The sequence below is a fragment of the Notolabrus celidotus genome, chromosome 16 (genome assembly GCF_009762535.1).
Source record: "Notolabrus celidotus isolate fNotCel1 chromosome 16, fNotCel1.pri, whole genome shotgun sequence".
In the NCBI taxonomy this organism is placed as follows: Eukaryota; Metazoa; Chordata; class Actinopteri; order Labriformes; family Labridae; genus Notolabrus; species Notolabrus celidotus.
In genome coordinates this window covers 20,595,148-20,838,940 of record NC_048287.1, presented here as the reverse complement: position 1 = coordinate 20,838,940, position 243,793 = coordinate 20,595,148, and the positions used below count along the sequence as shown (strand labels likewise).

Sequence of the window (243,793 nt, the reverse complement as noted above, 5' to 3'; positions counted from 1 at the left end):
GGGGATTCGAACCAGGAACCTTCTAGCTGTGAGGCAACAGCGCTACCCAGCCTAGTGAGTAGTTGATAATGCAAAATAGAATCTCGACAGAGTGAGACAAGACGCTAGCATGTTTACCAATGCTCTTTTCCACAGATTGATATATGACATATGTGATCATTGTTATGGGATTTCGACCAATCAGAGTATCAAGTATGGAATCACGTATGTATCACAACCAGGGTGATTTAAAAGGTAGCTGAGTGATGAATGAATTGATGACCAGGAAAAACAACCCATCATACTTGTGATATTTATTAACAACATAAAAAGAAACAGACAAAGAATTATTGAAGCTGCACCCGTTCAGGAAGTATTTAATTTAGGTTTGTTAGCAGCTTTGTCTACATGTTTGATTCCTCTTTTTACATGTAAACAAAGCGGCTTCCTCCCTAACGTCTGAATGTTGCTTTTAAGTCTAAAAGCCTTTTTCTCCAGTTACTTACAGTCTCTTTTTGATTTCTTAGACTCCCATCAAAACAAGGTGTCTCCAAAGGCCCTGTGAAAACTTGATGGCACAACTGTGGCCTGAGTGTCTCTGATATCTGTGGTTAGTACCAGTGGGATGTGCGTTGCCTCCTGTTCTCCTGGATGCCCAGTTTCTCCATGACTTCCTCGCCCAGGGTTTTCAGAGATGGTACATAGGTCTTTTCTAGAGTGTCTTCTGGAGTGGTGTCTTTGGGACCGTCTGTGAGTGTAGGAATAAAAGCTAGTCACATGGCAAACACCTACACACATTGAAAAGCACAGCATTAAAAAGCTTAGACTTTGATAGGCAAGTGTATTGTAGCCCATTAAAAGTCATTACCATTACAGTTAAAAAACTATGTGATTTGTGGAGTCAAATACTTGGTTGGACGGATTATAAGTGCAAGAAAAACTCCTAAATTGTAACAAAGAGGAAAATATTCCCAGAAAGTAGTTGAAGGTGAAATGTCTTCTGGTTACGAAGAAAAAATGTCTTTCCCTATAAAACCATCAAGATTTTTTTGATTTTTTTTGGTCTGATCGGAAACTTAAGACAAGATGAAACAACTAATAAAATAATCAAGGGTTAAACTTTTTCATCTAGCCTTGTTTTCAATCGTCAAACAACAATTTCAGTCAATATTTAAAAGAAAAAAAACCCATCAAAGGCAAAAATACGTTTGAAGATGAATGGTCCGAATCGCATTTAATTTTTTTGACCATTTTTATCAGAAATTTGTTCAAAATCCTTCCTTTTGATGTCTTTTGATGACACCTCTCACAAACACTTATTTTTAAACTCATCATGCATGAACTTAAAAATAGTTTGGAAGGTTGTAAAGTTTTGATGACATTTACACTTCTCATGTATTTCTAGTTTGGAAAGAATTGTGTTTCCGACACTGTAAATCAATCACTCAGCATAACTCAGGAACTTATTTTTAGAATGTAAGTCTGGGTGGAAAATGGGAGAAAACCAGCTGACTCTTAGCTAACACAGGGAATAAACTGGTGTCTGCAAAGAATGTTCCTCCATTCCCAACACACACAAATAATCACCTTTCCATTGCTGTGGCACAATGCCGTCTCGCCGCTCCACTACAGGTTTCGGGACAATCCGACCAGTCCTGAGAGACACTCGGACCCTCTCGCCCTCCTCTGTGAATTTCCACTCCACCTCAGTGGGCTTCCTGGCAGATCAATAACAGAAAATCACACATTAGTCTGCTACGAAGCCAAATGGTGCGTGCTTGTGTGTCTTGTAGCAAATTATTGTCAACCTGACAGCTGCAATGCAGTCAGGTTTACAATACCTGTCTGAAGGGTCAATGAGGGCAACATCGCGAACCAGGATGGGTGCTTCGTTGGCAATATAGGTCCCACGGTAATCCCAAGTTTTTCCGATGTACCTGTGATGCTAAGACAGAAAACAATGGTTCATTGTTAAAACCAAACAGGTGGTGAAGAAATAGCTTTTTCTGTTGCACGTTATGAGCAGTAGCACCCTCACTCCAGACATCTGGCTCCATCTGGTGGAGCTTAATAATGCACACATGGCATTTTACACTTTCACTGGTACAACATTCATTGTTAATAGTTTTTAAATTTGGAAAATGGGAAGGTAGGAGGTGTTATGTCATGTGTGTGTGTTTGGAATTGAAGTGTGTATTGAAGTATCAATTCTGTGCAAAGTGGAAATGACCATTTTACTGACAACTATCTAAAAAGCCTCTGATCTTCTACTAAGACAACAGTGATTTCATAATAAAAAAAGGTAGAGTTAGCGGGTAAAGGTGATACAAAGCTCAGGTCCTCAAAGCTAAATCAAACCTGTCTGCTTTTACTGAGAAAAATGTGATTTTCTTACTGTGTTCAGTCCTTCCAGGATGACCCAGTTTCTGTGTCTGAAGACTTGGATCACTTTCCCTTGCTTTCCTTTATCCTTCCCTGCGAGAATTTCAACCTTAGAATGACATACAAACAGAACAATAACTCATATTGTACATAAAAAGTATTTTCCTCTTCATCTACATTTGTTTCAACATGTTGGCCAAATTGTTTTACAGTCTCTAGTCTAATGGATTCTCAAACAGTAACCTCTCTATTACATTCATGGCGTACATATATTGCCTTTTCATTTTTTAAAAGCAAACTCAATGCTACCTTTTTAGTCTCGCTTTCAACTGAGTTTCAGTCTTATACAGTTTTATTTATTTATTTATTTATTTTCTAGTTCAAATTTTAGTCACTTTTATTCAATTTTATTTACTTTGAGTATAGCATCTTATTTCAATTTAATGGTTTAATATTTTAGTGTTTTATTATCTTAGAAATTTGTTTTATTTCGGTGATTTTAATTTCCTGTGTTGAGTTTTAACAACTTACCATTTGACCTCCAGTGTTTCCTCATTAAGATATCATGAAAGCGTTTCCTCAGTTCGTTCAGCAACTTCTTTTTTCTTTGTATTTATTTATTTTCTTTGTATTGTTTTTATTACCATTGTTGCATATATTGTGTTCTTAAACTTAGGATTGCAGGGTGGGTTTGGGGTCGGGCTGGGGGGGATCTTTTTCTTAATTTATTCTATTTTAGTTTGTTTGTATGTACAGCACTTTGTGTTAAAATGCCATTGTATGAAACGTGCTTTATAAATAAAGTCTGATTGATTGATTGATTGATTTTATCATTATGAGTTCAGTTGAGGCTACACCCTTGTCATTTTCTTATAATTGGCTGAAACTATCAAATCTTGTGCACAAATTTTAAGTCCTTCTTAAGAATATTGCACTACAGTTGACTTAACATTGTAAGATTTACTATTATACAAGTAAACAAAGATGAGTCTAATACTGTGCTCTTTTAAAGGGTCTTCAAAAGAGTTACAATAAATTAAATAACTTAAAACACAGTCTAAGAGGTGAAACTTGATGTGTGACATCTAACAAAGTTCAGATAGCTCCCTGATGTTGTAGTAGGACACTTTAACAGGTTTCTATGTCTTTTAAAATAATCCTTCTCAATTAAAAAACAGATCCAACAGACTACAAAACATTCCTCTTTTTAGCTGCTTACACTGCTCACTAATGGATGCAAACCCATTTTTAGGTTTCCTAACTAATTTTACTTTCTTTCTTTCTTGATCTTAGATTTTAGAATATTTTATGTTTTCATGCTTATGTTTGTTTAATGTCACATTTTAAATTGTATATTTTCTTACAAGGTATGGCGTTATGGAATTAAGTTGATATTGGATCTACAACTAAATGTTGGGCATACGGGCACCCTGCGGGGGTGTCAAGAGGTCTGAGCCAGCTTCGGGCTGCGACTTGACACAGAAAAGATTCAATGTATGAGTCTTAATCTTTGAGAAGAAGTTCTGAGATGAATTGAATAACTAAAGGTTAATTTCGGTTAAGACAAGACCAGCTGTGATTCTGTGTCTGGCGTGACAGTAAGACTCTGCAAGTTACGTACTTCAGAGCAGTGAAGGGGGGCTGATTATTTATAATATCCCTCCTAATTTAAATAAATAATAAGACCCAACACTACTATGTACGTTAAGTTACATAAGTAGAGAGAGAGAGAAGATCAAACATAACTGGCCGCATATAAAATGTAAATGTTTGAAGTGTTTGCTGTGTGTTTTTGTTGATTGTTCCTGTCCTGGTTTTTGTTTTTAACACTGCAAAGCACTTTGAATTGCTCTTTGTAAGAATGGTGCTTTATAAATAAACTTGCCTAGCCAGGCTTCAAAATTATCCTCAAGGTTTTTGCTATGAACTGATTCCTGTATAAGTAACTCACCCTATCCCCTCTGAACACGGACCAGTCCTCAGCTGCTATGGGCTCCACAAACACCTTTCTCCTCCTTTTACCTGGAGGATTCAGCCTCTTTGCAGCAGCAGTCCAGGGTCTGTTTGTGCCAAAGTGGTAATCTTTGGGCACAACAACCCTGGCTGCCATCGATAGGAGAGCAGTCAGCCTCATTGTGCTGCAGGGGCAAAGCGAAAAGGATGAATTGACAGCTTAAATGGTGTCCCTTGAAAACACTCATCTGCCTCAACGTAAGCTATGCTAACGTTATCTCACGAATATGGCATCATTTACGTTGGTTTAATAGCGGATACCTACATGCTTTTTCAAACATACTAACATTTTAAGTTTAACTTCCACATAACTGATCAAATGGACTTTATACTACGCGTAGTTTTAAGAAAAACGAGCTGTTAGAAACATGTACACATATCTTACCCTCTGTTGATGTCAATGTCACATGTACTTCACTGACGCAGGCGCACAAACAAGCAGCGCCACCCCGTGGACCGGAGGGGAGACGCGGCATCACGCATGCGCAGTAGTTAGCTAATGCGTCAGTGGACAGCTAAAATGAGAGATGATTAGAAGACAGACTCATTAACTCGTGCTATCCCAAAAGGTTTGACTCAACTGGTTAGAAACCACTTGTACTACGGTGCTAATGACATGATACAACCAAAACTGATGTTAGATAGACTAAAAAATGTAACAATAAGCATGTTCGACAGATATTTCAAAGGAACAATAAATTGGTTCCAAAAGGAACATTTTTCTGGAGATGTAAGATTGAGAACATAAACTGGAGGAGGGCCTGGCTTTTACCTTATAGATACTGTATCACAAACAAAGCTAAGGAGGTACACTTCAAAATACTACATACAATTTACCCTGTTAACAGCCTCATTGCTAAGTTTACAGATACTGAGAATAAGTGCAACTTTTGCAGAAACAATTTCTCACTTTTTTTTTTGAATGTGAACTATCCAAAATATTCTGGAAAGACATTGAATCTCATTTTTTTCTCAGCTGCTGATTATATTTATTCTCTTAAACTCAAAGACATTGCTTGTTACTATGATAACAATGAAAATATTGTTCTTGAACATATAAACTTCATTACACTATATGCCAAGTTTTTCATTCACAAACAGAAATTCGCAGTCACTTCCAAAGTTTTCAATTTTCCTTCTAGAGTTTAAGCCCTTTATTAATTTATTTTTTTTAGTCAATGACACAAATGCATCAAATTCATAAACTATTATTTTTAAGGGACTGGATTATATTTATTATTAGTGTTGTTTACTTTCTGTGAATCACTTTGTAACTGTTTAGAAAAGTGCTATATAAATAAAGTTTATTATTATTATTATTATTATTGTTACAGATGGAGGTAGTCTGAGACCTCCAGGGCTCCTAACAAGCCCATCATTGAGAGCACCTGCCCTCATTGCACCCAGCTTGAGCTCATCAGCCTGGCTGCTCAATAAAAGGAGCTCCTTTCCCTCAGTTAGGTGTATGCAACAGAGAAGACAACACCTTCAGTTGTTTCCTCTGGGTTTTGTTTGAAGAGTGTGTTGTGAGAGTGTATGTATGTATGTTTGTGGATGTTTTGTGGAGGGAATGAGGGTGGTGAAAGGATAAATAAAAGGAGGATTGATCTCTCAGGAGAGTTGTTTTTCAGATTACAGTTGGTTTAGGCCTTTTCCTTAGTTTGTCTACTCTTTGTAGTAGAATTAGTGGGTGGCTGTGGAGCTTTACACCTCCACTCCACCTTTTAGACCCCAAAGGCCTTACATTTGTTTGTATTTGAGGGTTTTAAGTTTCTTTTTGTTAGTGTCCCTGTCCATGACCTCTGACCTTCATGTCATGTGGCTTGCAGACGCGTAACAATTATTATAAAAACCGTTCCCCCTGAGACTTAGGTAAACAATTATTTACATATTTCTGTTTATGTGTATTTACTTTTTATATATATTGTGTTGTCCTGTTTCTGTATGTATGATATGTTTATATTGTTTAACCTGTCTTCACTTGATTTATGCGTTACTGTCTTCTACTACCTGTATATGAACACCTTTACTCTTGAATAATTAAATGAAATAAAAAAACTAGAAGGCAGGCCACTGATAGCAATTCTTAACCTTTCATTTCATTATATATTTTAAAAGCCAAAACAGAAGACATTCACTTTACAACACATTTCTTCATTTAAATGTTAAGTATTTAAAAAAAATATCTTCATGGTTACTCTTTTACTCAGAAAGCTTTCTGCTAAACAATAATCCAAAACATGGAAGTGTTACTGGAAAAGTAACATTTCATAATCCATTTGTAAATTTTCTTTCACCATGTGTTTTATATTTAAAAACTTGAATATATTTATTAAATTCATAGTTTTTCCAAGGACAGCTTCAGAACCCCTAAGCAGACATGCTTGCATACATTATATTTACTCAATTCTCCCATGATAAGTCATTTATTGTGTTTTCTGTAGTCCTGGGTATTTTTTTCAAATTATCTTAGGATAACGAAGCTGACTTTCTCATGATAGTGTTCTGGCAATTTAATTAAAAAAAAAGAATAGGGTGGTCACTGATAGGCCAGACCACAGTATGCTATGGTGCTTTTGCATACACTAATGAGGTAAGTTTGAGAGTATTTCTATTTTTATTTTCTGCGTTTGCAACTCTGGGCATACAAGTAATTATCCTAAAAAAACTATAAAAAAACTCTTCCATTTAAGGGCTTCCATACTTATCTGCAAATTGACTATGTACTACATGTTTCACCTAGTTTTCACCCTTTACAGTTTACTAATCTGCTAGTTGAAGTCCTACTTTGTTTTACAATGGGAGCATCTGTGTTAGAACATCCAAGGCTGAGTGATATGTATAGCACCCATGTACCAAGAGATGAGGGGCTATGGTTTCTGAAAACCTGCAATCGAACACGTACAGTAAGCATGCTGAGGCAGTCGTTCAACATGTCACACAGATGCACTAGCTGCAAGAAAGAATGCCTGCAAAGCAATACTTGGAAGTAAGTCCAGCACCTGATGGATACTGTGAAAAAATTAGAAATGACGACCAAACAATATATTTTAAGAACACACACTCAAACAAACCCCATGACAAATTCAAAGCTGTCATGCCTCATTATGTAACACCAAATCTAGTTCAGCTATTGCAGCCCTAAAGCCCAAAACTGTGCCGCAGGGTTCTCTCGGGATCAAATTATTTGTGACAAGTGCACAAAAAGGTGCCACCATAGTATTATACATTTGTAACAGGGGAAAAATATGATGTGAAATGATTAATTAGGGCTGGTCGGCTGATTCTACACAACATAAAACAAGGACAAACCTGTTGGTTTAAAGATAAAATGACTAAAAATAGATTTTTTAGGTCCTTTCATGACTGAAGTGGAGAAACTGGAAAGAAGAAATAGAATGTTAGGAACATAAAAAAACAAGAACAGTATTTTCTGTAATCGACAAGTTTATTAAATGGACTGGCAGCTACAACAGTAAACTAAGCAGCAGATTAAGATGAATGACAGCTTCTGAAAGCAACTTAGAAAGCTAAACCAAGAATTTCACCGTAATGCCAAATGATACCCTTGGAATTACAACACTAAATTTGAATGGGCCACTTTGATCATTCAATAGCAGTCAGGGTAATTTTCACTTTTAAAAGCTGTGATTTCACTTAGGTTTATCATTTGATTCACTGTGGGCTCACACTGCCAAATACACAAATGTACACTCAAACAATGACAGTCAAGTAACACGATGAGCTAGGCGAGCATTTAGAAAACCTTTGAACCTTCAAAATCACTGTGAAAATTAACACCACAATTTGAAGCATGTCGTCTGAACAAATGTTGAAATAAAACACATATTTAAAACAGCACAACTTTCTTTAGCCTAGAAAAGAATGGTAAGACCATTTCAGTAAAACAGCCTTATATTCCAGTTAAGAGGGCTGAAAAAAACCAAAAGTCTTTGCTCACATTGTGTTAAATACAATTGTCCACCTGGAAAAATAAAGAAAATATTTGGTACAATCAATTACTGAATGTAATTCTTTGCAATACCTCCAGTAGTAAATAATGGCAGCATTCATGTGAGCTAAATAATAGATTGCAATAACAAGTGATTGACAGATGAGTTATTGAACTTTGTTAACGTTTTTGTCGGGCAACTCATCCAGAGAAAGTAGTGACATAACTTTTACCACCAATAGCACAGCTCAAGCTTGACTTCAAAATATCAAGTGCAAGCAACATTCAGGAATGTCTTTCAGCGTTCAATAAACACACCAGCAAAACAAAGTTCCACAAGGGCTTTACAAAGTGAATGTTTGAATCCTAAAATACAAACCCCAATTCTGAAAAAAGGTGCAATGCTTTGTAAAACGTCAATAAAACCAGGTTATCAAGGTTGGCCAAATTTCAACTGAAAATGGAGCAGACGAAATATCAAATGTTGAAACTGAAACATTGTATTGTTCTATGAAAATATATTCTCATTTTAAATCAATGCCAGCAAAAAATTGGGACAGGACAACAAAACAATGAACAAGTTGAGTAATACTAAAATAAAACACCAGAAGAAACATCTCCCAACTAATATTAATTTACAACAGGCTAGTGACATGACTGAGGATGAGTCTTTCTGAAGTAAAGATGGAAACAGGTTCACCACTCAAAGACTGCATGAGTCAATAATTCAAAATAATATTCCTCAGCATAAAATATCAAAGAATTTGGGGAGAAATCTGGAGAAGGCTGTGATCTAAGGGCCCTGAGGGGGCACTGCATTAACAACAAACATCACTCTGTAGTGGAACTCACTGCATGAGCTCAAAATGACTTCCAGAAACCACCGTCTGTTAACACATTTTTATCACTGTGTGATGATCCACAAATGCGTTTTAAAACTGCACCATGAAAAGATGGAATCATATATTGACATGATCCAGTAACGCCAGCGACTTTTCCAGGCCTGAGCCCATTTAAGATGAACTGAGGCGTGGTAGAAAAGTGCCCTCTGGTCTGACGAATCAAAAACTGACATCCTCATGGACGCCTTATACTCCACTCTAATGAAGAGAGGAGAGGGACCACACAGTTGCCCACAGCATGGGTAGCTTTCACATCTGGGAAGGCACCAGTAACCTGAACAATTCATACACGTTTTGGAGAAACATATTACTGCCATCCCGACAATGCCTTTTTCGTGGAAGACCTTACATACTTCAGCAAGAAAATGCCAAACCACATTCTGCACGTATTACAACAGCATGGCTACATAGCAGAAGAGTCTAGGTGCTGAACTGGCCTGCCTGCAGTGCCGACTTGTCACCCATTGAAAATATTTGGCACATCATGAAGCAAAAAATACAACAAAGGAGACCCTGAACTGTTGAACAGCTGAAATCCTTTATCAGGCAAGAATGGGACGTTTCAGTTTCAAAACTCCAGAAACTGGTCTCCTCAGTTCCAAGCCTGAACAGAAACTTGTTAAAAGAAGAGGTGGTGGAACACAACAGAAAACTTACCCTGTCTTAACTTTTTTGAAACGTGTTGCTGGCATTAAATTTAACATTAACATATATTTTAACAACAGAATAAAACTGCAGTTCTTAACATTTGATATGTTGATTTTGCACTATTTACAATTAAATATGCGGTTTCACATGGGCTTTGTAAACCATCAAACCCGGATTCATTAACATTTTGCACTTTTTTGGAATTGGGGTTGAAGTTTTTCCTCAAATGGGCTTTAAATGTTCAATCCTGTGAAATTAAGCACATAAATTGGTCACCTGCATGAAGCACAAACCATGGAAAGCAACAAAACCTGTGTTGCAGAAAATACAAAGAACTAGATTATGATGAATGGGGGCAAAAAATAAATTCTTACGGTGCAACCAATCTTGTAACCACTGACTAAATGTAGAGCTTAGGCTGAGGCTGAAAAGCTAGGCAAAACAGACAGAAATAAAACTTTTTATCTGTGAACTAAAGCTGAGCATGTGTGAAATTTGTCCTTTTTCCTGTACAATATCTAAGTTTTAAAACAATCAAATAGGATCTTTCATCTTTTTTTCCTGGTTAAATGTTCTTCTTTTCAATCATTTTGTATTTTGCGTCTTCCCTCACAACTGAAAAAATGTTTTGACACCTAGCATTCAGTCTTTGTAATTGTGTAATTGCACTTAGAAATAAAAAATATATACACACCAAAATCCCATTTAGAAATGAGCCCTAAAGTGCTCATTGCAGTTGTTTGGAATCAGATTAGCAAACCTTTTTTTTGTTTTGTTTCTGGGATATATGATATCCCAAATAATGGCAAATGAGGATTTGTTTCTGTCTCAATACAAACACTCAGGTTTTTAAAATTAGTTAAAGAGCTGAAATCTGGCACCCTGCAGGTAATCATGTTGATGCTCAAGTTCCAGAGAAAAGCGTAGAAGGTTCTTGTTTTTCTTCTGAGTAGACGTTAAGCGCTGTCTGTCACAGGCTGCAGGGAGAACAGTGGAGAGCAACTATTAGACTACGTGTCAGTATATTCGTACAATTTCCATCTTCTTTATTGATCATCCAATCGCTATGCCTAACATTACTTCTGATAACTTTACAAATCGTTTTTAACATCTGCATCCAGGCTATATTAGCGTGTCTCACCTTCTCTGCTGTTAGCTGGCCTCCTGCTGCAGCGTTTTCCTGGGCCTCTGGTTTCAACTCGCTCTGTGAGGAGGGAGCTGTCGCCTTGGGTGCAGCTACATCATTGAGCTTTGTCTCTGCATTTGACTTGTTGCCGTCTACTTTCGAGTCACCTCCCGCCTCTGTGTCCTTCGGCCTCTTGGGAGAAGCCTTAAACAAGGTTTGACAAGCGTCAGAGTTGGCAACAGTAGGCCCTCTATGTTGTTTCTGGTAGACTCAAAGACTAAAGTCTCACCTCCGTGGACTCCTCTGCTTTTCGCTTCGCTCCGCCCCTCTCGTTCTTCTCGTCGATGACCAGGGCTCCTTCATCCTCATCACTGCTACCTTCAGCATCAGGTTTCTCTGAACCGCCGGTGTCATCTGCTCCTTCTGATGCATTCTCCTTCTTTGATGACTAAGGACAATTTAAGTCAGTGAAAGTTAGACTTTTGCACACACAGATCACAATACTTTTAATACTGTCTCAGATGAGGAAAGCAGGGCACTTCTCTTGCATTCTTTCAGCATTTGGCACAATAATTATTTAATTTGCTGATTTAATAGAGCTCTAACACATGCTGACAAGAGCATGGTTCCATTATCTGAACAAAAAGATGTGTGTCATGTTGAACACTCAATGAGAATAAAGAGAAGAATGACTTATGCGCTGATTTCACAAAGTTTATACAGAAAGCATTGCACTTGACATTTTTTACAAAATGCCCAGGCATTCTATTAGTTGTATTCAGTTGCATTGTCTGATTAAAATGATTTTAACTACTAAATCTGTTCCTGGAGCACCAAAGATTGAATATATTACTTATAGTACCATATGACAGCATGCACATGGACACTGTTGTAGACACAAACGCACCTCATAGCCTTCATGCGTGACAGTGGGGTTGTTCTCAATCTCCCAGAGTCCCTCGGAGAAGCCTTTCCTCTTGTTCGGTTTCCCGAGCTTCTCCTTATTTTCTTCATAGGGTAACAAATCTTTGGCTCCCAGGAATGCCCTGTGAAGAGAAGAGATATTTAGAAGTTATTGTATTGAATGATGCAATCAAACTGATTTAAACTCAACTTAAATCTGGCTTATGGTGTGTACCTGATGGGTAAAAGAGTCTATTCAAAAATTTGAATGAACTACAGCACATTTTAGGGATGAAACTTGATCAAATTCATTGATGACAATAATGAGAACTTATGATCTTAAATGTAGATTAAGATTAGTTAAGGCTGGATATAATGGCTGTACTTGTATATGTTACACAAACAAAATACCACAGATTCTGCTATCACCAAAAGAAACCAGCAATGAGAATACAATGACATTTTCATTAGAATTTAATGTTTCTTGTATGGAGATTTATTCTTCTTCTTCTGCTAATATAAAATTATACAGACGGGTCTATATGGCTCCACATAAGATATCCAAGATTCACCCTACACATTATGTGGGGCCAATGAATGGACAATAATAGGATAAACACCACAAACACACATTACTCACGTCTCATGCGTTCCAAAAAAGAAGACCTGGTACTTGTTTGAAGGGGACTTCACAGCTCCTTCAGGTAACTCGTCAATCTGTAAATTAATATAAATAACTTGATGGATTCAGCTTTGCAAATATTGAAATGATGTTCAACAACAACGAATAAGAAGATGAGGCAAGTAACTCAGTTAGAAATGCAGAACACAGGATAAAAGTCAACTTTGTCTGATTCAGATCTAGTCAAAAAAGCTCTCTAAAAACAACAAAAATAAAAGAGGGATATTGAAGAGGGTGAAGCTTCAATCAAAAACATTTTTTAAATTTTCTTGATGAATAAAAAAAATGCCTAACACTTAAAATATGTGATTCCATCTGTCAACTGAACAACAGTTGTAACTCTTTATGCAATATAAGGCCTGTACAACTTGACATCCCAGCAAGAGAGTTTATATATTTCATTTTTAATCAACAGGTATTCAAAATGTTGTGGTCAGCTTGGTAAGTTGCTACCAGAGACAGTAAAACTCCCTTTCATTTGCACTGCTACACAGGGCCACCTGAAGACAGGTGTCATTCTGCTTAGCTTCACTTCCAATGCCCTAACAGTTCCCAGTTAGGCCCCACTACTCGGGCAATATTTATGTCTTTTTAAGTGTGCAGCATGGTGTCTGTTGCCTCTGCCAGACAGGCCTTTTGACAAATGTGGCCACTGTGTAAGTAGGTGGTAGGTGGGGCAGGGCCTGTAGCCTGCTGACATGGTGTTTACATCTGATAAGACTGAGAAAAAGGAGGGAAGAGGCAGAAGCAAATTCTGGCACTACCTACACTATCTTGATGATTGCAGATACAGACATTTACAGAAACAGCAATAAAAGAAACTTGGTATTCTATAAGTAAGAGCAATCAATACGTAACACTGTCTGAAACTGTAATCCAGAGTTTCATGTTCAGTCATTGGCCCAGTTGTGGTTAGAGTTTGCATCTTGATTTTAATAGTTTTGCAGTTTATGTCACATCCCTAGTCCAGAGAAAAAAGTGCAAAGTGCTTCTATTAATTTATTGTTCATATAAAAGAACAAAACAAAACATTGTTGTTCAATAACACGAGCCAAGATATAACAGGTCAATTCAATAATAAAACTAACCATTAACAAGGTATGTGGAGGAAGAGCCAAAAAAACCCTAACAGGCTTGTTTCCTCCAAAGAAAACAAGCAACACTAAAGGCTATTTCGACCGCAAGAACTTTACCCCGGAACTACTTGCGTTTCAACCGGAGGAACCAGGGTCTAAATTTAGTTCAGGGGTAGATAATCTCCCCCCTATAGAGCCCCTGCTTGGGGGGGTAGTACTTTTCAAAGGTCCTGGGACTTTCGGTTGCACGTAACGTGTGTTTGTGGAGTTAACACAGTTGTTGAAACACAGAGGGAGTTCCTGGGAATGCATCCTAATATAGTTTTTTATTTACATTTCAAAATATTACTTAATATAGTTTTTTTTATCTCCATACATCACTGGCCTCATTTGCACAATCTACCCTGGACTTCAGCTCACGGTCGAAACGCAGACAACAATGGGGGCCACAGGAACCTTTTAGTTCAGTGGAAAGTAGTTCTGGGGGCTAAAAGACCCTGGAACTCTTGGTCCAAATGCACCTTTTAGACAAAGTATCAATGTAGAACAGAATATCTACACAGTTCTGTCATTTGTATCCAATTAAAACATCAAAATAGTTCAGTAACAGTGATCATGAAGCTCTGGCTGAGGCTGCATGACAGAGGGAAACGCATGCTGACCTTATTCGACTTCACAGTTCTCATTTCATGCTAAATGATTAGGAAACACTGACGGCAAAATAAGCGTACAGTGCTTGTTGTGTGTATGGACCACATAGACATTACGTTATACCAACTATTTATTTTTAGCTGCGAGCCATTTGTAATGGAAGTAATTAAACATTACGAGCAGAAACACTGCTACTTGTTGCAGACAGGCGTGTTTACAGAGAACAGAGGCATATGGCTTCACCATTAGCCATGTGTGGTCTGGTTAACGCTACAGTTATTAAAAGGATAAACAAAACTTTTTTGGAGGAGTATCTTTGCAAAGTGGTGTCGTGGTTTGTGTTCAGTTTTAACTCTCGGTCCCTCATAAAGAAGGGTGAAGATTAATTAGCTTAAAAGGCCCCAGGGGGATGGAAATGTTACACGATCAAAGCAACACTCCTGGAAAATGCAACTTTCAATCTACAGTGTTATTAATATTCGCCAGTATGGGAGATTAAACGTCTGTCTACACGATGAATCACCCCAAAGAAATGTGCATCTGCCTACACTACACTGTGCTGATGCAAGGCAATGTTAGCTAACACGACCAAGCAAGCCAGGCTAACTCATGGTAGCTAACGCTGACTGCTATTAGGCCTCACGGGTAAACAAGTGATATGAGCAGTCAAGAAAAATGGATGGAAATAACAGCAAACTCAAAGCTGTGGAAACGAGATATTCAACGCTGAGTGCTTACCCTCGCAGGCCAGTGTGGATATCCCTTCATTTTAGCAAATACAAGATCTCCAGGTTTGTATTCCCTTTGCCTGTTGGACCTCGGCATTTTTCTTGCAAAAAAATAGCTTGTAATGTCAGATTTATAGTACAGAAAGCTGAGTAGCTTTTTCAACGTGATACAGTATCCACAGAGGTCAACAACACCTGCAGCAAACAATCCAAACCTCGGTTTATCATCAAATTGAAAACTGGAGCGAAGACGCCGCGGGTGACTTTTTTTTTTCCGCGAAATCTGTGAACTGTAACCACGTCCGAGAAAACCACCACAGCGTCCAAATCACGAAAGAGTTATAACGACGAAATGCTTTGACTATGAGGACTTATCGTTTTCCAATACGCCACTTGCTCTCTTCCCTCGCACTGTTTGGGTTTGAAACTGAAACCCGCTTCCCACTTTGCAGACGCGCCCCCAGTACAGGTTGAAGCTGCACAGTTAGCGCCCCTGCTGGACAAACCCGTGTACTACATGTAAAAAAAAAAAAAAAAAAAGCACTGTGCAAAGCAAGCACTCCATTGATTATTATAGTTAGACTTTATTTGTTTTTCTCACATGCTTATTCACATATTATACTCAATTGAGTGGTCATGGAATAATTGGACACCCCCCACCCTCCCCCCTCCCTAGTCACCCTCATCAGGATGTAAAGTCAGGGTTCACGATATATCACTGAAATCAAAAACAACAGTACCAACCTATCACAACCATTGAAAAAAGAAAAAAGAAAAGAATGCCTAGCTGACCAAAACCTCATCTAGAAGCAGGTACCCCATTATCCATACCAACATACATCTGCCTGCACAGACATGCACAAGCACAGGCACGTCCACACAAGTGCACACATATACATGCCCGCAGAAACACACAAGCATACATACATATACATCCATTGATTATTATGAGGTATAAAGTTACAGACAGTGGTGGACAGTAACAAAGTAAATTTACTTGAGTACAGTGGCAGATCTGGGGCCGGTGCCCCTGTAAAACTGAACCTGGATCCCCTTGTGCCCCCCCCTCCAAACAAATATTATACAATAAGAAAGCTTCGGTATCTAACGATGTTACAGGCAGAACACATGTGTGTGGCACTTGATTCCAGTCCCTTAGAGTGCTAAGAGACTCATGTTGAGTGTAAATAGCCAAACAGCTGCTGTCAGTCTGCATTTTGATCTAGTACACAGTAGTATATATATCAAGTATATAGGGATGCACTGATGTTTTGCCAGTGTGTTCACAGCCGGTCCTCGCCCTTCTCAGTCTCTTTTGTCAGGGTTGAATGTGTCCCTCTGACAACACCCTTGGCCCCAGCCTGGCCCCCCCAGTAAAATTGGTCTAGAACTGCCACTGCTTGAGTACTGCACTTAAGTATATTTCTTGAGTATCTGTACTTCACTTGAGTATTTCTTTTGGGGGAACTTATTACTTTTACTCCACTTCATTTGATAGACAAATATCATACTTTTGACTCCACTACATTTCTAGCAGTGCTCTAGTTACTCACTACTTTTGCTTTGAAGTCAGCTGATGAATTTTCTTTTCTGAAATCAGATCCCGTAAGACCGTAAACTGTTTGTGTGCTTGTGTTTGGTTTGTCTCAATGGTGTAGCCATACCTCGATTAAGCGTAGCGGCCAAGAAGGATGTAGATTCTCTACCTGAGCACCACGGCCATATTTTAAACTGACGTTTGAGGTTTTTGAAATAAAGAATGATTCGTATTGTTGTAAATCTGTTTACCACACAAACTTCATCACAGCCTACAAAACATCAGCATCTAACCTGAGAAAGCATGTGGAGGTCTAGCTAACACACTTGTTTTATCTCAGATGAACATTTTAAACTTGTCTGTGCTTGCAGTTTATATTTCATGTTAAACTTTTTAGCGATGAAATCATGTTTTCTAGATAAACAGAACATAGCAGAATGTACACCCATGTATTCTTGACTGCACTCATGCTTTGTGAATATACATTTGAGATGTTTTAGAGTGCTTTGAATACTGAAGCATTTTTAAAAGCAAGTACCTCAGTACTTTAACTTAAGTAATACTTTGGCTGAACAACTTTCACTTGTATTGGAGTAAGTTTGACCAGGAAGATCTATACTTTGACTCAAATAATGAAGCCATGTACATTGTCCACCACTGCAGAACACTAATATTCAATTCAAGTAAAAACCCAAAGTTAATGGTCCAAGAATTATGGATGTGAATCGTTTGGTATGTCGACACAATCTATCTATCTATCTGTCTGTCTGTCTGTCTGTCTGTCTGTCTGTCTGTCTGTCTGTCTATCTATCTATCTATCTATCTATCTATCTATCTATCTATCTATCTATCTATCTATCTATCTATCATTCTATCATTCTATCTATCTATCAAAATGTACATATTCTTGACTCCAGTATTTTAACTGAATTCATAATTTGACTGAGCCATACTTTTACTTGTATGGGAGTATTATTTGGCCAGAAGCAGCTATACTTTTGACCCAAGTAATGCAGTTGTGTGCTTTATCCACCAATGATCAAAGAGCTCTTGCTTCCAAGGGATATTTTGAGTTTTAGACTGTAAATTGATGTAGTTATACCCCCGATCCGCTTGGGGCGCACATTCCCTGAAATTGGATTGTAATTGATAACAAAACAGACGAAGAAGAATTTACTGCGCAGAAGGATGCGCAGTCGTTTCCTCAATCAATGATGGAGTCGAATGTTTTGATGGAGTCTAGGGATTAAAATAGATCCGCTTTTGTGGCAAAAAATACATAGATGCAGCATCAACCGCTGTTGTGTTATGTGTAATTTCAGAATTGAGGAGTATTTTATTTGACTAGGTCAGAAAGGACTGGTTAGCCTACATCGTACGCTATCGGCCAAGCTAACATTAGCTTGTGAAGTTGGGACAACCCCTTCATTTAATGAGCTCGCTGTGAGGCCCTTTTTAAGCTGTTCTTTTTTCATCAAACTGTAGCCCCACCTGGAATAATTAGATTACCCAGTTGGCAAAGATTACCCTACCTTTAATTGAAGTAAGCTCGTCGGAAAGTGTCAGCACCGCATCTTGAGACCAAATCAAGGAGAAGTTGTAATCGATGTCCACGAGTCACAGCAGATCAGCAGTCTTTGATAACATCAGAAAACATGTCTTTGGTCGCATATGGCAGCAGTGATGAGAGTGATTCAGAAGGAACTCCGACATCTGCCGCAGCGGTGAGCAAAGTTAGTGCAGGTGGGCTCTTCTCTGTCCTGCCTGCTCCCAAAAAGAAAGGCTCAGCAGGAGGAAACTATGGACCGAGCAGGGAGACAAGAGAGAAGCCTTCTGCAGGGGACAAAACGTCAAACGATGACCCAGATCCTCAGCCTTCTAGAGGAGGGTTATTTGCTAGTCTGCCCAGGCCGAGGAAACGAACAGAGCCCGTCAAGATCACTGCACCAGAAATCCAGAGGCGGGATGTGAGTACTGAGATTCATACAAATGAGCTCTTGTGATGAATGATCAGATGTTTACTGATAATCAATGTTTTTCTTGTCCATAGTCAGACTCGGATGATGAGGAACCAACAAAGAAGAAACCACTGCATCAGGTAGGAAAGGCCCACTGTGTGTGATGACTTGCTCTTGCTTGAAAGGGTTGTACTAGATGGTCTAATAAAATACTTACTCAGTTGGGCAACCATTCAGATTAAAGAGTAAATGTTAATTCATCATTTTTCAATTTAAAAGCTGCCACGTGTACTTGTTTTTATTATCAGATTGTGGGACTGTGCACATGTGATATGAGGCTTATTTGTGTCAAAACACTGGATTTGCATGTACGCTTGTTAACCCTCTTAAGTGCCAGCTCCTGTTTTTATGTCTTCCTGTTTGTTTGAAGCATGTCTGTATTTAAACTAAAAATGCATCAACAAGAAGAGACACAATAGCTTATTTTCTCTACATTAGGAAATATATCCAAACAGTGTCCAAGTGTATTGATGGAGGCAACTAATCACTGAACACCCATGTCTCTTTCATCTTCTAGGGTGGAGGTTCAGGCCTGTCCTCCATACTACCTCAACCCAAAAACCTGATAGTGAAGGAGACCGATAGAATCCTGATTCCTCACACACTTACCAAGCGCCAAGAACCCAAAATACCCAAGGCTGGGACGCCGACGCAGGGTCTGCTCAACTCCAGTGCATCCCCCTCTGCTATCAAAGCTGCAGCAAAGTCAGCCGCCCTGCAGCTGGCTCGACAGATAGCCACAGACGAACAAGATAACGAAGAGGAAATAACCCCACAGAACTACTTTTCTCTGGGAGAGAGCACCCCATCTCTCCCTGCAGTTGTCCCTAGCTTAGACCCTGAGCCAGGAGCGCCCACAGAGCCTCTTCCTTTGGCACCCTTAGATGAACCCGGTCAGTCTGATGCTCCTCTCGACTTTGGGGGAAGCAGTGAGGGAGCTGGTTCATGGGGCAGTCAGTATCCTCAATATCAGCCCATGACAGGCCCAGAAGCTCTCCCTGAGGTAATTATGGCTTGTAAAGTACCCTACTGTTTGTTTATGCCAACTGGCTTTACATTAATTGGCTGAGTTTAAATTTGCTTGAGTTTTCAGGAATAAATTGAGGCCAATCCACTTCAAAATTAAGTTCATTTGAAAGTTCTGGATTATCTTATTAACAGCTTTTTAGATCTAAAAGTAGCCATGGAAACTGTTACATAGCTTTGACTCCATGAATAGTCGATATGTGCATGCACTTACATGTTATCCAGTTTACAGTAAAGAGGCTAATATGACAAGGAAAACAAGTTGAGCTTTTTAACAACCATTAATAATATAACCACAAATATATAGAGACAACAGAGCCACATGCTACACATCATAGCCCCTGATTCTTGTAGGGTTTGCTTTCCATCACATCCATTACTATCTAAATCTGTAGCTGGCAGGATGGCTGTTAGAGCTCCAGCTAAACAGAGTGTACTAAAAAAAAAGAAAGTGCTGTTATTATAAAATAATCCTAATCATTTCTCTTTGGACAGGGTTATTATAATGAGCCATACTACCAAGAGCCTAACTCTGAGCTGGCTGAAGCTGAAGAGCCAGGCCAGTCTGCCATGTTTGATGATGAAGCGGTAAGAAGTCTGCTGCCTCTTTTTTTTCTGCTTCTGCTTTACTTCACAACATCACATTGTTTAACTCACACAAGCATATTTTTCATGTTCTTCAGTTTATGCGACTTCAAGGTAAGCGAAACAGAGGGAAAGAGGAGGTGAAGTTCCTGGAGATCAAAGGTGACGACCAGCTGAGTGGAAACCAGCAGTGGATGACAAAGAGCATATCAGAGGAGAAGCAGATGCGTCAGTCTTTCAGCAAGGTGATTAGAACTCCGTAATGATGGCGTCCTGCATCAGGAGCCCTTTTTTGAAGTGTTGAGTGCGAGGTTGTGCTTATAGGTTTGTTTTTGTGGTATTTGCTCAGCCCCTGGAAAGGAGGCAGATGTTTGCTTTCGCTCAATATTGATTAATTCTCTACTAGGATTTGGAACACCTCAAGCCCTCTAGCCTTAAAACACTTGATGTGGTGAATCCAAAAATATTTCTTGGCCTGATTCAGTACACAGGAGTCTTATTTTCTGACATGAACATTCACAGAGAATGAAATGACTCTGGTTTGCTTCCAAACAAGCAACAAATGCAGGAGTACCTTTTTGCTGACAGTGCTATTGAAAATGTAATTTATGCTGACGATTCTCAAGAATCTTTGTCAATCCTGCCGAGTAAAATACTGTAAATATAACATCTCAATGAACTTAACCTTTGTCTTTTGCCTTTCTGCAGAAAAAAGGAGAACAGCCTACAGGGCAACAGAGGCGCAAGCATCAGATAACATATCTCATTCATCAGGTGAGTGCAATTAAAATTAAAAGTTAACCTACAATATTATAAAAGCACAAGTAGGCTTGCAAAATTCTGGGAATTTTCAAAGTTGGAAACTTTCCATGAGAATTAACGGGAATAAATGGGAATTTACTAAATTGAAGGTTGGCTCTTAATAGGGAACTTAGGAAGAGCCCATTGCCTGACAGGGTTTAGCAAAAATGCAGAGGCTAGGCTTGAGAAGCTTGAGGGAAGATGCTTTTTTATTTGCATGTTGAAGGGGACTTTTTTGGAGGGAGAGGGACTCTTCATTTAACATTTTGAATGGGACTTTGTTAATTTCTGAATGGGTTGGGTCGGGGGATGAGTAATATTTAACTCAACATTCATGTTTTTGTTCTTCAATGAAAGAATTGATTGTTCATTAAAATATTTAACACTTGATAAAGTTCTACTTACAAATAAATCTGTTTTAATTGTATTATTTTGGATGGATGTCTGCTTATAACAAACCATATTTATGCTTGGATATGATACCTTTCCATTAAATTACCCTCAATTCCCAGTTAATTCCCATAATTCCCATGGAAAGTTTCCAATTTGGAATATTTCCAAAATTCTCCAGCTTCACTTCCCATGGAAATTTACCGAAAACTTTATTGAAATTTACCGGAAATGTTCCACCCCTTTGCAACCCTAAGCACAAGTTATGTTTTAAATGATGTGCAAAGTACGACTTTTTATAATAGAGTTGAGTTTGAAACTCATCTTTAAGCGTTAATGTTACCATATGGTTAGCCAGTGTCGCCTGTTTTGTTCTGCTAATTCTGTAGATCATTGGACGGTATTTCCCTTAAAATTAACCCTGCAAGATGATGCCTTACAAAAAAACATTTTTTTTACTTTTGGTACAGCAAAGGTCAACTTGTCGTACTAGTCAGTGCAATCCTGCTACATTAGAGTACTTCTGATGCCTACACAGGGAAGCACTTATGGGGCAAGCAGCCATTGTTGTAACCAAATTCAATCAAAATGAGCAAGAGCTTCTAATGCAAGATCAAAGGTTCTACTTCTAAAGAGCAGGATAAAGTCAGGGTTTACAGTGTGACACGTCTGCACACGTTCAGCTCCAAGTTATAGGCTGTTATACTGATGTTTGCACAATACAACCTCATGCCTTTTGTTGGCTATTTTTACGCCAGGGGTTATATACTGAGCTGCAGGATGAGTCTCCACAAGACATTCAAACTAGCTAATCATGTAGCTACTTTTCTCCAGTAGTTTCTTATTCAAGTCTCAGAGTTATTGCATGTATAATCATGTCAGGCATTGTTCTGTGTCAGACAAGGTTTTGAATTCTACAGAGCACAGATGGTATTCAAAGTAGGGTTAAGCACTAAGGGTAGGTGTTTATTTGCATGAGGCTGGGTGTTGTTCAGAGCTTATATCTCCCTCTATATTCAATCAGGGTTTGATTTACGACCAGCTTGTCGTAAAATCAGCATTTTCTCATTTCTCACATTTTTTTTTTCAACATTTGCCAAATTGAAGCTCACCAGGCGTTCTACTCAATGTTCTTCTTTCACAGGCAAAGGAACGCGAGTTGGAGCTGAAGAATAACTGGGCAGATAACAAGCTAACCCGCAGGCAGACACAGGCCAAATACGGTTTCTAAATGTCATACTGTGGACTCTTTGAGACAATGAAACCCTGCATCCGAAAGTAGAGTAGAGTTTTCCAGATTTTTCCAGAGTTATGGGAAACTTGTGTTTAGGAAGAAACTACACACATTAACACAGATCTCTCCCTCTTGACCCTCTTCCCATTGTACTTGTGTTGAAATGTTTGAACTCAGTTGCTCTTTTGGTCCGTTCTTTCATGAGGTGTAAAACTTCCTCTCAAAGTAAATATAGGCGCTGTACCTACATAACAATGTCATGTAGTGTTTTAAAGGTACCTGTGACCAGAGATGATGTAATGTGACCTTGAAGTTGCCATTATCAATGTTTTCCTTTTGAATGTGTATGCTTTCTTCTCATACAGCAAACTTTGATAAATGAGTCTTCATCTTGTGTTAAATGACAATTTTAAAAATCATGTTTGGTTCTCCAGCAGTTACACAGTTAAACATTCATGAAATATTCCTGTTCACAGTGAGAAATAAACTGGAGTCATTATATATTTATACCCTGAATTAACAGTTTTGAAATAAAAGAGAAAGAGAATGCTGCGGGTGATCCATACGACTCAATAAATGAGGTTCTAAAAGTTCTCTATGTCTTTGTTTTTAAAAAGGTTACCCTCTTTAAATACTGAGTTTTTCATGTTCTTGCATCACCAATTTCAGCTAAGTTGTAAAAAATATTTTGCATGAATAAATTGCCAGAGAACCAAACTTATTCCATGTGTTCCAGCGCCGGATGATTCTGAAGCTATCATCTGATTTTGAACATGAAACGGTCAAAATGTGGCTGTTTTCAGAATACGTACACATTCTTTAGATTCCTCCTGAATCCCTTATATGTGTCTTTTCATTACCTTCACTTCAGCGAGGAAACACATTGAAGGCATCTTGAAGGTACTCTTTAAGTATAAATGCATTTATATAGCTTTAGCTGCATTTCCTTCCTCAAAATATTTTATCTGTGTGTACGTGGCTTGGCTACTGCATCAAGCCAGAACTTTTATAAGAGCTTTAAGACTTTGGTGAAAGGAGATCACTATTTATTTTTACAGTTTGTGAAACCTACTCAAAATCTCTCTCAGGGTTTTTACCTCTATAAATGTAGGTAAAAGTAGAGATGACCTTTCTGTCAAAATTGCTGTCATGCATCAGACTGCAATTTACCTGAACAGTTCAAAGTAGTGTGACAAATTGTTTCAGGTAGGAAATATGTATCAAAATGTTTTTTACTTTAGAACATGTAATCTGAAATGGCAATCAACTAAGACTTTCAGCTAGGGAAGCTTATTCAATCAGGTACAGTACCTCAGTAGGTCAGTTAGGGCAGCTAATTCTGTCAGCTGAAGTCATTTTGTGGGTTTGTGTCACTGATTCTCTTGTCTGGTAAGGACATACTGTAGATACAGTCTATGGTGAGGATGCTGCCTTCTTGTTGACTAGGGTAAATCAACTGTAGGCCAAGAAAGCTAATTTCTACAGGCAACTGGAAGATAAAACTGTAGGCTGTAATTGGCAGCAAGTGTGGCTAATTTTGCTGTCAAGGTTGGCTCTATTGATTGCTATGGTAGCTCATTCTGTTTGCAAGGATAGCTCCGTCTCAAGAGGGAGAGCTCAAACATTCTCAGTCGAGGCAGATGGCAGTCTGACACGAGTCTGGTTCTGCTCAAGGTTTCTGCCTGTTAAAAGAAAGATTTTCCTTGCTGCTGTAACTTGTTAAATACTGCAAAGTGCTCTACTCAAGGTGGATTAAGATCAGATAAGACTGTGTCTTATAGTGTCTTGATGTTGGGTCTTTGTTAATAATTTAACAGAGTATGGTCTAGACCTGCACTGTTTGTAAAAGCATCTAGATAACATTGGTTGTGATTTGGCGCTATACAAGTAAAGATTGATTGATTGATTCTGTAGGCTAGGATACCTTGAAACATCGGCATGGGAAGGTATCTTTTCAGCTCAACTTGATTTAACTGTCCTCTTGGTTGGCTATGGTAGCTCAAACAGGGGACTAAGGAAGGTTAAGGTGTCTTCAAGTGTAGCTCATTCCATAGGCCATATGATACACATATGATTCAGCAGAGGGCCAAAAAAAAGATTTGGTTATATGTGGCAGTAACACACCAGCCAAGCAGTCAAGGCATATCAGCTACTAACTGCCAAAAACAAGTGGCAAACAGTGGTAAAAGATAGGTATATTGTTAGGGGTTACAGAACTCTATCTTAACGAAACTTTGACTTCCCTGCCTATAAGACAAGATAAGATAAGAAAAGATAATCCTTTATTTGTCCCACAACAGGGACATTTAAGATTTATTTAACATCTATCACTAATTTGAAAATGTCTTGTGAAATGAGCCAGAAAATAAAATTTAAACATGCACACCCCTGTGGGTGCTTGATCCAAAATGAACAAGCAAAAAGAAAATCTAAAAGATCCACACACCAGTAAGCTCCCATTGATGATGTAATTTGGCACCAAGTGACATTTCAAGCAAACATGCTCATCCTCACTTTGCAAAGCATTTGCGAGTCACCATCTTAAACACCTGCAGGCATATATGTTTGTGATGTTAACATTTTATATTTCTCTTGTTGATACCTAATTATATATTAAAGGATTTTGTATGTCTATAGGTTTTTAAGATGGTAACTCAAAAATGTTTTGGCAAGTCTGAGGAAGAGCATGTTGGCTGAAAACGTCACTTTGTGCTAAATAAACCCTTCTTATTGTCTTCATGAAATAAGTCAGACAGTGGAAGCACTGTTCAGTCAGTTACATGTGGTTGTTTCCTTGAATATCTGACATTTTTGAAGGTTATGCATAGAAAAATAACTGTATTCCCTTTCACCTTTATAATGCATTTGATCTATTTAAAATGAAATCATAATTCTTTTCCTTTAGCCGTTTTATACCTTTAAATAAAACCCGGTAGTTCTTTGCCATGTTCAGTGTCACAATAAAGTAGATACTACTTAGTCAAATGCATGGGATCAGATTTAGTACTGTAATCACCTGCCTTAGTCATTACCAACAAAAACCCTTTAATGAAATAAAATGAAAACATCACACAGACAACAGTTTTATGCATTTATGGTGTTTGACAGTAAACAATATGAACTTCTACAGATATCTGCACTTGGCATCTTTTAATCTTTTTTTGGACTGTTACTTGGTGGTGCTGTTGTGTCTTCACTCGTTGGTGTACTTGCTTCTGTTTCTGTAGCAGCAGAGGCTTCTGCTGAAGCTGAAGCTTCACTGACTTCATTCACAGAGTCCTCATTAGCTTTAGCGCTAGTTTCCACTGCAGCATCAGAAACAGCATTGGCCGTAGCTTCCTCCTCATCAGCAGGTTCTGAGACGTTTGTTGCTTCCTGCTGCAGCTTTTGTGCTTTCAGCTGACGTTGGTTACTTGCAGATGGGTCTTCGTATGGAACCACTGACACAGGGATGCGAACTGAGTCTATTCCATTAACCTGAGGGATAAATTATCAGGCATAAGCAATCTGGTTTTGGTAGAACAGTACCTCCCTCTATTAATTAAGATGTACTTTTGGTACAGTGATTAAAAAAATAGAGTTTACGGTAATTCTGTGCAGAAAGAATTGCTATTTGTTACATGCACTTAGCTGCATTTTGCAGGAATTAAAAAACATATGGCAACATGCAGGACCTATATGTTTACAACCCCTGAAAACATCTTAAAAATTGTCCTTGTTTGGAAGTGAGTTCTACTAATGTATAAAAAAGGCATGTGCCCTAAAGAGACTGACTTGCAGCAAATAGTTGAGGATAAAGTGATGCACATTCTAACTAAAATACAGAGCATTCTTACCTTTACTTCACACCAATAGTCCCCTACTTCCTTGACTGACTCAAATGGTACACTCAATGCGTGAAGTGGAACAACAACTCCAAGCTGGGGACAATGTTTTAGCAAAGTCAATAACACATTCAGCACACTTCCTTACAAATGACTTACAACTTGCTTCAAACTGTGTTTTTGTATAGTGTCATTTTTTATTTCTTCAAAATACAAGTACCTTCTTAAGAAGCTGTCTGCAGACGACCTCTTTGTTGACCTGAAATCCATCTGAGGGCATTTTGTTTATCTTCAAATGGGAGCGTTTCAAGAACTCCAAGGTCTATAAAGACAAAAAACAGCAAACCTTGTTAACAACCGTTCATTTCATCTTTTGCGATTTTTTCACTCAAGTATTGCACTTCAGGAGGTAGAAATATCTGGCAAATCCATAGGCTAAAAATATAACTTACCATTAGTCCAGTACGGGTTTGAACTCTTTCCTCTGGCTTTCCCTCGCGAAGAAGCTGGTGGTAAAAATGATCAGTGTGAATCATTGTTAATTGTATTTTAATATGTGTAAGGAGTTACAGATTACAGTATTAAATTGTAATACACACTCTTAATTCCTCAGCAAACATCTGTTTGTTGTCTGGTGATGGATACACTGCAAGTCCCTGGGGCAGCAGTTTGTTTCTCCCCACAGACTTTTTTACAAACACTGTGTCTCCTCGCCCACCAAGCTCTGTCAGAACAAACAGACATTATTTTCATCATGTGAAGGGTTCTAATCCTCCACGTAATACTCTAATATCATTAACAGAAGGCTGAGGATACTCACTGGGTACCGTCTGAGTCAGGATGAGCTCCATCTTCTCCTTTGGAAGGTTTTTGGTATCTTCAACCAGCTTGTAGACTCTGTGTCTTCGAGGATTAAGCCTCGGTGGGCTGCCGACTTTAGACAGAGGCACCTGCCACCAGCGCTCCACCACAACTGTGTTCTGTGGAGAAATTGAGCACATTCACGTGTGCTGGCATGTCTGTCTTAAGACAATAATGGGGCTAATAAGAGTCTTCCCAGAGCTTTAATTGAAGTTATGTGTTTTTTACTCTTTCCCAAAACACTGAGTATGCTATTTAAGATGGACTAGAATGTTTAAAGACTGGATCCAGTACTTTATTCTTCACCACATACACCGTCAAAGACATTAACAGTTTTATTTTGTAAACAAATGTAAATAAAACTGTTGTTTTTGTTGAAGTTCGAATACAGCTGTAGTAAAAATTATTATTGTTAATCAATGGAACGTTTAAAATGGTGCCTAGTTTTAAATTCTCACAAGTTATATGCTCTTACCACCAACTTGCATAATAATTTGGTACACTCATTTCTGCAGATTCTGCATTTATTTAAAATTACAGCTGAAAAGCATCATTTTAACCACACAGTTGAAGAAATATATTCACTATCTGACTTCCTAACAAATTTGGAAACGACTGTTGACATAGTTTTTAAAATATTCACAAAATGATGAGGGGACAAAACAACATAAAGTGGCCAAACCTGCAGATAGCTAATCAATAAGTGTCCTGCTTTTTCTTTTTCTTTTTTTTTTATTGAGTCTCTAATGTCGGTGTAGCTTAGCTGGCTTTGCCTCTTTTTTTATTATTATTTTTTTTTAAATCAGGTATTGAAATCACATTACTATGGCAATATGCATGATATCAACCTGTGTGGGGAGTGGTCTGGCAGCTGGGTTTTCCTTATTTGGAATGTACGGTATGATATTGTGGCAGTATGTTATTTTGTTTTATTTATGTATTTTATTTTATTTATTTATTTGTTATCTTCTTCTTTCTCTTCTCTTCCCTAATGTACATGTCTTTATATAATCCACTCTTAATGTTTTACTTTAAATGTGTAATGTTGTTTGAAGACAAGATGTATGATCTGATTTAATTCTCCTCTATTTGTGGAAAAACAAAAAACAATAAAACTCTGTTTAAAAAAAACAAAAAACAATTGACAAAAATGCAACTTGCATAATAATTTGGAACACGGTGTATACTGACTGACATATAAGGACCAAGACTTGACATATACTTTATATATAAAAATAAATTTGTGCTGCTAAAAGTTGGACAGTTTGAGTTTCTGCATTAGATGTTGTTGATCACTGTTTTAACAACTTTAGACAACTAATGACATTGAAAGAATGACAGAATAATACATATTCCAGGTTACAACCATGTTTTAATTTCTAAGATACTGTTCTATTCTCTATCTTAACTTAAATCAAACATCTCTGACCAATCAACAACTGACTTTAACTCGTTATAACCATAGACTGTATAGACGGTGTAAACAAAATAAATGGATGCATTAATGTTTACCCACTCAACATTTCTGAGTTGTTTCATAAACAAGTATTGATGAACTTAGTACAACTGTGTATTTGTGTCATAACCCCGACAGGTCTATTTCACAGAGTTTAAGTTAATGACAGGGTTTAAGTAGTCAGTTTAAAGGTTTGAAGGCTGACCTGAACAGGAGTCATGGAGAAGCTCCTGACAGCAGGCTGGCTGAGCAGATCCTGAAGGACGCGGCGGCCGGAGCTCCACATGTTATATCATTCATATAACTAAACCCTCCTAACTGGTTTATTGTATCCACGTGAATCACTCAAAATGCTGCAGAGCTTGAGTGTGGGGACTCTCAAATTAAAATTATTGAGCTATCGCCTCCTGTCAATAAACCCAAAGCGTGCATTTGAGCCCAAAGCTAACAATCGTCGCCTTTTTGACGTTATAGGACCCAACAGCCTGAGATAGTCGTCCAGAGAGAAGCCTGTATTTAATATTTAATGTGCTTGTTTGAATTTTGGTGCTTTAACTTATTTTAATCACACATATTTTATTTTTGGTGTGCATTAGTCTCTATTTGATTTTATTATTATTATTATTATTATTATTATTATTATTATTATTATTATTATTATTATTATTATTATTATTATTATTATTTCCCCCTAATATGTCTTGCCATTGTTTTATTTTTGCTTCTTTCTTGTTTTTCAATTGCTGTAAAGCACTTTGGGTTGCATTTGATTTGTATGAATGGTGCTCAATAAATAAAGCTTGATTGATTGATGATTAAAACCACATTGAAACCTTACCTTTAATGGCGAGCCGATTTTACATCTCAGTTAACCCAATAAAAAATTAGATATCTGCAATAGAAGAAATTTATTTACAATAAGTAATCTATCCCATGTAGTCATTAAATGTGAAACTGACTGCATGTACTTTTCTAAGGAAATAAATATATTTTTAATTGGATTTTGACCTGGAGAAATAATGTTTTAGGAAATGAGAGTCTTAAAATAAAATGTTCTGCTATTAAAAATGTTGGGAAGATCTTAACTCTTACAAGAGAGAATCCAGTTTTCACTCAGAGAAATATCATATTGTATAACTTAAACAGCTTGCCATTTGATTCAGAGTGTAGTATGTCTAAAGTTTTTCTGATACATATTTTTATTTGCATGAAACAATTTTTTCTGTTCAAAACTGTACCATGATTTTGTTGCTGATCACTTTATTTGCACAAGACAGAGACAACGATTAAAGCTAGCTTTTCTTTATTGAAGATGTAACAGTGTTATGAACAGTAGGTGCAACTACAGACAAAACTCAGGCGCTTGATAGTGCCAAGGATGCATTTAAAACCTCAGTTATGTGGCATATATACATTTTTTCTCTCTAAGTAAAGCACTCAGACAACATATCAAACTTTTTAATTCAAGCAACAATATAATTAATTGTTAAATAACAAGTTAAGCTGAATCTTCATGCCCCTACACAAATATAAGCTGCCACTAGATTCTTGATAAGCATTTTCAAGTGTACAGGAAATAACAGATAGCATGAGATGTGACGCTGCAGTTGTGCAAAGCTAGTTACAGCAGTTTTTAGACTAACCTTTCATATTTTATTTATCTTTCATTTTCAGTTACTAAATTTACAAATACAAATAAGCCTCACTACAGAAACAGGTTAACAACTCTGCTCTTTTCAATTTCTCTTCACATTTGGAGAGATGAACAAAGATTTGAATCACACATCACCAACCGTGGGTTCTTCACTTATTGCACCATAAAAAGAACTACGGTTTGGTATCAACCTGCGTCCTGCACGAACAGTCCTACCACAGGTCAGTAGAGAGAAGCAACATCCACAGAAGAATACTAACGATATAGTGACCCACACCAGGGTGGTGACAATGAAGGCAAACTGGTAGGTAGTCTTGTGGCAGTACTGAGCTGTTCCAGGTGTGTAATTTGGAGGGTAAACTGGATAAATCCAGCAGCTGCCTAGAGGGAATATTACAGACAGTAAAATACATTTTCAAGTGCAAAAAAATAAACAATTAACTGAGATAAAGAGACATGAGAATCAGATTTTTTTTGTCAAAGGTGTGTTGTTGGGTTAAATCATGTCTGATCAAGCCACACCAACACAATCCTTAGGGTGCAAAAGCCCCTGATAACTTACCCTCATATCCACTGTTTTAGAAAAATACTAAGAAACCAATTTTCATGGTCTTTAAACCAACCATGCACATTTTAATAATTGAAGAAGTATAAAGTTGCATGAAACAGAAATACTTAAGTAAAAATTTTCAAATTCCTCTTGATGTAAAGCACGTTTGCACCTGTATCTGTAAAGTACACCATAATCTGAGTCTGGTATCTAACCTGCAATGAACCAGCCAAAGTTGAAGATGTGCAGGAGGGTCATACAAGACGAGATCAGGATGGAGGTACAGCGGTTCTTTCCACTGCTCTTGCTGGAGTATGTCAAAGACAGAGCCAGGATGCTGCACGTTCCAAAAACAATCAGATAGACGGGGATCTTAGGCTGAACTGGACACTGATCCAGATATAAAGTCCCTGTCATAGAATATGTCCAGACGTGGAAAACAGTTGTTAGAGATTATGAGAATTCTTGCAGACGCAATAATGTCTAAGTGATCAAACAGAAATAAACCCACCCAAAGCAATGGCGGCAACCATGACTATCCACCACGTAATATTCACCACAACTACAAAAAGAGGAAGAAGATGGAGTTAGAGACTGGTACAAAGCAAACAAAGTGGTACCGTGCCAAGAACAAACTACTCACTGGTTGTTGAGATCAGCACGGCACTTTGAGGCCTGAATTCAACCTGAGGAGACTCATCCATATCTGTTAAGAAAGTTACACTGTCACAATTATTCAAAGAAATAAACAGTAGTAGGAGCATCTTTGAAGGAGAGTGACATCATACCTGCTCTGAATGTGGATACTCAAAAGCCCTGTCTTCTTCCACTGAGTAAGTGTAGAACTATGCTGGAGCCAACTCTGCTGATATACTTCACGGTTTTGACAGGATGTTAACACATATTGCCACAAGCCAACATTTCGACAACTGTGTTGCAATACCGTGAGTTTAACAAGAAGGAACTGATAAAAATCAAATACTGTTATCTGACACCATTAATTTGCATGTGAGGCATGTCTTTAACCATTCATCAGTCATGTTTTCCTTTTATTTCTGCAGTTAAACACACATTATTTAAAGTATTACTTTTTGCATAAACTGCATTTATACCTGAGGGCATCCAGGTGTGATCTTAACTCATCCCCTACTCAAGGGGGATTTCAGAGTCAGTATTTCAAAGCTTTGATTTTTTGGGACTTAACAAAAAAAAAATCTTCTACCAATGTCAAATCACAGGATACTTGGCTGATGCTTTGTACAACTGTAACCTAATTGTTAGTTTTCTTTACACAAAGCATCTAAATCCTTGCAGCAGATGTGGAAAGATCGTGTTTTTTTCAAAGCACCTTTTCTTCACCTAAAGCTATGACTAAATTACCCACAATGCAACCAGAAAGTTCAGAGTTCAGTCAAATATTCTAGTGTGTGAGAGTGTTTAGGTAGCCTTGAGCTAGAGAAGCTAAGGAGGCCTGGTGAGTTCACTTTTTTTTGTACTTCTCATAAAACACACTGCCTTGAATGACATCATTCAAGGTGGTATTGAGATCACTTGAAGCTGGATTCTAGCCACTAACATAGTTGAATTAATACACACAAGACTTGTAAATAGGTGTTTTTTAAAACAGGTGGAGTTTTCATTAAGAGTTTTGGGTACAAATGTATGAGTTTGGATATTTTAAAGGCAACAGCAAACCATGCAAAAGTAGTAAAGCTGAGGTGAATCTAGCTGTCTGCAGCATGAAATGTGTGGATCAAGTCCTGCAAGACTTGAAACTGCTGTATGACAGCTGAAGTGGGTGTTGACACAGTTGTTTCCTACCAAGCAGCTGACCACAACCTCAAACACCAACAAAAAGAGCCTCCACAGTCACTGTACCGCCCCATGACAATTGAATATGATTCATCCAGTAAGAACGCCTGATGAAGAGACACTGAAAAACCAAACCTCTGCAAAGTCAACGAAGATCTGATCCAGATTTTCTTAGATGCTCTTTAACACTACCATTAGTTAATTATCCTAATGTGGCTCTCCTACACTTTCCAATGTATTTGTCTGGGGATGTTTATTGACAAAATGTTTGAAAGCAGCAAATCAAACACACAGAAACAGTTTCAGCAGCATTTTATTACTGCACCAAATTTCCTTCATTTATTTTGTACCCAGTATCTTTGGTTTCATCCGCATTTCACTTCAGTGACTTTGGCTCAGACATTCACCGCTACATCTTTCACCATCTTCTTTCTTAGTGAAGATAATGTGTATTTCAAACTAAGCTTTGTAGGCACCGATTCAAAGGCCTTCCATCTCTTTGTGACCTCTTTAAGCTGGAAGTCAATGATCATTTGAATCATGGGAGATGCAGGGAAGTCCATGCAGATAATTCCAAAGCGCTGGTTCATGTCAGTTTTGGCCTTCAAGTAGTCATAGAGCTGTGTGTTGATGCGCTGAGCGACGGCTCGGGGGTACGCAAACACACCGGCTCCACTGCTGAAGGTGAGGAAAATCTGGACTTTGTTTCCTGTAGGTGTAGCTTCAAGGTGATCATAGACGCTCTGCCATTTCTCCTCCACATGCAGGAGTGTGGGCACCTAGAGGAAGGGGCAAAAGATAAATACCTCAGAATTACAGTATTCATATGTTTTGCATCAGGATGTAATAGTAAACCTCAAAATCGACTTTTCTCCTGTCTTTCTTTTCTCACTTGATGTGTGTTTTTGAAACTTCAATTAAAAACGTAACAGTGTGATCCCAACCTTCCAGTCATCCGCTATGTCAAGAGAACCATAGCGCATCCCCAAGTCTGGTCCAGAAAAGTCCTGCAGGATGATGAGCTTCCCTCTGGCCTCTGCCATGGTTGGCACAAGTCGGCTGTGCCACAGGAGGTCCCAGTGGGCGTAGCGGTGAATGTAGCTGACCACAGCCCCGTAGATGTCGTAGGTCTCACTGAACTCCTCCTTCAGCCTCATCAGCACCGTCTCAGTGGGAAACTCTTGGAGGAATTTAGTCACACCCTCCAGGACGTGTCCAAAGTGTGCTCGCTGATAAGACACCCCGTGGTGAAGGGTGAGATTCCCCTTGACGTGACGGACACGGACATCCAGGAAGCGGACCCCTGCCTGGAGCTGGGAGGCCAAGCTCCAGGTCTGACACTCAGCATACACACCTCCATACAGGGCCATGGTGTTGTGTGTTCCTGGCATGGTGACCTCAGACAGCGGCTGATCATCAGGGATACTAGCCATCCAAGAGGGGTTGAGGAACTCAGGGGTGGGAGTGTCATCATAGTCTGGTCTCTGAACGGCGCCATTACTCAGAACAGCCACTCTGAAACAGAACAGAGACTGTCTTTAATGTTCATACAGAGAGGGTCAAAAGTTAGTCTCTCCTCTTACAATCCATCTTTTTAATAATTACGGCTACTTTCAAAGCTTTTGTAAGTGAAATGTTGTGTTTGTTGAATATTGTCAGTTATGTATTTTATGTGTACTTACAATTGTCAAAAATCTGTTCTATTCCTCACCTGCTGTCCCTGAGCAATTTTTCCACTCACATCTGCTCCTATCTACCTCTAGGCCACGCCCACCTCTCCAGCTCACCTATGCACACAGCCTCTCATCCAAAACAAAGCCAGTGTTAAAGGCTCTCCTGCTCCCTCCCTCCCTCCCTCATTGCTAGATTATCTTTGCCTTCCATCCAAGACTTCCCAGCAGTCAATCTTAGACTGGATCCCTGTTGCTGACCCTTTTTGCTTCTGACCTGCAATGTTGCCATCCCCTCAACCCTCTGTCCCTTACCAATGGTTCACCTTCTGCTTAACCTTCACTTCTCGACACAGCTGAGGTAGTTTTTCTGTGGATCGCTGTGACTAAGAGGCCCTCATTATGTCGCCACTCTCGCCACAGTGCGTGCATCTTGTGTACACTCACCTGCTGGCTCCCATAGTCTAAAGACCCTATCGACTTCTGTCCTGAAATTTGATCTGAACTGTGTAACTTATTGTGTACCTGCCACAGTTTCTAGCACAGGTCAGAACCAACAATATGTTTTCCTGGGGAGCAAAGACGCTGAGTTAAACTTCTACAAATTTTTTGTGATAAAAAGGCAATGCAATTGAACTTAATCTGTTGAAACGATGTCTTATCACTTACCCCATCAACACCATCAGCTCAATAAACATCTTGTGCATTTTCACTGGACCTCTCCTGATGTTGCACGGCATGTCTGATGGATCAGAGCTGATGAAAGGATCGATGATCAGCACAGAAAAGGGAAAGAAACTGAACTCAACATTGACTTGAAAAATATTTCATGAGCTTGAGAAGAAATGTTTGACGACACTGCACCTGTTTATGACTATTCAACAATGAAATTAAGGTTTTGCCTAATTAAATGTAAACAGATCTTGACTGTGACTTTACAAATAATTGAAAAAAAACTCACTGCTTTGCTAGAGTTAGAGCCAACACAGATAAAACACGAGTGTCCTTCTCTCAGTTGAAGTACTTATGAAATTAATGACCCTCTTGTGCTGCTGTCATGACTCTAATACCTTGAATCCTGATCACTTGGCACTCAGACAGGCAACATTTTTGGCTCAAACTTTAAATGAAAAAATGTTAGAATAGATGTTAAACCCCTCATCTCTCTTGCATGTATGAGTACAAACTTCATCAAAGTATGCCCGCCAATATAAAAAAACAAAAGATGGATCCAAGTCTGGGCAGATGCCAACCTCAGCTCCCCCCTGCAGGCTTCATGGCAGAGTTAAACCTTCCTCATCCATAAACTGAACCAAACCATCCACTGCTGCGTAAAACTCGATGTCTGCTAATGTTCATACCTGAAACCAGAAGGTTTTCGTCCTCAGTCCGGACCAGGCGACTGGGGACAGAATGAGGGAGAGAGAAAGAGGGAGCGAGGGGAGAGTGGAGGGGAGGGAGGTCAGAGGCAAAATGACAGCGTCAGTGTGTTCGACCTGGGATGTTATTGTGGGAAATACCATGGAGTGGGGAGGTGGGGTGTAGGGGGCGTTTTTGTGTGAGAGGGGTATTCATCTAATCACGTTCCTCACTTTTTGTCTCTCAGAAATGCATAAAAAAATCTGAACTTCAAGTTTAGTGAGGGTATAAAAAGTTCTCAGGAGTTGTAAAGTTAGTGTTGAGCTATAGCCAGTCTTTGAAGATGTTTTTTTCTCCATGTGACACTACCGACATTCAACCATATAATATTTTAACCAATCAAGCAAATATTAAAATTAAGTTGAACAAGCTAAGCAGAAGTTTTGTCACTTATAAATAAAGAGTTTTAGTTGTCATACCTTGAAGAGGTTGTCTATGTCCATCAGCAACAGGTGGATGTTTCCCCCCTCTTATCAGTGAGTGAAAGCCTTTAAAATAGGACAAACACTGATAAAAGAGGTATCATTATAAAAGTAAAGACAGACAAATTGGAGGTTTTGAGTATTTAAAAATGTACATACTACAGTGTTCACATATATATATATTCAAGCTGACATGATATTTTCAGGATGAATCAGCATCATATGTAGCATTATTTAGGTTTTATTTGGCTCAGTTTTCATGAAAAGATAATGATAAAGATGGCAATATGACAAACAGTCTGTTAAACTGTCATCCTCTCCGTAGTGGGGGTCTATTTGTAAGTCTAAAATTTCACTTCACAATGAAATGACACGTGATACACATGCCAAGAGCTTGGAACAGATATGAGGTGTTTTGTATTGAATTAGGTTTGATGTTCAAAACAGGTGATTGGGGGAGGAACTAAAGTTATGTGAGTGGAACCTGGTGCTCACTAAATGGCTCACAAATGTATTTATTAAGTTGCATGTAGTGGCTTTTTTTATTGCCCCCAGCGAAAACCTAGAGAATCTGTAATATCCCCTGTAAGGAACAATAAACTGATCATGGTATTAAAGTAGAGCACAGCAATCAGCTGGTGTTTGGTTGGACTCTGAAGAAGACTCAGCTGTTTTGCAGACATACTGTATGACTTCTTGAAAATCAAATACAAATAGCTGATCAGTGGGTTCCAGTTTCAGAGATTAGTGATCCATAAAGTATAAATAGCAGTCTTGTCATCCAGCCAAACTGACTGTAGGCAAAACTCATCGAAAGTTATATAATGACATAATGCTGCTCAGTTTGATAATGGCCCAAATGCACGGAACATAAAACATAATTGACTTATTGGGCAAGACTGGTTATTATTTTGTTGAATCAAAAATTATTCAACCATCAAGTATTGCCATAACTTACATCAAGATTTTATTGTTTCATGGAACCTGGCAGCACAAAATATCAACAAAGGTTTATCAAAACACAATAATATATGGCGGTTGCATGATCAAATTGACAGGTCATAAAAAACTGCATCAAGAAAGCTGAGCAAATTTGACTATTTATTCATACACGTAACTGTCTCTAAAAGTATGGAATAACCAGGTCCTCAAGCAGACATCACTGTCACAGCACACTGAATATGCCCAAAGGCTGATGGTAATAATTACTGCCAGAGGACACTGCTTCTCAAAGCTCCTCTACTGAATGTGAAATAATTTTGAATATTTTTAAATGAGTCAGTCATCTTCATTGCAGCTCTGTAGGACGCAGATTGAAGCGCTCTCAGCTCAGAGGGGTCAGGGAGAGTGTGTGTTTGTTTGCATGTGTGTACAGTACATGGAAAAGTGTGCAGATGTTTTCCCATCCTGTCTCATATCACTTTGCGGGGAGCCAAATGTTACACAACAGACTTGTCCTCGCCCTGCTGGGTAATGTTTGGTTAGCTGTTAACGTAGTTTATACACACAAAGTGTCCTATAGAAATTCTTCTGTTCTTTAAGATAACTAGGTCAAGTGAATACAGGTGAACACAGCACAGCGTTGGCACTTTTTGATATTTAAATTTGAAGCATTTCCATTAATCACACCATAAATCTAGAGAAATAATGTATTTTTATTGTACTTAAAGATAATTATCCTCTATCTGTTGCCTGTCCTGATGGGAATTAATATAATCTAGATCTTTTGATTAATCTATTTCTTCTGAAAAAACGTAGCAAAGTGGACACATGAGGTATTTTTATAAAAAAAGGACTTTCTATGCAGGGAGCTTAGAAGGAAGTAAAGTGAAGGTGCAGCTGAATGAACTGCTGTGTGCCAAAGAGTAAATCGTCTTACTACCACAAGAGGACAACAGAGAGGATGATTTTCAGAACCTGTCACAAAACTTGAAATGAGTGTCCAGCAGGAACAACAGGTATGAAGCAAGTTTAGTGATCCTTGGGTATGAAATGCTTTGTTTGAATTATCCTACCTTTTCTTGTCACAGTCATAGCCCAAAGCTATGTTGTGAGGATGATTCAGGAAAAGCGGTGGATGAAAAGTTAGGAGGACATCTGGAAAAACTGCAGCAAGAGAGATACTGAGTGCTACAGGTTAAAATAGATTATCATGTTGTCAGCTAGCTAAAAAAAAACAATCGACAAATCATAGCAAGTTGAGAACAGCATATCAAAAAAAGTATTTTTTTAGTTTGAATTTTCTATTTTTTTTTTTTTATAGTTTTAACAACATAAAATATGTGACTGAATAGTTTTAGTAACTATCATCATTTCTTAAGTTTCCAAAACAAAAGTTTTACAAAAGTGATACTCTGAAGTCTGCAGCCTTTGTTGCCTGTGAACAGAGCCAAAGGGGGGTTGAATTTAAGCAAATTCATTGAATGTTGTAAATAATCCACAATAATTGGCTTTAAATGTATACCTAAAGTGCTTAAGGTGCCTATTTAAAAAGGGGAATGGAAAATGGAAAGTGCAGAGGGCATTCAGAAGTTGCAGTATCTACAGTATTCAATGTATCAAAAAAAAAAGCCTGTAGGGTTCTGCTGATTCTCTTGAATTCTCAGTGACATTGTTTTGATGTCTGTTTTAAAGTAACCTCATGATTTGGTGTGTCTCAGCTTTTTCTTCAGCATTACATGACAAGAAAAGCTAATGCTAATATTTGAAGTATACACCAAGAGAGGATTGTTGTTTTTTCAGCTGCATTAAAAAAAAGACGGTAGCAGATGGACTCAGGTTCAATCATAGGCAACAAGATTCTAAATAAAGATGGAGACTCTCACACACACACACACAAACGCACACATGCACACACACACACACACACACACACACACACACACACACACACACACACACACACACACACACACACACACACACACACACACACACACACACAAGCTCCTCCAGAAAAACCAGCTCTTGATCTTTTCATTGAATTTCCTTGTTACTCTGTCAGTATCAGCATTCCTCAGTAAGTTCAACTATTCATGTTTTCTCATCTCAACAAGACATAGTGTGTTTCTTTAACTGAATTAAAAACTTTTTTATTGTGTGAACTAATCTTTATCATCAGTCATTTGTGACTCTATATGAAATGGCATTGATTTGCAAGAAAGGTGTTGGGTACATAACATTCGATCTTTAATTATAAAGTGCATTGATTAGAAAAGGAAATGTTGTTGTGTTTTTGGTTGTTGTTGTTTTTATTTTATAACTGATGCTATGTCAACATTTTCCAGTGCATTTGGGGTACATATTGTAAGCTAATGACATAATTTGGGTCACTGTAAATATTGATATTTCAGTCACAGAGACATGACTGGGTTAAAAAGAGGCTAGTTATTTTACTAACATGTTAACAAATGTAAGTTCGAGCGACGACATCTCTTTGACACTGCATTTAGAAAAGAAATAGCTGCTGAAGAAGACTTCAGATATATTTTTTTATTCTGTAAACACCAAACTAGCATAAAAATGTATCCAGAAGGATTTAAAGATCTGACATTTAAATCCAAATGTATCTGTGAGCAACTGATCCATGAAATTATACTATATTAAACTAAAAAATAAAATATTTTCTTTACATCCTTTGATGGGAAATCACAAATAAAAAATCATTATTTAGGGAAACTGACTCATTGATCTGTAATAAATACATACAGACACAAAGTGATGGATTATCTGCAGCTTTTTCAAATATGTCTCTGTTTGAAATAAAATATAACTAAGGTTTTCATGTGAGTATCAGTGATACTATGTCAAAGTCCATGCCTTTCGTTTTAGTGGTATCTGGTCACACATACTGGTTTAGGAGGTGCGGGGACCTACAATTTAACATCACAATGAAAAGGATACTGAGTGTTTTACAGCCTGTTCTGCAGCCTGTAGTTGGAGCTAGAAGCCGCCATGCAACTGGAAGAAGTCCCCTCAGCCAATCAGAGCAGATCATGCATGAGTCACTTCCTCATGTTCACTCCCCTGTGAGGCAGAAGAGGGCTGTTCTTATTTAAGTGGGGAGGGAAATGGTGGAGAGGAAAGTGAGACAGCTTCAGTAGACAGAGGGACATAAACAGCTTGATCTCTGGTGAGTAAACATTTGTTATCGCAGACTTTGTAATCTATGATCTGTAGGATGTTTAGAGTCTGTGTGAAAGCTGAGTCAGCTAGGATTGAAGACATGATTGTGACAGATGGTTGATTCATGTGTGCGTTTGTGTTGCTGGGAATCAGGAAATGAAAGACACAGGCTTGAAAACATTGCGAGTTATAGTTAAAGGTACCAAATAGCCTCTGGAAGTGATCTGAACTGCTTTGGATGACATATGGCAGGTCATGAACTGCAAAGCTAGTTTGTTTCCAGTCTTTCTTGTGTTACTACAAAGACACACCCACTGTTGTCCTGGAGTTATTTTTCCAGAAGGACAACATTTGGGAGGATGATCAATGTCAAAACTATGACAAAAATGAATTGGATTAGAGGCCTGTGGTTTTAGTTCCTAGTATTACATTTTTTAAGCCATATGTAGTTATGTTTAAGTTCTTCATAGTAGACAGTAAACTGAAAAAAAACCCCAAATGTTTTAGATGATTTGACTGCTTTCTGTGGAAGACCAAAACAAGTTTCTTCAAAAGCTGCAACATTAAAGCTCCTGTGGGGCCTTTTTAGCTGGGTATGAAACAACTTAAATTAATTGTAATGCCTCTTTATCACTTAATAAGCAAACAATGCCATTCCTCTGAGGACTGACTGTTTCTATGTGGGTATTGTTTATGTCTAAAACCAATGGGAGGGGGTAGGAATCAGATGAAGTGATTATCAGCAAGCAGCATTTTTTTATTGTCACAATTCTCAATGAGTGATAGATCTGACTATTAGAATAAATCAGCTTTTTGTTAGACAAAGCTACTTTAACATGAGATGACAGACCACTTTGTCAACAGGGGGCACCAAAATCAACACAAACCAAACATTCCTAGCAGGAGCTTTAGAGGTTTATTGATAATTTATTTGAAATAATTTACAAGTACTCTAAATACTGATTAAGTACTTATTTAAGCTGAAATGCCCCAAAACTACAGGTTTTTATTTTTGGGTCTTCAGACTGCCAGTCAGACAAAATGACCTGTTTTAGTGTCTAAAAATATTGGAGACCATCTTTCATTTTATGACTAACTGAAACTTTGAGGAAAATACTTGATGTATTAATAGATAATGACACACTTGATTGCTTCCAGCCCTAGTTTTTCTGCCACATATGATGTAGAGGCCCGGTTTGTTACTGTAGACAACAGGAGCCCTCATTGTGACCCTTTGTTAGAAATATTAGAGTGTAATCTGACTCCCACCCACAACATGATGGGTGTGCAGCAGCTGGTGACATGTGGGCCAAAGTTCCAGCAACCTGAGAGTTAGCCATGGGCTTAATATTTATGGTAATGCAAGAAGAAGAAGAAGTTTTTGACACTTTAGACCTCAAGCTCCTAGCTTAATCGAACATGCAAAGTACTCACTCAGTTTTAACACACACCTGTTTGTTTTTTTATATCTCTGCAGCCTCCCGACTCTCTTTTTGTGAACCTTACTGTGGACGAAGAGCAGCAGCAGTGATGGCTGACTCAAAAAAGATCAAGGTCCATGCAGCAAAGGTCCTAGGCTGCGTAGAGAAAGTGACCTCCTTCGCCTCCTCCATCGACCCCATCTTTGGCATTGTCTCCTCCCTGGTTGGGGTGGCTCGCAAGGGACTGGTAGATGAAGAGAGCCACGCCCTAGACAAGGACTTCCAGGAGGTCAACTTCAAACTGGAGACCATCTCCCAAAAGAATCAGCAATGCCTGAAGAAGATCCGCATCAACGATGTAAATGAAACCTACGGAAAGTATGAGGAGTACATCAAGCACCAGTACGCTGCCTTTAACAACATGGTGGCTCAGGTGAAGACAGATCCAGCTAACACAGAGCGCCACTTTGAGAACTATGAGAACATTTATGAGAGAGACAAGAGTGATATGAGCCTGGATGTGTACTATCGTGGAGTGATGGGCACCAACCTGCTGTTTGGGAGAACCCTGCTGAAGGTGTACCTGGACGACTGCGAAGGAGACCTGGAGATCATGGAGCGCCGCTGTTCACACATCACGCACCTGTTCCACATGGGCCTCATTGCCCTGATGGCCTACACAGCTGTCACAGAGGATGATGAAGACATGGTTCGGGATAAGTGGGCCAAGAGGGTGTTGGAAATCCAGCAGAAGATGCAGGATGTGCTGAGTCAGTGCAAAACTGCACCTGCAAACCCAAGTCCTCCTGAACATAGACTAGCAGAGAGTGGAGCTACTCTGGTCTGATCACTGAACTCTCAGCAGTGGACCAATGTCAAATAAAAATTATATTATGATATATTACTATCTATAATTAAACCAAAGCCATGTGTTCTCTTGTGAATTGAAGCTGCTCAAAATGTTGTTGTAGCAGTGTTTTAGTTATTGTATCGGCATGTGCTATTTTTGTTTCAGAGACCACTATCTCTTGCAGCTGCATTGTTACTGCATGTGCTGAAGTTTTCTACAATCATTTGAATTAAAATGTACTATCTATTACTTGATCAAGCTGTTTATTTGTGAAATCCACTCCATCTGCAACAAAACAAACTATTGATAAATAAAAAAGTAATGATAAACTGTTTTTTTTTAAATCTGAACAAGGCCTTCTGTAAGGGCAAAGCATTATTCATCTGCGTACAATGTACACAAAAATACTCTTGTAGAGAACAAAGCCCCTAATACACCTGTCGAACATACCTGGCCTTGAATGACACTGAATATGCATTCCTGATACAGAATAAATGGTAAACTTTACAATTGAAACTTGATGAACTATTTCTCCATTTCTTCTCAATACTGAGAAAAACAGTATATGAAATGAACAAGGCACAGTTTCCTGTGGATGATACAATAACAGTGTTGGTATGCTGTCTGTGTATAGGGAAATTCAGATCAGTTCATTTGTGAATAATGTGCTTTAAGGACACATAGATACTGTAGATTATTTTTTAAGCTTAAAGACCAAATATACTCTGGCTTTTCAAATGTGAAGATTCCCTCTCTTCTTGATATAGAATCATTTTTAAGCTGATTTTAGTTTTGGTCAGTAAGTTAGACAAAACAGGTAATTTGAAGACATGACATTGTTTTTACATTTTTATATACATTTAACAAAATCTTTTGAACTTTAGAAAACTAAAACTCAGTAAATTATAGACTTTATTCTGTCTTTATCTTTCCTTCTTTCTTTCCTTCCTTCTTTCTTTCTTTTTTCCATTCATCTGCTAATTTGTTTTCTCATTTTAGTTTTCTTGTATTTACTTTTCTTTTTCTTTCCCTCTTTATTTTTTGTCTTTCTTTTAACCTTTCACTTTCTTTCTTTCTTTCTTTCTTTCTTTCTTCCTTATGTCTTTCTTTCTTTCTTTCTTTCTTCCTTATTTCTGACTTTCATTCTTCCTCTATTCCTTCCTTTTGTCTCTCTTTCTTCCATTATTCTTTCTTTCCGTCTTCCCTTCTTCCTTCCTTCCTTTTTTCTTTCTTTCTTTCTTTCTTTCTTTCTTTCTTTCTTTCTTTCTTTCTTTCTTTCGGAGGGTGATATAAATTGCTGCACATTAAGATTGTATTAGCTACATGCTGCTTAATGGAACAGTTTGGAAATACAGGCTTTCTTAGACTAAAAACAGAAGGAAATAGCGAGCCAATGGTAACAAACTCCATCTAAAAAGACCTAAAAATGTGCTCTCTTTGAAAGCTTTTGTCCTTTGTTAACTCTGTTAAAATATATTTGTAGGAACATCAAATATCTTATTGTGAGGGAGTTAACTTTCTCTGCAATTGTTAGCATTCACGTGTAACCTAGCATATGACCTTATAACCTTCCTTAAAGCTGCTGTTGGTAAGAATGGTGTAAAAAACGTTGCTTTTTTTCTGCTTGGTTTGGAGAAAAGGTCATAATGTCCATCGGTACTCAGCGGTATGTGGAGTAATTTGAGACTATTGCAAAATCTCTACGTTTTCCAATGCCTTTGTATCAAGCAATGTTATTATTCCCCTTGTTCCCGTTATGACAGACCAATCATAGCAAATCTCCAATCCTCTGTCCTGATTGGTTAAGGGACGGCCCCTACTACGTCCTCCGATTGGTTATGAGTCTGGCACTATCATGACTGCGCACACCTCTTTTATTTTTTTCTTTACCTCTTTATTTCTCTACTCCCTTATTTCTTTATTATTTATTTTGGTGCCTTGGTCCACAGTATCCTGTAACCTCTTGAGTCCTCTGCCTCCCTCCTCCTCCTTCCACCACAGATCAACAATGGACAGAAAAGGGTTACAACACCCTGAACTGTCCCACCAGGCTCAAGAATCACCTTAGCCTTAGCCTGCACACACCAATCTGTGTTGGGGGGCTAAGAGGAAATCTGGTTGGGAGTGATAGTGTTGACATTAGAAATCCCTCTCTCTGAACAGATGTTTACTCTGTGACTACCAACAGCAGCTTTAACAGACACTAGTTTTTAAAGTTCAGATAAGAAGTAAGTATATTATGTAAAGTATAAGTTTACATATTACTTACAGCCTAATCCTCTCACTATTGTCACTAATTCCTCACGCATGCCTCCTCACTCACTCCCGCTCCAGAGACCACATCACCCCAGTCCTCCAGAACCTCCATTGGCTTCCCATCCCCTCTCGAATACAGTACAAGATCACCTACAAAGCCTTCCATAATCTAGCTCCCTCCTACCTCACCGACCTTCTGCAACCATACAATCCCACCTGCAACCTCCGTTCCACCAATGCTAACCTCCTTACCCCTCTCATCAAACCCAAGCACCAAACCTGGAGGGGCAGGGCCTTCTCTATCGCTGCCCCCATCCTCTGGAACTCTCTGCCCCAACACCTCAGACTCTCTCCTTCACTCACCAAATTCAAATCCGGACTCAAAACCCATTTACAAAGGCTTTTAATCTATAATTGATTTTTTTATTTTTTTATTTATTTTTATTTTGTCTTGTTTTGTTTTATTTTGCTGCCTTGCTTTTCTTTGCTTTTTTGCACTGTTTTCCTTTGCTTTTCTATTGTATAATTTATTTTCTTGTAAAGTGGCTTGGAGAATCTTTTAAAGTGCATTTATAAATAAAATGTATTATTATTATTATTATTATTATTATTACTATTTGAACAAGCCAATTACCATACCAGCCTACTTTTAGTCTTCTTGTAAACATACATTTAAGCTTACCAGCCAGTTTAATATTTAGAATCCGAATATATTTGAAATTCGTAAATAAGTGGAATTCGTAAATTCCTCTCCCAAATTAATAAAAGAAAAGCTTTAAGTGTAAAGGAGTTTCTCATGAAGCCCAACTTTAGTACATTAGTGTATCATTCTCTCGCACTAAGTCCCCCTCACCGCCAGAGTTCTCTGTTTTCCAACCCGAGCTGTTGCACTGAACGTAACACGATTCCTCTGTTTTTCCCTGCAGACCTGCCCCAAGTTTTACAGGCAGGCCTACCACTTCAACCCAAATACATGCCGTGGAAGTTTACCTTGAGCGGATCTATGGGCTATTGACTGTTACTGTAGACAAAGTGAAACTCCATTTTAGCCGAGAGAAGCCGTGCCAGGTCTGTTGGAGGGAAAGTCACGTCGCTTTCGGTAAGTTTCAGCTGCTCATCAAGCGGAAAAAGCGGGGGTGGAGATGATGAGTTTAGCAGCTACAGCTGCTGCTGCTGGGTCAATAAAGTGGATCTTTATTGTTATGGGAAGGGAGATATGTGGAGACGGATTTTACCCGGCTGCCCTTCTATTCGAAAAGGAATATCGGTTAATATAGTTTATGTTACACTTGTTTTGAGGCAACAGAGAGTTTGGTTTCCGGGGCGGGACCCAGCTGTCTGGACCATACTTGTAAAGTTGATATTTTAACTTGTGCTCCTATTCACCACGGACACAGTGCAGATCAATGTTTGATTCCAGTTTTATCTTATTTAATTTCTGTTTTTTTTTTTTTTTACTTTTGGTTTTGAATTAATACATCACTTTGAGGCAATTTCCTACGAGTGGGTAGAACGTGCAGCCCGGTTGAGCTACAGGTCCAGTTGAAATCCAATACACACTAATTACCTTGATGAGAGTCTCTTAAACACACCACCTGTCTGTTCTGCTCATAGACTGTAAATAAAAATGCTCAGATCATCTACAACAACTAGATTCTATGGGGCGCTGTTTGTAATGTTGTGCACTCTAGAAATAACAGCAACATTTCTCCACATGTAGCTCCGAAACGTCATAACAATGAAGAGTGAATTTTTAAAAGTCACCTTTTTTAAAAAAAATCACATTTAGAGGAATATGTGTGATCTTCACATTTGATTTTGTTGTGAAAAATATATTAAGTTAAAATTTTGTTCAATCCAAATGCTAAATATAAATCTAAATTTTAAATATAAATCAAAATGCTAAATATAAATATAAATGTTAAATATAAATATAAATGTTCAACAAAAAATCCAAATGCTAATTATAAATCTAAAGTTTAAATATAAATCCAACTGTTAAATATAAATCCAAATGATAAATATAAATATAAATGTTAAATATAAATCCAAATGCTAAATATAAATCTAAGTTTTAAATATAAATCAAAATGCTAAATATAAATATAAATGTTAAATATAAATATAAATGTTCAACAAAAAATCCAAATGCTAATTATAAATCTAAAGTCTAAATATAAATCTAACTGTTAAATATAAATCCAAATGCTAAATATAAATATAAATGTTAAATATAAATCCAAATGCTAAATATAAATCTAAATTTTAAATATAAATATAAATGTTAAATCTAAATCCAAATGCTAAATATAAATATAAATGTTAAATCTAAATGCTAAATCTAAATGCTAAATCTAAATCTAAATGTTAAATATAAATCTAAATGTTTAGCAAAAAATCCAAATGTTAAATATAAACTAAATGTTAAACATAAATCTAAACGTTAAATATAAATCCAAATGCTAAATCTAAATCTAAATGTTAAATATAAACTAAATGCTAAACAATAAATCTAAATGTTCAACAAAAAATCGAATTGTTAAATCTAAATCTAAATGTTAAATCTAAATCTAAATGTTCAACGATAAATCTAAATGTTAAATCTAAATCTAAATGATAAATATAAATGTTAAATCTAAATGTTCAATGTTGCTCTGCAATCGTAAATATTTAGCTGATATGCAAATTCACACTGCTGCATATCAGCTAAATATTTATGATCGCAGAGCAACATTTAACTTTTATATTTATATTTAAAATTTTGATTTATATTTAGCATTTTGGATGCAACAATGATTTTAACTTAATATATTTTTCACAAGAAAATTATATGTTAAGAAGATCACAAATATTCCTCTAAATGTGATAAAAAAAGTGACTGAAAAATTCACTCTACATTGTTATGACGTTTTGGAGCTGAATGTGGAGAAATGTTGCTGTTACTTTCAGTGTGCACAACTTCACAAACAACGCCCCATAAGAAATGGCATCAGCCCGTAGTCAACCTTTTTTTGCACTGTTTTAGAATAGTTCACATATGCAGTAAATAATTTCACACCACTCTTATTGAAATTTTAAGTCAAGCCCCATATTTCTGTACAATTTTGAAGGTACTGTTCATAAACATGTACATGATCTCCCTTGGTGGTCATTTACTAGCCTGTTTTTTTTTAGCACATGAGCAGTAATGACTGAATTTCGTATAAAATGTCTTGTTACTGTCTGGCCCTTGTGTGGTTAAAGTGCCACAACCCTCAAATAATAGTTCTGTCCTGCTGGAAAAGATAGTGTGGAATGTCCTAGAAGAACACCTGGGTGTCAGGTTAGTGTTAGTTTCTCTCTAGCTACATGTTTGGGGGCATAGGTAGTATCAGTGATGTCAGTAGAGATGAGATGGATTGGGGTTCACAGATGAGAGTCCACTCTTTTACATTCCATACACCCTGTTACTTTCATGCTTTTTAAATATATTAATACATAAAAAGTACAATGAAAATATTGTGCATTAGTTTGTTATTTACAGGGGGTGAAATGGCAAAATGCAAACACTTAAACATGAGGTCATAAGGGGACATTTTAGCTTTCAGAAATATGATTGTAAAAGGGACTTAATACCCATAACTCCTCACCCCACTTCTCATGGCTGTAATTTTAGTTTTAGCCTTGACCTTGCTGGACCTAAGCTCGATGTCAAGTCCTATCAGCACGCAATAACTGCATTCAACAAGCATGATAACATTTACTTCCTCTGTGGTCTTGTGTTTCAGGGATGCCTCTCCACAGTATTTGGCCCTAATGTAGCATGTTTTGTTGAGACTGAGAGAAAGTCAGCAGCATGGGCAACGAGGACAGCCTGGAGGATGTGTTTGTCGCTGTCATTCGCCCAAAGAACCAAGTCAGCCTGAGTTCCAAGGAGTACAGAGCCAAAGCCTATGAGGTAAATGTGTCAAGTGTGAAAAAATACTGCCTGCTGGCCTGATTGAAGCCAGTGACGTCTACATAGATGTTCAAAACCATCTCTCTCATCCTGTATTTTCAACTTGTCTGCATGTTTTTTTCTTGTTTGTGTAAAGATCCTCCTGATTGAAGTACCTCTGGAGGGGAAGGAGAAGAAAAGAAAGAAAGTCCTGCTGGCCACAAAGATCCAAACAGGAGGAGACAAATCCAAATCTATACTGGATTATGTTGATGAAAAAATCAGACCATTATCCAGTAACCAAGGCTTCATAGGTCAGCGTGGTATAATTCAGCTGCACCTTATTGCAGCTTATTTCAGGCTGCACGTCTTTGAGTAGACTTCTGAGACTGGAAACCAGTAATCTTATACTTGTTTTGCTTTTAGGGAAGCGCGTTGTGCATATGAAGAAATTCTCCCTTGATGGAGGTAATGAAGGGAAAGAGGCATCACTTTTTGTTGTGCCAGTTAGTGTTAAAGGTGAGCTGCAATCAAACCGTTCCTCTTACCCAAATGAGCTCACAGACATTGTAAGAGGATACATAACCTGTACACACTTTATATTAATAAATCATTTTGAATAGACAACAGCAAGCCGGTCTACACCCCGGGCAGCCCAAGCTTCTACTGCTTCCAGGACATCATGCGGGTGTGCAGCGAAACCAGCGCTCACTTCTGCTCCATCACCTCAAAGATGCTCCTGGCCTTAGACAAGTGAGGAAAGGTTTTTTAAAGATGATCTTATTGAATGAGGCTTTTAGAGGGCACTAAGCTTGAATGTCACCTCTCTGATCTCCCACAGATGGTTAGCAGAGCAGCACACTGTGCCTCACGCCATCCCCGCTCTGTTCAGACCAGCACCTATGGACAGGGTGAAGACCAACGTCAGCAACCCGGCCTACAGCAGCGAAGGCAAACTGAGCGACGAGGGTCTGCACATGGGCTACACGGCTCTGGAGATCAAGAGTAAGATGATGTCACTGGAGAAGGCAGACATGTGCATCCTCAACCCGCTGTATGGCTCTGATCTGCAGTACACCAACCGAGTGAGATAGCTTGTTATTTCAAGAGTAGTTACTTCAGAGATCGAGATATATTTGATGTCATGGGAGTCTGGCTGATTTTGAATTTCCCACTTGATCTTTTGTTTGAAGGTGGACAAAGTTATCATCAACCCGTACTTTGGACTCGGTGCACCCGACTACTCCAAAATCCAGATCCCGAAGAGAGAGAAGTGGCAACACGGACCCAACTGTGTGACAGAAGACAAGTGAGGAGTGACTCTTACATGCAAAACATTCGTCTATCAGCCTCTGCCTCTCTCAGTTTCAGGACTTTAACATTCTTAAAACTCTCTGCTTTGCAACTTTTTTAAATTGAGAAACTGAGCGAATAAAAATCTCTACAGGGAGCGGCAGTGGGTGGATGACTTCCCTCTTCACCGCAGCGCCTGTGAAGGAGATGTGGAGCTGCTCTCTAAACTACTGGACAGCGGTTTTTCAGTTAAGCAGCTGGACAGCGACCACTGGGCCCCTATTCACTACGCCTGCTGGTGGGTCCCTGAAATGTATAAAGTATACAGACATTCTTCCTTTCCCCATATTTTTTTGTTTGTCTTGTTAATGAGAAGTTTTTGTTTGATTCCATCCAGGCACGGTAAAGTCGAAGCCACCAAGCTGTTGATGGAGAAAGGGAACTGTAATCCCAACCTGCTGAATGGACAGCTTAGCTCGCCGCTGCATTTTGCAGCTAGAGGAGGACACGTGGAGATAGTACAACTCCTGCTACAGCACCCTGAGATCGATAGGGTAAGAACACATTAATAATAATTTTATGACAATTTTTTGTTATGAAACATGGTCTCACTAATGTAGCAATATGCACTAATTTCCAAATATTAAAGCTTGTGAAAAATATTAAATCTACCGTAGAGATATAGGGAAAGTGGTACATGTACGACAACACTGTTTCTCGTTAAAAAAAAAGGTTTATTTTATATGAATAAGAATAATTAAAAATACATTAATACATTCTCTAAAATTTGTCATTTTTTCTGTGTTGTACATGCTAAAAACAAATACCATTAAAAACAGGATGCTTTTACAGAAGACAATTAGGGCCACTGAATTATATTTTTTCCTAATCCTGACTTTTTTCCCAGAATTCAGAGAAAAAAGTTTAAATTAAATTAAAAAAAGGCAGAGTTTTTGTATTAATTTAATTTTTTACTGGCCTAACCTCCAAAAATGTTAGGTTAGTTGTCCTTATCCTCTTCCTCTTGGCCAATTTTTTTTACATTGGGACCTTTTTGCATCTCTATTTACACAATATTGTCTTTTTTTACACAAAGTTATTTTAAAGCCTAGAAGTAAAAAAAAAGAAGCTAATTTGGCTTAGCCAGGAACTGCAATAGATATATAATGGTAAACAATAACTGATGGATATGGATGTTGTCTTTTCCCACTTGCAGCACATTGAAGACCAGCAGAAGAGGTCTCCTCTGCAGGTGTGTGAGGAGAACAAACAGAACGAATGGGAGGAGACTATGAAGCTGCTGCAGCAAGCCAACACCAAACCTGTGAGTCTTAAACAAGACACTGATCTTACAGTTGTGTTTAAATTGCAGGCATGATGATGTGACAGTAATGTAACAGCAGTTTGGTTTTAATTATTCTCCTCAATATATGGATTTAAGATCTCTTAAACATAATCAGAGCCATTTCTTGCAAGACCCTGTTCCTGTTGAAGATGAAGTTACATATTTTGTTAGCAGTTAACTTTGTCTGTAACTAGATGGTGCTATTTCCTCAAAAATAACCCAAGGTGCCCTGTAGGATGTAAAAGATTAGTTCAGTTTTTGAGTGACAAACTTTGACGTCGTGTTATGTGTATTTAACAGTATGAGAAGGTGCGTATCTACCGCATGGATGGGTCATATCGCTCTGTGGAGCTAAAGCATGGCAACAATACGACCGTGCAGCAGATCATGGAGGGCATGCGGCTTTCACAGGAGACCCAGCAGTACTTCACCATATGGATCTGCTCTGAGAACCTCCGTGAGTTTACTAACAAAACACACACGCAGTGAAAATACTTGTTCCACTTCGAGATATTCTAACAAACTTGATTTTAGTAACATTGATGCTCATTTGATGTTTCAGACCTGCAGCTGAAACCATACCATAAGCCCCTACAGCACCTACGGATCTGGACAGAGATCGTGACGGACCTGACGGTGCTGGATCCTCAAAGGGAATCACCTCAGCTCTTCCTCCGCAGGGATGTACGGCTGCCTCTGGATGTTGAGAAAAAGGCAGCTCATTTTAACAACACAAGCTCTTTTTTTTTACAGCCTACACATTAGTTAGAGAAGTATGAGATGGGCAGTTGACAGTGGATTTATGGGATGTTTGATTAACTTGCACGTGCTGTTGACTTTTTTGTTCCAGGTGGAGGATCCTCTGGCCATTCTCATCCTGTTTGATGAAGCTCGTCACTGCCTCCTCAAAGGCTTCTTTCCCGCTCCAGACAGCAAACTGATCACGCTAGCTAGCCTCCTGCTGCAGATCATCTACGGCAGCTATGAGAGCAAGAAGCATAAACAAGGATTCCTCAAGTACAGCGCTGTTTTTGACTATAATTACATGAACTTATAAGCCTTCATTTCTCTTAAAAGCTATTGTTTTGCATTGCTGAAAAATCTGGCATGGTGCATGATGTGAAGAGCTACATTTCTCCACGTTTTTTTACTCAACAGTGAGGAAAATCTAAAATCGATTGTGCCGATTTCCAAAGTGAAAAGCAAAGCGTACCACTGGACCAACAGGATCCTGCATGAATACAAAGTACGTTACGAGTGTTTCGTGTAAAGCTCCAGAGTCCTTAAATAAAATCAGACTGCTGGCTTGACTAATAGGTTGTTTTTCTGACAGGCTCTGAGCACCAGCGAGGGTGTGAGCAAGGAAATGCACCACCTGCAGCGGCTCTTCCTGCAAAACTGTTGGGACATCCCCACCTATGGAGCAGCCTTTTTCACAGGCCAGGTTTACACCAAGGCCAGTGCCAGCAACCACAAGGTCATCCGCGTCTACGTGGGGGTCAACACAAAGGGGCTACACCTCATGAATATGGAGACCAAGGTACTGTCATCTTATAACCCAAGCTAATCTGCTAAACTTAGTAAGTTTAAACATGCAGACGGTACATTCCCTGTAGATCTAACAGTGTCTTACTATTAAAGCTCCTGTAAGGGATTTTAGCTGGTTATGAAACCAATACTGAAATTAATACTAAGGCCTCTTTATGAGCTATAACAGCAAATGTGAAGCTCTGGAGAGGTAAAATTGTCTGAATGAAGCTGAGATAAGGCTTCAATGGAGGGTGTTTTCTGGATAAGCTTTTCTTGAATGCCTACCTAGTAGCGTTGATGGATTTTGTTTTAATTGAATGTTCTAAATATAATAATTTGTTATTTTCTGCCATCACAGGTTCTTCTCATAAGCTTAGAGTACAGCACTTTCATGTGGCAGCTCGGACATGCTGACCAGTACTTCCAGATACACAGTGGTGATAACAAAATGAACTTCATTGTGCACACAAAACAGGTAACTACTCCAGGGTGTTCAAGGGCTGTTTTTAAAATAAAACTTATGATTTATGTCTGAAATTAAAAGAAACACAAACATTGACTGTAACCTGCTTTGCCCATTGATGGTACAAAATGAGTATTGTTTTATAAAAAATATGCATGTTGATTTTCTTCCAGGCTGGCCTTATAGTGAAGCTTTTGATGAAGCTGAGTGGACAGATGACTCCAAACGATAAAGGCATAATGGACAAATACGCCTATGGCTGAAAACTGATGAACTAAATTACAGCTGCCAAAGATCTCAGTGCATCTCTCATTTGACTGCAATAACTCTGCATGAAGGGCAAAGTTGGCCTCTCAACAAACGCCTAATGTTTTATAATAGTCTTACAGATATCTTTCACCATGTCACATTCAGTTTTAAGGAGTCATATATTTTGAGTTAATGTAAATATTGTTTATTTAATGTTTTGTTTTAATAAAAAGATGTATGTAAATTGAGGATGTGTTATGAGCTTTATTGAAAACTTTGAACCAGGTATTCATTTTTTTTCAAAGAAAAAGAAAAGCAACCTTTAGGGGATTGAAATGATGTATCATGGTAAGAAAATATTAATTTTAGAAATTAACGTAGGACTTTTTTTAAGTAATCAAGTGGTTAGTTAAGAGAAGAAAAGATATACTATTTTACTGACAATGTTGCCAATTTGTGTTTTGTAAAGTGCATACTGTAATACACACCTAGTCTTTGTAACGGTAGGTTATTTCTGAATTCTAAACCCAATATTTAAGCGTCATGTTTATCTAGAAACCATTACTTGAAATCTCTAAAAACTATACCATGGAATAAAAACAGCAACTAAGTTACTCCAAGCACAGACAACTTAGTTTGAAATGTTCATCTGGAGTTAAACAAATGTTATGTAGCTCAACACACTTTCTCAGGTTGGACAGTGATTTTTTGTATATTTGGGCAGAGTGGGAAACAGGGGGAACATTTCAAACGATACGTATCATTCTTCATTTCAAAAACCTCTAACACGGACTGAAGATATGGACATGTGTGCTCAGTTGGAGAATTATAGCCATCATTACCACCTCTAAATGATCGTCCTGATCTGAGTGAAACATGCTCTGTTTGCTCCACGTTCAACTGTGGAGACGCACGATATACAGGTACGACTAAACCACTGAGACAAACAGAACTACACAAACACATCTTACTGTCTTAGGGATCAGATTTCAGAAAAGAAGGAAATTCATGAGCTGACTTCAAAGCAAAAGTAGTGAGTAACTAGAGCACTGATAGAAATTTAGTAGAGTAAAAAGTACAATAATTGCCTTCTGAATGTAGTGGAGTAAAAGTAATAAGTATCCCTAAAATAATACTCAAGTAAAGTACAGATACTCAAAAAATTTACTTTAGTACAGTTAGGGTTGCCAACTGTCCCCTATTAGCCGGGACATCCTGTATATTGGGCTAAATTGGTTTGTTTCATACAGGACCTCAATTATATAATATCTAATAGTATATTGACTATTAACTCTTGTAAATACAGCAGACTGCACTCTACAGATCCTAGATCAGATAAAACCACAGTGGATCATGTGCCAATTACACCTGCAAAAAAGTGTGGAGAGGATTTTCTCTCTGATGGCCATTAAAAATGATCAGACTCAAGAACAAATGCAGCACAGAGCGGATCAAAAATGAACTTCAAATATCTGTAAACTGTGACTTGTCATGTAAGGACTTCTCTCTGTCTGTGCAAAAGGATGAAAGACTGCTTGAGTCAGTCAAGAGCAGCAAAAAGTATCCATGGGAAAAGTAAATTTGGTGAGTCACACTCCTCTTTTGCATTATTTTTTTCTTTTGCCTGTTTTTGATGTAAAGAGCCACATTGGGGTTTCTTTGAAGTTTATACATATGAGGTTACATAATGATAATCAGAATATTTTGTTTTTCTCTTAGATGAAAATCTTTCTTTTAATCGTCATATTGAGAATCTTACTAAAAAACTGAGGGTGAAGTTGGGTTTCTTTTACAGAAACAGACGCTGTTTTTCCTTTGCTGCTCGTAAAAAGCTCATTCAACCAACCTAGGATAAAGGATGATCTGATCAGCTTGTGCACATGTTTTAGAGCTTAACACTGCTAATTTATGAATCGATGTATAATACTTGTCACTGTATGTTTTGTCCTGTTCTATTTGTGAAACTTTTTATGCTGCTGTCTTGGCCAGGACTCCCTTGAAAAAGAGACTTTGTATCTCAATGGGACTATACCTGGTAAAATAAAGGTTTATATATATATATATATATATATATGCTGAATTCACACATCATGCTCACACCACCATGACACCATGCACCTGTCCCTTATTTAGTAGTGAGAAAGTTGGCAACCCTAAGTAGAGTACTCAAGTAAATTTACTTTGTTACTGTCCACCACTGCATGCATATTTCAGTATCTCTTTGCGACACTAAACATAAGTAGCAATTTTATTCGTAGACACAATAAGGTGTTTTTTGAAGAAGACAAGAACTTCTATATTGGTCACACAATCCCATCAAACATCATCCCAATCGATGGCGCAGACTACTCTTTCATCTCGCTGGCGTGACATCATATAGCCAGACATCGGTTCAGGAAAAGGCAACCAATGAGAGCGTGGTTTGGTTGATGGACGCGCATTGAACAGCCAATAGGAAGCCTCGGTTGGTCAGGCGGGGGCAGGATGAGCATTGACAGGTAGAGATGTAGGAGAAACATTTCCTATCATCCTCTTACATGAACAGTTGCTGGACTGCTGTGGATTTGACTTCTGGAAAAGTGAACGTAGACCTCTGCACCTTTAAGCGGATTTCTTTCTACAAGGCCGGGGATCGTTGGTGTTGAAAGGAAGCCGCGACAATGTCTATGCATTTGTATGAAATGAGCAGTAAGCTGTTCGGGGACACTGTTGGGAAGGTGAACGACAACCTGACTTCCATAGTGCTGGCAGCCTCTGTGATCACTCTCACTATTGGTTATATTTCTAAGTTACTGCTTACACAGTCAGCTGACAAGGATAAGGTAAGTCAGCTAAGAGCAAAAAGGTCTGTTGTTGAAATGCAAAGTCTGTGTCTATATATCATCCAATCATTGTGTTTCTTTGTTGCAGAATTACCCTCCTTTTATTCCCTCAAGCATCCCATTCCTGGGTCATGCAATTGCTTTTGGAAAAAGTCCTATTGAGTTTCTCGAAAATGCATATGAAAAGTAAGTATTAGAAACATAAACATAATTTAATCCTTTAGTTGATATGTCTGCAGCTGCTTTAATTTTTAAACAGTCATTCAAATATTTTTAAATCAATACTACTGAAATTCCACTGTTTCAACTTTATAGGTCATACAAAAATCTTGAAGTTAAATTCATCAAATGTTTTTTTTTGTTTTAAACCTATTATAAATTTGAATTTATTTAAATCTCTTACTCTGAAAACTTCTTTTATTGTCCTTTTAATGCTTAATGATTTACTTATCCATTTTATTTACTTATCCATTTTATTTATTTATCCATTTTTATTTATTTATCCATTTTTATTTGTTTTATTTATTTATTTATCCTTGAAAAACCCCTCAACGACGATTTACTGGTCTTTTGTCACACCACTTAGTTCTGTTGAATTTACATGTATTCTTTCTAACCTCTTGCATTGCATTTTGCTTTGCATTGTTAAAATTCCTCCTCACTGTTGTTTGAACCCTGTTATTTGAACCCTGCTTTGTTTGTCAAAGCACTTTGTAAACATTTGTTTTTAAAGGTGCTATATAAATAAAGTTATTATTATTATTATTATTATTATTATTATTATTATTATTATTATTATTATCACCACAAGTTTTTGAGTAGGGCTGAGGCCAAGCATATAAAGAAGTGAGACTTAAAGGTCCTAAAAGCTGAAATGAGCAAGTCATTTGGAATAAATATAAGTTGGACTTACTTTATCAAAACTATGACAATTTATTTTGTCCTAACTTGCTTGCACCCCTGCTGTTCTTCCACAGTATGGCCCTGTGTTCAGCTTCACCATGGTGGGGAGCACGTTCACCTACCTGCTGGGTAGCGACGCAGCCACACTCATGTTCAACAGCAAGAATGAGGACCTGAATGCTGAGGATGTCTACTCCAGACTGACCACCCCAGTGTTTGGCAAAGGAGTTGCTTACGATGTCCCTAACCCTGTGAGTCCTCCTTAACTGTGGGATTGGTTTATTCACAGATAGAAAAGAGCAAAATTAGAGTAGGGGATAAGATGAAATTAACTACTTCTGGAAATAAAAAAAGTACTGTAAATAATGAAAGTTTTTGTCAATATGATGCAGATTTTTCTGGAACAAAAGAAAATGTTGAAGACAGGACTGAACATTGCTCACTTTAAGGAACATGTAAAAATCATCGAGGCAGAGACCCTTGAGTATTTTCAGAGATGGGGAGACAGCGGAGAGAGAAGTAAGACCTTTCAAAAATCACTTGAATGAAACATGAATATCAGAAAGTAAGCATGTGAAACAGTTTTTTTTAGAATGTTCAAGTAAAGTTGCGTGAATCCTTCCTCTGTTTCAGACCTGTTCGAGGCTCTGTCTGAGTTGATCATCCTGACAGCAAGCAGCTGTCTTCACGGTAAAGAGATCCGCAGCATGCTGAACGAGCATGTGGCTCAGCTCTATGCTGACCTGGACGGAGGATTCAGTCACGCTGCCTGGCTGCTGCCTGGCTGGCTGCCACTGCCCAGCTTCAGGTAGGATCGCCGCCATAGGATGAAGCTGAGATTAATTTCATTAAAATGACTGTCATCTCATCCAGAAATCTTACGACAAGAGACGTAAGCACTTAGGAAACAGTTCTGTTGAGGTATTGAAGTATAAAAAAATGAAACAAAAATGTAATTCTTTCTTAGGAAAAGGGACAGAGCACACAGAGAAATCAAACAGATCTTCTTCGAGGTGACTCAGAAGCGCAGACAATCTGGAGAAAAAGTGGACGACATCCTGCAGACACTCATTGATGCCACCTACAAGTAAGAAAGCTTCAATATCCAATGATCCACTGCACCATATTTTCTAACTTGACTTACCTCCCTTGTTAACCTCACGTTACTGTGACAAATAGGAAAAGTTATACAGCTTCAGAGCAAATGACATGTCTAACAATGACTTTATCAACCCCCTCAGAAATGGACGTCACCTCAATAACGATGAGATTGCTGGCATGCTGATTGGTCTCCTCCTGGCCGGTCAGCACACATCCTCAACCACCAGCTCCTGGATGGGTTTCTTCATGGCCAGGGACAAAGCCCTGCAGGAGCGCTGCTACGCTGAGCAGAAAGCTGCGTGTGGAGAAGACCTGCCTCCACTCGACCTCGATCAGGTGAGGCCGGGTCACATGGAGGTCAAAATACAAGAATAACCTGATATAACTTATACCAGCTTGCAATCCAGAGTGGTTTTCCATGGCTATTCTGATCCACAATCCTGAGACGTTTCATTTCAATCACATATGTGCATCCTGATGAGCTCAGCAGACAGCCTTTGGTGAAGATGAGTTGTAGATGTGCGTCTAACATTGTCTTGTCTTTGCCTTCAGCTGAAAGATCTGAACTTGTTGGAGCGCTGTTTGAAGGAAACTCTGCGACTCCGTCCACCCATCATGACCATGATGAGGATGGCTCGCTCTCCTCAGGTAAGAACACTGAAACACCACCTGATCAGGCTGCTCAGCTACTTTTGTCTCGCTTAGATGTCCTGAAGTAGAAGATGTTGTCTTGTACTTTGTTTTTCCTTTTTGAATTTGACATCAGCAGCTTTTTTTATTTATTACCATTTGGAACTCAAGTCCTCTTCCTGTTGTCTTAGACTGCGGCAGGATACACCATCCCTGTGGGTCACCAGGTCTGTGTCTCCCCAACCGTCAACCACCGACTGCAGGACACTTGGGCGGAGAGGATGGAGTTCAACCCTGACCGGTACCTCAATGACAACCCAGCTGCCGGAGAGAAGTTTGCCTATGTGCCGTTTGGAGCTGGTGAGTAAATATAAATATTTCACTATAAACTATTTCAAAGAAATGTGACCAGATCTGCTTTTGCCATAAACTTAACTTTAGCCCCGTTTCCACCAAGCGGTTCAGTTCGGTTAGTCTTGGTATGGCACGCATTTTGTAGCGTTTCCATTGACTAAAACCGGAACAGGTCCCTAAATTACCGAGCCGTACCGTCCCACTTTTTGGTACCCTTCTGTTGGGGTGCCAGACACATGCAGACTTTCCTCGCATTTTTCTTCTTTGTTGCATTTATTAGCGGGGTACACTGTGTCGTGCTGCCATGACGTCACGCTATCACGTAGCTGACGCAGCTATTGGCATCTGGCTTACACGCCGCCCACCAAGTAGGCCACGGTTGGCTGTGTAAACGCAAGGATCAGGCGTTACTGATCCGACCCGTACCAAACTGTACTGATCCATACCAGACCGCTTGGTGGAAACGAGCCAGATGATATAGCATAAAGCACATTACAAATAATAAAGAATTTCAAGTTCAACATGTTTCTTTGTCTGCACCTCAGGTCGTCATCGCTGCATTGGGGAGAACTTTGCCTATGTCCAGATCAAAACCATCTGGTCCACTTTACTGCGCATGTACGACTTTGACCTGGTGGACGGATATTTCCCCACTATCAACTACACCACAATGATTCATACGCCTCACAACCCCGTCATCAGATACAAGAGGAGGACACAGTGATGGAGAACCCTGGAGGAGCAAAGACACGAGGAAACCAACATCAACCAAGTGAATGAAGAGAAACTCTTGTCTGACTTCCTGGGACTTGAATTTAGGAAGCATTTCCATAAATGCACTTTGCTCTGCTCAAATGTCCACATTTTTGCTTTATTTTCCTGATTGTCAACACCAGAAGATTAATTTTAAAACCGTCTATATGAGTGTGACTTGAACACGGATGTTAATGTTCACAATGTGAATGCTTCAAAATAGAAATGTGCCTTGAAGGTGGGAAACAAAAGTTTTATTCAGACAGAGCAAGCAGGGGCTTTTCAGGACTCACTGTTTAAAAATAACTGATAGTAAATAATGTTACTCTTATATGAATATCAAAATTTCCCTTTGGGGATTAATAAAGTACATTCTCTATGACAACTAGATCTGTATACTGTGTATGAAACAGTGACTCAGCTAAATGGACATTCACTGAGTGCCGACACCCACAGCCAATTATCCTGATTTTTTTAATGGAATCCAAACCTGCTTGGTCTGTCCTAATCCGATTTAATTTGCATATGTCAAGGTTGGTTGAAATTTAGACTGGATCGTTTTTTGGGCCCAGGCTACACTTGTCCACCAAGTTAGATTAAAATTTGGCATGTATATTTCACGTAATTCTGCTGACTGTACAAAGAAACACCAACAAAAGCATAACCTTTTTTCTGTGGAGTAAAACTAGCAAAACAGCTCTCATTTGATATTGCAGTAAGTCCAAAGGAACAGAGAGAATCAGCTGTGATAGGATGTGACAAGTCTGTCACAGATTCAAAAAACAAGAAAATACTAAATAAGAAGGTCAAGACTACAAATGCTGTAACACTGAACCCACCAGAACAACCAACAAAAAAAATGTTCTTTCTGCTAGATGAACCATCACCATAAGAAGCCTCCCACTTGATCCCTGTTGAGTTTCAGTGCATTCACTAAGCTGAAGAGAAAGTCTTGAGCTCTCAATGCACAGGTTGTTGATTTTTTTTTTTGTATAGCTATCATCTGATTGTGTTGTTTTGTCTTTTGTCTTCTTTCTGTTCTTGTGTTCAAGAAGACTGTTGATCATATTTAGGGTTTGCATTCATAACTTACCTCTTTCAATAAAGAAGCTTAAAACAAACCTTCTGGAGTTCATTTACTCAAATAATGTAAGACATGTTTGGAGGTACCTGTGGTTCAAGTTTATCTTTTAGAGCTTTTTGCCTTTATGTTGAAAGGATCGCTTGAGAGGGACAGGAAATGTGTGGAGAGAGACAGGGAAAGACATGTTTGGAATTGATCTAACGACTGGTACTACAAGGAGTGTTACGTCTTTACATGGGGTGCCTGCTCTTTACCTGAGCTAAAACAAGACCCAAATGATTTCAAAATTGAATCCTCCAAAAGAGCAGCTTCTTCTCAGTTCTGCCACTGGGGTGGACAGCACCAGTGGCAGAACTCCATCTGAAAAAGAGGAGTCTTTCACTTCAGGCCTCAACATAACAAACAGAAACATAATGTTAGGATGCCAGAGTAAAGACTGCTGGTTAGAACAAGGTGTTCGCACATTTTTTTGCCAGAGGTCGCCACAAACACCAACTTGAGCACTATAAGCGTTTTTTCGACCGCAGAAAACTTTACCCTGGAACTTTACCCCGGAACTACATGAATTTCAAACAGAGGTACCAGGGTCTAAATTTAGTTCAGGGGTAGATAATCTCCGCCCTGAAAAGCCCCTGCTTGGGGGGGAAGTAATTTTCAAAGGTCCTGGGACTTTCGGTTGAACGTAACAGTGTTTGTGGAGTTTACACAGTTGTTGAAACAAAGAGGGAGTTCCTGGGAATGCATACTAGTTTAGTTTTTTTTTAAGATTTCAAAATAGTATTTAAAGGTGCATTTCGACCAAGAGTTCCGCGGTCTTTTAGCTACTTAGAACTACTTTCCCCGGAACTAACAGGTTCCTGTGCCCCCATTGTTGTCAGCGTTTCGACCGCGGGCTGAAGTCCCGGGTAGATTGTCCAAATCAGGCCAATGACGTATTTTGAAATCTTAAATAAAAAACTAAACTAGTATGCATTCCAAGGAACTCCCTCTGTGTTTCAACAACTGTGTAAACTCCACAAACACCGTAACGTTCAGCCGAAAGTCCCAGGGCCTTTGAAAAGTACTACCCCCAAAGCAGGGGCTTTTCAGGAGGAGATTAACAACCTCTGAACTAAATTTAGACCCTGGTTTCTCCAGTTGAAACGCATGTAGTTCAGGGGTAAAGTTCCTAGTTCCCGGGTAAAGTTCCTGCGATCAAAAACTGCCTTAATATAATTTTCTATCTCCATACGTCACTGGCCTGATTTGCACAATCTACCCGGGACTTCAGCTCGCAGTCGAAATGCAGAAAACAATGGGGCACAGGAACCTTTTAGTTCCGGGGAAAGTAGTTCTAAGTAGCTAAAAGAACTCTTGGTCTAAATGCACCTTATGTTTAGACAACATTACTGCCTGACAATTAAAGACATTGAATGCCTCACCTAGTCCAGCAAAAGGCATTCGCTTTCTTCTCAAATGACAGGACACCCTATTCATCTTTATCTAGAAAATAGTTCCTTTAAAATATTTCTCATTGATTGAATACATGGAATAAACAAAAACACATTTTTTTTTTCAAATAAGTAGTCCTCTTTATTTCAGTTTTTGACAAAATACCCAGAAAATTCAAAGCTCCTACACTTTACAAAATACGTTCTCTACAAATGTCCTCTGTTGTCTGTCTGGCCTAAACAAAACACAGTGTAGTGTAGAACATCCAGCAGCAGCCTCCTCAACAAGACACCCAAACATTCTCTACATAACGCTCCACCCATACCACACAAACATATAAATTAATCACAAGTCTTAAATTATTATTAGACAAATATACAGGATTGTAGCTCATCCACAACAGAGAGGCAGATTCAATTACAAACATAGCTGTTTTTCAAGTGCTGGCGACAAATAGCCTGAATACAACATGTCGTACACTAATATAAAAATGGGTTTTGGTCCACATGAAGACAAACAGTCCACACCTGACGGATAGAAAACAGCAGAGCGCTCAGCACGAGAAAAGGCAACTGAGTTTATTCAAGCCAAAGTGTCTTGACGGCATCTATCTTCTTAAGCCAAAGTGCAATTGAGCGTACGAAGAAGCACCTGTGGAGAAAACAGAAGTTACGTCACTTTAAATGAGTTAAAAGACACAACTGGATATATTTTGATACTGATAATGAAGACAATCACATCCTTGTTAAAGTTAAGGGCTTTTTAAATAGCAGAAAAAATGATTGATGCACATATTTAAAGGAAACACAGCCCAGTTTTACCTCTTATTCTTTGCCAAACTGCCAAACTGTCCTAAAAAGCGCTGACCAATGAAATATTTAGAAACATTGTCTAATAAAAAAGTTTCATGACGCATCTAAAATATAGATGTAACCCAGCTGATCTTGGTAGAAGTTTTTTCTTGTTTACTTGCTACAAAAAAGTATCTTAATTGTGCTATAACATAATTCTATGCACAGTTTTTACTGTAGTATAATGCAGGGGTTCTCAAACTTTTTGGGGCCAGGGACCCCTTACAGGTGAGAACATTTTCCAAGGACCCCCTCATAATTGTAACATAGATTTGCACTCTTAGATGCCCTTGGAACTATTTGTAATGTAAAACTTATCAATCTAAATACTTCAGAACTCTTTAATTTGAATCAAGTAAATACCACTTGTATACTTTAAAACAGAGGGTCATTTTATTCCTTGTGGACTCAACATGACAGAATTTATACTTTTCCACTGGAATGAAGTCTGAATGAGTGATACGTGACAGATTGATGTGAGTGTCACAATCATAACAGTTTCTGTTGGCCCAAAGATAACTAGGGTGGGAGTAATTGGCACAATATGTTGGTTTCATTGGCGCAAATGGTCCTCATCTGTATACATGCTGTTTTTTAATGACAGAACATTTTTATAATGTATTAGAAAGTATTATAATTCATTTGCAGACCCCCACGCTATTGTTCGCGCACCCCCAGGGGTCCAAGGACCCCACTTTGAGAACCACTGGTATAATGTGTATAAAGGGCGACGGGTAATGTGTGTCTGTGTGTGCGTGTGTTTCACTTTTAACACTTGTCATATTAACCTAGTCTATCACATCCTGACCGGGGGACCTAGCATATCAGTAAACATTCCACCAATCATAGGCTATTTGGAGTTATTCTGAAAATTATGGCTACCTGGTGTTTAATTCAGACAACAAAATTGACATATGAGGCTTATGATGCCAAGACCAAACATAGAATAGTGCTGCATGATAATAAGACAGTGTTTTAATGATCTATTTGGCTGACATGACCTTTGACATTAGCCCTATTATTGAGTGGGATTGAGAGAGCTAGCGCACTGCAAACTAAATCCACTCCTTCCTCCGTCACTACAGGGGTGCCCCAGGGCTCTGTCCTGGGGCCCCTCCTCTTCATCATCTACCTCCTTCCCCTCTGTAATATCTTCCGCAAATTCAACATTCACTTCCACTGTTAGGCAGATGACACCCAGCTCTACCTCACCACTAACCCCTCGTCCACTCTCCCACCCACCTCCCTCACTGATTGCATCTCTGAAGTAAAAACCTGGTTCACCCTAAATTTCCTTACACTAAACAGCAATAAAACCGAGGTTCTCCTCATTGGCACCAAATCCACTCTATCCAAATCCAATAGTTTCTCACTCACCATTGATAACTCCTCCGTCTCACCCTTCCCCCAGGTTAAGAGTCTGGGTGTCATCCTTGACAGCACATTATCCTTTCAATCACACATCAATAACATCACCAGGACTGCCTACTTCCATCTTCGTAACATCAATCGTCTTCGCCCCTCCCTCACCCCCCACACTGCCGCCATCCTTGTCCACAGCCTTGTCACTTCCCGTCTGGACTACTGCAACTCTCTCCTCTTCGGCCTCCCTCACAAATCCCTCCATTAACTCCAACTGGTCCAGAATTCAGCTGCCCGTATCATTGCCCGAACCCCCTCCATCCACCACATCACTCCTGTCCTCCAACAGCTCCACTGGCTCCCTGTTCAGTTCCGCATTCAGTTCAAAGTCCTTCTGTTAACATTAAAGACCATCCACAACCTCACCCCCCCCATATCTGTCCGACCTCCTCCATGTTCCCACTCCCTCCCGCTCCCTCAGATCCTCTTCCTCCATACACCTGTCTGTCCCCTCCGCCCGTCTCACCACTATGGGGAGCCGAGCATTCAGCCGCTCTGCTCCCCGTCTCTGGAACTCATTGCCACCTCAACTCAGAAACACAGATTCTTTCCCCCATTTCAAATCACAACTCAAACATATCTGTTCAAAACCGCTTACTCCGTCTGACTCCAATTGCACTGTCATTTTGTTATTGTTTCTATTTTTTTCTTACCCCTTGTTAGTTTATATTGTTTTCATTTCTGACTCTGATTTTGTTTCCTTTCATGTGAATTCGTGTATGTATATATTTCTATCTGTGCGGTGTCCTTGAGTGCCGAGAAGGCGCCTTTAAATAAAATTTATTATTATTATTAAACTGTAATTAGCTTCTTCCGCGTGCTTCTCCCCTGTTGATTTAAGCATTTATTAAAGCAACAGTGGCCGTTAGCCTTCCCAATTCTCAGCCTCATCTGCCTCCCGTGGTGTGTATAAATGACTAGTATGATGTACAGGGGGATCCCCAAGTGTGATTCGAGGGGTCGCGAGAAACAAATGGGGGGTCGAGAGATAGCTTCCAGAACCTTTTTTTTTTCTAAGTTATCTAAAAATATTTATTATTTTTTATCATTCATTTTTGTTTATTTCCTTTTTGTTTTGTACTGTTAATTATTATTATCATTTGTGTTTTTTGTATCTATTTATTTTTTCATCTCTTTTTGGTTTTGTATAACTTATATATAATTTATTACCTTGTGGTGAAGAATAATACTGAAAATATACAATATGAAAAGTTGAATGACAAAAGTTATCTAAAAAAAATGTAAATTTTGTCCATTTATAGTAAAAATATTGAGAAAAATTGTCGCTAAACTTGAAATAAAACCTTAAAAAAAAAATTTAATGAGTTTTCTGCCTTTCTCTGTTGCCAGATGACTCCTAAGTTTAGAGTTAGTGAACAATGTATTATCAAAAGCATCAGTAGCAGTAGGTTAATTCGTAAAGGCACAGGAAACACAGCCACATGCTAATAGAGGTAGGCTAATTTCTGCAGACCAGCTAAATGAAGCCACCATTAAATCACTTTGAGGGACAGTGGGGGTCGCGAGACTTTGGGGGTTGCAGGCTGAAAAGTTTGGGAACCCCTGATGTACAGAATATCCACACAGTGTGTTTTACCTGATGTCACACTCCCCAGCCTCCTCTGCAGCGCCTCCAGTCTGGAGATGTAGTCTGTGAGCGCTCGGTCGGGGTCGTAGCTCTGTAGGTGGGAGCAGGTGAGAGCTCCGGGGTCTCCAGCCATATGAAACCTAATTAACACAGACACAACAGCCTATCAATAACACAACCAATGCAAATCTCGCTTCATATTTTCTTAATCAATGAAAAAAAAAACAGTCAATGATCAACATGATAATAATAGTGACTGTTGGTTGCACCTGTGTTGTGTGGAGGAGACTGCTGAAGCTGATCTAGGAGACTCCCGTCCACTTCGCCCCCTGCTGCTGGAGATTCCTCCTCCTCCTCCACTTCCTCTGTCTCTGTACATCTCTACACTGCCTGGGTGGAGATAAGGGGAGTCTCTCACCTCTGTACCTGAAAGAGATGTAGGAATAATTGATTTAGCAAATCATCAAAATGATTTTCAAAGTGCCAACAAGCCAAAACAAGACACTCTGGTTACCTAATGTTTGACCGTTCTTGTTGATGCTGCAGGAGCCTGATGAGCTCATCCCCGTCGCTTTGTGCCATCGCTTGACCAGGAAACGCATCCTGGAGAGAGGATATGTGGAGCTTAGTTTGGGAAGAGTAAAACAAGTTCGGGTGTGATGTTACATGAGATCCAGCTGCATACCTGGACAGGGCGATAGAGACTCGCACAGCAGAGCGGAAGCGCATCAACCCCCGGCGGCGCTGGTTGAGGGAGTCCAGGTTGGTGATCGACGGCCTGCCTCCCATCCTGGTTAGGAGCGACAGTGTTGCCTCCTCACACTCCTGGAAGCCGCCCAGCAGTAACAGCAGATACTTCTTCTGGTAGATCAGCGCTTGCGGGAAGCTTTCTGACCTCAAGTAATTTCCCGTACATTCTCTGAAGACACAGAGAGGAGGAGGATCATGAGCTGTTTGAACAGAATTGTAATCAGGACTCCTCTAGATGAAGTGAAATATATTTACCTTCAGTGCAGAATTGTCAGCCTCAGGACCGCTTATCTCTCTCAGGGTTTCACGTCCTGAGCTCTCCCCTGAGTAGGGCACCGGGGCTGGGACTGATGTTAAAGCTTTCTCCAGACGGGACTCTATCTCTGGTCCAAGCCTCACGCTCCTGATGAGAGCAGCAGACCTGTAGAATCTGTTTTGACCCTCCTCTCCCTCTGCTGAAACTGCGGAGGAATAAAAAGAAAAGAAAAGAAGCAGTTAAGTCAAAGTAGTCTTAATAAAAGACAAGATTTTAAAATCCCAATCTTCACTCACACTGTCGCTAATCCCGGACCAGCCTGTCGGTATCGTCCTGAGCTCCTCCATCCAGGCGCAGCGTTGTGGTTCCTCAGGTCGTTCTTCTCTTCAGTCAAACGGCTGACGAATCCCGTCAGCTCGGCGTTCTGCCTCAGCAGTCGCTCGTCAGGGAGTTGGAGGAGCTGGAGGAGCTTGAGGAGACCTCCTGCCAGCAGGGAAACACTCTGCGAGGGAGACATGCGAGCCGGTAAACACCCATGTGTGGTCACATATGGAACCCCGACAGATTAGAGACGTTGGGAAATAAACAAACAGCTGATCTGAGCTCATTAGCTAAGACATGATTGAACTGATCAATGTTGTAGAGCTAGTGTAGAGTGAGCACATTAGGAATGGTTTCTGACCTCAGGGACGCGAGGGGAGGCCTGGGGATTGTTGCAGCATGGTGATGACCTCATCAAGATTGGACTGAACCCAGGATAACTCTTCAGAGTCCACCTCTGCTGTCATCCTGTTCACACCAAACGCACATAAACAGGCAATCAGTGTAAACTAAACAATCAGAGTTTTGCTGTCATGATAGATGATCAAAACGATTCTCCTGGTGATGCTGAAACTTCCCTGTAAAGATGCAGGCTAGGACACCAAAACAATGAGCTGAAAGACACTGCATCAGTTCCAGCTGTATTATTTACCTGCGGTGTTCTTGCTCGCCATCTTGCGGATCTTTGAGGAAACTAGGTGCAGTTTTCCGAGGATCTTGTGGCTGGCCAGAGAGACCTCCGCATGAGGAGATGTGCTGGAGCTTGCAGCCTGAACGGTTCCACTCTTCTGCTGGAGCACCCAGTCTTTGGTGCGATCGCCAGACTCACTGTTCCAGGCCGCCTGCTGTGCAGAGAAAAGCTCAGGATTTAATATTTCATATGTCCTGGATAAAGAGCTGCTTTCTTAAAGATTTGTAAGTTTCGTATTGAACACTCACACTGTGGCCATCAGCTCCGATCTGTCCTCTGAGCTGTTCAGTCTCTCCTCAGTCTATCCTTCTCATCCTCCAGACTCTTCCTCCTCTCTCAGTCTCTCCCTCCAGCTGCTCCTGAATTTCAGGACATTTGTGCTTTCAGCCTCTCCAGCTGGGTCTGAGCCTCCTGAAGCGCCTCCTGGTCTCGCCTGAACTTCTGACTCCCCAGAGTCAGCTGCTCGTCCTTTCGAACCACCTCCAACTTCTGGGCCTCCACCTGGCTGAGGAGATTAACCACCTGGAGACAGACAATGAGGACGAATACAGACTTAATAAAAACATGCAATTTTTCAAGAATACATTCAGTAGTATCCAGACGCCTACAAACATCCCACCTGGCATGCTTGTCATCCAGCTCCCTCTGCAGTCTCTCCATCAGCCTGCCCTCCTCCTCGGGCCCCCTCCTCTCTTCTCAGCCTTATCAGAGGGTCCGCTGTCTGTGCACACACTCGTCCGCATTTCCCTCTCTCTCCCAAGCGCGGCGTTCATCTCCTGGGACCTTGCATGCTCCGTCTCCAGCTGGACCTGGAGTTCTGGGATGCGTCTGTGGAGGCTCAGACGCTCCTGTCAGCTCTGCTGGGAGGTCTGAGAGGAGGACTGACGCTCCCTGATCTAGGGTCAGGGTCAACTCGGCCACACAGCTCTTCTGCTCCTCCAGACTGAGATGAAGATCCTAGGATGGAGATGGAAACAGACTTTTATTTAAAAACACTTTTACAGACGCAGACAAATACAACATTGTTATTTCTTGCATGTTTTTAAAAGGGGCACTGACTGATCTAATGTCTGTAGAGCTTTTGCCTGATCCCTGGTTTGTCTTACAAATTCAAGTGAAAGAAACAAAAGGCTTGTGTGTAACTTGTCTTACCTCCAGCTCCTCCCTTTTACTCTCCTTTCTCCCTGTTCGACACTTCTCCTTCTCAATGGCCCACTGAAGATCTCTGCTCCTCTTCCTCTCTTCAGTCAGCTGGTCGTTCATGTCGTCCACCTCAGCAGCCTTCTGCGACACTTCAGCTCTTTTAACAGAGATAACAAACATTATTCCAGGCTCATCAAGTCTCTGATCCTTCATATGCTACAGCAGATCGACGTGATGACCATGATGTGTTGCAAACAAACAAGTCTGACCTGAGCGTGTCCAGCTCTTTGAGGTGTTTATGTTGAGCCTTCAGAGTCGTCTCCAGCTCCAGTTTAGTCTGGGATATCTCAGCCTTCAGCTCCTCCACCAGCAGCCTGTCGGCCTCAACTGCTCCACGACCTCCTCCTCCCTCCCTCTGCTCCTTCAAGTTACGTTCAGCAACACCTAGTGATGCAGCCGGTGGGGAACCTGACGGTGACAATCAGAAACTGAAATTAGGACATCTCTATTCTAAAAGCCGGCAAAAAAAACACATACATTACGATATTGTGCAAATATGAAAAGTTCAAGGAAACCATCTGCAGAGGAAAATTAGGTTTACATTTTTTTTTTTTTTAAAGTGGTTCACCTTGATGAAGTTGCTCCAGTTGACCGCGGAGCTGCTGAACCTCACAGAAGAGGCTGGACCTGTCTGCAGAGTGGAGCGAGCCCATCGCCTCTCTGTGCTGGGCATCCTGGATAAAACAACAACAAGCAACATTTGATTTCTTAACAAAACAGCACATGATTGTTTCTGTACAACACTGTGCAGATATTTGTCAACCTTGACACAAAAGCCAGACACAGAGATTTTAAAATGTTTTTTTTATTTTTTAAAGTTAATTCAAGACTTACCTTTTTAATCTGGCTTTTCATTTGGAGTATTTTATTTTTAGCCCTGGATGCATAATATCATTTCTTTAAATCTTATTATATATTTATCTCTTGTATTTATCTGATATTTTTAACTTGAACTGACTTTTAATCTTACTTTCTACCCTTACAGTTTTCTTGAATTTTACTATATTATTTTATTTCATTTATAAGTATTTTTTTTATGATTATGTTTTATTATTTTACCCATTTCTGCTGTTTACTGTCTCTATGTTCTTTTGTGAAGCACTTTGGGCTGCATGCTTGTTTGTATGAATGGTGCGATATAAATAAAGTTGAGTTGAGTTATGATCTATATTTAAGTAGGTATCAAAAACCCTCCACTGCATGGGAAAATGTTATGTTCTTTGTTCTAAGATTAACAAATTCATACCTGTTTGGTTGTTATGTGATTGAGAATCCGTTCAAAGTGTGATGCAAATACATTTTCTTGCTTTTGAGGCATATAGAAGAGTAAACTGAATAATACATGCAGCATGAGGATTAAAGAATAAAAAAATGCAGTGCATATTTCAGATTTCCAGTACACTATACAAGCCAAATATGTTTATTCCATCTACTGTATATTTAAAATGCTGTATCCTGATATATGTGTTAATGGTGAACATACATGAGTGATCTTAGATATGAATTAATGTATTCTTTCTGACCTGCTCAGCCAGTCTGCGCTCCAGCTGGTTGAGATGAACGATAGCATCGTTGGTGTCCAGCAGGTCTAGCTGGCTGTAGAGCGCGCTCTTCAGCACACTGCGCTCCCTCATGAACACCTGCTGCACCGCGTCCAGCAGCTCACCTCGCCAGTCCACGCCTCCTGACGTCTGCAGGAAAAGAGAGACAAACAAGTTAAAAAAGAAATGTACAATAGGAGGGATTTTCAGACTGGTACCGAAGAGTGTCTTACCTGTGTGTCTCTGTGGTCTGCATCTGTGTGATGAGGCCTTTGAGAGACTCCACAGTTGCCAGTAAGGCGTCTCTTTCCTTCACCCAGCCTTGGATGTTAAACTGGCTGCCTTGTTCAGAGAGAGGGAGCTCTGAGAGAGAGAGCACCTGCATGCCCTCCTGATGCACCTCACGGAGCAGCGTCTGCACAGAGAAGTACAAGTCGTGTTCATTCTCTTCAGTTTGAAAAGTAAATACGAACACAAAACAAAAAAAAATTAAATGCATGGTTCTCAGAAGCACACAGGAGGACGTTTTTAAAAAGTGAAAGTTGTACCTTGATCCGGTCAGGTAGTTGGTCATCTGTCTCCCTCCTGGCGCCCTCTGGAGTCGTCCTAAACTCCTGCTGTAAGCTCGGCACATCAAATCCGGTCCGCTGACTGTACTGAGCTGCTGTCTACGAGACCATGAAAACAAAACTACTGTTAAATACTTATTTAATTTTTTTTTAGTCATTATACAATATTGACTTCTTTATACTTCAATCTACGCCTGCCTTAACACGGCCCTGCTGCAGCGTAAAACCACAGAGCACAGTTATAACTGATGTGTATCTCACCACTTGTGTAGCCGTCTTTGAACTGGTGTGTGTGACGATCTTGTCTTGACGAAGGGACCTAGAAAGGGATTGAGGAGCAAGTTATATAGAATTAATCAAAATAAGTAGCAACTGGCTACATTTCCATGATTCCCATACTGAAAACCTCAATAGCAAACTCAGAAACCCTTTTTTTTGCAACAGAAATAGACTTTTTCCTTCTTAATAAGAGATAAATACAGATATGCTGCTGAATCTCACATCCTTTGGCTCCCTTAATCACTCTGATCCTAGATTCAGAACTCAGAGAAGAAGTACAAAGAAGAGTTTTGGACTCTATCTTCTGTCCTCACCTCTGTGGAGCGCAGCTTATCGATGACAGCCTTCAGAGCCTTACACTCGTCCTCGGCCGCCTGTGCGTCCCTGCGGAGGCTCTCGCTCTCTGTAATGTGCCGGGCCTCCATGTCCAGGATCTCCGCCGCATGGAGCTCTTGCATCTGTACAATCTTCTCCTGGAACTCCCCAATCACCTCTCCACCTGGTCTTTGGTTGCAGAGTTACCTTCCGAACCAAAGTCGACGGCTCGAAGAGGCTCGGTCTGTGTGAACGAGTGCATTACATCCACCTGCTGCTGCTGCTGCTGCTGCTCTGAGCTGCTGTTCAGCCGAGAGCTATGAGATTTGTTGGAGGACTGGTTGGAGTTGCCGGAGGATTTCCTAGAGAGGGATTGTTTTTCTTTGGTGTGCTTTTACCGGCTGGTTGTTTTCCTCCTTTTCTTTTAGGCTGAGTGGTAGAGGAGGAGGTGGAGGAAGAAGCAGAGAGGGAGGCTGAGAGGACTGAGGGGCTGAGGGAGACTGAGGACCAGGATCTGCTGTCTTCATCAAGGCTGTTCGTAGCTCCTGCAGCTCCTCTTTGAGCTTAGAGATGGAAACTTCACGGACCTGGAGTTCCTCCTGCAGTTTCTGGTTGTGCTGTCTGTAGCTGCTGAGCTCTTCTTTGGTGGTATCCACACTCTTCCTCATGTCCTGGAGCTCATCTTTGAGCTCAGAAATGGAAACGTCACGCTCCTGTACCTCCTCCTGTAGTTTCTTGTTTTGCTGCCTGAAGCTGCTCAGTTCTTCTTTGGTGGAGGCGGCTTCCTTTCTGACTTGATCCAGCTCCTGCAGCTGCTCTGCCATGTTGGTTGCGTCTTCATCAGCTTTTACCTTGAGAATGATCAGACAGGTGGTTTAATGCTTAGAGAAAGGCTATCTTAAAAATGTTGAGCTGAAACAGAATATTATACATTTGATAAAACAGAGCTGAAACAGTTCTGGCTTACTTCGAAGAGTTCTGCTTTGAGGTGAGCGATGGTCATCTCCCGCTCCTTTTGAAAGGGCATAAATGAATGAAATAAGAATGTGTGTAAGAACTAACAGAGATGTATGCTATCCCTGAATTATTATTAAACCCAATATAAATGAAACAAGAGGTGACTTGTTATAAAGGTACAGTTCAACCATTAGAATAAGCTGGTTAGCCTAGCTCAGTGGGACCCCCCTGGGGAATCGTGAAACGCTGATAGGAGGGTCTTGAAATGCCTCCCAAATCCCAAAACAAAAACTGCATATTTTACCCATAATTATAAGAATAAATAAAAATAGTGGTTTAATCTTAAATAAAATCTACCAAATCATTTTGATTTTTTCTTTTATTACTTTTCTTTGTTGCCATACTTTTTTTTCCTTCCATCTGTTTTTGGATTTGTAATTGAGGAACATTTAACCACCTCCAGGAGTCACTGGTCTCCGTCACCGGGGGTCACAGGCTTAAAAGTATGGCAACCACTGACCTAGCTTAGCCTAGAAACAATGATGAGAAACAATGCAGAACAGCTAGCTAAACTCTACCTGACATTACAAAAAATCTAACCATAGATACTTCTGACATACCTTCAATTATATTTTATAGTTTGTTTAGTAATCAATACAAATAAAATCTAAAAAAGTTTTTGTTTAGTTTTATCAAACTAAAAGTGATGGAAGACTGTCTGTCTCTCTGTTTTTATTCTAAACTACCCTGCTGGTGGCTCTTTACCAAAAGTATAGATTTAAATTAAATTTCAAGAAACACCTGCTTAATATAAAGGTACATCTGCAAGTAATGTTTTTTGTTTGGCAAGTTTTCTGAGGTTTGACTGTGTACCTCCAGCAGCTCCTCCATCTTCTCCAGACTCTCCCTGCAGCTGTTCAGCTCCTCTTTGGTGTCAGCCGCCTCATTCTGAGCTCCTTCAGCTCCTGTTTAAACTCAGACACCCTGGTTTCCCCGCCGTCTCCGGATGATAGCTGAAGTTACAGAGTTGACATATTAGTCCAGAGGACACTTTGATTTGATAAAGTCAACTGTGCAGGATATGATTCTTGTTTGTACCTTTGAAGCTGATCCTGCAGTCTCTCTACTGTTGTTGTCTTTTCCTAAAGTGAGAGAGAGAGAGAGAGAGAGAGAGAGAGAGAGAGAGAGAGAGAGAGAGAGAGAGAGAGAGAGAGAGAGAGAGAGAGAGAGAGAGAGAGAGAGAGAGAGAGAGAGAGAGAGAGAGAGAGAGAGAGAGAGAGAGAGAGGAGAGAGAGAGAGGAGAGGAGGAGAGAGAGAGAGCACATGTCAGTTATAACCAAACCATATATTACAAATACACTCTCATAAGAAGTATGAACACAGAGAAGCAGTCACATACTTGAAGTTCCTACTGCAGTCTGCTGCAGCTCTCCCTGAAGCTGTCAAGCTGCTCTTTGGTGGCCGAGGCCTCATCTCTGACCCTGCAGCTCCTGGAGAACTTCAGACACAGACGGCTGCTCATCAGAAGAGGACGCCTGATCAAAACAAAAAAAGTCACAAAGATCAGAACTTAGTTTCAACTGAAAGATATTAAAAAACAGACAGAGGAATTTAAAAATCAAGGTAATTTAGATTCAGTTTAGTGGAATATTTTGTTCCAAGAGAGGCAAATAAAAAAAAATATTAGACTCAACTTGAGAATAAATTCAATCTGATATTTGTTCTTTTTGAATGATTACTACTTTCTTCTTTGATTCTTAGGATTCTGTCACAAATTTCTATAATTAGTTTTAATCGTTTTTTCATGGTGTCACATTTAAGTAAGGAAAAGAAAAGCCACAAGGGACATCTTGTGGCTGATACTTACATATATTTATGTCTCTTTTCACACTGTCAAACATCATAAACTGATATTTCAAAGGTTGGCCTATACTATTTTGTTGGAATGATCTGTCTTTGTTTGTTGTTTTGAACATAAAGTCAATAAACAGCTAGTTAGATAGGAGGAAAATAGGAGGAAACAGCTAGCTTAGGGTTCTCCAAAGGTAGTAAAATCCTTCTACAAGTGCCCCAAAAGCTCACCAATAGACATAGACATGTGTCATCTTGCTTGTTCAACCCCAAAAGTCCAAAAATCAAAGTGCAATACAGTGAGTCGTTAAATCCACCTTGGCCAAACTAATACCTTCACAGCGGTAGAAGTTGTCCTCTGTGTGTCTTGGTCTTCATCTGACTGAGCAGCTCCATGAGCACAGTCAGCTCCTCTCATATTCCAGCACACTCTCGAGCTGGACAGCAGCTGCTTCTGGAGTTCCTGGTCTTTCTGCATCCCGCTCAGCCACCTCCAGCTCCCGCAGCCTCTGGGTCAGATGGACCACCTTCCTGTGGGAGCCTGTCTGGCTTGACCAATTCCACTGAAGTCCATTTTGGGAATACCAAAGTTGCTGAAGTCATACACATGTGGCTCAGCTTGCCTCTCCTGGTCCTGGTTTTCTTGGAGTCTTGCGTGCTTGGAGCCTTGCGTCTGCTGTTGCTGGAAGGCCTCAAGCGTGGCCTGGCTGACGAGCGCGGCGGCCACTTTCTCCCTCAGATTCTTCTCCAGGTTGGAGGACTCTCCTGGAGACCGTCTGCATGGCTCTGTGTTTGCTCCACAAGGAGGCGACAGCGGCTCAACTCTCCGTCCTTTTCATCAACAACCGTCTCAAGCTCCCGAATACGCAAATCCAACTCTTCCACTCTGGATGTTGCGCTGCTCTAACGCTTGAACCTGAGCCTGAAAAACAACAAGGCCTGCTGTTTTTCTCTGAGAGCTTCTTCTACCTCAGAGCTCTCCTGTTTCTCAGACTCAGCTAAAGCTTCTGCGCTCTCTTTCAAACGCAGGTATGTCTGCAGCAGCTTACTGTGCTCTGATTTAAGTGTGTCCAGCTCTTTGGTGGCCATGTTCATCTCTGCTTTATTTCGTTGTACTCGTCTTTGTTCGACCCCCACAAGATGCTGTCTGGCTCTGTCTTTACGTCCTCGTCTTCCTCTGCAGGTGGCTTCTGCTCGATGTTGACCAGTTCCTGCTGAAGTTTGTCGATGACTGCGTTCAGCTGGTCCAGCTCCTCTTCGTTGTTTCTCTTCAAGCGTTTTGTTCGCTCCTCAGGCACTCTACCTGGGACTCTAGGTCTTTGATCAGCTCATCTCTCTGATCAATCTCCTAATAAGACAAAAAGGCAGATTAATTCACAATAAAAATATCAGATTCGGGAATCCATAACTATCTTGTCATAAACCTCTGAGTCCCTGCTCTGTTCGCAAAGTCTCTCTTTGAAATGATAATTTCTTCGGATCGATTTTATTTAAACATTCGTCAATTTGTAAAATCCTTTAGAGACTCAGAGGTTTAGTTTCCACCTCACATGAGCAAATGATCACCTCACAAAAGACGATGGTGTTGTGGAACTACTTACCGAAACAAACAACAAAAACAACCCAACAAATTAAAAAAAACAAAAAAAATGGAGCAAACCAAAATAAAAGTGTAAATGAAACCAGAAAAAAGCACACACACTGATGCAATACCAGGGAGCTATGCTTATGCGAAATAGAAGTTGATACCATTTCGTATATGCATATAATGTTACCTTGTTATCGGAAGATGCTTCAATGTGTTGGAGCTTAGAGATCTGTTCATTAAGAAGAGCTATTTCACTGTCCTTCTCCGCCATCACCTTCAAAAGTCAGAGATTATAATGCGATGGCTATAATAAACACGTCACGCCAAAGTTCAACCAGAGCATCGTAGCCGACTGAAGAAAGTACATGATGGAGTAAAAAGTATAAACAAAAATATAATAATAAAAGAAATGTGCCAGTAGTAGCAGCAGCAGCAGCAGCAGCAGCAGCAGCAAGTCTTGAATGGGACAAAAATGTGCAAAGAAAAAAGCCTAAAATCTGCAAAGTAAAATTAGCAACACAGAGCAAAACATCGTATTTAGAAAAGAGCAGTGGAACCAAAATGATTTCACAGTTTGTGAGAAGAAATTAAAATAACAATCTAAATGTTTGCTTTGATAGAGTGATTTTTTTTGATTGTGTGACATCTCAGGTCTTGTGTTGTGTTTGTTCAAGTCAAAACTTATTCAGCAAAACGACACACACGGCTCCGGAAAAGTTTGCAGACCACTGCAAAATATTGTTCTCACCTTTTTTTTGGTTTTATTATCTAACATTATTCTTTTTTCAAATACAAATTTACTCCCTTTACTCCCTGTGAGTAATGCAAAGAAAAAACACATTCATTTACATTTTTAAACAATGAAGTACTAGTTTTTAACCATGAAAAGTTCAGATATCAACGCTTGGTGGAATAACCTTGATATCAACTACAGCTTTCATGCTTCTCTGGATGCTCTCCACCAGTCTCTCATTTTGCTGTCACCCTTTTTTTTTTTACAGTTATATTTTTGGGCATTTTCACCTTTATTGGATAGGACAGACGAAGAGAGATGGGGAATGTGGGGAGTAGAGAGTGGAAACCACAAAATGTGTACCTGTTTATGAGGAGCACATTAGAAAAGCTCAGCCAATGGCACCCCGACATTACAACGCTCTTGGAGCAAAAATTGACTGAGCTCAGATTTTCTCGATGGCTTGTCAGTTGATCATCAAATCAGCACCTCGTTAAAGTAGAATGAAGTGTGCCTGCGTTGATATCCAACAGACACTGGGTCTGTGGAATTTTCTTCCATGCATGTAGAGATGCTGATTTAAAGAAACATTTTGAGAGGTCTCAATTTTTTCTGGGGCTGTGTTGGATCAGTCTTTGTTTGTACGACAGAAATAAAGATCTCTAAAACAAAAACTGAGACTAAAAGTGTATACAAATATTTTCAAGTCCATTTGAAGCAATCTACAAAGACACACAGCTAGATGTAACCTATTCCTGCTCTACAACCGTATGTTAAGATACTGTGACACATTCTTGCAGCAGGTGGCTCTTTACCTGAATCATGCCCTCTCGTGTTTCCAGATACTCCTGCTGGCTGCTGATCTCCTTCTTCTGGATCTCCAACTGCATGTGAAGCTGCTGCACCTCCTCTTGTTCTCCAGCTCCTCTTTGAACTGCTCCAGCTGCTCCTCCAGGTTACAGATCTGAGGTAACACATAAGCATGAAGAAGATCAGACACGATTCAAGTTACAGTGCTTTGACAAACTGAAACATTCTCTGACAGTCATTTAAAGTGACATTTGTCTTTCAACCCTGTGATTAGAAAAATCAACACAGTAGTATCCTTCTCTTTCCGCTCCAGAGCTCTCTCTGTCTGGAGCTGAGCCTCCAGTGTGGACTGTCTTGCCTCTGTGATGGATGCATGCTGCTTCTTTTGTTCAACCTGCGACACACACACACAAAATAACTATTTAGCACAGCAGTTATTTACAACATGCGCAGAAAGGCGTGAAAATGCAACTCTAACATTGTCCATGATGTATCCTCCTCTATGCTACTGCAGTTGTGGGCATCTCCTTTATCTCTCTCTTTAGTAACTCACACAGCCTCTGCAAACACTGGGGGACAATCTTGACAGTTGCTAGCTATAGCTTGGTGGCATCCCCAACTGCAAACTGCCCAAGCTGCTAAACTACACACCACACATTGTTCTCCCTCTCTATCTGTCACCTCATCTCTCTCTCGCTCTCTCTCTCTCACACACACACAACACACCACACACACACACACACTCTCGCGTGCTGCACAGCTATTGTTCACACAGATTTCTCCCTGAGTCCGTCTCCATCCCACTTCATCCTACCCCATTCCCTCCCCCCTCCCTTTCCTAACCTTCTCCAGAGAGTCAGCGCTGGCCAGGGCCTGCTCCAGCTCGGCTGAGGCTCTCCAGCTTGTCAATCTCCTCGTCGCGCTCTCCCAACTCACGACGCAGCTGCTCGGAGCTGAGCAGCAGCTCACTGCACCAATCTGCCTTCTCCTTCAGCTGGGAGGTCAGCTGCTCCACCTGTGAGAGAGAGAGAGAAGGAGAGAAGGAGAGGGGGAGAGAGAGAGAGAGAGAGAGAGAGAGAGAGAGAGAGAGAGAGAGAGAGAGAGAGAGGGAGGGGGGGTGTCGTTTAATAATATTCACTCAGAGACACCACTCGCCATAGCATAGCTGGTACATGTGCAGCTAGCTGGGAGGTCAGCTGATCCACCTGAGAAAGGAGGGGCTGAGAGTAAAAAGACGGGACAGAAGGGAGAAATGATTTCATTCAGGGTGACACAAACCGATATTAAGCAGGAGGACTGCTGGTGGGTAACAGATCCATCTGTGAGGCGGGGGAAAACAGCAGCAGATCAATGAAGGGGAGGGAGGGGGGGCAACAGGGGGGAGGTTTGTTTAGGATAATCTCAGGACTGGAGGAAAATTTATATCTGGACCCTAAACTGTCCTGCATGATTGATTAAATACATAAATTATGGCTGATGTTTTTGTTTTGAATCATATATCAAAACTGCTTTTTAAAGCATGCTGTGTCAAAAAAGATGAGAATAGCAGGCAGATGAAATACACTCCCTCAGAAGCAGCCCATCATTAAATATTAATGTGACTGGAGTGTACGAGTACATCAGAGTACTTCAGCACTGAATGATCTATTTATATCAGGTGATGTAGCTTTACTTCATGAGAGGGTTTCGTGTTTTTTATGGATGGAATAAAAGTCGAGTCGGGGCTTTTTCAAAAATTCAACACCTTGTTCGAAATTCAGTAAAACTTTTCACTGCAGCATTATTGTTCGGCATTTTTGCTCGTGTTACAAATTCATATGGTTTCAAGATTTTGATTTACTGACTGCTGATTAATATGTACATTTAAAATTACATAAATGTAAAGATATGTAATGAGACAAAGCACTTTTAAAAATGAATGCGAGTCATAATAGATCCTTAGTTGTAGATTTTTTAAATCTCTGATCGTATCTATTTTAACTGGCTCTGTTTTTAAAAATATTTTTAATTGCCTTTTTTGAACTGATTGTCTTTCTTTTAAGGTTCTATCTTTTATTTGCTTATCTTGCATTTTAATGTTTCTTCTATATGTTCAATGTCATTGTAAACAAGGACTTTGCTCTCAATGATTTTCAATTCTAAATAAAAAGATAATTAATAACTAATTAATTAAATAAAGGTTGAAATTAAAAAGTACATAATAAGACATGTTTCATGTTCTTGAGGAAAAATAAGCTTCTTTTTCTATCACCCAAACCTTTTTTTTTGGTCAAGGATTTAGACTCCACTGGAGAGAAAAGATGAGATAGACAGCATAAAGAAGGACAAACGTCATAATAATGACACGCTGTGTACAGTAGAGATGGATCAAACAGGAGAAAGGGATGACACACATAGACAGGGATTTATTTGCTACAGGGTTGGGTGGGAAGACTAAAATGCACTAAAAGCTCTCTGGGGAGGGAAGGGGGGTAGACTTGAGTCCACATGTAGCTAGAAGCAATACCTTAAAGGTTACTCCATCCACCTGTAAAAGCCACGAGAGAGAGAGAGAGGCGGAGGCGTAAGGATCAGAGGATGGAGAGAGTTTGAGGGAAGAGGAGGAAGAAAAAAAAGCACTTGGTGATTAAAGTGTGGCAGGAGTCTGTGGGAAGTGACGGTTATCTTTGGGCAGCTAGCATGAGAGTTAAAAGAAGAAGGTGGACTAGTGTTTGCACTACTGTGTGATATAAACATGAGAGAACTACTGATACAGCTAACTGCAGGACAGAATGGTCAAAGCAAGAGTTATACGAAGGAATTGGATGAAGTCAGGGAGTTTACTGATACCACAGAGTGTTAAACTGCCCCTGATGGAAGAACTGACACAACATGTCCAAATGATGTTAATTAATACACTGAGGGTTCCTTCATGTTGTCATAAGGCACATTAGTTAGAAGAAGTTTGATGACTTTAATACAGTAACTGTGCCATCACAGTATACAGTATGCAGTGCTTCACTGGTTAATTACTCTCTGCTGAGCAAAGATTCAATCTATTGGTTTGAGGACATAATTAGTTTTAGATGTGCAGCCATGAGACAAAAACAGAGCTGATCAAAATTTAATGTCTCCTTGCCCGGAGTGAAGTGGAGGCTGCGCTGTGATTGGATGAAAAATGACAGTTAATGACACAATCGTTAGAACCCCATAGACGAGTCAAGCAAAAAACAGTGACGGTCAAACAGAGGGCATGCTGAGATAAAGGACACTGGTGCACATTGAGAAATGTTTTGCTATAGGTGCATTTTGACCAAGAGTTCCGGGTCTTTAGCCCCCAGAACTACTTTCCTCGGAACTAAAAGGTTCCTCTGCCCCCATTGTTGTCTGCGTTTCGACCGTGAGCCGAAGTCCCAGGTAGATTGTGCAAATAAAAATAATAAAAACCTAAACTAGTATGCATTCCCAGGAACTCCCTCTGTGTTTTAGCTACTGTGTAAACTCCACAAACACCGTTACGTTCATCCGAAAGTCGCAGGACCTTTGAAAAGTACTACCCCCCAAGCAGGGGCTTTTCAGGGGGGAGATTATCTACCCCTGAACTCAATTTAGACCCTGGTTCCTCCGGTAAAGTCCCTAGTTCTGGGGTAAAGTTCCTGCGGTCGAAAAACACCCTATGTCAGGATGAGAATTTAAAAAAAGACTGATTATTTCTTCTGTTATTGTCAAACACTTGTCAACATTTTTGGTGGTAAATTGAAGCAATTTTGGGAAAACTGGGCCAACAAAATATAGTCAACATCCCAGGGCTCATCAACATTTTAGAAACTAAATTGACTTCCAACAGCTGCGGAAATTAAAGATATTTAGCAGACTTGCAACTGTTCATAGAAGCTGATCTAAATCTCATATAAAGCATCACATGATCACACTCTGTCAGACATCATGATGCAGGCAGAGGACAGAGAAGAGAGAGGAACATCACACTATTCATCATTTCTAGTTTCTGTGTTCTTGGGTTAAGTACCTTCACTTCAAGGTTTCTCCTCTACCTTCTTATTTTGATCTTATATTACCCCTATTTTATCTTTGTTAATCTTGATCTTTTTAGGGAGCCTTTTTAACATCTGGCAAGGGACTACGGATGTAAACTAGCCTTTTAGCTAACTCTGGCATATTTACAGAAGTATTAATTAGGGGCGCTGGTGGCCTAGCAGTCTAAGCGCCCAACATACAGAGGCTACAGTCCTCGTCGCAGGGATCGCCGGTTCGATTCCTGACCGGTCGACCATTTCCTGCATGTCTTCCCATGCTCTCTACTCCCCATATTTCCTATCTCTCTTCAGCTGTCCTATGAAATAAAGGCAAAAAGCCCCCCAAAAAATATATATAAAAAAGAAGTGTTAATTAATATGCATGGTCCTTTTAAATAATAAAGAAAATAAACAAACAGATCACGTTTTGTTTTAGAGCAACTTCAGTGAAGATTACATTCAGGGAACATACCTCAAAAGGTTGATCCGTTTGAAAGTTGCTCTCTTTCCCTAGCATGTGAGGAACAACATCAGCATTAAGTTAAAGTGAAAGTTTTTAAATCTGTTGCTGCTTAAATGCACCACAGAGCTGCTAATGCTAACTATCTGATGTTGGTGCTTCACTCTAAGAATGGGACGACTTTGTATTTGAGTGATTTAACTTAACACCAACTGAGAACAGTGAAGGTGATAATACTGTGTAGGTTCACCACAAAAAGTAATGAATTTCATATTACGCATTTTCCTTATGACTTTGTTTCCATGAAAACTTTTGACTCTTGCAACTTCTTGTAACTTCTATTTGAATTAAAGCGAGAGCTGGTGTTCAATCGTATCATAAAAACACATGAAAACATCATGTATATGATTAACAGCTGCAACATCAACCTGTCCTAAAAAGACACTGGCTAAGAAAACGTATAAACACTAACCCCCCCTCTCCTTCTTCAGTCTGTGTAACACTCCCACTATTTGGTATCACTTTCTAAGCAGCACATGTAACTTGAGTGGCTCTATTGTTCTCTGTGTGACTCTCAGATCAGTGTTCAAATCCACAACAGTGTTGCGTTCAGAAAAGTAAACATCTCTTTCAGTGCCAGGTCCTCTGGCAGAAAACTGAGCTCTCCTGTTACCTCTCGGGTTCTCTGCTCTGAGCCAGTCTGAAGCTTCTGTGGATTCTTGAGCTGATGTTCCAGTTTCTGGATCTCCTGCTGGAAGAAGTCTCTCTCGTGCTCCCGGTCCACAGCTTGTTCCTGGACACAGACAGGTGTGGGGAGGGGAAACATAAATGAATGATGGAGTATGATGATTTGAAATCAAATATTTATAAAGAAGGAATTTGTTTTCAATTTAATTTTCAGAGGCAGAATAAAGAAGAGCTGCGATTTGAAATGTTTTTGTTATTTGTTTTATGGTGAAATTTGTCATGTTTGATATGTTCCTGTAACATGTCACTGAAGGAGTCTGTAAGCTTTAAGAGGCCACTGGAAGTGATCATTAGATGTACTTCATTGTTTTTAAATCCATCTTTCTTGCACACCATGACAACTCTAAATGCAAAAATACAATTACTGAGAGGCAGATGGGGAGACAGCCTTCAGAGAGACCTTAAAAAGAAATATATTGTTAATCTAACTTTTACTTAAAGCATCTCAATATTCGTTGTCTTGAAGTTGAGTCTTAATCTTTTAAACAAAAATTAAGAATCTTTTAATACTTGTTTTTACTTATTCCATTGAGTTTTATATATTTCAACATTTATTGTCTTACATTTTTATTTATTCAACATTATACAAACTGTGATTTTTACATTGCTGTATAATGCATTTTTGGCTGCAGATGTTTATGTGAGGTTCTATACAAATAAAGCTGTGTTGGGTTGAAATTGAATAATAATATAAAAATTATGTTGAATCCGCAGGATTTGCATTGCAGCACTGTTGTAGTGTTTTTACATTCTGCTGTAAGGCAGAAACGTTTGATCTCCATATATTTTTAAAATGTATTATTATTATTTTTTTCAGAAATTTAGGTTTTTGGTCACCCTTAGTGTCCATCATGGCATTACAACATTTCGGCAAATGAAAAGCATTGTTTTATTCAAACAACTGAAAAGCTGTAGTTTTTGAGATATGGATATAAAAGAAGACAGATTTATAGAATCACATCAACCCAATTACATAAATTTGCATGCCAACACAACTATAAACTAAGAGACAAATGGACCTCACAACTGGCTATCAAAACAAGGAAGTTACTAAGGTATACAGTAGGAAAAAAGAGACTGTATCTGTGATAAACAAGTAACAAACTTGTTTACAAAAGTGCTGTTTTCCTGTTTGTGTGTGACAGGGGTCAATAGGACAGACCGGAGAGAATCTGCACTCGAACAACATCAAGACAATAACGTGCTTACTACTGTCCAAGTGGACCAATTACCATGATGGGAACACAGCTCATTAGAGCATGAGCATAACATGACGTAAATCCCTGCCCTAACTATCAAGTCAGCTTTAAAGTGGGCTGTAAACAAGAAATCAGATTACAGTGTCTTTCTCTTTTTCTGATCCTGTGATGATATCATCTAAAATGAGAACTGGTGTAGAGTTTTATTTATCATTCAATGATGCCCAGAAAAGAATAAAAGCATTTAATTTTGTCACTGACTTTGTATAGGACATTAATTGGATTCTGGGTAAACCTGCCTCTGACAAACGGCGCAACAGCTCATTCATTCCACCACTTACGTCCAGGAAACGCCTGTTCTTCTCCAGCTGTTTCTCCAGAGATTGGATCTGCTGTTGGAGATCCCCGCTCTCCGTCCTCTGAGCGTGCTCCAGCTCGATCACCTTGTTGACCTGCTCCTCAAGCTCCGCCTCCAGCAGCTTCACCTGCTTCAAGAGGTCAGTGTTTTCCTTCTCCGCTTGACGCTGGACCTCCACCTTCTCTTTCATCAGCTTCTCTGTCTCCTCGAGCAGGTCTGCAGAATACAGCGGAGGAAGGAGTGGTTAGATGGCGCGACTTGGTCAATGATGGAGGTTTGATCGAGTTCATTTTACATATAGGTTTGATTTTTAGTCATTCTGAGATGGAGCTTCTGAAGAGTCTGAAGTATGTGAGCCGTCTGATTTGATAGGTAATTAGCTTTCGTCCAAAATAATCTGTCTTCTTTGAAATGTTGTACTTTTATATGTTTTGTCTGGCTAACTTCAGACTCTTCTTACATCTCAGTCGACTCCCCAACATTTCACCCCATTATTAAACATGATTCCCCACCATGACGCCTCTTTGCTCCGCAAACCACCAGTGACCAACCCACACCGTTCACCCGGGATCAAACCCCTCGCAGGATTAGTGCAAAAGTAAAAAGGTGAGAGAGTGCAGATGACAGAACAAACGTGGACAGCCCAGACATTGCAATATCCATGCCCAATAAGCATTTACAGGCAGGGGGAGGGACTTCCTGAACGGCCAATCATCCCACTCATTCACGTTAATGCTGTAAAGACAGCGCCGCCTCAAATCAGAGTGTAGATGGTTGACAATCAGGAAATTATGATTCCATATAAGTGACTAAAGAAAACTTTGATTTCATCATGCTAAAATGAGGCTAACACCGACTCCAAGACATTCAAAATGACAAACCAGGACAAAAATCAGTCAAAATGAAAAGCTGAAGCAAAGGTTAGTGGCTGGTCTGAGTGAGTTTGTGAGCCAATAGCAAGCAAGCTCCAAGCTTGGTTGGTGAGTTGCTGGATTAGGGTTAGAGAGATAAATCAGCTACAATCAATAAAGACACATAGAAGATATGACTGAGCCATGCTCAAAGTGGACACACCTGCTTCAGGTGCTGCAACCAATGCAGCTTCAACTAGGCCTACAGGAGAATAAGAAAAGCACAGGAATGTAACATGCTCTTATTTTGTTGTTGTTGTGAACAGGAAAACTTTCAGAATAGAAGAAGGTGAAGGAAGAACAGCAGTGCTTCTCTGAATGTTTCACAGCAGGATGTGAAGGCTGCAGAAAGGATGCTGTGAGAGGGAAGTGTTTCTGGAAAAGCCTGCTGGGTTCATACCCTCATATACACAATACTCACCGCTTTATCAGACATGTACTCTTGGAACACCTTTTTGACAATGCAGGAGTTATTACGTGAAGCAAACACATACACGTTTAAAGTTTCTGAAGCATTTCTTGGCATAACACCTGTGAATGTAGGACTTTTGGCAAAAGGTACAGTTAGCAAGTCGTCATTTTAATTAAAATCATCTTCATCTTCCTTATTTTAAAACCAAACATGGCCAGTTTTCTCTCAGATGTCTTGGTGAACTAATATGGAGCTAAAACACAATTTGTTAAGAGTTCGTCATCTTTAGACATATTTAAAAGGAAGCTGTCATCACATTTATTCATGAAGTTTAATTTGCTTGTATGCTTATATTTGTTTGTTTCCTTTGTCATTCATGTTTTCTTTTTCCTTTCATTACCTCTTTTTAGGCTTTTACAATTTCAACACATCGTAACTTATTTGACTGATTAGCTTATCCTTCGATATTTGTGTTTATTGTTGATCTAGTCTGTTTTGATTGTAGTGTTTTAACTAAAGAAAGGTGAGATCCTTCTTGACCTCTCCTTACGTCTATATTTTGTTTTTCTGATAATCAGATTTTATTCAATCTTATATGTGTGCAAATAAAAAAAATAAAAAATGAATTAAATACAGAGAAGGCAGGACACATTCCTCTGTGTTTTAAAAGTAAAAAAACCAGTAAATAACCATTTTATTGACTTTTTGACCCTTGTTTGGAATTTTTGTTACCTACAATTTAGCTCATAAATGTTTGTTACCACTTTCATGATGCCACTGGAACTACAAAATAAATCAATATATGGTTATTGCACCTTTAAATCAGAGCTGACGCCCTGTTCCTGGAAACCAGCATGCATGCAGATCATGTAATATGTGCTGTCAATACACAGTAGTATAAAAGAAGCACTACAAACAGTAAAGAGCTGACACTGAATCTTGGTTCATTCCTGTAAGTTCTACTTATTTCACTGACCTTCTTTTTAAAACCTGTTTTCTGAAACCTTATAAATGAGTGACATTGTGTATTTTTGTTTCCTCATCTTTCAATATGGTGTCTAAATTCCTTAGAACTTCCTTTCAGCTGAAAGCATGATGACTCCCTATGAGTAGGCTGATAAAAACAATCATTGTGGGAATTCTGGGATACGTACGGAGCTCACGGGACCCTGCTTGCTCCTTCATGGCGTCTTGTTGCCGTGACAGCAGCTCGCGCTCCTCCTGCATCTGAAGCCTCTCCTGCTCCAGCTCGTGCAGACGGCTACCTGTCACCTGCAGGAAATAAACACCAGTGCATTATTATAATCATCATTTTACAAACAAAACTGCGAGCCAAGGCTGTTGATGTTTTACACAGTCCTTATTGTAGAGCTTTATTTGCATTCGGCTGAACAGATACAGAATCATGCAAACCTTATCCTTTAAATACTTAAGCTTGGGTTTGTACAAGATGCTACACGAATATGTAACTTCAGAGAATCAAGATTACCTAATTAACATTCTTTACTACGTTCCTTGCCCTAGCACTGATTGCAACTGGATTGAACTCGGCCTTAAGTAACTGTTCTTAAAAGGGTGTCAAAACTCTATTTTGCCATGAGCAAAACATGAGGAAAAAAAAGTCTTTAAACCTGTCAGGTCATGTTCTCTCTTACAATAAGGTAATTATTTTTTTCCTCTCTGCAGCTGGAATGTCTCACCTGCAGCTCTTGCTCGAGGCTCAGCTGGAGCTCTGCCTTCTGACGCAACTGCTCATCCAACGCAGCTCGCTCTCCCGTGTAGCCATCAATCAGACCTGCATGTGGACAGACGTGAGGACAATTAAAAAAAAGGCACTGAAATAGAAACTTTGCTATTATTTTTTTTTACCCTCACATTCTTGTAATCACTCAACTGAGGAGCTGAGATTAATTACTTTTAACCTAAGCTGCAGTCGAACACACATAAACTAACACAAGGCACCTATCCAGATGAGTGAGCACTTAACGGAGGGCCGCAAAATCCAAGGTTACCGACAACACAACCGCAAATGAAAAACATACAAGTGAACACATGCATGCACATCGCTGAGAAACACACAAGCTAGCATGTCTGACCCCTTTTGCTTGACATGAAGCACAAGACTGAACTGTGAACACAATGAAACGCTCCATCATTACAGTACTGCTCTGTCACAGGTCAGCAAGCATGAAGCACCAGGATGGTGTTGAGTTCAGAGCTATATGGGAGAAAGAGCTCAAAACTGAACACACTGGTGATCAATCTTTTATACTTTTTCTGTAACTTTTGGGTTAGCATGATACCAGTTAAGAAGTAAAATAATCATAGATGACTTTATTCTTATTCACAGCTTGTATTGGATCATTACGCTGTGTGTGTTTCTGAAAACAGAGTCATGGGCTGTTTTCGAAAGTGCCTACTATTCTAGCAGTACGTACTGATTTGGACAAAATTCAGTATGCAGTATGTAGTATGTGAACAAGAGCAACATCTGCAGTATGCCAAAACTACCCGGATGTCGTACTGATTTGGGAAACTTTCTCAGTATGCATCGGAGCCGTCTCCTTCGCGTACTGTTTCCCACAAAGCACAGCGCTAACGCTCCGCTTTTTCTTTTTTCTCCTTTTTTGACAGGGGGCACTCGGTTTTTAGGTGCTGACAAATTCATGAAATGTAGCTCTAGCGAAAGTTCAGACAGGAAGACTATAAAACAATCACAGCAGTTGTTTAACTCTCCTCTCCCTCGTTCAATAGCTCACCCGCTTCAAGATGCATGCTCCGGAGCTGTCATTGGTTAATCAGTGGCGGCTGTCATCCAATAGCTTTTAATAGTCTTTTTAAATGTGTCTCTCTCTCCAGCTAGTTCCTTATTGCATTGATGGCGCGCACCCCTCCACCTCCCCATCTCCACCTGGTCTCCGCAAGTCTTCAATTCCTAGAATTCATCAACCACCACCACCAGAGTCTGGACTCTAGGGGGATTTCTTCTGCTGCCAAATTCACACATCCTACGCTCACATCATTATCCCCACAGAGTCCTTACGCCAAAGATTTCTATCAAGTTTCATCATTCATTAAGTTTTAATAAATAACCTTTAATCTTCAAATTGTGTCTCTCCTGATTGAAATTCCATGTAAACCACTTCTTAACTTTTGAAACCATAAGTGATGCTAAAAAAGCACTTTCGCTATCAGCTTGGCCGTTGTTAACTTTCGCTCTCCTAAACTTGGCCCAGCATCCTGCATAACAGATCCAACAGAACACTCAAACTACATACTACCTTCAAACGCAGTAACCAGCATGCAGTAGGTACTGAATGCTATATTCGCACGTAGTATGTAGCAGGTGGTTTCGAAAACAGCCATACAGATGGTAAATGACACCTGTGCTGTCAGGTGATAATGATTATTTCGGACACCTGAGCAGGAACCAAAGCTGTGTGTAAAGTTTGCCTAAGGAGGGATCCCTCCTTGATACACAGCCGTGACATGCACATGATTAGTGCCTGAAAAAAAACATTACCCACTAAACACACACAGCTATCATGGGAACCTATTAACACATATACGCCCCAACACAAGAACCCAGCATGTTCACATTCTCTATCTTATCTTTTTCCCTTGTTGAATAAGAAGAACTTTCCACCACGTTTCAGTTTCACTGACATGTAAGACATCACATCAATCAAAGGATCTTTTTTGGTCCAGGTCGAGCCTGTCTCTGAAGTACATTCAAACCAGTTTGAAAAGGCCGCACCCTGAGCTTTCACATGCGTCGATCACCTGCACAATAGGACGAGAATTATATCTCTCCCTACAGAGGTATTTGCACAAGTAGACATCCACGGACGCATGTTTTTGAGATTTCAAACACTCCCTATCTAATTAAGAAGATGCATGACACATAACCTGATGGACATATTTGCTGAGTAACTCTGCATCATGAAACTACAGGCTGACTGTTTATAATGTTGTGTATATTTTTTATTGGAGCTTTAATTATTAGACTAGATATACAGACAAGTTGAAAAACAAATAGCCTTAAAATAATGTTTTGGCAATTAGGTGATTGTTTGCTGTGACAAAGGGTTGGGGCCACTTGAGAGAAGAACATAATTGAGGTTTTGAGAATTAAGTAATAATATGATACTAAAGTCATTATCAGTACAGATGGTTTGGTTCTCCTTGGTGAAAGAGGCTTCTATGCGCACAGTCCCATAATCTCACAGAGTCAAGTATAATCAGGTTGCTTGTTATTCTTCTCAGGTTTTTCAATCCACAATAAGGGGCATAACTCAAATCCAAAGCTAAAACATTATCACTTTTATTCTCCTCCTAGCTCAGGGTTTAGTAAACTATTGTTTCAACTGTGCAGCCCTGTAATATAACTTCATATAAGGTAACCCAAGTCCACCTGATTCAAAGGGAAGATAAAGCACACTTAGGTGGAGTCTCCTAAGTTTACTTTTCCGAATAAAAGATGAGAATAAAGGTTGAGGTTTTCCATATAAACCTGCTCTGCAGTCAAAGACAGAGATAGGCATTACTTCGGTCTTTTCCCAAATGACCTTAAAACCAGACACTGATCCCTATGTTTTGGCTAATTCCCCTAAAGCTTGACATTATTGCTCTGATTCTGATAAATACATTAAAATGTCATCAGCATACTATTATAAAACGTGACTCTTTTCCAATAGTAACTCCAATGATGCAATTATGAGACCTGATCTATTTGCTAAAGGCTCTAATGCAAAAACAGGAGGAGTTCCTCTCCGCAGGCAGAAAGGTACAGAAATCTGCCCTGTGGTTTTTACAGATGCTTCAGCAGTTTGATCCTCAATTTAAACACAGGGACAAAATTGAAATGATGTTACACGTGCATCAAGTAACTCCAATCTACTCGGACAAACACCTTCTCTGCAAGTAATCCTACTACCACTGTGGGAGGGATGCTTTTATGGGTATGTGATATCATGTTACACAATCTGCGGAGGATATCAGAGGATAACTTAAACCTGTCTGGTCTGGATGTATACAAGCCAGTATGACTGATTTGAAGTAATGAACAAGAACCTTAGAAATTATCTTAAAGGTGACATATCATGCAAAATGGACTTTTTAATGGTTCTCTACCTGAAATATGTGTCCCTGGCATGTCTACAAACCCCCCAAGAATGAAAAAAATCCATTCTGCCCCTGTTTTGATTTCTACACCTTTCTGTAAATGTGTGTGAAACGAGCTGTTTCAGACTTCCGTGTTTTTGTTACGTAACAACAATATCCGGTCTGTCACGGAGTCAGAGCTCGGAGCTTGTTCAGCCCATAGACTGTATAAAATAATACTGAATCCCCCCTCCGTTTTTCATTACCTGCACAAATGTGTGCTAACAAGGAGCTTAGGAGGGAGGCATGCTAGTTGTAGGCTGTCTTAATAAACACAAAGGTCGGTTTTACTCCCCACGTCTGCAGATTTGAAGATCTAGTGGATGATTTTTATTTGTCATGGATAAGTGCTAGCGCTAGTTAGCATAGCTACATAGCTACATGTTCATAGCTGTAGCTGTGTACCAAGACACACGTCTACATACTGACCAATACAACAACAAGAAACACTAAATCTGTGACCAATCCTTCAGAAAAGGTCCTGCTGCCTTTCTGGCAAGGGTCGGTTTTACTCCCCACGTCTGCAGATTTGAAGATCTAGTGGATGATTTTTATTTATCATGGATAAGTGCTAGCGCTAGTTAGCATAGCCACATAGCTACATGTTCGTAGCTGTGTACCAAGACACACGTCGACATACTGATAAATAAAACAACAAGAAACACTAAATCTATGACCAATCCTTCAGAAAGGTCCTGCTACAGGCGCCTCTCCGTCGGGATCAGATTCAGGATCAGATTCAGAGGGTTGAAGTAACGTGATCTCTGAGCAGCCGTGTATATTCAGCCAACATGTAAACATTAGATCAACGTGCTGGAGAGCCGAGACCACATCCACTTCCTGAGGGGGCGTGGTCAGAGAGAAAACAGAGTGTTCTGAGGAGGACTGAAGAAAGGGATTTTTCAGGCATGTCAAAATCTGATTTCAAAGTGTTTTTTTGAGCATAAACTTTAAAGACATGTTTTTGGGACCTCTTAGACCAATATATATTGATGAAAAAAGCATGATATGTCACCTTTAAAATTGGCATTCAGAAGAGAGATAATTATTAATAATTTATAATTTTCATAGAAGTACGGAGTAAAGGATTATTGTCTTCCTTTTAAAGGAGAGTTTAAATAGCCAGCTTAAGAGACTGGTTATTCTTTTTTTAAGGGCTGACTTAATCACATTCATACATAAGTTCAGAATCATCGATAAGAAGCATCTTAACAGGCAAACCATAATTTGCAAGATACTCCCAATTTTGTTGTTGTGATGGGATTATGGAGGAGCAGCCAGTCGACTGCACAAAATGAAGAAATGTGGAGCATGAGGTGAAGTTTTACTTTAGTCTAGGTTTCACAAATAACAAAAAACTGAATCTTTTGGCACATCAAGGAGAATTTTAAAAATCCGGACTCTGAAAAGAATATGCAAAAAAAAAAAAATATGATGAATTAGTTGTATAAAAAGCTTCTGCTGTGTTCTTTGTGGGACCTGTCTGTTTGTGTCTTTTTTGATAGTCTTGATATAAGATTTTGATGTGCAGCTTTTGTTTGTTCGGGAATCCATTGTAATCGCAGAATACACTCTTTAGAAATGAACACAATCAAGTCTGTGGGTTTTGGGTGGGATTAGGGATGCAAGGATTAGAGATTTTGGTGGTACGATTATTGTGAGAGAAATAATCAAGGTTTCATGATTATGCCAATTACTATGCGTTATGTTTTATTTTCGGACACAGGTGTCATAGGGAGGACCTCACCTGTAGAGAATAAAATAGACGCCCTCCGCGGAATGTTTATTTAGTCCCTTTTTCTTTTTGTGCTGTTTTTGGCTGCGCCTTTTCTGCTGCACTGGACAGATTTTAATATAACGCTGCCAACAAGTCTTTAATTTCGCAGTTAAAAATGAAAACAGTGTTCTTCATGAAAACACCATCTGACTCTGAAGGGATCTGGGGCGTTACCAAGCGGCAAACTCCGGTCTAAAAATATGAGTCAATGCGGAAGTGTTAAAAGCTGCAGTTCATCGAGGATCCGCTTGAGGCTGGCTCCGGAAGTACCGGAAGTCACATACACATGAATGGGAAAAAGACGATCTTTGCAGCATTAATAAACATGTTTACAGCCTGGTACAAAAGATGAGTGTAGTCTGAATAGCTCATTTCTCCATGTCCTCTCACTGTGAGGGGGGTGAATTTTTTTCTAATTCGGCAATTTCGAAGATATTGAGATTACTAGTCTTCCAATGAGAGGCCCAGCTGCCTGTGGGAACACTGCAGCTGTTGGCTGGGAGGCTCAAAGCCCGCCTCTTTACGTCACACTGGCACGACAGAAGCAATATGGCTGCCGCTGCCGATTGGCTTCAAAACAGCTCTTCAGAAACAGATGGGTAACGTCATGGATACTACGTCCATATTTTATACAGTCTATGGGCGTTACAGGTATGGGCGGAGGACACTGCCTTGCACTTTTAAATGACAGAGAAACTCTGCACACGTGTCACTCATTTTTCGTTTACAAGTTGCACCAAGCATAATGTACCGGCCCCTTTTTGGCAGAGACATTAGAAAAACTCGGTGTCGTGGAGCCTTCACGATTAGATTAACCATGACACTTTTAAGCGCGGTTATTAGTGAAACCGGTTAATCCCGACATCCCTAGGTGGGATTGCAGGTCCTTTCTTTTCTCTCAGTTAATGTGAAATGTAAAGAGATTTGTCGCCACAGCTGTGTGAATTATGACTGTATTGAAAAGATGAAAAGCAAACACTTATATTTTTTGCGTTAACCTTTTTCCTTGAGCACATTTTTTTAAAATCATAATAATTTGTGAAACCTGTATTAAGTATAACTTCACAAGACGCTCCACATTCTTCATTTTAGGTCAGGCAGTTCCTCCAATACCTCCATTCAAAATAATATTAAGGCTAACCATGGATTAGAACTACAACTTTGTTCACGTAAATTTACTTTCTTAAAAAAAAACACTGCTTCATTCTCATCAATCTACATTACAAACTACATTGATGTTCTGATGACAGATATTCTCAGGTTTTATCACCTAAAATGTTTTGATTTACTGCTCCTTTGCTTTGTGAGTACTGGTCGAGCACAAACATGCATTTAAGACATCCCTGTGATCTGGAAACTAGGACTAACATTTCACAAGACTCAGTCAAAAAAGCACGTAGCAGCTCTCAGTAATAGTTTTCTTTCTCTTCTCTATACAGATTACCATGTGGGCTCTCTAGCCTTTAAAACTTTGAAGCTTTTTATGACCGCAAATATTTGCCAATCTTAAGCACCCTTGTAGGATTACAGAAGACAAACAGCAGAACAGGATACTCCTCCAGTCCAAAGACAGTTTGAGATTAAGAAAAGGCTGTAAACTCACCATTAATCAGTGTGTACGCAAAGGAAGAAAGAAACCCCCGTCGTACATTTGCCAAATTGTGTGTGAAGGACTGTAAGCCAGCGCAGTAGACTGAGTTTGTTGTTAGAGAGCGCGAGTGTGGCTGTAACAGTTGACCCTCGTGGACCAGCTGTTTCTGACATGGATGAGACATGAAGTTGGCTGCCTCTCAACCCAAACCAGAGCCGTCACTGCTCTTTAACTCTTTTAAAAATGGACTTTCTGATGAGCTAAGATTTACAGATTTTAAGTTGTTTTCTTCCAGACATTATCCCTCATAAATGAGTCTTCACACATGTAATCAGACGTTTAAACACGAATTAGAGACAGGCTGAAACGCAGAGATCACCATTTGTTATTTTCTCACCCCAGATGGTCTCACCTCCTTTACTCTCCCTTTCAAACAGCTGATCCCATCACTCCCTGTTACACCCCCCTCCTCGTAAAAACACATGCATGCATGCATTTTCACTTCAGTGCCTTATGCTCTGTTTCTAGTCATCATTCTGAGACACAGACACACATTCTCACATCATCAGACTCATCAGATTTCAGTATTTCATTCATGCCTGCATTGAGTGCATGGCTTTAGAAGCTTCTAAGTCTTTTTTTGTCATGACATAAAGAAAGGTTTAATCCAGAAGAACTGACCCTCTGCCCGGTGAAGCTCCAGAGCGAGTTCTTCTCGCGCTCTGGCCTCTTCAGACAACCTCTCCTGCAGCTCCTCCTGCTTCTGCACAAGCACGTTTATCTCCTGGTTGCGGCGGAAAGACTCCCGCATCAGCTCGGTTTGGGCCAACCGGGCATGTTCAAGCTGAAAGGGGAAGGGGAGAGTTTCAGCACAGGACTGGATTTTGCAAAAAGTACACAGAAAAGAAAAACAAAACATGAATGATCAGTTATTTTCCATTTAGACTTACACACTCATGTTACACTTAAAGGTCAGTTTAAAGGGGGACAGGAGAGGAGTGGAGGATCTGATGAAAGGAGCTTCTAAAGCTCTTTTTAGTAAAGATACAGGATCTTTCTTGTAAAAAAAAAGAGTCAATTATGACACCAAATGTCAATATGAGGACATACAGCTGCACTTTGCAGGAGCTAAAGTAAAATAATGAATTATCTTTTTTAGTCTGGTATAAAGCAACATTTATGTGCTTCTCAGATGGTCCCGGTTTCCTAATTGAGAAGACGTTTTTCAGTGTTCACTTGCTTTCAATTCAGAAAGTCGTGTTTAATGTTACCTGACTGTTTAATCAAGAAGGGATGCTGATAAATACTAAACTATTGCTTTAGCTAATTCACTTGACTTGTTAACAAGGTTTAAATGCCATACTAATGTTAATAAATAACTGTTCTAACGAGTCTAGGTCACTAAAGCATAGTTTGCCCACCATGTTGATGACGTATATGACATCAGTTTGCAAAAGTCGAGCACCAATAAATAGCCCGAGATGTTGTTCCGACTTAAGCAGGCGTTCACGTGCATTTTCAAACCTGGAAAATAGTTTTTTCTGATGTGTCCAACAGCACATAATTCTATATACTTGATTCTCACAATGAGTATGATCTCCTTTACTGTGTTACTGCAGTATGAGGTTCAGAACCAATCATCTCCTCACAGCGACATGAAGGCGTGTCTTATCTCATGTCACATTTCCCAAAACACACTAAATACCCAATCCCTCCCAATATCTTGTAAGTACTGAGATATTATTTTCAACTACATCTCCCAGCCTGTTTGAAAAGCATACTTTGTCCACTTTAAACTGTAGACTGTATAAAATATGGACGTAGTATCCGTGATGTCATCCATCTGTTTCTGAAGCGCTGTTTTTAGACCAATCGGCGGCGGCAGCCATATTGCTGCTGTGGAGCCATTGTGACATAAAGAGGCGGAGTTTGAGCCTCCGAGCCAACAGCTGCAGCGTTCCCGCAGTCAGCTGTGCTTCTCATTGGAAGACTTGTAATCTCAATATCTTCGAAATTGCCGCGTTAGAAAAAAATTCACCCCCCCTCACAGTGAGAGCCAATCGAGAAATGTCTTTTGTACCAAGCTGTAAACATGTTTATTTCTGCTGTAAAGATCGTCTTTTTCCCATTCATGTGTATGTGACTTCCGGTACCTCCGGAGCCAGCCTCAAGCGGATCCTCAATGAACTGTAGCATTTAACACTTCTGCATTGGACTCATATTTGTAGACCGGAGGTTGCCGCTTGCTTTAAACGCAAGCTCGATTTTTGTTCAATATTTGTAGGACTCCTGTAGAAAATGTGCAGCTTTTCCAATCATAGTTGACATGGCTCTGTGAGCTCTTTAAGCATTTTGTTGTAACAAATGAGGACGCGCTACAATTACAAAGGCTCTGAACTCACAGTACATGGTCTCTCTCCTTGTATGTTCAAAGGACAGACTTAAACATGTGAGAACAGACGATGGAAAGAAATGCAACTTGAGCAGAAATCAATATCAAAATAAATCTTCATGCTGGTGTAGCAGGAAAACACAGCTAATGACATCATATGTGCATTATGATCTTTTGGTCAGAGGACTGACAGCATCACCTATGAAATCATCATAATGCAATAACCTTTTATCCCACACACGTGCATGCTCACAGTTACTTTCCATAGATTACAGTATCTCTCTGAGCAAAGGTCTCACTTTAACAATGAGGGAACCAGGAAGTGGTAAAGTGACCCTCCTACATAGAAGCAATATAATCTTTCACTGACTGTTTCACAGACAGAGCTGCTGTGATGCTATGTGGAGCGATATTAAACTTGCATTACATTTGCATGTGCAGTTCTGAGCTACATTAAACAGGCAGCGAAATGTACCTGTAAAATATTTAGCAGCACAGTTCTCTTCACGCACAGCACACTGACTGTTTGGAATAACACAAACCAAAGATACATGGCAGAGTTGTGAGGTGTAAACTTACAGTATAAGGAGGAGTGGGCAGGGAGATTCTAGAGATAACCTTAAGCAGGTGACCATTAGTCCTGTGATTGACATGCGATATTTGTGTCTGCACCACCACAGCATTTTTCTCGTTCAAAGTGTCGCATAGAGGGAAAGGTCGGGGAAGAGGTACGCGGGATTCCACCTCGTACACGTCCTGGTCCTCCCCTTCCACCCACGTGGTGTTCTGCATGCTCGAGTTCCAGTACGAGCGGTAAGAATCCATAGTGGAGGATGAATGGGTGAAAAAAGGGGCTTTGGTTTGATATGTCCGAGCTGCTTTTCTGGAGTCATCAAAGGAGGTTTCTGCCGGCTGTTATCTGGTAGCTGAGCTTGTGCAAATGAGCATGAAGTCCGGTGGGGAATGAAGCAGAGAGCAACGTTGTGGATGGCTCCAAGCAACAGTTTCTATGTGTTTTACACACACACACACACTCACACACACACACACACACACACCCACAGGATGAGTAAACAACGAGTGAACAGGGTTGCATTCACGTCATCTCAAATTGAAGCCGAAGATGAAGGTGTTGATGTTGAGAGTAAAATCATCCAGCAAAGTTGAGTTCTACAGCCCTGTCAAAAAGTGTCATCCTCTGCAGCAGGTGGAAGTCACATCCCCGTCTGCCAGCTTAGAAGTCACTCCTGACAACGACCACATGAGGTCTGCAAACACAACAGCAGACATTTCGTCTTCTTTTGTCCTCTTTGATGATCTACAATCCTCTACGTCTCTCTTGCTGTTCTCTCTGACCTTCTTTCTTCATAGTGAAACCGTATCATCCCGCTCAGTGGAGCTCACACCCCCACGTCTGTTCTGGCTTGCTCTCCTCGCCTCTCTCGCTCTTGCTCACTCACTCTCTCTCTCTCTCTCTCTCTCTCTCTCTCTGGAGATTCATTAACAACGCTTTGCCGTCCGTAGCAACCCCCGACCTGCAGGGTAGCCTCCCAGTGGCCCCTCTTAATTGTGTGGTCCAAGCGGCAGCTGTCTACGGGAAGTGAACTGACAGCGCTCAGGTCTTAAGTCATTCACTTCTGACTTCCTCCTAGGACTGCTGTCATTCCCTCTTCACGCATGCTCCCTTGCTCGCTCCATAATATTCCTCACTGTGGCCGGATCTCTTTCTCCTGTCAGGAAAGGTTTACTCAACCATCACTCCTTTACTCCTTTACACTTTACCCACATGCTTCACGGGGAAAAATGATAAAAATCCAAAACTTCCAAAGGAGTTTCTCACAGGTGAGGACAGGAGAGTTTCTCTTCCACTTCCTATACCGATTGCTCAGAGCAGGATACTGTTCACCACAAGTGGGAGGGGAGCAGGTGTGGCTTTAATCATAAGAGCCAGGTAGGTTTGCAAATAGATCACATGCTCTGCTTGTACACACAAATAACCCACAGACAACACACGCCCTTCCCACAGAAAGTTGTCAAACCTGATCCCCTCTGTACATAGCTGCAAAAGTAATTACGGTGTTGTGACTTGCTGCCTCTTGGTCCCACCTACAGTCTCTGCACGGCATGTCACGCTGACTGCACATCAACAATTTCCACCTCTCACCGGCTTATAATGAAGAGTGAGCAAACATCTTGACCGAGCAAATTATTTACAACAGCAAGTTAACAACGACACTTTACATTCCTGAGCGGCTCGTTACATCAATCTCTGCCCACGACGCTTCACAGACAAGACTAATGGATAACAGATCAATAGAAGCAAGATGATCATTGAAGAAACCATTAGAGGCTTTGTTGATTAAGAGTTTATTGGGCTGTTAATTTTGTGTACATGTTAGGGGTGAAAATGTACAATGTGATCTACTCTGGAAAGCTTAAATACGTCTTTACTCAGACTGAAACTGAGGATGATTTTATTTTGAAGTCATTTATTGGCCAAATTTGGTCTTTGAAATGACAGAAACTTGAAAAAAGTAGAATAATTTCCCAGAATACGTGTCGATGTATAATTTTTTTTTCATTTTAGTCCCATATGCAGTGAAAAATAACAGAACATTTGAAATCAAAACCCAAATATTTACATTTTTGAGGCTGGAACCAGTGGATTTAATTCAATCTGGGCATTTAAAGAGTAGCCAAACATCTGATTAATTATAGGAGATATTATTCAAATTTACATGCAATCTTTTTTCATATTTTTTAACATTAGTGCAGCTTATCAGAATTGTTTAAGTCGTGACACTGTGATATGAACATTTACAGAAGAAATAAGTGTTAGTGAAAAAGTTAATGTAAAAAAATCTGTGTTGAATTAATCAGATCATTTTCTATTCTTTGATACAAAATAAATGAAATGAAGAAAGATGTAAGAGTGTTGTGATTGAGATATTGACAAAAAACAAACACACATCTAAATAACTGAGTACACAATGTCAAACCGACACACACTCTGATGTAGATATTCCTTTAAAGCTATTTTTAGACCGCCAAGATAAAATCCATCTGAGCGTGAGTAAGGCATGAATTTCAGCCGAGGGGAAGATGTGCCGTGCAGTGAGTTACTGTAACACTCCATGGCCTAGATAAAGTGGCCCCGTCTCTGTGGGCTGACACCAAACGCAGCGGGCGCTCTGCATGCACAGCCTCAGGGGGGGCTGGACTACGATAGGCGGACCGAGCAGACAAAAGCTCAGTGTAAATACCACTCGTTTCTATAGGCAACCAGTGGAAATGAGGCGGCTCTTTTGTGTGCGAGTTCGAAACAGGCCAACTTTGTTGCCGGCCAAATTCTGCAGTCTCATTCCTATTATGTGTCCATGAACAGGCCTAGTGCAGATCCACAGAGGGGGTTAACAGTGTCGAGTGTGTGTATTTAAATGTTTTGACAAAGCCTGAATGTGTCAGTACCAGAGCTTTCTGTTTGGTTGTAACTTTAAGGCACGCACACACACAGAGGACTGTTCAGACATCGGAATCTTTTAGGAGCCGTCTCTTTTACTTATCCTTTTAAATGGCATCAACAAGACAGGTCAGACCACACAGAAGGTTTAATCTGTTGTTTGTTCACAGCTGTTTGTTTTCACATTGTTTTTATTGCAAGTTAAATTCCCCCATCACATGTATCTGACATTTTATTTGTACATTCCTGTGTTTTTCTTTCACACAAAATGTGCTTCATTAGTAAATTGATATAAAATTTCTGACCAATTTTAGAACCATAGAACCAATTTTAGCTAAAAGAAGTATTGACTAGAGGATGGGTATCAAAAGCATCAAGTTTTTATATAGTTATGTACTGAAAGTTGGCATCAAAGGTTCAGGAATTTATTGTTCACATCCTGGTTTATTGATGAAGTATCCTCAAGTGAGGCATTTTCAGAAATGTGATTGTTTACTTTTTTCAGTTTAAAAAAGAGATTGATACCAGTGTTTCTCCACCATCAAGTACGAGCACATATCAGTGGATCGATCCCACACAGCTAACCAGAAAGTGTTGGGTTTGTACCTGATTAGTGGTGTCGGTGATCGCCATCAACATCTTCTTCAGAGCCGTCTGGAGTCGGCTGCCGATGCCCATCAGATATTCCTCGTTCTCCAGCTGTGTCCCCGCCCCCAACATCAGGCTGTCAATCATCTGCTGGGACAGCTCCAGACCCTCGTCGGCTTCCGTCTCCCTGAACCACAAACTCATGTCCTCTGCGCCGGTATCAGGGCAACTTTCCGTGGAGAGACCTGATGAGCAGAGGTAGAGAGAGCTGAAACATATCACACAGACCTAAAAATGATTGTCATCTGTATGTGACTAACAGCTGTCTCACAGCTTCCTTTGCAGGTTTGCAGATGTTCTCTTGACCCGCTTGACACAATTAAAAGAGATGCTGTGTGATAAAATAATCAGCACAATCACGTTACATGCTAAAAGAACAGTAATTAGAGTTACTCTGAACTATTTACTCCAACATGATGATGCATTTTGTGTAGCTTATATTACATATTTGTATACATAACAGAACAGGAAGCCTGGCTGGCAATGCTAAATATAAACCCACAACACGAGTGTAGGCGCATACATCATCCGGATCAACTGAGTACACCACGCTCCCATGACCGAGCCTTCAGGCAAGTTCACGTGACGTAATCTGCATATATGCCACATCAGGTTTCCGTTATTAGGCGAACATCATAACAGCAGCACACACTTGTCTAGTGTAGTGGAGTAAAGGGTTATACCGTGTTATATGAAAATATACTTTTAGAGTTTAACAATGTTGACAGCAGCAGACACACATAGAGCAGTGGATCTTTCAAAGCATGGACTTAGAGGAAGTCATGCGTGCAGAAATATTCACATCATTAGTCATTACAATGTTTTTTCTTTACAGGATAATTTTACTGAATTTGAAACAATATGCTTAAAATGTACTTTTCTTGCCATGAATAAATTAAAACAGCAGATGGTTCCTCAGATGATGAAAATTCTTAAGAAATCTGTGAATTCAACAGCACTCCTGTGTTGAGTCCCGACAATCACACTTCTGCATTTCCTGTATGTTACATCAGTATTGTTGTTAAAACTTAATTAAAAGATATTCAAATGCATGATATTTAAATGTAGCTTAGCATTGGTTGTTGCATTTTTCATTCATTCATAAGAATGTATTTGCTCACTTCAGTGTTTGACAACACAACATATTCAATACACATCTTCACAAAATAGAGTATACTCTGTCCATAAACAAACAGGAGCAGGAAGAAGAAAAACATATAATACCTGCCCCTCCCTTTAATCATAACATAATCTACCAATAAACCAGACGGCTAACCCGTTAATCACCTTCTCTTTTCACCAAACATCAAATTTAACAATGAACACTGAAACAATCAAATACAGATGTACTGGATGAGTTTGTAGTTCCCCATTACTTTACCTTTTAACGTTCTTTTAAACTGTAAAATATTAGAGCAGCATTTTATATCATCATCCAGAGAATTCCAACGTTCAACTCCAGAAAGTGAAACACACATTTGCTTTAATGTAGTGCGCGCGTATGGACTTTTGAAATTAAATTTCCATCTATGAGCCTCTTTATGAGATGTAAACACAAACAACTTCTGTAAGTTTTCAGGTAATAATCTTTTTCTGGCTTTAAACATACATAATAATGTTTTAAAGTTAACTAGATCCCCTTATTTACTAAATAAGGTAAGTACTTAGGAGTTCTGCAACTATAACCTGAATGCAGGCATGCAATAGATGATCAATGACCTTAATGACCCAACTGACAACTGATACCTACAGTGTTCTGGAGTGTTTGCAGTGCAGCAGTGACACAGGTTATAGAGACAACTTGTCCCACAAGGTGGGAAAAAAAATTACAATCAATTCTTCACCAAAATGTCTAATTTTAGAGTTTAAAATCTCAGTAATAAATCTTACTTACGTATGTAACAATGTGCTGAAATAAAGCAGTGACAACCATAAATAAATATTACCAGCACTATGCTGACTTTCATAGTGGTCCCACGATTTTGGATTTTATGTTTTACTTGTACAAAAAAAATAAAAACCCCTTCAGCAAATTTGTTTATTGATTCCAAAGTAAGGCAATCCAACCAGTAAGCTTTATTTTAGCTGGTAGTCATGGTTTTAAAAGTTTCTATAACTACCTCGTCAACATGGGACTTTGTTGTGCTCAGCTCCCATGGAGTCACCACTTTCTGAATTAAAGGTCTGACAGTGCCTAGGGGTTTTTGCTTGTGGTTGAGTTTAATTTCCACATGACAACTCTACACAGACATGAACGCCAATTGCGTTTTTTCCATTATCGAGAAAAGACCTAAAGTCTCCTTATTTATTTACCTTGATGCAGAACTCTATTTTAGAAGGAAAGCATTTGTGTCGTTGCAAAAGTCCAAATAAAGCTGGAATAAATGTGATTGAAAAAAAGACTCATGGGGCGCTGCTGGTTATATTGCTAGTTTCCAGCTCTGCTAAATTTTCTGTTTGTTTGTGCACAGGAAACCATTGCAACTTGGCGTATTATGTTGTTGTTGGAGCAGATAACTGCTGAGCAGCAGTTGATCATACTGCAATTAATGCACAGACGAAAAAAGAGGAGACGTCAAAGGAGATTAAATGTACCTTCTGAATCAGTGTAGGCAGAGATGCTGTAGATGGACTTTATCTTTGACTTCACTTACCGGCAGATTGTGGTCTGTTGGCTATCTGTGTGGAGGAGAGGGGCAGTGAGGCCTGCTGCCCTCCACTGGAGGCGTCTCTCAGACTCTTCATGTGGAGGCTCATTGTTTCTTCTGCTGCTGCTGTAGTTTTCAGGACGTCAACAAGAACCTGGCTGAGTTTCTGGTTTGCAGTCCGCAAGACATTTCTGAAAGAGGCAAATTAAACAACACAGTAACGTTAATAGAAACCACTGAGAAGAAGAGTTTCATAACCTAAATGTCTGCAGTGTAACAATTAATCTTGAAACAATTAAAAACATATTTGTCCATCTTTGAAAGATTTTAAATTAAGTCTGCTGTGGTTCAAAAGTCAATCAATATCATATTCTTCCTGATTTATGTAAAGCATTCAAAGTAGCAAGATCTTGATGACAGAAAGTCGATATAAAAGTCAATAAGTTGAGACTGTTTTCCTTTGTGGAGCATGTCTATCATTACACAACAGAAGTAAATGAAGTTTCTGTCAATACCTCTCAGGGTCTTTATCAGGGGACTCCCAAGCTCGCTTCCTGCTCGTCCCTCCTGGATCTTCCTCTTCCTCAACTTCTCCTCGCTCATCGTCTGGCTTCTTCAAGGTCTGGACGGGCAGCAGAGAGAACACAGACAGCAGCCCCGTCATTGTAAAGTTACAGTTTGATAAAAGCTCCCTGAAAACTCTGCACAGGAGGAGACGACAGCGTGTCTGTGTGTGCCACCATTAGTTCAAGTGAATTCAAATAAGGCGCAGTGTCAACACACACACACTGGCCCTCTGCGAGCGCGCACAGACACACAGACACACAGACACAAAGACGCACTTCTAACTCCCTCAGAGCCCAGTGAAACACTACTATCTTTGTGCTGCTATGGCAACAGGTGCACCTGAGACAGAGCGGTTTCAGCAGGCAACAACTCCACCTGCAGGAGGAAGAGCAGAAGAACAGCTCTGCTTCTCAGCTCACATCATGACCAGACACAAGTTGCAGAAAAATGTGCTTAGTATATCCCTACATGTGTGAGTTAGTAAAAAAAAATGTTACACTTAATCAAAATACAGGATACAAAAGTTTTGTATCAATGTATATATATTATATATGGTATACTTTAACATGTCCAAAGCTCCATGAGCCTGGTGTTTTAATCTGATTTTCAGCCTTTTTTGATTGGTTCAACATGCAAAAGCTCCCTATGGTCGGACAATAATCCAGAATAAGATGCTACAATGAATAAGACCAATAACCTATTTCCAGTCCCTAAAAAGGCAAATAAAAAACAGTCTGTAAACAGGACACAGCTGTAAAAACTGATTTAAGTCACATGTAATGATTCTACTCTACTCTCCTCTGTATCGTATGTGTATCTCTTCACCTCTGTGTCTTCTAGTAGCCGTTTTAAATCAAGTGTAAGTTATGTGATTCTGTCTCTTTTAGGTGCTGCAAGGAAAAAACCTGCAGGATTTAAAAAAGTTCTCTATTTATCTTTTTAAAATTATAGTCTATTTAAAACAAATCATATACTGTCTTTTCTAATGTAATATGGATATAATATATTATATTATTATATACTATATGTATTTATTCATTTTTGACAAATGTGTTATTTATATGGTTATTTATTTGACCGTATCGTCTTCTCTTTTACTGGTTTAATCTTTTAGATTTGTATTATTTTACTGATTTCTTTTATTTTGGTTTGCTTAGTTTCCAATATTGAGTTTAAACATTGTTGTTGTTGTTGGTGGGATTTGTTTTACTAGTTATTTTTTCTTTTCTGTTGGGACCTCTACCAAAAAGCTTTTGAAAGCTTATCTGGGGTGTTCCTTTCATGTTTCTTTATTTTTTCTGCAGTTGACTTGTTGGATTGTTATGTGTTTCTTGACATGTGAAAAAAACCATATATAAATATATATATATATAAAAAATGTTATAAGACTATTGCAAACAAACACACAGAGCACTTGTGTTTTAAAACACCAAAATACAGTCATCAATTGAAGTCTCACAGTTTTAGAATATATCTCACAGTTTGTTTAGCAAACTTGAATGTAAACCTTTAATTTCATTATACTTTATGAACAGAAGCTTTCTGCTGGAGGTGTAACAACATGCTTCTTGCTTTCTGTGTTTGCTAACCCTCAAACTTCCTCCTGTGTGTTCAGTTAGAGAGAGTCACATGATATCTAAAAGGAGCGTTCAAAGTACAAAGAAATTATCTCCTCATCGCTAAAACTCATCTGAACCAATTACTGAAGCTGAGGAACTTTTTTTTTCTTTAACTGAAACATTACCAAGTGTGTGTTGGAGAAGCTCATCTAACACAGAAAAGTGAACCTGACAGCCTCTGCTATCACACAGTTAAAGCTTAATCATGCAGTAAATGGTAAGTGAAAGCCTATCAGGCTCTGGGATTAGCTCTTCAAGACATGATGAGTAAAAAAGATAAATCATCTAAAATCAACACAAGCAGGCTGATAAGAAAGTACCTGAGATCCACAAGAATATAAATGTTTTCCCTAACAGTGATGAAGAAACAAACATGCTCTCTGAATCAGAGCAAAGGAGACACTGCCAAACTATTTCCCCTCGGATGTTGTCTGTAGCTGTGTGATCGTCAAAAAGTGTTGCTTCATTGCAGCTAAGCTCTTTAAATAAGTTAGATAAATTAAAGAGAGAGGAAGTTTTTTCATTTGCACACTTGTTACATAATACTGTCTCAGACGGCAAAAGCACTTTGTGCACATTCATGAATCTCAGTGAAATGGTGCTGGGTAATAAAAACAAAACACAAGTAAATAAATGTCACAAGTTGTCTCTGCAAATCACACAAACACACTGCCGAAAAACAAATGCTTTCATCATAATCCTGAGTTATTGAAGCAGTAGAATATGATCATGTGCGCAGGTAAACGCTGCAGAAAAAACTTGAATATTAGCTCAAGCATACTAAATCAATAATCAATGCAGCACCTGCATTGCGACAAAGTGCATCTAAAAATGAATGACACAGCAGTAATGAATCCTCTCAGATGAAATGAATTTCAGGGTTAAAGTAAGCAACGGTAAATCAACCAACAACGTGCCGACACCTGAGTGAGTGTGTGAGTGTGTGAGAGAGTGAGTGAGACACTGACCTGCTCGTGTCCTGATGTGGTTTTCTGCAGCTCCTCTTTTAACTTTTTGATCTCTGCGTTCCTCTCCCTCAGCTCCCTCTCCAGACTCTCCTTCTCCGCGTCATGCAGCCAGCCGGGGGAGCAAACGGGAGTCTGCTCTTCCTCGTTCTCCTTCTCCTCCTCCTCCAGCTCCTCTTCAGACAACTGGGTCTGCATGGAGGTGCTCGTCTGACCGGCGCGCTTGTTGATCCGGGCCAGCTCGGTCTGCTGCGCAAACTCCACAGACATCTGAACTATGGCCTGTCAGAAAAAAATAAGGATGTGAGGAAAATGAATCATTGAGTGCTGCATCAATGTTCTTACCCATTCTCTGACATGATTTAATAGATTGAATCTGTGATTGTTCTCATGCTTCTGTGATTCCTTATGAACGTATTTCGATTAGTTGGGTATATTAACATCTACTGGGTCGTTTCAGCACACATCATTCTGCTGTTTACAGTCACAGTTTCTGTCCAAAAATTCTGTTTTTGATCACACAAGACTTAGATAACAAGCAAATGCTCATGCTTAAAAAGCTAAAACAGACACTCATCTAATATTTTATGAAAGAAACTGTCGTCCTTTACCAGTTTTATTTAAACTTAAAATATAAAATAAAAAGGCACCTACCTTGGCGACTTCCTCCTCCACCCTCTCCCAGTCTTGTCTCTCTTCCAGCCCAGCTGCCCCGAGGCTCTCAATGGAGCTCCCAGCCCCGTTCACACCATGCACACCCTGCTCCTTCTCTCCTTTTTCTCCCGGACACTCCTCTCCTTTCCTCTCCTCCTCCTTGTCTTCTCTGACACTCCTCAGCTCCCTGCTGTGCTGCTCCTTGAGAGCGGATACTTCCTGGACATACTTGTGGTAGAGAGCTTTCCTCAGCGCCTGGAGCTGCGCCGTCAGGCCCACAGGTCGGCCGGTCCAGCGTAACTCTGCGCCTCCGTGTGATGGCCCCTCCTCGACGTGGTCCTGTGAAGAGTGAGGGAAAGGAAGAAAGGTATGGTCCCAAAATTTAACTAATGCAGCAGATAATAGGAGCTGCAGTGAGGCATCTCAAATCTAAAGTTATGTAAAATAAAAGCTCCTGATGACTGTTCCTGAAATAAACATGCCTGTTCCACCCTTTAGCCACTATTAAATACACCGTTTTGTTCTCTCCGCCTGCCTCAGGGTTGATAAAGCTATAAAAGGGATCTCTTGCATTGCATTACAGCGGCATTTTCCCCTCACACACTACCACTCTGTCTTGTGATGAATCCCTGTCTTGTCTGTTTCACGGTCACTCAGCTGTTCGGCACCACTTTCCACAAGCTTAACATTTACAACCCAAACATTTTAAGTGTATCATGCCTGTAGGTTTTTCAGTGTCTCTCCTTTCCTGTGCTGCCTTGCTGAAAATTCCCCCCTCTCTTTTCTCCCTCTCTGATCTCTGCATGAGAATCACAACCACACGAGCCGCAGGAACTTTGAGGTCTGTGGGAGAGATAAACTAAGACATGATGGGAGTTGGAGTGACGTGAGTGAGAGACGGCTTAAATGGAGCGCAGCTCATTCACGCAAGACAGAATCCTCCTTTTAACGTAGCAGCCGAGACTAGAGTACACCCACTAGTGACAAGTTAAAAAGGCAGGTTATGTAACGTCCAACCCTTTTAATCGTTAAGATATAAGACCGTTCATGATGCCGCCAGTGGAGCAAAGCTGACGGGATTTAGGGCACATTTTTGCCTAAAGGCTGCCATTGCTCCCTCCCACCCACCCTCGCTGTCACAGAGTCTTAATGCATGGGCACGTTTCAGCTCGTAGTAAAATGCAATTCATGTGACACAGATGATTTAGATGAGAGTAAAATGTAGCAGCCAAACCTTTGCTGGTTCATTCCGGTGCCCCTCAGTCCTATGTGCGCTGGACTCTGAGGCACTGCAGAGGCAGAGAGAGAAAATGAGATGTCAAAATTCAGTGTTAAAAGCAAAACAAGTTCTGGAGGTTTATTATTTGACATTTTCTAAAGACTTACTGATGGACAGAATTCTTTCTTTTGATATTCTTTAGCAAATTAAAAATGTAAATACTTTAGTTGAACCACTAAACACCTGGAAGCAGGTGCCACTCTTTGTTAAATCATTAGCCATTGATGTACAGTAGACTGCCATTGATGTACTCAATATCAAGTTAACATATAAGTCTGTATATTTCTGCTAAATGTACATTTTAGAAGTGTTCAAACAAGATTTAGGCGTGATTTCTGAGTGTTTAGGGTTGTAATTTAGATTGCAAAATACAAATTAATGCAAAATAACCAAAAGTATATTAAAAAAACAACTATTACATAAGAATGAATCTAGCGGATAATAAAAATAATCAAAGATAGCTTCTTCAAAATACTTAAAAAATAAGGAAATACAGCTTAATATCTGTTAAGACAAAGTAAAGGGGAAAGTCCTCTCATCTTTCCTGTAAAGAATTACTCAAACCATGAACCAAGGATCAGAATAATAAGTGTCAGTCCCAGACTCAACAAAATAACGAAGATTAAATCTGTCAATATGACGGGACATCAATGTAAACTGTCTTTGCATTTAACTCATCTGTATATAATAAATGTGACTGCCTTCCACCTTTAGATGTATAAGTGGAAATCATGGCCACAGACAGACAAAGGAATTTGAGGAGTCTGCTGGTGTTCAAAACAACTGTAGTGATCATGTTTACTCAATCAAACAGTGGAGGGCAGCACTATCACAGTTTCCATAGTGCAGGAAGGACTCAACTTCTTATGAGACGTGAAGAAGAGCTCCCTCTTAGTGATATTATTTGATTATTAATGATGCTGTGATTAAAGTTGTTATAATAGAAAGACATTTATTCGTTCTGCCATCAGCTGATCGTCCAGAAAACTCCAAGGCTTCTTTGGACAAGTTTTTGCAATTGAACTTCCTCTGTTACCCCTTGAGGACTTTGCTTTGTTGTACCTGGTTGTACAAGTAAGAACACTATCGGCAGGTTTCTCCTCCTTGGCAGACTGATCCCTCTATCCTTTAACCAAGACTGATCCTTTTATTGGGTTATCCATTTTGTTTATTTATCGGTGTACTTATTTATCAGTCAAAGTATGATCTTCATATTTAGCTATGGGATATTCATTTTATATCTGGTTGTGAATGTGTTTCATGTTCTCAGGTTCAAGCTGTACAAACTAATTAACCCAGGTAAGATTTGAAGAGCTGTTTGATAAATTGATTGAGTGAGTGAGTGAGTGAGTGAGTGAGTGAGTGAGTGAGTGAGTGAGTGAGTGAGTGAGTGAGTGAGTGAGTGAGTGAGTGAGTGAGTGAGTGAGTGAGTGAGTGAGTGAGTGAGTGAGTGAGTTATTGATTGATTGATTGATTGATTGATTGGGCGAGCGAGCGATCGAGTGAGTGAGTGAGTGAGTGAGTGAGTGATTGATTGATTGATTGATTGATTGATTGATTGATTGATTGATTGATTGATTGATTGATTGAGTGACTGTACAATCACTGACATGAGTGGTACTCAAATACATTATTCAGTTATTATTCATCAATAGAGTTTTTTTTTTGTTTGTTTGTTTTTTTTTTACTTTTATTTTTGTTTAAATATACTCAAAGATTATTTATTTTAATATGGAAAATAATAAATTAACCGCCGCTCACTAAAACGACTCAACTGTGACTTTATTGTGCCCTGCTGGCGAATGAGGAAGCTACGGGCAGAATGCGTTGTTTCCTCACGATAAAGTATCAGTTCAATCATTTCAGTGAGCGGCTGCTAATTTATTATTTACCATATCTATGCTTCTGCAGGCAAGTGAGTACGAGAGTCCTATTTACCATTAGTATGATTTATTTTTATCTATTTGGAGAACATGTGATACCAGCACTCTTTAGATATAAATAAAAGCTTTCTTTTCAGAGCAACTTCTACAGAAACCTTGTACAATACTACATAGTGGTTGGTGCACACTTTAAAAAGGTCATATCTATCACATTTTCTAAGCAGTACTTCAGTGCTCTGATGATCATTTCCCTCAACAATAGAAAAGGCCTCTTGAAAGGCTGCAAATTTGTTTGTTTTTTTAGGTTAGTGGGCTAAAAAAGGCCTGAATTACGCTTTAAATAACCTTGTGAATATTTTATCAGTCAAGGCTTTGTTGGTGTTAGCTGAACTGGGTCAGTCAGCGTTCACGTGTCACAGAGGATGTGCAGACCAGCGTTTATTAGATGCTTTGTGTGGAAGATCATGTCAGCTCTGAGTGCTGCGGTTCTAACACAAAGACTGCACCAAGCAATCAAGCAAGCTGAGGAAGTGAGGAGAGATGTTTTACATTTGATGTGTATGGGGCGGAATTACACTTGCTAAAAAATGCCAATATTGCTGCTTAAAAATTATAAACCAAAACTAGTTTGACCACTTTAGATGTGAAATCCATTTTGTCCAAATAAGTTGAGTATATGTCCCTGAATCTTTATTTTCCTCTTCCAAACTGTTTTTTTTCTATGGACATATAATTACGGCTCTTATGGAGCTAGTTTAAAGGTAGACTATGCGTCTTTTTAATATTATCCAACATTCACATACTTTAACCTTCCGTGTAAAAATACACCATCCTTAATATATATGTGTATATATAAATATATAGATATGTATGGCAAGCTGTTTAGGAAATTATGATATATATATAGTAGCCTGAAAGTCTGAATATATTAAATGAAGTCTGAATACATTGATTGAAAGTCTGAATATATGGAATGAAAGTATATATATATGTATGTATATATATATTTATATATAGAATCTGTGCTCCTGTGTTTTCTCAGTGTCATCACCTGTAGTGTGTTTCAGTGCCTGTCACTTCTGTCAGTCGCTGTTGCAGCACCAGGATCTCAGTGAGGTACCTCTCCTCGGTCTCTGTAGCCTGCTGCTGGTAGTGAGCTCTGAGACGCTCCACCTCCTGCCTGTGACTCTCCTCCAGCTTCTTCTGCTCGGCAGCCTTCAGCCTCTGCATCTCCTGAGTCAGGCCGGTGGATGGTGCACCAGCTCGCTCCTCCGCATCTAGATGGAACAATAGAGATGTTACTGGTTTTGCTCAAGTGGAGAGAACTAAAGATTTAAATCAATAAGATGAAATTGTGATTTCTACTCTGGGGAAAAAAGGATAACTGTGGTAACTGAAAAAGGAGGAGGTAAGAAATGAACAGAGAACAAAGCATCAGATGACGTAAGATAGAAATAAGGCATTTTTTCGCCATGTTATTTGGAAGATTTGCCAGCTATCTAAAACACAACCATGAGAGGATTTTGTTTACATCCTTCCTGTTTGATACATGAATTCAACAATCAGAGGACTTACATGCTCTAACCACATGTGTCAACTCATTCTATATGAAAAAAACACTTTAAAAAGCACAATCTAAGTCCCAGATGTCTGATACGACCGCTATTAATAATGACCTCAAACTATGAAACAATGACAAAAAAATCAAACGTTTGCCTGTTTTCCTCTTCCACGCCTTTTTGTTTTCATTTGGTGTCCTGGCTTCAGTGCTTGACATGATTGCGTCTCATTTGCGTCACACTCACCTTTGCCTGTCGAGGTGCTTAAGCTGGAAACTTGGACGCGTAGGTCAGAGATCTCCCTCTCACTGCTGCTCTTTAGTTCTTCGTAAGCCGTCTGCAGTTTCACCATCTGGAAGATAAACAGGAGTTCCTGTGTTTTTCTGGTTGTTTTCTGTGATGCTCAAACGACTGTTTGCTCCAAATGCACATTTTAAGGGATATTTTAGCATTTAAAACAAATAGAAAATGATACAGGTCAAAAAATGCATCATGCCTTAGGATCAAACTGCTGTTTGGATTTCAACTACAGAGCTACTAAACATTCATAGTTGTTTTTCTGTGCTAAATAAGTTTTCTAACTTTTGTGCAACTTTTGAACTGTCCTTTCATTCCTATTGTGCAATGCATTGTGGGAAAACAGTGAATCAAAAATCAGTCATAGCCTGAATTTTGACCCGCCTCTGTAAATATGCCTGTTGTTAGTTAGAAAATCACTAAAACTATGTGCAGAAAAAGGAAGTCTGAAAAGGTCATTCCCATAATAAAAAGGAGGAGAAGAATAATCATTCCTCTTTAAAAGACTGTCAACTTAACTTTTAGTTTCACAATTTGTTTTATGGTAAGAGCTGATAAGATACTGTTCATTTCAGTAAGGACCTAGCTTATGTTCAAACATGCGTATCTTTTTTTACCTTGTTTCCATCAACTCTCAGCAGAGCTTGAAGCTGCGACAGTTGAACATGTTCCTGCTCGATCCTCTCCTGCACCTGCTGAAGATCTCTGTAGAGATCTACAAAAGAGAGAAACATGTTTTAATTAGATTCATTTAGATGTCACTGAAGAACTTGCAATCTTTTGACTTTGTGTAAATGTGCTGGTATGTTGCAAACACCAGAGGGTTAATTCACATCTCTGAAATGCCATTTAGATAAACATTTTACACAGCAAACATGAAATGAACTATCTGATACTGAGAGTGTGATGTTATTTCCTTGAGGGTTACATTACCTCTGGCCTGCAGTAAAACGGAGGTGGATTCACTAGTTTCTGGTCTTTCCACAGAAGAAGACGGCTGACCCTCAACGTTCTCCAAAAACTCCTCACCAAATACTTGTCGGAAACACTGCATACAAAGCAGAAAGAGATGAAGTTGAATGCTTTGGTAGCTTGGCAACACTTATATTCACAAATTCAATCAGAAAATGTACCTGGATGATCTCGCTGCATTCTTCTGACACAGCTTGTAACATGTTGTGGTATTTGAATTTTGTCTCTTCTGAAAAAAAAAATACAGATTTATTGAATTTGACTGAATAACTGTTATTTCAACCTCACAAACGCAAGACAGAGCTTTCATGAGTGTTAACCAAAGGGATTTACGAGGTGACTGCTGCCTTGACGGTAACGAAAAATGCACACAAAAGGCAAGAGATGATGAATATGAATATACTCACCCTTGTTGCCGTGATCTTTCAGGTTCTGCAGTTTCAGCTGCACAGAGTTGGTGCGGGCGTCCGTCTCCTCCTGCAGCAGCTCCAGCTGGGCAGCGTGGATCTGAGAGAGGCTGATGCGCTGGGCCTCCATCTGCAGCCTGCACTCACCCTAAACACACAGACAAACATCACATTAACATGATGGACAAAAACCACAGGGAGCAGGCTTTTTTTTTTATATTTACAATCTGATTTGATATTGAGTGTTTGTTTGTTTTTTCTGTTGGAAAAAAAAATCAACAAATCACACCACCCTTTGGAACATTTTGGCAAACACAGGTATCACTTCTAATTAATCATAAATGTAATTATGCAGCATGGCACATCCATCTGCTAATCCGAGGGGATAAATGATTTAATAACATAATTCTACCTATCCTGTTTTAATGACAGAGCAGCAGCACAGGCCATCTGTGTTCAGGACAAGAGCTCTGCTATTATCACTTCAGTAACAGGGAACAAAAGGCCGACAGTGAGGCCTCCTCCTCTAATTATGCATTATGCATTAGCACACATTCGTTAGGGTTACTCACAATTATGAAATTGCTGTTGCGTTACCTTTGATGTTGGATGTTCGTTAAGTGCACTCTCTACATTTAAATAAGGCTATATTTAAAGAGCTTTGTTATGATACAATCTCCCCATACACACTACATCTGACAGCGTGGTGGTGGAAAGAGTCCTTTCAGATGTGGAACTGATCAGATGTTGCTGCTTGAAACATGCAGACGAGAGATGGTAAGTGATGAACAAACGGACGCCATCTGGGTAATGATGTGCTGCTGCTGCACACATACTAACAAGAAGAAGAGTATTACTGCTATGATGAAAATTACACAAGTTCACTGAGAGAGGCAGATTCTAGAAGGAAAGTTCTAAATTGAGGTTGTGTCTGCTGACTCAGTGATCTCTTTTAAATCGCTTCTTAAAACATTGTGTTTTATTCTTGAGCCTTTCCTGATTTTACATGAATTACATTTTTCACTTGAGTTTAACTGTTCTATAAGTAATTTTTTTAAAATTGTATTCCTTTACAGCTCTTCTAAAGAAAATTGATGTCCTTTGAAAATATATTTTATTTCTGGATCTTGCCTTTTATGATTTTTTTTGGCACACTTGTTTAATTTTGCTGCACAAGTAAGCACTCGGTGACGTTTTTTTTAAAAAAAATGCAACATAAATAAAGTTAAAATATTATTATTATTATTATTATTGCTCATATAATAGTAATAATATAATATATATAATAACATCATTGTTGTTCATATTATTATTATTATTATTGTTGTATTATTACATTATTATTTTTATCATTGTTATTATTGGTGTTGTTGTTATTATCATTATATTATCATTATCATCATCAAAATGGCTTTTGTTATATCTTCATTATTATTATTATTATTATTATTATTATAGTAATAATAATTATGATTATATTTTTGTTGTTATTGTTATTAGAATTATGGCCAATCTGTCGTCTTTGATGAACATTTCTTTTTTAGATATATATTCTGATAGATTAGATATATATTGACATAGAGTGGTCTAGACCTCCTATATTTGTATAAGCGTCTTGAGATGTTGTGATTTAGCGCTATACAAATAAAGATTGATTGATTCATTGATTGATTATAATTATTATTATTGTTATTTATTATCATTATTATTATCATTACTATTACTCAATTAGTATTACTGTTATTATTATAGAATGATATAAAAACATAATATTTGGGTCACTGTTTAGTGCTGTTTACGTGATTCATATATCTTTTAAAGTAAAGCACATCACAGGTTGTAGGTAAAGTGTACAGAACAGGTGGTTCTTCTTTTTCTACATTGGGAAAACCCCTGACTTGTAATACACTTTACTCTAAATAGTTCGCTTGAAATATTTCATGACTCAAGATAAACCCAAAGAGAATACTTATAAAACTTTACCTAATACAAAATTATCACTGTTCAGAATGCTGACTTACTGAGATTTGAAAAGAGTAACGTTTTAATATATAATTGGTTCATATTGCTACGGCAAGTCCTGCAGTTGAAAAGTTGTCAGGAGTTTTCTCTGACTCAGACAGCTGTCTCAGGGTGCTCCTCGGGATCATTCTGCTCTGGAACGGTCAGTGTGACATCATGGGCTGCACTGCATTATTGAATTTATGTGATTTCTGTCCCATCAGTTTTTGCAGTCATTAAAAGTTGCATTGTTAACGTCCTCAAATAGGCAAGTTTCTGCTTTTTTGTCTGCCAATGATTTCTTAATGCAGGACTTAAAGTTCTGCAGTTTTTAAAAATGAAACTGTCCTTCAAACGGAGCAGATCCAGCAGCACCAAACATGAATACATGATGTCTATCAGGCTGAACAGTGGAGTTATTCTTGCATGTTAACTTTTGTATTTCAGCTGTAGGAGCACCTGTTTATTGACCTTTACAGCACACTGTACGATATATCAAAGCATATATTGACACTGAAAGCTAAAGGGCAGGATGTGAGCTTAAATGGCATTTACATGCTCAGTCGTCTCTCCCTCTTCCTCTGTGCCCTGATGCACAGCAGGATCTGCACGCCGGCCCGTCCCATGTCTGCTCACCTAATGAGAGAGAAGAAGTAGAAACGGTTATTGCATATAAAGAAAATACTGTGTTAAACAGTTTCCCTGATTAAAAGCAGACAAATACAACTGCAGTTGACAGAAAAACAAGATGCAACATCACTTCCTGAGGAGGAGTAGAAAGAAGCTTAGAGATCAGGTAGTTATTCATCCTTTAAGGTTTAACATAAAATGATCTGAACATGATAGTTTAGTTAATATTTTGAGGGTTGTTCATTTGGCTATGAATGAAGACAGTCATCATGTTTGTGTGCCCATACACAAACCTCATAAAATAACTGATCTAAGTTTTTTTTTTATTGGTCTTACAAATTGTTGAAGAACGTATACAAAATTATGTCATAAAATTATTCTTCCCATGCCATTAATAACTACATTTTAATCCTTACCTAAAGATTCTTCAAATACTGTAAGATTTAAGTCCGGTACATTTAAAATTTGTAGTTATGTTGTGTTTCTTCCAGCCCAGGAGGTGACAAAAATAAAAAGAGACACGGAAATGAAAAAGCAGACGGACAGTATAAATCTTGTGGATCTTTTGCCTGGTGTAAGTGAGACACAGCTTTAAGTGACACAGACATATACGTAAGTGGCTGGGGTTAAAATGGCTTCTCACCTCAAACCCTTCACTCCCTGCAGGATGGAGAGAAACTAGAATGTACACAATTCTACACAACAACAACGATTCAAATCTATTAGAGGAGTCCGGCTGATTCTTTTTGTTTTTTTATGTTTGTTCAAAAACAACAACTCAATTCAGTTTGAGGACAAGCAACATCGCATCACGGCAGATTATGAATATTGTATAGTTCTCCTCCACAGGTAGAAATGCGCAGAATATCGATGGAGTCTGGAAACATCAAGCTTTTTTTTTTTCTGCACAAACTTCAAAACATAGCAGTCACATCCTTGCTTTATCTGCTGCTTTATGAAACCTTTGAGAGTAAGCTTTCAGACACTGAGGCAATTTGCAATCATGACCGTTCATCACTGGAGAGGAAAAACATGTCAGAGCAGAAATACCTCGTTGTTTTCTTTTCAGTTGCTGCTTTGAATGCAATCCATGAATTTTTTGATGAAGCTAATAACAATGTCAGATATCAGAAAATTAAATGGATTAAGTGGATGTGATATTTTTCTAAAGCACGCAGCTTCATGTGAACTTTCTTTTGACAGGCACAGTTTTGAAGCCCTTTTAATTAGTCAAACATGTAATTTAATCAGACAGTGTTGCTGCAGGAGAAGCATGTGATTGCCTACCTGTTTGTTGATGTAGTCTCTGCCTGCGTCTCCCTGGTACCCATCAGTGGAGTCCTCCGTACCGGCCCTCTTCGGTGAGCATGACATAACCTGGCTCTGCATCTGAGGCTGCATCTCCGGCTCTGCAGCACTTGTAGCTCTCTCTTCCTCCGCCGCCTCCTCCTCCCTTTGTGTTTCTTCTCTGCAGTCTGAAAGAGCGCTGCCTGCTCTGCGCTCCTGCTTCGACCTCTGTCGTCTCCTGCGCCTGTTTGACCCTCCTGAAGCGGTGGACTTCTGCAGGGAGGATTGTCCTTCAACAGGTCCCTCCCCTGTGGACTGAGCTGATGTTGCTGCTGCTGCTGTTGTTGTTTCTGTTGTTGCTGCTGCTGCTGCTGCTGCTGCTGCTGCTGGGGATGGAGACGGCGAAAGCCTCTGGAGCTCCAGGCTCGTTCGGATGCCGTCTCTCTCTGATTCAGCCGCCTGTAAGAGGGACTGAAGGGTCTTAATCTCCTCTTGGAAAGATTGAATCTGGGAGTGATGATCCTCATAAGAGCAAACTGGCTCGACAGCTTGCTCTTCTTGCTGGAACTTTCTCTGTGCACCCTTCCCCCTCCTCACAAGCGTTTGCTCTTTTTCCAGCTTGTTCCTTAAGCTTTCTTTTTGGGCGATGACCTCTGCGTTTTCTTTTCTCATTTGAGTCCTCTCTTCCTCCAGCTGTTCCACTTTCCTCTCTGTAAACATCAGTTTTTCAGTAACTTCAGAAAGCCTTCCAGCCAGGCTTTCCTTCTCAGTCAAAGTAACATTTAGCTTCTCCATTAGCTCAGTAGTATCTTTTTCTATCACCATTTTCTCCAGCTTGCCCGAATTTGGGTCCTCCCTTTTGATGTCTCTGCTGCTCTCCTCAAGCTCCCGAATCTTTGACTGATAGCTGGCAATTTTCATCTCAAACTCAAGAGCCTGCCTCAGTATCCTCTCTTCTAGCTGCGTCTTCGCCTCAATAAGGCATCTGTACTCCTCCTTCAGCTCCTGATAGTTCACCTCGAAATTCTTTTCGGCAAATGAGAAAGTAGTCCTCTGCTTGTTGATCTCCACATTAAGCTCAGCGACTTGTTTCTGCATTTGACTGCTCTCTGTGGTGAGCGTCTCAATCTTCAGAAGTTTCGAATTTAAGTCTTCTTTCAAAGTCTTATTTGTCTCCGTCAATTTCTCCTTTTCCAATTTCCAACTTCGTTCTTTCTCTTTCGTGTTGTTTTCGAGCTCCTTTGTCTTTTTTCGTAACGTCTGAATTTCTTTTTCCATTCGAGCTTGAACTTCTCCTCCCTTTCTCAGATCCTCAAGCTCCACTTGAAGCTCCTGAAGCTGCTGGACGAGCTCCTCAGCTTTGGAGCTCTGCAACGCGAGCTTAAGATCCTCTTTAAGTCCATTGATTTGGTGTAAAAGCTCATCCCTCTCTGTGGCAAAATGTGCCTTCTCTTTTTGTAACAAATGCATCTTTGCATCATAACTTACCCGCAGCTCTTCCAACGTCTTTTTGTGTTTCGAAGCAGCTTCATTGGCGAGGTTTTCTGCATTCTGGAAATTCTCTCTTTGCAATTCTTCCCTTAGACAGGTTAGCTCCTCCTCGTGGCTAAACAGGAGCTTCGTCCTCAGTCGTTCCAGCTCGGCTTCCTGCGACTCGGCCATGCGGTCGAGCACGGCGTCCTTCTCCCTCTCCAGCATCTCTAGTTTGATCTTGTAGTTGGTGATTTCAGACTCGTGTTTCACTTCTGCCTCGTGCGCGGCTTCTTGAGAGTCCACCAACTCGCTCTTCAGATGATCGATGATCTCCTGGAGGCGTTGCAGTTCGCCTTCTTGGCTTTCCTGAGAGATGAGACTGTGGGAGACCTGCTCCACTTTGTCTTTTGCAGAACGGAGATCCCGGAGGAGGGCCTCAACCTTGGCTTGCAGGTTGAGCTTCTCTTGAGTGACTTGGCTAAGCTCGTGACTGGTTGTATTGTGCAGTTTCTGAGACCTATCTACCGTTTCTTGAAGCTCCCTAATCTTTGAATTCAGAGATTCCACCTCAAAAGTGTAGCTTAGAGATACTTGCTGCACATTCAGAAGCTCAAGCTCAGTGCGATGCTGCTCCATCATTTGCTCCATTTCTGCCACATGCCGCAAATTCAGCTCTTGCTTCATCTGAACTATTTGCTGCCCGTACATCTCATCCAGCTCTGCCCTGAGGTATTCCAGCTTCCTTTCAGTCTCTTCCTGCATCTTTTGGACGGCATCGCTCTCTGACTGGCTGCCCTTATGGTAACGTTTCTGTAGGTCCTCCACTGTTAATATGAGCTGCTTGATTTCATTGGATGACATTCGCTCTTTCTGTCTGGAGGCTGCAAGTTCACCTTTACAGCTTTCAAACTCTGTCCGCTCTTTCTCCAATTCTAACTTAACACTCTCTATTTCACCTCTGCTGCTTTGTAAGTCAGACTTAGTGCCTTCCAGCTCATCCATACATATTTTAAGCTCAGATTCTTTTGCAGAAACTTCCTGTTGGAGTTCCAGTAGGTGTTTTTCAGAAGACTCCAGCTCATCCTTGAGCCGAGTCAGAGAGACATCACGTTCTGAAAGGAATCTGTCTTTCTGGGCTATGACCAGATCTTTTTCATCCGACTGGAGTTGAAGATTCTCATCCAATGCCCGTCCCACACGCGTGAGCTCCTCTCTTAGAAGGGTCAATGACAGCTCGTGTTCTCTGATTATTAAAGTTTGCTCGGAAATTAGCTGATTCTTCTCTTTCAGTGTTTGTGCAAAAGACGCCTCCGCTGCTCTTAACTCTGCCAACGACTGCTCCAGACTCAAAATAACTTCTTCATTTTTAGTGACGAGCAGGTCCTTTTCCTTTATCCTTTGTGAGAGCGATTCTTCTGATATTCCTCCTGACTACAAAGAAAACAAATGTTAGAGATACATGTGCAGAATATGTCTTATAGACCCCATTCACATCTGGTATTAACGGTTGATTTTAGTGAGTAGATCACAAGTGGACAGTCTTAGCTACGATGGAAATGCACCCATTGAAAATTGAGGAGGCATGTAGATCTGATCACGCTCCATTCAGATACTAGGGAGGACAAAATATCTATGGCAATATATCGTCGTCCTGACCTGTGTGATACAATAATGAATATGAGGGGGTTGAATATCGGTATTCTAATCGGGTAATTACAGCGCTAGATTTCCCTCACCGCGTCACTACTTAGTGATTCCATGCGGTGGCGCTAATTGGCATGAATGAGAGGAACGTGAACAGCAGTTTATTGACCACAGAAGACGTTGACAGCGGCTAAATACCAGAAGAAGACAGCGGGATGTCAGACAGCGGTGGAACAGAGCTAGAAATGTGCTAACTTAAAAGAAAAACAGAGAACAGGCTATTGCAGCTCTGCGACTGGTTGAGACAAGAGGAAAGATGGAGGACGTGCTCAAGTCTGCAGAAAAAGTTTAACTCACCTGCAATGGGCGGACCTAGCATGCCAAAGAGTCCTACGTGATAGTTACTTATCGTCTTACTGAAAACGAGGGGGGAAATGTTCCCACATGTTGTAAAAAAAGCACGATTTATGAGACTTACAGCGGTGCTCATGTGGCAGAAGTTTTACAGAAGACTACAGAAAAATGGATGCTGACTGAAAAGATAAGGCTGCAGTTAATGTGAAGGTGAATTATTCTCTGTATATCGTGATATATCGTCATATCATGCTTTTGCAATATATCGATTATCGCAGTACTGCAGTATCGTGATATTATTGTTATCGTGGGCCAAGTATCATGTATTGTATCGTGAGTCACCCAGCGATTCCCACCCCTAATTCAGTCGTTGTCGAGGAAACATTTTTGGACATTAGTCTGGTAGTACATTTGTCCTGGGTCACATTAAGGACTGCCCACTCAGGTGACATCCTCTGTGGTAGTCCACTATCAATCAAAGAAGAAGGGAGAAAGAAGGTGTGTACTGATTTGGGGAACAGCAGTGTCGTATTAAATCTAAGCAAAGCAAAGAGAGGAAGGAGGAAAGAAACACAAAACACCTTGGAGATTTTGTTTGCCTGAAGCATGACAAAGAAGGGACGCAGTAAACCACGTCCTACTTCTTCTTCTTTGTTTTCCAGCTAAGCATACAGGGATCAGTGTTCGTCTTCTTGTCTTTCAAGCTGACAAGGTACTGTCAAGACCTGAGAGAAAACGCCGCCTTCTGCTGATTACAAGTGGCCACTCGAGATGCATGTTGCATGTTAACACTAGGTGTAAATGACCCTATAGTTATCTGCAGGATCACACTAGGCATCTTCTTACCTTCTCCATCTCCCTGAGCTCGTGCTGGAGCTGGCTGATCTGCTCCTGCTGCTTTTTGACCTCCACGTTTGCCTCCTCTAGCTGTTGTTGGTGCTGCATGAGCTGCTGCCGGGCCTGCAGGAGATCGGCTGCTGTGCTGCTGTGGCTCGTGTTCCTCAGTGTCTCGCCGGCCTGCAGCTATTTTTTTTTTTTACACACAAATTAATTTCGGATTGAATACATGAATAGCAATTACTTAAACCAATTAGTAAGAGTGTTAAGGTCTGTTGTTAAGGGAAGAATAGCTGACATAAATCAGAGCACTTATTAAGACTTGACTCCCCACCTGCTGGAACTGGATCTGCAGCTTTTGGCTTTGCTCCGTCAGTTCCAAAAATTCTTTCATGATCTCGTCTTTCTCTTCTCGGGCCTGCTGGAGGTTGGATGTGAGCTGGGTGATGATCCCATCTCGCTGCTTCAGAGCAGCCTCAAAGTCCTGCAGCTAGAGGGGGAAGTGAAATTCAGTATAATCATCTGACAGACAGCTTTAAAACAGAGAGAGGATGAGAGAGAGAACAAGCTTTGGAACTAGAGCTTAAAAATGGGAAGAGGAGAAAAACATCAGAGTCAGACAGGTGTTACAAAGAATCCAGGAAGGTGCTGATTGCTAAGAATGGAGGGGAAAAAAGCTACCAGCACCTTAGAACATTTATCTGAAATCAGTCAACTGCCATTGACTTCTGAGGATATTTGCAGGTTGAAAAAACGCTTCAAAAGAACAGTGAGAAGTATAAAAAGCTGATGAAACACTTACCTGTTGCACTCCCTCCGTGCCAAAAGCAGCCCTGATTTCTTCCAGCTCTCGGCTCAGTTCCTCCACCGCCAGGGTCTTGGCAGCAAGCGCCTCCTCCATATCCTGCTTCCTCCCTCCCTTTGACACCTGGTGCAGAGCCTCCACTTCCTCCTGAGCCGGTAAATAAGAGTGTTTACAGGGTTTCAATGAAGACATTAAGACAAGGTTTTAGGTATTTCATGAGTCAGGGTGCAACAGGAGTTAGTTACACGAGCCAGGAGCCACATGAAGACACGTATGAAGTTCTGTTTTAAAGGGATACCTTAGACTCAAGAAAAAAGGGGGATCACTGTGGCAAGAGGAAGCTTATACATCAGGTCGAAATGTGAACTGAAGCAAACTAACAAAGCAGTTTCATCAAAGTGTGTTAATTCAAGTTGGAATGATAAGCCAAGGTTACACATTTAGGTAAGTAATAATATGAAAGGAAACAAGAGAAGTTAAATTTCTACCAAAGTGAAGTCAGTTCTTGTATAAAAAAGGACTTAGTATTCCAGTTTTGTGAATTCTTCAGCTTAGTGACATGAGTTAGACTCGACCATTGTGGTTTTTTAAAGTAACTTTAGCTTAAAAGCGAAAAGAATCCTCTTATCTCTATGCTGAATTTGTCCTGTTCATGTGTTTTTAAACAAAAAATCTCATCCTGCATACTGACTGTCGGACTACAGAAGAGCATTAAAGCTGGGGTTGGTAATCTCGGAAAACCAGCATGAATTTGAATGTAGCTTTTCCTCAGGACTCCGTCTAACCCCTCCCCTCCTCCCTCGGAGCTCCTCCAAAACGACGCCCCCCCGCTCACATGCACGAGCGCCGCTGATTCTCGACCATATGATCGTGACTGATTCAAAACCGGTCCTCACCAAAACATTATCATAGTGAAAGTTAAAAACACAAATAAATATGGCTGCTGTTAGTACTCACAACTATCATGCTAGCATTATCCAGTTGTACCAGTGACACGATATCAGGAGAAAAGTTATAACACATATAATACTGTAACAGCTCTACTGTTTGTTAAACGTGTTCAGTGTAGATGCTCTTAATTCCTACAGTGTTGACAGTTAGTGAAGGCATCAGGAGAGGTGTAGAGTGTGAGGAGAAGTTTTTCATTCATTCAAACATTGATTGTTGTTTTGTTGGTTGTCGTGATCACGGCCGACAGTGACCGGTTATTAAAGATCAACGTGTTCACGAATCGGCTCGTCATCACTACAGCGTCCGGACGGACGCTACAGTACATATGTATTTTCTGTAGGACTTACTGAACGTCATTAATTATTCTGCTTGTTGGTGAGAGCTTTTTAGACTCTGATCCAGACTACAGTCCTGAGCAAAGCACCTCATCAGGTCAGAGGGGACAGGCCCGAGGACGAGCGAGAGGGGCAGTCAGTAGAGTCAGGGGAAGCAGAGGCAGGAGACGGGGACTCGAAGGAGTGCACGCCGGGGAAATGTACGCGCAGGAGGAGGGCAGAACGGCTGGACGGGATATGATTGGTTTAACATTTGGGGAGCCAAAAAACGGTGATTGGTTAGTGTTTTCCCAGGTTTACTCCGGCTGTAGATAGCAGCTTTTTTTCACTCTTTTTTAGGAACACATCATGTAATGATTGCCATCAGGACATAAAGATCATTTAACCAGTATGACAAAAAGTGTATCTAAATCTGATTACCAACCCCAGCTTTAAGGCAACTGAAAAAAGTGAGGGTAATTTTTTTTAAGGTGCATTTTTTTTAAATGTTGAGATTAAAGTCAGAAATAAAATTATTTTTTGTAATTTTCTAAAATATATATATATATATATTATTTTTTTGCTTGCTGCTCTTTCAAAAAAAAAAATCCAGTTGCCTTTATCCTCTTCGGTAGTCCGACACCAACACTATGGCATCAATTTCACACATCAAAAAAACCCAACCTAATTAGGTAAAATTAATCTTGTCGATTTTGCTTTTGTATCTTTTGCAGAGGCATCAATATTGATTTGAGTAATTTTTCATAACAAGCTAAAAACTATTCAAAGAAGCTCAAATGGTTAATCACAAAGGAGCTGAATAAGATTAACATCTGATTTTAATCAAGATGATTAAAAAGATAATCTTAATTTGCAACATTTGATGTAATCTTAATTTTGTCTTGCTTTCACAGCTGTGAAGATCAAGGAAAAGGTGTTGATCTTACACAAAATCAAAATGCTTTCAGAGCGCTTTTCATACACTTTCTAACATCTGAAATGTGGTTGAAAGTGTTCTTGTTTGAGAAATAATTACTAGTTGTCATCGCACATAAAAAAAGTAATTAAAACTCTTTCATCCAATTAATCATGAACCGGTCTTGCTTGAAACATCTATTTCTTCTCACATCCTCTTTCTTGGCCTGTCACAGTTATTTTCATGCAGTTTTCAGGGCATTCATCCAGCTCTGTTTTGCTCCTTCTCATTCCCAATAACACTGATCAGCACCTCTTAGCTTTCTGCCTCCTGTGATCAAATATCACTTCAGTGTCTTTTAAGAGAGCAGCTCTTTGTGTCTGCTCTCCTCCACCCTCCATACTGCCTCCTTCACCCTTTCCCCACCAGCTTCAGAAATAATTTACACCTCCAAAATGTCAAAAAGTCCTGTTCAATCCTTAACTCCCCAGCGGCTTGGATTTTTTAAGAAAAGAAAAAAAGAAAGGCACTTTATAACATCACAGCATTTTTTCTTTTTTGTGCCATGTTCCAAAACCTGACATGTACACAGGAATACATTAAAGTAAGCACAGCGTTAAACAGGCTTGGTTAGTGGGTTACAGGAAAATCTTGCACAAGACTTAAGTATTAGCGAGGAGAGAGTTAGATCCAGCCAGTAGTGCTTTACGAGCAGAGCCAAAAGCAGAGCCAAAAGAGCTGCTTGATCGGATTACTGTACCCAGATAAAATCCTCAGAAGACATCATTAGGCTCTCTGTCATCGTCTCATCATGGCACCCATTTACCTGTTAATTAACAATGCTGTAAGTGAGACGTTACAAATCTAGGAGCGTGAAGGAAAAGCCACACTATATATTTGTACCCCTTGAAGTCTGGTGACTTATATGATATGTTTTCTTGACAAATCTTTAATAAGAGTGATTTATGGGGTCAAATCAAATCTGTGTCATCTGCTTACTGATTTTGTATCAGGCAACATAGCGGCAAAAAATCTGAAAAACAATTGTCAAGAGCTTGGGATAGTTACAAGAAAGACAATCTTTAGTTTGATTGGCTCAGAGAATGATAGTTAAGTTATAAAAAATAATAAAACACTGAAAACCTCAGTGAGGACACAGTCTGACTCCTGCAACTCTTAAAAACAGCATTCTGAGGGTTGACTTGTTGCCACTTATCAACCAAATCCAAGTTTGACAGTGTGTTACCTTCAAATTGAAAAAGTAAACAGCCAAAAGTGTTGGCTAGGGGTCAAATATGATTGTCTACAACATTAAGTGTCCATTAACTCTTACGGCCAAATTCCACCAGATCCATGTCCGATCCGTCTCCGATCCGTCACGGCACCGGATCTGATAGGTTTCTATTCTAGTCAATCTGTTGACCCCCACTGGATCCACTCCTTCCGGTCCTTCTGGACCAATCCTTCATAAAAGGTCCTGCTGCCTTTCTGGCAGAGGTCGGTTTTACTCCTCACGTCTGCAGATTTGAAGATCTAGTGGATGATTTTTATTTATCATGGATAAGTGCTAGCGCTAGTTAGCATAGCCACATAGCTACATGTTCGTAGCTGTGTACCAAGACACACGTCTACATACTGATAAATAAAACAACAAGAAACACTAAATCTGTGACCAATCGTTCAGAAAGGTCCTGCTACAGGCGCCTCTCCGTCAGGATCAGATTCTGGATCAGATTCAGAGGGTTGAAGTAACGCGATCTCTGAGCAGCCGTGTATATTCAGCCAACATGTAAACATTAGATCAACGTGCTGGAGAGCCGAGGCACATCCACTTCCTGAGGGGGCGTGGTCAGAGGGAAAACAGAGTGTTCTGAGGAGGACTGAAGAAGAGGGCTTTTCAGGCATGCCAAAATCTGATTTCAAAGTGTTTTTTTTGAGCATAAACTTTAAAGACATGTTTTGGGGACCTCTTAGACCAATATATATTGATGAAAAAAGCGTGATATGTCCCCTTTAACTATGACAAAAAAAAAAAATTTAGAGCAGAGGCAGGCCTGGAGTCATCAGGTCAGAGGTTTTCAGTGGCTGATAAAGACAACATGGATGAGGAGAGGAGGAAGGGAATCCTTGATTCAGGGATTGCCGTGGGAAAACCTTGGTCACATGACTCCAGCTGTCCAGCAGTCCTGCTCTGTGCTGCGTTCTGAAAACACAACCAGTGAGTGTTGACGGACAAGAGAGCAAGGAGCCGGACCGCAGCCGGATCGGAGTTGGACCGGACATGGAACTGGTGGAAGTCCTGTGTTACATTACCCTAACGCAGCAGCCGCACTCAAACCTTCAACATGTAGGTTGCATTTGGATGAACTCTGCATTACTTCAAAAAAACATTTGGTGCACATTGTTAAAAAGTTGAGGAAGTTCAGGTCATCTCACCTCTGAGGAACAATCTTCTGCTGTAGTGGACACTTCACTCTCGGGCTGCAAGAGAGAAGACGACAAGAATATCAATGACAGTGCGAAGACGATGAAGAGTAAGAGAATATGAGACAAATAAAAGGAGAGATTTTCAAGTTGACACAAGCTGAGATTTAGGGAAAACACAAAAGACTTGGATTTTGCAAAAGCATGTTTCATGAAACGGTAGTCTCTGCTGTATTGATATTTAAATGACAGTGTGCATGCAAAACAAATGCTTCTCTGATAATGAGAGAATGTGTGATATGGATGTGATAGGGATTATAATAAATACATAAATAGATGCATAAAAACCTGTAAACCTTCAACTTTATGTATTTTTTTATGTGTGCTTTTTCCTAAAATAAGATCGAAGAACACATTTGAATGCTCTGCATCTTCTCACCATCAGTATCACAATATATTGAATTTTAACCTCTGCATCATAACACATATCATGACTGGGATGCTCACCAATTAACAGTCATCAACACACACTTATATGCAAAGACAGCCATAACATTGACTTCTAATTAAAATAGACAGTCATCAACATGTTGGCATTAAAATAAGTTGTTGCACTAAAGAATTTGTAAACTTTTGTCATCAGATGAAAGAAGTTTCATCATTTTGAATATGATTTCATCCAGCCAGCTTCAGAATCATTCTCCTCTTTGATCCCAGTTAAAATGCACATAATAAAATGTCCAATCATGCCTGTTTAATAAAAACGCCTGCCGTCTGTCCTACTTTAGTTCCCACTCAGCATTGAAATATGGGCCTAACCTACTTCTGCCACACAGCGTCTTTCTCACTCCTACAGAGTAATGACAGCCATTATCAAAGTCTATTTTTGTGTTAAGAAATGTACGGGGCAGAAGCAGAGAAATGAGAGGTTTTGATTTGATTGATTACAGAATACATTTTTAAACTGATGAAAGATTATCCGTCAAAGATTTTGCTGAAATTTAAGCGAGATGCTCGACGGTCTTTTTGAATGCTGTTGTCTTGGAGTCCACACACTCGTGTTTGTAATGAAAATCTCCATCAAAGGCTTGTGTACGACTTGAGACTGGAAAACTTTGATGCTGTTGTGTTTCCACAGCAACACCCTCCTTCTCACAGCAAAGCAGCATCACAATGAAATCTCCGAGGAGAAACGAGCCCCAGGACCAGTCCGTCTCTTAATGTGTGAAACTGATTGTGAAAATTACAGGGGAGAATACACAAACTGCTTATCAATTCATCTACATGGGTGATTCGTATTTACTGTGCCGTGCAGCTCCGTCTCCACACAGTCACGACTTTCATTTGTTAGTGATACATAACAGCCCTCAACCCATGCAGCAGATGGAAACAGCCAATGTCCCTGCCTTTTGTAACACACGAGATGTGTGTCCCTCAGAAGGTGGAGGAGAAAAAAAAACAGAACCTGCAGTTCAGAACATTCATCCAGTCAAACAGCCTTCAAAATCTGCAGAGGAAAAAGTGGTGCAAGCCACAGGAATTGGTCAACAGAGCAACGCACCTCAACCTGTTTAAAAGGCAATTGTCTGTTGCCATGGAAACCAGTAGTTTTGCGGGCATGTACCACATCAAATGAACAGTGGGCTCAGGGAGAGAAAAAGTGGCCCTGTAGACTCGATAAAAACAGAGTGAGAGGGCTTGAAGATGGAAAAATGCAAGAGCCCTCATATGTTGTTGCATATATGTATACAGTGTACAGCTTATTACTTCATTATCATAGAAGTTAATGCTAACATTATACCTGTTGGCTTTAAAGCTGGGCTTGGTAGTCAGATTTAGATACAATTTTTGTTATACTGGTTAAAATGATCTTCTTAAAAAAGAGTGAAAAAAAGCCACTGCGTACAGCCAGAGTAAACCTGGAAAAACACCAACCAATCCCTGCCATCTGGAGCCAAATTATGAAACCAATCAGATCCCGTCCTGTCGTTCTCCCCGCCTCCTGCGCGTACATTTCATGTTTGTTTGTGTTTTTAGATTTCACTATGAAAATGTTTTGGTGTTTTCTTACCGCTGAGTGAGACATGAGTTGACTTGGTGCAAAACACAAACGATGTGCTGAGGACCGGTTTTGAATCAGTCACGATCATATGGTCACGAAGCAGTGGCGCTCGTGCATGTGAGCGGGGCGTCGTTTTGGAGGAGCTTTTTTTAGACGGAGTCCTGAGGACATGCTACATTCAAATTCATGCTAGTTTTCTGTGTCTACCAACCCTAGCATTAACAGTTAGAATCAGTCATACCTGAACCATCATCGACTTTGTGATCAAACATTGTCACTCTAGCAAGTTGGCACCAGAATTACAAGATGGGACGAGTTCTCTTATTATTGTTGGCTCACAATGCCAGTCAAAAGTTGTATATGGGGCTGTAGCACTAGCTTGGGCTGTACCTCCAGCTAATGGCCAATGCCACAATGTTATGATGCTCTACCACCCAGATGTAAACAAGCACAGATGGTATCACGTAGCACAGTGTGGTTTAGCAGTATTTTGTAAGTAATTAGTAATAGTAAGTAATTTTACATAATTTACACGCAAACTCTGTGATCTTGTGTTTAGTTAAATAAACTGTCTTCAGGCGCAAATTTAGCCTGATGGTTAAGTTGAGCGCCCTTACAGCGGTCGGCCCGGGGTCGATTCCGGGGCCTGCAGCCCCTTTCACGCATGTCATTCCCCCACCCTCTCACGGTTTTGTACTTTATCCACTGTCCTTTCCTCTATAAATAAAGGTGTAAAAGTCAAAAATATACATACAAAAGATTAAAAAAAAATAGATTTAAAATAAAAAATTATAAAAACAAACAATACTAATAAACATTCCTCAGCTTTTATCTTTTTTTCCTGAGTGTTTTCTGACTTTTAGAGTAGTCACTTAGTCAGATTAAAAATCTCAGTTTAAAAAACTAAAATAATTAGTTGCTTTTAAACATCCCTAATAATAGCTATACTGATACTTTCATATTCTATATTTCACTTTCTTCCATCCAATCAAGGCAGATTGATGTTCACCTGTGAGTTTAGTTCTTCTCTAGGTTTCTGCCTGTCATAGTGGGCCCATGTAGGGTCTCTGCAAATAACACATCAAACAGTATAGTCCAGACCTACTCTTTATAAAGTGTCCTCAGACAACTTGGTGCTATATGAGGGCAAATTGTTTGTTTGATTAGGTTAGGCTTTTTAAAGAATGCTGAAGGTAGCTAAAAAAAAGTAATGTTGAATGGTTAGCAACACTGGTGAATGCTGCTTCTGCTCCAACCGTTCCATTCAATTTGAAATGTAAGAATTCAGTGAAGGTTTGAGGGTCATGTGCGTTTTTATAGGTAGCACACCAAAGACCAATCATTTTTAGAAAAAAAAAAAAGATGTCTTAGAAATATAAAATTGGCCATCCATTCCTTCAATTAATGATGCACTCTTGCAAGGACAGCAGCAAGCCCATGTTGTTTCTTTCAAACAGCATCTGTGATGAATAACTATTGCAGTGAGGAATTATGCAGAGAAAGAACGAAGTGTTCACCATCCAACCAAATCTCCAGCATGACCCAAAGGCTTCAGAAATTTGGATTGATTTTTTTCTTCATATTTTTACAAAGACAAAAGAGGAGTGTGATTTCTTAGCAAAATGAAAAGAACCTAGAGAGCACACAGCAACAACTTCTACAACCAACGCTTCCCTGCAGGACTCTTTTAATGCAGCACAGTGCTTTTTCAAAGATGTATGTTTAATGAAAGGATGGTGTGGTGGAAAATTACTGAATAAGCTGTTGTTTTTTGTGTTTCTCTGTGCTTGTGTAAGACTGATAGGAACTGTTGCAGGTGCAGTTTCTCCAAAGATCGCAGACGGGAGGTATGATGGAAACCGATACTGGTGCGGACCTCTCCAAGGCTGCATACGTGAGGTTTCCTGTACTCCCATCCTAGCTTTCTTACGTAGCTTGCTTACGTATCCTGTTATGCTCTCTCGTGTGTCCAATTTTCTACTTAGCCAATGATCTCTGTTAGACTAGAGGACCTTTTGACCTTTTTTGGAAGAGCTTCCTGTCATATGCCACACGTGTTTTCACTGGTTCACATACTCCGTTTTCATGCACTTTCGGGGAAGAAGCCTGACTTTGACTGAGAGAAGTTCACTCTTTGTCACTGCTTTCTCCCTCTTTGCAAAGAGTGTTGATAATAAAGACTCGACTAAAGACAACCATTTGTTTCTCCATAAGTTAATTTCATCGATCACGCTGACATCATAACCTGAACAAGAGATTGCCATTACAATGGCCAAAACATCTTTATTCTATTTTAATTGTCCCTGTGCTTTTATCTTCAGAAAAGCCAAAACCAAGTAAAATTTCTCAACAAGGGGGGCGGCAGTAGCTAAGTCCATAGGGACTTGGCTTGGGAACCCAAGGGTTGCCGGTTCGAGTCCCAGTATGGATGAAGCTTGGCAAGTGGACTGGTGGCTGGAGAGTTGCTGGTTCACTTGCCTGGGCACTGCCGAGGTGCTCTTGAGCAAGGCACCGAACCCCCAACTGCTTGGGGTGTGCTGGTTGATGGCAGCATCCTCACTCTGACATCTCTCCCTAAGTGCATGTCCACTGCATGTGTGTGCATTGTATGTATATACCAAAAAACTGTGCGTGTAGCATGACCGAAAAATAACACGAGTGAAAAAATTGAATTTCCCCCTGGGGATTAATAAAGTACGTTCTTCTTCTTCTTCTAAGTAATATCAGAAGAATGCATAATCAGAAAAAATCTCAAAGGCATTTTCAAAGATCAGATTTTTCTGTGGGGCACCAATGTTTGTTTCTACAAAACAGAAATAATCTGGGCCCATGTTTGGTTAAATTTCAGATTCCATTGTTTACTATGACAGTGTTTCTGATAAAAAAAAAAGGATAACGTATTGCCAGTTGCAGAGAAAATATGATTTTCTTTGAAAGAACAGCTGCATTGAAAGCACAGTCTATTTATTTATAACTAGAATATTTGTTTAAATATTTTATAGTGTATGCTTGCTTGTGAACAAAAGCAGCAATGAAAGATCTCTTTCTCATGCACATTTTGGTTTAATAATAAGACTCAGTTACGGAACACAAGCTGCACTTCTTCATCTCTTAATTCAATCTGTGTTGAAAAAACTGAAGTAACATTTTTTTAACTAATGACATAAAAAAAATCATTTCTTATTTATTCTTTCCAGCGGAAAATCTGACATCACTGCTTTTTACTCCTGGAGGGCCTTGTTATCATGTTATCATGTTATCATAAAGCTCCAGTAAACCACAGAGACAAAACTCTTGAGAGGGCAGATCTATTTTCACACAGATCAACAACTATGATGTTACTTCTTATTAGATACAGGTTCATAACACAAGACTACGGTTATAAAATGAATCAGCTTCACCTGAAGTTTTAAAGACTTTTGGGGTATGTGAGGAGCATACTAACAGGTTAACATCTCATTAAAGTGCAGGGATAGTGACAGAGGACACACCTTCATTTATACGTCTAAAGTAAGTAACCCTATAATCTGATGACTTCCATTACTGATGATTTCATGAATGAAGAGCATAAATTGGGTATTGAGTGACTCATATACGGTATACCATATTATTTACAACCCCACAAACTAATCCCTGTAAAGTACTCTCTTGTTGTGACAGGATTTCCTTTAAACCTATGGTAATTTGACGATCCTACTCTGGTCAAGGTACGAGTTGTAATGCTCATACTTATCATAAATATTATTACTAGGGATGCACCGAAATGAAAATTCTTGTCTGAAACCGAAAACCGAAATTGAGGAAACCAAGGCCGAAAACTGAAACACCAAAATAAATTATGATGCCAACTATTATTAGGGAGACTGGGGACAGTTGTAACATTTCACTCCTTGGATTTGAGATTAAGCCATGCATTTTCTGTTTGTGTTGCACAGACATTTTCTAGGTAATTTATTAGCAGACACATGAAGCTAGTTTGTATAGCAGTTTGAACACACTGGGTTAAAAGAGCTCAAAGTTATAGACAGAAATGTCAAAAATGTTACAAGTCCTTTTTCTGCGCTCTGTTCTACTTCCTGCGCTGTGCGCTTCTCCGTCTCCAAGCGGGTTCTCTGCATCCATCGTGGCCTGGATCGTTTCTTGTGCGTGCTGCTTTATTCCCACATCCAAGTAATGATCCTTATAACGCGGATCAAGTACAGTTGCGATGAAGTGCAGAGGATCCGAACAGATCTCAGTGAAAGTGTGCTGACAGACTCTAAGAGTGTACTTTTCATTGTTTTCACTCCGTGGTCCGTCTATACCTATTTGCTTAGAAGACGCTTTAGTGCTGCGATTAAAGGAATAACGGAAGCAGACATGTTGGCCCTTATCCAGACAAGTGGGTACTGGCCGCGTTTTTTGCTTGCGTCATCACAAAATCTGTTTCAGCCGTGTTGTTTCAGTGATTAAAGTCTTTCTGTGGCCGAATTTTCAGTGCATCCCTAGTTATTACAATATTACAATTAGCATTCCTGTGTCCTCTGTGGGACAACAAATGAGTGCCTACCAAAACTTTCCTTGAATGCTGATTAAAAGCTGCATTAAAATCAAAAACTGATTGAGTCTTCGCATCAAGTCAGTCACATGGAGCCAGACAAAACTCTTTGCTGGACTAGCGGTTTGAGCGTGCACCTCATATACTGAGGCTAGTCCTTGTCAGAGAGGTCGCAGGTTCAACCTCGAATATATGCTGCATGTCTTCCCATGCTCTCTAGTTCCCACATTTCTTACCCTCTCTTCAGCTATCCTATCCACTAAAAATAAATAAATAAATAAATAACTTTGAAATGATTTCCTGGATTTACAAACCTTTTTTTGCAGGCAAACTGTCATTTTTTCTTGTTTATGGAGGTTGATGGCTTGGCCTGAGGTCACGTGTCATTCTAGTAAATTCGTCAGCATTTTCTTCATAAAACTATAACCTACAGTAAAATCCACTCCACATATTAAATGAACTTCCATAATTGGTCAAAGTATTGTTACCTAACTTAAAATGTCATCACACAGAAGTGCAAGTATTTGTGTTTTGGTTTTAGGACTGAAACAGTTAGGTCATTCATGAGTTGTGGTGTTTATCAAAAAATGAACTGCCAGGTATTTTCTTTATAAATGCATTGTTTGAAGGATTTTTTAAAGCAGGATTATAAAAAGCCCACTGTTTTCAGCTTTTCCTGTCTGAATAGTTGCTGATTTTCTTCGCCCCTAAGTAAACAGATAAAGCTGCAGCCTTACTTCATTGTCAAATACTAGTTTTTCTGATTTGTTCAAAGCAGAAACTGTTTTTCTTATGTATCTTTATCATGTATAAGGAGTTAAGAAAGGACATGTACTCAGTATGTGGAGCTCTATAGAATCACTAACAGTAAACACTAAGTGAGGAGTGAGTGTTTACCTCTATGGTGTAGGTCTGGTCATGCTTGACAGTCTCTCCACTCCGCAGCGTCCGGGCGAAAGTAAACTCTGTGGTGGGCGGGTCTTTACTCCCTTCTTGTGCTCCATGTTGTCCTGCGCCTGAGACTTCCTCTACTACCTCAGACTGATCCGGCTCAACCTCAACCCTCTCCTGTGAATCTCCCTCCGAGTCCTCCGCTGGCTTCTTTTTCTTCTTCTTCTTCTGTTTCTTCTGGGAATCCGCGTGAGCTTTTCTCTGACGGTACTCAGCTAGCTGAAGAGGCAAGAAGAACAACAAAGCAGTGTTAAAGGTAAAAATTGACAATTTCTACCTCAGTGGTTTCCTTAGATGTTGAAAAAAAAGCATCAACAAAAAGTACAACAGCTAATCTAAGCGTTGCTCTAATCAACTTGTCCAGCCGTAGTCTCAATTCAGGTCTTTGTTTACGTCAACCTAATGATTAGATTGAAGAGCCACTTCCTTATTTACAACTGTATTACTTTGCCTAGCACAGAGTCTTAACAAAGAAATAAAACTACATATGAACCCACGTTGAGTTGACACAGATTGGCAAAACTCAAACGAAACATCTTGTGCCCCAAAAAGGCTTCCTCCCTGCTCTGAGTGAGTCCTCCCTCCCTGTGACCCGGCAAACGCCACTTGCTGTGCAAGGTGCTAATCCTGACTAAAGGGATTACATTGTCAAACTATGTCAATGATCTGTCAAACAGCCAATAACAGCTCTATTTCCTTTTTTTTGTTGCTTTATTCAGCACTCAAGCATTGAGCTGACATTTGTTGATTTTTGTGGTTTTGAATTGTTAATATTCATAAAAAGGTAACAGGGATAACTTTATTTGGGTACAACAACCAATTAGCCCTTGACATCACGTAATAAATTGTTAGAGCTCCTTCCTGTTTACCATATAAGTCCTCCTTATCTTCATGGCAGCGAGTATCTGATTGGTCTGTCTCAATCAATTTACAAACTGTCTTTCTGAAGAGAACAAAAAACTTTCAATGGAAACTTTGCAGTTTCATATCTGCTCACATTGGCGGGAAATGTAAACACAGGATTTTTGTTTGGAAGCTCCAATTCAAGCAGCCTCTTTTCCTTCAGTTAAAATATGAAATCAAAACAAAAAAATAAAGGAGATTCTCACTTTTAAAAAGGAAAGAGTCAGGGGAAATTCTGTCTTTGAGCTTTCAAAAAACAACTGACAATTTAAACTATGAGCACTGATTTTCTGCCATTCGAAAAACTAACAAAACAACTTACCAGCAAGAATTTGCAAGATTTTGTTACAATCATTAAAAGTATTCCTTTTTCCTGGGATCATAACGACAATTGTTTTATTTTATGATGCTTCCTTCTTTTATTTTGTAAAAACAAAATGTTCAAGACAACTCGACTCAACTTTATTTATATAGCACTTTTCATACATAAAAACATGCAGCCCAAAGTGCTTATAAAAGGCAGGATTATAAAATAAAATAAAAGCAATACAGTAAAATTAACAAAATAAGTAATAGTAAAAAGAAAAGTTAAAAATAAGGTAGCATTAACAAGATCAGTTGAATACAATAAATAAATAAATAAATAAGGTAAATAGATGTTAAAGCAATGATTCAAATAATAATGGTTAAAATAATAATAGAAATAAGAAAAATAAGAAAAAATAATAAAAATAATACACAAAACCAATTGAAACACAAAATTCTGATGTGATGTCATACACATAGTAAAAGTACACATAGTCTTCCAGGTACTGACTCTGACTTACACACTATCAGTAATCCTCCCTCTGCTATTCTCAAACTCATTTTGAACGTTCAACCAAAGCAGCAGGAGTAGCTTTCATTAAATGAATGCGCAGTCTTGAAAGTGAGTACTACTGGTATAATGTGTGAGCAAACCGCTGGCAGCAAAAAGCCTGCAATGTCAGCTGACATACAGCAGACAGGATACATTGGCTACAGCTGACCCATAACAGGTGTTGCATGGATTGCTTTAGATATAGACGAACTGTTGCCAAGGATATCGTGCTAATGCCTGCACGCCTGTCCTGGAAAAGCCTGTGTAGCCTCTTGACACAAGTCATAACCTGAGATGCATGTTAAAACACTACTGTTTGGAGAAGCTAATGGTTTTGGAAATTCAACCCAAATTCCATAGGGTTAGGATGCTGAGTAAGATGTTAATAAAAACAATTTTGATGCTTTGGAAATCATTGAAATCCTTTATTTCATTGAAAGTAGTGCAAAGAAATCAAATGTTGAAAATTAAAAATGTTATTGCTTTATGAAAAATATAAGCTCATTTTAAACTTCTTCTCCTTAGTCATATTTTTGTTTCATAAGCCCCAACGGGACGGGGGGAGCTCAGTTTTCCACTTAAAGTTTGAAGAGAGATTTCGAATGTCAGCACTACCCCCCCCCTCTCTGCTCCCGTAACCCCGCCCACAAAAGATTGTTGTGCGCATTCTATGAGGAAGTAGTAGCTTCCCAGCTTATCAGGGCGACGTAGTGGGGCCCCCACTTGACCAATCAGGACTTAGGATTGGAAATTAGCTATGATTGGTCCATCATAACGGGAACGAGGGGAATAATAACATTGCTTTATACATAGGTATTGGACAACACAGAGGTTTCGCAATAGTCTCAAATTACTTCACTTACAGATGAGTACCGATGGGCATTATGACCTTTTCTTCAAACCCAGCAGAAAAAAAGTAACGTTTTGACACCATTCCTACCAACAGCAGCTTTAATCTCAATCTCTTTGAAATTGGCTTAGGCCCAGATAAGTCACCAATGTTCCTGGATCATGTTTATATATATATGGTTTTACATTGTACAGTTTTAACCTGCATTTGCATCTGCAGTGACAAAACTTGTTTAAAGGCAATGGTTTTTGGAGGTGATTGGAGCTCATGTAGTGATTTCCACGACAGAGTCATGTCTGTTTTTAATGCTGGGCCCTCTGCGGGCCCGAAGATCACGGCTATCAAGTACTAGTTCTCTGCCTTTACCCTTTCGTACAGTGATTTCTCCGGATTCTCTTAACTTTTTCTTGATATTATGACAGTAAATGCCGAAATCCCCAAATTCTGGAATTGGTGAACTCTTCCCTCACGCAGTCTCTCACAGAGTGGTGAGCCTCTTCCCGTCTTTACTTCTGAGACTCTCTGGAATGCCCTTTTTCTAATCAGTCAAGTTACTAACTTGTTGCACATTCCCTTTGTTAGTTGGGAAACGTTCCTCTTGGGGTTTTTGGCATTGTTTTTGTTGTTGGAATCAACTTTTAAATGAGCATATGGTTTTCAAAAAGAATAACATTTTTCAGTTTCAACATTTGACATGTTGTCTTTGCACTGTTTTCAATTAAAATAGGGCTTAAATGATCTGTTAACCATCAAAATCTGTGTTATCAACATTTTATGTCATGCTCCATCTTTTGGGAACCTTTATCATTTGATAATTTTTAAATAGTTTCCTTCGTTAAGAGACGTACATACATACGGGGTGAGCTCAGGAAACTCTGAGTTACCTCATAAACTCGTCTCATGTAGTGATTTAACACCTGTTAAAGCTTGAAGCTTATTTCATCATGTCAATCTATTCATTCATCTCTTTTCTTCAGATCATCTGGGGTGGATAGTGGTGGGAGCAGGCTATGCAACTTTGGCCCAAAGGTCCCTAAACCCAGCAACATTTCTCAATTCCTCCTGTAATACCTGGAGGACTTCCCAGGCCAGAGGGATTCCTTCGGCAAGCTCTGAATCTGCCCTGAGGTCTCCCCCTGTTGGATGTGTCCAGAAAACCTCCAAAGGGAAGCACCAAGGAGGCACCATAATTGAATGCCAGCAAATCAACAGACTCATTTTGATGGAAATGAGCCACAGCTCTACTTTGAGCTCCCTCCAGATGTCTGAGCTCCTTATCCTGTCCTTAAGGCTGAGCTGAGCCCCCAATTCATTTTGGCTGCTTCTATCTGCAATCTCATTCTTTCAGTCAATACCCAAAGCACATGACCATAAGTGAGGGTTGGAGGGTAGATTAAGTGGTAAATCCAAGGCTTTGCCTTTTGTGTTTGCTTCCTCTTCACAACAACAATTGGCAGACGCTGCATCAACCCATCTCTCCATTCATTTGTTCATTACCTCTGATCGCAACCCTGAGATAGGTAATGAGACAGTTCTCAGTTGATAAAGCCAAAAGAAACACATCATCTGGTGAAAAAGACATGCCATTCTGACTTTCCACTGTCCCGTGACTTGAGATCCTTTTCAGTCACATGCATAATTGGTCACAAGGGACAAACCCGGTAAAGGTGTACAATGTTGTGCCAAGGATTAGGACACAGATTTTACTTTGCTTCTACAAGGACCTTATATGGTCCAATATGCCAGCCGTACCAATGGAGGTAACATTGAAGGCCTTCCCCATCTCCACAACATGTAGACTGGATGACCACAGTTCCATGACAACCCCGGCTTTACCTTTCTGCAAGGACATAGCTGATCCACTCTTCCGAGAGCAAAGTCACAAAGTCCTTCCTGTATCTGGGGTTCAACAATCAGGCCAATTGAGCTCATCTTAGAACTCCAGCGACACCAAGGAGGTATTTCGGTCAAGACAGTCCAATGTTGAGCCTTCAGAATTTTAGGCTAACTCTCAACTGCACCTGGTGGTCCCCCTGAGAAGTTTCTTGACAACTTTTGAGATCTTTGCAAGCAAGGTTTGAGGCATCTCCTGGATCTGTAAACTGTGAGTACTTATCAGAGGACATCGGTTGCCAGAAGATTCCAAGGCCAATCTAATGTTCGTCTTTATTGCCTTCCTGAACTCCTTTCACAACCAAGTTTTTGCCTCCACTGTCACTTCAGAGCTTACAGTCCAAAAAAGCTAAATCTGCTCTGTGCAGCAGCCTCCCCCATTGACAGCTCTGCTCATCTGTTTGTGTCCAAAACATTATGCCTGACAATACGACAGTGAATCATCCATCATCCATCTTTGGGCTGGGGTTTCTAGTGCCAAGTTCACATGGGAGCTAACTTGCTTAAAAATTATGTTTGCCATGACCAATCTTTGACTGTTTATCCAGTAAGCTAACACATTGTTGGATCAGATTGAGCATGCAGTTCCTCCTGTTCAGCCCCTTCAGGTTTCTTCATAATTGCCCATATTTAGGTCCCCTAACACAAATATAGAATCTCTAGCTGGCAGACACTCCTGAAACTACACCCAAAGACTCAATTTGAGTTGACAACCTCTCAAACTTTGGGAAGAACTCCAATAGAGTGACACTCAGCCAGTAGCTTGTGAGTATAGCCACGCCTTCTTGTGCATCTTACTCAGGGGAAACGTTTTGTGCATTACTTATCAATCAAATAAAAAGGTATGTAAGGCCTCAAGTGGGATGGGGTGCGTATCCAGCAAGCGGTCCAGGTTAGTTCAGTACAGTTAAGTATGGTTCAGTATGTTAAACCCTGATCTTGCTTGCGTTTCTATCGCCAACTGTACCCTTGAGCACCTAACACAGGAAGCGTGTTGGCTGTGTGACAGACAGATTTTCATTTTGGCATAGATGAGCAGTCAGTCTCATGCTCCAGAAATTTTGAGAATCGAAGGCTTCCAACTTTTCAAAGCAAAAGCCGAGTCCAATTTTTTCTGTGGAGAGACTCTCCTTGTTTTCCCACATTGATTTTATTTTGAAGTTTTGTCCTGGATGGTTATTTGGTAAGAGAAGTAGCTTGCACAGCTCTTTACAATTAACTTTTGTAGAAAAACGCTAGGGTTTACAGGATACAGGGTTTAAGGTTACAGGATATATTTTTTCCTTGTGCAATCTCCCTCTCCTCTGCATCCATCTCTGTGACCCTCTCACTGCTCAGCTTGTGTCTGTCTGTGAATTAAGCACCAATTTTTAAATAAGATAATTTTCTAATAAAACCAACCCTATTATAACACCACAAAAACACTCCTCAATATGAATAAAAATGTACAAAGATCAGAGTCATAAATCACTCAAGTAAATACCATAGACTGTATGAAATATGGACGTAGTATCTGTGACGTCACCCGTTACTGAAGCGCTGTTTGAGGCCAATTGTCTGCGGCAGCCATATCGCTGCTGTCGAGCAATTGTGACGTAAAGAGGCGGGCTTTGAGCCTCCTAGCGAACAGCTACAGTGTTCCTGTCTGTCAATCAAGTCAGCTGTGCCTCTCGTTGGAAGACTCCTAATCTCAATATCTACGAAATTGCAGGGTTAGAAAAAAATTCACCCCCGTACAGTGTGTGCCGATCGAGAAATGAGCTATCAGGACTACACTCGTCTTTTGTACCAGACTGTAAACATGTTTATTTCTGCTGTAAAGATTGGCTTTTTTGAATTGGTGTGTATGTGGTTTCCAGTACTTCCGGAGCCAGGCTCAAGCGGATCCTTGATGAACTGTAGCTTTTAACACTTCCGCATTGGACTCATATTTTTAGACCAGAGGTTGCCGCTTGGTAAATACCTTAACTTATCAAATAACATCTGTTAGGAGAGATAAAATCCAGTACGATCTCTCCTTCCCTCTCAATCTGTGGATGTCAGTGTGTTTAGCTCCACCCTTTAGGGTTGGATGGGTATGTCTGGTACCCCGACAGAAGGATGCCAAAATAGTAGGATGGTACAGATTGGTTATTTTGATACCTTGCCCAACTTTTGACAGTGGAAACACAAATAATTGTGTACCACACTTGACCACTTGGTGGTAACGCAGCTAGCACTATAGGGATGCAAAGGAATAACTGTCTTTATCAATTAATATACAGCTACATAAACACATTCAATCCTGCAGTCAACATATCTTTGCATCTTGCAGCAGCAAAGCCAGCATTATAGTAACTCATGTTTGAAAGGTCTGATTTGCCGATGCAGTACAATTGGTTGAAGGCTGACACGAAAGAGCTGAGCGTGGGTTTCATGGTCATGTTCCCCACCTACATCATTCAGCTTAACAGCTCAAAGGGCCACTGATCTGTGCCTCTACACCTCCTCATATGCCCCACCCTCCATCCAAATATACCCATCTATCTGTGTTTCCATGAGAGCTTTATCTATGATATACCAGAGCACACAGAAGATATGAGTGAGAGTATTTCCTACAGAGCAGAGAATCTAGTGAGAGAGGCTCTGAAAACACAACAAGGCTGTCATTTAATTGACGCATCAGAATGACACGCCAGTAGCAGTATTGTTTGACATGCAGAGGACCAACTATTAGAAATCTCCCTGAGTTTCAGAATATCATGGGTACCCTAGCCTTGGTTGAGCTGCTTATCATAGCAAGCTGCCCTGTTTGGCTGGGCAGAGCAGAGCATTGGCAGAGCATATGGAGTTTTGAAGCCTGTGTAGCAGCATCACCATCTGGGGAAGCAGAGACTACGTAGGTGTAACACCATCTGCTGTCTGAAAACATTTACACAGGCAATTTTTAACACAGGCGCTTTTTTTATCCCTGTCTAATAGTAGCTAATGAACACCATCAACAACAAAAATATACAGGGAAATGCTCAACTAAAATGCAAATACAACCCGGTGGGGTGAAGCTCCAAAACAGAACACAGTGATATGTTGATTTTGTTTTGAATATGTGCTGATGTTGCTTGGGAGTTAATGAGAGAAGATTGTTTTTAACAAGGGTATTTCTGAGTCTCTGTGTTGTTACTATTGTGGGTAAGAATCAGAATTAATAAGCAGTACTGATCATTCATTTAAAAACTGTATTTACAATATATATATATAGTATCTCATTTATATCTCAATTATCAAATATCTTTAAAAGCAAACTCAAGATCTACCTTTTTAGTCTCACTTTTAACTGAGTTTTATTCTAAACAGTTGTATTTATTTATTTATTATCTAGTTCAAATTTTTGTCACTTTTATTCTACTTTATTTATTCATGTGCTTATTTATTTATTTATTTTCTTTTAATGGTTTAACATTTTAATGTTTTATTATTGCAGAACTGTATATTATTTGGGTGAGTTTAATTTCCTGTGTTGAGTTTTAACATCTTATTTTACCTCCAGTGTTTCCTCATTAAGATATTATGAGAGTGTTTCCTCAGTTCGTTCAGCAACTTCTTTTTAATCATTTTTTTTTATTTATTTATTTAGTTTTTTTATATTGTGTTCTTAACCATAGGATTGTTTGGTGGGTTTGGGGTCAGGATCTTTTTCTTAATTTATTCTATTTTAAGTTGTTCTTATGTACAGCACATTGTGTTACAATGTCATTGTATTTAAAGCGCTTTATAAATAAAGTCTGATTGATTGATTTTTCAGGCTTAAACTTTGATGATTTAGCCAGACAAACACATTACTATCTAGTTATTTCGTCATTTCAAAACTGACTTTATTACAATACATTATTATGAATGAAAATTACTTTCATGGTAAAGCACACTTTATCCACTTAGTCCACTCTTACATAGAACACACACCACCACCTGCTGGCTCAATACCATTGTGATCTCCAGGATTTAACAAGGAATCCACCCAATAAATAATCAAAGCCACGTTTGCACTCAAAGTGCAAAATTAAATATATGTGCAAAACTAACAACCATAAAAATTTAAGAAAAAAGTGACACTATTGCGACATCCAAGATAAGCAATACAGCTATTATATCATAGTTGAATACCATTACTTTTGCAGCATATTCTGAATGATGACAAAGGAGAAGTCAAAATCTTCTCTGAGAATCACACCTGTTGTGCCTGAGAACACAGACTGCTCAATGTATAAGTGAGTAGTTCATTGCATGCTTACTTTACTTGGGCTTGTAAGTATTGATCAAAAAAGATCTCAAAGAATAAGGACCGAAGTGTTTTTCTGTGCTCAGTCTGCTGCCTGTAAGACACCTTTCTAAAAATACAGAATCCGCTCTGAAACACGGCACTGCAGCACGCTCAGAGAGGGAAGCTCACTGCCTCCAATGTCATGTGTCAATGAGACTGCCAGCAACACTGCGTTAGTCAACACCTGACAGCTACTAAACGGCAGAAACCTTGTGCTTCATGGACACATTCCACTTTGCGAGCAACAATAGAAGAACAGCCCTGGAAACAAAGCAACGGCAACTGGAGCAACGTCTGCTTCGTGACTAGTGGAAAGAGTGGAGCTTCGTCTGCAACACATTCAAGAAGCTTTAAGAGATTTGAAATAGTGATTCAAATCTGTATGCATTTAAAAGATGAGTGTCGACGTGTGTCCCCCATCCCTGAAGTCTCCTAAGACTGCATACAGAGATGTTCTGAACAGCAAGTAGCCTCAGCAGTGGTTTATTCTGTCAGACTAATTGTTCTGTGTTACTGAAAAAAAACAAGCTTACTGAGAGACAGCAAAATCTGCAGAAGTACTCTAATGCAAATGCATCCTTAGAGTTAAACCCTGATCTTAAACAAACAAGCTGCTGACACTAGAGCCCAGATTAATGGCCTATTCTGGGAATACAATTACTAGTTCCTATCTATAAACTCTTTCTCTTATGTTGACAGTAAAACACTTGACATCATCATGCATTGCTGGATATCCATGGATTAGTTGTTGTTTGCAACAGTGACTTAAGAATATATGCCGAGTATCATTGCTTTAGAACTTACTCAGAATTAAACAAACATAATTAAAGCACCTGGGAGGAACGTTCAAATTGGGTTGATGTTGGCGTCACCCCTGTGGATAAAGTGGTAGCTCTTATCTCTTTGTTGATGTGGCCCTTTATATTTGAAAGTAGCTTTATGGAGAGAGAAATCTCATCATTTCAGACCATTTGGAGTCTGAAGGTGTCCCCAACCCACTTTCTTTCTAAATTGCTCTTGTAGCTCATAAAGAGACATCAGTTTTTTTCTTTCAGTGTATTCATAGCTTGTAAAAAAAAAACTCCACACAGGAGCTTCAAGTATGTAATAAACTTAAGGCAAACGTGTCCTTTCACTCATAACTAGGGTTGCAAAATTCTGGGAATTTTCAAAGTTGGAAACTTTCCATTGGAATAAACGTGAATAAACGTGACTAAACGGGAATAAACGTGAATAAACGTGAATAAACTAGGAATTTACTAAATTGAAGGTTGGAATTTAATAGGGAACTTAGGAAGAGCTGAAAGGGTTTAGCAAAAATGCAGAGGCTAGGCTTGAGAAGCTTGAGGGAAGATGCTTTTTCATTTGCATGTTGAATGGGACTTTTTTTGGAGGGAGAGGGACTCTTTTCATTTAACATTTTGAATGGGACTTTGTTGGGATTAATAATAACAATAAAACATTTTATTTAGAGGCGCCTTTCTCGGCACTCAAGGACACCGCACAGATATATATATATACATACACGAATTTACATTAAAGGAAACAAAATCAAAGTCAAAATGAAAACAATATAAACTGACAAAGTGGTAAGAAAAAATAGAAATAAAAAGTGACAGTGCAATTGGCGTCAGACGGAGTAGGCACTTTTAAACAGAAGTGTTTTGAGTTGTGATTTGAAATGGGGGAAAGAATCGGTGTTTCTGAGTTGAAGTGGTAGTGAGTTCCAGAGATGGGGATCAGAGCGGCTGAATGCTCGGCTCCCCATGGTGGTGAGACGGGCGGAGGGGACAGACAGGTGTGTGGAGGAAGAGGATCTGAGGGAGCGGGAGGGAGTGGGAACATGGAGGAGGTCGGACAGATATAGTCTTGAATGTTAACAGGAGGACTTTGAATTGATGGATTGCATTTTTGATCATTTTTTAATGGGTTGGGTTGGGGGGATGAGTAATATTTAACTCAACATTCATGTTTTTGTTCTTCAAAGAAAGAATTGATTGTTCAATAAAATATTTAACACTTGATAAAGTTCTACTTACAAATAAATCTGTTTTAATTGCATTATTTTGGATGGATGTCTGCTTATAACAAAACAAATATTTATGCTTGGATATGACACCTTTCCATTAAATTACCCTCAATTCCCAGTTAATTCCCATAAATTCCCATGGACAGTTTCCAATTTGGAATATTTCCAAAATTCCCCAGCTTAACTTCCCTTGGAAATTTACCGGAAGTTTTCCACCGCTTTCCAACCCTACTCATAACAAATGTTCAGAGAACTGCACAGAGCATTTAGTTCATCCATAAGCCAGGTCATATCTAATTAAGACTGTCCAGTAGTTACACTATCACATTCAATTAATCACCTGACAATCCCACAAGTATTCACTGTTTTATATTTAGACATATAGGGAGGATAGCGACTGCAGCCTAAGAGTAAACTCATTGTGTCTGGCAATTTAACCAATTAATAGGATGAACAAGTCACTGTGGTCAAGTCTATTCATCACAGGACATGTACCGGACACATTCATGATTAGTGTGCTGTAGGATTAAGCATTGAGGCCTAAGCTCAAGTAGATCAACTTGTACCTTTTGCTGTCCTCAAACTTCCAGCGTTGCCTGACACTGACCTTTAGACAATAGAGCTCCAAAACCGCCAAACAGTCCCTCCAATTTGAACAGTATTTCTACCACTTTCTTTAAAGGCACAGTAATGGGGCTTTGGTATGCAGGTACTGACAATAAAGTGACTTGTTAGCTTTACAATTACCTATAAAAAGATCTAACAGAAGCGCATATCAAGAATTAAATATCTATGACATTGTGCATCAGATAGAAATGACTCTGGTGTCTCATTATGCAGATGATACCAAGCTTTACACGGGTATAAATTAAACACTTCTGCCCGTTAATCAACCTCATTAGAGGGACAAAACCTGGTCAGGTTACACTGAATCAGTGATCAGAAGCACAGAAATAAGAGTGGATACAGTTGCCATCATCTATGAAAAATGTGTGCATCCCTCGAGAGAAATTAAAAACCACTGAACTCCCTCCCCCCCATTGCTGTAGCAGCAGCAAATGGGTAGGAGCATGCCGTTCCCTAAAGTTTCATTAAAAAATCAATGCTGTTCAACATTCTGTGTGATGATGGAATAATGGACGGGCTGAGCTCTTATCTTCAGGCAGAAAGATTCAATCAGAACAAAGGGAAAATCTGCATGAAGAGTGAATTTCCTTCAATCAATTCGGAGACACAAATCTACAAGGGAGAGCAAAGAAGCCACATTTCAGCCCTCTTTCCTGTCATATGAAATGTAACAGTACTTGACCACACATGGACGTACATTCAATCTTCCTGTGAGTGGCACTACAGAGGCATCATTGAATCATCTGCTGAGCGTAGGATTACATTAGCTTGACAGAGGTAAGATACCTGTGAGAAGACAGTAGAAAAGAGGTGTCAAATCTGAGTCTGTGAGCTTCTCTGACCTAACACAGAATCTTGAACTTGTAACTGCATCAATGAAGTCTCAGCATGAAACACAAGGCGTTCTCCTCCATGCAACCAGAGAACTGAGCCTAAGTGTTGCACGAGGAACTTTTCAACACTGGTAAAGCACTTGTCAATATGGGTCTACACTGCTGCAGAGAAAAGGGAAAGCAGCAATATGTCTGCAGCTTTACTCATTGTCTGTTAGGACTCTAGATGCATATGCATGGCCCAGACATATCTATTGTGAGGCCTGTTATCTCAAACAGGCCTCACAATAGATGATTGACATTAATGCAAACTCTGCATGTACCTGAGCCAGGAAACATGTTCCTGCTTCTTATTTACAAACTGAAAAACCACATTGTATATCTACAACAACCAGATTAAATGTAATTTCATGCTCTAAGGATATTAAATACGTAGTGAGTTATGCCATTATCTTAACTAGTTTATAGCTTGATTACTGACTCTGACATAAATCAGCTTTGAATCATGTGAAGCTTACAAGATCCAGTCAGAGTCTGTGAGGCTTTTAAAGCAAATAATAAAGACCTGTTAAGTATTATCAATCTGTCATTTAATGAAATACCTTGTCAAGTTTCTCCCCAGCATGTGAGGACACAGTGACATGGCAATGCGTAAAAAAACACAGCAGTCATATCCTCCTGCAGCACAGAGGGGGTCTTTTATAAAACCTGAATGCCACAGTCACAACCACAGAGACGGCCTTTCCCACCAGCCCCGAGCAGCAGCTTCAGTATGAAACCTGGGGTGACCTATAGGCACATGTGAAGTGCTTAGACAGGGTATGTTTGAAGTGTTTTTAAATCTGTTGAATATATGCTGTTTGAGGAGAGTCCTAGAGTTTAAAAAGACAAGATAATATGAATTTGTTGTGTGACTTTTGAGCTGATCAATGCGGCTTCTAAGATATTCCTCACACACTGAATTTTTTACTGATTTCCAACACTTTTGAAAATAATTCCTCCTCCTTCTGTTGCAGATATGACTGATCAATTTGGTGAGATGCCTCAAATGTGTTGTACGTTTGTACTGTGCATTATAAGCGGATGTCAGCATGTCACATTCCGACTTCATATGATTTTATGTTATGTTGTTGAGACCTTCATGCAGGCGTGTTATAATACAACTCATACCCATGATGTTTGTGTATACTAGGGATGCACGATATTGGATTTTTTGCCGATATTTTACAACTCATTTAGCCGATTACCGATACCGATATTTTTTTCCCCCACACCTGATTGCAGAGATCATCGATTCTCTTCTGTTTTTGATTTAACGTACAGTTTCATAGTGATACTCTTATCACGTGTCATGTAATATTCATTTCTTGTGCAAAATAAGAAACATAGTTAATACTTAAAACTGCATATTTATTTACGACAATTGCTTTCACACAAAATTAATACAAAAAGATACATCCTACTTAAAACTTGGATGATGCTCTCCCTGAGACAATCATAACAATACCCACAACCAGGTCAAATTTGACCAATTTCACATTTGACATAGTAAGTAAACCTAACCTCTGTTCACAGGGAACATGTGGAAAGTGCAACTGTACAGCAATTAAACCCAAATTAAATAAAATGGTTTACTCTTTGACAGTAAATGTGCCTAAATTAGTCAGCTACATGTACCTTACAGACTGCTGCTTAAAGCTGGGGTTGGTAGTCTCGGAAAACCAGCATGAATTTGAATGTAGCATTTCCTCAGGAGTCCGTCTAACCCCTCCCCTCCTCCCTCGGAGCTCCTCCAAAACGACGCCCCCCCCCGCTCACATGCACGAGCGCTGCTGACTTGCGACCATATGATCTTGACTGATTCAAAACCGGTCCTCACCAAAACATTATCATATTGAAGTTAAAAACACAAACAAACATGGCTGCTGTTAGTACTTACATCTGTCAAGCGAGCATTATCCAGTTGTACTGGTGACACGATATCAGGAGAAAAGTTATAACACATATAATACTGTAACATATAACACATATAACACTTGTCAGAGCCCCTGTGGTTAGAGCTTTTTAGACTCTGATCCGGACTACAGTCCTGAGCAAAGCACCTCATCGGGTCAGAGGGGACAGGCCTGAAGTCGAGCGAGAGGGACAGTGAGTAGAGTCGGGGGAAAGCAGCGGCAGGAGACGGGGACTCAGAGGAGTGCACGCTGGGGAAATGTACGCGCAGGAGGCGGGCAGAACAGCAGGACGGGATTTGAATGGTTTAAAATTTTGGCACCCAAAAAACGGTGATTGGTTGGTGTTTTCCCAGGTTTACTCTGGCTGTAGATAGCAGCTTTTCTTCGCTCTTTTTTAGGAACACATTATGTATTGATTGCCATCAGGACATAAAGATCATTTTAACCAGTGTAACAAAAAGTGTATCTAAATCTGATTACCAACCCCAGCTTTAAATTCAAATTTTCATACTTAAAATATGAGCCCAACATGTGTGCAGCAGCCCATTATTTTATCGGTCAATTACATTGGTGTATTGGCCGATGTCCGATAGTTCATTTTCAAGCCAATATCGGCCGATACCAATTATGTGCCGATAATAATGTGTATCCCTAGTTCAGACCTTCTTGCAGGCATGTTATGATACAACTCATACCCATGATGTTTGTGTATACCCATGTCAATAACAGTGCTGATACCAAGTGATGCAATAATTCAGCAGGGACAGCTATGAGACATCCCTGACAGCTTCATATCATATGAAACAACACTCACATCTGGAGCATTATCATAAACATGTCTTGGTTGTAAGTGTGAGGTTGTATAAGGTAAACTTGACTACTTTCCCTTCTATGACAATCCATTGTTCAACAGGAGCTTTTGGAGCGACTTGAAGAGGCTGTCCTTACTTAATGTTAATGCAGCTGATTGATAAAGCCAATATAGCACAAGTTTGGCGTGTGTCTGCTGCTATTGTTGGGGACATGTCCTGTAAATCCTGTTACACCAGCCTGTCAGCTTCACTTAAAGTGGCATTTATAATCCTTCGATAATGATTTGACATCTTGACCTATGGGTGATTAAAAGGGCATTGCATGCACATGTTTTAAACTATAGAAAACAATGATATCAAACACTGGAGGAGTGATAGACATGCAGCATGACAAAGGCGTCTGTGGCTAGCAGAGGCTATGCTAGCACCCCGGCTGTCAGATGGGGGGCGCACGTTTGGTGGGACTGACAGCTGAAAGGGGGATCAGAAGGGGAGGGGGGCCAATAAACAGCTGACGGACCCAGCTGTGACAGAACGAACTGACAAAAAAATTACAGAACTACTTTACAGTAATAACAGTAATGTAAGTGAGTTGTGCTAACACCCAGAAACAGAGAATCCTACCTTTGCTTTGCCGGCCTCCAGCTTCTTTTGCCTCTCCTCGTCCTCCATCACCGCGGTCCCTGTGGCTGAAACAAGAGGGAAACTGCTTCATGCGAAATAGATGCGAGAAAACTCTAAAGAACTAACAGTTAAATATCTGTCATCCGGCTTTCAGTCGCGTTTACTAGGTGCTGTCTCCTTGTTGGTAGTCCGCCGCCATGTTTCCACGTAAACATGAGACTCAACTATGATGACGTCGTCTAGGTGCCTTTATAACCACGCCCCCTGGCATTCCACTAGTGCTGCCTTCAAGCACTGGCAGAAATGTCGTAATTATGGAATATCTGAGTACTCGCTACATCAGGGGCGTCAAAGTCATTTCAGTTCAGGGGCCACATACAGCCCAAGCTGATCTGAAGTGGGCCAGACCAGTAAAATCATGACATAATAACCTATAAATAACAACAACTCAAAATGTTTCCCTTTGTTTTAGTGCAAAAAAGTACAAGTATATATATGACTCTTTAAGCCCTGAAACCTGCTGCGAAAACACCAAGCACTAGTGATGTTCGATACCACCGATTTCCTTTCCGATCCCATACTGAGTAAAATTCAGGCTGGTATTGGCAATACCGATCCGATACTGATTCTTTGTGCAAATACACGTAATGTGTCTGGTAAATCTAAAAAAACAGTGTGTTTCTGAATATTTTATGTATTTATTTATATCGAGGTAGCGGCAGAGGACACAATCGTACAAAATATTGTAATATTGTATTGTTGTCAATATTGTGTAAATGGTGTTTTAAACACAAAACAAGAGAAAATAAGTAAAACTAGGCGCGCACTTTTGTGTGTTTTTTTTTTTTCTTTCTGTGTATGCGCACTTGACACAGGTTATGTATTCAGGTATTATCTTCCCTTTTATTCAAATGTATCTCCTTAAATCAGGGATATACCTGTTAGAGCGACAAACAAATGAAACGTTGTCACCCTGGCTAGATAGCACCATACCTATTTGGGGGTTAAACAAATTATTAATATTTTTATTACTGTGGTCTCAAGAGCCGTAGCGCTACTAGTAGCAACTAGCTGGGGCTGTAGCTCCTGTTATTGGCTACTACCATCATTCTTTAATGTTCTACCAAGTTGTAAAGACAGCTGATGACTGGTAGCATCTCAGCATGGTGCAGTTTGGCAGTATTTTGATCTAGAAAACAGAGAGAAAGTTTTATGCAGGCTAACATATAACTGGTTAAACTGACAAGTAACCACTCAACCAGAGCAGTGGGTAACCAGCATAGGCATGTTGATGTTTACCTGCAAGAAGTGCTGGATGCTGTTAGTGCTGCCTCTGCTAAAAAAAAGTCACTCTCTGCAAACATATAAAATGTGTTCAGGAGTCATGAGTGACAAAAAAGTGTGGAGTGAAGACTAAATGTTTTCGCTCAGCAGTTGATCAGAAAAGGTGAAAGAAATGGAAGTTGATGCATCATATAAATTGTATTTTTATAAAGTGCATAAGTAACCACAATTGCTTAGATCCCTTTTTAAATGGCTAAACCATCTTCAATTGACAACATGGCTCTGTTATATTTTTTATATTTCTGTTCTCTTACCATATTTTGATCTTTGAGATCTGAAAGAAAATCTGAATTTGAGGAGGCAAAGCAGTCAGTGCAGACGGCTTGGATGTCTTAATGTCTTGATCGATTTCGTTAAAAATCATTGGTAATCAAATCATCGTGTCTGATGTTTTCCTAATGTCATAAATTTCACTGCTTTATATTCCGCCTGAATCCTGCTTAAAACGTCTGTTCAGTTTCTATGGTAACTGGAGGAGAGGTTGCAAGAGCTGTCCCAGTTGAGAGGTTTCTTTTTTAACAAAAAATATTTTCATTTCAGCACTGTGTTTTTTCTCTCTCTCCAGCCTCAACTTCACATTGTGCTGCATGGCACTAGATCTGGCTACTCTGAGCAGGTCTAAACAACAGTAGTATGAACGTCTTAGAAAGGGAAACATCTGAGCCGTCTTTAGCTGAATGGGAAGGCAGGTAACATGAGACACTGGCATCAGTTTCTAGGACAGATGGAGGCTGTAATGGACATAATAGTCATTATTTAACTTCCAAGTCTACAAATAGCTAGCATATCTCATTAGAACAGGTCATTCTCACTTCCTTTATCTGCTGATGTTTTCAGGTCTAAACTGACGGAGTAGTGATCGTGATAATCCAAATAAAATGTAGTTATGGGGTCAATTCATTCATTCATATGAACTGCTGAAGACTAGGAGATTTTGGCAGACATGCACAACTTTTTAAAAGTATGTTTATTCTCCTTCATGCAACCGGAGAACTGAGAGACATGCTGAAAAAAAAGGATTTTCCTATTCCCTGCAACTCTTGGTTCCATAATTTATTTTTATTTTTATAAGTGTGAAGAATAAACAAATATAATCTATTACAAAACAACTGACTCTGATATCACCAAATATCAGATGGAGACAGGAGATAACACTTCTGTGTTATTCTAATTAATAAAAATATGTAATTACACGAATATCAATGTTTCAAGGAATATTATTCACGATTAAAAATGCTATTGCCTAATATACTGCCTGCACTTTTAACAGCTCAGGTCCTACAACTAATGATTATACTATGCTTTTAATGCTATTTTAATCTGCCTATATTCATTTGTATCCTTGGTGTAAAGCACATTGTAACTGTGTTTTGAAAGGTGCTATATAAATAAAATGAGTTTTTATTATTAATAATGCTGAAGTCCTCAGAGAACTTTAAAGTGCATGTATTGCGTGTGTATTCAAGAATTCAAACTCAAACTAAAAATCTAAATACACAAAAGAAAAACTTTGTCCTCAGTTTGAGTTAACCCTCTGTGGGAACTTCATATAGTTGAATGTACAATTCCCCTAACTTAAAGTAGACCACAGTCCTGTCACTTTAAGTATTGTATGATTCCTAAAAATATCACTTAAACATTAAAATCTTTGCGGATTCACTGACATCACCAAAATGTCAAAGTGTTACATTTTAAACATACCTGTTGCAGCGGGAGATGATGGTCTGTGTCGTCGGCTGACCGGAGTAGAACAGCTGATAGTCTGGCAGATTTTGAATTCCACCCATCTTCTTTTGGACATTCTTACTAACTTGATCCCACCTGTAAACACAGGCCTGCTTGTGCACCAACATCTACAGGGAACACAGGACCCCGTGAGCATTTGAAAGTTTCGTCAGTTTCTAAATTATTGATTCACCTGAGGAGTAGGGTGTCAGCTGTTACCCAAGAAACACCAAATGTACTGCTACAAAATGATCCATTCAGTGTCCACAGTCTAAACTAACATAATGTATCTAAAATACCAGGAGCAGTATCGCAGAACCTAGCACAAATAAATGGAGAACATAAATTAGAGAAACACCACTGAAATAGCTAAGCATGCATGCTGTCATGTCCTGTGCTGAGGAATTAAAGTAAAGAGGAATTTCAACTGACCAGTTATTTAAAGGACTTTAGGGGATGAGATTTTTTTTCATCATGATACACTTGAACCCCTGAGCATTTCTCTTTAGAAAACGTTTTAGTATGCAAATGATCTAAAATTCACCCATAAATGTTTTTCCTAGAGAAGTATATTTAAAAATCACATTACTGATTTTAAGTTATTTTGTTACCCGAAGAAACATAGCCCAAATATCCTTCATGAAAGACAATACAACATGAACTAACTGCATGACACTACAGTGCCCTTAAAGCTCCTGTGAAGTGTTTTTAATAGTGATGCTTTTTTTTACCTACAACAGCAAACTATCAAACTTAAAGTTCCTCACAGGCACTTTAAAGCTGTTAATGTGTACATGGTAAGCTGTAAGTCGAAGACGCAACCACAGAAGAAGCAGCATGTTTCAAGTATAAAGAGGTTTGAATTGCTTTGTCATTCATCTGATTGCAAATTCAACCACAGTCACCCCTCTCATGTCTTCCACTTTTCTCTGCTGATAATTTGTGATACACTTAAACTGATTTCGACAGGCCAGAGGAGCTGCTTCCAATCATATCAGTATGCAAACACAGACAAAAGTGCTTCAGACAAGTGTGAGGAAAGTGGAACTGATGAAAAACAACTGTGTCCTGTTGATGACTGAGACAAAATAAAACTGTTACTCAATCAAGGAGGAAGCGGTCTGGATAAATATATTGTCTTCACTGCATTTCAGAGCAGCAGAATGAAAGCTCACTTGCATACTGAAGATATCACTGTGCTGTATTAAAATATTCATGAGTAAATGGGGCTCATCAGTAAAGAGTTGCAATGGGTCAGAAGGTTTTTCTTTTAGAGCTAAGCTGAGCCAAACCACATGGCAAATGCTGTTTCATACCTCATGGGAACACAGGGATGTCAGCTGTGTCTGAGGTGAATTAACTATTAATGCTACTCACAGAACAATGCACAACTTTGTGTGTGTAAACATTTAGCTTGTCAGGATACATCACATTGTACCCTGTGGGCTCTGTAATCATATGAAAACTAAGTTACAGTTTATACCACTTAATATCGTCTCTGTCAATTTAAGGGCTTCTAAGGTGTAGTTCAATATTCTATATGTAAACACATTATTGAAATTAAAAGTAAAAAGAAAACTTTTAAAACATATAGAATGAAGGAGTTTCTTACATCTCTACCATCAAAATTAAAGCATGACAAAAATATTTAGAAAATTGGTCAAATTCAAGAAGGTGGACCTGGTCATGGAAAATAGAGATTTACACAGAAATAGCACATTCTTATAATTTTCTGAAACTCCTCTCATGAATCGATACATCTTACAGTATTTCTCAATCGCTAAGACACTGAACCCTATTGTCTGAACCAAATTCCTTAGTGGTCTGAACCCATGTATTGAATCAGTCACTCTTTTAGCAAAACCATAAGCACTTCTCACCTGTTAGACACAGCTTACAAACACATTCTCACTCACTAAAACACATGTTGCACTGTGATGCACTTGTGCTGCATAATGGTAAGAACAGGTAGCAAAAGTTAAACACATTTGAAGCACATGTGTCACAGCTTAAACACAACCACTCAAAACTGATCACACTTGTGGCTCATGATGTGAGGAAACCAATATAAGCCAGTTCAGAGAGCACTGGTTGTTGAAGGTTGCACAATGGACAGAAATAATCTGAGAGGCAGAGGAAGAGTGCGTGTAAGAGGTGGTCGAGGAGGAAGAGGAGGGGAGCGGAATCAAGACAGACAGAGAACAGTAACTTCTGATGAAATAGACCATGCTCTTCTCATTTATATTTGTTTTTACTTTATTCTTACTGTATACAGGTTCTAAATTCAAAGATGATTTATTGAATTATTTTTTCATTTCATTAATTTAGCCTACTGTGAACAATAAATAATATTTGTAGAGCTTTATGTCCTGAGCATTGTGTTTTCAGTTTTTTGATGTAGTGTGTAATGACTGCTCAGTACTGTTTTTAATTTTGAATGAATTGGGGTATGATCTGACAACATTGTTTGGTTTTGCAGGAAGAGTCAGAGGTTTGGTGAATGTAGTTTGAAAATTGGGTTTTGTGCTTATAGTGTTGAGAAAAGCGTGGTGGATGTCATATGGCTATAATCCTACAATAAACTGAAACTTTCTTACCCTTAAAAACTAGTAGAAAGTCCTATGATTCCATCTAGTGGTTGAAAGTGAGCAATGGACCAGTGCATACTCCATAACGCTAGATGGCACTAACCATAGACTGTAAATAAATAGCACTAGTGTTCTTGTTCAGTGCGTGGTTTCCTCAAATCTCGCGACACTTCTCGGATGTTGACAGTTTCGTTTCATAGAAAACCCTCGCATGGCAAACATGCTCATTTCACCAACTTCTTGAAGGTCTGCGAAGGAAGCAAATGTATGTATTTTGTAATATTCATTAGAAGGCTTAAACTAAAAGCATTGATGGTTAATATGATATTCATAGAGCTTGAATAACTGAGATAGCTGGCTAGGAGTAGTTATTTTGACTTCCAGGAGAATAAAGTTTACGTTGTTTTGGATTGTTTCGCTGCGACCTTGTCTTGTCAGTGTAGTCTCGTAGGATAATCTGATAAACACTACAAGAACTACTATTGCACTGGTACCATTCAGGATACTTTTGATGTATGCTTCTTTTCCATGGTGAAATCACTTCCTGTTTCTCAGTCAAACCAGATCCTATTAGTGCATCATCAATTACAGCTTATACTTGTGCATGATATGTAACATAAATTGGAAATTATGTAGGATTATAAAATAACCATGTCACTATTGTGACCATGTTATATCTAACCAGAATTATTTTTTTCTTGTTCAAGGCATGCCAAGAGTGAGGTTGCATAGGAGCCTTACTTTTTTAAAATGACAGCGCTACCTGGATTGAGGACTCTTCTAGGTTTCCATCGATCACTGACATTGCAGTGCAGGTCTGTGCTCATTCCCACATTTTCTATACATGACTGCCCTCCAAGGAAGCTTTGCTGTACTTCTACAAAAAGTGGTGAGCCAAAGCCACCACCCACAGAGAATGAATCTCTGCTGGAGAACCTGAATCTCATGGGGGTGGATGTGACAAAGGCCCGCCAACGTCAGCCTGGGGTGTTGCGTAAAGCTTTCACTAATGAGCAAGGTGTTGCTCAGTTTCTGGAGGGCAAAGGAGCGAGCCGCAAAATAATCGCTGGAATCATATCTCGATATCCCCGCGCCATCACCCGCTCCATTGAACACTTGGAACAGCGCTGGGGGCTGTGGAAAAACATCTTTAAGACTGATGCAGAAATGGTGAGCATCCTGGACCGCTCACCTGAGTCTTTCTTCCGCTCCAGTGATAACGGGAACTTGGAGAAGAACATAGCTTTTCTCATCTCACTGGGACTGAACTCCAAGGACCTTCATCGGCTTCTGGCAACAGCACCGCGAACATTCTCCAACAGTTTAGAGCTGAACAAGCAGATGGTAGAGTTTTTGGAAGACATATGCACTGAACTTGGTGGGACAAATCCAGAGCAGTTTGCTAAAAACATCATATCCAGAAACCTTTATATTCTCATACGAAGCACTAAGAGAGTCAAGACAAACATAAACACCCTGAAAACATCCCTGAAGTGGAGTGATGAAGAAATGCTTGCTCTTCTTCAAGGCCGCGGTGCAGACCTTCTGGACCTCTCCAATGAATACATGAAAAAGAATTTAAACAGTCTCAAGCAGAAGTTGTTTTCACTCGGCTGTCGGAAAGCTGACTTGGAAAAACTGATCGTCAACTATCCCATGATCCTTTACATTGGATCAGACACACTCAGCTCTAAGCTTGACTGTCTCTTAAAAGAAGGAATAAAAATGCAGCAGATTCTGGAAACGCCAAAGGTTTTGGACTACAGCACACAGAACATTACAGGGCGACTGGAGGAGCTGAAAAAAGTGGGATACGACTTCAAGAAGTATGGCATCAACGTCCTGGACTCGAGCAAAAAGCGCTTTGATGCAAAGTTAGAAAGACTCGCAGCCTCACTAGCTAAATGATTGTAATAGTCTGATTTAAATGTTACAAAATGCTGGATGTTGAATTAACTTGGCTTTGGGATAAACATTAATTTTGTCCTAAGAATTTTTTGCTCATGTAGTTTTAGATAACTTTCTGGTCAATAGTTATGTCCCAATCTGCTGAATAATTTCACTGATGAGTTATTACATCTCCAAAGTGTCAGGCAATTGAAGAATAACAATTTCCCAAACACCTTATAGATACCTATTCAAATTGTATGCTGAAACCAGTGATCCAAAAACCCAAAAGTATTCAATTAATTCTCACAAAATCCCAGCCAATGCTTCATATTAGAAGCTGGAAAAAGGAAACATTTGGTATTAATGTTAAACAATGGTTAAATGTTTTACCTTAAGACAGACTATCAAATTTGCTGTCCATTTAAATTATCTTTTGTACCACTGAAACTTACTGCAGGGTTCTCTATGCTGTTTTAGACATACAATATATATCTCACAAGCATGTTTTCCTGTTCAAAGACATCCCTTTTGGAGTCCATGTGGTCATTTGTCAAATAAAAGTTGTTGGAATAAAGGACTTATACATGGATACAACTTTTGATCATTATTCCAGTTCTGTAAGTGTCTTTTACAGAGGTTTTAAGTAACAAAGTACAAATACTTTGTTACCTTACTTAAGTAGAAATATTGGGTATCTATACTTTACTAGAGTAATTATTTTTCAGCCGACTTTTTACTTCTACTCCTTACATTTTCACACAATTATCTGTGCTTTCTACTCCTTACATTTTGAAAATAGCCTCATTACTCTTATTTCATTTCGGCTTGTTTTCATTCCGGCATGTCATCTTTAAAAAAACACATTCATGTACATTTACATTCCAATAAAGGATGTTGATAACATGCCTGTGAAGTTTGACTTTTTTTGCATCATTACAATACTTATAGGCAACTAGTCATCATATCTTCCACTCCATGACACACATTAATGCTCAGTAGTACATATATGGTTCTTTAATGTATTTGCATTGTATGAAAATGCGTTCATTTTCAATGGGCATGAATGCGGCTGAAACAGGTGCAACCCAAATATTTCAACATTAACATATTAATATAACATTATAGTCATTATGGCCTTTAGAAAATATTTTTTTTGGGGAGCTGGGGTAGTTCTCTATAGGCCCCTGTGGCGCACCCTTTTGTCCTTAATGACATTTTTTTCACCTTACATTTCTTTTACTTTTACTTGTTTTACAGAAACAAGTCCTGTTTTCCTCTCCACTGCAGGAAAACTCTGATAGAGGCAACATTTTTATCAGTCCTCGATTACGGTGACATATTGTACAGGCATGCTTCAGCCTCTACATTAAAGCCACTTGATGCTGTATTTCACTCTGCCCTACGTTTTATTACTGGTGATAGTTACAGCACTCATCATTGCATACTTTACCAAAAGGTGGGATGGTCTTCTCTGGCAGAAAGACGTGATTTGCATTTTTACTTGTTTATTTATAAAGCACTTATTGGAATGCTACCGTCATATTTATCTTCGATGCTAGTTTGGTCTTCTGGGGCAAAACATACCAGATCAACTGGTTGGCTCACTCTCCAGGTTCCCAGAGTTAATTCTGAGCTGGGAAAATCTGCCTTTTTCGTATTTGCACCATCTGCATGGAACTCCCTGCAAAGCACTTTAAAAATAAATGCACTGGTTTCTTTTAATCATTTTAAATCATTAGTTTTAAAATGTTAAACCTCTGATTGTACCTGTTTTCACTAACTTTGTGTAACATTATTTTTTCAATGGTTGTAACATTACTTTTAACTGTCGTCTGTTTTTAATTGATCATCATTCTTTTAGGGTTATATCTTTTATTTGCTTGTCATGCATTTTAATGTTTCTTTTATATACTCGTCGTCATTGTAAATGAGGGCTTGCCCTCAATGATTTTCGAGTTTAAATAAAGAGAAATAATACTTTAAGTAGTTTTGAAACCAGTACTTTTACACTTTTACTTGAGTAAAAAGTTTGAGTTGATACTTCAACTTCTACACCCTTGTATCTACGTTTCTACTTGAGTAATGAATGTGAATACTTTTGACACCTCTGGTCTTTTATTAAATACAACCATGAAACCATTGGGACTATGGTTCCAACCATAGACTGTATAAAATACAGGTTCCAACCAACTCTTACACCAGGAACCATTGTTCGTCGGTTTGTACACTTCGGACTTTACTAGACCGACGCACAACAGTTTCCTCACGCTGTATGCTGGATATTAGCTGGCAGAATAGACTTGTGTGTAATTTAAATTAACTGTATTTATAAATTGGACGATATTTTATTTTCATGTATTAGATTTTAAATGTGTTTGCTAGCCAGTGACTACCTGCGTCACAAACTGTTACATTAGCTGTTAGCTTACTAGCAGGGTCAGTATTTAGCTAATTCCACTGAGAAAGCAGGCTGCAGAAACTGCTCACTGTTGCAAAGTGAAACAGGTCAGAAAGATACAATTAAGTCCAATAAAAAAGGTGAGTATTTTAGCGGTTTAACGGCATGATACAAGTTGACTTTTATTCAGTAACATTACTATTAGATATTCAGTTGAGTTTTCTTTGCGTGATAATAAACAGTAATAGCTTTGGAACATGAGTACCCATGAATAGTTTCTTGCTGCCATGTCAAGTAGTACATTGTGTTTAGTCCACTTAGATTATCGAGATCAGCTGATATATGAACGTGTTTCAGATAAAAGGATTGGAGAAAGCCTGCAAAGGTGTGATGGAAAACACTGAAAAAGAGGAAAATGTCGAAAAGACAGCTGTAGCAGTAAAGGGTGTAGCGTCCATCAAACATGAGTAAGTAAAAACATATTCAACTTGTGACAAATCACAGAAAATACTGCCATGTGTTGTTCAAAGTGTTTGCATGTTTTGAAACACGATCCACATTCAGACTGATGATATGACGGTAAGCAAACTGGTTCGTGAAGAGATACCAAAACCAGCAAGACTTGTGGTTGGGACAATTTTACTGTCAAACCAAAAGGGTCATTATATTGTTGTTTTGATCAGGTTATTTTTTTTTGGCGTGGAAGAATGTGAAGGTTCGCTAAGAATCCCTTTTCTGCATCAAGTCCTGTTCAACATGACAGTCCATTATTTAGTCCCCTCTAACACTACACCAGGCTGCTCCATACTCCATCTGAGAAGATGTTTGTATCAGTTTGCAGAAAGTTCCCCTTTGGACTGATAGTGAAATTTTTTTTTTATAAGCAAGCAGTGAAGCAATGGTAAATCAACTGGTAATACCTTTCCTAGAGAATTATGCTATCTTTAACACACCACCAAAAATGCAGTGATGCTACATTGTTTCCAATTAATCAATCAATCTTTATTTGTATAGCGCCAAATCTCAACTAATGTTATCCCAAGACACTTTACAAATGGAGCAGGTCTAGACCATACTCTATGTTATATTATTAACAAAGACTCAACATCAAGATAAGATAAGATCAAGTCTCATCTTAGACAGGACTCAGTCTGAGCTCATCTTAATCCACCATGAGCAGAGCACAGCATTTAGCAAGTTACAGTGACAAGGACAAACTTCCTTTAACAGACAGAAACCTTGAGTAGAACCAAACTCATTTTATACAGACATGCTGAGACCGAGTTGGGGTTGGAAAGAGGGATAGAGTGAGATGAAGAGAGAGATATATTATTATATATTATTATTATATAATAGTGGTGCGACGAATAGTAGAAGTTGTAGCCGCAGGAGTCTGGCATGTCCACAGCAGCAGGTCGTCCACAGCAGCAAATCAGAGGAACATACAAGGGAGCTCAGGGACTTTGATTGAGGTTTTTATAACACAGCCCTTTTTTTCCCCTTGTTCTTGCAGGTTTCTTACCAGCAAAGAAAAGTTTCATGAGTTTGTAGATTCTGAGTGGCAAGCCAGAAACAAAGAGAAGGTCTCTGAAGATGACAAAGTTGAGGTGACAAAGGACACATCTGTTGAAGAACCTGAAGCTAAAAAATTCAAACATGAGTCTGAGGAAACAAATAAACCAGGAAAACCTGAGGGTAAACGTCGGGGGCAGAATAAGTCGAGACCTCACACCAAGTTTTCTGAGTATGATGAAAAGCGCCTGTGTGTCTCAGTCATTCAGGTATGAAACTTTAACCTACTATTTGATATTTTATTTTATTCAATTCCCATGTCAGCTTTAAGTTAATGCAATGACTTTTTCCCTTCATGCAGGGCAGGGAATGCTCCTACGGAGCTAAGTGCCGCTTTCACCATGACAATGCTGAGTACTTGGCCACCAAGCCTGCTGATATCGGAGAAAGCTGCTACCTCTATGACACATTTGGAAAGTGTACTTATGGTCTCTCCTGCAGGTTTGCCAAGGCTCACACAACACCCGACTTCAACACCACAGAGAACGCTGAACTTATTAAGACCTACGAGGGCAGGACTCCTGTGAAGAACAGCTTGAGTAGAGACCTCCAGTATCGTCTGAGGAAGCACTCAGTGCCCTTCAAGAAGTCAGACGAGTATCTGAAAACTCTTTCGAAGAGCAAAGAAAAAACAGAACAGCAGGCGAATGGTAAGACCGCAGAAGATCTTTGACATAGATTTACTTCTGTGAAGCACACTTATACATGATCTCATAGTCAGGAGTATTGATGCATTCTGACAGTGTTTGTGCTCCTTTGTAAGCCTGAAACTGTATTCTTTTCTGAATCTCATAATGGCTCAGTTAGGTGGCACTTACTGCTACTTTCATTTTATCAGCTAATGTAATTCAAGTTTGGCAACATGCATGCCATTCATTATCCTTTAAACACCCATTAAAAATATTAAATACCTGTATGAATAAACTTGATCTTTGATTTAGGAGCTTTACTTGTAGCTGCTTTGCACTGAAATACTGAGTTTGGTGTGTACTTTCTGTATACACTATGTTGTGTTTCCTGATATATTAATCAAATGATATGCTGTTGAATTAGAATAGAGTTATAGTTGTATTATAGTTTATGTTTTGACACACCTAGGTGTCACTCCTGTCGTGGAAACACCAGCCGATCCTACAGAAGGGGAGCAGAATGTATCTATTGAACCAGGATCTGAGGTAAAAACAATGCAGCTTAGAGCAATACCTTTTTTACGACATACTAATTAGTGCATGTTTTTTTTGTATGTACTTTAACACGTTTTCTCTGTGAAAAACTACAGGCCAGCCCAGATAAACAGCCCCCAGTGAGGACCATCGGTCCACTGACTGATTTGGATGTCATCAAGTTGCGCCCATGTGAAAAGAAACAGGTATATCTCCATGCCGACAAAGCATTTTTCCTCCAAAGTGTTACTTGCACAAATGTTTTAAAAAGTAATTTTAGATAATTCAAGGGATGTTATGTGATCTTCCTAGCTGAATAAATGTACCAATCTATAAAAGCAAAGTGAAGCCAAGTGATGGTGATAAATATTTAAGAAGGTATTTTCATATGTTGAATCACTGAACTCACAGTAAATGTGGTACAAATAACTCTCTTTGTCTCTGTGTTTAAGGTGGATTTTCAAGACAAGCTCTACCTTGCTCCTCTAACAACTGTAAGTATCACTAGACTGATCTATATACTAAGAAGTTTTACAATTTTATGCGGTTGTATGTTTACAGAATATATTTTATATTTTGTCATAAAAAAAAAGCAATTAGACAGAAGAATTACTGTCATAGGATTTTGGCTTGACTCAAAGTTTACCTCCATTTTTAGTGTGGAAATCTGCCTTTCCGTCGTGTGTGTAAGCGCTTCGGAGCAGACATCACGTGTGGGGAGATGGCCATGTGCACGAACCTGCTGCAGGGGCAGCAGTCAGAGTGGGCGCTTCTGAAACGGCATGAAAGTGAAGACGTTTTTGGGGTCCAGGTGATGACATAAGAAATTATTGAGAGCTCTTCAGAACGCTCTGTGAACAGAAAGCTTCCATGTGTGTGAGGATTGTCTCCATTCTGAAATTCACATTGTGTCTGCAGGTGGAGGGCTGCTTCCCCGACACTATGACGAAATGTGCAGAGCTCATCAACAACAACACTGAGGTCGACTTTGTGGACATCAACTCTGGGTGTCCCATTGATCTCGTTTACAAGAAGGTGAACCCCCAACATGTGGACCTGTGCACACTAATGTGTACGGCTGCTGTTTGACTAGTCTAAAGCCCAAGATCCACAGGATGCGTCGCGTTACGTTACGGCTGCGCCGCGCACGTCGCAGCAAATAGGTTCCCATTCAAGTCAATGCTCTAGAGTCCACAGGGCGCGCTGCGGCACGTCTCAGCTCCGTCTCTGGAGCGTTCCGCCGCGCCGCTCTGCCAGAGATACGCGGGGAGTCTATTTTCGCCGCTCCCCGCGCCCAGCACGCGTCAATCGACACAGAAATGATCGAACTATCCCGGAAGTCAGGCACGAGGATCGTATGCAACATCCGCTCACTTTCAAAATAAACACCATGTGCAAACACAAGATCGTAAATTTCACCACTTCTTCAACATTACGTCATAACCTGTGGCATCGGGCCAGACGTCAGTCTCAAAAGATATCCGACACCATGGACGAGGACGAGGAAAAGTTTATACTGTGTTGTTCTCGCGCGTTTTGGAGTTCTCGAGGGATCTTGAGTTTCCTGCTCCGGAGTGCGCGCCGCTCCAAACACGCATCCTATGGACCAGGGCGAAAGCCCCGGGACGGAGCAGAGCCGTGTCGCAGCCGTAACGCCGCGCACACGCATCCTGTGGACTCCCCGAGTCAGCCACACACATTCCTCTTTTTTGTAACCCAAATTTAGAGCTACAAAATTTTCCTTAACCTACTTTGAGTGGCGTCTCTGACAATTAAACCATATTTTCCTGCTTGATGGATTCAATAGGAAAACAGAGAAACACATAGGAAAATAATTGAGGTTATTTAAGGTGAAGTAACTTGAGTTAGAGCTTTTCATTTGGGCAGATTTCACGTTTTGTGATCTTTATAGCTCAGGCACTGGTATTGAACATCAAAATGACACTATGACAGGCAGTGTTTATTTGCTTTTCCTCATCAGGGCGGAGGCTGTGGTTTGATGACACGTACCAGAAAGTTTGAACAGATAATCAAGGGAATGAACCATGTAAGTGTTGGTCTTTGATCCAAAGGAATATTTCAATTTATTTTCCTTGAAATTTATCTCACAATACTGGCAGTTTAGAATAATCTTTTTTATGTATAGGTGAAAAAAAACATTAAGTTTTTATAACAGACAAATTGAAAATATAACTACCATTAAAAGAGTTTTTAAATACATCTTGAATAATATATAAAACTCCTCTGTTTAAATTAAAATCCTGCCTTTTAGTCAAAGAGTACTGGAAACAAGTTCACCTACGGGTACAAACAAATAAAGTAACCTGAACCTGAAAGACTGCATAAAACTGTTTATTTCCAAAGGTCCTTGATGTGCCTTTGACAGTCAAGATCCGCACTGGTGTTCAGGAAAAGTGCAACATCGCACACAAACTCATCCCTGAGATGAAGCAGTGGGGTGTCTCAATGGTCACAGTAAGTCTCAAGTTGACTAAAAAGTACCTAGTGTAGATTCATCTTAAATATCCTGTTTCAAAATGTCCTCTCAGCACAAGTTTTTTTTTCTTCAGTATCACACCTTCATTGCCTTATTTTTTTATAATAACATTAATACTGTCTTTAATGTTTTAGTTGCATGGCCGATCCAGAGAGCAGCGCTACACCAAGTTAGCAGACTGGGATTACATCACCACCTGCTCCAAGCTGGCCAGTCCTGTCCCACTTTTTGGTGCGTGGATTTGTGTTTGGAATTAGCTGCTCATACTGCAGAACAAAAGCCCCTCTAATACTGTATATAAAAATGAATATATTACAAATGCAAATCTCATGGTTGTAAAATAATGAACAGGTTGAAGAACAACAATTAAATGCTGATGATGTGGGTTTTTTTGTAGGTAATGGAGACATTCTGTCCTACGAAGACGCCATGAAAGCCAAAGAGACTGGAGTCTCTGGTATTATGATTGCAAGGTTGGTGCCACATCAAGAGCAGCCAAACCTAACAGTACTAAAGTTGTGAATCAGTGTTTAATCTTTTTCTTTGTTGTGTTTGGCTCACTTCAGAGGGGCTCTCATAAAACCATGGATCTTCACTGAAATAAAGGAGAGCAGACACTGGGACATCTCATCCAGCGAGCGACTGGACATGCTCAGGGATTTCACCAACTTTGGTATGGAGCACTGGGGCTCTGACACTCGAGGTGTAGAGAAGACTCGCAAGTTCATGCTAGAGTGGCTGTCCTTCATGTGCAGGTAGGCAACAACACACTTTTTGATATACTGTACTTTATATACTTACAAGCAGACATTAGTGTTCTCATTTTATTTGATTCAGATAAGGTCTGTGGTAGTAATACATTCGTTTAATATCAGACCTATTGTAGGTCATGAAAGTTTGGTGTGTTTGGCGTAATTATGTTCAATAGTACCTAAAAAAGCTATATCAAAAATGTGTTGGGTCTTTCAGTGTATGCACGACTGGCCCCAAATTGAAATGAGCTGTGAATGAAATTGTAAATCCACAGTACATGTGTTCAAGGTTTAAAAAACACCTCTGATGCCTGAATTGGAATAAATGGTGTTTAAGCTTGCCAGCCCTTGTGGTGGTAGGTTTACAAAGCTTACATCTTAATTTTTATGTTTCCCCTTTCCCATCTGTCTCTTTCTCTCTCAGATATGTTCCTGTTGGTCTGTTGGAGCGAGTCCCTCAGAAGATCAATGAGCGCCCTCCATACTACATGGGCAGAAACTACCTGGAGTCACTGATGGCCAGTCAACACGTTGGGGATTGGGTCAGGATTAGGTAAGCAGAGAACTGTTTAGTGTCTTTCTAAATCAAGTGACCCCAATACTTGCCATCAATTATTATTATTATTTTTTCACTGACTTTTCTCTTGCTATGTTCCCAGTGAAATGCTTCTTGGACCTGTGCCGAAAAACTTCAACTTTTTACCCAAACATAAAGCCAATGCCTACAAGTGATTGTTCCGATTACCAACATTTTTTTGTGTGATTGACGTTTTTTCTTAGCTGTTGGGAATATGAAAATGGAAAGAAAATATTTTGTCCTGTGGTGCTCAAGTAAACCACTTGTGTGTTTATGTACTTGAAACATATGCAATAAATTCTTTGGCCGCACAAAGAAATGTTTCTGTCTTTATTTTTTTTTATATCTTGTTACAGAACAACTTGAAATGACAATAATATTGTGATGCTCTTAAAAATATCCACATTTGTTGTTGTAAACCAATGTGCTGGAAAATTGACATATGATGGATAAGTTTAGTGAATTGGTGTAAAAACTGAGACATTGAGTAGGTGAATATAAGTCTAACATTTGTTACAACCCAGCTAACAGTGTACACCAGTTAATCTTATGTAGCACAACATGTTGCAATAAACCCGACTTGAAAGGAGCTCTAAACTTTTTGACTTAATAATGTTACACTGTTTATGACGAGGAACATATGGTGGAATGTTTTAATAGTTGTATTTTACATGTTCATTTTACACGTACACTGAAATGTTTCAATATTAGAGAAGCCCTAATATATATATAGATATCTATATATCTATATATATATATAGATATATATATGTCTATACAGTTTTGCTCATAAGTTTACGTACCCTGGCAGAATTTATGATTTCTTGGGCAGTTTCTGTTGTCACTATGATATAAAAAGAGTAAACACAGTTGTTTGACAATAAATTGCTTCACCCAACCACTAACCATGAGATGAAAAAAGTTTTTCTTTTATCATTCATATTCTCTGAAAAATGGCAAAAAAAAAAACCAAAACATAAATTCTGCAAGGGTATGTAAACTTATAAGAACAACTGTATATATAAATGTGAGACGGCAGGACACTGCAGTAGTAGATTAATTTAATGTATCAAGGGCAACATCCTTTGTGCCACTGTATCTTTTTGATTTAATAATAATAATAGTAATTTTATTTACAGAGCACTTTCAAAAAAATGATTCCAAAGTGCTTTAAATGGTCAGCAAAATAAAACAAACAGGTCATAAAATCACACAAGGCAAGATCAAGAAATTAAAAAAGACATAGGCTACAATTAATTTCTAAGAACTTTTTTTTTTTTTTGAAATATATTGATTAGTTTTTTTTTAACAAACAAAACATATACACTTGGCTCACATATATGTTATGGTTAGTATTCAGGTTAAGTTAATACAGGCGTCAGGCACAGGATTCATAATGTACATTGTAGAGGTGCAAAGATAGAGGAAAAGCGATTAAGGGAATAAATAGAATAAAACAAAGTAATAATGATGATAATAAAAAGTTGTGTCTATAGCACAAAGCCTCTTGTAAGAATAGTGGAAATAGTTTCTAAGAACTTTAAAGGAATACAATTATTTTAAAAAATTAAACAGTTAAACTGAAGTAAAAAAATAAAATAAAGTTAAATTTTAATCAATTTCAATTTATTTTAAAATTTAAATGTATCAAACCTGAAAAACATTGTTAAGAGTAAGAATCTCTTTAATGAGAGTATCAACCAGTGGCTCACCAATTCTATGTAAATTTGGCACTTTAGAAAGCGAGATTTTATCATTAAAATTCTGAAAAACATATTTAATTTAAAATTTAGAAAATATCCATGCAACGACTCTTCAAAAAAAAAGAATCTGAAATGTTTGCACCCAATGTACTGATCTACATAAAACATGTCAAGCTTACACAAAGAATGCCGATTAACTTCTTCAAAATAACAACATCTTCGTACAAACATGAAATAGCCAATCAGTGGTATTCATTCATGCACATGAGACTTACGTTGAGTGCCAATTAGCAGCTCCCAGGTGCAATCAATTGACCTCTAAGCACTACATGAAGTGCGGCAGACGAGTCATCCTTATCCAGTGTTCAGCAGCTGTTGAGGAGGGCTTCACTTGGGATCCATGGCTCGGTACGGGGTTGAGTTGCTGGTGGTTCTGGTTGGGACTCTGCTGCTGGTTTCAGTTCAAGGATGGGAGCGGATCAATGAGACTGAGCTGCTTAGTTTGTACCAGAGAGGAGAATGGGGTCAGACACAAAGCGTAACAGCGACTGGTAAGAGACGCACGATGATTCAGCGGTGAAGTAATGTGTGGTGGTGTGTTTACGCACTGGAAATGTCATAGTTAAAAATGACTTGTAATTCAAAAAGAAAGAGAAAACAGTCTTAAGCTGCTATAGCACTTGGTTTGGTATGGCGACAAACTTTTGAATACTTTGGCTAAGGAGGAATTTCCTGAATTCATGGGCTTTTCAACTTCCCAAGTATTTAGAGTTAACTTCATGGCAAATGCTTAAATGTAAGTGCAAAACATGCCCAACTTATTCCTTGAGCAAACTAGACTTTTCAGATTGTCAAGCCTTCCCAGCCATGATGAACTAGCTCTGTGGCCAGGCTGTACTGTGTATATAAATGTAGCTTTTGCAATTAAATTACTCCACTTGAGTTGAAAGTTCACGTGAGCATGGTCGTACCACAAAACCATGTATATGCAGGGTATCTTTTATTTTACGTATCCACTCACTGACTTTTCCAGATCCAGGTGGAAATGTTTGGGATAGTTTTAATACATCCAATCAGTTTACAAACTTCAGTTTTCTGTGATGATTGAACACTGGTTGGTTTAACTCTTCACATTTGTTTTCCTGTGCTAACAAGTCATTTTCAGTTTTCTGAAGCTTTAGTTGTCTCTGAAATTTTTACCCTATGATACTAGGATCATGAGATATTTGTTGGCTTGACAAAATTACATAGATAATTCCTTTTTGTTTGAAAAACTACCCTGAAATGACTAGATGAATAACTTGTCACTGGAAAATTGAGTAAATAAAATTGATGGAAGCCTGTCTGCTTGAGACTTCCTAATTTTTCTTCAGCTTTTGGGCACACTTCTTTGGCTCAATAGAAGCTTTTTATTTTCCCCAACACATTTTTGCACATACAGCTCAAGTTTCTTACCCCTATTGTCCTCTCCAGATGACAGCAGCAACTCTGACGCTCATGAAGAAATTCCCGAGGATGCATTTCCTGAATTTGAAGGGGAAGCCACCGGTGATGACTGGGCCTCTTTTGCTAACCATGGATTCCAGGTGGCCACAGGAGACTCTGGTCCAAGAAACTGGGCCAGTGGAAATGATGGCGGATACCAGGTGGCCACAGGAGATTCTGGTCCTAGAAACTGGGCCAGTGGAAATGATGGCGGATACCAGGAGGCCACAGGAGATTCTGGTCCGAGAAACTGGGCCAGTGGAAGTGATGGCGGATACCATGTTGAGTTTGTAGATACCCCTGAAATAAACTGGGACAGCCGTTTTGGTGGTGAAACTGCGATGGAATTTGTTGATGCCCCTCCAAGGAGCTGGACCAGCAGTAGCACTCCTCGTTCTGGTGGGCTTGATGTGGTTTGCAGTGATGATGGGTTCCAAGTTATGCTGCCGAATGGTCTATTGAGCGAAGTTAAAGTGTTGGGTATGCACTTAAAATTCTCTGCCTATATGAAATGGAGTTAATGTTTGTGTTGTATGTTAACTTGGCTTTATGTACTCTCTTTCTCTCTCAGGCTCAAAGGACATGATGTCTATCACGGAAGCTCCTGATTCTTGTGGTTATGAAGTGAACTTTTTCACAAACACCTTAAGTGTACCCTTCACCGGCTGCAATGTGAAGCATGTAGGTTACTTCTAATGAAATGCCTTGACTCTTACCTATTGAAATCATTGGCCTGAAGCTTTATTTTTACAATTGCAGACTGACAGCTACAGCCTGCAGCTGTTATATGTTGATGATTTTGGCCAGACACAAGTTGCTACTGTTACATGTGAGGAAAGTCCCAAATCTGGTTCAGGCCCGTTCCCCCGCACCAGTGGTCCAACAAAAAAGTGCAATAACCCAACAACGCCATCAAAAGCACAAAGTGAGTGAAGAATAACAGAAATATGTCAAATTCAAAAGGTTTTATGGAATTTAACATCTCCTAGGATTTTCTTTCTATTAGTGTTGGAGCATACAATTTTTGAAAGTGGCTCTTCATTTCAGATTGTGCTGTTGCGAGTGGGGAGCGGGTGCCTTGTGGTCAGTCGGGAATGTCATCAGCAGACTGTGAGAAGATGGGATGCTGTGTGGATCCTTCTCAATCTACCTGCTACTATCCAATGGATGGTAAGGCCTCTATTTAGCTGTGGTAAAGGATAATGTGTTTAAATTTTGTCCTGTAAATCTTAGTGACACTTTATTTTCTCATTCCTTCAGAGTGCACTGGAGATCAACACTTTGTGTTCGCCATTCGCTCCGACTCTGCATCCATTCCTATAGACCCCACCAAGCTCGTTTTGCCTGCCAGTCCAAACTGTAAACCGGTCATTGTCAATGACAAGGTTGCCATCTTTAAGTTCAAAGTTACAGAATGTGGAGCCCGTGCTTATGTAAGTTACCCCTTTTTTGCTAGACGGCACTTGCATATGGCTAATTCAGTATATACAATTGTACTGTCACAGCCCTTTTTTTTAAATGCAATTTAAAACTGCACAGACTAGGGTTTTTAATGTTTGTGTATGGTCTCTGACTTGAGACTTATTGCCCTAACCTGAAGATATAGTGTGCATTTTTTAATAATGCAGCTCCAACAATGTGGTGACTAATCAAAATTACTTGTAATTTCAAATCTGCTATTAGTTTCCTCTAAAGGGTAAGACTACATTTCAGTCAAACCCTGCTGGCGGTCTCAGTGTACACAGCATGTCAGCTTTACTTGTCCCACACCTTACCAAAGTTGACTTTATTTGTAGACTGTTGGTGAGACTAAGATCTACCTGGCTGAAGTGCAAACTATTGTCCAAGCTCTGAACCTCAAGTATGGTGCCATTACCAGAAGTGATCCGCTCAGGTCGGTTGGTTTTTCCAGACTGTTTACTCTGCAGACACAGTTCTTTATCTCAATACATGATGATGATGATGATGATGATGATGATGCTGCTGCTGCTCGTTATTGAATGTTCTCACCACGCTTAAACACTTGCAAATGTCTCTCTGTAGGTTTATGGTTGAATGCAGATATGGTAAAACAGGTGGTACTCCACAGTCCCTGGCAAGTATTGGCTACATGGTCAAGACTCCAAGTTCCAGTTTACCGTCACAAGTCGTCTCCAATGGTTTATATGGCGTTCAGCTGAGACTTGCTAAAGGTGAGCTGTCTGTTTGTAATTTTCCAAACCTAATACAACAATTAGTCTTAATTTGGCTAAAGTGGTATACGCAGTGAAGGCTACAAAAGGCTGCTGATTTCAAAGTGTCCTTTCCTTCTATGTACTTTTTTATTTATTTTTAAAACAGATTCAACTTATAAGAGCTACTTGGCTACCAACAGTCAGCCCCTGAAACTGCTCCTGGGCAATCCTGTGTATCTTGAACTGCGTCTCAAGTCTCCTAAACCAGATGCAGTAATTATTGTGAACTACTGCATTGCTTACCCTCGCTCTGCAAATAATGCACTGGTGCTTGTCTATGAAGGGTAAGACTGGTTTAAACTCACTTCGTTCTTTTCCCTGTGTCTACTTGCTCACAAGTTATTTATTTTTTTGTCTTTGTAGATGTGCCAACCCTTACGATCCAAATGTGTCGATCCTTAAAGTCAGCAACCTTCCCACAAATCGCTACCAGAGGCGCTTCGTGGTCACAGCCTTCCAATTCATGGATCAAAAGACAAATAAGTACCTTGATGAAGAAGTGAGCCAAAATAGTTTGGAATCCATCATGAGGGAATATTTTTGTACAAAAGCATGTTGCAAAGGATAAACGTGCCTTTTTTATTTTTCTGCAGATCTATTTTATGTGCTCTTCAGAGGTTTGTAGGACTACTGAAAAGAAGTGCGAGGAACGCTGCTTTGATGGAAAGGTGAGGTTTGCCTTTCAAATTTGTCCCCATTTATTATATGAAAAATGTAATCAAATTATTTTGCTTCCAGGCACCATGAGGATATGCTGCAGTCTACCTTTGAGAAGAGTTATGTCATGAAAGAAAATAAAGACTTTTGTACAATACAATAATGGGTGACCGTTTCTATTTGAACTGAAATTTCATGATTGGGTAATAAACATCAATCTAAGAAACCTTGCAGTTGGAAGGGAATGTGACTCAAAACAAGTATTGGTGTTTACATCAATTATGGTGACCAATGTTCTGAAAACTTTCTACCTTGTGACCTTATGGGTCATATCTGGCTTGAGTGAAAAGCACTAGATATAACTGGGTTTATACCATGTTGTTTAATCAAAGTTTAGCTCTATTTCCTGCATACTGTTTTTTGGCTTCACCCTTCATTTTGAAGGACCTCAGTGGTTTGGAATAACCTGGTCTACCATCTGATTTGAAGCTAAAAATGGTGCAACACTAGATGATCAAGACATTAAGATGGCCTTGGAAAAACTAAGTAAAAGGGGTCTGAATAATGCTCTTGGCAGGCCATTCGCTACTTTTATTCCACATATATTGCACTCTGAATAACGATCACCCTGTAGATTTTAATTTTAAATGAAACTAACTATTGCACCAGAAGATTGGTCAAGTGAGCTAAAAAAATAATACAGATATCTTGCCCTTCAACCTTGGATGTAGCCCTGTTTTTGTTTTTTTAAATAGACATACCATGATAAAATGTACTCTGGTGAAATAGAAGATGCACTGTAGGCTCTCCTTCCAAGTGTAGAAAATTGATGCAGGACCTCCATAGTGTCTTTTCAGTTGATAAATGAATGAGTCCTTTCTTGTCCCTCAGGGAATTGCTTTGCATCAAGATTATATATCATAAACGCATAAGACATTAACAACCATACATGATGGTACATAAACAAAGTAAACAACACAGGCCCTCTTGAGTGCCCCTTCAAGCATGTAAATGTGAGTGAAGGCTCTCTAGGGATCACGGTAAATTACACTCTAAAGAGCCCTTCTTGTGGATAAAGTGTTCTCTAGGCTTCTCTCAAAATGAAGAAAATGCAGGGTCCTCTTGTGTTCAGTGCCATATAGATGTAAATGAATGGATTTGAAAAGTATAACTGTAAATAACCTATCAAGATGTGAGGATGGAGCCACAGCACATCAGGAGTGGACCAAACTTAAAACTCCAAAATGTTACACAAAAACATTCTTTATTTTTCTTTCAAGTTTATTGTATCTATTTTAAATGAAATTTTATTTTTTTTATTATATTTTTAGTTTTTTCTTTTTGACTTTGGACTTTTTTTTAGGGAAATATTTGTGCATGAGATCTGAGTCTAATGGCTGCATTGTTTTGTGTTGTGTTGACTGAGTCTAATAAAGAACAACAGCATAGCAACATTTCAGACTTCTCACAGTGTAGTAGTTGGTGCTGTTGCCTCACAGCAAAGGGGTTCTGGGTTAAGTCCAGGCAAAAGATTGCATCTCTGTTAAGGCCATTTAGAGTTATATTTAACATTTATATTTATATCTAATATTTATATTTATATTTAACATTTATATTTACATTTAGCATTTGGATTTAACAATTATTTTAACTTAAAGGCACTATGAGGAGTTTTTCACCAGCTGAGAAACACACTGAAACCGACACTGATGCCTCTTTATTGTCGTGGAATTTTCATAGTCTTATATATATGTATCTAAGAATGTTTAACTATTGTATTCTTTCAGTCTAAATGTCATGTTTAGAGTAACTTGTTTCCTATGTCATCTGTGACGGGCGGGATCGTGTCAGGGTAGTAGTCAAGGTCTCTCCCCCTGCTCCTGTCTTTATCTATGTGTTATTTTTTACAGTCTATGGTTATGGCAGACTTACTGTCTCCAGAACTAGAGCACAGGTCTTCTTCCTACTTGTTGTGTTCCTATTGTCCAAACATGGTTATCTAACTTTAGTGTCGTCTTCAGAGGGAATAAATACCATGCCAAGGGTTTTGTCTGGCAGAACTGACTTGGCATTGCACTGCACTCTCCTGCCTGTGTACTGTTATGTTATTTCTCCTTGGCCAAGTTCTACATAAACTATTTCAACGTAAGCCGTCAGAGTCTCCTGAGTCTTCTGTGTCCAGTGTCCAGTTTGTTGCTGAATTCCATCACATTTATGACCTTCAAAAGCAAACAAAACCATAAACAATAACACTGATACCTTCTCTGTTGTCATTTTTAATGCCTTAAACCACTCAGAGGGGGTAAGTGTCAGACCACATGATTGACATTTGGCTTTAGAAACACCCTTTTTCGGCTGTTTTCATGGCAAATAATCATTGAGTGATAAATCTGGCTGTTAAAAGACAGCAGGGAGAGTTTTTTGTTGAAAACACTACTTTTGCATGTACAGAACAAGAGATAAGAGGTATCACTTTGTCCACAATGGGGTGCCGAAATTGATATAAATCAAAAGTTCCTAACAGCAGCTTTAATACATTTTTCACAACAAAATTAAATGTGAAGAAGATCAAAAATATTCCTCTAAATGTGATAAAAAAAAAGTGACTTTTAAAAATTCACTTTCATGTTTTGGAGCTAAATGTGGAGAAATGTTATTTTCGGTCTTCATTCTGGACCGTGTGGATCAACAACATGACCAAGCATCTGCCACTTACCCACAATCCTTTGCTATATGACACATTCAAATAGCCACTTTGTACATTTACCAGAGGGGTGAAGTCTCTTCTCTTTGGTTAAAACTCAAGTTAAGAAAAAAAATACAGATCGTGTCAGCTACGTGTCGGCATCTGGAGGAAACAGAGGAAGTGTGTGTCAGGTGAGGAGCGTCACATGTAGACATCAGCTGGACGGAGATAAAACACGAAGTGAGTAGTTTTAAGTATCTAAATGTCATTGTTCTTCACATGTGACGTAAACTGTCATCAAGAATACTTGACCCTTATTTCAGTGCAACTGTATGCTTCCTAAGTAATTACTCTTTATGTGATTATAATGTTGGTTAGCCGACTAGCTAATGCAACTAGCTTGACATGTCCCCTGTCAGCTCTTTACGTGTAGTCAGCCCCATTTCTAATAAACTCCAAACCTGGTTAAATATCTATTCTGGTGTCTATGTAACATTAGAGAGGGATCCACACAGAGGAGGCTCAGTTTATGTTCTAGTTTAGGCTACAATTGTTTCTACTAGTATGCATGTTTCGTTACAAAGTATTGTACCGAAGCCCTACACTGGAAAAAATGCACCTCCAAGAAAAAAAAACATATTTAAAGGTACATTGAAATAGGCAATCTGCCAATAGAACAAGTGGAAATCTGCTTGGTAAGATTTCTTAAAATAAGACGTAATATTTAGAAAACTGTGATCTTAAAATTAGCAAGGAAAACTTATTTTAAACAATATTTTACCAGTATTTTAAAGCTTAGTTTCTCAGAATAAGCTAACAATTGGAATTTTTCACTCAAAAAAAGATTTTTGCCCTAATAAATTTCATGTCAACTTCTTCATTTGAGATATATTCACCTTAATTCGAGTTGTATTATAGCAGCACTTCTCTAGGGTTAAGACCGTCTTGTACTTGAAATAAGATGACAAAGTTTAATTTGAGCATTTTGAGATATAATGTCTTCTCATAGTAAGCTGGATATACTAATATTCAGTAATGTTGTTCTTTCAGATAAGCCAGCTATGTTCTAAAGTAGGTGTTTCATTGTGTGCATGTAGTTTGAGGATGTATATGTTTATCTGATTTAGATGAAACCATGACTGAAAACTGTAACCCACCCTTAAAAACAAAATCTTTTCTTTCTTTCTTTCTTTCTTTCTTTCTTTCTTTCTTTCTTTCTTTCTTTCTTTCATCAATGGAGCAGTTTTCTGATAGATTCTCCAATAATATTTACTTAAATCAAGTAAAGGGTTTGTCTTGAAAAATTTATGAAATGTAAAATAAACCTTGTTTCTTCTAAATTACAACTCAAAACAAGATAATTTCAAGATTGTTTGACTTAACAAGATATTTAAGATGCATTGTCTTAAAACAAGTCCCTCTATCTTGCTCAAATGTTACTTGTTAAGTAAATTTATCTTAAATCAAGTGGGATAAGACATTTTGGCAAATGAGACCATTTCACTTGGTAAGATTTGGAATTTTTGCAGTGTTATTGCTTTTAATGAATAGCTTCAAACAAGTATTAAATCTTATTTTAAGAAACTTATCAAGGAAACGTACTTGCACTGGCAATTATTTTATTTTTTTTACACATTACAAGCAATTTAGGCCTTTTCTGACTACTATCTGGACTTGTCTGGTCACTTTGGTTTATCTTCAGTGAGATTTTTCATTTAGAAATCAGACAAATACACTCGGTAAGACTTGAGTCGTTTTTGCAGTCTAAGTGCTGCCGTTAGTTTCTGTATGCTAAGCATAGACTGTAAAAAATATGCTAAGATGCCAAGTCACCTTTTGTTACAAGTTTTGCCTTGATCTTTTAGTCTGAGTCATGCCTGAAAGTGATTGAATTTTGCAGCAGTATGCTATACTTAATTTCTGATTTTCTTTTTTAATTCACCACAGAAACGGTGTGTCATGTAGTTTAATAATGTTGCAAGAGAAGTGACCTCTCTGCTGTTGTTGCATATTATTTTTGTATTTCCTTTATGCTTATTTTTCTCCATGATAGTAAGAATAATGCTCCACTCAGCTGTAACTTAAATATGGCAAAATTGTCACCAACTTCCTGATATGAAACCTGCTCCTCTGTCACTATGACCACTTTGGTTGGTGCATGACAGAGGAGCCATAAAACAGCTGCAGCCAGCAGGTTTGCAGGGGGTGGGGTGGAGTTTTTGTCCTACAATAAGACAGCCCAGGGTGTGAGATTAACTCTTACTCCATTCTGCCTGTTCAACCCTCAGCTCCTGTCACTGGCAAAAATGGCTCATCTACCAACACTTTTCAAGTATGTGGACGAACACCAGGATCTGTATGTTAAGGTAAGCTCATTTTGAAGAGGTCTTGATGTTGTAGTGAATATAAATCTAGTCACTTTATGACTTCACACTGCAGACGAATGTATCAGCCTGATTGAAGATCGTGAGTTATAAGCACCTCTGTCACTCATTTACTCTTGGTCACTGTTTGCCCTGAATCCTTAAATCTAAGCTGCTGGATCACATGACATTAAATTGTTGCATGTTAACTGTAGCTGCTTTTGTAGATCTCAATACTTTTAGTCACCTTCTCTTTAACTCCGCTTCTAAGAGTGAATGTTGAGCCTTAAACTGTATCCTCTTGTCATGTTTTCCCAGAGTATATTAAAACATTTGTGAACTTTATTTCATTTTCTAGCGCCTGGCAGACTGGGTGGAGGTCCAGAGTGTGTCTGCCTGGCCAGAGAAACGGGGGGAGATCAAGAAGATGATGGAGATGGCAGCCAAGGACATTGAGAAGCTGGGGGGAACAGTGGAGATGGTGGACATCGGCAAACAGACGGTCAGAGTGTGCAAGATTGTAGATGTTGCACTTTTTTGAATCTGGTTTTGTTTGTTGGCAGTTTGCTACATTTCTTTTCAGTTATTTTTCACCCTTTACTAAAAGCTATTGTTTCTGTCCATGCATTCAGCTCCCCTCTGGAGAAGAGATCCCCCTCCCTCCTATCGTCCTGGGTCGTTTGGGGTCCGACCCGGGCAAGAAGACCGTGTGTATCTACGGCCATCTTGATGTCCAGCCAGCACACATAGATGACGGCTGGGATACGGAGCCTTTCACTCTGGTGGAGAAAGACGGTGAGAGCAGAACTTGTTTTGGTTTCTCCTTTGGTTGAGTTTCAGGATGATCCTAAAAGTCTGCCACTGAATAACAACAACAAGCTACTGGAAGTTACTAAGGAGACTGGAATGCTCTTTTGGCATGAATGTGAGACTTGATGTGATTGTCTTTGAGGCTTCTGTTCCAGTCTTTCATAATCACACACCCTGCTTTTGCTTTAGCAGACTCATTGTATCAAATCTCGCTGAAATAAAAGAGCTGCAGACAAGATGCAACAGTTAAAGGAACATGAGCCATAACTGAGCTATGGAATCAAATGACACTAAATACACTCTGTATCAAACACCAGTGACATTGAACTCCTGCCTATGAGACCACAGAGCTTGTTTTCATCACCCGGACTTTAATGTAACATCTTGTTGAAATGCTCTTTGAGCTTTTATCACCCTCGTACTTGTGATGATATCACGGTTTGCTACAAAGTCCAGCCTAGTGGCCTCTTGTTTTAGGGCAGAGAAGTGTTCTTAATCACGTCTTATCTGCAAAACCTCACAGGCCAAGTTGAACAAATAATGTTGTATTGAAGTATTACAGAGAAACAATCAGATTTATAGAAGGCTAAAGGGTTTGAGTGAAGAATTTTATTTGGTAAATGTTTTATAAGGTAACAGATTTTTTTGATAAAGGTGGATCTAAATTCTACTGTGATGCCATTTGTAATTTATCAGCACTAATTAACCAGATCAGCTCTCTTATCTGCTGTTCCTGACAGATGAAGCATTAAAGATAAGGCGTGTTAACTTTAATGCTTAATTATTAAGACACATTTATTTGACTTTGACTGACGTCAGGGTTTTACTGTCAGAATCAAGGTCATTCTTTTTGTATCACAAATACCAATGCCAAAGTTGTCCAGTGTAGACATGGTGACAGTCAGCTGACAGAAAGAACCACATTCACTTCCTGCTGTCTGATTTCTGTCTGCTCAGCTCAGCACTTTTCTTGCTTATGTCATGTGTCCAGCAGTGTAGAGTTTAATAGATCTGCCTTTTACTTGTCAGGATATGGACTTGTTTCTTCATTGCACGAGCAGTGTGTCAACTGCAATCAAGAATCTTCATGAATATTTTTGAGTTGCATAACAGAAATATCTAGAGGACCTATTAGTATAAAAAAAGGGAATCAAGGATTTTTTTAAAAACCCAAATAAATGTATGAGCTTATCCTTCAGTCGGTTTATCTACAGGAAGTTAAAGGGCTTTAAATTATAGCGCAGTTCTGTCTCTGCAGGTAAACTCTATGGCAGAGGCTCCACAGATGACAAGGGTCCAGTGTTGGCCTGGTTCAACTGTATTGAAGCCTACCAGAAGATCCAACAGGTACAGTCCACCTCTGACGTATACTGTCTTCTCTTGCCCACCAAGGAGCAAGGCTGTTCTTTGTTTTCACTCTGGAGCTTTAACAACACATTTCTTTCAGTTTCTTTTTCATTATGTCGTGTGAAAATAACCCAGTTAAGCAACAAAATTTCCAACAGAAGTGGGTGTGGTTGAGTTGTGATGGGAACATCAAGACCAGCCGACAGAATTTGTTGATTAACTCAGTGCGGTGATTTAATTAAAGAATGACACACCTATCCCTTTGTTTGATTAAACAGAAACTACTTTATTTCACACCAATCAATCAATCGGGATTTATATAGCGCCAAACCACAACAAATGCTATCCCAAGACGCTTTACAAACAGAGCAGGTCTAGGCGGTACTCTATGTTATGTTATTCAATGATTACAGTTGCTCTTAAACACAATAAGGTCAGAATATTAGATTATTAACAGAGAGTAGGAATGAAAGAAAGGATCAATCCTGAATAAACATTTAAAAAAATTGTACAGAAGTTCAAAACATTTAGAATATGCTTTAAACAAAGCGCTGGAAATTTAAAGTAATATATACAAAGATAAAAAAATGCAAGAGATATACAAATCTGACACCGCTGTAAGTAAAGATGTCTCCTTCTCAGCAGGAAGAAGTAAGCTTGTATGTATTCCCAAGCTGCCTTTTTGAAGATGTTGCATTGTTAGATAAACACAATCAGGATTTGCTTGTTCATTTTGAAAGCATACAAACACTGTGACTCAGCAAAACTTAAGGGGTAATCTACACAGCCTGAAGCATCAATTACCTGCAGGACATGCTGGATTTTTTGTATGAGATCTACAAACTCACTTTCTTTGGAAAGGCAACGACAACACGGCTTCTGCTGCTGCTTTCTTACCTTCATTTTAATCCAGGGATTCTATTCGGCTGGATTTTACAACCTACATTCCTGTGTGAAGTTAGCATGTTCTACCAGTAGCTCCATGCATGCTCTATGAAAAAGCCCAGTGATTGAAGGGAGGGGAAATCACGACTTGCATGCAGGAGAAACGAATGAAATGAAACCAGTGACTTTACAGTAGCTATTAGTCAAACACGCTGTACATAATATGAGATTTTAGTCTGGGTGCAAATTGATTTAGCTCAATTTTGAAAAGCAAAATGCTGCAAAGGGACATGAGGCAGGTTGACTTTAAGTAGAGGAGAAGTTGCTTCTCTTTAGTGAAAATACAAAAATATCACAGACTGATGCCATCGGACACTTGGTGAAAATATCTCATGAGAACATGGATATTTTATTCCAGGACAGATTGTTGACTGTTTATAATAGCCTGCAGTGATGGATTACACAATATATAACAACTAAAGATATGGAATATTCTAATGTAGCATGATGTGTTTTAAGAAGTCATGATCCAAAATGATTCTACACCACCCTGAGAAATGAAGTATCCCAGTGTTAAAGTACAGAGCTCATTCAGAAGCTGCTTGTTGATAACCGTAGTGTTGTCAGCAGAGTAAGTGAGCAAAGGTCTGTGGAAAGAATCTGTAATTGTGTCTTATCCAGCCAACACTTTATGACTAAACCAAGACACATCACCTGCTACTTGTTATTAACTACTCTTAGTTCACCATGAAAACCATCGCCAGTGTGTTTTATGGGAATAAAAAATATTCTACCCTTCCTCTCAAACAGCCCCTTCATCCTGCTGATCTAACAAACTTTCATTCATTTTCTGTTGATCTCTCTTTATATTACAGGAGCTTCCCATCAACATCAAATTCTGCTTTGAGGGAATGGAAGAGTCTGGATCTGAAGGCCTGGATGAGCTGGTGTTTGCCCGTAAAGACACCTTCTTAAAGGATGTGGACTATGTCTGCATCTCTGACAACTACTGGCTGGGCAAGACCAAACCCTGCATCACCTACGGTCTGAGAGGAATCTGCTACTTCTTTGTCGAGGTGGGGTCTGAATGTAGTGATGTTTAAATTTATAATTAGACAAAGTGCTTTAGTATAACATTGATACATTGGTGTGTATTTATGCTTTTGTGACACACATTACAATGGTGTTTTGTTTTTAAATTTAAAGGTGAAGTGTGGTGACAGAGACCTGCACTCAGGCGTGTTTGGTGGCTCTGTCCACGAAGCCATGACCGACCTGATTGCACTCATGGGCAAGTAAATCATACTATTCAGAACAATTCCCATAACTCTGTTTTAATATGCTCTGGTTAGAACATTTTGCTTCCATAAAGAGTGCACTAGGAGAGTTTTAACACTTGTGTGTCTCTCTTCTCTCACAGGCTCTCTGGTTGACAAGAAGGGGAAGATTCTGGTTCCTGGTATGAACGACGACGTGGCCCCTCTGACAGATGATGAGAAAAAGCTGTATGAGAAGATCGACTTTGACTTGGATGAATACTGCAAAGATGTTGGAGTTGGACAGCTGCTTCATGACACCAAGGCAAGGCATGAGGATAGTGCTGCACTGCTCTGAAGTATTGCTTGGTAATTCATCATAATTAAAGGTGAATTTTTCTCATCTTTCCTTTAGGAGAAAATCCTGATGCACCGCTGGAGATACCCATCTCTTTCTCTTCATGGTATTGAGGGAGCTTTTGCTGAAGCAGGGGCCAAGACTGTGATTCCCCGCAAGGTTACTGGCAAGTTCTCCATCCGCCTTGTCCCTGACATGGACCCCAAAGTTGTGGAGAAGCAGGTAGATTGATTATTCTGTCACTCCATCTGAAATGTTTCAATTTAGATGCAGAGACATTCCACACAAACGTCTTAAAAATCTTCTTGGCTCTTTGATTTCACTCATGTTTTCTTCCTGTCAATTTTAAAGGTTATCAGCCACCTGGAGAAGAAGTTTTCTGAACTGGGAAGTCCCAACAAGCTGAATGTTTACATGGGCCATGGAGCTAAGGCCTGGGTGTCTGACTTTAACCATCCACACTACATGGCTGGCCGAAAGGCCATGAAGACAGGTACAGCGGCTGAGAGATGCAATATATAATTTAAGGATTCATTTTCTCAAAAGACATGCACCTAGATGTTTCTTTCATCTCTTATTCCCCTCATAGTTGCAGAGGGATGATTTTCTTTATGTTACACTCCATCCTCAATGATGTGAGGGCTTTTTCCTTTCCTCTTTGTCCTGCAGTCTTTGGCGTGGAGCCTGACCTGACCCGTGAAGGTGGAAGCATCCCTGTCACCCTGACATTCCAGGAGGCTACAGGTCGTAATGTCATGCTGCTCCCTGTGGGATCCTCTGATGATGGAGCTCACTCCCAAAATGAAAAGCTCAACAGGTATGTTTAACAAGAATAAGCATTAATTTAAAAAATGAATAAAGATAAAGGAAAGATTATTTTAAGATTGTGGGATTCTTGCTGTTACCTCCTCATTCTGTTTGATCTTATGTTGAATTAAGTGCGAGTTAAAGAACTTGCATAAGTTCCCGTCATGTGTTTCCTCAAATAATGAAAATGAGATGTGATAACTGGGATTTTTTTGTTAACTACCGTTCATGTAAGTAGAAACATTTGCTGACATGTTAGCTGAAGTAAACTCATCCTTGTTTTTTTCTTTCAATTTTTAGAATCAACTACATTCAGGGAGTCAAGATGCTGGGTGCATACTTCCATGAGGTTTCCCAGCTGGAATGAAGCAATGCATTAGTATTAAAATGTAAAATATGTCCATCCTCACTATCAGAACCATAACCCTTGTGGTATGATTTACCTTCCACGGTTAATAGTTTTATACCCACCGCCTCCTAATAATAAAACCCTTTTCTTTGTTACCCTTTTTTCCTGTTTCATTATTGCTTGTTTTGTTGTTACTGCATTGCACTACACGTCTGCTCAAAGTAATCCCCAATAACACAAAAAATGATGGTATTAGAGGAAAGACTTCAGACTTTTGAAACAAATCTTAATTAAAAGAGACTTTAAACACCTTAAATACTACTAAGTCTTTCCTTGTTTCAAAAGTCTTTACTACATTATGTTATTAAGTAAAGGTATCAATGTTGCATATTTGCAACAGTACAAACAGCTTTTGGCTTCAGCAGCCTGCTCAACAGGTTTTGAGTTAGCTTTAGAAAAATGTTTTGTCACTTACAGACTCAAAATGAGAAGCCTCAACCTGTTGCTGAATTGACTAAATAAGTGTTGTTTGATTGGTGACTTTTGATCTTCAAACAAAAGTTATCTGAAACATACGGAAGATGATTAGTACCACAGAAAAACATGTTTTTTGGAGGTTTTTTTTAAGGTGTTAATTTTTTTGTCAGAATTCTGTCTTTAATTTCAGAAAAAAAATTACACCATCACTTCACTTTGCTGCTAGAAAGAGTCCTTCATATCCTTGCCGCTGCTTAGCTTTAAGCTATATAAGGGTGCAGTGCAGCTCGGATGGATCAACCTTTTATTTTTATTTTCTACTCTACCCTCAATTTTATTTTCAGTGGCTCTAATCCTGTTCAGTAGAAACAAGACGGGGCCAAGCTGCTTTCTTTCTCTAATTGATGAAGATATTTAAAAAACTATATAATGTCTCTCTGATGTGTATGTCTTAATTAATTTAAAGAAAGCTTAAACGGAAATACTTGTGTAAAGTACACAACAAAGTGCACGTTATGTTGTTTTTATGATATTGGCCCAATCTCAATGTCCACCCTCAAGCACTCACTGACTAGCATTCAGTGTCTGTCCCACTGTCTAATCATCAAGTGTGTGAGGGATCTATCTCTGACTGGTTGAGCCCTTTATGCCCCCTTTCCATAAGTGGGCATTTTTGCAGACTTTAAACGCCACACCAAAAGTCACGCAAAATATCACCCGAAAAGCACGTCTGCCATCTAGCGGTGGATTCGCAGTATGACATACCAGGTGCTGAATGGTGAGCATCTCCACAAGGTATTTTGCTCCCTCAGCTTGGATGTGACTGTCTGCCAGTTCCAGAGTGTTGATGTTCATATCAGTCTAAATAAAAAAAACAACATACGTTTTTTTTTCCTTTTTTACTCCAACCAAAACTGCTTACAAGGCATGCTATGTTATGTAATAATAATAATAATAATAATAATAATAATAATAATAATAATAATAATAATAATAACTTTATTTATATAGCACCTTTTAAAAGTTTACAAAGTGCTTTGACAAAAAATATGGCTCACATAACATAGCAAACATTTCGACAGGGAGGAGGAACTTTAACAATGCAAAACAAAATGCAACGCAAGAGGTGTAAAGGAATCTAAGTAAATTAAACAGAATGAAGTGGTAGGAAATAGACCAGTAAATCATTGTTGAGAGTTTTTCACGGATAAATAAATAAAATAAATAAATAAATAAAAATGGATAAGTAAATAAAAGCATTAAAATGACAATAAAAGAGGTTTTCAGAATAAGAGGACGACGGCACATCTGGAAAATTAGCAAAGATGTTCAGGATAAATTAGGAACATTAAAATAATAAATGAGAAAAATAAATAAATTAATATATACAGATTAGGATTTAAAAAAGATTGAGATTTGACCCTTGTTACTGAAAAGTTAGTGAAAAGCGGAGTTTGTGACTGTCCCTTTAAGAGGGAGGCGGAGCTTTTGTGGAGGACGCGTAAGCGTTTTCTGGCAGGCTCAACCATTTCATTAACCTTAAGATTAAATAAGAAACTCACGACTCTCCCAACATTTACCCAAGTTCGCATTTCAATATGTTTTGCTTTGTGTTCTCATTGCTAATGTTTTTTTGAGTTTGTAGATTAAATAGATGTTAAAAAGAGAGTTTTTTGAGAATGGGGGATTCAGGACAGAACTTGGCAACACAAGCTGTCATATTTCTGGCGCGGGAAAATCGTAAACAACACACAGGAGGAAATGCGTTAGCTTCAGTATGGGTTAGGGTAGTTATAACAGTACCATAGACTGTATAAACAAGGACAGTAAACATTAAACCCCTCCGTCTTTAACTTGTATTTAAGAAGAAGAAGAAGAAGAAGAAGAAGAAGAAGAAGAAGAAGAAGAAGAAGAAGAAGAAGAAGAAGAAGAAGAAGAAGAAGAAGAAGAAGAAGAAGAAGCTCACCATAGGCATTAAGAATCAGTAACCTTTCGCTGCTTCCACAACGCCGTGTTTATCGCAAATGGGTCGCCGTAGCTGAATATTTCCTGACATTACGCATGTGTGCATTCAACTAAAAGAAAACCCTGTAATTAAATCTGTATGGTAAGAAGGGTCGAATGGATCGATACAACGACGTGAAGCTTCTGCTCAAAAACTGGGAGCAGGGCTTTGTTACACAACATCAGAGGAAACCAAACAAGGTGATTTAAACGCAAAAAGCTAGAGTTAGCACAACACCACAGCAGACTTGTATTCATCTGTTTTGCACAGTAGTTGAATATTGTAGATCTCTTTCATTTACAGGAGGATATTGATCAAGCTCCAGAGGACACAAGGAGTGAGTACAAATCATCACATGCAACACAAAAATTAGATTAACTTTTAGGCCTTATATCTACTCCAACATTATGTTGTATAGTACGTATTTTTCATTTGACACTCTGATTCCAGATCTGTACAAAGAGTACCGCAGTTTGAAGCAAGCTAAGGAGAATAGCAGCAGTGATGCTTCACACCGCCAAGCTGATCAGTCAAAATCTACAGCTGAGGTCAACACACCCCAGAAGGTAAAAACTAATGTGTGGGATTAAATCAAATAAAACAAAGACAGACAGAAGTAACGGACAGATGACATGTTCAATACAGTCTATGGTTCAAACCAAGCCAGAAACCTTGGTGTAATCATAGACTCAGACCTTAATTTCAGCAGCCACATTAAGACAATTACAAAGTCAGCCTACTATCACCTTTAGAATATATCAAGGATTAAAGGACTTATGTCGCGGCAGGATGCAGAAAACTTGTCCATGCATTTATCTTTAGCAGACTAGACTACTGTAACGGGGTCTTTACAGGACTCCCTTAAAAGTCCATCAGACGGCTGCAGCTCATACAGAATGCTGCTGCTCGAGTGCTAACAAGGACCAAAAAAGTAGACCACATCACTCCAGTTCTTAGATCCCTACACTGGCTTCCTTTCTGTCAGAGAATAGACTTTAAAATCCTGCTGATGGTTTATAAAGCCCTGAATGGTTTAGGCCCAAAATACATTGCTGATCTGCTGCTACTTTATGAACCACCTCGACCTCTGAGGTCATCAGGTACTGGTCTGCTTTCAGTCCCTAGAGTCAGAACGAAACATGGTGAAGCAGCGTTTAGTCATTATGCACCACATATCTGGAACACACTCCCTGAAAGCTGTAGGTCCGCTCCAACTCTCACCTCTTCTAAATCAAAGATTAAGACTTTTTTATTTGCTACTGCCTTCCTATCTTAGCTCATTTTAACTCACTTTAAATGCAAATTTTAATTTTATTTTCAACATATTTCTAATTTTCCTTTCCTTTTCTATGTTTCACTATATTTGTCATTTTAATTGTGTTCTTTTATGCTTGTCTGAATGTTTCCAATGCTTTTAATGTTTTAATGTAAAGCACATTGAGTTGCCCTCGTGTATGAAATGCACTATACAAATAAAGTTGCCTTGCCTTGCCTTGCCTTACAAAGGAATCAGACTGTTGGGGTTCCCATCTGAACCGCAGTGCAATTGTTGCATCATCTCCCAGACTGACAGCTGAGGACAGAGACAGCCTGAAAGCTTCAGCCCAATATTATGGTCTGAAGCTTAAAAACAACTTGGCTACACTCGGAAAGGTGAGGTACACTCATCCAACTTTACATTCCTCTTGTGTCTGCCCTTCAATAACAGTGATTTCTTTGGTTTTTGTACTAATGTTGTGACTTTGCTGTTACAGGAGAGACCTGTCTCACTGAAGAAATCGGTCGTGGGTCGGTTGCCTCTGAATGCTTTGAAAGAAGGAGCAACGAGAGAGACGAACAGGCCTGCTTCTGCTGCTGCCACCAACAAGTCCACTCCCACTAGACTTAAATCCAATCCTTTCTCACCAAGGTAATCACATGGAGGTTTTTCAGGCCAGCTGTGTATAAAGATAGTTGATGACATGCACTGGAAGACAGTTACAATAATTATGCTTCTCTCATCTTTAAATTTTGAAGCCTGGTGGCCATTTTTCTTTCTTATTTCTTGAATGGCAACTTTTATTGATCTTGTATGAGTTCTCTGAGCTGTCCTTGTATCTGTGTCCCTATTCACAGAGGATTCAAGTCTTGCCTGGGGTCCCTGGCCTCACCTCCTGAACATCCAGCGCAGCCTGAAGATCAGCTTGAACCATTTGAACCTTTCAGAGAGCTTGATGTAGAGCCTGCAAATGGAGCCAGCAGTTGTATTAGTAATATTAGCAGCAAGAGTAGTACAAGCAAAGCTATTTGTTCACAAAGTCAGACTGTCTCGAGCTTCCCTCCCTCTCCAGCCAGATCTTCTGCCCTGTTGATGACATTATCTTCTCCACGCAGTGTAGGAGTGACAAGAGAAGATGCAGGAGCCGCAGTAGGAAAGTTAAATGAAAGTGTAGGAGCTGCAGGAGACACAAAAGAAACGTTTGAAGCTATTAAAACTCCACATGCAGGCATTGGTGCTGTAAATGGAATGAGAGGAAGTCCACAAGTCCTCAGAGGAGGCATGGGAGGGAAGCCCTCGCCTGCCAGCAGACTGGGTTTTGTTGACAGGAAGTGGTTAGAGAGGTGTCAGGTGTTTGGAGAGATGGGGGCTGAGGAGAGGCCTGGAGCGGGCAACCAAGAGATAAAGCAGGAGAAAAGAGGAGATAAAGAAAAGGGAGCCGAAACAGAAGGACAAATACAAGGAGAGGAGAGTGTTAGCAAAATGGAAATGCATGTAGAGGGAGACCGAGGAGAAGTAAGAGACTCGGGAAAGGAGGAAAAGATTAAGAGTATTAGTAGTGACCAAGCGTTATGTGAGAGTGTATCAAAAACATCTGAACATACAGGAAAAAGCAGAGGAGGGAAAGAAAAAGTAAAAAGAAAGCGAAGTGAGCAAGCAGAAGAAGGACTGACAACGCCTTTAACACCAGAAGATGACCCTGAGAGGGTTCAGAGAGCTAAAGGTAAGAAGAGAGGCACAAAAAGGCAGCGAGAGGGCGAGAACACCGAGGGAGAGACGAAAGAAGAGGGAGGAGTGAAGAAGAAGCGTAAGAATGGCAAAAAGAAAGAAGAAGGCTCTGATGTAAACCCAAGCCCAGGACCAGAGAGAGCAAAGAAAAGGAGAGCCAAGAAGAAAAGTGAGGAAGATGAAGTGACGGAGGAGGATAAAGAAACCAAGGCACCAAAAAAGGTAAGTCTGTTGAATTGAACTCTGATTACCTTGGTTTGAACTCTTTGCAGATTAGCTAAATTCACTGTCACTCCCATCAAGGCTCCTCAGGAGAACTTGTTAGGAGAAATAGAGGAAGAGTATGAAGCCAAGAGGATGCATCACAGGCAGCCTATCAAACCCAGGTATGTCTGAACATGACACTGGAATGCACAACTTTGTTTTTAAACTGCACAACTGTTTAAAAATGAGATCTTTGTTTGCACAGAAACACCAAAGGGATGGAGGGAAACTTTGTGAAGATCAATTTGAAGAAGAAATCTCATGTGAAAGGATACGCTCTGAGGGGTGTCGGTCTGCGTAAACAGGTACATGTTGAGTGCATTTGGAATTGCTTGTATTTATAGAAGTGGTGTTATGATAGAGGAATGAACACAATGATGTCAGGGTGGAAAAAAAAGCTTAAAACTTGATACTTTGGTTTGGAATATCACATAACAAGTACAAGTATCAGGGTGTGCAGTAATGTATTTGTTTCACTGTCATAAATCGTCTGTCTCTTTTAGTTGTACATGCAGAAGTTCCAGCTGAAAGGCGAGCGATTCGGTGGAGGTGGTGGATTTTTTGGCAGAGGAAGGGGAGGTGGATTCAGAGGTGGATTTAGAGGTGGATTCAACCGGCAGGGCGACACCTGCTACAAGTGTGGAGAGACCGGACACTGGGCCATGAACTGCAAGGGACGAGGTATTACAGAGTCAAGTGTATTCACAAATAAACAAAGGCATGTTCTGTTTGCTTGGTGAAGAAGTCAGGGACTGTAAATGTTTTTTCCAATTTCTTAAATTCATATTTCTTAGGCTTCAGCTCATCTATTGAAGTTTATTCATCACCTCAATATTTTTTTTTGGTGTCTTATGTGCAGAATCATTGTGGCCAATTTAACATAAAAGCCTATTTGTCTAAAAACAATAGGGCCACTCTGGTAGAGGTAGTCACTGATGTTTGGGGAGACTTTATCACACAAGACTTTAAATAAAACATCTGATTTATTTTTGTACTGACAAAACAAATTAACACCTCTTGACTATGGTTTCTAGCTCCTCCCCCTCCTGTTTCTGAAGACCCACCTGCTGAAGAGGAGCCTTTTGAACTGCCCACACTGGAGGAGGTTGCAAGAGCAACAGGGACGCTGAAACCTCAACCACTTGGTATATTTATGAAATAAATCCCAAAATATCATAAAGCTTCATCGATATGTATGAAAAGAAAGTCTGAAGAACTTTGGGCTGATTTAAACAACTTATTTAGATACAGCAGGTTCTATATTAGTTGCAGTATCACAGTTGTTTTGTCTTTGTACTGGAATGCATATGTCTTCTTGTGTCTCAGCTGCATCTCCAAGTGTCAAAGTGGAGCAGCCGTCCCAAGAATCGGATAATAACCAAAAAGACGAGGTCTTGCTGAACGTGATTCGTCCTGACTATGAGCGCCCGGCTCCTCCTCCATCGGTGGAGCCACTTTTCCAACCCAGAGAGGATGGGAAAGTTCAGGGTAAACACTAACATTATGTCCAGTATAATTAAGGACAGAACAAAAACACACACACTGTCTATTTGCTCAAACTCCTTCATTGTGTGTTTTGTTTAGAAACACCACCTGAGGTGTTCGCAGCTCTGAAAGATCTTGGATATCAGTCATTTAGAGCAGGACAGGAGGAAGCCATCATGAGGATCCTGTCTGGTATGTTTATAACAGAGGTATAGGAACACACACTGTACATGCTCACACATCTCACATGTTTAACCTCTTCCTGTCTGTCTGTCTATCTGTCTCTGTAGGTCTCTCTACCCTCGTCGTGCTCTCTACAGGAATGGGCAAATCATTGTGTTATCAGCTCCCGGCATACATGTACGCTCAGCGATCACAAAGCATCACTTTGGTTATTTCACCTCTAGTCTCACTCATGGATGACCAGGTGATCAACACACAACAAAAACAATGCACATGAATCATCGCTGATCCTTCCTGAATTGTACAAACAAACACAACTTGATACTTTAACTTTCCAACAATTTAACAACTTTTCTTGTGAATGTCCTATCTGTGTTTGTAGCTTTCCGGGCTGCCAGGCAAGCTGAAGGCAGCTTGTATCCACTCCAACATGACCATGAAACAGAGAGAAGCTGCAGTAGAGAAGGTAAAAGCTACAGCAGGAGTCTGTATGGTAGAAAGCAGAAACGGTACCTCACTATTGCAACCATCCTAAAATCTCACAGTTTCCAATCTTTTTTCCTCTCTATTTTGAGAGTATGGTTCTTCACTTAAAGGTACAGTGTATAGAAAGGGGAATGTTTAGCGATATCTAGGCTGAAATGCTCCCTTGTTCACTCCTTTCTGGTGGTGGAGCAACGGTGGCCTTTAAGGAACGGAAGATCCTTTTCCAAACAAAAAACATTTATTACTGCAATTTATATTCTGCACAACAACCACTCTCTTCTTTTTTATTTTCCAACCAGTGCATTTTGTGCAGCCTCTCACTGAATCCAAAAACATGTGTGTCACTAGTTTGTCCGTTCTGGGCTACTGTAGAAACATGGCGGTGCAAGACAACAGCCTCCATGGAAATGGGCTTTCTCCTATGTAGATTTAAAAGGCTCATTCTGATTAATATCTTTATATTCTGGTTTAATTTACACTGATTTAAACCAAATTGTTTATTCTATTTCCATCGAGTCTGTTTTGCTAAATGCTGCTTAATTCTGCACACTGCACCTTTAAAACAACATAGAAATTTAACTTAAGCTCAAACCTTCCTGTTAAGTTTTTTTTTTAGCTGACTGTGTTTCTTTTCTTCCTCTGCAGGTGAAGTCAGGCCAGGTGTGTGTGCTGCTCCTCTCTCCTGAGGCTCTGGTTGGTGGAGGTGGTTCTGGTTCAGGGTGTCTGCCCACTGCCCAGGAGCTCCCCCCTGTGGCCTTTGCCTGTATAGACGAGGCTCACTGTGTGTCAGAGTGGTCGCACAACTTCAGACCCTGCTACCTACGGCTCTGTAAGGTAAGCTTATGTTGATGGCCAATCAGACTCCCTTTCCATCTTAAGATCATTTTAGGGGAAATGATAGCTTCACATTCGGCAGTAATCTTTTAAGAAAGAATGCGAACAAATGTTGAATGTTTTCCTACTTCTCTCTTAAACAGACTACAGACAATCACTCATAAACATCCTTGATGTACTGTAAACACAATCACTAACAAATGCGTCATGCATGTGTGCATTCAGGTCCTAAGGGAGCGTTTGGGAGTGAAGTGTCTACTGGGACTGACGGCAACGGCCACACTGTCCACCGCTCTGGATATCGCCAAACATCTGGAAATCTCTGATCGAGAAGGCGTCGCTGTGCGGTCTGCAGCGGTGCCTCATAACCTGGTTCTGTCTGTGTCCACGGACAGAGAGAAGGATCAGGTGTGAGGAGTAGTTAATGCCAAGTCTTAATTTTACTAGTCCTTTCTGATCCTCAGTAGATTTAATGGTTTGTTGCAGCATTTACAGCTGTTTTTGCAGACTTGTACTGAGCGCTACACCTATTTGAATTTCTAAACTAAAGCCTTTTATGTTTCAGGCTTTAGTGTCCTTGTTGAAAGGTGATCGCTTCGGTTGTCTGGACTCCATCATTGTCTACTGCACCCGACGTGAGGAGACAACTCGCTTGGCAGCGCTGCTCAGGACTTGCCTGCAGGGGGTGCTGTTGAAAGAAAACAAATTCAACAGCAGCAGTGAGACACAACACAACCCGATGGGGCAGAAGAAGAAAGATCTTGGTAAGAGTGGAAAAAATCACAGTTTTGATTGATTCTAAAACAAATCAAGGGAGGTGGAGTTAGACGGACTTGACAGATTTAACAGGGTTCCCAAGCGTCCTGGAAAAACTGGAAAACCTGGAAAACAGTTGACCAATTTTCCAGTACTGCAAAACACCTGGAAAATGGGAGAAAAAGTCAAATGTCCTGGAAAATCACAGATTGTCCTGGAAAATTTTTCCAACATGACTGCGTGCGACCTGACAAGGTTAAAAAAAACACATCCCCATTCAACATGTGTGGCCATTTTTGTCATTCAGATCTATTTAGGTCAATTTATGCACTGATTATTATTATCATTTATTTATTTCAGTAAAGATTCCAGATTCCTTTGCTGGCTCTTTTGTTTTTTACTTAGCTAATTTTCTAATTTTTGAGAAAAGAAAAAGCTGAGATGAGAGTTACCCATCATTGTTACTTGGTTGCACTAATGAAGTGCTGTACATCTGTGGTTGCATTATTCTATAATCAATTTGCCATCATTTTTAAGCATGTAAGAGATGATTTCATGGATAGCCATAGACTGCACGTCTTCAATGTAGACTTCCACTGAGAGGAACATATTAGACTATTTAGGAACTAAATTAGGAACTCAATTTAGACTGTCATACCAGCTTGATCATCACTGAAAATGTCCTGGAAATGTCCTGGAAAATGATCTCTGGAAAAGAGTGGGAACCCTGTTTAAACAAGAACATAATCTGAAAAGTTGTGTCAGATATTTCAAAAGATAGATTTTTTTACTCTTTGTCTTCATTTCCCCTTGTTTGCACATTCAGCCAGAAAAAAGATCCGTAAACCTCTGAAATGGCAGGCGGAGTCCTACCACGCAGGCCTGTCGGCATCAGAGCGCCGTCGTGTGCAGAACAACTTCATGTGCGGGGAGCTCAGAATCGTGGTGGCCACTGTGGCGTTCGGCATGGGCCTAGATAAATCAGACGTCCGTGGGATCGTTCACTACAACATGCCGAAGGTGGGTGCTGTAGTGCAATTTGTGTGAAGACAAAACTTCTTGAGCCTTTTTATTACAGTGATTGACACATTTCTACGTCTTAAAGCTGATGCAGATTCTAAATGATGCTTCAGACAGATCCTGTTTTATCCCAAACACAAGATCACAACAAAACCTCAAATTCTGTGCTAAAAATAGGGCTCAAGTCTGAACCTTTAGTGTTTGATGTTTCATGATTGTTGAATGTTTTTCCAGAGCTTTGAAAGCTATGTTCAGGAGATTGGAAGAGCAGGAAGAGATGGAAATCCAGCTCACTGTCACCTCTTTCTGGACCCTGAGGTAAGACTGAATCTGCCAATCTTTAGGATTTAAGTTTCTTCATTAAATCTTTCTGTCTCTCTGCTCCGTAGGTGCTTATAATGTGTCACAATAATTCTACAACATGTAAGAAATTAACTAATCAACATCTGTCCTTGCTAGGACCAGGATCTTGGACTCTTGACCCCCTTTCTCCTCTTGCTCGACTCTTTCCTTGTCGTATCTTTTCCTCACTACACAGTATAATGTGTGTAATATGTTGTGTGCGCCTCTGTAGGGTGGAGATCTCCATGAGCTGCGACGTCATATCTATGCAGACACAGTGGACTACTACACGGTCAAGAAACTGGTGCAGAAGGTTTTCCCTCCTTGTAAATGTAAACAGATACACCAGAGACAACAGGAACTTGTGACGGTAACTTTACATTCATGGTTGTGTGTGTTTGCTCTAAATACTGTTTCAACAAACAGTGTAGAAACAACAGTAATGAAAATAAACTTTCCACTGCATGCAAACTATCTTTATGTGAAGGACATTGAAGACTCAGAGCTGATGGAATTGATGGACGTGTGTGATCAGGAGAGCAGCATGAATGCTACTGTTCAGCAGGAGATGGAAAGTACAGAGACACCACCAGCAGTGTCCACAGCACCCAATAAAACACAGTTAACAGTGGAGCAGGTAAGAGGCATTGAAAACTGAGGTGTATAAACCACATTTGATTGACATTTTTGGTTTACTTAAAGCTGGGGTTGGTAGTCTTGGAAAACTAGCATGAATTTGAATGTAGCATGTCTTCAGGACTCCGTCTACCCCCTCCCCACCTTCCGCTCGGAGCTCCTCCAAAACGACACCCCCGCTCACATGCACGAGCGCCACTGATTCATGACCATATGATCGTGACTGATTCAAAACCGGTCCTCACCATAGTGAAAGTTAAAAACACAAACAAACATGGCTGCTGTTAGTACTCACAACTGTCATGATAGCATTATCCAGTTGTACTGGTGACATGATATCAGGAGAGAAGTTATAATACATATAATACTGTAACAGCTCTACTGTTTGTTAAACGTTTTCAGTGTAGATGTTCTTAATTCCTACAGTGTTGACGGTCAGTGAAGGCATCAGGAGAGAGATAAGAGGAGAAGTTTTTCATCCATTCAAAAATTGATTGTTGCTTTGTTGGTTGTCGTGATCACGGCCGACAGTGACCGGTTATTAAAGATCAACGTGTTCACGAATCGGCTCGTCATCCCTACAGCGTCCGGACGGACGCTACAGTACATCTACCTTTTCTGTAGGACTTACTAAATATCATTCATTCTTTTGCTTGTCAGAGCCCCCGTGGTGAGAGCTTTTTAGACTCTGATCCGGACTACAGTCCTGAGCAAAGCACCTCATCTGGTCAGAGGGGACAGGCCCGAAGTTGAGCGAGAGGGGCAGTAAATAGAGGCAGGGGAAGCAGAGGCAGGGGACGGGGACTCGGAGTACACGCCGGGGAAATGTACGCGCAGGAGGCGGGCAGAACGGCAGGACGGGATTTGATTGGTTTAAAACTTTGGGACCCAAAAACGGTGATTGGTTGGTGTTTTCCCAGGTTTACTCTGGCTGTAGATAGCAGCTTTTTTTTGCTCTTTTTTAGGAACACATTATGTATTGATTGCCATCAGGACATAAAGATCATTTTAACCAGTAAGACAAAAAGTGTATCTAAATCTGACTACCAACCCCAGCTTTAAGTGAGGACATATTTTTGAAAAGTTAAAAAACACAATATGAAACTAGAATTTAGATAAAACGAGTCCTCGTCTGATGTGACCCTGTTTCATCTTCAAGGAAAAATCGGATACTGACATAACAGAGGGGCCCCATCTTGAAGACAAGGAAGAAGGCAAGGAAGAAGGCAAGGAAGAAGGCAAGGAAGAAGGCAAGGAAGAAGGCAAGGAAGAAGGCAAGGAAGAAGGCAAGGAAGAAGGCAAGGAAGAAGGCAAGGAAGAAGGCAAGGAAGAAGGCAAGGAAGAAGACAAGGAAGAGGTGGTAGAGGAGGAGGCAGTTAAACCTGAGGAAGCTGGCAGTTCCACAAAGCACAAGGATGTAGAGGTGAAAGGAGAAGGCGATTGGCTGAGAGAGCAGGAAGATGAAAGCAGTGACTGGCCTGAAGAACGAGTGTGTCACACGCACGAGAGAGCGATTCCAATCCAAGATACTGTTGAAGCTCTGGACATCACAGAGGAAGGTACGAAGGAGCGCAGAAATGTGAATGCTGATCTGGTCTCCAACACTTACATATGAGAAACGGGACAAAGAAAAGAAAAGATAAACTCACAATAAAACTGTACTGTATTTTTGTGTCTCTCAGGTGTAGAAACGCTTCTCTGCTATCTGGAGCTGCATCCTCAGCGCTTTGTCGAACTCCTTCACCCCACGCTGTCTGTGTGTAAAATCAGCTGTTACGAGGGACCAAGACAGCTGCAGAAAATCACTAAAATGTATATAACACCCGTCAATGTTAAGGATACCTTTGTGTGCATGATGTACCGCTCAAATTACGTCAGATTCTTGTAATTGTTTTAATCATGTTCTCGGCCCCTCAGTTGCCCTCCCATGGCCGTGGTGTTGGCCAGAATGCGGATGGCGGGTGAGCGAGTGGAGTCATGTGATCAGCTTGAGTTTGATGTCGTTGAGGTGGCCGACACGATGGGATGGCAGCTTCCTCTCGTGAAGAGAGGACTCAGACAGCTCCAGTGGAGCACCAGCAGAGGTGTGTGTCTGCATCTCTCTTACCAGTAAATCATTGTGTTAAATCGTAGTCCGTGTGCCTGAATGCGTCATTGTAAGGTCATTTTTCTGTGCTGCATCATAGCAAGACGCTTAAAGAAAGTAAGCACAGTATTTATGAATGAGTTATAACTGTCTGTTGTGTTTCAGGTGGTGGACGCAGCGGAGTCCAGGTTGAGTTCTCCTCTGTGTCTTTCTACTTTCGCTCCTATGGCGACCTCAGTGATGAGGAGTGGGACAGAGTGTGTCAGTTCCTCCACAACCGAGTGCAGAACCAAGAGAGGACGCAACTCTACCAGCTGTCTGCCTGCTTCAAGGCTTTTAAAAGGTAACGATACAAGAGTCACAGGTCCACCTCTTTCGAGGACTGTAGCACCCCTATGTGAGGTGGTACAGTCCTAAGACCTGCTCATAAAGGTCACTACCCACTAGCTAGCCCGTGAAAAGCCTTCATCACCTGTGGAGACTTGAAAAAAGAGAATATATTACATAAAATCATCATAAAAACGTGTCTGAGCATCCTTTGAAGAACCAGTCAGGACTTCATGCCTAAACTGACAGGTGATAAGTGTGTTTGTTCCTTAAATATGCTGCTGACAGACTGTCTCCTTCCTGTCTGTATACATTCCTCTGTGTCTGTGTCTTGTGCTATAGTGTTGCATACAACAGTGTCTTGTCCTGTGTCGATGACCTGGACGAGAGTCGCAGTCTCCAGCTGAAAAACCTTCTCTCTGAGTACTTTGATAAGAGACGGGATAGAAGCCAGATGCTTGCACCAGTGGACATCGAGGAGCTTGACAAATATAAAGTAAAGCACAAAAAATACTTACCAAGACTTTTAATTCAATTTGATGCTTGGATATTGTTTTTTTTTATTTGAATGTTTTTGTGTGTTTATAGTTGTTGGACTGGGAGAATCAGATAAGAGCTGACATTAGGAGTTTTCTCTCCAACCGGAGTGATGAGAAGTTCTCTGGGAGAGCTGTTGCCAGAATCCTGCACGGCATAAGTGAGAGCACAACACAGAATCTTTCTACATCATCACATCTACATACAGAATACTTAAGAGTGCTCAGGAAGTATTTAGATTGTTTTCAAAATAAAAGGAAGGATAAAACACTATGTAGTTATTTACAAGTAAAAGTCGTGTTTAAATTTTAATCTAGGAAACGACTTATAAATAAGAAACAATAAATTGAATGCAAATTGATTCAATGAGAAAAAAGCTATTTAAACTCCTGAAATGTGTGTCAAATGTTGTGCCAATGACCTATAGCTTAAGGAGAAACTTAAACTGGCTGCTCTTTCTTAAACATTCAAATTAGTTTAAAAAAACAAGCTGAAAGTTCTCACATTTAAGACAAACTTAAAAATGCTCTCTGTTAAATGGCCCGAAAGTGAAAATAGAAGGTGCAAATCGACTCTCTGTCAATGCATCTATGGACTCATGGTTTTTGCTGTGAAGCTGTTAGAAATATGTAAGCTCAAAGAGAAGTACGATCATCTCAGAGCCCAGAATGTCCTCTAGAGGGTGCTGAAGGATCATTGAATGAACTGTAATTTTTCTCTCTGAGGCAGGGCCCAGAAAAGCACATTTCACTAACAATCCTTGCCAATTTTGGAAATTGTACTTGTTTCATATTTTGTGCAGAACAGAATGTCCATTCCCAGTTATATTTTACTAACAGAAGCTCTTAATCAGATTCTTCCCCCATTTTTTGAAGAAGTCTGTTTTTTTTTTGTTTTTTTTATCATCGTTATGAAGGACACGGCTGGATAAAAACATGTCCAGGGCTTTACTTTTTAAGTAACACAACTTTCAAATTTAAGCACAAAGTCTCATCATTAGCTGCTGACCAACTTGTGTGCTTCATAAAAAAGCTGAAAGCCTTCTCTGTGTTGCAGGCAGTCCTTGTTTTCCTGCTCAAGTGTATGGCAGAGACAGACGCTACTGGAGGAAGTACATCCAGTTTGACTTCAACCAGCTGATCAGACTGGCCACTCAGGAGATCATTCGCTTCAAGTGAAGGATCTGACTCTTTTTCTTCAACACAAGCTTTGAGGAGATTTTATTCCTCAAATCACTTCATGATGTCAGATTATTTAATCTGTGATGTTTTCTACATCGTAAAGTCTTTAGATGTAAAAAGTTTAAATATTAGTTTGTTTTGTTGGCTGATTAAATAAAATATTTCTATTTTTCTAACTCGGTCTTGAAGCGACATTTATTTAAAACCGTCAAAAACAAGAACCTGATCTCTGATTTGTGTCACAGAGAAAAAGAAACTCCTGTCAAGTGTTGAGTTGTTTTGGTTTATGGATGAACTCAAACAACTTAAGCTCAGAGAAAATAAAAGTCCTGACCCAGAAATGAACCAATACAAGAAAGTAAAAATAGAAGAGCAACAACAAGGAGAGGTTTCGCCTATGACTACACTATCCCTTTGTCGCAATGCTGTTGACTCGAGCTTTAAGTATTTGATAAGAATGCAAATATTAACTCATAGTGACTGGAATTTCCTGGTAATGATTAGTCAAGGCATTGATCATTTATATAGTCAGGTTAGGGATTTTCCTTAATTTCACTGACCTGCTTTTCAATATTGGCACACACACAGACGTGTGACGCTTTGAACTATAAAGAATTTAAATATTTTGTTTTCGCCCTTTATTTTAAAGAGCAGTGGATAAATAAGTAAAGAAATCCTAATACTAAAAATAAATGATTAAGGGGTTCAGTTTCAGAACTGTTGCTGCTGTTTTCTATGTTGAAATTTAAAAAAACTACTGCGCAGTCCCAGGAGGTTCATGTCTCAATATAAAGGAAATCAAATGTTTGCGTCCTTGTTGGTAGTAAGAAGTCACTCGGAAAAATTATGACAAGCCAGACTTCCTCCAGAGGTGACTGAATCCACCAACCAGCTGCAGTAGGGTTTAGGCTTAGCTAATTACAAAAGGCCTCATGTTTATGTTTCGGAGTAATGTGGTGTTCAATCAATCAATCAATCAATCAATCAATCAATCAATCAATCAATCAACCAACCTTTATTTGTATAGCGCCAAATCACAACAAACGTTATCTCAAGACGCTTTTACAAACATAGGAGGTCTAGACCACTCTATGTCAAATTATGAACAGAGACCCAACTTCAAGACAGGGTAAGACTCAGTCTGACCCCACCTTAATCCATCATGAGCATTGCACATCGCAGTATTTAGCTAGTTACAGTGGTGAGGAAAAACTTCCTTTTTAACAGGCAGAAACCTCAGGCAGAACCAGACTCATGTTAGACAGCTATCATGCCTCGACCGAGTTGGGTCTGGAAAGATGGATAGAGGGGAGTAAGAGAGAGGTGATAGTGATGAGACGAATAGTAGAAGCTGTTGCCGCTGGAGTCCAGTATGTCCGTATCAGCTGGAGTCCAGAACGTCCGCAGCAGGGGGATGCCTACGGCAGCTCAGAGGAACCTATGAGACAATGGAGCTCAGGGACTCCAGAAAGGTCTATGGTTAGTAACTTTCAATGGGACAGGCAGAGTTAAAGTAAGTGATGGGGGGTTGGGGGGAAGGGGGTGAGCTAGGATCCCAGTGTGTCAGTGCGCCAGTTCCCCCGGCAGTCTAGGCCTATAGCAGCATAACAAAAGCTGGTCCAAGCCTGATCCAGCTCTAACTATAAGCTTTATCAAAAAGGAAAGTTTTAAGCCTACTCTTAAAAGTGGAGAGGGTGTCTGCCTCCCGGACCCTGACTGGTAGATGATTCCAAAGGAGAGGGGCCTGATAACTGAAGGCTCTACCTCCCATACTACTTTTAGAGATTTTAGGTACAACTAGCAAGCCTGCATGTTCGGAACGTAGAGTTCTAGAGGAGTAATAGGGCACTATGTTACCAACTAAACATCAGCTAGACAGAAGATAAAAGTGAGTCCACAAAATGTAAAGTCATTTTGAAAACTGCATCCATTTTTAAAATGTATAAAGTTAGGAAACTGCATTTAACTCTTGATAAATTTGGGGATCAATAATGCTAAAGGCTATGTCTAATGTGTTTCAAAGTTACACACATGCTCTTACATGTCTTCTTTATTTCTGTCTTTGTGTTATAAAATGTGAAAAAAAAAAAACGCATTCACATGCCTATGCTAAGCTGCTAACTGTGACAGCAGAGCTTTAGAGATGAAAATGAACCCTCTCACACAAGCACCTGTTTCTCTGGATTTAAAAGAAGTGTCAACTCCTTGAAAGTAGGCCACTAAGGTTTCATGTTTGTGAAGCACTTCATGAAACTGCTCTGGTCAGCCTCCAGGTGATAATGTGCATATCTCAGAGAGAGGACCAGGAAAAAGAAATCCAGGTCATAAAAGTGAGCCTCTTCTTGGAAAGGTTAAGCAAAGGCGAGGGTGATAAATGCACAAACAGCCACTTCTGCTGCATGCTCTATTATTGAACAGGATCCTCATGTCCTCACTTGGCAGGTGGATTAAGAAGAAGAATGTTGAAAGGGTTTGGTTTAATTAGAAAGAAAAATGCCACATCTTTCCATTAAATAAAACAATAGACATTGTTCACAGCAGACATTGTGACATGTCATAGTGGGAGGAGCTCAGTTGTTGCTGTTGACTAAGACAATGGCTGTATTATACGAGAAAGGAGTGAATTTTTCTTTGGGTAATCATAGGAGAGTGGACAAACACGCAGCATTGTTGCAATTAAAGTGATTTAAAAACTCACATGTTCTGAAGAGAGTTGTGTCTTTTGAAATAATATATGATATATATAAGCCTCCGGCCGTATTTATGCATAGCAGTGCTAAAAGCAAATTATTTACGCAGCCTAGTGTCATGTTAGTGTGCTAACATTTGTAATTTAAAAATAAACACTAACTATGGCTACCATAGTGGTTAAACAAACAATCAATCAATCAATCAATCAATCAATCAATCAATCAATCAATCAATCAGTTTTATTCATAAAGCACCTTTCATACAAGTTGGGCAATTCAAAGTGCTGTACAGCAATTGCAACCCCCCCCCCCCACAAAACAATTAATGACTAAACATAAAACAGAAATGGATTTAAAATGTAGAAACTGGTTCTCAGAAATGTTTACCTGATAAAATAAAGTTCTAATAATAAAAATAAAACATAACTAGCTAAGATAATAAAAAAAGATAGAAGTCTAAGATAAAGAAAATCACTTAGAATAGCAAAACAAATTTGTAGTTAGATAATAAAAATCGAAGAGTTAAAAGAAATAAAAGAAACAATATTAAAATAAATATAAAGTTAAATTAGAATAATAAATAATAGAAAGTTATAAAATAACTCTACATAAAAGCCAGACTAAACAGATGGGTCTTTGATTTACTATTACAAGTCTCAATATTCATGGCTCCTCTCAGCCAAATGGTTACTTTTGCAGGGATTTGTTCACTGACAGATTAAAAATCTGTCCTGCTGGAGATTAAATTCAACAGAGGATTCAACCTGTAGGGACTATGAATGTCTGTGCAAAAGTTTCCGCTAATACATTTTGAAATATTCTAATATTTCATTGGAGGAGTGAAAATGTTGAACTGTTGGTGGCAGGAAATGGCACCATTTGAGTTCATGCTCTGGATAACCTAAATATTTTTGACAGATTTAACTGTATTCCTTGTACATTGTAATGCATGAGAAGCTCAAAGGTCTGGTTTCAAAGCATACTGTCACATGTTTTATGAAGAGAGTTTAAGGTACAATATTTTAGGGGCTCATAAAACCCCTAACAACATGCTGTGTTCCCATGAACTAGGATGGAGTTATGTCATAAGTAGAAGGAATAAACTGTGGTTTAAAGATGGTGTCTTTCTGTTATGTAGTCACGGAAGTCCAGGCAAATTTTCCTGGACATGTAACCTAATGACATGAAGGAAATATTAAAACTGGCCAAAAAGAAATAAATACCAGAGGACCTCTTACATTTATTCCCCTGTCAGCAAGTTTGGGCCATGTATGGTTTGAGGAGACAATCAGGAAGAAAGATACAATACTTTCTTGTGTGGAAAAATAGTTCAAACATGACACTGAAAGTGATCTTAAATTCATGAACACAGTCCTTCAGTTACTGACATCTCACACTATGTGATCTTGTCTCCCTACACTCTGAAGCTCTGCTGACCATTCAGACTTCAACAATGATGGCTACTGCTCATCATCTCCTCTTAATAACACACAGTCACTGAAATACTCCTGCTTTTGACGTAGCTACTGTCTTAACAACACCTCTCATATGTTAGCTGTTTGTGTCCTAATCATGATAACTTATAGCTCAGACATAGTATCACTTCAAGCCTAATTGTAGTCCTCAGCTGCTTCTTTTATTTAAGTCTCTGATTTTTCTGTCACAGCATCATGTAACCGCCTGATAAACTTATCTGCAGAGTTGTAAAACTACCCATCTAGCTATCCAGAGTTCAAGATCCCTATCTTTCCTATGTGTTTCTCCATTTTCTCTCTGTGGATCAGCTGCTTTCTTATAGATACAGTAAAAATTTATAATACATTGTCATGCATGAGAAGCTCAAAGGTCCGGTTTCAAAGCATACTGTCACATGTTTTATTTAGAGGGTTTAAGGTACAATACTTTAGGGGCTCATAAAACCCCTAATGACATGCTGAAGAGATTCAAAACTATCATTTGCATTTGTTGAAAAGCTGACTTCAGGGAAACCACTTCTCCTCTGTCAGCGGCTACGTGCTGCAGTTTATCATTACAGATTACAGCTCAAGCTTAAAGGATCAGCACACACCTTAAATGTTGTCATTAAATGGGTCATCTCTAAAAGTTAGACGATGCTCACACTTCTGGTGACACTGTATACTGTATATGTACATATTACACCTTCCTCTTTTTGTGATGAGTTGTCAGCGGACTCTGTCCCTAATGAAGACATTCACATAACCTGTGAGTAGAGAGTTTAGATGAGATGGATAAAGAGAGTGTCAAGTGTCTACACTGAACTCCACTCATCATGTGGGATCTGTCTGAATATTAACAGCAATACACAGTCTGTGCAAACAATACGGAATTGATCCAAATACCTTTTAACACAAAGGCTAATTCCACACGACTTCATTTGATTTTTTGTATTTTGGTAAAAACATAATGAGGTGCATAGTTTGAGTTATGAGCAGATCAAATCACACCATTTTTAAAAAAAATGTTATGATAGTCAAATAGTTGTATGAATGCCTTATATCAGGCCTCAATGCAGTCTGATGGTCATTAAACACTAGTGTGTATAACAGCTGATAATCCTGCACATCAGCTAAGTGATTATGTAGGGCACATTTTACATTAAGAGTGCAAATGTTAAATCCAGTCATAGAAATCTTAAGTCTCAATCTACCTGGTATAATATTTGGATAGAAGGATAGAGAATTGAAAAAAGTACAAAAAGTGTTTTGAATAATTTTATTTTTTCAAAGAGGACAAAATACAAAACAAAGCAAATATTTTAGTGCACTGACAAAACACATTTTCATAAGTTTATCTTTGAAATAATTTGGGCGGTGGGATCGTTAGTTCAACGATTAATATAAAACTCAAACTGTGCAGCTTCTTCTTTGACAAAGTTGTATTTTTTTTTTAATGTAAATTTAAGAAAAACAACAACACATAAATGACTTGGTACAAAGCTGTATTATACTGAACACATCTCATACACAAGACACTTTAAGGGAGCACTCTTTCAGCATTATTTTTTCAAAATACTGAGCCTGATATCGCCAGACCAATTTGCAAACTGAAATTAGTCCAAAGTCTCTGGATTCATTCTTCTGAATTTAACAATGCCTTTGAACCAACTATTTACATACATGTATGTTATGTCAAGGTGCATGTTGGATGTGTTTATTGGTTGGCTAGTTCCAGCATACGGCTCATATGGCTTCTGTTTTAACACATTCGGCATGTACAATCTGTACATAGTGTGAACAACATCTGTTTGGCTGAATACTCCCACAGCAGTGGATTTATAATCTTTAACATCTGCAGCAACAAAAACATGCTTCAACCCGTCACTTATTTTCTGGTTGTGTTTTGACAAACATCCATCAGGAGAGGACCTGATACTTCTGCTAGCTCAAATAAAACACAGATTAGTCAGACTCCTGTGTTTCAATACATTTCACAGTGCTGAAAAACACAAAACAGGCATTAAGCTCAATGGTGCTGGTGATTTTCTTGTTTCGTGAACACTTTTTAGTCTTCCCACCACCATAAACAAACCCAATAACATGGCTGACACCTGTCTTGATTAAAAAATAAAACAACAATGTTTACAGAGAGGATACTGTGCAGTGTTTCTGCCCCAAATATTGGTGAGTAGCTTTTTATCATTATTTACATCTGTGTTGGGGGATTTCTGTTTTCAGCAAATCTAACACTCTTTTCAAAAATGTATGCGACTGGATTAGTCCTTCATCTGACAGTCCGTTTCCCTCTGGTTAGTGTGAGCAAGGATCATCCTGCTACTTAACTTTTACTCTGTTCTAAGAGAACATAAACACCCAGTCATAGATGAAACAGGAAGCAAATTATACTTTCTGAGCAGTCCACTGTGTGTCACAAATATCCACAATTTAAAAGGTGATTCTCTCTTCATAAAGTGACAGCAACAACAGAATCCCCCACCCGCTCAGCAGGCCCAGATTCTGCAGCAGAAACATCAGCCAGGGTCTCTTGTTGCTGATGTGGACCATGGTGGGGAGCTGGAGAGAAAAAAAACAGGAGATATGGAAATTTAAAATTAAACTTTGTCATCTCATCAGCCAGCCGTAGTTTGGATTGCCTGTTGAATACTCACCATATCAGCCAGTCCCACATACAGAAAGAGCCCTGCTGTAATGGCAGCTATCCACTGTTTGGTGGCGAGGTCAGTGGCTACAGACAGAGCGATGTACAGGCCGATGAACGAGGTCAAAGCACTGCCAACGTTTAAGAGCAACGCCTTGCGGACAGACACACCACTGTGGAGCAAAATCGCAAAATCCCCTGAAGACAAACAAGAGTGAGAGAAACAGATGTTCAGAAATATTTAACCGATACAAAGGGTTAGGTTTAGGCACCAAGCCCATTGAAAGTTAGTGTGACATTATGGTAACACCCCCCAATTCAACTGACACCTCAACAGGTTTGAGTAGGGTGCATAGGGCTTTAACAGACCAATGCATGTCACTCTCACCTTCTATGACAGTCAGAACCCCTTGCTATGCATGTGACTTGCATTCTAGTTTGATATTTAAATGAAAACTGATCATATCACACTTTGCATGTCTTCAAGTGTGTTTTTACCCAGCTCATGTGGCAGCTCATGGCAGAGCACAGCCAGCGATGTGGCCAGACCAGATTTCCATGACAGTGAAAAAGCTGCGCCCATCGCTAAGCCGTCTGCAAAGTTGTGAATCCCGTCTCCAATGGTTATCATATAAGGCAGCAGACGCTGCTCTGCAGAGGCAGACAGAGGTATAGTTAGTGGTGCAGTGTTATCATGACACCATGATGGCATGCTTGTTTTTGTGCGTGGAAATACTCACCTCTGCTTCGTTCTTTTGACTCTGAGTGTGATTTGTCGGTGTCTTCGAAGCCAACCTGAAATATGCAATGTAACATAAAACTTTAAAAAGAACTGATTTTGTGCCAATTTTCTCACACAGGTTTCTTTGTTTCAAACAAAATCTCCGAATCTGCTCTGAGTGTTAATCTATATCCTTCCTCAAACTTTCAGTAAAAATAATAATGTGTATTTGCTTCTCACCAGGTCTGCTTTTGATGTCGTCATGTCTTTCTTTTTCCTTTCCTGTTGGTACATCTCTAAAACTCTCCCATGGTCACAGTGGTGAGGCTCAGATTCCTCCTGGAAGTAGAAGACAATAGTAGTAATGACAGACTTAAAAAAGGATAGATGCTAAGAAATACAAGGATTATAAGCAATAAGAAATGAAGAATAAAAATCAGGCTGCCATGATTCAAAAGCAATACTCCCATAAGCCTAACAGTCACAACTGTTGACGTAGGAAAAAAAACAGGAACAGTGAGTAAGCCCTTTGTGTATCCGTTTTTGTAATTTGACTATTTTTAACCATATTGGTATGAATAATATCCTCTTACCCCATGATGATGTTGATGATGATGATGATTTTTGTTTTTATATGCGATCAAAGAGAAGAATGTTTCCATCAAGTAGAAGTAGTAGATCCCAGCAATCAGCACAAGCATTTTATAAAGGTAGTCTGGAGGCCCCTCCTGGTGACCGTCATGGTGTGAGTGATTGCTCTCTCCCGCCGAATGCACATGTAGACCTAGAAACTGGACACAGAGATTTCTGTTATAAATAATGTCATGATAAAACCATCCACAGATCCAAGCTAAAATGTTCCACTGTAAGTGAATACCAGCCACAGTATGATGTCTCTGATTATGGGCTTGAAAATAGAGATACACGTTTTAAAAAACTTACCATGGGTAGCAGATGCAGCAAAGCATCTCCAGTTAGTGAACCGACAGCCAGGCTAATGCAGAACTGGATACACATCTGGAATACAGCAGTACAGGAGGTGCACAGCAGTATCACAATGCCAAACATGGATGTCAGTGTTATCACCACATTAGCAATGGTTGCATAGACGTATCCTAGAAGGGAAAGAGAGAATAGAAGGATGTTGGAATATCAAAAACAGGGAATCCCTGAAGGTCTGGTAGAACCAAACACACTTACTCTCTGTCTTGGTGAGCCCATCTGGTCTCAGCAGCTCTGTGATATCTTTGCAGGCTCCACTTAGGATCTGCTGCACAAGTGCAGGGCTGAGCCGAGCCAAGCCGGACTGACCCAGGCCAGAGGAGGTGGAGCTGTTTTCCTGCAGACCATAGATCAGGACCAGCTCTTTGGCTGAGAAACACAACTGAAAGTGAAAATAAAAAATGGGGCAAAAAACAATAGTTATCTGTTAAAACTCAGCAGAAATGAACCGTTAACATCATTTGGATTGCACATTTTACATGCTCTCACTATGACAACTAACGACTTTGTGTTTTCCTTCTGTTGGCGTTTCTTTTACCTGATCCCAGGTGCTGTTTCCTTCATGGACCTCGTGATGGTCATGGCTGCTCCTCTTTCTCCGTCTCTTCATCTCATGATCATGATGAGCATGATCGTCATTGTGGTCCTTGTGGTCCTCGTGGTCCTCGTGTCCATGCTCTATATCCCTCTTAGGCCCAATGTTCAGGCTCTTCATCAGAGTCTCCAGATCTACAGATCAAACAGGCACCCTCCACTTGAGTACAACAATTCACAATCCAGCTGAAGAAAGAGAATCGGAGTCTTTTTTTTCCTGTTTGATCATTTACCTCCAACTGTGAAATTCTCCGACCCCACACGACTCAGGATGTAGTCGAGGAAGAAGCTTTCCTCTGGCAGGGAGCGGCTGATGAAGCATCGACCCAGCAGGGCATGATACAGGACGTAGCCCAAAACTGCACCAACTTCCTGTTTCTGGTCTGGTGATGATACGTTGACCTCCTTCATGATGTCACTGGCTGTGACACAGCTCTGCTGTTACCAAAAACAAAGAGAGAATGTCAAGGCTTAACCAAAGAGGGTTTTATTTACCTATTTAAAGTGAGTAAAGCTTTAAGACTGACAGTGAGATTGAGAAGTCGCTAATAGCATGCCATGTCATTGGCCAATAGTTGGCCCACGGTATGCCACAAGGGGGCTAGTGGCATGAGCCAGTCCTCTTGGTGGTTTGACACCAGTATGCTACTACACATTTTTTGTCTTTACTGACAACACAGCAAGTGTAATGAATGTCTACATTTCTACAGTTCCTCTTCCATGTGTTTAGGACGCAATTCCTCATTTCATGCTGCTCAAAGCAATCATTAGCATGCAGTTACAACATGGCTGACTCCATGTTTATAGCAGCAGGTTAGTCATTCAAAGTATTCCCTCAAGGCAAAGGTTTCCATTATATGGGGTCGCATATATCTGCTATCGAATACTCTCACTGGCCGTGTTGACTTAGCTAACGGACTAGCCACCAGCCAAGGCTGAAATACTTCTGTCATCCTGGAGGTTCCAAACAACCATACTTAAAATACAGATGAAAGCTAGATTAGAGAAACATATACATGACTTTATTCACATCACTTAGCTGCACTTATGTTCTCAATAAAGACAAAAAATGTGTAGTGGCATAGTGGTGGCATTAAACCACTGAGAGGACTGGCACATACCACTGACTCTCGAGTGGCATACCGTTGGCCACGCCCCATGCTGCTGATCTAAAGGAACATGGCAATAAGAACTGGAGTCATACTGCAGAAAAAATGCTGTTCACAAGTTGCGGTACAAATTAAGAAAGAGTGAACACACAAGAGTATAAGCAGGGAGCAAACCAGATGTACACAATGTCTGAAATATAAACTGGTTATAGCTGAGGTATGAATCCATGTAGACCCAAATGCAGAATTGTAAGGTAAACCATTCAATGTGAATCATGGCTAAAGTAAGCGTTGTTATGGAAGTTCCAATCTAAATATATAACTCAACAGTTTGACTGTTGTAATAAAATGAATTAAAGTTAATGGTAAAGCCTGTTGATGAGCATGAAGTTTGATTATTCAATACTAAGTTACATTTGCATTGTTCAACTGTCAAAACAAGGTATTTGAGAGCATTGCTTTGAACTTTCCATGAATATCCATCAAATATGTGACCTTCTTTTTCTTCTTTTATTCGTTTCCTTTATTATGGGGTGTTGTACTTTATAATCAGGCAGATGTTTAAAGGATCACCTCTGCTTTATTTTGCTGCTAGTATGATCATTACCTGCAGCTTAATACACGAATTGGGATTTGGATGATTCACTGGTGAATTACTTTTGTGAGACAGAACTCTCACGATTCATCAAAAGTGATTTGTTTTACTTTGTCTCAGTTCACAAAATAAAAGAAAGAGGGCACTTTCCATCTCAGTGGCAGTCTCTATGGTGATGTGTTTAGGTACAGGGCAAAACCCCGAAGGTCTTCTGCTGGCATGGCCCATGCACGATAAGATAAGCTCAGTGGTAAATCCTGCCATGTTCACTGTAAAACACACCCTGGCATAAAAATACTCCTCTAAGGAAAATGGGTGTTAGAGTTGTGTCTTGAAGTTTTCAATTTTGCAAGTCGGAAAGCGAGGAGATCCCCCTAGATGATTTTAGTTAAGTCTAGTTGGTATAGCTTGTTCTTTGTGTGCAGCAGCTGTCTATATTGTAGTTCATCTTGTAGCCTCTCTAATTTTATCTTTAAAGGTGACATATCATGCAAAATTGGCTTTTTAATGGTTCTTTACCTGAAATATGTTTCCCTGGCATGTCTACAAACCCCCCGAGAATGAAAAAAATCCATTCTGCCCCTGTTTTGATTTCTACACCTTTCTGTAAATGTGTGTGAAACGAGCCGTTTCAGACTTCCGTGTTTTTGTTACGTAACAACAATATCCGGTCTGTCACGGAGTCAGAGCTCGGAGCTTGTTCAGCCCATAGACTGTATAAAATAATACTGAATCCCTCCCCCGTTTTTCATTACCTGCACAAATGTGTGCTAACAAGGAGCTTAGGAGGGAGGCATGCTAGTTGTAGGCTGTCTTAATAAACACAAAGGTCGGTTTTACTCCCCACGTCTGCAGATTTGAAGATCTAGTGGATGATTTTTATTTATCATGGATAAGTGCTAGCGCTAGTTAGCATAGCTACATAGCTACATGTCGTAGCTGTAGCTGTGTACCAAGACACACGTCGACATACTGACAAATAAAACAACAAGAAACACAAAATCTGTGACCAATCCTTCAGAAAGTTCCTGCTGCCTTTCTGGCAGAGGTCGGTTTTACTCCCCACGTCTGCAGATTTGAAGACCTAGTGGATGATTTTTATTTATCATGGATAAGTGCTAGCGCTAGTTAGCATAGCCGCATAGCTACATGTTGGTAGCTGTGTACCAAGACACACGTCTACATACTGATAAATAAAACAACAAGAAACTCTAAATCTGTGACCAATCCTTCAGAAAGGTCCTGCTACAGGCGCCTCTCCGTCAGGATCAGATTCTGGATCAGATTCAGAGGGTTGAAGTAACGCAATCTCTGAGCAGCCGTGTATATTCAGCCAACATGTAAACATTAGATCAACGTGCTGGAGAGCCGAGGCACATCCACTTCCGGAGGGGGCGTGGTCAGAGGGAAAACAGAGTGTTCTGATGAGGACTGAAGAAGAGGGGTTTTCAGGCATGCCAAAATCTGATTTCAAAGTGTTTTTTTGAGCATAAACTTTAAAGACATGTTTTGGGGACCTCTTAGACCAATATATATTGATGAAAAAAGCATGATATGTCACCTTTAAACTAAAAACTACAAAAGGTTACACTTACCTCGCTGTGTGAGGGCTCATAGTGTTCCTCAAGCTCATGAAACAGCAGCTGCAATCCACGAGTGTCTATGTGGTCATGCTCGTGCTCGTGCTCATTCTTGTGGTGTGTCTCGTTCTCTTCGTGCTCGTGTTCGTGGTGATCTTCATGTGTGATTTTATGCAGGAAATGCTCAGTCTCCTCTGCCCATCTTCCCTGGCTCACTGCGGTGCACACCTGGCTGGGGGATGACAGGTACAGGATACTTCCAGCGGCGACATTAGGGAACTCCGATACACTGATGGTAACATTGTGTCCGCCACTTTCTGCAGCCCCCTCTTTGTGGATGGAGTGATTGCTGAGCAGCTGGTGGATGGCAGCTGCTAAGTCACACTACACACACACAGAGGAAAATACAATACGTATTAATACAAGCGCAGATAAAGTTACTATCGGGGGTTATGACCTATACTGCAACCAGCCAGGAGAGGGAGGTCCTACAATCCTGACCTACAAACTTTGGTAGGAGGCGAGAGATGAGCTGAATGTTCAACAACATGCACAGTTTTCTAATTTAAAATATGAAATATCCTAAAAGGTTAGTTCACCCAAATATTAACAAGTTTACTTATAGCATTAACCCTCCTGTTATGTTCGTTTTTCTGGAACAGCAATAATGTTCCTGGGTCAATTTGACGCATATTCAATTATCCAAAAGTGTCAGAACCCCAAAAAATCCCAAAACGCATTTTTTAAAATCTAATTTTTAACTCCATTACTGACCATTTAAATCAAGATTTAGTCAATTGGTGTTCTTTAATTCTCATAGATAATGTTTCAATGAGGATAACTCACGTTGGAAAGTCCTAAATATAAATACAATAGTTTGACATGACATAGATTTTTGTTTATTTTATTTTACATTTTGAATTATTATTTTTTTTATGAAGTGATGTTGATAAACCTCTTCTGTCACATGATGCCCAGATTTTGATGCTGTATTTAGCTTGTTTGGAAGGCATATATTGCCTAAATTGCCTTTAAAAAGGATCAATTTGACCCGCAACATAACAGGAGGGTTAATTATTTAAGATTAAGATCAAATAGTAGGTCAGGTCTCGCTGACATTTAGTATGACATTATTTCAACTGTGGCTCAGATGAGCTTTATGACTTTATTGAACCTCATGTTAGTTTGAATTACTTGCCATAAAATCTGTTATAATCTGCGGTTATTGTATTACAAGCCCTTGTCCCTAGAATAAGGATCATCCAATTATCACCTCAGTGTTGTCAATCAAACTCTGTCAAATAATGCAGATTACAGCTGACAGTGTGAGAAGTTCAAGGAGTCCACTCTCATTTACGATAAAGGAGTGCATAAAGATCCCTTAATACAATCATGACCTCAATTAAAACAGTGACTCTTTTTCTCGGAACAGAAAATTGTAAATCAAACATTTGTTTGAGTTTTCATATTGGTAATCTATTGGAAGAAGCAAGCTGTCATGTCAAATTGAATTATTTTGTGTAACTTCAAAGTTAAGTGAACCGCATTGCTAATGGTTATGTGTTAGACTGTATTATTGTCTTTGAATGTCTTAACAAGTTATCGTAAACGTTAACCTTCATTATGTGATCTAAAGCTTGTTTATTCTGAAGTAGTTGCCTTTTGAGCAGCACAGCAAGCATGCCTCCGTACACACACTTAAACAAAATATCACAAAGATGAAGAATTTTTCAATTGAAAAGGAAGAAAAATCTGTTTGGATTATTAATAACAAATAAAAATTCCATGACTCACACAATTCTATTCTTGGATTTGAGGAGTATGCTTATTCAATCATGTGGTTATCACATGTTTGAGTCATACATTCACATATCCAGTATTTACAGTCAATATGAGTAAAAGATTTAAAAAGCAATGACTGATGAGAGGAAAAACCCTTCAGTAAGATACTTCACTGAACAAATAGCATCACACATAACCTCCAACCTATCACAAAAAAACAGTCAAGTGTAGATCTAATATATGTTCAACCCTCCTGTTATGTTGCAGGTTAAATAGACCCTTTTTTAAAAGTCTATTTTAGGTATTATATGCCTTCAAACCAGCTAAATACAGCATCAAAATCTGGCATCATGTAACAGAAGAGGTGTCGTGTTAATTTATCAACATCACTTCATAAAAAAAAGAATTCAAAATGTAAAATAAAATAAACAAAAATCTAAGTCATGTCAAACTATTGTATTTATATTAAGGACTTTCCAATGTACATTAAAAAAAAGTTTTAACATGACTTTATTGAAAAACAAGTGAGTGATCCTCATTGAACCATGATCTATGAGAATTAAAGAACACCAATGGACCAAATCTTGATTTAAATGGTTAGTAATGGAGTTAAATATTAGATTTTAAATAATGTGTATTGGGGTTCTGACCCTTGCGGATAATTGAATATGCCCCGGGTGAAATTGACCCAGGAACATTATTGCTGATCCAGAGAAACGAACAAAACCGGAGGGTTAATGTAAGATTTTGACAACAATCCAAAATGTACATGTCTTTTTCTTGAAATATTCAACAGGCTTTTTACTGCCTATGTGGTTTTTAAATATGAAATTGCCTGACACATTAATTTAGATAGGTCATATCCAGTTTATCAGTGTGACCGTGGGTCTGCAGGTGAAGCCGTTTAATAGCTTTGGACATCGACCTCTCTGTGCAGCTGCATTCAGCCGCACGGCTCTCTCCACGCTGAAACCTGGCTGTGGAGTTAGGCGTAATAAAACTTACCTTTCCACACGACACTCCGCCGCACTGCACACGTTTCTCAAGTGTATTAAAGAGGCTGCGGAGCGAGTCCCCTGACAGAACCTGCTGTCCCGGAGACACGACGCTCACCACGGCTCCGTACGCTTCCTCCACGGCGGGAGAACCAGAAACAGAACCGAGCAAACCCAAACCAAGAATCAGCGGCACGAAGGAAAACATTTTCAAACTTCTAAAATTACTTTCAAACACTAGAAAAGGGAATTAATTTAAAAAGCGACAGAAAGAAAGTTTGTTGTAAGAATGCAGACGCAGTCTCTGAGTATTTCTACAGTCACATTGACGTGGACAGAGCTCCACTCACTGCTGCTCTCTGTTTAAAATCACTGCATGTTCACTCCACCTGGACTCTGGATTGTGATTGGCTAAGACGTAGCTCTTGCTGTCCTATACCTTTCCGTGAGCAGTTGTCACCTGTAGCTACAGGTGAGAGGAGGTCTGCCCGAGTCACCATTATGCTGACACAAGATTATAACTTATTGGCAGAAATGTGCACCATAGCCCCTAAAAAGCTGTAACAAACACAAAAGAAACCACCTCCAGGTTATAACTTTCACATTTTTCTGTTTCAGTTTTTTAGCATCTACAGCAGGGTTGTCAAACTAATTTCAGTTCAGGGGCCACATACAGCCCAAGTTGATCTCAAGTGGGCCGGACCAGTAAAATCATAGCATAATAACCAATAGAGAAGGACAACTCAAAATGTTTCCCTTTGTTTTACTGCAAAAAAATGTACAAGTACATTCTGAAAATGTTCACATTTAATGAACTATCTTTTTACAAAAACAGTTGTATTTTTTGCCATGATGAGTCTCATAGTGGGGCCGAATGTGATATTCTTTAACCCTCCTGTCGTGTTCATACTCCTACCCTTACTTTAGTGTTCCCGGTCAAAATTGACTGGTCTGTTTTAACTGCTCTTAAATTAACACAAAAACCATTAATCACCACAAAACTTTGTCAATGTCTCAGAGTAGTGGTTAACATGAATAACTGCAGTGAAAAAACAAATAGGCATGGAAAATGTATTCCAGACTGAACATGTAAGGAAAAAAAGAAATGGAAAACCAGAGACCAAACTCCTCAAAATGAAGTTGTTTGTGTGTGTGTGTGTGTGTGTGTGTGTGTGTGTGTGTGTGCGTGTGTGTGTGTGTGAGTGAGTGTATGCGTGTGTGTGAGTGTGTGCGTGTGTGCATGTGAATTAATTCACATGAGTTTTGACACTCAGGTCAGAGTGGGCATTGCATAGGCATCACATTTGCAGCATCTGGGGCTTGTTTTGTTGTCTCTAGGGGTACAGAGCACACAGTGCTTCCTTTTCTGCCCCTGTCCTTGATGAGGCAAACATTAAGCTATTTTTTGGGGGTCCGTGTGAAGATATGATACATTGATTAGTCTGGAAGGTGTGGTTCACGTGAGAGGATCAGCACATAAGTGCGGGAAAGAGACCCACAAAGACATTGTTCAGTCTGGAATATATGGTTCTTATTGCAAAAATGAATTTCTGTCTGTTTGTGTGTGTGTGTGTGTGTGTGTGTGTGTGTGTGTGTGTGTGTGTGTGTGTGTGTGTGTGTGTGTGTGTGTGTGTGTGTGTGTGTGTGTGTGTGTGTGTGTGTGTGTGTGTGTTGGGCTGGTGTGTATGGGGATGTTTTCTCATCTGATGGGTGAATTTTATATGTTCAAGTGCACAGTGTGACGGATATCATGAGGCCTTGAGGCAATCAGATGTAAAAAACAATATTTATGAGTTTTTAAGTTTTAAATCGGTCAGATTTGACCCGAACACGACAGGAAGGTTAAGCACTGAAACCTGCTGCGAACACACCAAACACACAGGTTTCCCACTCACCTGACACAGAGTGTAATGTTTACAGCAAAAGAACAGAGATTCTAATAATGAGGAAGATAAAGTTGACTATTATGGACCCCCTGCTTAAGCATGAACAGTTTACTTGCTGGACAGTGTTGTATGCAGGGGTGTAGTGCTAGTGCTAGTAGTGACGGAGGGCACCTATGACCTACGCACATGTATGGCAAGGATGCACACAATATATGGCTCCTTTTTTTTTTTAAAAGGTGGATCCACCGCTCCTGCTGTTACAAGTTTACATATACGAAAACTTCAGTGTTGATTGGATCTTGAAGTGCTTTATAAAAAGTCTATGAATTCACACCGGATTATGCAAACTGCAAATATTCTCCTAGAGCGCCGTTCAGGTGCGCTCCATCAGCACTATGATTGTATGCAACCCCCAGAGGACAAATCTGAAATAGTAGTAACTTTTATTGAAAAATGGCAGTTAATGTCTCCTCTGTCATTTTTTCACTTTGGGAAGTCGTCCGTGGGCCGGATCGGAACCTCTGGAGGGCCGGTTTTGGCCCACGGGCCGCATGTTTAACACCCCTGATCTACAGATTCTCATTTAGGCCAACCATTTTCACAAGCTCAAACACTGTGCTGTGGGCCTACCAGTTGTTTTTAAATGGCAACCTACATGCATAATTAATTATTTAGAAAACTACCATAGAAAAAGTGTACAAAACGGTAATGTTAGCAAGGGAGTGAATGTTAAAATTAGCTGTCTGATGGAAGCTTCTGGGTTATCACATTTGTGCAGCCTGTTAACGCCTTGCTTATGGTATTGTATCCTAATAGAATTCAGCTTGGTTCAGCTTAAATCAAAAATAGAGGTGGATTTGAGAACCACACTATCAGTGGCGTACCCCATGTACACTGCATTCTATTAAAACTCCTAATACTAAATAAGAACAACTTATATCCTGAAAGTTTATGCGTGTAACAGGTGCACAATGATAACATCATGAAAGTTAAGTATGTATAGAAAACACAATTATCGGTGGCTTACAATTTCATCTCAGTTTACACAATGAGATTGAAGCTTGTTAAACCAAACTAGCACTTGGTTAGCACCTCACTAAACATGTTAGCACCTCTACAACGAAGCATGTGGGTAGATTGTACAATCCAATATGCTTGGCAGAAGTCACCAAGCCCTTGATAAGTGTAAACCCCTATTGCAGTAAAAAAAACAAAAAAACTTTGTGTTGTATTTGACACAGAAATGAAATATTTAGGGAAATACAAGAATAACGACGAGCATTGATGTAACTATACAAGGCACTCTGTAATTTGGCAAATAATATATCTTGATAACACATCCATGTGTGTACATTATTACACTAACACTTAGAGATTTCAAACCTGAGTGCATCAGTGAGTGTGTGTGTGTTTGAGTTTGTTTATATGCATGTTCTTGTGTTTACCAGCAGATGGCGTAGCAGCTCTGTGTAATCTTCCCATTAACTACTTCTAAGCATGAGTTTTCATATACAATCAGACTCACACCACAAAAAATATACGATATATCTTTTTTTTTAGATGTACTGTACATGATAATTTTTTTTATTATTATTTAAGCTTAAACTCTTTAAATGTTAGGTGTTAGATGGCACTGTTTTTCTTTCAGATTCAACTTTACCCCCCTCCCCAACATTATTCCACCACATCATCCATTATATATTGTTATTAAATGTGATAAATACAACTCTTATCTTGATTGCTGAAGCCTCTGTGGTTCACTACAGTGATTGTAGGATGAAACAGTTTTTTTTTCTTTTTCACATTCTTTTTAGATCACCTGCTGGTGCTTTCTAAAAATGTATTTTCTTATTTTTTTGTGATTATGGTATATGGCATGGTGGGATTTATGGATCCTCTCTTCCTCTGCTGTTGCTTAATGTCAGAAACAGGAACTGAAAAGCGGTCAGTCGCTGACGGCTTCAGAAATCACTGATGGGGAGGATATTGAGTTGATTGGCTGCACATCACTTCACACACATGAACAGACAGCAACACACAGACGCACGCCTATGGCATGGGACTTTGGACATCTGCCCTGCGCATGTGCGCGTACACACACACACACACACACACACACACACACACACACACACACACACACACACACACACACACACACACACACACACACAGGCATGGTGACCCCCGCACTGCTAATCTTTTAGACAAAACACACACTGTACGCTGACCTGTTTTTACACCCCCCACTGTCATGTCACTCCCTGTTTAGTTGTCTGTCATGCAAACCTGTAGATTTTCTCATAACACGTTCATCAAGCCTGACTCTGTCACCCTATCTCCATCTCTCATACACACACGCATACAGTCACACACATCTCATCATCCTGGCGTGTCCCTTTGCTAAACTGTGGAGTAACATTTGTGCCATGTTTTATTCTTTCTGCAGTGTTGTTTGGCAAACACCACCTGCTCCTTCTTCCTCTATTGATTCATGTTTTTAAAGAAATAAGCTTACAACAACAGTGAGTAGTGATCATAGCCAAAAGCTTAAAATCACACCAACCTCAAACATGTAAAGCCCAGTCTATGAATATTACAAGCAATGCACATACACCTTACAGTGTTAACCAACAAGCCTCACACAAAAGAGAAGGAGATGCAACATGATGGTAACATGAGGTTTTGCAAAGGTGATAATTTGTGGTTTTGTGTGCAAAAGGGAATAATCTTGTGTGCATGAGTTATTTTCTTGTGCCCCCAGGTAATTATCGCACAAGAAAATCAACTTTTACACAACAGAGAGGTCGTTTGGGAAGCAGCTGTGTAGGACCCACGACCACCAAAATAACAGTGTTGGAGACTGGTGACTCCCACTGGCCCTCAAGGTAGTCTAATATTTTCTAGTAATCTAAACCAAGTGTGGAAGAAGAATACATGCATTCATCATGTTTAAACTGTTATAGTTATAGGACTATTTAATAAGCAGTCGAACAGGTGAGTCCGTGTGCATCTGTTAGTTTTAACTCAACTCTATTAACTTTATTAATAAAGTACCTTTCATTCAAGCATGCAGCTCAAAGTGCTTCACAAAAGTATAGAGGCAGAAAACAACAGTAATGGATAAAATAATAAAATAAATAATCATAAAAACTATTTTAGAATAAATTACTCTAAATTAAAAGCCAGGTTAAAAAGGTAAGTCTTAAGTTTACTTTAAAAAAATGCTGACTTAAAGCCCGAGATACTTAATTGAACTGGTCAGCAGAGTTTCATATTGCTGTGTTTCCTGTGCTGCTGCGAATTCACCTGCTGCTACTGATGCTTTCCTTAATCTGTTTTAATCACCTCACATGTAGCAAGAAAGAAAACCAGAAAATGTATGACATATTTCCTTTTTGAATAGTTTCATTTAAAAAATAAATCATATATTTGATTTTTCTATTTTACAATAATGAATAAAACATTCCATTCTTTTCTTTTTGGAAGGCATCCTGAGACCCCCCCAATTAGTGGCTCGCGACCCCCACAGGATCCAACCCCCACTTTGGGAATCCCTAGCCAAAACATTCACCTCTGGATCCAAGGTGCATCTGATGTGATAACAACAGAAACATCTCTTCTCAGCCACTTTTGTTGCAGTAATGAGCTAAAGGAAAACGCTTGAACACAGAAAGCAAAATGTAGCTAACTGTGTGATGGTGTTGTAATGTGGAGATCAATGTTGTAGCTATGATCTAGCCAGTAAAGCATACCATGGTGAGTCACAACAATCCAAATTGCGTTGAAAATTTAAGAATTCTCAACCATACCAAATAGATAAATAGCTCTTTAACGAACTGGCTTCCTGGAATTAAGTGTATTTTAGCCAAGCTTATTTCAAATCAGCACAACATGGGGCGCACCCCTCAACTCTCCCCAGCAGAGGTTGCTAACTTAACACACAATACGACTCCCAGTGTATCACTCCTAAAAATACATTATTTACAGTGTTCAAACAATCAATAAAGCAAATTACTGTCAGAAAATGGTATTTATGGACAAACAGCAACTGGTGGCATGTGGGATCATTACCACTGCTGCTTTCGCAAAGGTGAAAAAATGATGCGCACAAGATAAATATGATCACCCTATGGGACTTTAAGGACTCCTGATCTGTCTTCACTGCTTCTTCAGATGATTTATTATTGAATTATTGATACATTAGTGAAATTCACAAGTTTACCTTTCTGTGTATTTAGTAAATCAAAAAAGAGGCCACACCTTAACTTGCTGCAACTTTAAAATGATTGACTGTACATTGTTTCCCTTTAGCTTTTGTTGTATCTCAACCCAGCAGTTTTGAATCAAGAACTTATACAACATGATTTCAACACCTTTATTGAAATAAAATTTGGTCTCCTTCCACCTCTAATATGTGGTGATTAAACACATATGAAGCTAGAAAGCTCCTTGTATGAAAAAAAAAAAATGTTCATAGGGGACACTACACTCTCTTTGTCTTACATTTTCTTCACCCCCCTCCCATACCTTTGTCCTTCTCTCTCCCCATCTTCTTAACCCCCCCCCAATGGTCTCGTGCACACTGGCTGCCTGGCCTCAGCCCTACTTTCTTTCTGAGGCTGATGTTTCCATTACAGAAATAAAAGCATGACGGCTAATCCAGTTATATGTTCCCTGGACGGCACACACACCCACACATACACACACACACGAACACACTTGAATTTACAAGTACATTATGCATACACACAAACACACTCTAATAAATGCTAAATCCTGCCAAAACACAGAAACACAAGAAACAACAACAACAAAGACACACATGTTGCAGGTGGACAAGCACAGGCCAGCAAAAAAGTCATACAAACATAACTGCACACACACACACACACACACACACACACACACACACACACACACACACACACACACACACACACACACACACACACACACACACACACACACACACACACAGGGGGCATGTGATTGAAGCAAGACCTCCTGCTATGAAGAAGTCAAACAGAGCATTGGAGCGCTTGAAATAAATACCAAACATTGGTAATCCACAAACACGCAAACACACAAACACACAGAGACCCATAGCACACATGCACACACACAGACCCATAGCACACATGCACACACACAAACATATATGCACTGATAAGCTTCCGCAGCAATATCCCACAGAGCTGCACATCCTTCCTACAAGGAGGAGACAAGGTTAAAAATAAAGGAGAAATAAGAGTGTACGACTTCCGTACATTATTATTATCTATTTTTGTATTATTATCTTTTCCCTGTAAAGTTTTTTTTGTGTATTTCTATTACTTTTTTATTATTCAGATTTTTATTTTTTATGATTTTTATTTTTATTTCATTTATTTATTAATTCATTTTTGATTATTTATTTTATTTTTACTTTTCTCTTTCAAAAAAGAATGTCGGACTGTCTTGTTCATCTCACTCCTGGGGGCGACTGTGGCTCAGTGGTAGAGTTGGTTTTCTCGTCGGGGGTTTGATCCCAGGTCCCGCTGTCCACATACCGAAGTGTCCTTGAGTAAGACTCTAAACCCCGAACTGGCCCTGGTGGCTATGCCAGCATTGTGTGAATGGGATTAGTTGATAGTGATGGGCTCTTTACACAGCAGCCTGTGCCATCAGTGTATGAATGTGGTGAGAATGGATGAACAGGTAATGTATAAGCCCTTTGAGTGGTCAGATGTCTATAGCGTTATATAGACACAGTTCATTCCTGTCTCTTTTATAAAAAAACATTAGTTGGGGTCTTTTAGTAATGTCAAGGAGGATTTAAAGGTACGACAATCCCTTCATGAAAACAGGTCTGTACTAACACACTAAGCAGCAGGGTGAAAGGAGTTATTTTCAAAGAACTTGTATCAGTACTTTAGTGATGATCACCTGGGATAAACTTAAACCAAACATCATAAAATTAGAGGTTTACAGTATCTGGTATGTGCAAAGTAGTTTAATATTTATATATAGCATCTCATCTGACTGCCCCTGTCCTTTTTACGACCATTTCTTTTAAACTTTTCATTTCAGTTTTTAGGTTTGGCTTAAAAATGATCAGTCTCAAAATGTAAGCTGAGATTATTTGTCACTGTAGCTGACAGATCTCTACAGAGCCAGAGAAGGGATGATAAAGCTGTAAAGAAGTACTCCTCATGACCAGAGGTGTGTCTAGACTTTTGTTGGCTGGGGTGGCCAACCTGGGGCACTGACTTGCAGGGTTTGTATGAAGTATGTGTACTACATTCATGTGCAACAGTATTTCCTGTTGTCTCAGCTGATCATATTGCACTTCTATAATGTAATTTATGGTAATGTTTAGTCATTAAATTTCATCTTTGAGCAAAGCAAGAGATCTTCAGGACTTTTAAAATATGATTGAAATACGGCACAAGAGAAATTGGGACAGATTTTAGTTTGGTTTATTGTTCACATTATAATCTCTAGGTTTAAGTCCAGAAGTAGAGGTCTGATGAAGGAGGAGTTAGAGGTGAACTTGCCTCAAATAGTAGCATAAGTCTAGAGGAGGTGAAGTAGGACAGAAGTGATGAGAGAGAGTTATTAAGGTGTTTCTGTATGGAGATGGAGGGATGAGAGAGAGTAAAGGGTGAGATTTAGAGAGAGGGAGAGAGAGTTAGAGAGCAGGTATGCCCTACATGCATGAACACTCAGGTCAGTGCAGATAATTATACAACCTATGGCGTTTCCTCCATACATTTATTAATTTACCAAGTTAACCCTCACATGCCTGGGGACACATCTCTCTCTCTCTCTCTCTCTCTCTCTCTCTCTCTCTCTCTCTCTCTCTCTCTCTCTCTCTCTCGCTCTGTCTCTCACACACACACAAACACACCATTCAGGCTCTGCTACACGTGGCTTTAATTTGTATTTGGGTCTCTTTAGCGCTCATTGATTGAGTTAATTATGTCCTTGATAAGGACACTATTTCTTCCTATATCTAATTAAAGGGTCGTTACAACCTTTAATTGTCAGTGTCCTGAAAATGACCAGCAGGGTTAAAACACTGCTGTCCGGTGGGATCTGTCTGTACGAGTGAGTGTCCTTTCCTCTCAGTGTCCCACATGCTGGTGTACAGTATGTGTGCCTGCAGGCTAACAGAGGGCATTAAAGGTAACTTAACGTTATATATAGAGAGGGAAGATGATGTATACGATGAATTTAAAGGAAAAAGTGTAACATAATGGAATCACAAACAATATTTTGTTGGGATGAAAAATGTTGTATGTATAAAAGATTCATTATATATCACATTTTAGCACAAAGGCATCTTTAAACTGTTTTATATCATTGACCACATGTTCCAAATGTTTATAATTATGACCATTAATGTCCAGACTTTTCTGATTAAATCCATTCTTGCATGTCTAATAATCATGAAATGAAAAAGTGACTTGAAATGAATAACTTGCAATAATTTTGAGAATCAATACATTGTGTCTCCACCCCCTCCCACTTAACAAAAACTATACCAAAATACCCTCAAACAACATCTCAGGCATTTTCAGTTTGAGTCTGTGAGAGGGTTTTGGCTCTTGAAGCCGTGGTATTGAAGTCCCGCCCCTTCCTCTGCACAAAACACACATTTAACTTACAGATAAAATGTCTCTCAGGTGGGCACAGTACACAGCATGAGAGCTTATTGTGTTAGTTTTAAAAAGACACTTCTGAAAAGTTAAAAGATTCCCATGTTTGTGTTTGTTATGTTTCCCTCGCCCTTCCACAGCAGGAGCTGGACTAATCAACAGAGCTGGTAACCGTGATATCAAATAACCAATTAAATCAAACAAAACTTCACATAAAAATCAAAATTTGTACATCAGCTAACTTGATAAGAATAGCTAGAATGTTCATTTTGGTTTTAAAGTTTGAGGCATGTTCCATCTGTTGGGGTCGGCTTTATGTCCTATACTGCAGCCAGTCAATGGTGGAGCTCTCAGTATGTTGGTTTCATCTTTTACAGTTGAATTCCTCAAAAGTGATGCAGTATTGATTAATTGTCCAGAAGACACAAGTTGGGTGGACACAATAACTAAAACTAACTAAAGCTAAAAATCTGTAGAGACCAAAAATGGAGCCAAAATAAAGTAATAATTGGAGTATCAGATAGCAGATGGAGAAAGGCTGGCTTAAAATGAATGACTTTTATAACATAACTCTTTGCTAAAGTTTATTTCAACTTAAAAGACAATATATTACAGTATTGTGCTAATAGCGTGATTCTTTTTCTTGAGTTGTAGGAAAATGTATTCTTGAATGTTTGATGATGGGCTGCATTAGTGCTGCTGTTTCACACCAAGAAAATTTCTTGATCAAACTTCCTGTGGGGCATGAATGGGTTCCCTCTGGGTTTCCTTCCAAAGACATTTTTTTGAGGCTTCTTGGTCACTTTAAAATGTCTGTAGGTTGTTTGTCTATATGTTAACCCTGTGATAGACTGCCAAACTGTCCTGAGTATACTCCACCTCTCACCCAATGACAGCTGGGGTAGGCTCCAACTCTCCTGTGACCCTGAATGGGTTAAGCAGTATATATAATGGGTGGGAAAAATAGTGCGACTAGTCTAGGGTGGTAGGATAATTCAGATCGCTTTGGAGAGTCCAGTAAGAACTCTGGCTTAGCTTTATCAGAGGTACTTCCAATGACCAGGCTGAGTTGCAGGAAAAGTGTCCTTTATTCATTGAATTGTGAGTGTGGTTTCTGCAAACATAAACAATACATGTAAAACTTACCATTCTACAAGCGTGAAACAGAAATGTACGAAGACAATACTACAACCTCAGACTATTAGGACAATTAAAACAACTTTCAATGGACACACACATCTGAAATGAGGAACACTCTAAACTATCAAATCTCATCAACTGAGGAGAACTACTGAATAAACTCTGTCTTCCATGCAGCAGGCAGGCTGGTGTGAGTGATATGTCTGTGCAGCTCCCTCTGCCGTCCACCGATTTTCTGATCACTCTCCACCCTCTTTAATTGACAGGCAACAGGCAGCCTTTTTCACAGGATGGATAAGATAAGATAAGATAAGATACTCCTTTATTTGTCCCACAACGGGGAAATTCATGGAGTTACAGCAGCAAACAAGAAAGTGTGCAGTACAAGAATTTCAACAAGAATGTATATAGAAAAAAAAGTCCATCAGAGACGACAGCTTGGCCATAATTCTCCTGTCAGCCACCACCTCCACAGGGTCCAGGACTGTGTAACCACAATGTGTATGACACTAAAGAAGTGGACCATGGTTTGCTTGGTGCAAACACAACACAAACAAAAGAAAGCACAAATCCCATCAAATATTGGAGTTCTGCTAATCCACACTTTTTCAACTTTGTCATACGACCAATAAATTGCAGTCCTCTATCCCCACAAAGATTAAATAATTTTAGATACTTTCTGCCTGTTTAAAATGAGCTCAATAGGAAAAGCTCTGACGTGTATTTCAGATCCCTGGAAGAGGTGAGACACTCTACACAGGTTGAAAAAAATTAACATGATACATGTGGTTTTTCGGAATTAACACGCATTCAGGATTTCTTATAAACCCTACCCACTGTGCACACACTGCTCGCTAAGTGTGTGTACAGAGGGTTTCATATTTTGTGGTAGGAATTGTAGGCTTTTTCTGAGACTGTTTCAGTGGAGACACACACACACACACACACACACACACACACACACACACACACACACACACACACACACACACTCACACACACACACACACACACACACACACACACACACACACACACACACACACACACACACACAAGCTGGTCAAATGTTAATGGTTTATTAATTCATGCCTTAAATCTTGCAGATGGACAGAATACTGATTGACAGACAGAGAATAAAGAGGGGTAGAGGAAGGGAAGAAGAGGACGAATGGAGAGAGAGAGAGAGAGAGAGAGAGAGAGAGAGAGAGAGAGAGAGAGAGAGAGAGAGAGAGAGAGAGAGAGGGAGAGAGATGGTAGTGAAAAAAATCAGTACTTAAAAATAATAACCATGTCATGGCCTGATTGGTTTGGTTTTCCCATATTTAACTCAGTGGACTGGGAAATGAGAGAAGGACAGAGAGGAATGGTGGCAGATTGATGGAAAAATTAAACAAAAGACTTGACTGAATGAATAGATTTAAAGAAAGGAAAAGAAAGCTGAGGAAAGGGGGATGGGGAAAAGATAGAAAATGGAAACAGAGGCAAGAGAATAAATAATTTGTACAGATGAACATAATATTACATCACAAATTCTGTTTTTCTACACCTCAATTTTTCTTTTAATTGGTTAAACAAGTATCGTCATAAGATGTATGATGATGTCTTCGACCATTAGGGGACTCCAATTGTTGCAATGAAAAGTCCATGTATTGGAAGTCTATAAGGAATGGTTATCATCTTCCTACTTCCTTCATCTTTGGATCACTAGTTTTGAGTTCTATTTAAAGCTCCTGTGAGAAACTTTTGGTCGGCGTTGGTTTTGTTCTCAAATAATGCAAAGAGAAACAGGGTACCAACAGTTATGTTAACATAAAAGCTTTTCTCCCCTGTCGTGACTCTCTTGGCAGACTGAGGTGCAAGCATAAAGAAGGCACAAAGAACACCCCAGTTAAGATCCGAGCCAGCACTGGAAAGAAATGAAACCTCTGTTTGCCTCATTACACCAGCCTTTAGCCCAGCTTCAGACAAGAAGTAATGAGCAGCAGGACGGCTGGTCATTAGCTAAATAGCTGCAATGGCAAAGGAAAGTCATGATGCTCTCAGATGGTGAAGTTTAAACCTCTGCCAGAAAACTCTCTCTCATGGGAGGAATGATCCATAACTATATTTCAAACTCCTCTGAATTAAACATGACACTGGCTGCATTCACAAATGAAACAATTCTATCAAATTGGTTGTTATAACTCATACTGAGAAGATGCATTACTATGAAAAACCTTGATAGGTTTGTAATATCTTATGTATTATTCACATTGAGATGTTCTCTCTTCTTATGAACATCAAGGCTGAAACTGATTTAAAAAGCAGCAGGGTCATAGAAGAAAAAATTGAAGTTGAACTACTGTAACCTGAACTCCGATGCTACCTCAGACATCACCCATTGGTTTTTGTTGCAGAGTTTAGAAGCCCAAAACAAACTTGGCAAAGAGTGGAGTAAAGTAGAGAGCCACAGCTTGTAACAGTAGTTTTTATCTTTAATATAAAAACTGGCAAATAAACATTTGGTTTAAATGGATTCAAACCATACATTATATAGACATGGATGGCATGACAGCTCCTCATAAGTGAAGCCAAAACATTTAGAGCTCCCACTTGTGACTGACCGCAGCATAGCCCACCCATAGTAAAGGGTTCCCTTTACTTTGACAGAAAGCATGATCAGAACTTCTAATCATGCTTATTATATTCAAGTATGCACTTTTCAGAGTTTCAATTAATCATTCAATACATAAAAGATGCTCCAGGAGAATTCTCGACCAGGTTTCAAGAGTAGAGGAACAGTGAGAAAGAAACGTATCAAACACCAACACAGCAGCCATCAAACTGTGTGTCAGCTTTTGCTGTGGATTGAACCATCCTCAGGGATTTTTAAAAAGTTTATCAAAAAGTTAGATGTGTGCTCTGGCTAGTGGAAGGGGTGTGATGTCAGTTCTGCAGCTCAACCACACAGATCATTTCTGCACATGCCTTGGCACCAAAATATGTAAGCACCAATTTGAGCCGTATTTTGGCTTCATTTTTTGCCAACAGAGGAGCTGGGGCGCATCATTCATATTTCCATACAGCCATTGAGTTCAACTTGAATCTATTTTAATCTCAAAAATTACCTTTTTATTAAACTATGCTGGTGATTGTTCCTCTAGTGTCTGCTATGATCTTGGTTGGTGTTCTTTTTTTCGTATGGTCAACAAAATAAATGTTTGATGAAAACCAATTGAAGTTTGAACCAGTTTTGAAATGCTGCAAAGGAGTTGTGAAATAGGTAGAACATGGCTCTTTGCCATTAATGCACCAGAGTATACGGTATAACTAACACAAAAAACACTGTTCATCTATTTTCTTCCTAACCAGCATCTGAAATTTCATGATCACGCATTTACTTTGTGTTTCTGCTACATTTTCGACTCTGCTCCTTCTTGTTAATCCCCATTCTTACCAAATCTAGAGTTAAACATCTGTATCTGTAACTCTGTTTGTCAAAAGCGGTGATTACGGTAATTGTGAGACATGTTATCAGTAAGTCCACATCCTTCCCCCAATCTTTCTCTAATCACATTTACTTTCATCTTTTCATTTATAAATCTAATAACATTATTTTAATTCAGGTAGAAAAAAATGAAAAAATGTCAGAAAAAAAAGTAAATCTTAACAGAAAACAACGCTGTAATTATTTTTTCCCCATGTTATACAAACAAACAAACTCTACTGATTATGAATCAAAAGCACACATAAACTTTGAACTCAAACAAAGGAGTTCACTTGTTGTTAGTTTCGCTGTTGCTGCTGCTTCATAAAGCCTCTTTACCCAGAGCTGAGAGTCATTTTCTTCAGATCAGAGGTGGGTGCTTATAATATATATATAATCTGTACTTCCAAATGAATGTTTGTATCGTGTTATAATTAATCTGACTTATTCTTTTAGTGTTTTTTTTTTAGTTTTTGGAGGAATACAAAAAACAAGTTATCTTTGCTCGCACATGAAGAAAGAGCCATGTGTAGAAATGTCCTGTTTTACTTCTACACAGTCAGCTGTTGTCTTTTTATCCAGTTGTGACCCTATTGGGATTTTCTGTTTGCTTTGATTTGCAGACGCGACGTGTTCTTTCAGTCATGATGAAGAGCTCTGTGTTGTTCCTCCTCACTGTCAGCTTTGCCATGTTTGGATTTGGTAAGGAAAAAAGTGGATTAAAGGAGAATTTAGAATGGCTTTTATCAATGCTTTTTTTATGCTCCTGATTCATGAAGCCACATGGGGCTAAATCACAGAGACTATATGTCGCACAAAGAGGAGAGAGATCGGCCTGAGGGCACCTTTTGGCAGCTCAGTGTGCAGTTTGCATGTTCTGCTGTTATGTAAGGTTCCTCCAGTTCACACACTGCAGAGTCAATAATAAATGTTCTTTAATAATGTTTGTGATCTTTTTTAGTTTATTGAAATAATTCTTGAAATATATAATGTCAGGGACATTTTTCTTATCCTTGTTTCCTTCTACTTCTCATACGATATGTCAAAAGACCCATAACAAAAACAAAATCAAATCTGCACTTACTCACATGAACCCCCCAAAAAAGAGGGGAAGGAAAATGAAGATACATTTTCCAAACTGTCAAACTAATCCTTTGTATGTAAGATAATTTGACTGCTTCCTCTCAGATAGAAATAATACCTTGACTAAGGTGAACTCCTCCTCTCTGTAGGCCTCTCTCTGCAGTGTTACTCCTGCCCTGGCGGAACCAGCAACTGTGAAGTCAAAAGGGAGTGCATCGGAGGTGAAGACAGCTGCCTCAAACTCACCAGCGGTGGTAAGCATTGATGAGGAAACAATGTTAAACCGGACTACATTTATGAAAAATCTGTTAAAATTAAAGTATGTTTGTGATCCAACGCTTATTTTCTTGAAGCAAAAAAAAATACAGCTTTATGTTTGCACATTTGCAGCATGTGTCTGTCTTGCATTCGTTGAAATTGCATCGTCTCTCTTTGTGGGAATAGATCAGACCATTTCAGTACAATTGCCCTGGTTGGCCAATGAGCAATAAATGTCACCTGTGTTCATTGATGATTAATGATTAACAATCAAAAACCAACAGCATATCTAGAGCATTTCTGATGTTTCTTTAAACTGGCTGAATTGGCTCTCCTATTAATGTGATGGAATTGTCCAGTATATGTATAGTAGGTATAGGCAGACATAACAATGCATATGTTAATAACACTTTCTGGCCCACTGTCTCCAACAGAACAGACCCACACTGCATGTATGAGGTACTCAGACTGTGACTTCATGACTCTGGCTGTCAGATACTCCGTCCCTGACTTCGCCTTCTCCTGCTGTCAGTCAGAACTCTGCAACGGTGAAAAAAAAAGTGTGATTCAGAAAATAAAGGATTTTTTTGGTTAAGAAATTAAAAAGAAAGAAAACTGTTCAGCCCTAACTCATCATTTCAGTCTGTGAATACTTAATAACTGTTTTTTTGTTGAACAACAGCTGAACAAGGCTCATTAATTAAGACTCAAAAGAGGTATGCTTGTAATCTAAATATTTAGGGGCATGTTTCCCCTCCACCCCAATGATATGACTTTTAATCCTCTGCTGCCCTTTCTGCAAAGTTAGTGGCAATAAAGTTCAATCATTCAAAAGGATATTACCATAGAGTGTATATGAAGTGGAATAAACTTTCTCTCTCTCTCTCTCTCTCTCTCTCTCTCTCTCTCTCTCTCTCTCTCTCTGTCTGTGTGTGTGTGTGTGTGTGTGTGTGTGTGTGTGTGTGTGTTATAAGGCAGCAGTGAATAACACAATGTCTTAATTTGTTGACTTTAATTAGAAGAAGGACAACATCTGTTACCTGAAACAATACTGTGTGTATGCGTCTGTCTGTTTCGCACGATATGCTCACAAGTCATGACTTGGACTGGGTTAGTGTGTTTCTAATGGACAAACTACAGGTTGTTTTAGTGAGAAAGTCAAGCTTTATATGGAGTCCATACACATCTATAGGAATCAAAACAAGTGATGTTTTTGCTCTGTATTTTGTGTGTGTGTGTGTGTGTGTGTGTGTGTGTGCGTGTGTGTGTGTGTACAGTATATGTATACTGTTGTATGTGTGCATGTGTCTGCACACTACAACAGTGTCCAGGTGGCGAGATAATTAAAAACATTTCTCACACTTGATTTTACATCGAAATCTCAAAGCAAACATCTGGTGAAGCAAAGGAGGAATAGACCAGGTGTGTGTGCGTGTCTGCATATATACTATATATATATATATGTGTGTGTGTGTGTATGACTTGGGAAGGAAGATGAGCTGCATGAGGTAGAATCATAGGGCGACTAGTGAGATAATCATAAAATAACAAACTAACAGACAAAATATGACTAAATATTACATGTATCAAAACATAAGGTTGCCCTCAGAGCCCATTTCATTGCAACTAAGTAAACACATTCTTATTATGTTGCACTTGTTGTATCCTAGTCTGCTTTGAGTGTAACCCCGCACCAATTACAACAGCAGTTTTACTGGCAACACGACCTCTATAATTGCTGACTCATGAAAAAAACAATAGCAACAACACAATGAACAAATCCAATGTTTAAACTCACCAAACAATTGACTGATGTTTTGATGGTTGTTCATAGCAGCATCTTCACTACAATAAGGGCTGATTCCCTGCATTGACTCTTGTGTTGGACTTAAAATGACTGTGGTATTGCACGTGAGGAAAAGTGTGACAACGCTGATAATGTCAATTGAAAATAAATGAAAAAAAATCCTCAGTCTGTGAAAAATGTGCAAAAAACTCCCTCAAATTTAACTTCAAAATTTCCTAAAAATTACTTCGAAATAACTGGAAATTAGCAAAATTTTCTCAAAGAATCCTATTAAAAATTCCTTAAAGTCTCCATTAGATGTGTGCAAAAAATTCCTGAAAGTTCAAGAAAATACCTGAAACTACCCAAAAAATTATATTTGAAAAATTATCTTCAAAGTCTTTTTAATATTTTTAAAAATTGTTATATTAATTCCTGAAAAGCCAAAGTATTCAAATATGTCCCTGGGAAGTTATTAAAATCTCTCTCAGCATTATGAAGAAAATTTACAAAACTTTTCAAATTTCTGTAAATACCAGAAATATTTCACTTGATTCCCATGAAATTTCCTTCAAAACCTCCTGAAAATGTCAATTGTAAAATAAGGTTAACTACCATTAGTTCCTAAAAATATTATGGAAATTTCCCACAAGGTAAAAAAATATTTAAATCCCAAAATTTCTGATACATTTTTTATTTTCCATTTAAAATCATTTTATATTTCTTTCTTCTTTCACAAATTCTGAAAATGAAAATATCAATTTAAAAAATAAATAATACAAAAAACAAAAGTAGACAAAAATTTAATGTAAAATCACCAGAATATACAAAAAATGTATATTGACAATTTCCCAAAGAATTTACTGAAAATTCCTTCATGTACACCAACATGACTTCAAACATTTCCAGATGTGTATACAATGTATCAATAAAATATTTCAATTTTCTTCCATTTTTCCCTGAACATTCTTACTGAAATTTTCAAAAGTTCCTTAAACTTTCCCTTGAGCTTCCATCTAAAATTTGCCAAATTCATGAAATTTCCCACAAAATTCCAGTTAAATTTTTAACATTTCCATCTAAAATTCTTGATATTAAAAAAAAAAAATTCCATAAAAATATCCCAATCAAAATATTTAAAAGAAATGTCTTATATGCTCTCAGGAAACATTTTTTTCTGGTTGTGAGTGTATCTGCTTGTCATATGCACAGGTGTTTGTATCTGCCAAGTATGAAGAAAATATTTCAGAGGCAATGAGGGAGAACAACAGGAAAAAAACCCACTGATGTCTCAGTCTACTTGATCAGCCTGCAAGACTGACAAGGAGGAAAGCTTGTTTACAGACAAATCAAGCAGAGTGACACTGAAGTGAAAAAACAACAGCTGACATGTTCTAAAGCCGCTACAGAGCCTAAAGCAGGATGTGTGGTTCGTATTGCTTGGATCCATAAACAGCCTGAGTATTAGCTGCTTCTTTCAAAGGTAGAAGTCAGTTTTTAATTAACAGCAGATGGGGTTTTTTTTGGGTTGAAATAAGGAGAAGCTTCAGTGAATAATTGAAGTTTTTTTTAGGAGTTTTCTCATTCAGACTTCATGAAGCCTCAGGAGATTTCTGTTTCCATCAACACCTTTGCCCTCTTCTCATTCTCAGTGTTTTTGAATAACAGAGTTATTTGGGCATAAGACTGGTATTTAAAATATCAAAAGGCTGCAAGTATCATGAGATTGGTACGGGTTTGTATGTCAATGTGTGCACTGGCTTGAGAAAAAAAAGATATGACAACCCTCCCACTTAAGATTATTATTTTTTGATTAATGGGACCAATTAAATTTGTTTTCATGGCAGTATGTACTCTGAAAAACTGTGGGACATTCTGAGTGTGTATTTATTTGATATACTATCAAAATGTGCAAAGGTTTGGTCCCAGTCAGTATATGAATGTTTGTTTTTTATTTCAGACTTACTATCTTTGTTGCTGATACCTCTAAAAAACGTCTTAAAATATCTGTTTTGTAGCTTATACTTAAAGTTTAAGACATTAGTGTTTTATTCAGCAGTACAGCTTAGATAACAAGCTTGCACACACACTTGTTACATCCCTACCTTTACAACAACTACTACTACTACTACTACTCTACAGTTCTGTAACCTGGCTGTAAATTGTTAACGTAAACTGAGTAGTAAAGCCACATGTTCTCTATTTGTGCAGATCTTTGATGAGCGTTGCTGCTCGTCTGAATAGTTTTGTGTGACCGGTTTATAACTCTGACATTCTGGTAATCAATGCGACCACTGTTTTTTTTTTTTTCTCCCTGTTGCTGTTGCACTGTTGCACAGCAGACCATCTCCATGGAAACCAGACCTGTGGAGGGCTTTGTATAATTTTCTGTATTTTTTTTTATATATAATCTCCTCTAATCCTGGACCAATTAGTTTCAGGACAGGACAGAGATTCTCTTTCTCTTCTTCCCTTGATCATTTTGTTTTTGTCTTCTTTACACGTCTCTCCAAACATCTCTCTCTCTCTCTCTCCCTCTTTTGCTGTGTCCATCTAAATCTATTTTTATTTCAATTATTAATGTTTTTCTCAAGCTCATATGTGCCGCACATTCACGCACGCACACACACTCATGACCACTCACACACCAGATCCTTCAGCATTAATTTTTCCTCCTATTAATCCAATTAGCTTTTAAAAACTGTTGAATTTGCTTCATGTTTCCCATCCTTGCGTCCCTCTTTTAAGTCCTTTTTTCTTCCACTTCTGTGACTATTCAATATGTGATACTCACAACAAATCTGGCAATTAAACTGTGGCCTTACCCTCACTGACAGATTGAGCTGTGCGCATTTTTGGAAACTATTTTCTATTTGTTCATTCGTCTCTGTGTCTCTTGCTTTTTGGCTCTCTTGGGGGCCCTCTGGCATGTGTGTGTCAGAGATCCCATGGGGTGTGTGTGCATGTGCGTGTATGTGCGTCTCCTGGGTAGCTGCAACAAGCACACACTGAGAGGACTAAACACATAGACAAACACACAAACACACACTCACACACTCTTATTGTCCCAGTCGGGGGTACAGGCTCCGATCTGGGGGAGGGAGAAGAGCGCAGCGGGAGTACAAGGGGAAAAGATTATACCTCTGGGGCTGAAACACACACACATACATACACACACACAGCCACACATACACACACTGAACACACACAGACGCAACAAACCCTGAACTTTAACATTGAGGTGAAATTCATGCTCTATGCATCACAGTCTGCTTTAAGTTTCATACAAATGTTTTGCATTACGTTTGAACTGATTCAATGTGTTGCAAGAGGGATCATGCTGATTGAAAGGACTACATGTCTACATCTTTATGAAGGGGTATCTGAAAAAACAGGATATATTTTATATTATTCCAGGTAGCTAGTAATAGCATAGGGTCAGATCAGGATGAAAGTCAGTCTACACTGGACTTCAATCAGATCAGTCTCTGCTCCCTTGCGGTTTGGCTCTAGTCCCTCCACATTGGCCAGCTGTGTTTTCAGAGCGCAGCACGGAGTAGTACACCAAGTCAGCTGGAGTGATGACAGAGGATTTCTAATGGTAATTACAGAATCAATAGTTTTCTTTACCTCTATGATAAGCTTTCTGACCTGTCTGTTGTTGTAGTTAAGTCTAATTTGGTAAGCGTTTTATTAAATTAACCTGATTTATAATGTTATCTCAGTGCTTGACTTGATCTGCCCTATGATATGCGATGCGCCATGCACTTGCAAAAATAGAAGTCTGCTGCAGAGGTCCGGATTGTCGGAGCTGAGACGGAGCAGCAACGCAACAGAGCCGACCCACATACTTTGACTACGTCAACTGAATTCAAATTGAAACCTATCAGCTTCAGTGCAGCGGTGGAGCGGGGATGGACCAAACATGGATCTGGTGGAAGTTAGCTGTATAAGTCAGAGGTACCTAAAATGTTTGCACAATCTTTTCACAATAACGATTTGTTTAGTTCAGACAAAACACATGAAGAAAATACATCACAGAGATCCTAATACTTTGATAAAGGATGAGTGAAAATCCTAGTAAGGATGTAACGAGGCAGCTGGGGCTCAGTGGAAGAGTCAGTCGTCTCTCAACCGGAGGACGAGGGTTCTCAGGTCCTGCTATCCACATGCAGAAATATCCTTGGGTAAGACGATTAACCACACACTGCCCCTGGTGGGGTTTTCCACTGGTGTGTGAATGCGATTAGTTTATACTGATGGGCACCACACGTCTCTCTTATTTCAACTATTTTTTTAAACACCTCCCCTTTTCCCCTTTTTAGTGGCACAGTTTCTCTGGTCTACTTTTGGTTTGCATTACTAAACATTAGTTAAGTATTTGGATTAATACTATTGTGCATAAATGAGCACAATTGTAAAAACATTTTGAACATAAAAATGTGTCCTTATTCAAACCAAGTTGAAACTTAACTCGCCCTTACAACTGAAAAACATGCAAAAGTGAATCTGCAGCTCAGCTCCCGTCCCTGCTCTATTAGCCTCACACTGAGTGTTGCTTTCAATTACTGCAGGACTCATTGTGGGAGCCTGTTACATATATATCTGTAGGCTGTTTAAATAGTTCCCTGCCAGTTTAAAGCCAGTGAGTGTTATTTGGCTGGCAATTTGGTATGTTTGCTTTGAAAATCAAATTACTGAATAAAAACCACCCTCTGTAGGTGAATTAGTGTCATTGCACGTATATTAAGTTTTATTTTAGTTGTGCTCCGTAACAGAACCATCAATACAGATTACAGCTTAACCGCTATCCCCTCTACTCTCTCTCTTTCTCTGTCTCTCACTCAAAGACAGATTTCCTCTTTGTAATGCTGATAGATAACGACCACTCAAGCATGGAGGATCAGAAGAGCAGAGGTCAAAGGTGAAAGGAGGCCACTGGTTCAGCAGTGTTTAATGTCAGTGTGCGTGAAGGCGGCTGTCCTTCAGTGAGAGTATCTCTGCAAAACACACACAAACACATTTAAGATCTGTGGACAGCAACGTGTTTGCCTTCCAATTGGAAAAGTTGAAGGTGACCAGCAAAACAATATATAATATTTGTTGGTAAAACTGTGGCCTGATGCTGTCATGGCATGACCGCAGTCGTTTTCTTTACACTCTAGGTTCTAAAGAAACACAGAACCCTTATTTAACAATGTGAATTGTCTCTATTTCTGCCATACAGTCCATTCAATCTCTGCAAATCAGGACTTAAATTATTCTTATTTCCTATTCTTATTTCTTATAATAAAAGGTTTTTCATTTAGAAATCTGACTATACTTTCCTTCCCCTTTTGAAAAATGTAGGACAAAAAGTTTTCAATGCATCTATCAGTAACATTTTATGTTCTTATATTTTGCATGACAAGGTCCTGGAAGCACACACACACACACGCACACGCACACACACACACACACACACACACTCAAACACACTCCCAGGCGACTCTAGTCCCCATATGGAGCCTCTCCTGAGAAAAAAGGCTATCAGGGAGGCGCGTATGTGTGTTTTATTGTGACGTGAGACCGTGTGTGAGCATCAGAGAGGCCAGTGCACCAGTCTGGAAATAGGGGACACATTAATCTTATTTGTCATAACCTGTCCCTTGAGACGCTTGGACCCCCCTGTCCCAAAACCACCCACCAACTCACACTGACCCCCTCCTGCGTGTTATCGGTATCTGCGACGGACAGAGAGACTGAAGCTAATTACATGTGAGAGTTAAGATGGTGGAAACGGGACAAAGACCAAGCTGCATGCGTGCGTGCGTGTGTGTGTGTGTGTGTGTGTTTGGTCCTTGCCTTTTGTTTCGGTTATAATATAATTCACTTTGTGTCTTTTGCTGTTACTACATCTCAGTAACATAAATTACTCTTCCCTCTCATTAGCGGTGTTGATACCCAAACTTTGTGTCCACCCCATGTTGTGTGTATGAGTGGGCAGGACAAAGGGACATAAATTGAAGGACTCTCTCTACTCTGTCTATTTAGTCAAAGAGTGATGTTGAAATAAAAGACAACAAAGATAGTTAGGAATAATTCTGACGCACTTCACTTATTTTCTACACTTAATTCTTAAACATAATTAATATTTAAAATGCACATATTTATACATTTGACCATATTTTATGTTGTTTTAATGTTGTGCTATATGTAGAAATTATTGCACTTGTTATCACTGACTGCATCTCTAATGGTCAACAGTTTCAAAGACACTGGAAAGTGAAAACCCAGAGGGACATCCGCAAAATATCACAACAACATATTTGATAACTCATTAGCAACCATGAGTCAACAGATAACGTTAGCATTCGACCACGTTCTCACTAAAATTACATTTAGATACCATTAAACAATACCAGAGATAAAGCGATGCTACAAGTGATGCAAGCAAGAACTTTACTATTTTCATATTACCTAGCTTTTTGGCTAGCTAATATTTAACAAAGCCTACCCTGTTAGCAAGCTTATGTAATAATACTGCAGTAGGTTACGGCAATGTTAGCTAGAATGTTTATCTTCTCTATTGTACTGTGTTAGCTATAAAGCGGGTTTACACTAATTTTAAGTGTTAACTAGCTAATGGGCATAGATTGTATAAAACATCTATGCGTTTTCTGTGGAGTCACCCATTGGTTTCTGAATAGAAGTTTTTAAGCAAAATGAAGGTGGTCACCATTCTGGAAATTCTGACTCATTCTAACTTTCGAGCAACCTAAATACAGGCAAAGTGGCAGAGGCAGGTGTTTAGCCACCCTACAAACAGCTACAATGCAGCCACCACCTGTCTATTAAGCCAGCCACGCTCCAATTATGCAGATTCACGGATAACTTTTAGCCTTGATGTAATTGAAATAGATGTGGTAATAAAAACATTCAGCCCCATACTTTTTGTACAAGTAAATGAAGTAATTACATACTAAAAATCATGTTTTGAATCAGGCTGCAAACATAGGATGCAGGAGATAAAGACTGAACAAACTGGTGAAGAAGACCAGCTCAGTCCTGGACCCTGTGGAGGTGGTGGCTGACAGGAGAATTATGGCCAAGCTGACGTCTCTGATGGACATTTTTCTTCTATATATATTCTTGCTGGAATTCTTGTACTGTACACCTTCTTGTTTGCTGCTGTAACTCCATGAATTTCCCCGTTGTGGGATGAATAAAGGAGTATCTTATCTTATCTTATTTAGTTTTTAAGTACAAAATGGGTCAACGTGGGACCTAATGGGGATTCCTTTGTGTTTACAGCCAGCCTCTAGTGGACATTTGAGGAACTGTAATGTTTACTTACACATTTACTACTACGTCCATTTATTATACAGTCTATGGTTTTCTGTTAGCTGTTTTATTTTAGCTAATAATGGTAAAAAATAATTATTTGTCATATATCCTTCATTACATTAAAACAACATGTAAGGTTCCCATTGTGTTAGCTTTGATTAGAGCGCTAAAACATGAATGTGCCTCTACAATTAATCCGAGGTTTAACTTCATCCATTGAGTGTGAGATATGGAGGACAGTAATTTAAAGACCAGAAGAAAAGGCTCTTTAAAGAATCACATTCCCAATGGTCAAGTGTTGATCAGACAATTTCTCTACCCTGTGGCTGATCAACCTGATTAGTTACTGTATACAGGCTGTCAGTCACAGCTGAAAAATGATTACACATCACATGAGCCAAACTTAAAAAATTCAATAATCTGAGACAAATGTGCAGCGCCGGAAGAAAGTGAGACAGCTGAGGAAATAGTGACAGCTCTGACTGAGTCAGCACTGAACAACCACAGACTGTTTCTGTTTGTGGCATAAAAACATATATAACACTAGTTTGTACCAGCAGAGGGATGTAGATAAAAACACTGCAGAACCTGTTTAAAGGTAAGTGTAAAGCAACTGTTTGTTGTAGCATAAAGACCAAGGTCATACTCAGTTTAAACAATCTTTCTATTAGAGAAAAAACTTTTCACTGGGTTGGCAAAAGTATCTTACAGGAAACTCTTTCATAGATCTTGAAATTACCATAAAATGAAGACAGGAAGGCCTTTTTCATGGAAAACCCCCCAATGAAATTCTTAATCAATTTTGTTGTTTCATTGCAATGCTAAAATACAAATTTGAAGCCGCTAAAGGTGCAATGTGTAGAAGGTAGCAGCATTGAGCAGAAAAGATTTGGTGGAAAATGGATGTCATATTTATCCTTTTCTTTTTTTTAAAATTAGTGCATAATAACTTATATTAAACTAAAGTTTTCTTTTTAAAACTTAGAATAAGTATGTATATTTACATAAGAAGCTGGTCTCCTCATGTTGGCTGCCATTGTGAACCGCTATCATGTTTCTACAGCAGCTAAAAAGGGACAAAACAGAGAAAAACACATTTTGTTATTCTGTGCCTAGCTGCCGGTCCAGAAATTCACCTGTTGGAAGACAAGCAGAGAAGAAGAGAGAGTGGTTGTTGTTTAAGGAGAAGAAGAGATAGCGGTTGTGGTTGTTTTGGGCAATATAACTTGTATTGATAGCATTTTATCATAGCAAAAAATTGACAAATGGGGAACCACAGATATTATACATCACATGAGCGTGAATCCGCTGCATTTTTGTCAAAAGATAAAGCTAACATGAAGAAATGAAGCGAAACAGACAACAACAAAAAAATGGAGTAAACACCTTGTTGCTTTTCCAAGGTCAGGACAAGTAATAGTACAATATACCGGACTATTGCTTTTGTAACAATGCTTATTTGTTTTATGCATTGTTATTGGAAAGAAACTTTAGTTTACTTTAGTTACTTTTTAATATGTGCCAAACGTTTATGCCAACGGCTTAATTAAGTCTTTTGTCGACACAGTGTCAGATAACTAAGTGCCATTTTCAGGAGAGCTTCTGGTCCTCCAAGGCCACCGTCCCTAGGTGATGTGAAACGTTAGTAACGGAGGGGTTCATTCTACCATCTGACCGCTAGATGTTGCTAAAAATCCTATTTCTACACACCGCACCTTTAAATATGGAAGAAAATATATTCAGCTGTGAAGTGGTATGAAGAAGCAGCATGAGTATTCTAAATATTAACTTTTTTTTGGGAAAGGTGGCTATTTCATTGTTTCATTGTTGGCCCCTGCAGTAGGAAGTTGTTCTAAATAAATATAGTTTGTTACATACTGGTGAATGGTCTAGCAAGTCTGGAAACATTTATAGAAGAGGAAAGCAACAATGTAACAAACAAAAGTCAAAGAGCGCCTTTAACTGTAGAATATACACCATTCCTACAGGAAGGTACCAAAATCTCACTGAAACCAAAGGTCCAAAACAAAACAACAATCCTGCCATCTCCTCATGAAATATGACTTTGACATTTTTCATTTGCTTTGTTTGTGTTCTCCTTCTCTTTATTCCCACTCTCTTTTCCTCTGGTCCCTCTTTGTCTCCTTGTCTCACCCCCTGTCTCCCCTTCTCTGTTCCTCCCCTCACTCTTTTCCCTCCCTTTCCTCCCCCCTCAGGCCAAACCACAGCTATCAGATTTCTCTCTGCTTGGTTCTTTTCAATTAGACTTGCTCACTTCCCCCAGCCCTCTGCGTGTGAGTGTTTGTGTGTACATGAATCTGTGTGTGAATTTTTCGTGTACAGCGTGTAGGTGTCTGTGTGTGACACCTTAGGAAAAGGCACCATGGTGAATTCTATTAAGAAATCGCTCATTTTCCAACACTCAAAAACGCAGCAAGTGTCCTCCCACTCGTCCTCTCCTCTCCTCTCTGACTCACTCTATTAGTGCAGATGAGAGCATTAGTGGTGACAGCTGATTGTATTATAGGTGATATCATCACATGTGCACAAAGGGACACGCACCAGCTTTCCTTCCCTTTTAAGGGCTCAGGGTTACAGAAATCGTTGTGACTAAAGGACCTAATTTGTTTGTGTTTCTTCCCACAGTTTGTGGAAGGGAAACTGATACAGCCAGAAAAGGAAGAAAAAGAAGAAAAAAACAGGCTTTGAACGGTAGGACTGAGTGATTGCGTGCTTGGATTTATAAAGTGAGAACAGTTTGAGAAGTGCCCAGCATGTGATAGGTTTAGGTATGTGTCCCTCTTATTATTCATTAACTCTGGGTTCTCTTAAAGCAAACTATTGTACACTGGATTAATACAAGCTAAAAAATCCTGACACCATTTTTATTTTGAGAAGAATCTTTCACACATCATACACATCTATCAAAATTATCAAGATAACCAGAAAACTTTACTGTAAACAACTTAACGGGTATCAGAGAAAATGTTCTAGATGTACCCAATAAACATTTGACCAATATGGGTGCAATGGAGCAATGTTTTCATGTTCTTATATTTCAAGCTAGCACAGTTACAAAATATAGAATACACGGATATAGTCTTTGTGATGATAGCTATTGGTATTTGGAGCGGAATTTCGAAGCCTATCGTCAGCAGTTGCCATATTGTTAATGCTGACTCAAACTTTTGGTTGATCTTACATGAGGCAAAGGGGTGGAGTTGAGGCAGGCTTTTAGCCTCCTTGCTAACAGCTAACAGCCTTGACTAACAGCCTGTCAGTCAAGTAAACTTGTAATTTTGATATCATCAAAACCAATGCATTATAAAAAAAAATTAAACCCCTGTATAGTGTGTGCTAATGGAGAAATAAGCTATTCAGACCAAAACCGTTTTTGGTACCAGGCTGTAAACATGTTTATTTTGCTGTGAAGATCGCCATTTTGAATGGGTGTGTATTAGGGATGACCACAATTAATCGATTATCGATTAATTGATTGTTAAGAAATTACTCGAAACACGCATTTTTGTTATCAATTTTCCATCACGTGGAACAAACAACATGTT

The 243,793-nt window shown here is 39.4% G+C and overlaps 17 protein-coding genes and 2 long non-coding RNA genes across 28 annotated transcripts; 11 read left to right on the top strand and 8 right to left on the bottom strand.

Moving 5' to 3' along the window:
• Window positions 1-278: 278 nt before the first annotated feature.
• Window positions 279-4,893, bottom strand: mrpl24 (mitochondrial ribosomal protein L24). 2 transcript variants are annotated; one of them, XM_034705569.1, is made up of 6 exons: window positions 4,760-4,893; window positions 4,313-4,499; window positions 2,375-2,470; window positions 1,821-1,924; window positions 1,567-1,697; window positions 279-727 (listed from the first exon to the last, which is right to left on the bottom strand). In XM_034705569.1, the coding sequence occupies exons 2-6, from the start codon at window positions 4,493-4,495 to the stop codon at window positions 591-593; spliced, it is 651 nt and encodes a 216-aa protein (XP_034561460.1). In that variant the 5' UTR covers window positions 4,496-4,499; window positions 4,760-4,893; the 3' UTR covers window positions 279-590. The 2 variants fall into 2 exon arrangements, with proteins under 2 accessions (XP_034561460.1, XP_034561461.1); XM_034705570.1 differs by lacking the exon at window positions 4,760-4,893 and adding an exon at window positions 4,640-4,663.
• A 2,910-nt stretch (window positions 4,894-7,803) lies between these two features.
• LOC117827688 (hepatoma-derived growth factor-like) lies at window positions 7,804-15,589 on the bottom strand. 3 transcript variants are annotated; one of them, XM_034704344.1, is made up of 7 exons: window positions 15,258-15,523; window positions 15,053-15,143; window positions 12,546-12,622; window positions 11,910-12,048; window positions 11,292-11,450; window positions 11,018-11,206; window positions 7,804-10,853 (listed from the first exon to the last, which is right to left on the bottom strand). In XM_034704344.1, the coding sequence occupies exons 2-7, from the start codon at window positions 15,137-15,139 to the stop codon at window positions 10,833-10,835; spliced, it is 672 nt and encodes a 223-aa protein (XP_034560235.1). In that variant the 5' UTR covers window positions 15,140-15,143; window positions 15,258-15,523; the 3' UTR covers window positions 7,804-10,832. The 3 variants fall into 3 exon arrangements, with proteins under 3 accessions (XP_034560235.1, XP_034560236.1, XP_034560234.1); XM_034704345.1 differs by having other exon boundaries at window positions 15,238-15,518; XM_034704343.1 differs by having other exon boundaries at window positions 15,053-15,589.
• Window positions 15,590-17,742: 2,153 nt separating this feature from the next.
• Window positions 17,743-23,227, top strand: prcc (proline rich mitotic checkpoint control factor). Its single transcript, XM_034704342.1, has 7 exons — window positions 17,743-18,546; window positions 18,630-18,677; window positions 19,115-19,600; window positions 20,119-20,211; window positions 20,307-20,453; window positions 20,917-20,982; window positions 22,544-23,227. The coding sequence occupies exons 1-7, from the start codon at window positions 18,235-18,237 to the stop codon at window positions 22,628-22,630; spliced, it is 1,239 nt and encodes a 412-aa protein (XP_034560233.1). The 5' UTR covers window positions 17,743-18,234; the 3' UTR covers window positions 22,631-23,227.
• Window positions 23,228-25,710: 2,483 nt separating this feature from the next.
• mrpl9 (mitochondrial ribosomal protein L9) lies at window positions 25,711-29,267 on the bottom strand. The gene is made up of 7 exons (XM_034704339.1): window positions 28,980-29,267; window positions 27,278-27,437; window positions 27,057-27,181; window positions 26,910-26,963; window positions 26,678-26,779; window positions 26,470-26,553; window positions 25,711-26,110 (listed from the first exon to the last, which is right to left on the bottom strand). The coding sequence occupies exons 1-7, from the start codon at window positions 29,058-29,060 to the stop codon at window positions 25,784-25,786; spliced, it is 933 nt and encodes a 310-aa protein (XP_034560230.1). The 5' UTR covers window positions 29,061-29,267; the 3' UTR covers window positions 25,711-25,783.
• A 793-nt stretch (window positions 29,268-30,060) lies between these two features.
• LOC117827685 (transmembrane protein 272-like) lies at window positions 30,061-32,269 on the bottom strand. The gene is made up of 6 exons (XM_034704341.1): window positions 32,091-32,269; window positions 31,767-31,851; window positions 31,622-31,684; window positions 31,490-31,540; window positions 31,194-31,388; window positions 30,061-30,809 (listed from the first exon to the last, which is right to left on the bottom strand). Exons 3-6 carry the CDS (start codon window positions 31,680-31,682, stop codon window positions 30,553-30,555), a joined length of 564 nt encoding a protein of 187 aa, XP_034560232.1. The 5' UTR covers window positions 31,683-31,684; window positions 31,767-31,851; window positions 32,091-32,269; the 3' UTR covers window positions 30,061-30,552.
• A 71-nt stretch (window positions 32,270-32,340) lies between these two features.
• LOC117827686 lies at window positions 32,341-35,387 on the top strand. The gene is made up of 2 exons (XR_004634264.1): window positions 32,341-32,452; window positions 33,742-35,387. It is a non-coding gene; the product is annotated as an uncharacterized LOC117827686 (long non-coding RNA).
• On the bottom strand, window positions 33,088-42,212 carry LOC117827682 (1-phosphatidylinositol phosphodiesterase-like). Its single transcript, XM_034704337.1, has 8 exons — window positions 41,878-42,212; window positions 40,205-40,327; window positions 38,317-38,424; window positions 36,299-36,367; window positions 35,822-35,862; window positions 35,130-35,216; window positions 33,735-34,305; window positions 33,088-33,569 (listed from the first exon to the last, which is right to left on the bottom strand). The coding sequence occupies exons 6-8, from the start codon at window positions 35,198-35,200 to the stop codon at window positions 33,186-33,188; spliced, it is 1,026 nt and encodes a 341-aa protein (XP_034560228.1). The 5' UTR covers window positions 35,201-35,216; window positions 35,822-35,862; window positions 36,299-36,367; window positions 38,317-38,424; window positions 40,205-40,327; window positions 41,878-42,212; the 3' UTR covers window positions 33,088-33,185.
• On the top strand, window positions 40,304-43,213 carry rpz2 (rapunzel 2). The gene is made up of 2 exons (XM_034704340.1): window positions 40,304-40,433; window positions 41,904-43,213. Exon 2 carries the CDS (start codon window positions 41,957-41,959, stop codon window positions 42,692-42,694), a length of 738 nt encoding a protein of 245 aa, XP_034560231.1. The 5' UTR covers window positions 40,304-40,433; window positions 41,904-41,956; the 3' UTR covers window positions 42,695-43,213.
• A 2,596-nt stretch (window positions 43,214-45,809) lies between these two features.
• On the top strand, window positions 45,810-53,997 carry krit1 (KRIT1 ankyrin repeat containing). 2 transcript variants are annotated; one of them, XM_034705211.1, is made up of 17 exons: window positions 45,810-46,052; window positions 48,721-48,890; window positions 49,027-49,183; window positions 49,296-49,388; window positions 49,493-49,622; window positions 49,711-49,954; window positions 50,063-50,178; window positions 50,317-50,460; window positions 50,560-50,716; window positions 51,379-51,486; window positions 51,808-51,964; window positions 52,070-52,191; window positions 52,358-52,524; window positions 52,666-52,753; window positions 52,841-53,047; window positions 53,396-53,512; window positions 53,674-53,997. In XM_034705211.1, exons 2-17 carry the CDS (start codon window positions 48,789-48,791, stop codon window positions 53,761-53,763), a joined length of 2,199 nt encoding a protein of 732 aa, XP_034561102.1. In that variant the 5' UTR covers window positions 45,810-46,052; window positions 48,721-48,788; the 3' UTR covers window positions 53,764-53,997. The 2 variants fall into 2 exon arrangements, with proteins under 2 accessions (XP_034561102.1, XP_034561101.1); XM_034705210.1 differs by having other exon boundaries at window positions 52,070-52,221.
• A 2,221-nt stretch (window positions 53,998-56,218) lies between these two features.
• Window positions 56,219-60,700, top strand: LOC117828561 (lanosterol 14-alpha demethylase). The gene is given in 10 exon segments (XM_034705768.1): window positions 56,219-56,571; window positions 56,660-56,761; window positions 57,549-57,725; window positions 57,867-57,993; window positions 58,108-58,282; window positions 58,442-58,561; window positions 58,716-58,911; window positions 59,128-59,223; window positions 59,397-59,565; window positions 60,105-60,700. Coding segments are annotated over 10 exon segments (1,503 nt in total). The 5' UTR covers window positions 56,219-56,409; the 3' UTR covers window positions 60,284-60,700.
• A 2,685-nt stretch (window positions 60,701-63,385) lies between these two features.
• Window positions 63,386-151,611, bottom strand: akap9 (A kinase (PRKA) anchor protein 9). The gene is given in 79 exon segments (XM_034704938.1): window positions 63,386-63,478; window positions 66,698-66,828; window positions 66,958-67,114; window positions 67,203-67,291; window positions 67,374-67,591; window positions 67,593-67,607; window positions 67,694-67,744; window positions 67,746-67,899; window positions 67,991-68,201; window positions 68,383-68,489; window positions 68,673-68,860; window positions 68,955-69,000; window positions 69,002-69,228; window positions 69,319-69,404; window positions 69,407-69,596; window positions 69,598-69,663; window positions 69,859-70,006; window positions 70,119-70,317; window positions 70,478-70,583; window positions 71,433-71,600; window positions 71,684-71,700; window positions 71,703-71,865; window positions 71,999-72,118; window positions 72,192-72,193; window positions 72,281-72,338; window positions 72,613-72,794; window positions 72,797-73,000; window positions 73,003-73,074; window positions 73,077-73,464; window positions 73,581-73,625; window positions 74,444-74,523; window positions 74,526-74,585; window positions 74,670-74,712; window positions 74,970-75,051; window positions 75,053-75,105; window positions 75,756-75,779; window positions 75,782-75,831; window positions 75,834-75,857; window positions 75,860-75,909; window positions 75,911-75,950; window positions 75,953-76,180; window positions 76,183-76,319; window positions 76,321-76,372; window positions 76,375-76,518; window positions 76,521-76,700; window positions 76,703-76,769; window positions 77,197-77,283; window positions 78,558-78,655; window positions 78,658-78,706; window positions 78,839-78,946; window positions 79,396-79,444; window positions 79,446-79,567; window positions 83,699-83,818; window positions 85,313-85,545; window positions 86,404-86,442; window positions 87,807-87,924; window positions 88,353-88,447; window positions 95,865-96,027; window positions 101,642-101,868; window positions 104,338-104,522; window positions 104,847-104,953; window positions 107,486-107,764; window positions 108,137-108,475; window positions 109,371-109,425; window positions 112,350-112,575; window positions 113,104-113,209; window positions 113,772-113,869; window positions 114,088-114,202; window positions 114,288-114,355; window positions 114,534-114,681; window positions 117,090-117,170; window positions 118,452-121,355; window positions 122,769-122,945; window positions 123,094-123,249; window positions 123,562-123,711; window positions 126,506-126,571; window positions 128,182-128,226; window positions 135,666-135,938; window positions 151,402-151,611. Coding segments are annotated over 79 exon segments (12,300 nt in total). The 5' UTR covers window positions 151,450-151,611; the 3' UTR covers window positions 63,386-63,434.
• An 885-nt stretch (window positions 151,612-152,496) lies between these two features.
• LOC117827650 lies at window positions 152,497-153,098 on the bottom strand. The gene is made up of 3 exons (XR_004634254.1): window positions 153,000-153,098; window positions 152,701-152,755; window positions 152,497-152,590 (listed from the first exon to the last, which is right to left on the bottom strand). It is a non-coding gene; the product is annotated as an uncharacterized LOC117827650 (long non-coding RNA).
• A 4,118-nt stretch (window positions 153,099-157,216) lies between these two features.
• Window positions 157,217-159,537, top strand: LOC117828360 (transcription termination factor 1, mitochondrial). The gene is made up of 2 exons (XM_034705401.1): window positions 157,217-157,323; window positions 157,766-159,537. The coding sequence occupies exon 2, from the start codon at window positions 157,809-157,811 to the stop codon at window positions 158,964-158,966; it is 1,158 nt and encodes a 385-aa protein (XP_034561292.1). The 5' UTR covers window positions 157,217-157,323; window positions 157,766-157,808; the 3' UTR covers window positions 158,967-159,537.
• A 1,615-nt stretch (window positions 159,538-161,152) lies between these two features.
• On the top strand, window positions 161,153-168,225 carry dus3l (dihydrouridine synthase 3-like (S. cerevisiae)). Of its 3 annotated transcripts, none has more exons than XM_034705305.1 (16): window positions 161,153-161,483; window positions 161,702-161,813; window positions 162,860-163,127; window positions 163,220-163,568; window positions 164,017-164,093; window positions 164,198-164,287; window positions 164,534-164,575; window positions 164,740-164,892; window positions 165,000-165,116; window positions 166,063-166,128; window positions 166,446-166,556; window positions 166,713-166,809; window positions 166,976-167,051; window positions 167,145-167,333; window positions 167,755-167,883; window positions 167,990-168,225. In XM_034705305.1, the coding sequence occupies exons 2-16, from the start codon at window positions 161,737-161,739 to the stop codon at window positions 168,060-168,062; spliced, it is 1,914 nt and encodes a 637-aa protein (XP_034561196.1). In that variant the 5' UTR covers window positions 161,153-161,483; window positions 161,702-161,736; the 3' UTR covers window positions 168,063-168,225. The 3 variants fall into 3 exon arrangements, with proteins under 3 accessions (XP_034561196.1, XP_034561195.1, XP_034561194.1); XM_034705304.1 differs by having other exon boundaries at window positions 161,153-161,486; window positions 161,704-161,813; XM_034705303.1 differs by having other exon boundaries at window positions 161,164-161,250; window positions 161,704-161,813.
• Window positions 168,226-169,955: 1,730 nt separating this feature from the next.
• LOC117827696 (zona pellucida sperm-binding protein 4-like) lies at window positions 169,956-174,149 on the top strand. Of its 2 annotated transcripts, XM_034704359.1 has the most exons (13): window positions 169,956-170,161; window positions 171,084-171,256; window positions 171,317-171,575; window positions 171,667-171,776; window positions 171,855-172,020; window positions 172,143-172,265; window positions 172,356-172,528; window positions 172,892-172,989; window positions 173,139-173,287; window positions 173,436-173,613; window positions 173,693-173,828; window positions 173,923-173,997; window positions 174,068-174,149. In XM_034704359.1, exons 1-13 carry the CDS (start codon window positions 170,011-170,013, stop codon window positions 174,074-174,076), a joined length of 1,800 nt encoding a protein of 599 aa, XP_034560250.1. In that variant the 5' UTR covers window positions 169,956-170,010; the 3' UTR covers window positions 174,077-174,149. The 2 variants fall into 2 exon arrangements, with proteins under 2 accessions (XP_034560250.1, XP_034560249.1); XM_034704358.1 differs by having other exon boundaries at window positions 169,957-170,161; window positions 171,084-171,575.
• Window positions 174,150-176,705: 2,556 nt separating this feature from the next.
• Window positions 176,706-185,002, top strand: cndp2 (carnosine dipeptidase 2). 2 transcript variants are annotated; one of them, XM_034705080.1, is made up of 12 exons: window positions 176,706-176,863; window positions 178,961-179,038; window positions 179,394-179,537; window positions 179,668-179,830; window positions 181,104-181,192; window positions 182,953-183,153; window positions 183,284-183,368; window positions 183,498-183,658; window positions 183,749-183,913; window positions 184,043-184,184; window positions 184,361-184,508; window positions 184,799-185,002. In XM_034705080.1, exons 2-12 carry the CDS (start codon window positions 178,979-178,981, stop codon window positions 184,863-184,865), a joined length of 1,425 nt encoding a protein of 474 aa, XP_034560971.1. In that variant the 5' UTR covers window positions 176,706-176,863; window positions 178,961-178,978; the 3' UTR covers window positions 184,866-185,002. The 2 variants fall into 2 exon arrangements, with proteins under 2 accessions (XP_034560971.1, XP_034560969.1); XM_034705078.1 differs by having other exon boundaries at window positions 176,706-176,912.
• Window positions 185,003-186,906: 1,904 nt separating this feature from the next.
• On the top strand, window positions 186,907-200,628 carry recql4 (RecQ helicase-like 4). Its single transcript, XM_034705131.1, has 28 exons — window positions 186,907-187,529; window positions 187,633-187,666; window positions 187,780-187,895; window positions 188,836-188,982; window positions 189,084-189,238; window positions 189,445-190,537; window positions 190,619-190,701; window positions 190,785-190,884; window positions 191,083-191,260; window positions 191,614-191,724; window positions 191,906-192,067; window positions 192,164-192,256; window positions 192,355-192,491; window positions 192,630-192,713; window positions 193,379-193,567; window positions 193,793-193,975; window positions 194,133-194,331; window positions 195,150-195,343; window positions 195,578-195,661; window positions 195,918-196,055; window positions 196,173-196,322; window positions 197,481-197,880; window positions 198,004-198,133; window positions 198,239-198,405; window positions 198,573-198,750; window positions 199,077-199,230; window positions 199,323-199,431; window positions 200,328-200,628. Exons 1-28 carry the CDS (start codon window positions 187,446-187,448, stop codon window positions 200,447-200,449), a joined length of 4,974 nt encoding a protein of 1,657 aa, XP_034561022.1. The 5' UTR covers window positions 186,907-187,445; the 3' UTR covers window positions 200,450-200,628.
• A 5,456-nt stretch (window positions 200,629-206,084) lies between these two features.
• On the bottom strand, window positions 206,085-216,061 carry slc39a4 (solute carrier family 39 member 4). 2 transcript variants are annotated; one of them, XM_034705277.1, is made up of 12 exons: window positions 215,647-216,061; window positions 212,875-213,243; window positions 209,809-210,010; window positions 209,520-209,710; window positions 209,180-209,363; window positions 208,922-209,094; window positions 208,573-208,770; window positions 208,220-208,318; window positions 207,999-208,053; window positions 207,757-207,909; window positions 207,269-207,456; window positions 206,085-207,173 (listed from the first exon to the last, which is right to left on the bottom strand). In XM_034705277.1, exons 1-12 carry the CDS (start codon window positions 215,842-215,844, stop codon window positions 207,045-207,047), a joined length of 2,139 nt encoding a protein of 712 aa, XP_034561168.1. In that variant the 5' UTR covers window positions 215,845-216,061; the 3' UTR covers window positions 206,085-207,044. The 2 variants fall into 2 exon arrangements, with proteins under 2 accessions (XP_034561168.1, XP_034561167.1); XM_034705276.1 differs by having other exon boundaries at window positions 209,809-210,013; window positions 215,647-216,060.
• A 14,057-nt stretch (window positions 216,062-230,118) lies between these two features.
• Window positions 230,119-231,692, top strand: LOC117828448 (CD59 glycoprotein-like; the record flags this gene model as incomplete). Its single annotated transcript, XM_034705597.1, has 4 exons — window positions 230,119-230,146; window positions 230,398-230,476; window positions 231,007-231,111; window positions 231,550-231,692. Coding segments are annotated over exons 2-4 (306 nt in total), but the record flags the coding sequence as incomplete, so codon positions are not given.
• Between the last annotated feature and the right edge of the window lie 12,101 nt (window positions 231,693-243,793).

Excerpts from the sequence above, each read along its gene's own strand:
- mrpl24 (XM_034705569.1), bottom strand. The coding sequence starts at position 4,495 with ATGAGGCTGACTGCTCTCCTATCGATGGCAGCCAGGGTTGTTGTGCCC. Across the intron at positions 1,698-1,820 it reads CTCATTGACCCTTCAGACAG|GAAGCCCACTGAGGTGGAGT; the intron begins GTATTGTAAACC and ends TTGATCTGCCAG. Across the intron at positions 728-1,566 it reads TGTGCCACAGCAATGGAAAG|ACGGTCCCAAAGACACCACT; the intron begins GTGATTATTTGT and ends CTACACTCACAG.
- LOC117827688 (XM_034704343.1), bottom strand. The coding sequence starts at position 15,139 with ATGCCGAGGTCCAACAGGCAAAGGGAATACAAACCTGGAGATCTTGTA. Across the intron at positions 12,049-12,545 it reads TTTTTTGGAACGCATGAGAC|GGCATTCCTGGGAGCCAAAG; the intron begins GTGAGTAATGTG and ends TTCTCTTCACAG. Across the intron at positions 11,451-11,909 it reads TCACGCATGAAGGCTATGAG|TCATCAAAGAAGGAGAATGC; the intron begins GTGCGTTTGTGT and ends AATTGTCCTTAG.
- prcc (XM_034704342.1), top strand. The coding sequence starts at position 18,235 with ATGTCTTTGGTCGCATATGGCAGCAGTGATGAGAGTGATTCAGAAGGA. Across the intron at positions 18,678-19,114 it reads AGAAGAAACCACTGCATCAG|GGTGGAGGTTCAGGCCTGTC; the intron begins GTAGGAAAGGCC and ends TTCATCTTCTAG. Across the intron at positions 20,212-20,306 it reads CCATGTTTGATGATGAAGCG|TTTATGCGACTTCAAGGTAA; the intron begins GTAAGAAGTCTG and ends CATGTTCTTCAG.
- mrpl9 (XM_034704339.1), bottom strand. The coding sequence starts at position 29,060 with ATGTGGAGCTCCGGCCGCCGCGTCCTTCAGGATCTGCTCAGCCAGCCT. Across the intron at positions 26,964-27,056 it reads TGTTTGCTGAGGAATTAAGA|CTTCTTCGCGAGGGAAAGCC; the intron begins GTGTGTATTACA and ends TTTTACCACCAG. Across the intron at positions 26,554-26,677 it reads GCAGACAGCTTCTTAAGAAG|CTTGGAGTTGTTGTTCCACT; the intron begins GTACTTGTATTT and ends CATTGTCCCCAG.
- LOC117827685 (XM_034704341.1), bottom strand. The coding sequence starts at position 31,682 with ATGGATGAGTCTCCTCAGGTTGAATTCAGGCCTCAAAGTGCCGTGCTG. Across the intron at positions 31,389-31,489 it reads GGTTGCCGCCATTGCTTTGG|GGACTTTATATCTGGATCAG; the intron begins GTGGGTTTATTT and ends ATTCTATGACAG. Across the intron at positions 30,810-31,193 it reads CTTTGGCTGGTTCATTGCAG|GCAGCTGCTGGATTTATCCA; the intron begins GTTAGATACCAG and ends TATTCCCTCTAG.
- LOC117827682 (XM_034704337.1), bottom strand. The coding sequence starts at position 35,200 with ATGCCGTGCAACATCAGGAGAGGTCCAGTGAAAATGCACAAGATGTTT. Across the intron at positions 34,306-35,129 it reads GAGCTGATGGTGTTGATGGG|AGTGGCTGTTCTGAGTAATG; the intron begins GTAAGTGATAAG and ends GTTCTGTTTCAG. Across the intron at positions 33,570-33,734 it reads ACATAGCGGATGACTGGAAG|GTGCCCACACTCCTGCATGT; the intron begins GTTGGGATCACA and ends CCCTTCCTCTAG.
- rpz2 (XM_034704340.1), top strand. The coding sequence starts at position 41,957 with ATGGCTGACTCAAAAAAGATCAAGGTCCATGCAGCAAAGGTCCTAGGC.
- krit1 (XM_034705210.1), top strand. The coding sequence starts at position 48,789 with ATGGGCAACGAGGACAGCCTGGAGGATGTGTTTGTCGCTGTCATTCGC. Across the intron at positions 48,891-49,026 it reads ACAGAGCCAAAGCCTATGAG|ATCCTCCTGATTGAAGTACC; the intron begins GTAAATGTGTCA and ends GTTTGTGTAAAG. Across the intron at positions 52,754-52,840 it reads GGATCCTGCATGAATACAAA|GCTCTGAGCACCAGCGAGGG; the intron begins GTACGTTACGAG and ends TTTTTCTGACAG.
- LOC117828360 (XM_034705401.1), top strand. The coding sequence starts at position 157,809 with ATGACAGCGCTACCTGGATTGAGGACTCTTCTAGGTTTCCATCGATCA.
- dus3l (XM_034705303.1), top strand. The coding sequence starts at position 161,221 with ATGCTGGATATTAGCTGGCAGAATAGACTT. Across the intron at positions 163,569-164,016 it reads AACAGAACAGCAGGCGAATG|GTGTCACTCCTGTCGTGGAA; the intron begins GTAAGACCGCAG and ends TGACACACCTAG. Across the intron at positions 166,557-166,712 it reads GGGGTGTCTCAATGGTCACA|TTGCATGGCCGATCCAGAGA; the intron begins GTAAGTCTCAAG and ends TTAATGTTTTAG.
- LOC117827696 (XM_034704358.1), top strand. The coding sequence starts at position 170,011 with ATGGCTCGGTACGGGGTTGAGTTGCTGGTGGTTCTGGTTGGGACTCTG. Across the intron at positions 171,576-171,666 it reads GAGCGAAGTTAAAGTGTTGG|GCTCAAAGGACATGATGTCT; the intron begins GTATGCACTTAA and ends TTTCTCTCTCAG. Across the intron at positions 172,529-172,891 it reads AATGTGGAGCCCGTGCTTAT|ACTGTTGGTGAGACTAAGAT; the intron begins GTAAGTTACCCC and ends CTTTATTTGTAG.
- cndp2 (XM_034705080.1), top strand. The coding sequence starts at position 178,979 with ATGGCTCATCTACCAACACTTTTCAAGTATGTGGACGAACACCAGGAT. Across the intron at positions 179,039-179,393 it reads ACCAGGATCTGTATGTTAAG|CGCCTGGCAGACTGGGTGGA; the intron begins GTAAGCTCATTT and ends TTCATTTTCTAG. Across the intron at positions 183,369-183,497 it reads CGACCTGATTGCACTCATGG|GCTCTCTGGTTGACAAGAAG; the intron begins GCAAGTAAATCA and ends CTTCTCTCACAG.
- recql4 (XM_034705131.1), top strand. The coding sequence starts at position 187,446 with ATGGATCGATACAACGACGTGAAGCTTCTGCTCAAAAACTGGGAGCAG. Across the intron at positions 187,896-188,835 it reads AGGTCAACACACCCCAGAAG|GAATCAGACTGTTGGGGTTC; the intron begins GTAAAAACTAAT and ends TGCCTTACAAAG. Across the intron at positions 191,261-191,613 it reads CATGAACTGCAAGGGACGAG|CTCCTCCCCCTCCTGTTTCT; the intron begins GTATTACAGAGT and ends TATGGTTTCTAG.
- slc39a4 (XM_034705276.1), bottom strand. The coding sequence starts at position 215,844 with ATGTTTTCCTTCGTGCCGCTGATTCTTGGTTTGGGTTTGCTCGGTTCT. Across the intron at positions 209,711-209,808 it reads GGAGAATTTCACAGTTGGAG|ATCTGGAGACTCTGATGAAG; the intron begins GTAAATGATCAA and ends TTTGATCTGTAG. Across the intron at positions 208,319-208,572 it reads ATCATCAACATCATCATGGG|GAGGAATCTGAGCCTCACCA; the intron begins GTAAGAGGATAT and ends TTCTACTTCCAG.